Here is a 288358-nt window from a genome sequence, read left to right as displayed (position 1 = left end):
ATGGCTCCTTTACTCTTATGAGTCTGTGTGGGAAAGTCACCTTTGATGGATCCAACTTCAATAAGTGGATCAGAAACATCAGGATGATTACTCGCTACGAGGACAAAGAATATGTCCTTGACAAGGAGCTTAAGGAAATTGACGAGTCCACTGCAACTCCCCAGGAGATCACTGACTTTCATACTCATGAAAGAGATGCAACCAAGGTGGCTTGCATCATGTTAGCCACCATGACAGCTGAACTCCAAAAGTCTTACGAAGACTTCTACCCTTATGAAATGCACCAAGATTTGATGGAAAGATACCATCAAAGTGCACGACAAGAGAGGTACAAAGTCATCTGCTCCATGATAACGACCATGATGAAGGACGGAGAGTCCGTCACGAGCCACATGCAGAAAATGCAAAGGTATGTGGATCGGTTGCTGAAGCTCAATGTGAACTTCCCTGAGGAGCTTGCAATAGATATCATTTTGCACTCCTTACCATCGTGCTATGATCAATTCCACATGACATATCACATGAACAAGGAAGAGGTCACTCTCAGCAAACTTCAGGGACTTCTCAAGACCGCAGAAACAGGTCTTAAGGGGAAGTCGGTTGCTATCACTCCTACTCCAGAAACAAATCCGGTCTTGGCAATCGGGCAGAGTCGAGGGAGGAAGAGAAAGAGATCTTCAAAGGGTACCAAGGCTCGGACCCTTGATGGCTCTTCTTCAAGTGGAACCAAGAAAGGTTTCATTACTCCTTCTTCTGACCCAAAAGAGGCTGAATGCTTCTATTGCCACGAAAAAGCTCATTGGAAGCGGAACTGCCCAAAGTACCAGCAAGATGTAAAGGATGGGAAAGTCAAACCCAACCATGCAGGTATTTACACTATCATTTCTAATAACTCACCCCATTCGAAATCTTGGGTCCTTGATACAGGTTGCGGAATTCATATTTGCTGTGACTTGCAGGGACTAGGAAGAAGTGAGAATGTGGAGCAAGGAAGAATAAACTTAATCATGGGGAATAGGAAAGTTACACCTGTCACCAAGATTGGAGTTTATACTTTATCGCTAAGTAGTGGGTTAAATTTAGATTTGAATAAGTGTTGTTATTCGCCAGAAATGGCAAGAAATATTATTTCCTTTCATGCATTGTACAAACAAGGTTTCACCTTTTCGTTTGATAATGAAGTTGGTTCGATTAATGCTTTCTTTAATAATGTACTTTATTTTAAAGCATTACCTTGTGATGGTGTGTATGAAGCTGTATCTATTGTAGATAACTTACGAAATAATGTTTTGTGTATTGATTCTACTAATAATAATAACTTGGATAAAGCATCGTTATGGCATTGTCGTCTTGGACATATAAGCAAGAAACGCATAGGCCAACTCCAAAAGGATGGAGTCTTGGAGTCGTTTGACCTAAAGTCAAATGATAGTTGCGAATCATGCTTACTTGGAAAAATGACAAAGTCACCCTTCACAGGCTCATGTGAAAGGGGTGAAGGTTTGTTGGACCTTATACACACGGATGTGTGTGGACCATTCAAACATGCCACAAGGGATGCTAATCGTTATTATTTGACTTTTACCGATGATTACAGTAGATATGGATATGTCTACTTAATCAAGCATAAGTCAGAGACTTTCGAGAAGTTTAAGGAATTTAAACAGGAAGTCGAGAATCAATTGGGCAGGAACATTAAGATGCTTCGATCCGATCGAGGTGGTGAGTATCTTAGTTCAGAGTTCCTCGACTATCTAAAGGAATGTGGGATTGTCTCACAATTGACACCTCCCAGGACACCGCAGTTGAATGGTGTGGCTGAGAGGCGTAATCGAACCTTGTTGGACATGGTTCGTTCCATGATGAGTCGAGCTTCGCTACCAATCTCATTCTGGGGGTATGCCTTAGAGACTGCCGCCCATATCCTTAATCTAGTCCCTACAAAGAAAGTTGCCAAAACTCCTCACGAGATGTGGACTGGTAAAGTACCTAAACTAGACCACATCAAGATTTGGGGCTGCGAGGCTTTCGTGAGACGCGAGACTCATGATAAGCTCGAACCCCGAAGCGAGAGGTGTATTTTCATCGGCTACCCACATCATTCCTTTGGTTACCTCTTCTACAGACCTAGTGACAACGTGGTCTTTGTAGCAAGAAAAGGGGTCTTTCGAGAGAGAGAGTTTATAAGCCAAGGAGACAGTGGGAGGCAAGTTGATCTTGAAGAAATTCAAGAGTCAAGTGGTGAAGGAACTTCAAACTCTAGCCCTCAACTTGAGGAGGAAACTCCTGTTGAGCCAATTGACGAATCTGTACCTCTGAGGCGTTCCACGAGAGTTAGGAGTGCACCTGAGCATTACTATGGATTCCATATTACTGCAGAAGGTGAGACACTTATTAGTGATGAGACACTAGTAAGTCATGATGACCCTAACAGCTACGAGGAAGCCATGGCGGGCCCCGAGTCTGCTAAATGGAAAGAGGCTATGGATAGCGAGATACAATCCATGTATGACAATCAAGTTTGGAACTTGGTTGAGAATGTACCAGGTCGAAAGACTGTAGGGTGCAAATGGGTCTTCAAAAAGAAGACCGACATGGATGGTAAAGTACACACTTATAAGGCTAGGCTGGTTGCAAAGGGCTTCTCTCAAATTCCTGGAGTGGATTATGATGAGACCTTTTCTCCGGTAGCCAAGATTAAGTCTATTCGGGTTCTGTTAGCCATAGCCGCATTTCATGACTATGAAATTTGGCAAATGGATGTCAAAACCGCTTTCCTTAATGGGAAGTTGGCTGAAGATGTTTACATGAGTCAGCCAGAGGGTTTTGTCAGTAACGAGTACCCTAATAGAGTGTGTAAGCTTGAGAAATCCATTTATGGATTAAAGCAAGCACCTCGCAGATGGAATCTTTGCTTTGATGAAAAGGTCAAGGAATTTGGCTTTTATAGGAGTGAAGATGAATCTTGTGTATATGTCAAGGCTAGTGGGAGTATAGTTAGCTTTTTGGTATTGTATGTGGATGACATACTACTCATAGGAAACGACATTCCAACCTTGCAGGAAGTAAAGTCCTGGCTTGGAAAGTGTTTCGCTATGAAGGACCTTGGTGAAGCTGCCTATATTCTGGGGATAAGGATTTTAAGAGATCGGAGTAAAAGACTAATTGGACTTAGTCAAAGTACCTACTTGGAGAAGATTCTGAAGAGATTCAGAATGCAAAACTCCAAGAAAGGAGAGTTGCCCATCCAGAGTGGCGCCAAGCTGAGTAAGACACAAAGCCCTAGCACTGAGGCTGAGATAGCAGAAATGAGTCGATTACCTTATGCTTCGGCTGTAGGTTCGATCATGTATGCTATGATGTGTACTCGACCTGATGTAGCCTTTGCCTTGAGCATGGTTAGCAGGTTTCAGGGGAACCCTGGCAAGGCACACTGGATTGCGGTAAAGAATATTCTCAAGTACCTACGAAGGACTAAGGACTGGGTCCTTACCCTCGGTGGGAGTGATGACTTGAGAGTTGTAGGGTATAGTGATGCTAGCTTCCAGACTGATAGGGATAACTTCCGCTCTCAGTCGGGCTGGGTCTTTACCCTAAATGGAGGAGCAATTTCTTGGAAGAGTTCCAAGCAAGAGACAGTGGCAGATTCTACTTGTGAATCAGAGTATATTGCAGCTAGCGAAGCAGCAAAGGAGGCGTTATGGCTGAGGAACTTCATTGGAGACCTTGGAGTTGTACCAGCTATTAAAGAGCCGATGGAAATTTTCTGTGATAGTGAAAGTGCTGTTGCCTTAGCCAAGGAACCAAGGGATCACGGGAGATCCAGACACATCGACAGAAAATACCATTTCATCAGACATCGGATCGAAGAAGGACTCCTCGTGGCAAAGAGGGTATCATCAGATGAGAATCCGGCAGATCCCCTCACGAAGGGACTGACTCGGGTTAAGCATCTCCAGCATGCTCGGAGCATAGGGCTGAAGGATGATATTAGATTTAGTAGTTAGATAATCTTGAAATTTGTAAAGTGTAATTGACATTTGATGATGAATAAAAGTGTTTTATTTATGAGTAAAGTGTTGCTATCTCTTGTCGATCGTTTACTATATTTCTTTTGCATGTTTTGACTTCCAGAATAATTTTGTTTGGTATAACATATTATTCAAACCTCCACAGTCGGTCATATGTCGGAAGTAGGTATGAATCAAGACTGTCATGTTTGATTGTAGAGGTCTGGGACAAGGCTACAACAATCATGAGTGCTCATAAGTTCTGAGCATTGGACACAACCCACGCTCACTGGAATCACTTCATGGAATTCTATCTCGAGTGATCGTGAGACGGTAATATCATATAAGTCTTTAAACCTAGAGATATGATTTGTTACTTACGAGTTGGTTATGCATTAATTGTACGAAAAACGCATTGGTAACTCGATGTTATAAAATCATGCTCTTATGTGTAATTCAATGAGTAGTAGAACAAACATATGAGTCGAAGTTTATCTGTTCCTTCTTGGATTAGAAGCTGATATCTGGGCCCCTCGATGATTTTGTTTTGACCTATGTACCGGGCCCGGTCAGAACTAGATGGATGTGTTCAATAAAGTTCTTTGTCAAACAAATCGGAAATCGGGAAACAAATGTTGGACAATAAGTAAGACATTGTTCCATGTATTTGTCCGACTGATATCTAGAACAGAGGATTATATGATCACTTATCTTAAATGGCGTACCATCATCTTCTCAAGTTTTGAGAAACCTTGTAAAGAGCTACGATTGCCGATCGGTTCCTGAAGTCATACTTGCAGTAATAGTTACTAGACTTATCCAAGTGGGAGACTGTTGGATAAGGTGTCTAAGTCCATAACTATTTCTGGTATGTACTTGACCCGACCCGGCATGGTCCATTTGGGTTGCATGGCACCATGCAATTGGATAAACTAAATGAGAGAAATAACGCTTGGAGATTATTAATATTATAAGTTCTAATATATTAATAATATTATTTGATTAGTTTGATCAAGAATTAATTTAGAATTAATTAAGTGATCAAAAGATAACTAATTAAATATATGGGTTGATTAAGTAAATCATCCATATCTTGTATAGTGGGCTAAAAGGCTCCATGGATCATCAAGTTGGGTTCCACCCATAGGATGCTCCATGGGAGTTACAAACCCATGGGTCATGGAAATGAAGAGTCATGACACATTAGGGTTTAACCCTAGATGTGTCAACACTATATAAGAAGCATAATCTCCACCAAAATCGGTTGCAACAAAGAAATAGAGGGCTTGGTCGATTTGGAGAAGTGAGTATTCTCTCATAAGTTCTTCCAAGAGTATTTGGTGTTGTGTGAAGCATTTGAGGCATCACCACTTGAGGTGCTAGGCTCACAAGGTTTCAAGGAACACAAGCAACAACAAGGTAAGTTATTCTATCTATACTTTATGTTAAAATTGTTCCCCATGTATGTTAGATAGGAATATAACCTTGGAATTCAACTTTGCATGACAAATTAGACAAACATAGATCCAAGGTTATTAGGGTTGCATGTACACTTAGGAAGTGTTAGAATGCTCAAAACCCATCAACATTAACATAAGCATAGCATTTCGACCTTTAAGTAAATACGTGAGTGATAACATACCTGCCACAACATCGGGCGCAGCGCGGACCTCCTCCGCAGTCAGCTGAAAGGCTCTCCCGCGAGCCCTCGGGGCCTCGACCTTCGCCGGTCGGGTCTCAGTAGTCCGGGTAGTAGGTGTAGCTCCCTGACGAATTTGCGGACACTCGGCCTTCCGATGGCCTGTCTGGTTGCAGTGAAAGCAACCCATAAACCCCTTAGGGCAATCCCTGGCAATATGTCCCTCCTTGCCACACTTGTAGCAACCCCCAGCTCGACACACCCCCTCGTGACTCTTGCCGCACTTCGCGCAAGTGCGACCCTTCGGACCTCCCATCCTCGAATCAGCGAACTTAGTCCGCTTGGCTGCTGGCTGAGACTGAGCCGGTCGTCGATCCACCTGCCGAGACTCAGCCTCCTCCCTCGCTTGAGTCTCCAACTCGATCTCGCGCTTCCTGGCGTTCGCCTGAAGCTCAGTGAAAGTACGATAGGTGGAGTTTGACACAAACTCCCGGATTTCCCTCTTCAAAACGCCCAAATACCGGCTCATCCGCGACTGCTCCGTAGATACCAGCTCGGGGCAGAACATTGCCCTCTCATGAAACATCCGTGTGATCACTGCCACGGAATCAGTACCCTGCTTAAGGGTCAAGAACTCCTGAATCAATCGCTCCCTCTCTACCGGGGGAACGTGCTCGTCCCTGAACATCTCCGTAAACCTCTCCCATGTCACCGCCGAAATCTCTGCCTGAGTGAAGTTCGCCGTCACAAACTTCCATCAATCCTTCGCTCCCAGACGGAGCTGGTTCAAGGCGAACCGTACCCTCAAGTGCTCCGGGCATGAGCAAGTATAGAAGCACCCCTCGATGTCGGCGATCCACCTCATAGCTGCAATCGGATCCTGTGTCCCATCAAATTCAGGGGGTTTCGTGTTGCTGAATTCCCTGAATAGTAATGAATCACCCCCTTGCGGCCTGGCAGCAGCCACAGCTGCGGTAGCGGCAGCAACTGCAGCTTCAGTAAGTGCGGCGTACCGCTCCTCAAACTCCTCCATCAGCGTGGTCTTAATAGACCCAAACATCTCCGGGATCTCAGCCCGGACCGCCGCAGCTACCTCTTCCTGAATAATCTGACGAATCTCCTCGTCACTCGCACCGCTTGAACTCGCCCCATTGCGTGTGATAACCATGATGTCTCTGAAATACAACATAAAATCATCAAAGACTCCACCAAGTACAATTGTACTCGATACGCGCCCTACCCAGTCTCCGATTTCCAGGGATTCTTACTTGAGTCTTCCACCGATCCGGTGCCTTCGGTAGTACGGGCCCAATACTACCGACCACACTGTATCAGTATTCGTCCCAAATCTTCCTCCCCAAGTCCCGAATAATGAGTACTCTACTTCTAGTATGCACTATCTACTTGCACGCTACCAAATATCTCATATAAGCAATCTCCCTAGACTAAGGCATCACAAAACAGGCAATTCTAGTCCTATCATGTATACCTAGTCTTCTAGCATGCATAACAATTCATAATTCAGTGTATAACATAACATCGTAAGGTATTCTGGGGATCTTTACCGTTCGGATGCTGGCTGCTCGTACACACTGTTCCATCCTTGTTTTACCGCCTTACCATTTATAAAATGTTGTGTCCTTATTATTTAAAAAGGTTTTTCCTCAAATCCCCGGTCTGAGTTCAGTTGCACCCAAAAGTACACCCGAATCCCTCAAACCAAGGCTCTGATACCAATTGTAACAGCTCAAATTTTCAAATAAAATTTTCATTTAAAACAAAACATCATTATTCGACAAAAGAGTTTATTCCAAGTTTATTGCAAAAGTATAAATAATAAATCTCCAAGATCTTCAACAATGGCAGTGTGTACGTGTCACGCCGGCGCCTTCCCACGGTCATCACTAGTACCTGAAAAACATAAACACAACTAGTAAGCATAAATGCTTAGTGAGTTCCCCAGTATACGACTTACCCACATACGCCTTCCGGCCCGGACCTTTCGGTCCACATAACATTGCCTTCCGGCCCGTAATATAACCGCCTTCCGGCCCATAACATATCGCCTTCCGGCCCGTATTAAATTGCCTTCCGGCCCATAGTAGTATAAAACATAACACATGTAACATAACGCACATAACACATAAGTCATACATCATACCGTTCTTTCTATCACATAAAGTCTCGCCTTCCGGCCCGTATAAGCATACATCACATATAAGCATTCATCACATATAAAGCATCTACCTCTCTAGACATAGCATAAATATAACACATACGACCTTCCGGTCTCGCAGTCAAACCCTTCCGGGTGAAGTATAGTGAGAAGACTCACCTCGTAGTGTGCAAGCTATAAACCCTTCGAGCTACTCGCACTCGATCCGCTAATCTGCAGGCTCCCTATAATACCACATACCTTAATTAATGATCTTATCAAACAAGACAACCGACCCTACCAAATTACACACAGGTCAACGGTCAACTTGACCAGACTCGTCGAGTGCAAAGGGCAACTCGGCGAGTATAGACACCCCGACTCCACTCGCCGAGTCTAAAGAACGACTCGACGAGTTCTAGTAGATCTTCAAGCTACTCGCCGAGTCTGAAGAACAACTCGGCGAGTCCTAGTGAATCTTCAAGCTACTCGCCGAGTCTGAAGAACAACTCGGCGAGTCCTAGTGAATCTTCAAGCTACTCGCCGAGTCTGATCATTGGACTCGGCGAGTCCTCGCCATGCAGTCAATCCGCTGCCTCCTGTATTTCGCATGATTTCGAAGTATATAGATATGGGGCTTCCTGGACTTTCACATATACTATTACAGGGGTTTTTAAACACTTATAACAACACTATAATCTAACAATTCCTTAAATGGGTTTCCTAAACCCTAAATTCGCATACAACGTAAAAGCTACAGATTATGATCCGAAGATTACCTGGAAACGTGTTCCCTGTGTCCCCAACCTCCAGTACTCGACTCCTTGGACTTCCTTTGATCACCACCTTGCCCCTCCTTGTCTAACAATCTTTTCAAGCTTCCTCTAGCCCTCACTCTTGCTCCAGATGCCCACAAACTCCCAAGGTATCTTCAATCGGCCAAAAGACGCGACATGACGGCCATAAGATCATTATATACGATTCAGGATCGAAACGGCTAGGGTTCAGATGAATCAGCGTCGACTCGCCGAGTCCCTATTTGGACTCGTCGAGTCCAGTCGCGTATCTGCGACCAAGACCGTGGCCCTACTCGGCGAGTCATGCACCAACTCGCCGAGTCCCCTCCTAAATGTGCCCCAAAAATAATTTAAAGAAATATCTGAAATTCCGGGCTGTTACATGAACTTTGCTCAATCGATGCCACTAGGTTGATGAACCTTTCAGGGACCGTATCAAACAGTTTTCTCACCAGTTCTTCATCATCTAATGTTGCTCCTGCACTGCTGTATTTTGAGATCATGGCTGATATTCTTCCCGCATAATCATCAATGGTTTCCGTATCCTTCATTTGGAGACCTTCAAACTCGCTTTTCAATACCCTTAGCCTTGCTTTCTGGACTCTTTCTGCACCCACATACCGTGACTTCAGAGAGTCCCACACTTCTCTAGCTATCTTCTTCTTGGCAGCCTGTGCAAGCATCTCTTCAGGAATTGATTGGAAGATGAAGGCTCGAGCCTGCTTGCTCCTTTTCTCGTCCACCTCCACTCTGGTTGGTGGCTCAATGGCATCCCACAATCCATGGGCATCCATGATGGCCTCCATCTTAATTGACCAGGTATTATAATTCTACGAGGTTAGCATTGGGCATTGTAAGGGGAACAGATTGTCTTTGGGTGGATTGGATGATGATGATCCTGTCATGGTAGGGTATCTGATATACTTTGGCATACACTTTAATCAGAACCTTGAAGCTCTGATACCAATTGTTGGCAAATTATCAAATCAAACGAGAGTAAAAAGACAGGAGACAGAGTAGCCAAATGCTTGATTTTATTGAAGAATTGAAAGCTGGAAAAGTTACATTTTAAAATAGCTAAAACAACTGAACTTTAAATAGACTAGAAATAAAACTGAAAACAGATAAATCAGCAACGTTCTTTTACTTGGCAACACTCCCACGTGTCCCTCTTATTCTCCTGATTACATGGTCAACATTCACTAACATGGTATGCGGAAATTGAAGCAATTCATCCAAGATATATCTAAACAAAACAGGTGCTGAGAAGATGAAATTTTCTATGACATTATGATAACCTATGAGTTGAAGAGTCGCAAATAAATAAACACAAAAGTTTGGACAACGAATCGATAAAATTAACATAATCAAGAAACTTACTGTGGGATTGTGAAACATTGAAGATATGAGAACAAATCAATGAAGATGTGACTGAAGTTTAGGGTTTTCACCCTTTAGATAGCATCAAGAGAAATATTGTTTGTAGAACAATTCAATTAAATTTAATATCGAAGAATGTATCAAGAGTGGAAAAATTAAATAGGCAAAATCCCTAATTTGGTTGCTGATCTTCCGGCTTCAATTTCGAAAGTGTGGTTTTACCTAATTACGGCCATAATTTTAAAAGGGTTTGCATTGAATGATGCAAAATATAAACCAATATTTAAAGGAAGCAAGAGGAAATTCACTATGATAGAAAATGATTTGTGGGAGTGCCATGTGTCAAAAAAAAGATTTTGTTTTTATTAGGATATATATATATATATATATATATATATATATATATATATATATATATATATATATATATAATCTTCAAACATAAGTTACTAATGTTATACATATATATATAAATTTAAATAATACATCAAAAATATGAAATTGTTAATTTGTTAAATCTTAGCCTCTTAAATTTAAAATCGACACATATATAATGTATATTTATGAAAATTTAACCAACCATGTGTAATTGATAATGACACATGTCTCATACCTCTATATATATATATATATATATATATATATATATATATATATATATATATATATATATATATATATATATATATATATATAATCTTCAAACAGAAGTTACTAATGTTATACATATATATAAATTTAAATAATACATCAAAAATATGAAATTGTTAATTTGTAAAATCTTGGCCTCTTAAATTTAAAATTGACACATATATAATGTATATTTATGAAAATTTAACTAACCATGTGTAATTGATAATGACACATGTCTCTTACCTATATATATATATATATATATATATATATATATATATATATATATATATATATATATATATATATATATATATATATATATATATATATATATATGGTGAGGTTCAATAGATAACCATAATTAACCAAGGAACCAATCGTCAGCGTCGGAAATCATAACGATCAACGGCCAAAGAAATAGATGTAAACTTTTACATTGAACGAACAACACACCGGATTATACCAAAAAATTCACCATTTACAAAATAAACTCAACACTTTTTTCGTTTAAAATTTTTTTTAGGCCATGTTTTTTATCGAAAAAAAAAACCGAATATACCATTGTTCACGATTTTTCGTTGTCTTTCCATACAGATCTATGATGTTATATAAAAAACAAACTTTTCTTTTTCAAAAAAAACTCACTTCATTTTCTTTGATGAAAAAAGTTAAGGTTTATTTTTTATAGAAAAAAAAATTAATAAATATATTAAAATTCATAATTTTTTGTACTTTTTTAAATATAGATTCATATTCATATATATATATATATATATATATATATATATATATATATATATATATATATATATATATATATATATATATATATTTCAGTTGAGATTCACATTGTAAACAAGTTAGATTCACATTGTTAACTTCCTCAAATTCAGAGTGTGCATAATAATAAGTCAGATTCACAGTGTGAATCTAAACTGATCGGAACTTTTTCACACTGTGAATGTTGAAATTTGAAATATTTACAGTTTAGATTCACAGTGTAAATCTACACTGATCGAGTTTTTTTTTTTTTTTTTGGTGAAACTTTTCAGATTCCTAGTCTGCATAATAGTAATTCAGATTCAAAATTTGAATCTGAACTGTTCGAGATTTTTCATATTGTGACTGATAAAAATTGAAATATGTACAGTTTAGATTCATAGTGTGAATCTACACTGTTCGAGGGTTTTTTTTTTTTTTTTTTTTTTTTTTTTTTTTTTTTTAATATAGCGATGTTGATATTTATTAATAGAGTACAAAAAATTAATATTTTTGGTATAATTAGTGTTTTTTTATAAGAATAAACTTAAATATTAAAAAAACTAAGAAAATTAAGTGATTTTTTTTTCCGGGAAAAAATTCGGTTTTTATATATTATCATGGATCTTTATGGAAAGAAGACGAAAAATCATGAACAATGGTATATTTGTTTTTTTTTTGGATAAAAAACTTGGCCTAAAAGAAATTTGAAATGAAAAAAAAGGAAGTGAGTTTTGTTATAATCTGGTACATGTACGTCCATTATAAAAGTTTATAACCATTTCTTTTGCCGTTGATTGTTTTAAATTTCGACGCTTTGGATTGCTTCCTTAATTAATAATGGTTCTCTATTGAACTTTTCCATATATATATATATATATATATATATATATATATATATATATATATATATATATATATATATATATATATATATATAGTCGTTCACGAATTTATGAGTGTTGGGGTAATTCCATCGTTAAAATCCACATCAACCGGTTTGGATTCTTATATTTTTCTGGAATACATTACTAATAATAGAAATCATGTCGAAATCATTAGTTTAAGGTTTCACGATTAATAAATCTAAAGAAATTTGATTTTTCAACTTTTATAAATAGTTTTGCTAAAAATATTTCAAGTATGTAATTAAATATTAGACTATGACCTGAGTCCAAAGCATTCTCAAAATTTCCATTTGAGGTGTGCAAGTCCCTCAACGGATAGAAACGAGTTTAGCAATTTTAAGAAAATCACTATTATACCGGTTTGGATTCTTAAGACGGTCGTTTCTTTTGCATACAAACTCCGTTTTGGACGTTCTTTATTTTTTCGGAAATAGGAAAGCACGTGCTATGAGACTAGAGCATTTGTTTTTCTCCCAACGACTTAATACGAAATTTCAATTTTTTAGAGACATTAACCATGGTTGTAGTTTGAACTGATTAATTCGTTTGTCAGTTTACACATTTGGAACTAAGATATCATTTGGTATTTTATAATAGTTAAAATGAACTCACTTATTTTAGAAAAGATTCACTAAAATTCATTGAGTCAAACTACCAAGAGATTTATTGTGAACTTGACCGTTCACAGGCTTTAATCTAAATTCCAAGGTGTCACATTACCTCCTCGTTAAAGGAATTTCGTCCCAAAATTATTATGTTTTAGAATATTTTGTTTCATTATTATTTTGTTCGAATATCATTTCGTTCCACTATTTTATTGTTTCACTATTGTTTCGTTCCACTAGTGGAGGGTACCCGCTGAATAGTTATGGATGCTTTTGTTTCAACCGATCCTCATGTTTTCAAGTAAACTTCGACTCTCTATGAGATTTTTATAAGGTTTTTACTATAAGTATGCGACTTTGTTTGAGGCTTTTGATTTCTCGATCAATGATCTCCATCGTTCCTCTACAAAGTGAAGTTTAGCGTTGACCTAGATCTCATTGAGTGGAATGACAAGATTCCCACTAGAGAGACACTTCTTAAAATGAAACACATGGAAGGTATCGTGGACTTTATTGAGTTCTCAAGGTAAATTTAGTTTGCAAGCCATAAGAACAACCTTGCCTGCATTTCAATAGGCCCGTTGTACGGAATTTAATTTATCTCTTTTTCCAAATCTAATGACACCTTTTCCATGGTGCATCCTTTAGTAGGCCATGGTCTCCTACTTTGAATCCTAAGGGTTTGTGTCTTGTGTCAGCATAGCTTTTTTCTGACGACTACGTGTGGCCTTTAATCATTCCTTTACCTGAACGATCTTCTCCCATTGTTTCATGAATGATCTCAGGACCAGTGAGTAGAGTATCTCCAACATGCTTTATAGCCAATTGAGTGTCTCCAGCATGCTTTATAGCCAGTTGAGTAACTCCAGCATGCTTCATAGCCAATTAAGTATCTCCAACTTCTGCACAACATATCGTAGAATGACATCTACGTCCATACATCGCCTCGAATGGAGTATCCCATGCTTTAATGAAGTCTATCACACAAGAACGAAGCATGTCCTCCAAAATTTGTATTGTACTTTCGCTCTAGCCATCTATCTATAGATGATACATAATACTCATGTCTAGCCTAGTTCCTAGGGCATCTACAATGATTGCCAAAATATGGAAGTGAATCTGCTATCTCGGTACGAGATAGTAGTTATTGGCACACAATTCAGTCTGACTATCTCCTTGATATAGGTCATGGTAAGTTTTTCCATGTTGTTAGTTTCTTTAATGGCTAAGAAATGGGAAGACTTTGTTAAACGGTCATCCATTACCCAAATGATGTCATATCGCTTGAAGTTCTTAGCAACTTCATTATGAAGTCTAGGTTTATTTGTCCCCTCTTCCATTCTGGGATAGATGGTTGTTGTAGCAAACCAAACGGCTTCTGGTACTCTGCCTTGACTTTGGAGCAAGTCCTGCATTTACTAACATGGATGGAAATCTCTACTTTCATGTTGGGCCATCAACAAAGTTTCTTGAGATCAAGATACATCTTATCTGATCCGGGATGTATCAAATATCTCGACTTAGGCGCTTTATTTAAGACTACACTCCTGATGTCACCAAACTTTGGGGGGTCCCAATTTTATTCATGAAATATCGTGTTCCGTCTTCCTTGAGGTCGAACTGTTTGTTCATACCTCACAAGTTTTCTTCTACGATATTCTCGAGTTTGAGAGCTTCTAGCTGGGCATCATGAATTTGGATGGTGAGGTTCGAGTGAATGGTTAGGGTTACATCCTTTACACTAAGAGGATTTGCGTGCTCTTTCTGTCTTAAAGCATTTGCTATGACGTTTGCTTTACCAGGATGATAACGAATTTCACATTCGTAATCGTTTAGCATTTTAACATACTTTTGTTGTCTCATGTTGAGCTTCTTCTAGTTGAATATGTGTTAAAGGATTTTGTGGTCGGTGAACATGACACACTTCATTCCGTAGAGGTAGTGTCTTCAAATCTTTAAGGCATACACTACAACTCCCAATTTCTAAGTCACGGGTAGTGTAGTTGGTCTTGATTGTCTTGAGTTATGTGGATGCTGTGATATCCCCATTTCACGGCCAGAAAAGACCGATTTTTTAATGATTTGTTTGGAAATCAGAGTAACAATTTAAATAAAAGTGTTGTAGAATTTGTTCCAAAAATAAAATATGATAAATATTTATGAAAGCATTTCCGAAGAAATGTATTTCATTAAAAACCTCGGGATTTCTTGTTCGATACAGATCAAAAGCATAAACAGTACAATATAAGCCTTACAACATTTATTGATATCTATAGGCCTATCATCCATAATCCCTCATCCAAAACATCAGATCTGTGCTCGAGTGCCACTACCTATAATACAAGAAACTGAGTGAGTCAGGCTTGGGAGCCTGGTGAGCACATAGGGTTTTCAACCCTCAGTAAATAAGTTATTTAATTTCATCAACCAACAATAACCCGATTACCCATTCCCGTTATCCTCACTTTATGTCCCTAAAACCACCTATCATAAGGGACCTAGCCTAAAGATCATCATCGGGATGGACACTACTGCTAAGGGTATTCTTCAACAATAAATGTCCTTAAGGCAACCATGAGGGGGATGGAGTACACCGATGAACACATTATTCACAAACAACTATAGGTTGCGAGCCTGCTAGGGGTCCGCTGGACTGTCTAGAAGAGTCTGTGGTCGTCATCTATACTCCGCTAGAGGACTGGAAACATCGTCAACATCAAGGCCTCTCATCATTTTATTTCATCACACCCAACTATTATATCTACCCATGTTTTACCCAACACATTTTGTAGATATAAAATACATATACAGTTTAAATCATTTAAAACATGTATAAAATCTTTCATTCAGCATAGACAGTAAGTATTCAGACAATATGCATACATAGCACGTAATTTATATAAAATACTTCATATCTATGTGTAAGATGAAACTAAATATGCACTCACCTGTTAAGGTGGTGATTCCGAACTCAGACAACGCTTCGCTTCTATTAATTTATTTCCATTCGACGAAACCTAGTATCATTATCACTAGATTTTAGTCTAATATTCATTGCGACTAATTATTAGTCTAGATTCTGATGGGTTTGAGCCAAAAGAGTATCTTATGTGCTCATGCAAACCCTAATTCTTGGATCTAGGCTGCTCTAATTGTACATGCATTCATCCAAGACTTTCATACCCTAGATCTAATGAGAAGAATTCAAAACTAAAGATTCAAATCAGATCTAGATCATTACCTCTTGTTGCTTTCTTGAATCTTCTGGTCTTTGAAGCTTAGAGTCACAAGTGTCACTCCTCTAATGGCTTACAAACATCAATAATAAAAGAATGATCTTGGAGAGAGGTTGGAGGCTTCTTGAATTCGGCTCTATAGCTCTTAGGAATTAGGGTAGCCGAATTCAGGAACCTTAGGGTCCTATTTATATTGGAGCTGCTAGGGTTTTAGTTAAAAACCCTAATGGACAGCTTAAAACCTAAGCAGCCCGTGGAACCTTCTGGAATATAAGCCATGGACGAAAATATGATGGGCTCCCATCATAATTTCGTTCACCCCTTTAACCCATTAGATTTTCCTGCCCATACATTTGACAGTTTAAGTCCCCTTTTAATCAATTAATCTCTTTTAGTCACCAAATTAATTCCTAATTAATTTATGGCTAATATTAATTAAATAATATGATTTATCTTTTAATATATTATTCTTATAATATATTAATAAACCATAATATCTTCTCTCTCTCCATGAATCACCCTATCAAGTTGCTATGGTGATGGTAACCTAAAAGGACCATGCACAACCGGGTCAAGTACTAACCAAATATAGTTACGGGCTTAGACACTAATCCAACAGTCTCCCACTTGGATAAGTCTAGTAACTAAAAATGTCTGCACAATCCGATTAACAATCGTAGCTCTCAAAGATGCTATCAAACTCTGATCTTATCAGTAACCTGTCATTTAGATAAGGGATTGTATAGTCCTCCATTCTAGATATCGTGCAGACAATTACATGGAACATAGTCATACTTATTGTCCAACAGTTTGTTTATCGATCTATGATTTGTTTGACATAAAAATTAATTAAACACATCAATTCAGTCCTGACTGGGCCTGGCACATAAGTCAAACAAAATCATCGAGGGGCCCTGATATCGCTTTTACCCTCTTAGGATAAAAGGAACATAAAAATTTCGACTTATATGCATTTACTATCCACTAATCAAATCATACACAACAATGCGTTTTATAACATCAAGTTACTGATGCCTTTACGCATTATCAATGTGCGACCAATTAGTAAAAAATAAATCATATATCTAGGTTTTAAGACCATATGATATTATTGTCTTGCGATCACTCGAGATAAATTCCATGAAGTGATTCGAGCAAGCGTGGGTTTATTCCAATGCTCAAATCAAACTTATAAGCACTCATGAACGTTGTAGCAAACTTTTTTTTATGCCTAATACATTTTAGACAATCTACACACCAATTCATGACAATCTTCATTCATACCTTCTTCCAACATATAAAACGAATGTGGACGGTTCGAATAATTTTTATTATTCAGGAAGTAAAAATCTGCAAAATGAAACAATAGGTAAACAATTAACATAAGACAATAATATTACTAATAAATAATACTCTTTTATTTAATCATCAAATGTTAATTACAATTTATCTATTACATGTTTCTAAACTATCTAATCTAAACTAATATCGCCCTTCAGCCCGATGCTCCTAGAGTGCTACAAGTGCTTAACCCTGCTCAGTCCCTTCGTAAGCAGATCTGCTGGGTTATCCTCTGACGATACCCTCTTAACTACGAGGAGTCCTTCTTCCACCCGATGTTGAATTAAGTGATATTTTATGTCGATATGTCGAGATGTACTGTGATCCCTTGGTTCCTTGGTCAAGGCAATTGTTCCTTCATTATCACAGAAAATTTCCATGGGCACTTTTATGGCTGGCACAACTTGAAGGTATCCAATGAAGTTCTTCAACCATATTTCCTCCTTTGACGTTTCGCTCGTTGGAATGTACTCTGATTCGCACATTGAATCAGCCACGGTTTCTTGCTTGGAACTCTTACAAGTCACTGCTCCTCCATTAAGGGTAAAGACCCAGCCCGACTGCGAATGATAGTTGTCCCGGTCTGAAAACTGGCATCACTGTACCCTCTCACCTTTAAGTTATCACTCCCACTGAGGACTAGAAACCATTCCTTGGTACTCCGAAGGTACTTAAGAATGTTCTTGACTGTGGTCCAATGCGCTTTTCCAGGGTTCCCTTGATATCTGCTAACCATGATCAAAGCTAAGGCCACATCAGGGTGAATACAAGTCGTAACATACATAATCGAGTCAACTGCGGAAGCGTATGGTTCTCGGCTCATTTATGCTATCTCGACATCGGTACTCGGACTATGAGTCTTACTCAACTTGGCATTACTTTGGATCAGTAACTCCCCTTTTTTGAATTCTCCATACTAAAACGTTTTATTACCTTGTCCAAGTAAGTATTCTGACTAATTCCTATTAGTCTCTTACTTCTGTCTCTCACTATCCTTATTCCCAAAATATAGGAAGCCTCTCTGAGGTCCTTCATAGAGAAGCACTTCTCGAGCCAGGACTTAACTTCCTACAGTGTTAGGATGTCGCTTCATATGAGTAGTATGTCATCAACATATAACACGAGGAAGCTAACTATACTCCCACTGGCTTTGACATATAAAAATGATTCATCCTCGCTTCCTAAGAAACCAAACTCTTTTACTTTCTTGTCAAAACAAAGATTCCATTTGTGAGACGCTTGCTTAAGTCCATAAATGGACTTATCAAGCTTGCACACTCTATTGGGATGCATCGCATTTACAAAACCCTCTGGCTAAGCCATGTAAACATCCTTGGCCAACTTCCCATTAAGGAAAGTGGTTTTGACATCCATCTGCCATATTTCATAATCATGGAATGCAGCAATGGCCAGCATCACCCTAATAGATTTTATCTTGGCAACCGGTGAGAAGGTTTCATCATAGTCAACTCCGGGAGTTTGAGTAAAATCCTTCGCAACCAATTGCGCCTTATATGTGTGCATGTTCCCATCCATGTCGGTCTTCTTCTTAAAGATCCACTTACACCCCGACCATCTTACATCCGAGCACATTGCCAACCAAATTCGAAACTTGGTTGTCATACATGGGCTGAATCTCGCCGTCCATCACCTCTTTCCACTACATAGACTCTTGGCCTGCCATGGCTTCCTTATAGCTGCTAGGTTCATCCAGATTCACTAGTATACTATCCCTAATGAATGTATCCTCTTCGAGTTGATCGCCAATGTTAGAGGTTCCTTCATCGCTTGACTCTTGAATCTCTTCAAGATCGATTTGCCTCCCATTGTCCCCTTAGCTTATGAGTTCTCGCTCTCAGAAAACCCCTCTCCTCACAATGAAGACAACATTGTCACTCGGTCTATAGAAGAGATATCCCAAGGACTTCTTCCGGTAGCTGATGAATATACACTGCTCACTACGAGGTTCAAGTTTGTCGTGAGTCTCTCATCTTACGAAAGCCTCGCAACCCAAACCTTGATATGTGGTAATGAGGGAGCCTTCCCTGTCCACATCTCGTGAGGTGTTTCGGAAACCTTCTTCGTAGGGACTAAGTTAAGGATATGGGCGGCAGTCTCTAAGGCATACCCCCAGAATGAGATAGGTAGTGAAGCATAACTCATCATGGAACGAACCATGTCCAACAAGGTTCGATTACGCCTCTCAACCACACCGTTCAACTACGGTGTCTAAGGTGGCGTCAATTGCAAAACGATTCCGCATTACTTAAGATAGTCATGGAATTCAAGACTTAGGTACTCTCCTCCTTGATCGGATCGAATCATCTTGATTTTCTTGCCCAAATGATTCTCCACTTCTTGTATAAATTCTTTGAACTTTTCAAAGGTTTCTGACTTGTGAGTGATTAAGTAGATATACCCATATCTACTATAATCATCGGTAAAAGTCACGTAGAAACGGCTCACATCCCTTGTGGTTGATCTAAAGGGCCCACACACATCGGTGTGTATGAGATCCAATAGACACTCACCTCTTTCACATGTGCTAGTGAAGGGTGACATGGTCATCTTTCCAAGAAAACAAGACTTACACACGTCGTCATCCCTAGGGTCGAATGAATCCAACACTCCATCTTTTTGGAGATGGGCTATGCGTTTCTTGTTGACATGTCCAAGACGACAATGCCAAAAGCATGCTTTATCCAAACCATTGGATGAATTAATACATAACACATCATTTCTTAAATTATCTTTAACCATCACAGTTTCATATATTCCATTACAAGGCAATGCTTCAAAATAAAATATACCATTAAGATAAGCATTAATAAAACCCTTTTCATTATCAAATGAATATGTAAAACCTTGTCTATATAAACCATGAAATGAAATGATGTTTCCTTCCATATCTGGCGAATAGCAACAATTCTTTAAATCTAATCCTAATCCACTACTGAGCATTAAATAGTAAACTCCGATCTCGGTAACAGGCGATGATCTTTTGTTCCCCATGATCAAATTAATCTTCCCATGCTCCACATCCCTATCTCTTCTTAGGCCCTGCAAATTAGAACAAATGTGAAAACCGCATCCTGTATCAAGTATCTACGAAATGGAATGTGATGAATCATTAGATTTAATTGTGTAAATCCTGCATAGGATGGCTTGATCTTCCCATCCTTGATTGCTTGCAGATATTCTAGGCAACTTCTCTTCCAATGCCCTATTTTGTGGTAGTGGTGGCACTCTACCTCCTTGGGGTTTGAGTTGGATTTAGCAGGACCAACTTTGGTTCCACTAGAAGAGGTACCATCCTGGGACTTTCCCTTGTGGTGGCTCTTTGTGGGAGCCTTCCTCTTTTTACCCTTCCCTTGCCCTATGGCCAAAATAGGGGCAACAGTTGGAGTGGGATTTGATGCAATAGACTTATCCTTGAGATTGCTCTCATCAGTCCTAAGCAAGCCTTGAAGCTTGCTCAAGGTGACCTCTTCCTTATTCATATGGTAGGTTATGCGGAACTGGTTGTAGCAGGGAGGTAGGGAGTGAAGGATGATGTCAATTGCCAACTTTTCATCAAAGTTAACATTCAACTTTAGCAGGCAATCAACATGTCTCTGCATCTTTTGCAGATGAGCGGTAAGGGACTCTCCACTACCTATTCGGGTAGTGATCATTGAAGTGATGATCTCATACGTCTCTTGCCTTACACTTTGGTGGTACCGATCCAATAATTCTTGATGCATCTCATAGGGATACATGTCCTCATAGGAATTTTGGAGTTCGGAATTCATGGTCGCTAGCATGATGCAATGGACTTTCGTGGGATCACGCTCGTGGACCTTAAAGGCAGCGATCTCTTCGGGAGTGGCAGTGTTCATGTCAATCTACTTCAACACCATGTCAAGGACATACTCTTTGTCCTCATAATGGGTGACCATTCTTATGTTATGGATCCAATCGTTGAAATTGTTTCTATCGAATATCACCCTCCCACACAAGTTCATGCATGAGAATGAACCGGAAGAACTCGAGCTGGAAGCCTTGTTGTTGTTCATGTTCGGCATTTGAATAGGAAAAGAACAAAGTTTGATTTGAAAAAGGATCCCTAATTAAACACATAAATGAGAAATTATGGCTAGGATCTAACAACATTATTTACATACTAGAAGAGGGATGTCGTAATCTAACAAGTAAATAATTTCAAGGTAAGTGAATGAAGATTCACTAATTCTCCACCATGAAAAACGAAAACAAGATTAAGTTTTAAATATATTGAAAACTCCTAGAACGTTTGTGATTCATTGAACTTTTCAATGGTATGTTTAAATCTCGATATGCCCATCATGTCTGTGACTAGGATGTTAGGGATCACAAAGCGGGTGTGAATAACCATGCAAATGTACATGGTGCCCTCATTATCACACTCACCTATTCGATGTGCCGGTTAACCACACAAGCTCCATTGAACTATGGCAAACAATGATTCACCCTTCGCCTCCTTTTCTTAGAACCCAATCAGTGTGTCGGTTAACCACACACACTCCACTAACATCTTAGCAAGGGTACAAAGTGTAATTTTGTGGAATTGCATCAATTCACTTTTGCCTAAAGTAACTAAGATTGGGAATTTTGTGAAAACATTTAGTTACTTTAATAATTCATTATAGTTATTGCAACCAGACTGGATACCGGAAGGAAGAGTGCCCACAGTTGCGGGGGTCAGCACAGGGAGCATTTCCGGGATCAGCCCCTGCTGCGATGAGAGCTGCGAATGTTCAGCCTGCGAAGGTTGAGGCACCGAAGGCACGCGGGAGAGCCTTCTTGTTGATTGCGGAGGAGGTCCACGCAGCGCCCGATGTCGTGGCCGTCATGTACTCTTTCATGTATTCTTTTGTATTTTGTGATATTGTGCTTATATTATGTTATGCGTAGGTACCTTCCTTGTGAATTCTATACCTGATCTAGTGTTATTTGAATCGGGTGCTAGTCGATCTTTTGTATCGTTGGCCTTTAGCCGACACATCAGTATTAGTCGAGAGGCATTGAGTCGGCCTCTGAGAGTTTCCATAGCGGATGAGAGAGCGGTGTATGCCATTGAGGTGATTCGTGGTTGTGTACTCGAGATTTTCGGGGTGGAGTTTCTGATAGATTTGGTCCCTATTGCGATGGGGGATGTCTGTGTCATCGTGGGCATGGACTGGTTGAGCAGATTTGGAGCGATCATCGACTGCGAGCGACAGCTGGTGACCATGCGAGACCCTAGTGGGGGAGTTCTTACGGTGTACGGCGAGGGTACACGTTCTGGTTCAGTATTTTGCTCAGCCGCCAAGGCGAGGCAGAGTCTTCAGCAGGGACGTAAGTGATTCATAGAGTATGTGATGGACGCGAGGGTTGAGATGGAGGGACCGAGGTTTGTGGGAGAGGTTCCGATAGTGCGTGAGTTCCCGGATGTATTCCGGAGGAGTTTCCAGGCGTACCTCCTGTGAGGCAGGTGGAGTTCAATATCGATTTGGTTCCGGGGGCCGCGCCTATCGCCAAGGCGCACTATCGCCTTGCACCTTCATAGATGTACGAGTTATCCTTGCAGCTTCAGGAGCTGCTTGGAAAGGGGTTTATTCGGCCGAGTAGTTCGCCGTGGGGAGCTCCTATCCTTTTTGTCAAGAAAAAGGATGGTTCACACCGGATGTGCATTGATTACCGGGAATTGAACAAATTGATGGTCAAGAACTGTTACCCGTTGCCGAGGATTGACGATTTGTTCGATCAGTTGCAGGGAGCATCTTGGTTTTCCAAGATCGACTTGAGGTCTGGATATCATCAGGTGAGGGTACGGGATGAGGATATCCAGAAGACTGCGTTTAGGACTCGTTACGGGCATTACGAGTTCGTGGTGATGCCTGTCGGGCCCACCAACGCACCAGCGGTGTTCATGGATCTCATGAACAGGGTGTGTAGACCGATGTTGGATCACTCGGTGATCGGATTCATCGACGACATTTTGGTGTATTCGAGATCGAGAGAGCAACATGAGGAGCATTTGAGGGAGATCCTAGGGGTCTTGAGATCGGAGAGGCTTTATGCCAAGTTCTCCAAGTGTGATTTCTGGTTACGAGCCGTCTAGTTCCCGGGACATCTCGTTAACCAGAAAGGGATATTAGTCGACCTGGCCAAAATTGAGGCGGTGATGAGTTGGGAGGTGCCGAGGTCACCCACGGAGATCAGGAGTTCTCTAGGACTAGCAGGCTATTATCGGAGATTCATCAGGGATTTCTCCAAGATCGCCGTGCCACTCACTAAGTTGACTCGGAAGGGTGTAGTTTTTGCTTAGGGTCCAGAGCAGCAAGCCTCCTTCGAGACACTTCGCCAGAGATTATGCGAATCCCCGGTGTTAGCCCTTCCAGAGGGAAAGGAGGATTTTGTGGTATATTGGGACGCGTCGATATCAGGGTTGGGAGCAGTACTTATGCAGAGAGGCCATGTGATAGCGTATGCATCGAGACAACTGAAGCCTCATGAGGCGAGGTATCCTACCCATGATTTAGAGTTGGGGCAGTAGTGTTCTCCCTCAAGATCTGGCATCACTATCTTTATGGGGTCCGGTGTACCATATACACGGATGACAAGAGCCTTAAGTACTTGATGGATCAGCCCAACCTGAATATGCGACAAAGGAGATGGCTGGATGTGGTAAAGGATTATGATTGCGAGATCCTGTACCACCCGGGAAAAGCCAACGTGGTCACTGATGCCTTGAGTCGTAGGGTGGAGAGTGTTCCAATGCGTGTCATTTGTATGAGGTTGACAGTGATGACTCCGGTGTTGGACACCATTCGAGGAGCTCAGACCGAGGCCGTTAGACCAGAAAACCAAAAGAGAGAGCGGGTTATCGGGCAAGTATCGGAGTTCGTTACCGATGGTTGGGGGCTTATGACGTTTCAGGGTCAAATCTGGGTACCGCATGTGGGCGGAACGCGTACCATTTTGATGGAAGAGGCTCATCGATCGAAGTTCTCGATCCATCCCGGGGCCACTAAGATGTATTTGGACCTGAAAAAGGGAGTATTGGTGGCCCTATATGAAGAGGGATGTTGCATGGTTCGTGGAGAGGTGCCTAACCTGTCGCAAGGTTAAGGCCGAGCATTAGAGACCGCACGACAAGTTGCAACCGTTAGAGATTCCTGAGTGGAAGTGGGAACAAATTGCCATGGACTTTATCACCAAATGCCCAAGGATTGCGAGGGGCGTCGATGCAATTTGGGTGATTGTAGACCGGTTGACGAAGAGCGCTCATTTCCTTGCTATTAGCGAGAGCTCTTCCGTAGAGAGGTTGGCAGAGATGTATGTGAGGGAAGTGGTAGAACGACATGGAGTGCTGATCTCGATTATCTCAGTCCGAGATGTGCGTTTCACCTCTAGGTTCTGGAAGAAATTCCATGAGGAATTGGGTACTAGACTGCATTTCAGTACCGCCTACCACCCTTAAACTGCTGGACAGAGTGAGCGGACGATTCAGACGCTCGAGGATATGCTCCGGGCATGTGTGTTGGACTTCAGCGGGAGTTGGGACACGTACTTACCATTGGCGGAGTTTTCCTAAAACAACAGCCATCATTCGAGCATTGGTATGCCACCCTTTGAGTTGTTGTATGGTAGGAGGTGTCGGACCCCCATTTGTTGGGGAGAAGTGGGGCAGCTTGTGATGGGTAGTATGGAGATAGTGCTTCAGACGTCAGAGCAGATCCAACAGGTCAAACAGAGGTTGCTGACCGCTCAGAGTCGCCAGAAGAGTTATCCTGATAGGAGACGATCTAAGCTCGAATTTCAGGTAGGTGATTTGGTGCTCCTGGAGGTATCTCCTTGGAAAGGAGTGATCTGATTCAGGAAGAGGGGCAAACTGGGACCCCGGTATATTGGGCTGTTTAGAGTGATCACGAGGGTGGGCAGGGTAGCATATCGCTTGGAGCTACCTGCAGAGTTGGGTCAGATTCATGACACCTTCCACGTGTCGCAGTTGCGAAAGTGTATAGCAGATGAGTCGGTAGTGGTGCCGTTGAAGGATATTCAGTTGGATGCGAGCCTGAATTATGCTGAGAGATCGGTGGCGATCAGGGATCGGAAGATCAAGGTTTTGAGGAACAAGGAAGTGCCTCTGGTTTTGGTTCAGTGGCAACATCGGAAGGGGTCCGAGATGACTTGGGAGTCAGAGTCGGAGATGCGAAGGCAACATCCAGGGTTGTTCGAGGAATGAGACTTCGGGGGCGAAGTCTGGTTCGAGTGGGGGAGAATTATAACACCCTGAGATTCAGGTATACTTCTTTCATCCTTGTTCTTTGTGATTGGTCATGTTTATGTTGGGTTTTGAGCAATCTAACACTTCCTAAGTGTGCATGCAACCCTAATAAACCTTGGATCTATGTTTGTCTAAATACATGCAAAATAATAATTTTCCAAGGTTTATAACCTATCTAACATGGCATGGGGAACATTTCAACATAAAAGAGTTAGAAGAGATTACATACCTTTTGATGAGTTGGGTTCTTAGGAGTTTGAGGGCCAAGCACCAATAGTGTGAATGCCTCAAATGGAATCACAAACACCACAAACTCTTGGAAAACTTTGATGAGAGTATATACACCTTGTATATTCGGCCACACACATGCACACACACACTAGTTCACTAGTATTCTCTTAGACTTACTTAGGCTTCATTTCATGCTCCATAAGCATGCTTATATAGTATGCATGGTTAGGGTGAAACCCTAATAACCCATGTCTTTTCCTTTTCCAAGGATCCATGGGTTAAAAGCTCCATGGATCATCCATGGACTTCCACATAAGCCTAGCCCATTAACAAATGAGTATTAGCCCACACTATATAAAACAAATAGCCCATAATTTAATTAGTATTCCTTTTAATCTCTAAATTAATCCATAATTAATTTAAGACTAAAACTAATTAAATAACGTAACTTCATATTAATATATTATAACTCATAATATATTAATAAACATATGTGTATAACTCTCATAAAATTATCCATAATAGTTTGGATGAGATGCAACCCAAATGGACCATGCCGGTCGGGTCAAGTATATACCAAATAAGTTATGGACTTAGACACCTTATCCAACAGTTTAGTCCTTGAGTGAATTTTTATTTAGCAAGTGAGTACGCTGGGCGTACCATAGGGGTACACTGCGCGTACTCAAGCGCTTAAAATGGACGCGTTGTTGCCAAGGTAAGCTGGGCATACCAAGAGTTATGCCAGGCGTACCCGACCCAGGTGCAAAACCCTAATTCCATTTTGTGCACTATTTAAAGGGTTCTAAGGCTCATTTCTCAGCCTCCATATCAGTGAGTGAAACCCTAAAAGAGAGCCCCTATCGTCCTTAGTGTGTGAAAGTGTTGATTTGAGCTTTTTGAGCCTTGGTGACTTAGTGAAGAAGAAGGAAAGGAGTTCTTGGAAGCTAAAGCTTGAGGTGCCATTTTGGATATGAGATTTACAGAGCAAGGGACTACACTTAGAGGTATAAAGTTCAAAACTTTCCTCTTCTTTTGATTGTTGTTGCATGTGCTTTTGCTATGGCTAAAAACCCCAAAGGTGGAGACTTTATGAGTGTGAAGTGCTCCGTGGTCCGAGATCTGTCCCCATTCAGTGCTATTAGCGATTTAGAGCCATAAAGCTTCCATCTTTAGTGATTAGTTTGAGGTCATGCTTGAGTATAACCCTTCTAGAGTTAAAGGATGGAACATCGAGATAGTTGGTGACTTATCCAGCCATGCAAAGGTATAAAGTCACTAACTTTATGGATTAAGAGGCTTAGATGTGGTCATATCTAAAATTTGGACGTGAGTCTTAACTGTTTAAGACCTAAAGAGTTAAGGTGCTGAAGTTGGGAGTACGTCGAGCGTAATCCTAGTACGCGCCGCGTACTGGGTGGCGTTCCCCGATCCTGAGAGGTAGCCGGGTACGCCCAACGTACACATCTGGTACGCGCAGCGTAACCCGGAAAGTTGACTTATGAGTTGACTTTTAGGGTATGGTCTATTGTGGGGCTTTTGAGTTGTGAGAGGGGTAAAATGGTCTTTTACCCTTCTGAGAGTGTCATAAGAGGACATAGTCTAGCCTTTGAGAGTTATAATAATTAGGGTATTTATTTTGATTAGGTGGAGGTTAGACCAGCGTTACTGAGTCAGAGATTACCGAGATACCCGAGGTGAGTGTTCTCACTATACTTTACCTAGTGTGGTAACAGAGTTATGTAATAGAGTATTTTAGAGTTATATGCCAGTGTGATTGCATGTTATTTATGTGCTATGATTTATTGTGATATGTGTTATGCATGATTCAGAGTTACAGAGTTAGGACTTCGGGTCCACAGAGTTAGGACTTTCGTGTCCACAGAGTTTGGGCCAGAGGGCCCATAGAGAGTTGGGGCTAGAGGGCCCCACTGAGACACGTAGACCTGAGGGTCAACAGAGTTACAGCCTCGAGTGGTTATTATGTGTTAAAGTGGTATTTTGGGGAACTCACTAAACATTTATGCTTACAGTGTTATGTGTTATGTGTTTCAGGTACCAGCAATGATCGCAGGAAGGCGCCGGCATGATTCGTACACACGCACACCGGAGTTTATGTATTTTGATCTTGGGTTTTGTACTGATACAATGTGTAACACCCCATTCTTAAAGTGTTTAATTATGAGTCCCTGAGATTTAAGAGGAAGGGTAATTTTGGTCCTTTTAGGGGAAATGGGTTTTATCCGAGAAGGTTTCAGACTGGTGTATGTTGTTAGAAGCATAGGGCTTCTCGCCACCCTCGTGTGAATGTAAAGTTATTTGGGAGCGGGTTTAGAGTAGAGGAGTTGCGGCATTTTGAAGATGATAATTGATTATAGCTCTTAACGGAAAAGGTGAAAAAGGCGTTCCATGCAAGCCATGCATGTGTTTTAGAGATTGGCTGGGTACGCCCAGTGTAGTGAAGGGAGATGTGCGGGGTGGCAAGGTGAGTACGCTCAGCGTACTCTCAGAAACCCCAAACCCTAAAATTAGGGTCAACCACTATATAAGGAACATGTGGGTTCATAGCCTAGCCTCCATAAGCTCACCCTTAACCTCAGGAACCCTAGAAACCCGTATTCTCTCCATTGTTGGGTGTGTTTGGCATTGGAAAGCTCATTTTTGGAAAAAGAAAAGCTAGAAGAAGAAAGGAGAAGTTGTCAAAGAAGGAAAGGAACGATTGGAGCTTGTAGATCTGGAGAGATATCATCCTTTGGAGCTTATTTGAGGTATAAAGCTTCTTGCTTGTCAATTATTTTGCATAGATCTAAGTGTTGTGAAGTTTTAGCATCTTTCTTGTCCCAAAAGTCCTCATCTTGATTCATGCTTTGTGTTGGCCGAGATTATCTGTCCTTTCAGACCTTTGGAGAGGTCTTGAGTGAGAAAAATGAGGTCCCAAGGGTTGTGGTTGTTCCATGTGTGAGATATGTAGGTCTTAATGGATTAAGACCTTGGATTAAGAGCTTTATGGATGTCCCAAGTGATCAAGTTTGAGACTTTATGAATCTTAGGCATATTTGGCCTAGGGATATGAAGTTTGGGCTTAAGAGCTTAAGCCAATAAGACGTTATAAGTACTTAATGAGTGGCAGGGTTATGCCCCGCGTAGCACTTGAGTACGCCCCGCGTAGCGGGCCAGTGCCCCAATCCCCAACTGTGATTCAATGTGTATGCCCCGCATACCAAGAAGGGTACACCCAGCGTACTTCCCCTGATTGGATTTTAATGTTGGTCCTTAGAGTTTGGGCTAGTTGTGGGTTGTTGGTCTATGGGCCATGACTGGAAATTTTGGATAGAGTATTTTGGGCCCAATTATTGTTATGGACCTTCGATCGAGGCCCACTTGGTGAGGTGGGCCCAATTTGGTAAATTGGGCCAATATTGGACTTTGTATAAGATTTGGACTTTGGCCTTGGCCCGATAACTGAATTTATGCTTGGCCTAAGGGTATTTGTGCTATGTGGTCTAGTTCGGGATTTGCGGTGAGTTGGTGATTCGAGAATCTGCTTCTTCAGTTCAGAGTATCGGCAATCGCGAGGCGAGTTATCCTCACTATATCAACAGGGTCTAAGGCACTAAGGCCAACCCTTTATCGGATTGAGATCCAGGTATTTGTTGTTATGCTATTGCTTTGATATGTTTGCATCCTGGTAGTTAGGATGGTATATGCTATTGACCGGTTAGGTCAGTATCCTGGTTAGGATGATGATATGTTATGTGATCTGTTTGATCGGCTTGTTGACGGTGAACTGTTATATGATTGTATGTTCATGTGCACATGGTTTTTTGGACTGGAGTTGGGTTGAGGCGGGTCTTGCTTTGTGTTGTAGGCTAAGATACCCAGGGCGGACCGGTTGTTCTGAAGGCCCAGCGAGCGGTCCGGATAGGCTGTAGGCCCCACGAGGGCGGACCAGACGTGCCGAGGCTCGGAGAGTGGACTAGGCCGATTGAAGGCCCGTTGCGGGCGGACCAGTCATACTGTAGACTCAGAGAGTGGACCAGGTGGGTTGAAGGCCCGGTGCGGGCGGACCAACCACACTGCAGACTTGAGGGACATGACTAGACTCGGAGGGTGGACCCGGTGGACTGAAGGCCCGATACGGCGGACTAGTCACACAGTAGACCCGATATGCTTGGCTGTTCTGTGATTCGGTTATGATATGACATGTTATATGTGTATGGTATATGTGGTTGGTATTTTGGGGGTATCTCACTAAGATTTCGGGTTTACAGTTGTGGTTTAATGTTTTTCAGATTCTTCAGGAGACCGTGGCAAGGCGAAGGCGTGATCGTACCGCTCCTCGTGTTTATGTTTATGACATGGTTCTGGGAACACTCTGATAATAAATGTATTGAAAACCTTTTTGTAATAACATTATTAAAATGGGTTGTTTTTGAAAAGTTTAAATTTTGTTGAAATTTTTGGTCGTTACAAGTTGGTATCAGAGCCTTGGTTTGAGTGAATTGGATGAACATTCGTGTGAATCCAGTCTCAAATAAAGGAGAGTTTTTAAAAGAGAATTTAAAATGGTTTTCAAATTAAGAAAAAGGAGGACGCGGAGGTACGATCAGCTGGAGCCAGTAGCTAACCCCAAAATCCTATACATGATATTTGTTTTCGAGCTTTGATAGAACAACATGCTAGTAATAGGCTAGGGATGTTCAAGATTTCATGATAATATTGCCTGTTTTATGATGCCTGCTAGCCTGGGGTCTCCTTCTGTATGAGATTTTCAGTGTTCCTCTAGGAGCGAGGATTGAGCGCTTGCTATGCATATTTGTCACTAGGGTGTTGTGTTTGTACTTCATACAAATATGGGTAGGTGTGGAAGGTAGTATGGGCCCGTACTACTGAAAGCACATGACCCATACGCGTATCAGGGAAACCATGACCTCTAGGGTTGGGTTGAGAGTTGGTTCCCGGGATAGTGGGAAATGTCTAAGATTTTGTGTTTTATTTTCAGTATGGAGATTTCGAGGCATGCTGGGAGTGGATCCGGGTCAGGATCGGGAGCAGGAGAGGGAGTTCCGAGCGGGTCAGTACCGCCCGAGGTTATCGGTCAGATGAGCACGTGCGAGTTGAATGCGAGGATTCGTGAGATCCTGCATGATGAGGTTGCTGCGTTGTTCCGGGCCGAGCTGCCGGAACTGTTTGGGTCGATCAAGACCCCCATGGTGGAGTATTTTGTTGAGCGCTATGCGGCTCTCACTGGGACGGTTGCCGCGGCAGCTACAACAGCTGTAGCAGCGGCAGGGGGAGGAGCTGGTAGAGGTTTCCAGTATCGAGACTTCGATAATACGAAGCCTCCCACCTTTGATGGAGTTCAGGACCCGATCGTTGCTATGAGATGGTTATCGGATGTGGAGGGGTGTTTCTTCAGGTATTCATGCCCTGCTGATCAGAGGGTGAGGTGTGCTCTGAACCTGTTAAGGCTCGGGGCAAAGGATTGGTGGAGATGGACCACGGGGTCATATTCGGATGCACAGAGGGCTGCGGTTTCATGGGATCTGTTGAATATTTTAGTGTTGCGTCTTGGGCTTTTTGATTTGTAATCGGATTGGGCTTGTCCATCCATAGTTATGTAGAATAGTTTCCTTTATCTAGATAAGTTGTTAGGGTTTTGTTATAAATATATGCATGTATGTATGCGTATATAATAGAGAATAGTCGTTCACGTTGATTCTTGTAAGCCTAATATTTATCTCTATAGATTGAAGTTCTTAATCGAGCTCTTCTGGGGTATTTAGCATTAATCATTCGACATATTCATTGCAATACTTGTGTTCTTATTTACGTTCTTATTTATATTTTGCTTAGAATCATACGATCCTGATAGAACTTTGTTCTAACAATTGGTATTAGAGCAGGAGATTGTGTTCGTCGATACACTTCTCTTCTGTATTCACAAATAGTTAGGGTTTCTGCTTTTATTGAAGCCGTCGTCTTCTTAACGATGACTACCCAGCTTTGATAAAACCCTAATCTCAAGTTTACAGGTAAGATTCTAGCAACTCACCATGTCTCATGATGATATGCATACAAACCCTATTAACATCTCAAACAACATCGGATCTACAACTAGAGTTCCCATACTCTACACTCAAGACTACGAAGTATGGGCTCATCACTTTGAAGATTACATGGTTGGATCCGAAGATAATGGCTATCAAATCTGGGAAGCTATTGTTCTTGGACCGTTTGTTCACTCAGAAACAAACACCATTGTCAAGACACAGAAAGATTACAACAAGTTGGTGACAGATGTTCAGAAGATGCCGCAAGATGAGAAGGACAAGATTCTATGTAATGTCAAAGCCATGAGAATGATAAGATTCACCTTACAATCTGACACCTTTCGGCTTGTAGGCTCATGCACAACTGCTATGGAAATCTGGGATAGGTTGAAGGAACTCTACTCAACTGATGAGGATCTGGAACACTCCATTCAAACTCTGTTGCTGTCAGAATTTGGAGTGTTTGAACAGAAACCTGAAGAGAAGCTCATTCAGACCTTTGATCGGTTCAATCATCTTTTAAGTAAGATGATCAAGCATGGAATTGAAAGGAAGTTGATCGAACAGAAAGTTACATTCATGAACGGGCTCAGACCAGAATAGATGGCTGTGGTTTCCACTGTGAAGGCGCATGAACAGTTCAAATCCTACTCTCTGGCGAAACTAGATGGTATACTGAAGTCACATGAAAGTGTTGTAACTAAGGAGGCGAAAGTGGTCTCTGGCATGGGATCGCTGGCTCTTGTCTCTAATGGAAAAAGTACTGTTGAGGAAGAAGAAGAGTTAGACATGTCAGAATGTGATCTTACAAGTGAGGAGTATGCTCTAATGATAACAAATCCAAATAAATTCGCAAGAAGAAAATTTCCCACCAATAAGAACCGAAATTGGAAAGGAAGTTACAGTTCTGAGAAAGTAAAAGAGGAACCGAAAGGTTCTTCTCAAAAGGTGGAAGAGAAAAAGGAAAACAAGCTTGCAGGAGACTCTGGATATGACTGCAATTACTGTCACGACAAGAACCACTTTGCCAAAGATTGCATGTTAAGAAAGATGGCTGAGAAAAGAGAGGGTGAAGATGATGAAGCGTATTACATGCGAAAACTTGAAGAACTCAAAAAGAAAAAGGCTTCCAACAGCTCGATGAATGCTCTAATTGTATAAGAAAATGCAGGGGAAGATGAGTTTGGCGGCGTACAAGTCTACTCAACAGACTCTGAAGATGAAGAGGTTAGAAGACCCATGCATGGAAATGCGTTTCTGGCTAAGAATGGAGGTTCTGGTGGAAAATGCTTGATCGTCACTGCTGGTCCATCAACCGAAAGTGCAGAAACAGAACCGAACATGACTGAAAACAAGTGTTTTGCAGCCAAGCCAGTGAGTGAGAAGATCAACGACTGCGATCGATTGATCAAGAAGGTACATTCTCTCCTTGAATCTCTTAAAATTTCCAAAACTGAATATCTAGAAGAATTAAATGAACTAAACTTTAAATTTAACAACCTAAGTAGTAGCCTCATGCAAACCCGCTTAGCAAACTCTAACCTAACTGACCAACTCGGCAGGGTGTCTTCAAAAAGTGAGGAGAGAAGGATCTGGATTGAGCAGATGGAAGCAGAGTTAGTTAGGGCTAAGGATGAGAGTATTTATTTGCAAAGATACAATTTGAAATTATTAAAACAAAGAAATGTTTTCTGTTTAATTGCTAAGCGTCTTTATACTAATATTGCTCAATTACATCTTAATTGTGAAATTGGAAAGAAAATACATAAAATGATTTTTCCCTTTCTTGAATTTAAGGAAGATGATGTTATAGCATAGTGTGAATCGGAAGTTTCCTCTGAAGAAACATCCATATCATATAGGCTAGGTTTAGATAAGATAGAAACTTTCATCGATTCTAAGGAACATAAAAGTATGTTAAGAGATATCTTAGATGAAAATGATAGGCTGAAAATTAAAACCGAAACTATACAAACATTCGATGAATCAAATGCCAAAATTGTCAAGGATAATAAAATAATAATAGATAATTCTTCTGAGTTTGAAACGGAGAGTGAAATGAGTGAAATCTCCGTAGAGGATGTTGTTGATTGTTCTGAGTTTGTGAAAAATGAAGCCAAGAGCGAAAAACCTCTTATCTCAGAAAACTCAGCTGAGTTTGCTCGTCTGTCAAAGGAACAGAAACCGAAACTCAAAGAAAAGGCCTTGGTCTATCAGAAGGTACAGACCGTACCAAACCAAGTTTATGCTGTGACTGGAGTCACTCACAGAGAAACAACTGAATTAAGGATGATAGTTGAAGAGGATAATGCTGAAGGATGCGAAGACTATTTCTGGTCTGCTCCCATTGACAATGCAGATGAGACTGTGGGTTTGTCTGAGAGAACCACATGGAGAGTCAAAGGATGATACATACCAAAACCCATCAATAAACCTTCCAGTCTCGATATTCCCGGCACAAGCGGAACGAAAGATGCTCCTGAAGAACCATCAATGCAACCTGATGCACCAATCGAAAGAATGAACCGAAAGGTCCACTCAAGAGATAGGAAGCACCAAAAATTCAAACTAAGGAACGCACCGAAACCTTTGTGGAAGACAAGATAATGAAGGAGAAATCAAAGCCAAGCTTCAATGTTCACAAATCTCAGAAGGAGCTAGCTGAACAGAAAAGACTCAGAAATCAGCGATATGCCTCGAATCTGAATGAACGGAAAAGACATTGGAATTCTCAAAATCCTAACTATGAGCCTCATAGGAAAGAATCCATGGATAAAGGAAAGAAAAAGTTAAAGGAAGATTTCGCTCCTAATTCCTATTATTCCAAATCCCAAAACTGAAAGTCAAGTCTTGGTTCTCAACCAAGTTTCGGTTCTAAACCAAGTTTCGGTCCTCGACCAAGTTTCGGTCATCGACCCAAGTTCAGTCCTAAAACCAGATTCATTCGTAACACCAGTTGCGGTCCCAATTCTAGATATGTATCGTCCAGGTTCCAATATAAACATAAGAGATCCTCCCCTAAATCTAAGAATCAAACGAAAAACACTAAACCAACTAATGAAGATACATTAAAATTTTAAGAAGATAAAACAAAAATCAAGGTGTTTATCATCAAAAGAAAAGTTCAAACAACTCTTGTCAAACAAACTTATTTTGTTGATGCTTCTATTGTTATTCCTTTCTTTGTGAAAAACTCACCAGGACCCAAGAAACTTTGGGTTCCTAAATCTGCTTGAAATTGCAGGTAATCAGTGACGAGCAATTCGACGACGAATGGTATATAGACATTGGCTGCTCGCGTCACATGGCAGGAAGAAAGGAGGAACTAAGGGAGTTTCGGTCTCTAAAGGATGGTGGTTCTGTGAAATTTGGAAACAATTCCTATGGAACAATCAAAGGATACGGGATGATAACTAATGGGGACTTTTCCATCAGAAAGGTGGCTTATGTGGAGGGATTGCAGCACAACCTCATCACTGTCTCGCAATTAGTTGTGGGCACAGGCTTAAAGGTATCATTTGATGATACAGGATCTGAGATAATAGAAAAACAAACCAAGAAAGTTCTGCTAAAATCTGCACGAAAAGGAGAAATGTATCCTCTGAATCTTAATCCTATTCGAGGGACACCAACTATCTGTCTGCTATCAAAGGCAAACACTGATGAAAGTTGGCTTCGGCATCGACGTCTATCTCACCTGAACTTCAAAGATATCAACAAATTAGTAATTGGTGATCACGTTCGAGGTATTCCTCTTCTAAAGTTCGAAAAGGAGCATTTATGTGCAGCATGTGAAATGGGAAAGCAAAGCAGAAAAAGCCACCCAACACGCATTAATACCAAGATTGTGGAAGCACTTGAACTGCTACATATCGATTTGTGTGGACCATCTGCTATAGAGAGTATCACTGGAAGTAAGTACATTCTAGTAATTGTAGATGATTTTTCACGTTTCACGTGGGTTTTCTTTCTTAGACAGAAATCAGATGCAACTCCCAAGCTGAAGATGTTCATCAAGCAAGTGGAAGTTCAGTTAAAGAAGACTGTGAGAAACACCAGAAGTGACAATGGGTTGGAATTCAAAAACAAGGATTTCGAAGACTTCCTGGCTGATAAGGGGATCACACACAACTTTTTGGCTCCTTATACACCACAACAAAACAGAATTGTTGAAAGATGATACCTATCGTTGTGTGAAGCAGCTAGGACCATGCTCAGCTATGCCTCTCTACCTCTATACTTTTGGGCTGATGCCATTGCTGCGGCCTGTTATACTCAAAATCGGTCCTTCCTCAACAAGCGATTCTCAATAACTCCTTATGAGATTTTAAACAATCGGAAACCAAACGTTAAGTTTTTCCACATATTCGGTTCCAGGTGTTTTATTCTTAATTCTAAAGAAAACCGAAATAAGTTTGACGTTAAAGCCGATGAGGGGATCTTTCTGGGTTATTCTCTGTCATAAAAAACATACTGAGTGTTGAACAAGCGTTCCAAAAGAATAGAAGAGACTTACTATGTCACCTTTGACGACAATTACATGAAGAAGGTTCAAAGGACAGAAGATGCCTCTGGAGACATCTTTCCAGCATCTGGACAGGTGTCAGTTCCAATATCCAATCTGTTTGATGAATACATTCGGTTGTTCGATGAAACAGAAAAGGCAATACATTCGGAGGTAATAGCAGCAAACAACAAGGTAAATAATATGAAGAAAGTAATAGATGAACCGGCCAAATCAATGGAAACCAAAACTCCTACTCCTAAACCATCACCTAGTACTTCAAACTCCGATTCACTGTTCCAGGGGGAGAACTCTAACACTTTCAAACCATCTGGAGTTTCTGTCGAGGGGGAGAATTACCATTCCGCCACATCTGATACTCAAACAACTGAACCAAAATTAACAAGCAAAAATCCAATCGAGGGGGAGACACCCAGTGCCGATTCTGCTGAAGACATAGGCTTCACTTCGCCAGTCGAGGGGGAGAAGGAGAGAACAAATGATAGTTCAACTGATGAAGGTGAAGGGGATAAGTCAGATGTTGAAATTGAAGTTGAAGCAGAACTAAATCCAGAATATGATCCAAGCTATCCTCTGCTAGTAAAATGGACAAAAGACCATCCCAAAGAGCAAATTATTGGTGAATCGTCCGAAAGTGTTCTTACTAGATCTCAACTGAAGGCAAAACAAACAAAATTATTCTCCAAAGTGGAATTTTGTATGTTTAACTCTTTTATCTCCAAAATAGAGCCGAAAACCGTAAATGCTGCACTTGATCATTCTGATTGGGTACAAGGAATGCAGGATGAGCTCAATGAATTCGAACGAAACAGAGTTTGGAGATTGATTCCTACACCGAAAGATGCCTATGTTGTTGGCTTGAAATGGGTATTTAGAAATAAGCTGGACAAAGAAGGTAATGTCATTCGTAACAAGGATCGGTTGGTGGTAAAAGGCTATTGTCAAGAAGAAGGGATTGATTATGAATAAACGCTTACTCCTGTGGCACGGTTAGAGACTGTTCGAATTTTTCTAGCATATGCCGCTCACAAGAACTTCGAAGTTTTCCAAATGGATGTCAAATGTGCATTCATGAATGGAGAATTAGAAGAAACCGTATATGTTGAGCAAGCACCTGTTTTTGTGATTAAAAAGTACCCGGATCATTGCTATGTACTGGATAAAGCTGTCTATGGGCTAAAGCAAGCACCAAGAGCCTGGTATGAAACTCTTACTCGCTTTCTAAAAATGTAAAAGTTTAAACAAGGTTCGATTGACCCAAGCTTCTTTCGAAAAAAGGAAGGCGAACATTTGATGATTGTTCAGATTTATGTCGATGATATCATCTTCGGCTCTACGAATCCTAGCTTAACCGCTGAATTCAGAAAGTTGATGGAGACTAAATTTGAAATGAGCACAATGGGTCCGATTAAATTTTCCTTGGTTTGAATATTAGACAGGGACCAGAAGGCGTCTTTATAAACCAGGAAGCTTACACCAAAAATCTGCTGACTGAATTTGGAATGAAGGGTGATTCAAAAGTAAAGGTTCCAATGGCATTCGGCACCAAGCTGACCCCATCTCTGGAGAAACCGGCTGTAGACATAACTCTTTATCGACAAATGATAGGATCCCTTATGTATCTAACAGCTAGTAGACCAGATATCATGTTCTCTGTTTGTTATTGTGCCAGGTTTCAAGCTAATCCAAGAGAATCCCACATGACTGTTGTGAAGAATATTTTTCGATATCTGAAGAAGACTTCATCTCTCGGTCTCTGGTATACCGCAAGATCCGGATTCTTCATACAAGCCTTTGCAGATGCAGATCTTGGAGGATGTGGATTGGACAGGAAAAGCACTACCGGAGGATGTCAATTCCTTGACGGAAAACTTGTCAGTTGGCAATCAAAGAAGCAAACCTGTGTTTCCTTGTCCACAGCAGAAGCAGAATACATCGCTGCCGCATCATGTACCTCTCAGGTTGTTTGGATTCAAAGTCAGTTAAGATATTATGGGCTGAGTATGAAAAAGATCCCTCTCTACTGTGACTCTGAAAGTGCAATCAGGATTTGTCATAATCCAGTGCAACATTCGAAAACCAAGCACATAGCACTTAGGTATCATTTCATCAAGGATCACGTAGAAGACGGGAACGTTGAAGTACATTTTGTTTGTTCTGCTAATCAACTGGCTGGCATCTTTACTAAAGCCTTACCAGAAACAACCTTCAATAAAATCTTACAAGGCTTGGGTATGATGGAAGGAGAGTCGGTACCGAATTCTCAAATTTCTCCTTAAAATAAAGACAACAGAGATAGACAGAGCGCTCGGTCTATCTATGCTCTAGATTTTTGGGAACCGACATAGACAGATCGCTCTGTATATCTCGGCTCCGTAAATCTCAGCTCCGCTCTATCTACTCTTATTAATAAAATAAGGTTTCGGTTGTATATTTTAAGTTTTTCTGTGTTTATTCTTTTTCAGAAAATTTCAAAAAAAAAAAATCCAAAAATATTTTTCTTTCTGTTTTTATTCTTTTTCAGAAAATTTCAAAAATCTAAAAATATTTTTTATTTCTTTTTCAGAAAATTTACTTAAAATTATTTTATTTGTTTCAATTACTTGTTTGTTTTGTTTGGTGTCTGTTATTAATAGGTAAACACAAGAATAACCGTCAAAAGATCTTAAGCAGGTATGATTTCACTTTTACACAACCTAGTTAAGTGTCCCTAGAAGCATGCTGCTGTATGTTGTCATAAAGCCCCTATGATCTCGAGTAAGCCTTAATGATTCGATCGATACCCATCGTTTCTTCCAAATCAGGCTATTTTAACTCACTCGGTCTAGAGCTACCTTACTCTTCTCATTTGAGTAAAGAGTTTCTCTGCTCTGTCACGCTTATCTAGAAGAAGGTACATTCGGTTCCTTAACCACCTCCTTATATTCTCCATCTACCTTCGGTTCACTAATGTAACCCTTGAGACTCTCGGTCTTTACCACTGAGGTTTATGGTTACACAACATCTGTGTTTATGATCTTAGATATGATTACCACGTTGTAAGTGAAACCCAAAATCCGACACCAAAAATGAATTGACGGTGAGTGAAATATTCAAGCATTAACTGGTTACCTAAGGAAATCTATTTTTATTTTGCGTGATCTTTTATGAAATCGTCTACAGCTAAGACATTTCTTCCAAAAGAGGTCCTTTTTTTTTTTTTTTTTTTTTTTTTTTTTTTTTTTTTGAGATTTCTGCTTCCTATAAGTCATCAACATAATAAACCCCACCTACCTGTTCAAAAGATCACATCGGTCTCACAGGTACCACTACCAACAATCGGTTTTATGTTAAAACCCGATATTCGGTTGGAGGAAAGCCACCCAATGCCTATGATCAAAAGAAGCCTTTCACTGTTTATTAAGAAACAGTTGATCGTATTTTTTGGGAAACCACACAAGCACTTCAAGTCTCTCTTGACTTTAAAGGAAGTGATTCTTGCCCGGAATCCTCTGCTTTCTGTCTTCTAAAAAGACATCACTCACGTCCAATACACACTTCTTTTATTTCTTTATCTTTCACACTCTTATGCACGAAAATTAATATTTTCCAACATTCTAATTGCTGATTGGTATAAGTTTAGTTATCCATTGTAACCAAACACGGGGTAACAGGGAATTTCAAACGGTTCGAAGATAAGATTTGGGCGCGTGAATTTGATCCGTTTCAACCCCACGCGTGCTTACATTTTCCTGGGATTAACCACACTATCAAATCGCGTTTTTTCAGGCGATGTTTTAGCAACCTCATCATCACGATTTCTCTCTCCAAGCAACCGTATAAATAGGCTGATCTTTTTATTTGTTATTTACCAGTCTCAGATTATCTCTCTCATACGAAGTTCAAACTGTTCATCTTCTTCTTCGTTCATCAATGGCGACCTCATCCTCCGCACATGATCAAACTGCAACATCCTCCTTGCTTACAATCCGACCCAACCAAAATATGATAATCGAAATGAGTCCATTCCTCTACGACTCATATATGTTGCATGTAGTGGAATGTCTGAAGTATTCCCCCCTGTTATTAGCCCTAACCCAAGTCGAAGCGGTTCCGATGTCGCTATTATCTCAAGTCTACTCATCAGCGACGTATGATAAGAATAAAGATCGCATCTACTTCACCATTCATGATAAGAAATCTTTGATTTCAAAGACGAGGTTTTGTTCACTTTTAGGGCTCGCAGTTGATTCTTCAATCATCTCGCCTGATTTCATCACTACAACCCAACTCTTCACAATGATGTACGAGATGGGATACACAGACGTGCTTACATTGATTGCGAAGGTCAAGAAGTCATGTTTACCATCGCAGTGGAATGGGTTGCTGACACTGATAATCAAGGGTCTGGCAGAAAGAAGTGGTGGTTCAGATACCACAAGCAAAGGCTTTCTTACCATTCTTTATGGGTTATACAACGGGATCAACCTAGATTATGGCACGATAACCTGGTCCCAAGTGGTGCAGAGTTTGAATACAATGACCCGTCATTCAGAGATTTCTTGTGGTCGTTTCTGGACCTTAATTACAATGAAGGCCATGGATTCTTTGGAGATACCAGTTATAAAGGATGCTCTTCTTGCCTCTATCGCTACATTCCACACCACGAAGATCATTTTGTCAGATCCACGTAAGTTTCTCCATTATGGATCAATTCCCGAATCAATGTACATGTGTGTCACAACACAAAGCACAGTGATCGAAGATTACCGAAAACTTTCTCCAGTTGGTCCAAGGGTTCTGTCTAAAGAAAAACAAGCAGCACTCGATGCCTTGGATCAGCCTGCTACCAGAGTCAAGCGAGTGGTGAAAACAGAGAAAGAAGAAGCAAAGGAGAAAAAGCCGAAAACTTCAAAGCGAAAGGCTGGTGAGGGAGCTTCTTCTCAAACAAAGCCAAAGAAGATTAAAAAGATGGCTAACAGGCCCAAGAGAAATTTGTCTCCTGAACCTGAAACTGTTGAAGATCAAGAAACAAAAACCGAGAATCTTCCAGTCTTCACCAGAGAGCCCACACCAATGAGATCTCCAAACCTACCTCCATCTCCTAAAGATACTCACATTCCTACTCCACCAGTCTCTCCCGAAACTACTAGACTTCCATCTCCTCAACCCACAAAAATTTCCATTCCAACCCCAACACCAAAACAGAAAACTCCACTTTCTGTTCCCACAGATATACCATCCTTTCCTACTGAATCTACCTGTCTACCAACTTCAACCACCAATATCTATGTTACTATCTCAACTACACCCATCTCAACTCCTCTTGCAACAGAATCCATCACCACCACCATTCCCTAAATCCCAGTAGCAGTCAATGTATCTGATACAGGGGCTACTACTGCGATTGAAATTCCTGTTGTTACTAAACCACCATCTCCCACCCCATCCTCTAACTCTGGTGCTACTTTAGGAGGAGATGATGAAGAGTATGATTCTTTATACTTTAGTCCTTACCGGCTTCCAACTGATACTGATGCTGATGCTTCTGCCAATAATCAACATCTTCAAGACATTAATGAAAAGCTAGACCGATTGCTTGTAGACAACAAAGCTTATGGCAGTATTGTCATGAAATCTTTTGTGGAGACTGCTGTTCAGCAATACACTGAAGCCATTGACAAATCCACAGCTGCAGTTGACAAGTCAACAGCTTCGTGTTCACAGGCCACAGAGAATGTTACTGAGGTTGTTCATACAACTCATATTTTCCATGATTCGCTCAAAGCTCATGCTGATACTAATGCAACAAAATATCAAGCTTCTGTGGACTCCTTTTCCCACACTCTTCAAGAAGAAACTACAAAGTTTGATGCCCTTCGTGCTGATCTCAAAACAGAATCCACATCTTTTCTTCAATCCTTAGATTCTCGTTTTGCTTCTTTAACTACAGAAAGAACATTGAAGGAGGACTTGATCAAACACCAGGAAACTATTGAGCTACAGAAAGTACAATTAGCCCAGGCTGAAAAGGAGATCTCTCTGCTCAAGACTCAACGGGCTATCTTTCAAAGTTGCTCTGGTGATGTGAAGAATATCTTGACTGCTCTTCTCCAAGCCCATGATCCCATTCTGACTTTGACTATTCGGAAGCATCTCCAGACTAAACTTCTTCCTGCCATTTCTCTTCTTAGTGAAATGAAAGGTGTCTCGAAGAAAGTCTTTCTTTCGAAACAAGGGGGAGAGGAGAGTAAAGTCAAAACATAACCGAAGGTTAATGTAGCTTCGGTTTCTGGAAAGAAAATTCTAGAAGATAGTGACTCTGATCCTGAAAAGACTATTGTCGAAGCTCTCAAAAGAACGAAAAGAGACAGAGAGCTTGATGAAACTCTGAAGGTGGCGAAAGAGGCTGAAGAGAAGGAGAAAAAGAATAAAGAAGAAGAGGAGGTCTTGCAGTGCAAGAAGATTCTGTTTCCCAAGTGGGACAGAGATACTCTTATCACTCAGGCGATTGATTTTCCTTCCATGTATTGGTTGGAACCAATTGCTTCATTTGAATGTGAGAACTCAAAGGACTCGCAGTTTGACATGCCAATCACTAAAATAGCATTTACTTACCATTGCTTTGAAGTCACAGCTGAGGTTCCTTTTCCCAATTTGAAGGTTGACAGGGAGTTAGTCGATTTTTATTTGAAGAATGGTCAAACGCAGTACTTGACTTGGAGTGCACAGAAGATTACAAGAGTCAAGGTACTGAAATCATCACTTGCTGGGAGATTTATGAATGTACACTTCAATATTAACCGTGGTACTGCAAACACAAAATATTTCATCTCTCTGGCAGATCTTCCCAATCTTAATCCTCATGATTGGATTTTGCTATACAACATTCTGCTCTCAAATCAAAGAGAGTATGAGCCGATTCTGAAACATCTTAAAAGAATGTTGGCCTCCTATATCCATGAGCTTGCCACTATGGATCAGGAGATAGCAAGGGTTATGAATAAGAAGCCAACAGTCAAGCCAGCATCTAAGCCCGGTGATGCAAATAAAATGAAGTTGGGGAAGATTGATTCAATAAACTTGACTGTCATGTTCACTAAGGGTGATAGGTATAAGTTTCAGTTTGCATTGGTTGACAAGCATTTGTTTTCAACAGATTGTTTGGAGCATATAATCAACATCATTCATCGATGCAAGCAGAACTCAGCATCAGACAAGAAGAATTTTACAGATATGCTTCGGTGGTATATAACGTTTAGACAACACATTCTGGCCATTATACCGAGGATATTTGAAACGGTGAAGAAGCCCAATGGTGTGAAAAGAGAATAGAGTTTCTGCTCAAAAGATGCAAAGGGGGAGATTGTTGAATATTTTAGTGTTGCGTCTTGGGCTTTTTGATTTGTAATCAGATTGGGCTTGTCCATCCATAGTTATCTAGAATAGTTTCCTTTATCTAGATAAGTTGTTAGGGTTTTGTTATAAATATATGCATGCATGTATGCGTATATAATAGAGAATAGTCGTTCACGTTGATTCCTGTAACCCTAATATTTATCTCTACAGATTGAAGTTCTTAATCGAGCTCTTCTGGGGTATTTAGCATTAATCATTCGACATATTCATTGCAATACTTGTGTTGTTATTTACATTCTTATTTATATTTTGCATAGAATCATACGATCCTGATAGAACTTTGTTCTAACAGGATCAGTTCAGAGAGATGTTCAGAACTTGTTATGTTCCACGGGTCGAGAGGGAGAGATTGGCTTAGGAGTTCGTTGAGCTGAAGTAGGATTCAGAGTCGGTGATGGAGATCACCAAGATGTTTACTGAGAGGGCGATGTTTTGCCCTGAGTTCGCTTCGGAGCAGGCTCAGATGTCCCGATATCTGAGTATGCTAAAGAGAGATATCAGACAGTTTGTGTCCATGCAGAGGTGCGAGACCTTGTTAGAGTTGCAGGAGGCCGTTAGGAGGCATGAGTTGGAGATTGAGTTGCAGTTGCGTGAGCTGAGGCAAGCTTCGGTGCAGTCGCAGCCGACGTCGAAACGGTCCAAGACCGTTGATTCCAGGGTGGGAGATCAGAGCAGCCATGTTTGTGGGAAGTGTGGGAGGGGTCACACTGGAGTTTGCAGGTCCGGTGGTGCATGCCGCAAGTGCAGAATAGAGGGGCACTATGCGCGGGATTATCGGCAGGCAGCCCCGGGTCGGGATTTGAGGATCTGTTATCATTGTCATCAGGTTGGGCACTTGAGGGTCAACTTTCCACAGCTTGCTGCGAGACTGGTGCAAGTTCCAGCACCGGCCACTTTGAGGATCACGGGTGGAGGTCAGGGTGGAGCAGAGCCCCCAAGGGCTAACGGTTGTGCTTTTCAGCTTACAACAGAGGAGGTCAGAACAGTGCCGGATGCAGCTACGGGTATGTTCTTTTCTTGATATCTAGTTATCTTGTGATTATTGTGGAGTATTGTTATCTGCTAGTCTCATTGTGTGGTTTTCGTTTTGGTATCCGTTGTTCCTTGAGGGTTTGGTATGGTTATGGGTTAGTGTTTGGGTTTTTGTTGGTTATTATTCATGAGGGTTATTAGTGGAAATATGGTGTTAGTTTGAATGACGGGTAGCATCTACAGTCTGAGGAGTGGTTAGCTGAAGATTGAGTTTCTTTCGAGCAGGATGATCAGTGTGGAAATGTGATTTTGTGAAGGTTGCTAGTGCTAGTGGGAATCAGTCCGCGTGTAGGTGTTGGGTTTTGTGCAAGGTTGTTTTGGGAGGTCGGTGAAAGCGACCGGTGGTTGATTGTCAATGCCCTAAGTGGGGGAGAATTGGAAATTCTCAGGAAGGTCGATCGGTATGAGAGATTGTTTAGCTGCTTGGGATTCAACAATGTTTTTGTCAGCAGAGAGCAGGCTAGTATGAGTGAGTGGCAGGCGTGCGGGGTGGGATACAGACCTATGGCATTGATTGTGGAGGGCCTGGGATCAGACCGGGATCGAGTATGTATGACGGAGATAGAGTTCGGAACCCCTAGAGGGCTAGAACAGTATGCATGGGAGGATTTCCCGGAGAGATAACTCGGAGTGATGAATGCTAGTTGAGCGGTCCGGATAGAATGAAGGCCGGTAGGCGTACCAGTCAGGCCGAAGGCTCAGAGGACGGTCCAGCCAGACTCAAGGCCCTAGAGGGCGGTCCAGATTGGCTGAAGGTTTTGATAGTGGTCTTGATTGGCTGAACGCCTAGTAAGGCAGACCAGTCACGCTGAAGACTCTGCAGGTATTGTTAGACCAGTTCGAGGAAATGGGTTGAGTATGTCGTGATGTGTTAGCATTAGAAGGTCTGGCCCTGGGTATTGATCTTGATTGGTGGAGATGGTGCATGGACTCGAGAGTCCTTGTGAACATATTCAGAGCATGTGTATTGTATGGATAGCGGTTATGCTATAAGGGAGTGGTGTAGCGTTTGGCGAGCACCGTGTCACTTGTCGTAGTGACAAGGCGGCCAAGTGGATTTCCTGGGTAAGGAAAAAGAGAGGAATATAGCTCCGAGAGGGAGTGTAAATTCACAGAAGTGAAAGCAAAAGTGCAAAGTTGGGATTGGAGTGGTCCAATTATAGTCATTGAGCAGCGTAATTGCGACCGTGGTATGGGATCACATCCGGGTTGGATGGTCGCTGAGGCTCGGCAGGGATGCATGGATGGAATCTCGGATTTCCAGTTAGACTTTGTTTTTGTGGTGGGGATTCACCCTGAAGGATGTTTGGAAGTGTCATCAGTGTATCGAGTTTTTCCTAACACGAGGACACTGGAGCCAGTTCAGTGTGGTTATGAGATTGTAGGAGAGGACTCGTGGGAGTTGCTTTAAAGCTGAGGCATGTGTAATCCTGTCAGCAAGAAAGGGAAAGTTGGGTTTAGGGATTTGTTGGTTGCGTCTTGAGGAACCTGTTCCAAGTGGGAGACTGTTGGATAAGGTGTCTAAGTCCATAACTATTTCTGGTATGTACTTGACCCGACCCGGCATGGTCCATTTGGGTTGCATGGCACCATGCAATTGGATAAACTAAATGAGAGAAATAACGCTTGGAGATTATTAATATATTATAAGTTCTAATATATTAATAATATTATTTGATTAGTTTGATCAAGAATTAATTTAGAATTAATTAAGTGATCAAAAGATAACTAATTAAATATATGGGTTGATTAAGTAAATCATCCATATCTTGTATAGTGGGCTAAAAGGCTCCATGAATCATCAAGTTGGGTTCCACCCATAGGATGCTCCATGGGAGTTACAAACCCATGGGTCATGGAAATGAAGAGTCATGACACATTAGGGTTTAACCCTAGATGTGTCAACACTATATAAGAAGCATAATCTCCACCAAAATCGGTTGCAACAAAGAAATAGAGGGCTTGGCCGATTTGGAGAAGTGAGTATTCTCTCATAAGTTCTTCCAAGAGTATTTGGTGTTGTGTGAAGCATTTGAGGCATCACCACTTGAGGTGCTAGGCTCACAAGGTTTCAAGGAACACAAGCAACAACAAGGTAAGTTATTCTATCTATACTTTATGTTAAAATTGTTCCCCATGTATGTTAGATAGGAATATAACCTTGGAATTCAACTTTGCATGACAAATTAGACAAACATAGATCCAAGGTTATTAGGGTTGCATGTACACTTAGGAAGTGTTAGAATGCTCAAAACCCATCAACATTAACATAAGCATAGCATTTCGACCTTTAAGTAAATACGTGAGTGATAACATACCTGCCACAACATCGGGCGCAGCGTGGACCTCCTCCGCAGTCAGCTGAAAGGCTCTCCCGCGAGCCCTCGGGGCCTCGACCTTCGCCGGTCGGGTCTCAGTAGTCCGGGTAGTAGGTGTAGCTCCCTGACGAAGTTGCGGACACTCGGCCTTCCGATGGCCTGTCTGGTTGCAGTGAAAGCAACCCATAAACCCCTTAGGGCAATCCCTGGCAATATGTCCCTCCTTGCCACACTTGTAGCAACCCCCAGCTCGACACACCCCCTCGTGACTCTTGCCGCACTTCGCGCAAGTGCGACCCTTCGGACCTCCCATCCTCGAATCAGCGAACTTAGTCCGCTTGGCTGCTGGCTGAGACTGAGCCGGTCGTCGATCCACCTGCCGAGACTCAGCCTCCTCCCTCGCTTGAGTCTCCAACTCGATCTCGCGCTTCCTGGCGTTCGCCTGAAGCTCAGTGAAAGTACGATAGGTGGAGTTTGACACAAACTCCCGGATTTCCCTCTTCAAAACGCCCAAATACCGGCTCATCCGCGACTGCTCCGTAGATACCAGCTCGGGGCAGAACATTGCCCTCTCATGAAACTTCCGTGTGATCACTGCCACGGAATCAGTACCCTGCTTAAGGGTCAAGAACTCCTGAATCAATCGCTCCCTCTCTACCGGGGGAACGTACTCGTCCCTGAACATCTCCGTAAACCTCTCCCATGTCACCGCCGAAATCTCTGCCTGAGTGAAGTTCTCCGTCACGAACTTCCACCAATCCTTCGCTCCCAGACGGAGCTGGTTCAAGGCGAACCGTACCCTCAAGTGCTCCGGGCATGAGCAAGTATAGAAGCACCCCTCGATGTCGGCGATCCACCTCATAGCTGCAATCGGATCCTGCGTCCCATCAAATTCAGGGGGTTTCGTGTTGCTGAATTCCCTGAATAGTAATGAATCACCCCCTTGCGGCCTGGCAGCAGCCACAGCTGCGGTAGCGGCAGCAACTGCAGCTTCAGTAAGTGCGGCGTACCGCTCCTCAAACTCCTCCATCAGTGTGGTCTTAATAGACCCAAACATCTCCGGGATCTCAGCCCGGACCGCCGCAGCTACCTCTTCCTGAATAATCTGACGAATCTCCTCGTCACTCGCACCGCTCGAACTCGCCCCATTGCGTGTGATAACCATGATGTCTCTGAAATACAACATAAAATCATCAAAGACTCCACCAAGTACAATTGTACTCGATACGCGCCCTACCCAGTCTCCGATTTCCAGGGATTCTTACTTGAGTCTTCCACCGATCCGGTGCCTTCGGTAGTACGGGCCCAATACTACCGACCACACTGTATCAGTATTCGTCCCAAATCTTCCTCCCCAAGTCCCGAATAATGAGTACTCTACTTCTAGTATGCACTATCTACTTGCACGCTACCAAATATCTCATATAAGCAATCTCCCTAGACTAAGGCATCACAAAACAGGCAATTCTAGTCCTATCATGTATACCTAGTCTTCTAGCATGCATAACAATTCATAATTCAGTGTATAACATAACATCGTAAGGTATTCTGGGGATCTTTACCGTTCGGATGCTGGCTGCTCGTACACACTGTTCCATCCTTGTTTTACCGCCTTACCATTTATAAAATGTTGTGTCCTTATTATTTAAAAAGGTTTTTCCTCAAATCCCCGGTCTGAGTTCAGTTGCACCCAAAAGTACACCCGAATCCCTCAAACCAAGGCTCTGATACCAATTGTAACAGCTCAAATTTTCAAATAAAATTTTCATTTAAAACAAAACATCATTATTCGACAAAAGAGTTTATTCCAAGTTTATTGCAAAAGTATAAATAATAAATCTCCAAGATCTTCAACAATGGCAGTGTGTACGTGTCACGCCGGCGCCTTCCCACGGTCATCACTAGTACCTGAAAAACATAAACACAACTAGTAAGCATAAATGCTTAGTGAGTTCCCCAGTATACGACTTACCCACATACGCCTTCCGGCCCGGACCTTTCGGTCCACATAACATTGCCTTCCGGCCCGTAATATAACCGCCTTCCGGCCCATAACATATCGCCTTCCGGCCCGTATTAAATTGCCTTCCGGCCCATAGTAGTATAAAACATAACACATGTAACATAACGCACATAACACATAAGTCATACATCATACCGTTCTTTCTATCACATAAAGTCTCGCCTTCCGGCCCGTATAAGCATACATCACATATAAGCATTCATCACATATAAAGCATCTACCTCTCTAGACATAGCATAAATATAACACATACGACCTTCCGGTCTCGCAGTCAAACCCTTCCGGGTGAAGTATAGTGAGAAGACTCACCTCGTAGTGTGCAAGCTATAAACCCTTCGAGCTACTCGCACTCGATCCGCTAATCTGCAGGCTCCCTATAATACCACATACCTTAATTAATGATCTTATCAAACAAGACAACCGACCCTACCAAATTACACACAGGTCAACGGTCAACTTGACCAGACTCGTCGAGTGCAAATGGCAACTCGGCGAGTATAGACACCCCGACTCCACTCGCCGAGTCTAAAGAACGACTCGACGAGTTCTAGTAGATCTTCAAGCTACTCGCCGAGTCTGAAGAACAACTCGGCGAGTCCTAGTGAATCTTCAAGCTACTCGCCGAGTCTGAAGAACAACTCGGCGAGTCCTAGTGAATCTTCAAGCTACTCGCCGAGTCTGATCATTGGACTCGGCGAGTCCTCGCCATGCAGTCAATCCGCTGCCTCCTGTATTTCGCATGATTTCGAAGTATATAGATATGGGGCTTCCTGGACTTTCACATATACTATTACAGGGGTTTTTAAACACTTATAACAACACTATAATCTAACAATTCCTTAAATGGGTTTCCTAAACCCTAAATTCGCATACAACGTAAAAGCTACAGATTATGATCCGAAGATTACCTGGAAACGTGTTCCCTGTGTCCCCAACCTCCAGTACTCGACTCCTTGGACTTCCTTTGATCACCACCTTGCCCCTCCTTGTCTAACAATCTCTTCAAGCTTCCTCTAGCCCTCACTCTTGCTCCAGATGCCCACAAACTCCCAAGGTATCTTCAATCGGCCAAAAGACGCGACATGACGGCCATAAGATCATTATATACGATTCAGGATCGAAACGGCTAGGGTTCAGATGAATCAGCGTCGACTCGCCGAGTCCCTATTTGGACTCGTCGAGTCCAGTCGCGTATCTGCGACCAAGACCGTGGCCCTACTCGGCGAGTCATGCACCAACTCGCCGAGTCCCCTCCTAAATGTGCCCCAAAAATAATTTAAAGAAATATCTGAAATTCCGGGCTGTTACATGAACTTTGCTCAATCGATGCCACTAGGTTGATGAACCTTTCAGGGACCGTATCAAACAGTTTTCTCACCAGTTCTTCATCATCTAATGTTGCTCCTGCACTGCTGTATTTTGAGATCATGGCTGATATTCTTCCCGTATAATCATCAATGGTTTCCGTATCCTTCATTTGGAGACCTTCAAACTCGCTTTTCAATACCCTTAGCCTTGCTTTCTGGACTCTTTCTGCACCCACATACCGTGACTTCAGAGAGTCCCACACTTCTCTAGCTATCTTCTTCTTGGCAGCCTGTGCAAGCATCTCTTCAGGAATTGATTGGAAGATGAAGGCTCGAGCCTGCTTGCTCCTTTTCTCGTCCACCTCCACTCTGGTTGGTGGCTCAATGGCATCCCACAATCCATGGGCATCCATGATGGCCTCCATCTTAATTGACCAGGTATTATAATTCTGCGAGGTTAGCATTGGGCATTGTAAGGGGAACGGATTGTCTTTGGGTGGATTGGATGATGATGATCCTGTCATGGTAGGGTATCTGATATACTTTGGCATACACTTTAAGCAGAACCTTGAAGCTCTGATACCAATTGTTGGCAAATTATCAAATCAAACGAGAGTAAAAAGACAGGAGACAGAGTAGCCAAATGCTTGATTTTATTGAAGAATTGAAAGCTGGAAAAGTTACATTTTAAAATAGCTAAAACAACTGAACTTTAAATAGACTAGAAATAAAACTGAAAACAGATAAATCAGCAACGTTCTTTTACTTGGCAACACTCCCACGTGTCCCTCTTATTCTCCTGATTACATGGTCAACATTCACTAACATGGTATGCGGAAATTGAAGCAATTCATCCAAGATATATCTAAACAAAACAGGTGCTGAGAAGATGAAATTTTCTATGACATTGTGATAACCTATGAGTTGAAGAGTCGCAAATAAATAAACACAAAAGTTTGGACAACGAATCGATAAAATTAACATAATAAAGAAACTTACTGTGGGATTGTGAAACATTGAAGATATGAGAACAAATCAATGAAGATGTGACTGAAGTTTAGGGTTTTCACCCTTTAGATAGCATCAAGAGAAATATTGTTTGTAGAACAATTCAATTAAATTTAATATCGAAGAATGTATCAAGAGTGGAAAAATTAAATAGGCAAAATCCCTAATTTGGTTGCTGATCTTCCGGCTTCAATTTCGAAAGTGTGGTTTTACCTAATTACGGCCATAATTTTAAAAGGGTTTGCATTGAATGATGCAAAATATAAGCCAATATTTAAAGGAAGCAAGAGGAAATTCACTATGATAGAAAATGATTTGTGGGAGTGCCATGTGTCAAAAAAAAGATTTTTTTTATTAGGATATATATATATATATATATATATATATATATATATATATATATATATATATATAATCTTCAAACATAAGTTACTAATGTTATACATATATATATAAATTTAAATAATACATCAAAAATATGAAATTGTTAATTTGTTAAATCTTAGCCTCTTAAATTTAAAATCGACACATATATAATGTATATTTATGAAAATTTAACCAACCATGTGTAATTGATAATGACACATGTCTCATACCTCTATATATATATATATATATATATATATATATGTATATATATATATATATATATATATATATATATATATATATATATAATCTTCAAACAGAAGTTACTAATGTTATACATATATATAAATTTAAATAATACATCAAAAATATGAAATTGTTAATTTGTAAAATCTTGGCCTCTTAAATTTAAAATTGACACATATATAATGTATATTTATGAAAATTTAACTAACCATGTGTAATTGATAATGACACATGTCTCTTACCTATATATATATATATATATATATATATATATATATATATATATATATATATATATATATATATATATATATATATATATGGTGAGGTTCAATAGATAACCATAATTAACCAAGGAACCAATCGTCAGCGTCGGAAATCATAACGATCAACGGCCAAAGAAATAGATGTAAACTTTTACATTGAACGCACAACACACCGGATTATACCAAAAAATTCACCATTTACAAAATAAACTCAACACTTTTTTCGTTTAAAATTTTTTTTAGGCCATGTTTTTTATCGAAAAAAAAAACCGAATATACCATTGTTCACGATTTTTCGTTGTCTTTCCATACAGATCTATGATGTTATATAAAAAACAAACTTTTCTTTTTCAAAAAAAACTCACTTCATTTTCTTTGATGAAAAAAGTTAAGGTTTATTTTTTATAGAAAAAAAAATTAATAAATATATTAAAATTCATATTTTTTTGTACTTTTTTAAATATAGATTCATATTCATATATATATATATATATATATATATATATATATATATATATATATATATATATATATATTTCAGTTGAGATTCACATTGTAAACAAGTTAGATTCACATTGTTAACTTCCTCAAATTCAGAGTGTGCATAATAATAAGTCAGATTCACAGTGTGAATCTAAACTGATCGGAACTTTTTCACACTGTGAATGTTGAAATTTGAAATATTTACAGTTTAGATTCACAGTGTAAATCTACACTGATCGAGTTTTTTTTTTTTTTTTTTGGTGAAACTTTTCAGATTCCTAGTGTGCATAATAGTAATTCAGATTCAAAATTTGAATCTGAACTGTTCGAGATTTTTCATATTGGGACTGATAAAAATTGAAATATGTACAGTTTAGATTCATAGTGTGAATCTACACTGTTCGAGGGTTTTTTTTTTTTTTTTTTTTTTTTTTTTAAATATAGCGATGTTGATATTTATTAATAGAGTACAAAAAATTAATATTTTTGGTATAATTAGTGTTTTTTTATAAGAATAAACTTAAATATTAAAAAAACTAAGAAAATTAAGTGATTTTTTTTTCCGGGAAAAAATTCGGTTTTTATATATTATCATGGATCTTTATGGAAAGAAGACGAAAAATCATGAACAATGGTATATTTGTTTTTTTTTTTGGATAAAAAACTTGGCCTAAAAGAAATTTGAAATGAAAAAAAAGGAAGTGAGTTTTGTTATAATCTGGTACATGTACGTCCATTATAAAAGTTTATAACCATTTCTTTTGCCATTGATTGCTTTAAATTTCGACGCTTTGGATTGCTTCCTTAATTAATAATGGTTCTCTATTGAACTTTTCCATATATATATATATATATATATATATATATATATATATATATATATATATATATATATATATATATATATATATATATATATATATATATATATATATATATATATATATATATATAGTCGTTCACGAATTTATGAGTGTTGGGGTAATTCCATCGTTAAAATCCACATCAACCGGTTTGGATTCTTATATTTTTCTGGAATACATTACTAATAATAGAAATCATGTCGAAATCATTAGTTTAAGGTTTCACGATTAATAAATCTAAAGAAATTTGATTTTTCAACTTTTATAAATAGTTTTGCTAAAAATATTTCAAGTATGTAATTAAATATTAGACTATGACCTGAGTCCAAAGCATTCTCAAAATTTCCATTTGAGGTGTGCAAGTCCCTCAACGGATAGAAACGAGTTTAGCAATTTTAAGAAAATCACTATTATACCGGTTTGGATTCTTAAGACGGTCGTTTCTTTTGCATACAAACTCCGTTTTGGACGTTCTTTATTTTTTCGGAAATAGGAAAGCACGTGCTATGAGACTAGAGCATTTGTTTTTCTCCCAACGACTTAATACGAAATTTCAATTTTTTAGAGACATTAACCATGGTTGTAGTTTGAACTGATTAATTCGTTTGTCAGTTTACACATTTGGAACTAAGATATCATTTGGTATTTTATAATAGTTAAAATGAACTCACTTATTTTAGAAAAGATTCACTAAAATTCATTGAGTCAAACTACCAAGAGATTTATTGTGAACTTGACCGTTCACAGGCTTTAATCTAAATTCCAAGGTGTCACATTACCTCCTCGTTAAAGGAATTTCGTCCCAAAATTATTATGTTTTAGAATATTTTGTTTCATTATTATTTTGTTCGAATATCATTTCGTTCCACTATTTTATTGTTTCACTATTGTTTCGTTCCACTAGTGGAGGGTACCTGCTGAATAGTTATGGATGCTTTTGTTTCAACCGATCCTCATGTTTTCAAGTAAACTTCGACTCTCTATGAGATTTTTATAAGGTTTTTACTATAAGTATGCGACTTTGTTTGAGGCTTTTGATTTCTCGATCAATGATCTCCATCGTTCCTCTACAAAGTGAAGTTTAGCGTTGACCTAGATCTCATTGAGTGGAATGACAAGATTCCCACTAGAGAGACACTTCTTAAAATGAAACACATGGAAGGTATCGTGGACTTTATTGAGTTCTCAAGGTAAATTTAGTTTGCAAGCCATAAGAACAACCTTGCCTGCATTTCAATAGGCCCGTTGTACGGAATTTAATTTATCTCTTTTTCCAAATCTAATGACACCTTTTCCATGGTGCATCCTTTAGTAGGCCATGGTCTCCTACTTTGAATCCTAAGGGTTTGTGTCTTGTGTCAGCATAGCTTTTTTCTGACGACTACGTGTGGCCTTTAATCATTCCTTTACCTGAACGATCTTCTCCCATTGTTTCATGAATGATCTCAGGACCAGTGAGTAGAGTATCTCCAACATGCTTTATAGCCAATTGAGTGTCTCCAGCATGCTTTATAGCCAGTTGAGTAACTCCAGCATGCTTCATAGCCAATTAAGTATCTCCAACTTCTGCACAACATATCGTAGAATGACATCTACGTCCATACATCGCCTCGAATGGAGTATCCCATGCTTTAATGAAGTCTATCACACAAGAACGAAGCATGTCCTCCAAAATTTGTATTGTACTTTCGCTCTAGCCATCTATCTATAGATGATACATAATACTCATGTCTAGCCTAGTTCCTAGGGCATCTACAATGATTGCCAAAATATGGAAGTGAATCTGCTATCTCGGTACGAGATAGTAGTTATTGGCACACAATTCAGTCTGACTATCTCCTTGATATAGGTCATGGTAAGTTTTTCCATGTTGTTAGTTTCTTTAATGGCTAAGAAATGGGAAGACTTTGTTAAACGGTCATCCATTACCCAAATGATGTCATATCGCTTGAAGTTCTTAGCAACTTCATTATGAAGTCTAGGTTTATTTGTCCCCTCTTCCATTCTGGGATAGATGGTTGTTGTAGCAAACCAAACGGCTTCTGGTACTCTGCCTTGACTTTGGAGCAAGTCCTGCATTTACTAACATGGATGGAAATCTCTACTTTCATGTTGGGCCATCAACAAAGTTTCTTGAGATCAAGATACATCTTATCTGATCCGGGATGTATCAAATATCTCGACTTAGGCGCTTTATTTAAGACTACACTCCTGATGTCACCAAACTTTGGGGGGTCCCAATTTTATTCATGAAATATCGTGTTCCGTCTTCCTTGAGGTCGAACTGTTTGTTCATACCTCACAAGTTTTCTTCTACGATATTCTCGAGTTTGAGAGCTTCTAGCTGGGCATCATGAATTTGGATGGTGAGGTTCGAGTGAATGGTTAGGGTTACATCCTTTACACTAAGAGGATTTGCGTGCTCTTTCTGTCTTAAAGCATTTGCTATGACGTTTGCTTTACCAGGATGATAACGAATTTCACATTCGTAATCGTTTAGCATTTTAACATACTTTTGTTGTCTCATGTTGAGCTTCTTCTAGTTGAATATGTGTTAAAGGATTTTGTGGTCGGTGAACATGACACACTTCATTCCGTAGAGGTAGTGTCTTCAAATCTTTAAGGCATACACTACAACTCCCAATTTCTAAGTCACGGGTAGTGTAGTTGGTCTTGATTGTCTTGAGTTATGTGGATGCTGTGATATCCCCATTTCACGGCCAGAAAAGACCGATTTTTTAATGATTTGTTTGGAAATCAGAGTAACAATTTAAATAAAAGTGTTGCAGAATTTGTTCCAAAAATAAAATATGATAAATATTTATGAAAGCATTTCCGAAGAAATGTATTTCATTAAAAACCTCGGGATTTCTTGTTCGATACAGATCAAAAGCATAAACAGTACAATATAAGCCTTACAACATTTATTGATATCTACAGGCCTATCATCCATAATCCCTCATCTAAAACATCAGATCTGTGCTCGAGTGCCACTACCTATAATACAAGAAACTGAGTGAGTCAGGCTTGGGAGCCTGGTGAGCACATAGGGTTTTCAACCCTCAGTAAATAAGTTATTTAATTTCATCAACCAACAATAACCCGATTACCCATTCCCGTTATCCTCACTTTATGTCCCTAAAACCACCTATCATAAGGGACCTAGCCTAAAGATCATCATCGGGATGGACACTACTGCTAAGGGTATTCTTCAACAATAAATGTCCTTAAGGCAACCATGAGGGGGATGGAGTACACCGATGAACACATTATTCACAAACAACTATAGGTTGCGAGCCTGCTAGGGGTCCGCTGGACTGTCTAGAAGAGTCTGTGGTCGTCATCTATACTCCGCTAGAGGACTGGAAACATCGTCAACATCAAGGCCTCTCATCATTTTATTTCATCACACCCAACTATTATATCTACCCATGTTTTACCCAACACATTTTGTAGATATAAAATACATATACAGTTTAAATCATTTAAAACATGTATAAAATCTTTCATTCAGCATAGACAGTAAGTATTCAGACAATATGCATACATAGCACGTAATTTATATAAAATACTTCATATCTATGTGTAAGATGAAACTAAATATGCACTCACCTGTTAAGGTGGTGATTCCGAACTCAGACAACGCTTCGCTTCTATTAATTTATTTCCATTCGACGAAACCTAGTATCATTATCACTAGATTTTAGTCTAATATTCATTGCGACTAATTATTAGTCTAGATTCTGATGGGTTTGAGCCAAAAGAGTATCTTATGTGCTCATGCAAACCCTAATTCTTGGATCTAGGCTGCTCTAATTGTACATGCATTCATCCAAGACTTTCATACCCTAGATCTAATGAGAAGAATTCAAAACTAAAGATACAAATCAGATCTAGATCATTACCTCTTGTTGCTTTCTTGAATCTTCTGGTCTTTGAAGCTTAGACTCACAAGTGTCACTCCTCTAATGGCTTACAAACATCAATAATAAAAGAATGATCTTGGAGAGAGGTTGGAGGCTTCTTGAATTCGGCTCTATAGCTCTTAGGAATTAGGGTAGCCGAATTCAGGAACCTTAGGGTCCTATTTATATTGGAGCTGCTAGGGTTTTAGTTAAAAACCCTAATGGACAGCTTAAAACCTAAGCAGCCTGTGGAACCTTCTGGAATATAAGCCATGGACGAAAATATGATGGGCTCCCATCATAATTTCGTTCACCCCTTTAACCCATTAGATTTTCCTGCCCATACATTTGACAGTTTAAGTCCCCTTTTAATCAATTAATCTCTTTTAGTCACCAAATTAATTCCTAATTAATTTATGGCTAATATTAATTAAATAATATGATTTATCTTTTAATATATTATTCTTATAATATATTAATAAACCATAATATCTTCTCTCTCTCCATGAATCACCCTATCAAGTTGCTATGGTGATGGTAACCTAAAAGGACCATGCACAACCGGGTCAAGTACTAACCAAATATAGTTACGGGCTTAGACACTAATCCAACAGTCTCCCACTTGGATAAGTCTAGTAACTAAAAATGTCTGCACAATCCGATTAACAATCGTAGCTCTCAAAGATGCTATCAAAATCTGATCTTATCAGTAACCTGTCATTTAGATAAGGGATTGTATAGTCCTCCATTCTAGATATCGTGCAGACAATTACATGGAACATAGTCATACTTATTGTCCAACAGTTTGTTTATCGATCTATGATTTGTTTGACATAAAAATTAATTAAACACATCAATTCAGTCCTGACTGGGCCTGGCACATAAGTCAAACAAAATCATCGAGGGGCCCTGATATCGCTTTTACCCTCTTAGGATAAAAGGAACATAAAAATTTCGACTTATATGCATTTACTATCCACTAATCAAATCATACACAACAATGCGTTTTATAACATCAAGTTACTGATGCCTTTACGCATTATCAATGTGCGACCAATTAGTAAAAAATAAATCATATATCTAGGTTTTAAGACCATATGATATTATTGTCTTGCGATCACTCGAGATAAATTCCATGAAGTGATTCCAGCAAGCGTGGGTTTATTCCAATGCTCAAATCAAACTTATAAGCACTCATGAACGTTGTAGCAAACTTTTTTTTATGCCTAATACATTTTAGACAATCTACACACCAATTCATGACAGTCTTCATTCATACCTTCTTCCAACATATAAAACGAATGTGGACGGTTCGAATAATTTTTATTATTCAGGAAGTAAAAATCTGCAAAATGAAACAATAGGTAAACAATTAACATAAGACAATAATATTACTAATAAATAATACTCTTTTATTTAATCATCAAATGTTAATTACAATTTATCTATTACATGTTTCTAAACTATCTAATCTAAACTAATATCGCCCTTCAGCCCGATGCTCCTAGAGTGCTACAAGTGCTTAACCCTGCTCAGTCCCTTCGTAAGCAGATCTGCTGGGTTATCCTCTGACGATACCCTCTTAACTACGAGGAGTCCTTCTTCCTCCCGATGTTGAATTAAGTGATATTTTATGTCGATATGTCGAGATGTACTGTGATCCCTTGGTTCCTTGGTCAAGGCAATTGTTCCTTCATTATCACAGAAAATTTCCATGGGCACTTTTATGGCTGGCACAACTTGAAGGTATCCAATGAAGTTCTTCAACCATATTTCCTCCTTTGACGTTTCGCTCGTTGGAATGTACTCTGATTCGCACATTGAATCAGCCACGGTTTCTTGCTTGGAACTCTTACAAGTCACTGCTCCTCCATTAAGGGTAAAGACCCAGCCCGACTGCGAATGATAGTTGTCCCGGTCTGAAAACTGGCATCACTGTACCCTCTCACCTTTAAGTTATCACTCCCACTGAGGACTAGAAACCATTCCTTGGTACTCCGAAGGTACTTAAGAATGTTCTTGACTGTGGTCCAATGCGCTTTTCCAGGGTTCCCTTGATATCTGCTAACCATGATCAAAGCTAAGGCCACATCAGGGTGAATACAAGTCGTAACATACATAATCGAGTCAACTGCGGAAGCGTATGGTTCTCGGCTCATTTATGCTATCTCGACATCGGTACTCGGACTATGAGTCTTACTCAACTTGGCATTACTTTGGATCAGTAACTCCCCTTTTTTGAATTCTCCATACTAAAACGTTTTATTACCTTGTCCAAGTAAGTATTCTGACTAAGTCCTATTAGTCTCTTACTTCTGTCTCTCACTATCCTTATTCCCAAAATATAGGAAGCCTCTCTGAGGTCCTTCATAGAGAAGCACTTCTCGAGCCAGGACTTAACTTCCTACAGTGTTAGGATGTCGCTTCATATGAGTAGTATGTCATCAACATATAACACGAGGAAGCTAACTATACTCCCACTGGCTTTGACATATAAAAATGATTCATCCTCGCTTCCTAAGAAACCAAACTCTTTTACTTTCTTGTCAAAACAAAGATTCCATTTGTGAGACGCTTGCTTAAGTCCATAAATGGACTTATCAAGCTTGCACACTCTATTGGGATGCATCGCATTTACAAAACCCTCTGGCTAAGCCATGTAAACATCCTTGGCCAACTTCCCATTAAGGAAAGTGGTTTTGACATCCATCTGCCATATTTCATAATCATGGAATGCAGCAATGGCCAGCATCACCCTAATAGATTTTATCTTGGCAACCGGTGAGAAGGTTTCATCATAGTCAACTCCGGGAGTTTGAGTAAAATCCTTCGCAACCAATTGCGCCTTATATGTGTGCATGTTCCCATCCATGTCGGTCTTCTTCTTAAAGATCCACTTACACCCCGACCATCTTACATCCGAGCACATTGCCAACCAAATTCGAAACTTGGTTGTCATACATGGGCTGAATCTCGCCGTCCATCACCTCTTTCCACTACATAGACTCTTGGCCTGCCATGGCTTCCTTATAGCTGCTAGGTTCATCCAGATTCACTAGTATACTATCCCTAATGAATGTATCCTCTTCGAGTTGATCGCCAATGTTAGAGGTTCCTTCATCGCTTGACTCTTGAATCTCTTCAAGATCGATTTGCCTCCCATTGTCCCCTTAGCTTATGAGTTCTCGCTCTCAGAAAACCCCTCTCCTCACAATGAAGACAACATTGTCACTCGGTCTATAGAAGAGATATCCCAAGGACTTCTTCCGGTAGCTGATGAATATACACTGCTCACTACGAGGTTCAAGTTTGTCGTGAGTCTCTCATCTTACGAAAGCCTCGCAACCCAAACCTTGATATGTGGTAATGAGGGAGCCTTCCCTGTCCACATCTCGTGAGGTGTTTCGGAAACCTTCTTCGTAGGGACTAAGTTAAGGATATGGGCGGCAGTCTCTAAGGCATACCCCCAGAATGAGATAGGTAGTGAAGCATAACTCATCATGGAACGAACCATGTCCAACAAGGTTCGATTACACCTCTCAACCACACCGTTCAACTACGGTGTCTAAGGTGGCGTCAATTGCAAAACGATTCCGCATTACTTAAGATAGTCATGGAATTCAAGACTTAGGTACTCTCCTCCTTGATCGGATCGAATCATCTTGATTTTCTTGCCCAAATGATTCTCCACTTCTTGTATAAATTCTTTGAACTTTTCAAAGGTTTCTGACTTGTGATTGATTAAGTAGATATACCCATATCTACTATAATCATCGGTAAAAGTCACGTAGAAACGGCTCACATCCCTTGTGGTTGATCTAAAGGGCCCACACACATCGGTGTGTATGAGATCCAATAGACACTCACCCCTTTCACATGTGCTAGTGAAGGGTGACATGGTCATCTTTCCAAGAAAACAAGACTTACACACGTCGTCATCCCTAGGGTCGAATGAATCCAACACTCCATCTTTTTGGAGATGGGCTATGCGTTTCTTGTTGACATGTCCAAGACGACAATGCCAAAAGCATGCTTTATCCAAACCATTGGATGAATTAATACATAACACATCATTTCTTAAATTATCTTTAACCATCACAGTTTCATATATTCCATTACAAGGCAATGCTTCAAAATAAAATATACCATTAAGATAAGCATTAATAAAACCCTTTTCATTATCAAATGAATATGTAAAACCTTGTCTATATAAACCATGAAATGAAATGATGTTTCCTTCCATATCTGGCGAATAGCAACAATTCTTTAAATCTAATCCTAATCCACTACTGAGCATTAAATAGTAAACTCCGATCTCGGTAACAGGCGATGATCTTTTGTTCCCCATGATCAAATTAATCTTCCCATGCTCCACATCCCTATCTCTTCTTAGGCCCTGCAAATTAGAACAAATGTGAAAACCGCATCCTGTATCAAGTATCTACGAAATGGAATGTGATGAATCATTAGATTTAATTGTGTAAATCCTGCGTAGGATGGCTTGATCTTCCCATCCTTGATTGCTTGCAGATATTCTGGGCAACTTCTCTTCCAATGCCCTATTTTGTGGTAGTGGTGGCACTCTACCTCCTTGGGGTTTGAGTTGGATTTAGCAGGACCAACTTTGGTTCCACTAGAAGAGGTACCATCCTGGGACTTTCCCTTGTGGTGGCTCTTTGTGGGAGCCTTCCTCTTTTTACCCTTCCCTTGCCCTATGGCCAAAATAGGGGCAACAGTTGGAGTGGGATTTGATGCAATAGACTTATCCTTGAGATTGCTCTCATCAGTCCTAAGCAAGCCTTGAAGCTTGCTCAAGGTGACCTCTTCCTTATTCATATGGTAGGTTATGCGGAACTGGTTGTAGCAGGGAGGTAGGGAGTGAAGGATGATGTCAATTGCCAACTTTTCATCAAAGTTAACATTCAACTTTAGCAGGCGATCAACATGTCTCTGCATCTTTTGCAGATGAGCGGTAAGGGACTCTCCACTACCTATTCGGGTAGTGATCATTGAAGTGATGATCTCATACGTCTCTTGCCTTACACTTTGGTGGTACCGATCCAATAATTCTTGATGCATCTCATAGGGATACATGTCCTCATAGGAATTTTGGAGTTCGGAATTCATGGTCGCTAGCATGATGCAATGGACTTTCGTGGGATCACGCTCGTGGACCTCAAAGGCAGCGATCTCTTCGGGAGTGGCAGTGTTCATGTCAATCTACTTCAACACCATGTCAAGGACATACTCTTTGTCCTCATAATGGGTGACCATTCTTATGTTATGGATCCAATCGTTGAAATTGTTTCTATCGAATATCACCCTCCCACACAAGTTCATGCATGAGAATGAACCGAAAGAACTCGAGCTGGAAGCCTTGTTGTTGTTCATGTTCGGCATTTGAATAGGAAAAGAACAAAGTTTGATTTGAAAAAGGATCCCTAATTAAACACATAAATGAGAAATTATGGCTAGGATCTAACAACATTATTTACATACTAGAACAGGGATGTCGTAATCTAACAAGTAAATAATTTCAAGGTAAGTGAATGAAGATTCACTAATTCTCCACCATGAAAAACGAAAACAAGATTAAGTTTTAAATATATTGAAAACTCCTAGAACGTTTGTGATTCATTGAACTTTTCAATGGTATGTTTAAATCTCGATATGCCCATCATGTCTGTGACTAGGATGTTAGGGATCACAAAGCGGGTGTGAATAACCATGCAAATGTACATGGTGCCCTCATTATCACACTCACCTATTCGATGTGCCGGTTAACCACACAAGCTCCATTGAACTATGGCAAACAATGATTCACCCTTCGCCTCCTTTTCTTAGAACCCAATCAGTGTGTCGGTTAACCACACACGCTCCACTAACATCTTAGCAAGGGTATAAAGTGTAATTTTGTGGAATTGCATCAATTCACTTTTGCCTAAAGTAACTAAGATTGGGAATTTTGTGAAAACATTTAGTTACTTTAATAATTCATTATAGTTATTAATGAGAAAGGGTTTCCCTATCCTACCAGTTCAGCTAACGGCCCTCTACCAATCAAGGAAGCGGTGGGTGAGAGTGGACACCCTTTAAACGGCCATTTTATAGGCCATAACCTTATACCCCCTTATAGATCGACTTCGTGAATGAGGCCTACTAACGGTAAGACTAGCATTTTAAGTTATACATATATACATATTAATCTTATAATATAATAAAGTATAATGTTGAATTTTAAACTTGTAAAATTCTAGGGTTTGAAATTTAAATAGTTCAAATTAAACATTTTAATTACAAAATTTAAATTTCAAAACTTGAGGGCAAGTTTTGAACTTTTCAAAACACAAAAGATAAAATAGAAAATAATTTTAAATTAAACAATTAATTTAATGATTATCTAAATTTGACCTAATCAAGATTATTTACAAGATAATTCACCAAATAAATTCAAATAATCAAATATTATCAAATAAGGAATTTATTAGTCAAATAATTGGTAATTATCTTTTGTTTTGTTAAGGATTTTGACAAAAAGCTAAAAAATTTCGAATTTTATTAAACTAAAACAATTTAGGTATGTATCCTTAAACAAAACAGTAAGAAATACCAAAAATCTTTCTATTTGACAGCTAAGCTCGTCGAGTCCACATTGGAGCTCGTCGAGTTCCTCATGGAATTCGCCGAGTTCATCAGGTAGTTAGCACAAAAAAAAAATTTAAAGCTTGGATGAATAAATAAGGCATTAATACAATAGAAACCAAGAAAAGCTCTGATATCACTGATGGGTTTGAGCCAAAAGAACATCTGATGTGCTAATGCAAACCCTAATTATTGGATCTAGGCTTCTCTAATTGTACATGCATTCATCCAAGACTTTCAAACCCTAGATCTAATGATAAGAATTTAAAATTAAAGATACAAATCAAATCTAGATCATTACCTCTTGGTGCTTGCTTGAATCTTCTTGTCTTTGAAGCTTAGAGTCACAAGTGTCACTCCTCTAATGGCTTACAAACACCAATATAAAAAGAATGATCTTGGCAATAGGTTGGAGGCTTCTTGAATTTGGCTCTATAGCTCTTAGGAATTAGGGTAGCCGAATTCTGGAACCTTAGGGTCCTAATTATACTGAAGCTGCTAGGGTTTCAATCAAAAACCGTAATGGACAGCTTAAACCCTAACCAGCCCATGGAACCTTCTGGAAACAGGCCATGGACGAAAATATGATGGGCTCCCATCATAATTTCGTTCACCCCTTTAATCTATTAGGTTTCCCAACCCAAAATACAACTATCACACGTTTGACAGTTGAAGTCCCCTTTATTCAATTAATCTATTTTAATATATTATTCTTATAATATATTAATAAACCATAATATATTCTCTCTTTCCATGAATCACACTGTCAAGTTGCTATGGTGAAGGCAACCTAAAAGGACCCTACACAATCCGATCAAGTACTTACCAAATATAGTTACGGGCTTAGACACTAATCCAACAGATTCATCATTAACTAGAGTCTACTTCATGATCTATCAAGTAAGGAACAACCAAGAAGGATCATATCGGAGGTAGGGTCCATTTGGTATATATGAAGTATACTGTTTGGAAATCCCACTTTATACACCTCACCAAAATCACAACCTATACATCATTCTCGTAAGTAGATCAATCAATATAACGACTTTGAATCACTGATAAATCTTATTTTTCATAATAATGATATTTTATTTAAATAAAAAACTGTATTTAAAATGGTGTAGGCATAGCTCACTTACATCAGGTTTTTATCAAAAACTGGGCTTCGCTGGAGTAGCATTTCTGAGTTGAAAGCTCTTCTTTTCTCAGGGCTTCGGGAGCCTCGGGGCTTCCTTTGGGTGCTAGGGGGTTTTCCTTGACTTTAGGGGGGGGGGGGGGGTTAGGGGGTAGTGAGAGAAAGTAGAAGGATTTTGTGGGATTTAGCCGATTGCCCTCGCATGCCTTTTATAGGCTCCAGCTTTGGTCTACATTGGGCTTACAGAAGGTGTACGCTGGGCGTAGTGTTCATTCGTATGAGACACGCATCACAAGGCTGCTGGGTTATCGTGGACATCTTGGAACCGCGCAACCGAAGACTGCTGGGCATACTCCTATTCCGACGCGGCGCGTACTCGGACGCTGGGCGCTCCTTTCATACGTGAGGCGTAGCGAGGACAGGTGTCCGGATCCGAAGGCGAGACCGTGATAAAAAATTGACGGCCTTGATCTAGCCACTTCATCACTTTCGCATCAGTTTCATAATTTTCCTTCCCAAATTTCCAATTCATAACTTTCTCATACAAGCTTCGTTTTCAACGTTCTTTATATCCATGAATAGGCGGAACCGTACTCTGCAAATTTCGTTTAGACTCCGTCGGCTAATTCTCGACCGATCTTAAATTTAACAGTACGAGGAGATTATACTATTAAATGTCTGCGTAAAATTCATAACTTCTACATACGAACTACGTTTTCATCTGTCTTTTTACCGTTGAGTTCCTATTAATGATTTATTCAATTCACGTTTAGGTTGTGTCGGCTAAAAACCGTTCGATCTAATATTCGAACTTCGGGCTATACACTACTAAGCCGAAACTTTGAAAAATCATAACTTCCTTATACAAAGTCAGATTTGGGCGTTCTTTTTATGGACGCTCTCGGTTTAACGTATTCTACGACTTTCCTTTAGATCGCTAAGGCTAAAAGTCGCTCTATCATAAATTCACTATTTACGTCGCGTAGTGTCGTGTCGGTTCTATCGCGAAACTTTGACAGACCATAACTTCTTCGTTATAACTCGGATTTCAATGTTCTTTATATGTCCGGAATCGTTGTCACAACCACTATCACTAATGTATCAATATTGGGTTTATTAAAAACTTAAATTTGACGCTTATTTTTGTTATTTCTATATAACCAAATACATAAGCACATAATTCACATAATACTCAAATATTTCATCTTTATTACTTCCAAAAAGAGTTATAATAGTTGTCCTAGACTATTACATCACTGCACTAATGCTTAGCCCCAAAAAAACGGGCATTACAATATTAGTTGTTGGTTCAAGATGGGTCTATAGGAACAAAACTAATGAAGATGGAGTCATCATCAGAAACAAAGCCTGACTGGTTGTCGAAGGCTACTTGCAACAAGAAGGCATAAACTATGATGAAACCTTTGCACCTATTGCAAGAATAGAAGTTGTTAAGATTTTCTTGGAATTTGCTGCACACAAGAATTTTAAGGTCTACCAAATGGATGTGCAATGCACATTCTTGAACCGAGAAATTGATAGGGACCACCGGAGTTTGACGGGACCCAGGACCCGATCGCGGCAATGAGATGGATTTCAGACATAGAGGGGTGTTTCTTTACTTGCTTATCTCCAGAGCATTTGAGAGTCTGGTTCGCGTTGAACCATCTTCGCTTGGGAGCGAAGGACTGGTGGAAGTTTGTGACTGCGCATTTTACGTCTGTTGAGCTTGCTGCGGTGACCTGGGAGAGGTTCACTACTATGTTCCGAGATGAGTACGTTCCCCAGGTGGAGAGGGAGCATTTGGCCCAGGACTTTCTGACCCTCAAGCAGGGTACTGAGTCTGTTATGGTGATCACGAGGATGTTCCATGAGCGGGCGATATTCTGCCCAGAGCACGTGTCCTCCGAGCAGGCATGTATGAGCCGATATTTGAGCATTCTGAGGAGGGATATACGTGAGTCCGTGGCAAACTCGACGTGCCGGACATTTGCCGAGCTTCAGGAAAATGCCCGGAAGAGGGAGATAGATCTAGAGACCCAAGCCAGGAGGAGGCTGAGTCTCAGGGAAAGGATCAGCGGCCGGCTCAGTCTCAGCCGGCAGCCAAGCGGGCCAAACCCACTGATTCGAGATCTGGGAACCAGAAGGGCCGCACTTGTGGCAAGTACGAAAAGAGCCACGATCGGATATGCAGAGCAAGGTCTTGCTACAAGTGTGGCAAGGAGGGGCACATGGCCAAGGATTGCCCCAACGGTTTTTCAGTCTGTTTTCATTGCAACCAGACTGGATACCGGAAGGAAGAGTGTCCACAGTTGCGGGGGTCAGCACAGGGAGCATTTCCGGGATTAGCCCCTGCTGCGATGAGAGCTGCGAATGTTCAGCCTGCGAAGGTTGAGGCACCGAAGGCACGCGGGAGAGCCTTCTTGTTGATTGCGGAGGAGGTCCACGCAGCGCCCGATGTCGTGGCCGTCATGTACTCTTTCATGTATTCTTTTGTATTTTGTGATATTGTGCTTATATTATGTTATGCGTAGGTACCTTCCTTGTGAATTCTATACCTGATCTAGTGTTATTTGAATCGGGTGCGATTCGATCTTTTGTATCGTTGGCCTTTAGCCGACACATCAGTATTAGTCGAGAGGCATTGAGTCGGCCTCTGAGAGTTTCCATAGCGGATGAGAGAGCGGTGTATGCCATTGAGGTGATTCGTGGTTGTGTACTCGAGATTTTCGGGGTGGAGTTTCTGATAGATTTGGTCCCTATTGCGATGGGGGATGTCTGTGTCATCGTGGGCATGGACTGGTTGAGCAGATTTGGAGCGATCATCGACTGCGAGCGACAGCTGGTGACCATGCGAGACCCTAGTGGGGGAGTTCTTACGGTGTACGGCGAGGGTACACGTTCTGGTTCAGTATTTTGCTCAGCCGCCAAGGCGAGGCAGAGTCTTCAGCAGGGACGTAAGTGATTCATAGAGTATGTGATGGACGCGAGGGTTGAGATGGAGGGACCGAGGTTTGTGGGAGAGGTTCCGATAGTGCGTGAGTTCCCGGATGTATTCCGGAGGAGTTTCCAGGCGTACCTCCTGTGAGGCAGGTGGAGTTCAATATCGATTTGGTTCCGGGGGCCGCGCCTATCGCCAAGGCGCACTATCGCCTTGCACCTTCATAGATGTACGAGTTATCCTTGCAGCTTCAGGAGCTGCTTGGAAAGGGGTTTATTCGGCCGAGTAGTTCGCCGTGGGGAGCTCCTATCCTTTTTGTCAAGAAAAAGGATGGTTCACACCGGATGTGCATTGATTACCGGGAATTGAACAAATTGATGGTCAAGAACCGTTACCCGTTGCCGAGGATTGACGATTTGTTCGATCAGTTGCAGGGAGCATCTTGGTTTTCCAAGATCGACTTGAGGTCTGGATATCATCAGGTGAGGGTGCGGGATGAGGATATCCAGAAGACTGCGTTTAGGACTCGTTACGGGCATTACGAGTTCGTGGTGATGCCTGTCGGGCCCACCAACGCACCAGCGGTGTTCATGGATCTCATGAACAGGGTGTGTAGACCGATGTTGGATCACTCGGTGATCGGATTCATCGACGACATTTTGGTGTATTCGAGATCGAGAGAGCAACATGAGGAGCATTTGAGGGAGATCCTAGGGGTCTTGAGATCGGAGAGGCTTTATGCCAAGTTCTCCAAGTGTGATTTCTGGTTACGAGCCGTCTAGTTCCCGGGACATCTCGTTAACCAGAAAGGGATATTAGTCGACCCGGCCAAAATTGAGGCGGTGATGAGTTGGGAGGTGCCGAGGTCACCCACGGAGATCAGGAGTTCTCTAGGACTAGCAGGCTATTATCGGAGATTCATCAGGGATTTCTCCAAGATCGCCGTGCCACTCACTAAGTTGACTCGGAAGGGTGTAGTTTTTTCTTAGGGTCCAGAGCAGCAAGCCTCCTTCGAGACATTTCGCCAGAGATTATGCGAATCCCCGGTGTTAGCCCTTCCAGAGGGAAAGGAGGATTTTGTGGTATATTGGGACGCGTCGATATCAGGGTTGGGAGCAGTACTTATGCAGAGAGGCCATGTGATAGCGTATGCATCGAGACAACTGAAGCCTCATGAGGCGAGGTATCCTACCCATGATTTAGAGTTGGGGCAGTAGTGTTCTCCCTCAAGATCTGGCATCACTATCTTTATGGGGTCCGGTGTACCATATACACGGATGACAAGAGCCTTAAGTACTTGATGGATCAGCCCAACCTGAATATGCGACAAAGGAGATGGCTGGATGTGGTAAAGGATTATGATTGCGAGATCCTGTACCACCCGGGAAAAGCCAACGTGGTCACTGATGCCTTGAGTCGTAGGGTGGAGAGTGTTCCAATGCGTGTCATTTGTATGAGGTTGACAGTGATGACTCCGGTGTTGGACACCATTCGAGGAGCTCAGACCGAGGCCGTTAGACCAGAAAACCAAAAGAGAGAGCGGGTTATCGGGCAAGTATCGGAGTTCGTTACCGATGGTTGGGGGCTTATGACGTTTCAGGGTCAAATCTGGGTACCGCATGTGGGCGGAACGCGTACCATTTTGATGGAAGAGGCTCATCGATCGAAGTTCTCGATCCATCCCGGGGCCACTAAGATGTATTTGGACCTGAAAAAGGGAGTATTGGTGGCCCTATATGAAGAGGGATGTTGCATGGTTCGTGGAGAGGTGCCTAACCTGTCGCAAGGTTAAGGCCGAGCATTAGAGACCGCACGACAAGTTGCAACCGTTAGAGATTCCTGAGTGGAAGTGGGAACAAATTGCCATGGACTTTATCACCAAATGCCCAAGGATTGCGAGGGGCGTCGATGCAATTTGGGTGATTGTAGACCGGTTGACGAAGAGCGCTCATTTCCTTGCTATTAGCGAGAGCTCTTCCGTAGAGAGGTTGGCAGAGATGTATGTGAGGGAAGTGGTAGAACGACATGGAGTGCTGATCTCGATTATCTCAGTCCGAGATGTGCGTTTCACCTCTAGGTTCTGGAAGAAATTCCATGAGGAATTGGGTACTAGACTGCATTTCAGTACCGCCTACCACCCTTAAACTGCCGGACAGAGTGAGCGGACGATTCAGACGCTCGAGGATATGCTCCGGGCATGTGTGTTGGACTTCAGCGGGAGTTGGGACACGTACTTACCATTGGCGGAGTTTTCCTAAAACAACAGCCATCATTCGAGCATTGGTATGCCACCCTTTGAGTTGTTGTATGGTAGGAGGTGTCGGACCCCCATTTGTTGGGGAGAAGTGGGGCAGCTTGTGATGGGTAGTATGGAGATAGTGCTTCAGACGTCAGAGCAGATCCAACAGGTCAAAAAGAGGTTGTTGACCGCTCAGAGTCGCCAGAAGAGTTATCCTGATAGGAGACTATCTAAGCTCGAATTTCAGGTAGGTGATTTGGTGCTCCTGGAGGTATCTCCTTGGAAAGGAGTGATCTGATTCAGGAAGAGGGGCAAACTGGGACCCCGGTATATTGGGCTGTTTAGAGTGATCACGAGGGTGGGCAGGGTAGCATATCGCTTGGAGCTACCTGCAGAGTTGGGTCAGATTCATGACACCTTCCACGTGTCGCAGTTGCGAAAGTGTATAGCAGATGAGTCGGTAGTGGTGCCGTTGGAGGATATTCAGTTGGATGCGAGCCTGAATTATGCTGAGAGATCGGTGGCGATCAGGGATCGGAAGATCAAGGTTTTGAGGAACAAGGAAGTGCCTCTGGTTTTGGTTCAGTGGCAACATCGGAAGGGGTCCGAGATGACTTGGGAGTCAGAGTCGGAGATGCGAAGGCAACATCCAGGGTTGTTCGAGGAATGAGACTTCGGGGGCGAAGTCTGGTTCGAGTAGGGGAGAATTATAACACCCTGAGATTCAGGTATACTTCTTTCATCCTTGTTCTTTGTGATTGGTCATGTTTATGTTGGGTTTTGAGCAATCTAACACTTCCTAAGTGTGCATGCAACCCTAATAAACCTTGGATCTATGTTTGTCTAAATACATGCAAAATAATAATTTTCCAAGGTTTATAACCTATCTAACATGGCATGGGGAACATTTCAACATAAAAGAGTTAGAAGAGATTACATACCTTTTGATGAGTTGGGTTCTTAGGAGTTTGAGGGCCAAGCACCAATAGTGTGAATGCCTCAAATGGAATCACAAACACCACAAACTCTTGGAAAACTTTGATGAGAGTATATACACCTTGTATATTCGGCCACACACATGCACACACACACTAGTTCACTAGTATTCTCTTAGACTTACTTAGGCTTCATTTCATGCTCCATAAGCATGCTTATATAGTATGCATGGTTAGGGTGAAACCCTAATAACCCATGTCTTTTCCTTTTCCAAGGATCCATGGGTTAAAAGCTCCATGGATCATCCATGGACTTCCACATAAGCCTAGCCCATTAACAAATGAGTATTAGCCCACACTATATAAAACAAATAGCCCATAATTTAATTAGTATTACTTTTAATCTCTAAATTAATCCATAATTAATTTAAGACTAAAACTAATTAAATAACGTAACTTCATATTAATATATTATAACTCATAATATATTAATAAACATATGTGTATAACTCTCATAAAATTATCCATAATAGTTTGGATGAGATGCAACCCAAATGGACCATGCCGATCGGGTCAAGTATATACCAAATAAGTTATGGACTTAGACACCTTATCCAACAGTTTAGTCCTTGAGTGAATTTTTATTTAGCAAGTGAGTACGCTGGGCGTACCATAGGGGTACACTGCGCGTACTCAAGCGCTTAAAATGGACGCGTTGTTGCCAAGGTAAGCTGGGCATACCAAGAGTTATGCCAGGCGTACCCGACCCAGGTGCAAAACCCTAATTCCATTTTGTGCACTATTTAAAGGGTTCTAAGGCTCATTTCTCAGCCTCCATATCAGTGAGTGAAACCCTAAAAGAGAGCCCCTATCGTCCTTAGTGTGTGAAAGTGTTGATTTGAGCTTTTTGAGCCTTGGTGACTTAGTGAAGAAGAAGGAAAGGAGTTCTTGGAAGCTAAAGCTTGAGGTGCCATTTTGGATATGAGATTTACAGAGCAAGGGACTACACTTAGAGGTATAAAGTTCAAAACTTTCCTCTTCTTTTGATTGTTGTTGCATGTGCTTTTGCTATGGCTAAAAACCCCAAAGGTGGAGACTTTATGAGTGTGAAGTGCTCCGTGGTCCGAGATCTGTCCCCATTCAGTGCTATTAGCGATTTAGAGCCATAAAGCTTCCATCTTTAGTGATTAGTTTGAGGTCATGCTTGAGTATAACCCTTCTAGAGTTAAAGGATGGAACATCGAGATAGTTGGTGACTTATCCAGCCATGCAAAGGTATAAAGTCACTAACTTTATGGATTAAGAGGCTTAGATGTGGTCATATCTAAAATTTGGACGTGAGTCTTAACTGTTTAAGACCTAAAGAGTTAAGGTGCTGAAGTTGGGAGTACGTCGAGCGTAATCCTAGTACGCGCCGCGTACTGGGTGGCGTTCCCCGATCCTGAGAGGTAGCCGGGTACGCCCAACGTACACATCTGGTACGCGCAGCGTAACCCGGAAAGTTGACTTATGAGTTGACTTTTAGGGTATGGTCTATTGTGGGGCTTTTGAGTTGTGAGAGGGGTAAAATGGTCTTTTACCCTTCTGAGAGTGTCATAAGAGGACATAGTCTAGCCTTTGAGAGTTATAATAATTAGGGTATTTATTTTGATTAGGTGGAGGTTAGACCAGCGTTACTGAGTTAGAGATTACCGAGATACCCGAGGTGAGTGTTCTCACTATACTTTACCTAGTGTGGTAACAGAGTTATGTAATAGAGTATTTTAGAGTTATATGCCAGTGTGATTGCATGTTATTTATGTGCTATGATTTATTGTGATATGTGTTATGCATGATTCAGAGTTACAGAGTTAGGACTTCGGGTCCACAGAGTTAGGACTTTCGTGTCCACAGAGTTTGGGCCAGAGGGCCCATAGAGAGTTGGGGCTGGAGGGCCCCACTGAGACACGTAGACCTGAGGGTCAACAGAGTTACAGCCTCGAGTGGTTATTATGTGTTAAAGTGGTATTTTGGGGAACTCACTAAACATTTATGCTTACAGTGTTATGTGTTATGTGTTTCAGGTACCAGCAATGATCGCAGGAAGGCGCCGGCATGATTCGTACACACGCACACCGGAGTTTATGTATTTTGATCTTGGGTTTTGTACTGATACAATGTGTAACACCCCATTCTTAAAGTGTTTAATTATGAGTCCCTGAGATTTAAGAGGAAGGGTAATTTTGGTCCTTTTAGGGGAAATGGGTTTTATCCGAGAAGGTTTCAGACTGGTGTATGTTGTTAGAAGCATAGGGCTTCTCGCCACCCTCGTGTGAATGTAAAGTTATTTGGGAGCGGGTTTAGAGTAGAGGAGTTGCGGCATTTTGAAGATGATAATTGATTATAGCTCTTAACGGAAAAGGTGAAAAAGGCGTTCCATGCAAGCCATGCATGTGTTTTAGAGATTGGCTGGGTACGCCCAGCGTAGTGAAGGGAGATGTGCGGGGTGGCAAGGTGAGTACGCTCAGCGTACTCTCAGAAACCCCAAACCCTAAAATTAGGGTCAACCACTATATAAGGAACATGTGGGTTCATAGCCTAGCCTCCATAAGCTCACCCTTAACCTCAGGAACCCTAGAAACCCGTATTCTCTCCATTGTTGGGTGTGTTTGGCATTGGAAAGCTCATTTTTGGAAAAAGAAAAGCTAGAAGAAGAAAGGAGAAGTTGTCAAAGAAGGAAAGGAACGATTGGAGCTTGTAGATCTGGAGAGATATCATCCTTTGGAGCTTATTTGAGGTATAAAGCTTCTTGCTTGTCAATTATTTTGCATAGATCTAAGTGTTGTGAAGTTTTAGCATCTTTCTTGTCCCAAAAGTCCTCATCTTGATTCATGCTTTGTGTTGGCCGAGATTATCTGTCCTTTCAGACCTTTGGAGAGGTCTTGAGTGAGAAAAATGAGGTCCCAAGGGTTGTGGTTGTTCCATGTGTGAGATATGTAGGTCTTAATGGATTAAGACCTTGGATTAAGAGCTTTATGGATGTCCCAAGTGATCAAGTTTGAGACTTTATGAATCTTAGGCATATTTGGCCTAGGGATCTGAAGTTTGGGCTTAAGAGCTTAAGCCAATAAGACGTTATAAGTACTTAATGAGTGGCAGGGTTATGCCCCGCGTAGCACTTGAGTACGCCCCGCGTAGCGGGCCAGTGCCCCAATCCCCAACTGTGATTCAATGTGTATGCCCCGCATACCAAGAAGGGTACACCCAGCGTACTTCCCCTGATTGGATTTTAATGTTGGTCCTTAGAGTTTGGGCTAGTTGTGGGTTGTTGGTCTATGGGCCATGACTGGAAATTTTGGATAGAGTATTTTGGGCCCAATTATTGTTATGGACCTTCGATCGAGGCCCACTTGGTGAGGTGGGCCCAATTTGGTAAATTGGGCCAATATTGGACTTTGTATAAGATTTGGACTTTGGCCTTGGCCCGATAACTGAATTTATGCTTGGCCTAATGGGTATTTGTGCTATGTGGTCTAGTTCGGGATTTGCGGTGAGTTGGTGATTCGAGAATCTGCTTCTTCAGTTCAGAGTATCGGCAATCGCGAGGCGAGTTATCCTCACTATATCAACAGGGTCTAAGGCACTAAGGCCAACCCTTTATCGGATTGAGATCCAGGTATTTGTTGTTATGCTATTGCTTTGATATGTTTGCATCCTGGTAGTTAGGATGGTATATGCTATTGACCGGTTAGGTCAGTATCCTGGTTAGGATGATGATATGTTATGTGATCTGTTTGATCGGCTTGTTGACGGTGAACTGTTATATGATTGTATGTTCATGTGCACATGGTTTTTTGGACTGGAGTTGGGTTGAGGCGGGTCTTGCTTTGTGCTGTAGGCTAAGATACCCAGGGCGGACCGGTTGTTCTGAAGGCCCAGCGAGCGGTCCGGATAGGCTGTAGGCCCCACGAGGGCGGACCAGACGTGCCGAGGCTCGGAGAGTGGACTAGGCCGATTGAAGGCCCGTTGCGGGCGGACCAGTCATACTGTAGACTCAGAGAGTGGACCAGGTGGGTTGAAGGCCCGGTGCGGGCGGACCAACCACACTGCAGACTTTAGGGACATGACTAGACTCGGAGGGTGGACCCGGTGGACTGAAGGCCCGATACGGCGGACTAGTCACACAGTAGACCCGATATGCTTGGCTGTTCTGTGATTCGGTTATGATATGACATGTTATATGTGTATGGTATATGTGGTTGGTATTTTGGGGGTATCTCACTAAGATTTCGGGTTTACAGTTGTGGTTTAATGTTTTTCAGATTCTTCAGGAGACCGTGGCAAGGCGAAGGCGTGATCGTACCGCTCCTCGTGTTTATGTTTATGACATGGTTCTGGGAACACTCTGATAATAAATGTATTGAAAACCTTTTTGTAATAACATTATTAAAATGGGTTGTTTTTGAAAAGTTTAAATTTTGTTGAAATTTTTGGTCGTTACAAGTTGGTATCAGAGCCTTGGTTTGAGTGAATTGGATGAACATTCGTGTGAATCCAGTCTCAAATAAAGGAGAGTTTTTAAAAGAGAATTTAAAATGGTTTTCAAATTAAGAAAAAGGAGGACGCGGAGGTACGATCAGCTGGAGCCAGTAGCTAACCCCAAAATCCTATACATGATATTTGTTTTCGAGCTTTGATAGAACAACATGCTAGTAATAGGCTAGGGATGTTCAAGATTTCATGATAATATTGCCTGTTTTATGATGCCTGCTAGCCTGGGGTCTCCTTCTGTATGAGATTTTCAGTGTTCCTCTAGGAGCGAGGATTGAGCGCTTGCTATGCATATTTGTCACTAGGGTGTTGTGTTTGTACTTCATACAAATATGGGTAGGTGTGGAAGGTAGTATGGGCCCGTACTACTGAAAGCACATGACCCATACGCGTATCAGGGAAACCATGACCTCTAGGGTTGGGTTGAGAGTTGGTTCCCGGGATAGTGGGAAATGTCTAAGATTTTGTGTTTTATTTTCAGTATGGAGATTTCGAGGCATGCTGGGAGTGGATCCGGGTCAGGATCGGGAGCAGGAGAGGGAGTTCCGAGCGGGTCAGTACCGCCCGAGGTTATCGGTCAGATGAGCACGTGCGAGTTGAATGCGAGGATTCGTGAGATCCTGCATGATGAGGTTGCTGCGTTGTTCCGGGCCGAGCTGCCGGAACTGTTTGGGTCGATCAAGACCCCCATGGTGGAGTATTTTGTTGAGCGCTATGCGGCTCTCACTGGGACGGTTGCCGCGGCAGCTACAACAGCTGTAGCAGCGGCAGGGGGAGGAGCTGGTAGAGGTTTCCAGTATCGAGACTTCGATAATACGAAGCCTCCCACCTTTGATGGAGTTCAGGACCCGATCGTTGCTATGAGATGGTTATCGGATGTGGAGGGGTGTTTCTTCAGGTATTCATGCCCTGCTGATCAGAGGGTGAGGTGTGCTCTGAACCTGTTAAGGCTGGGGGCAAAGGATTGGTGGAGATGGACCACGGGGTCATATTCGGATGCACAGAGGGCTGCGGTTTCATGGGATCTGTTGAATATTTTAGTGTTGCGTCTTGGGCTTTTTGATTTGTAATCGGATTGGGCTTGTCCATCCATAGTTATGTAGAATAGTTTCCTTTATCTAGATAAGTTGTTAGGGTTTTGTTATAAATATATGCATGCATGTATGCGTATATAATAGAGAATAGTCGTTCACGTTGATTCTTGTAACCCTAATATTTATCTCTATAGATTGAAGTTCTTAATCGAGCTCTTCTGGGGTATTTAGCATTAATCATTCGACATATTCATTGCAATACTTGTGTTCTTATTTACGTTCTTATTTATATTTTGCTTAGAATCATACGATCCTGATAGAACTTTGTTCTAACAATTGGTATTAGAGCAGGAGATTGTGTTCGTCGATACACTTCTCTTCTGTATTCACAAATAGTTAGGGTTTCCGCTTTTATTGAAGCCGTCGTCTTCTTAACGATGACTACCCAGCTTTGATAAAACCCTAATCTCAAGTTTACAGGTAAGATTCTAGCAACTCACCATGTCTCATGATGATATGCATACAAACCCTATTAACATCTCAAACAACATCGGATCTACAACTAGAGTTCCCATACTCTACACTCAAGACTACGAAGTATGGGCTCATCACTTTGAAGATTACATGGTTGGATCCGAAGATAATGGCTATCAAATCTGGGAAGCTATTGTTCTTGGACCGTTTGTTCACTCAGAAACAAACACCATTGTCAAGACACAGAAAGATTACAACAAGTTGGTGACAGATGTTCAGAAGATGCCGCAAGATGAGAAGGACAAGATTCTATGTAATGTCAAAGCCATGAGAATGATAAGATTCACCTTACAATCTGACACCTTTCGGCTTGTAGGCTCATGCACAACTGCTATGGAAATCTGGGATAGGTTGAAGGAACTCTACTCAACTGATGAGGATCTGGAACACTCCATTCAAACTCTGTTGCTGTCAGAATTTGGAGTGTTTGAACAGAAACCTGAAGAGAAGCTCATTCAGACCTTTGATCGGTTCAATCATCTTTTAAGTAAGATGATCAAGCATGGAATTGAAAGGAAGTTGATCGAACAGAAAGTTACATTCATGAACGGGCTCAGACCAGAATAGATGGTTGTGGTTTCCATTGTGAAGGCGCATGAACAGTTCAAATCCTACTCTCTGGCGAAACTAGATGGTATACTGAAGTCACATGAAAGTGTTGTAACTAAGGAGGCGAAAGTGGTCTCTGGCATGGGATCGCTGGCTCTTGTCTCTAATGGAAAAAGTACTGTTGAGGAAGAAGAAGAGTTAGACATGTCAGAATGTGATCTTACAAGTGAGGAGTATGCTCTAATGATAACAAATCCAAAGAAATTCGCAAGAAGAAAATTTCCCACCAATAAGAACCGAAATTGGAAAGGAAGTTACAGTTCTGAGAAAGTAAAAGAGGAACCGAAAGGTTCTTCTCAAAAGGTGGAAGAGAAAAAGGAAAACAAGCTTGCAGGAGACTCTGGATATGACTGCAATTACTGTCACGACAAGAACCACTTTGCCAAAGATTGCATGTTAAGAAAGATGGCTGAGAAAAGAGAGGGTGAAGATGATGAAGCGTATTACATGCGAAAACTTGAAGAACTCAAAAAGAAAAAGGCTTCCAACAGCTCGATGAATGCTCTAATTGTATAAGAAAATGCAGGGGAAGATGAGTTTGGCGGCGTACAAGTCTACTCAACAGACTCTGAAGATGAAGAGGTTAGAAGACCCATGCATGGAAATGCGTTTCTGGCTAAGAATGGAGGTTCTGGTGGAAAATGCTTGATCGTCACTGCTGGTCCATCAACCGAAAGTGCAGAAACAGAACCGAACATGACTGAAAACAAGTGTTTTGCAGCCAAGCCAGTGAGTGAGAAGATCAACGACTGCGATCGATTGATCAAGAAGGTACATTCTCTCCTTGAATCTCTTAAAATTTCCAAAACTGAATATCTAGAAGAATTAAATGAACTAAACTTTAAATTTAACAACCTAAGTAGTAGCCTCATGCAAACCCGCTTAGCAAACTCTAACCTAACTGACCAACTCGGCAGGGTGTCTTCAAAAAGTGAGGAGAGAAGGATCTGGATTGAGCAGATGGAAGCAGAGTTAGTTAGGGCTAAGGATGAGAGTATTTATTTGCAAAGATACAATTTGAAATTATTAAAACAAAGAAATGTTTTCTGTTTAATTGCTAAGCGTCTTTATACTAATATTGCTCAATTACATCTTAATTGTGAAATTGGAAAGAAAATACATAAAATGATTTTTCCCTTTCTTGAATTTAAGGAAGATGATGTTATAGCATAGTGTGAATCGGAAGTTTACTCTGAAGAAACATCCATATCATATAGGCTAGGTTTAGATAAGATAGAAACTTTCATCGATTCTAAGGAACATAAAAGTATGTTAAGAGATATCTTAGATGAAAATGATAGGCTGAAAATTAAAACCGAAACTATACAAACATTCGATGAATCAAATGCCAAAATTGTCAAGGATAATAAAATAATAATAGATAATTCTTCTGAGTTTGAAACGGAGAGTGAAATGAGTGAAATCTCCGTAGAGGATGTTGTTGATTGTTCTGAGTTTGTGAAAAATGAAGCCAAGAGCGAAAAACCTCTTATCTCAGAAAACTCAGCTGAGTTTGCTCGTCTGTCAAAGGAACAGAAACCGAAACTCAAAGAAAAGGCCTTGGTCTATCAGAAGGTACAGACCGTACCAAACCAAGTTTATGCTGTGACTGGAGTCACTCACAGAGAAACAACTGAATTAAGGATGATAGTTGAAGAGGATAATGCTGAAGGATGCGAAGACTATTTCTGGTCTGCTCCCATTGACAATGCAGATGAGACTGTGGGTTTGTCTGAGAGAACCACATGGAGAGTCAAAGGATGATACATACCAAAACCCATCAATAAACCTTCCAGTCTCGATATTCCCAGCACAAGCGGAACGAAAGATGCTCCTGAAGAACCATCAATGCAACATGATGCACCAATCGAAAGAATGAACCGAAAGGTCCACTCAAGAGATAGGAAGCACCAAAAATTCAAACTAAGGAACGCACCGAAACCTTTGTGGAAGACAAGATAATGAAGGAGAAATCAAAGCCAAGCTTCAATGTTCACAAATCTCAGAAGGAGCTAGCTGAACAGAAAAGACTCAGAAATCAGCGATATGCCTCGAATCTGAATGAACGGAAAAGACATTGGAATTCTCAAAATCCTAACTATGAGCCTCATAGGAAAGAATCCATGGATAAAGGAAAGAAAAAGTTAAAGGAAGATTTCGCTCCTAATTCCTATTATTCCAAATCCCAAAACTGAAAGTCAAGTCTTGGTTCTCAACCAAGTTTCGGTTCTAAACCAAGTTTCGGTCCTCGACCAAGTTTCGGTCATCGACCCAAGTTCAGTCCTAAAACCAGATTCATTCGTAACACCAGTTGCGGTCCCAATTCTAGATATGTATCGTCCAGGTTCCAATATAAACATAAGAGATCCTCCCCTAAATCTAAGAATCAAACGAAAAACACTAAACCAACTAATGAAGATACATTAAAATTTTAAGAAGATAAAACAAAAATCAAGGTGTTTATCATCAAAAGAAAAGTTCAAACAACTCTCATCAAACAAACTTATTTTGTTGATGCTTCTATTGTTATTCCTTTCTTTGTGAAAAACTCACCAGGACCCAAGAAACTTTGGGTTCCTAAATCTGCTTGAAATTGCAGGTAATCAGTGACGAGCAATTCGACGACGAATGGTATATAGACATTGGCTGCTCGCGTCACATGGCAGGAAGAAAGGAGGAATTAAGGGAGTTTCGGTCTCTAAAGGATGGTGGTTCTGTGAAATTTGGAAACAATTCCTATGGAACAATCAAAGGATACGGGATGATAACTAATGGGGACTTTTCCATCAGAAAGGTGGCTTATGTGGAGGGATTGCAGCACAACCTCATCACTGTCTCGCAATTAGTTGTGGGCACAGGCTTAAAGGTATCATTTGATGATACAGGATCTGAGATAATAGAAAAACAAACCAAGAAAGTTCTGCTAAAATCTGCACGAAAAGGAGAAATGTATCCTCTGAATCTTAATCCTATTCGAGGGACACCAACTATCTGTCTGCTATCAAAGGCAAACACTGATGAAAGTTGGCTTCGGCATCGACGTCTATCTCACCTGAACTTCAAAGATATCAACAAATTAGTAATTGGTGATCACGTTCGAGGTATTCCTCTTCTAAAGTTCGAAAAGGAGCATTTATGTGCAGCATGTGAAATGGGAAAGCAAAGCAGAAAAAGCCACCCAACACGCATTAATACCAAGATTGTGGAAGCACTTGAACTGCTACATATCGATTTGTGTGGACCATCTGCTATAGAGAGTATCACTGGAAGTAAGTACATTCTAGTAATTGTAGATGATTTTTCACGTTTCACGTGGGTTTTCTTTCTTAGACAGAAATCAGATGCAACTCCCAAGCTGAAGATGTTCATCAAGCAAGTGGAAGTTCAGTTAAAGAAGACTGTGAGAAACACCAGAAGTGACAATGGGTTGGAATTCAAAAACAAGGATTTCGAAGACTTCCTGGCTGATAAGGGGATCACACACAACTTTTTGGCTCCTTATACACCACAACAAAACGGAATTGTTGAAAGATGATACCTATCGTTGTGTGAAGCAGCTAGGACCATGCTCAGCTATGCCTCTCTACCTCTATACTTTTGGGCTGATGCCATTGCTGCGGCCTGTTATACTCAAAATCGGTCCTTCCTCAACAAGCGATTCTCAATAACTCCTTATGAGATTTTAAACAATCGGAAACCAAACGTTAAGTTTTTCCACATATTCGGTTCCAGGTGTTTTATTCTTAATTCTAAAGAAAACCGAAATAAGTTTGACGTTAAAGCCGATGAGGGGATCTTTCTGGGTTATTCTCTGTCATAAAAAACATACTGAGTGTTGAACAAGCGTTCCAAAAGAATAGAAGAGACTTACTATGTCACCTTTGACGACAATTACATGAAGAAGGTTCAAAGGACAGAAGATGCCTCTGGAGACATCTTTCCAGCATCTGGACAGGTGTCAGTTCCAATATCCAATCTGTTTGATGAATACATTCGGTTGTTCGATGAAACAGAAAAGGCAATACATTCGGAGGTAATAGCAGCAAACAACAAGGTAAATAATATGAAGAAAGTAATAGATGAACCTGCCAAATCAATGGAAACCAAAACTCCTACTCCTAAACCATCACCTAGTACTTCAAACTCCGATTCACTGTTCCAGGGGGAGAACTCTAACACTTTCAAACCATCTGGAGTTTCTGTCGAGGGGGAGAATTACCATTCCGCCACATCTGATACTCAAACAACTGAACCAAAATTAACAAGCAAAAATCCAATCGAGGGGGAGACACCCAGTGCCGATTCTGCTGAAGAAATAGGCTTCACTTCGCCAGTCGAGGGGGAGAAGGAGAGAACAAATGATAGTTCAACTGATGAAGGTGAAGGGGATAAGTCAGATGTTGAAATTGAAGTTGAAGCAGAACTAAATCCAGAATATGATCCAAGCTATCCTCTGCTAGTAAAATGGACAAAAGACCATCCCAAAGAGCAAATTATTGGTGAATCGTCCGAAAGTGTTCTTACTAGATCTCAACTGAAGGCAAAACAAACAAAATTATTCTCCAAAGTGGAATTTTGTATGTTTAACTCTTTTATCTCCAAAATAGAGCCGAAAACCGTAAATGCTGCACTTGATCATTCTGATTGGGTACAAGGAATGCAGGATGAGCTCAATGAATTCGAACGAAACAGAGTTTGGAGATTGATTCCTACACCGAAAGATGCCTATGTTGTTGGCTTGAAATGGGTATTTAGAAATAAGCTGGACAAAGAAGGTAATGTCATTCGTAACAAGGATCGGTTGGTGGTAAAAGGCTATTGTCAAGAAGAAGGGATTGATTATGAATAAACGCTTACTCCTGTGGCACGGTTAGAGACTGTTCGAATTTTTCTAGCATATGCCGCTCACAAGAACTTCGAAGTTTTCCAAATGGATGTCAAATGTGCATTCATGAATGGAGAATTAGAAGAAACCGTATATGTTGAGCAAGCACCTGTTTTTGTGATTAAAAAGTACCCGGATCATTGCTATGTACTGGATAAAGCTGTCTATGGGCTAAAGCAAGCACCAAGAGCCTGGTATGAAACTCTTACTCGCTTTCTAAAAATGTAAAAGTTTAAACAAGGTTCGATTGACCCAAGCTTCTTTCGAAAAAAGGAAGGCGAACATTTGATGATTGTTCAGATTTATGTCGATGATATCATCTTCGGCTCTACGAATCCTAGCTTAACCGCTGAATTCAGAAAGTTGATGGAGACTAAATTTGAAATGAGCACAATGGGTCCGATTAAATTTTCCTTGGTTTGAATATTAGACAGGGACCAGAAGGCATCTTTATAAACCAGGAAGCTTACACCAAAAATCTGCTGACTGAATTTGGAATGAAGGGTGATTCAAAAGTAAAGGTTCCAATGGCATTCGGCACCAAGCTGACCCCATCTCTGGAGAAACCGGCTGTAGACATAACTCTTTATCGACAAATGATAGGATCCCTTATGTATCTAACAGCTAGTAGACCAGATATCATGTTCTCTGTTTGTTATTGTGCCAGGTTTCAAGCTAATCCAAGAGAACCCCACATGACTGTTGTGAAGAATATTTTTCGATATCTGAAGAAGACTTCATCTCTCGGTCTCTGGTATACTGCAAGATCCGGATTCTTCATACAAGCCTTTGCAGATGCAGATCTTGGAGGATGTGGATTGGACAGGAAAAGCACTACCGGAGGATGTCAATTCCTTGACGGAAAACTTGTCAGTTGGCAATCAAAGAAGCAAACCTGTGTTTCCTTGTCCACAGCAGAAGCAGAATACATCGCTGCCGCATCATGTACCTCTTAGTTTGTTTGGATTCAAAGTCAGTTAAGATATTATGGGCTGAGTATGAAAAAGATCCCTCTCTACTGTGACTCTGAAAGTGCAATCAGGATTTGTCATAATCCAGTGCAACATTCGAAAACCAAGCACATAGCACTTAGGTATCATTTCATCAAGGATCACGTAGAAGACGGGAACGTTGAAGTACATTTTGTTCGTTCTGCTAATCAACTGGCCGGCATCTTTACTAAAGCCTTACCAGAAACAACCTTCAATAAAATCTTACAAGGCTTGGGTATGATGGAAGGAGAGTCGGTACCGAATTCTCAAATTTCTCCTTAAAATAAAGACAACAGAGATAGACAGAGCGCTCGGTCTATCTATGCTCTAGATTTTTGGGAACCGACATAGACAGATCGCTCTGTATATCTCGGCTCCGTAAATCTCAGCTCCGCTCTATCTACTCTTATTAATAAAATAAGGTTTCGGTTGTATACTTTAAGTTTTTCTGTGTTTATTCTTTTTCAGAAAATTTCAAAAAAAAAAAAAATCCAAAAATATTTTTCTTTCTGTTTTTATTCTTTTTCAGAAAATTTCAAAAATCTAAAAATATTTTTTATTTCTTTTTCAGAAAATTTACTTAAAATTATTTTATTTGTTTCAATTACTTGTTTGTTTTGTTTGGTGTCTGTTATTAATAGGTAAACACAAGAATAACCGTCAAAAGATCTTAAGCAGGTATGATTTCACTTTTACACAACCTAGTTAAGTGTCCCTAGAAGCATGCTGCTGTATGTTGTCATAAAGCCCCTATGATCTCGAGTAAGCCTTAATGATTCGATCGATACCCATCGTTTCTTCCAAATCAGGCTATTTTAACTCACTCGGTCTAGAGCTACCTTACTCTTCTCATTTGAGTAAAGAGTTTCTCTGCTCTGTCACGCTTATCTAGAAGAAGGTACATTCGGTTCCTTAACCACCTCCTTATATTCTCCATCTACCTTCGGTTCACTAATGTAACCCTTGAGACTCTCGGTCTTTACCACTGAGGTTTATGGTTACACAACATCTGTGTTTATGATCTTAGATATGATTACCACGTTGTAAGTGAAACCCAAAATCCGACACCAAAAATGAATTGACGGTGAGTGAAATATTCAAGCATTAACTGGTTACCTAAGGAAATCTATTTTTATTTTGCGTGATCTTTTATGAAATCGTCTACAGCTAAGACATTTCTTCCAAAAGAGGTCCTTTTTTTTTTTTTTTTTTTTTTTTTTTTTTTTGAGATTTCTGCTTCCTATAAGTCATCAACATAATAAACCCCACCTACCTGTTCAAAAGATCACATCGGTCTCACAGGTACCACTACCAACAATCGGTTTTATGTTAAAACTCGATGTTCGGTTGGAGGAAAGCCACCCAATGCCTATGATCAAAAGAAGCCTTTCACTGTTTATTAAGAAACAGTTGATCGTATTTTTTGGGAAACCACACAAGCACTTCAAGTCTCTCTTGACTTTAAAGGAAGTGATTCTTGCCCGGAATCCTCTGCTTTCTGTCTTCTAAAAAGACATCACTCACGTCCAATACACACTTCTTTTATTTCTTTATCTTTCACACTCTTATGCACGAAAATTAATATTTTCCAACATTCTAATTGCTGATTGGTATAAGTTTAGTTATCCATTGTAACCAAACACGGGGTAACAGGGAATTTCAAACGGTTCGAAGATAAGATTTGGGCGCGTGAATTTGATCCGTTTCAACCCCACGCGTGCTTACATTTTCCTGGGATTAACCACACTATCAAATCGCGTTTTTTCAGGCGATGTTTTAGCAACCTCATCATCACGATTTCTCTCTCCAAGCAACCGTATAAATAGGCTGATCTTTTTATTTGTTATTTACCAGTCTCAGATTATCTCTCTCATACGAAGTTCAAACTGTTCATCTTCTTCTTCGTTCATCAATGGCGACCTCATCCTCCGCACATGATCAAACTGCAACATCCTCCTTGCTTACAATCCGACCCAACCAAAATATGATAATCGAAATGAGTCCATTCCTCTACGACTCATATATGTTGCATGTAGTGGAATGTCTGAAGTATTCCCCCCTGTTATTAGCCCTAACCCAAGTCGAAGCGGTTCCGATGTCGCTATTATCTCAAGTCTACTCATCAGCGACGTATGATAAGAATAAAGATCGCATCTACTTCACCATTCATGATAAGAAATCTTTGATTTCAAAGACGAGGTTTTGTTCACTTTTAGGGCTCGCAGTTGATTCTTCAATCATCTCGCCTGATTTCATCACTACAACCCAACTCTTCACAATGATGTACGAGATGGGATACACAGACGTGCTTACATTGATTGCGAAGGTCAAGAAGTCATGTTTACCATCGCAGTGGAATGGGTTGCTGACACTGATAATCAAGGGTCTGGCAGAAAGAAGTGGTGGTTCAGATACCACAAGCAAAGGCTTTCTTACCATTCTTTATGGGTTATACAACGGGATCAACCTAGATTATGGCACGATAACCTGGTCCCAAGTGGTGCAGAGTTTGAATACAATGACCCGTCATTCAGAGATTTCTTGTGGTCGTTTCTGGACCTTAATTACAATGAAGGCCATGGATTCTTTGGAGATACCAGTTATAAAGGATGCTCTTCTTGCCTCTATCGCTACATTCCACACCACGAAGATCATTTTGTCAGATCCACGTAAGTTTCTCCATTATGGATCAATTCCCGAATCAATGTACATGTGTGTCACAACACAAAGCACAGTGATCGAAGATTACCGAAAACTTTCTCCAGTTGGTCCAAGGGTTCTGTCTAAAGAAAAACAAGCAGCACTCGATGCCTTGGATCAGCCTGCTACCAGAGTCAAGCGAGTGGTGAAAACAGAGAAAGAAGAAGCAAAGGAGAAAAAGCCGAAAACTTCAAAGCGAAAGGCTGGTGAGGGAGCTTCTTCTCAAACAAAGCCAAAGAAGATTAAAAAGATGGCTAACAGGCCCAAGAGAAATTTGTCTCCTGAACCTGAAACTGTTGAAGATCAAGAAACAAAAACCGAGAATCTTCCAGTCTTCACCAGAGAGCCCACACCAATGAGATCTCCAAACCTACCTCCATCTCCTAAAGATACTCACATTCCTACTCCACCAGTCTCTCCCGAAACTACTAGACTTCCATCTCCTCAACCCACAAAAATTTCCATTCCAACCCCAACACCAAAATAGAAAACTCCACTTTCTGTTCCCACAGATATACCATCCTTTCCTACTGAATCTACCTGTCTACCAACTTCAACCACCAATATCTATGTTACTATCTCAACTACACCCATCTCAACTCCTCTTGCAACAGAATCCATCACCACCACCATTCCCCAAATCCCAGTAGCAGTCAATGTATCTGATACAGGGGCTACTACTGCGATTGAAACTCCTGTTGTTACTAAACCACCATCTCCCACCCCATCCTCTAACTCTGGTGCTACTTTAGGAGGAGATGATGAAGAGTATGATTCTTTATACTTTAGTCCTTACCGGCTTCCAACTGATACTGATGCTGATGCTTCTGCCAATAATCAACATCTTCAAGACATTAATGAAAAGCTAGACCGATTGCTTGTAGACAACAAAGCTTATGGCAGTATTGTCATGAAATCTTTTGTGGAGACTGCTGTTCAGCAATACACTGAAGCCATTGACAAATCCACAGCTGCAGTTGACAAGTCAACAGCTTCGTGTTCACAGGCCACAGAGAAGGTTACTGAGGTTGTTCATACAACTCATATTTTCCATGATTCGCTCAAAGCTCATGCTGATACTAATGCAACAAAATATCAAGCTTCTGTGGACTCCTTTTCCCACACTCTTCAAGAAGAAACTACAAAGTTTGATGCCCTTCGTGCTGATCTCAAAACAGAATCCACATCTTTTCTTCAATCCTTAGATTCTCGTTTTGCTTCTTTAACTACAGAAAGCACATTGAAGGAGGACTTGATCAAACACCAGGCAACTATTGAGCTACAGAAAGTACAATTAGCCCAGGCGGAAAAGGAGATCTCTCTGCTCAAGACTCAACGGGCTGTCTTTCAAAGTTGCTCTGGTGATGTGAAGAATATCTTGACTGCTCTTCTCGAAGCCCATGATCCCATTCTGACTTTGACTATTCGGAAGCATCTCAAGACTAAACTTCTTCCTGCCATTTCTCTTCTTAGTGAAATGAAAGGTGTCTCGAAGAAAGTCTTTCTTTCGAAACAAGGGGGAGAGGAGAGTAAAGTCAAAACATAACCGAAGGTTAATGTAGCTTCGGTTTCTGGAAAGAAAATTCTAGAAGATAGTGACTCTGATCCTGAAAAGACTATTGTCGAAGCTCTCAAAAGAACGAAAAGAGACAGAGAGCTTGATGAAACTCTGAAGGTGGCGAAAGAGGCTGAAGAGAAGGAGAAAAAGAATAAAGAAGAAGAGGAGGTCTTGCAGTGCAAGAAGATTCTGTTTCCCAAGTGGGACAGAGATACTCTTATCACTCAGGCGATTGATTTTCCTTCCATGTATTGGTTGGAACCAATTGCTTCATTTGAATGTGAGAACTCAAAGGACTCGCAGTTTGACATGCCAATCACTAAAATAGCATTTACTTACCATTGCTTTGAAGTCACAGCTGAGGTTCCTTTTCCCAATTTGAAGGTTGACAGGGAGTTAGTCGATTTTTATTTGAAGAATGGTCAAACGCAGTACTTGACTTGGAGTGCACAGAAGATTACAAGAGTCAAGGTACTGAAATCATCACTTGCTGGGAGATTTATGAATGTACACTTCAATATTAACCGTGGTACTGCAAACACAAAATATTTCATCTCTCTGGCAGATCTTCCCAATCTTAATCCTCATGATTGGATTTTGCTATACAACATTCTGCTCTCAAATCAAAGAGAGTATGAGCCGATTCTGAAACATCTTAAAAGAATGTTGGCCTCCTATATCCATGAGCTTGCCACTATGGATCAGGAGATAGCAAGGGTTATGAATAAGAAGCCAACAGTCAAGCCAGCATCTAAGCCCGGTGATGCAAATAAAATGAAGTTGGGGAAGATTGATTCAATAAACTTGACTGTCATGTTCACTAAGGGTGATAGGTATAAGTTTCAGTTTGCATTGGTTGACAAGCTATTGTTTTCAACAGATTGTTTGGAGCATATAATCAACATCATTCATCGATGCAAGCAGAACTCAGCATCAGACAAGAAGAATTTTACAGATATGCTTCGGTGGTATATAACGTTTAGACAACACATTCTGGCCATTATACCGAGGATATTTGAAACGGTGAAGAAGCCCAATGGTGTGAAAAGAGAATAGAGTTTCTGCTCAAAAGATGCAAAGGGGGAGATTGTTGAATATTTTAGTGTTGCGTCTTGGGCTTTTTGATTTGTAATCGGATTGGGCTTGTCCATCCATAGTTATCTAGAATAGTTTCCTTTATCTAGATAAGTTGTTAGGGTTTTGTTATAAATATATGCATGCATGTATGCGTATATAATAGAGAATAGTCGTTCACGTTGATTCCTGTAACCCTAATATTTATCTCTACAGATTGAAGTTCTTAATCGAGCTCTTCTGGGGTATTTAGCATTAATCATTCGACATATTCATTGCAATACTTGTGTTGTTATTTACATTCTTATTTATATTTTTCATAGAATCATACGATCCTGATAGAACTTTGTTCTAACAGGATCAGTTCAGAGAGATGTTCAGAACTTGTTATGTTCCACAGGTCGAGAGGGAGAGATTGGCTTAGGAGTTCGTTGAGCTGAAGTAGGATTCAGAGTCGGTGATGGAGATCACCAAGATGTTTACTGAGAGGGCGATGTTTTGCCCTGAGTTCGCTTCGGAGCAGGCTCAGATGTCCCGATATCTGAGTATGCTAAAGAGAGATATCAGACAGTTTGTGTCCATGCAGAGGTGCGAGACCTTGTTAGAGTTGCAGGAGGCCGTTAGGAGGCATGAGTTGGAGATTGAGTTGCAGTTGCGTGAGCTGAGGCAAGCTTCGGTGCAGTCGCAGCCGACGTCGAAACGGTCCAAGACCGTTGATTCCAGGGTGGGAGATCAGAGCAGCCATGTTTGTGGGAAGTGTGGGAGGGGTCACACTGGAGTTTGCAGGTCCGGTGGTGCATGCCGCAAGTGCAGAATAGAGGGGCACTATGCGCGGGATTATCGGCAGGCAGCCCCGGGTCGGGATTTGAGGATCTGTTATCATTGTCATCAGGTTGGGCACTTGAGGGTCAACTTTCCACAGCTTGCTGCGAGACTGGTGCAAGTTCCAGCACCGGCCACTTTGAGGATCACGGGTGGAGGTCAGGGTGGAGCAGAGCCCCCAAGGGCTAACGGTTGTGCTTTTCAGCTTACAACAGAGGAGGTCAGAACAGTGCCGGATGCAGCTACGGGTATGTTCTTTTCTTGATATCTAGTTATCTTGTGATTATTGTGGAGTATTGTTATCTGCTAGTCTCATTGTGTGGTTTTCGTTTTGGTATCCGTTGTTCCTTGAGGGTTTGGTATGGTTATGGGTTAGTGTTTGGGTTTTTTTTGGTTATCATTCATGAGGGTTATTAGTGGAAATATGGTGTTAGTTTGAATGACGGGTAGCATCTACAGTCTGAGGAGTGGTTAGCTGAAGATTGAGTTTCTTTCGAGCAGGATGATCAGTGTGGAAATGTGATTTTGTGAAGGTTGCTAGTGCTAGTGGGAATCAGTCCGCGTGTAGGTGTTGGGTTTTGTGCAAGGTTGTTTTGGGAGGTCGGTGAAAGCGACCGGTGGTTGATTGTCAATGCCCTAAGTGGGGGAGAATTGGAAATTCTCAGGAAGGTCGATCGGTATGAGAGATTGTTTAGCTGCTTGGGATTCAACAATGTTTTTGTCAGCAGAGAGCAGGCTAGTATGAGTGAGTGCCAGGCGTGCGGGGTGGGATACAGACCTATGGCATTGATTGTGGAGGGCCTGGGATCAGACCGGGATCGAGTATGTATGACGGAGATAGAGTTCGGAACCCCTAGAGGGCTAGAACAGTATGCATGGGAGGATTTCCCGGAGAGATAACTCGGAGTGATGAATGCTAGTTGAGCGGTCCGGATAGAATGAAGGCCGGTAGGCGTACCAGTCAGGCCGAAGGCTCAGAGGACGGTCCAGCCAGACTCAAGGCCCTAGAGGGCGGTCCAGATTGGCTGAAGGTTTTGATAGTGGTCTAGATTGGCTGAACGCCTAGTAAGGCAGACCAGTCACGCTGAAGACTCTGCAGGTATTGTTAGACCAGTTCGAGGAAATGGGTTGAGTATGTCGTGATGTGTTAGCATTAGAAGGTCTGGCCCTGGGTATTGATCTTGATTGGTGGAGATGGTGCATGGACTCGAGAGTCCTTGTGAACATATTCAGAGCATGTGTATTGTATGGATAGCGGTTATGCTATAAGGGAGTGGTGTAGCGTTGGGCGAGCACCGTGTCACTTGTCGTAGTGACAAGGCGGCCAAGTGGATTTCCTGGGTAAGGAAAGAGAGAGGAATATAGCTCCGAGAGGGAGTGTAAATTCACAGAAGTGAAAGCAAAAGTGCAAAGTTAGGATTGGAGTGGTCCAATTATAGTCATTGAGCAGCGTAATTGCGACCGTGGTATGGGATCACATCCGGGTTGGATGGTCGCTGAGGCTCGGCAGGGATGCATGGATGGAATCTCGGATTTCCAGTTAGACTTTGTTTTTGTGGTGGGGATTCACCCTGAAGGATGTTTGGAAGTGTCATCAGTGTATCGAGTTTTTCCTAACACGAGGACACTGGAGCCAGTTCAGTGTGGTTATGAGATTGTAGGAGAGGACTCGTGGGAGTTGCTTTAAAGCTGAGGCATGTGTAATCCTGTCAGAAAGAAAGGGAAAGTTGGGTTTAGGGATTCGTTGGTTGTGTCTTGAGGAACCTGTTCCGATGAATGTCAGACGGTGCATTGCGGGGGTAGTTTTGGAGTAGAGTTGCCGCAGGCGTTGAGGACGAAGCCTAATTTAAGTGGGGGAGAATTGTAACACCCCTTTCATAAAGTGTTTAATTATGAGTCCCTGAGATTTAAGAGGAAGGGTAATTTTGGTCCTTTTAGGGGAAATGAGTTTTATCCGAGAAGGTTTCGGACTGGTGTATGTTGTTAGAAGCATAGGGCTTCTCGCCACCCTCGTGTAAATGTAAAGTTATTTGGGAGCGGGTTTAGAGTAAAGGAGTTGCGGCATTTTCAAGATGATAATTGATTATACCTCTTAACGGAAAAGTGGAAAAAGGGGTTCCATGCAAGCCATGCATCTGTTTTAGAATTTTGGCTGGGTACACCCAGCGTAAGCTGGACGTACGCCCAACGTAGTGATGGGAGATGTGTGGGGTGGCAAGGTGATTACGCCCATCATACTAGAGGTATGCCCAGCGTACTCTCAGAAACCCCAAACCCTAAAATTAGGGTCAGCCACTATATAAGGAACATGTTGGTTCATAGCCTAGCCTCTTTAAGCTCACCGTTAACCTCAGGAACACTAGAAACCCGTATTCCCTCCATTGTTGGGTGTGTTTGGCCTTGTAAAGCTCATTTTTGGCAAAAGAAAAGCTAGAAGAAGAAAGGAGAAGTTGTAAAAGAAGGAAAGGAACGATTGGAGCTTGTAGATCTCGAGAGATATCATCCTTTGGAGCTTATTTGAGGTATAAATCTTCTCGCTTGTCAATTATTTTGCATGGATCTAAGTGTTGTGAAGTTTTAGCATCTTTCTTGTCCCAAAAGTCCTCATCTTGATTCATGCTTTGTGTTGGCCGAGATTATCTGTCCTTTCAGACCTTTGGAGTGGTCTTGAGTGAGAAAAATGAGGTCCCAAGGGTTGTGGTTGTTCCATGTGTGAGATATGTAGATCTTAATGGATTAAGACCTTGGATTAAGAGATTTATGGACGTCCCAAATGATAAAGTTTGAGACTTTATGAATCTTAGGCATATTTGGCCTAGGGATCTGAAGGTTGGGCTTAAGAGCTTAAGCCAATTAAACGTTATAAGGACTTAATGAGTGGCAGGGTTATGCCCCGTGTAGCACTTGAGTACGCCCCACGTAGCGGGCCAGTGCCCTGATCCCCAACTGTGATTCAACGTGTATGCCCCACGTACCAAGGAAGGTACGCCCAACGTACTTCCCCTGATTGGATTTTAATGTTGGTCCTTAGAGTTTGGGCCATTTGTGGGTTGTTGGTCTATGGGCCATGACTGGAAATTTTGGATAGAGTATTTTTTTGCCCAATTATTGTTATGGACCTTGGATCTAGGCCCATTAGGTGAGGTGGGCCCAATTTGGTAAATTGGGCCAACATTGGACTTTGTATAAGATTTGGACTTTGGCCTTGGCCCGATAAGTGAATTTTGATGGGTTTTGAGCATTCTAACACTTCCTAAGTGTACATGCAACCCTAATAACCTTGGATCTATGTTTTTCTAATTGTCATGCAAAGTTGAATTCCAAGGTTATATTCCTATCTAGCATACATGGGGAACAATTTTAACATAAAGTATAGATAGAATAACTTACCTTGTTGTTGTTTGTGTTCCTTGAAACCTTGTGAGCCTAGCACCCCAAGTGTGATGCCTCAAATGCTTCACACAACACCAAATGCTCTTGGAAGAACTTATGAGAGAATACTCACTTCTTCAAAATCGGCCAAGCCCTCTTGATTCTTAGTGTGTAGCCGATTTTGGGTGGAGAACTGTAACGACCCAATTTTTACGTCCGAAAATTTCATTTTTGAGGTATTATTTTAGAAAACATTAATAAATAAAAACATTGTTTGTTCACACCATAACACATCGCAGCCATGTTCTAAAAAGTCAAACCATACATCCCATCAAAATATCAGAGTACAATCCCAGTAAATCTCATAAATGCGGAAACCGAAGAGTGTGTGTATGACGTGCCGCTACCGCGCCGGCTCCTTCCCCTTTGATGCAGAGGTACCTGAAAACAAAACTGTAAACGTAAGCACAAAGCTTAGTGACTTCCCCCAACGTACCGCATACCATACAAACACATAACATACTTACTGCCAGGCTATTCTGGGGTGCCTGACTACCCGGTACGGCCATTCTGGGGTGCCGACCTACCCATACGGCCATTCTGGGGTGCCGTCTTACCCGTGTCAAGCCATTCTGGGGTGCTGACTACCCATGTGAAGCCATTCTGGGGTGCTGACTACCCATCGGTCCTAACAACCGATCCTCGGGGACTATCTCACCCCCTACTACTACGATCACATATAACATAACAAGCCAGCATGCATACATATCATCACGTACTGTCAGACGTATCTGGGGTGTCTGACTACCCTTCGGTCCTAACAACCAAACTCTACTACTATCACATACAACATATCATGCTAGCATATAACATGTCAGGTAATAGCAAACTTAGATGATATCACAAAGACGATCATCTATCATACATCTCCTACTGGTGGGTCGGCATTGTGGCCTTTGACCCACTGCTACTGGAAGGTAACTCACCTCAAAGTAGCCGCTGAACTGATCGGGAACTAACTGACTGCTGCTGCTCTGGGAGTCCTCCGGCTGCAATTCCCACAATATACTCAATCAAACACTGCTAACTGTCCTTTAGGTAAAATGACCATTTTACCCCTGGTTTAGCCCTAAGCCAATGCTAGGGTCAACTTTCAGTTGACCCGACTCGCCGAGTGGATCACCACTCGCCGAGTCCCTAGCAAACCAATGTCCTGGGTCCCTGGTTCTACTCGTCGAGTCGGGCTATGACTCGACGAGTTCACCTTCTAACTGCCATACAACTCCTTCATCCTACTCGCCGAGTTGTATGAACAACTCGTCGAGTTCATCTTCATCCGATGAACACTTTATGCTAAGACTCGCTGAGTTGTATGAACAACTCGCCGAGTCTGTTCTTGATCTATGAAGATTGCCGTGGACTCGCCGAGTCAGGGCATTGACTCGCCGAGTCCTAACATGGGTGAGTTGAGCTCCCAACTCACCGAGTCACCCCCTGTGACTCATGGCTCAACTCGACACATGAAGAAGGGACCAAATCGGTGACTCGCGACCAGACTCGCCGAGTCACCTATGCGACTCGCTGAGTCGTCGCCATGCACTCCTTAAATATACCGATTTGCTCGATTCCAGTCCATGCCAATCATAGATCTGGACTTCTAGGACACGAATCACACGCAAAGTTTCCAACTTTACGTGTGGATATTCACCAAAATGGATTATAGGGCACAAAATGTCTCAAAAGGGTAGATCTAGGGCTAACAAGCCTCATGGGGCCAAAAAGTTAACAGATCTGAGCTCCTGGAGCTCAATCTTGCATAGATCCAAAGGCCAAACGCCTTATTACGACATATAATGCACATACAAACTTGGGGAAATGACCATGAAGGACCCAAATGAAGTTTTAAGCATAGAATCATGGGGAAACCGGTTATACCTCAAAGGAAATGTTGAAATAACACAAAGATGGCTGATCTCCTTCTCCTCTTCTTGATCTACTCCTCTTACTCCTCAAAACCTTCAAGAACACACCAAGAACACCTCAAACTCTCAAGGAAACAAGGGAAAACGATGTAGGGGGAGTTCTGGGGGGTGAATGGGGACGAGTTGGGGCGGAAAGAGAGTTTAAATAGGGTGCAAACCCTTGAAACTTAGGGTTTCACCCAGCAGCGGTGACTCGCCGAGTCCAGGGTGTGGACTCGCCGAGTCGCCTACTTAAAACGTGTCCTGAGTCTCGTCCCTACTCGGCGAGTCGGACCCTATGACTCGCCAAGTCCAAGGTTAAATTAGGGCAATGCTCAAATAAAATTCACATACCGGAAACCAGGTGCTACAAATCTCCCCCACTTATTTTAGACTTCGTCCTCGAAGTCTGCTGCCTGGTCCTGAAACAGCTCGGGGTAGTGCTCCATCATCTCGTCCATCGGTTCCCAAGTCCACTCTGAACCCTTGCGGTGCTGCCATTGCACCTTCACTAGCTCCACCCTCTTGTTCCTTAAATCCTTCGACTTCCTGTCGAGGATTGCGACTGGGCACTCAATGTAGTTCAGGCTGTCATCAACCTGAATATCCTCCAAAGGTACTACTGCAGAGTCGTCCACTAGGCACTTCCGCAACTGCGAAACATGGAAAGTGCTGTGGATCTGGCTAAGCTCGGCTGGCAGATCCAGCCTATATGCTACCTTGCCCACCCGGGCTAAGACCCTGAACGGTCCGATGAATCGCGGGCCCAACTTGCCCCGCTTCCTGAATCGGATGACGCCTTTCCACGGTGATACCTTCAGGAGGATCATATCCCCGACCTGGAACTCTAAATCGGATCGATGCTTGTCGGCATAACTTTTCTGCCGACTCTGAGCAGTCTGAAGCCTGCTCCGGACCTGCTGGATCCTCTCAGTCGTCTTGAGCACCACTTCGGTGCTTCCCATGACTCTCTGGCCAACCTCACCCCAGCATATCGGGGTCCTACACCTCCGTCCGTACAACATCTCGAAGGGAGGGCGGTCGATACTCGCGTGATAGCTGTTGTTGTAGGAGAACTCAGCCAAAGGAAGATAGGTATCCCAGCTACCACCGAAATCCAGAACACACGCCCGCAACATGTCCTCCAAAGTCTGGATGGTCCGCTCACTCTGACCATCTGTCTGCGGGTGAAAGGCGGTGCTGAAATGCAGACGAGTGCCTAACTCGTCATGGAATCTCTTCCAAAACTTGGAAGTAAAACGCACATCCCTGTCCGAGATCACCGATACCGGCACCCCATGCCGTGCCACAATCTCCCTGATATAGATGTCGGCCAATTTCTCGGCCGATATGCTCTCCTGAATCGGAATAAAGTGAGCACTCTTGGTCAATCTATCCACGATGACCCAAATCGAATCCACTCCACGTGCGGTCCTGGGAAGCTTCGTGATAAAATCCATCGTGATATCTTCCCATTTCCACAGTGGAATATCCAACGGCTGCATCTTGCCATGCGGTCTCTGATGTTCGGCCTTGACCCTCCTGCAGGTCAAACATCGCTCGACATACGATGCCACATCCCGCTTCATGCAGGGCCACCAATAGTCTAGACGAAGATCCCTATACATCTTCGTCGCCCCGGGATGAATAGAGAATCGGGACTTGTGCGCCTCCTCCATCAAAATCTGGCGCACGCCTCCGTGATACGGCACCCACACCCTATGGTGTAGTGTCAATAACCCTCGGCTATCATAATCGAAGGAGGAAACCTGACCTACTACACGCTCGCTTTTCCAATGCTCCTCCTTGATAGCCTCCTGTTGAGCCTCCCGAATCTGCTCCAACAGAGGAGTCACCACAGTCATCCTCAAACAGGCGTCCCTGATCGGCGCCGTCTTGCGGCTAAGCGCATCGGCCACCACATTGGCCTTCCCCGGGTGGTAAAGGATCTCGCAATCATAATCCTTCACCACATCCAACCACCGACGCTGCCTCATGTTCAGATTCGGCTGATCCATGAGGTACCTCAAGCTCTTGTGGTCCGTGTAGATGGTACACCGAACCCCATAGAGGTAATGTCGCCAGATCTTGAGGGCAAATACCACCGCCCCCAACTCCAAATCGTGCGTCGGGTAGTTCGCCTCGTGAGGCTTGAGCTGCCTTGAAGCGTATGCAATGACATGCCCCCTTTGCATCAGCACCGCGCCCAACCCAGAAATGGACGCATCACAATAAACCACGAAATCCTCTATGCCCTCTGGCAGGGCTAAGATCGGCGCCTCACACAATCGCTATCTCAGCGTCTCAAATGCAGCCTGCTGCTCGGGTCCCCACCGAAAGACCACGGCTTTCTTCGTCAGCCGCGTCAGGGGCACGGCTATCTTGGAGAAATCCTGGATAAATCTCCGATAGTAGCCTGCCAATCCCAGGAAGCTCCGAATCTCAGATGGAGACTTCGGAACCTCCCATCTCATCACGACCTCGACCTTGTCCGGATCGACCAGAATCCCGTTCTGGTTGACGAGGTGTCCCAGAAATTGCACCTCGCGCAACCAAAACTCACACTTGGAGAACTTGGCATACAAGTTCTCCCTCCTCAGGGTCTCTAACACCTCTCTCAAATGCTCCTCATGTTCCTCCCGGGTCTTGGAATAAACCAAGATATCATCGATAAAGACTATCACAGACCGGTCCAGCATCGGTCTGCATACACGGTTCATGAGGTCCATGAACGCGGCAGGAGCATTGGTGAGCCCAAACGGCATCACCACGAACTCGTAATGGCCATAGCGCATCCGAAACGCGGTCTTCTGCATATCTTCCTCCCTGACCCTCATCTGATGATAACCCGAACGCAAATCAATCTTGGAGAACCAAGATGCGCCCTGAAGCTGGTCAAAGAGGTCATCAATCCTCGGAAGCGGGTAACGGTTCTTCACCGTTACCTTGTTCAGCTCCCGATAATCTATACACATCCGATGCGACCCATCCTTCTTCTTCACAAACAGAATCGGGGCTCCCCAGGGCGAACTGCTCGGCCGAATAAATCCCTTGTCCAGCAGCTCCTGCAGCTGCGTAGACAACTCCTGCATCTCGGGAGGAGCCAACCGATACGGTGCTTTGGCTATTGGAGCCGCACCGGGAATGAGGTCAATCCTGAACTCCACCTGTCGCTCCGGAGGTATCCCAGGTAGTTCCTCCGGGAAAACATCAGCAAAATCTCGAACCACCGGGACCTCGCTCACGGTCGCCTTACCCGCCTCCCGGGTGTCCATCACGTACGCGACATAACCCGCGCATCCCTGCTGAAGGTAGCGCCTGGCCCTCGCTGCTGAACATACAGTGGGTCCACCCTGCGGCCGCTCTCGATGAATCACTAACTCTCCCCCGCTTGGGGTCCTGACTCGCACTAGCTGCTGTGCGCAATCTATCACTGCCCCATTAGGGCTCAACCAATCCATACAAATAATCACCTTGTTCCCACGCAATCGAATGGGAACCAAGTCTACCAGGTAACACTCCTCAAACAGTCGCAGAACACAATCTCGAAACACCATCGATGCTCGCACCGATCGATCGTCAGCAATCTCTACCTCTAACGGGCAATCTAACTCGCCTGAAGTCTCATGAAATCTCTTGCTAAGAGCAAGAGAAACGAATGATCGGGATGCACCCGAGTCGAACAATACCTGAACTGGGATGCCGTTCACATGGAACGATCCTAATACACATGTATACACACGGAGCACATATCAATATCATAACAACGAAAAATAAAAGATAGAAGGAAGGAATCATACCCGTCACCACATCGGGCGCGGCGCGTGCCTCCTCAGCAGTCAACTGAAATGCCCGACTCCTCACCACTGGAGCCTCTGCCTTGCCCTGACGGCCATCCATGATCCGCAGGGTCGCCGGAGCTGGCGCCTTCACTGGCGCTGAAACTGTCAACATGGGGCAATTGGCCTTCTTGTGGCCCCTCTGGTTGCAGTGGAAACACAGCAACTCCGATGTCTGAATAACTGTCGCAGGAGCAGTGCAATCCCTGCTGATATGCCCAAACTTCCCGCACTTGTAGCAGCCTGACGATCCCATCCTGCACGCCCCCTCGTGCGGCCTGCCGCACCTCCTGCAGCGGCTCGGACCCAACTGGCCTTTTGGCCTCCCATCTGATCCCTTGGGCTTCTTCCCCGAAGCCCCTGATGCCTGACCATCCTCAAGTTTCCGTTTCCGTATGTGCTCCAAATCTATCTCTTTCTCTCTAGCCCTGGCAATCATGGAGTCCAGGGTAGGGCAAGCCGAAAAGCTGACATGCTCCCGAATGTCAGCTCGTAGCATATCATGGTAACGAGTCCTCCTCATATCCTCGTCGCCTGCATACTGGGGCACCAATAAAGCCCTCTCCCGAAACTTGGCGGTGATCTCCGCCACGGTCTCTGTCGTCTGCCTCATGTCTAGAAACTCCCTGGCCAGCTGCTGAAGCTCGACCGCTGGCGCAAACTCTGCCCTGAACCTAGCCACAAAGTCTGACCAGGTCATTGCCTCGATAGCCGAGGCTCCCAACGAGTCACCCACTGACTCCCACCAATCTCGGGCCCGGTCCCGCAAACACCCTGCTGCGTACCTCACCTTCGACCCCTCGGGGCAGAAGCTGGTCAACTGGGCGGACTCAATATCCGCAATCCACCGTCTGGCGACAATGGGGTCCTTCACCCCATGGAAATCCGGCGCACCACTGCCCCTGAAGTCCTTGAAGGACAGTGTGCGGGATGCTGACTGGCTAGAGGCCAAGTCGCTCCTGAATGCCCGTAGGCGATCCTCCATCAACTCCACGATCCCTTCCTTGATCGACCCAAAGATGATGGGGGTCGACTCAAGGATGCCCCTAGTGATCTCCGATGTGATGAACTCACGTAGCCTCTCCTCAATCGGCTCGGTGCCAGATCCCGAACCTGACCCCTCTCCTGACCCGCCATCTGTCGGTCTCGGTCGAAGTACCACCATTCTGCAAAACATAATAATAAACATTAGTGGTACTACTACTTTCTGAGGGATCTCAACTACTTACAGGTTCCTTGGTCTCGTCTTGGCCTCCCTCGGCTCGGGTACGGATCCTCTGCTTTCAGTAGTACGGGCCCATACTACCTTCCACATCTATCCGTACCTTCTCCGAGGAATTCCTCGACTCCACCAACTCCCCTTTACTACTGCTACTCTCTGTTATTCTCATCCTAGGCTTGCCCTAGGGAAAACTCAAGTTCAACACAACTGGTCCTCAGCTGCTGTAGGTCTCCTCATAATGCCAGTTAGCCACCACCTAAACACCATCACATGTGATGAGGATTAGATAATCCTTCAAGTAAAAGATCCGTCCCTACAACGGTTGGACTCAAACAAGAGCTGCGCAATAGGGCCAGTTCCAACACTTTGGGATTATTCAACCCTGACTACATGTGGTGTGACGTGTTTACCTAGTGGCTCACTCCCATTACTCAGAATCCCACCAAGCACGAAGCAAGCAGCATTCGGATAAGGAAAAACAGACTCAAGCCAAAACTGTTCTTAGAACAAGAAACGACACTTAACATAGGATGCTAAGCTCATACTATCAGGCATAACCTAAACAGGCTATCCTACTGCTGTCTACTCAATTCTAGCATGCAATATTCAATAAGTTGTAGCAAATAAACAGGCACATAAGGCATCACTCCTAGATCCTTAGCCTATTCTAGCATGCAGTATTCATAAAGCTGGTAAACATAACATAAACTTGTATGGGTACTATGGGGAATACTTACTTGAGCTCGGCCGGTCGCGCACGTCACACACTTTGCTCTTTCTTATGACTCTTTTCCGGGTTTTAAAGAACAATTTCTTTTGGAAAATCTTTCAATCCCTCGATTTGAGTCCAAACACTCCCGAAGGTGTGTCCGAATCCCTCAAACCAGGGATCTGATACCAACTTGTAACGACCCAATTTTTACGTCCGAAAATTTCATTTTTGAGGTATTATTTTAGAAAACATTAATAAATAAAAACATTGTTTGTTCACACCATAACACATCACAGCCATGTTCTAAAAAGTCAAACCATACATCCCATCAAAATATCAGAGTACAATCCCAGTAAATCTCATAAATGCGGAAACCGAAGAGTGTGTGTATGACGTGCCGCTACCGCGCCGGCTCCTTCCCCTTCGATGCAGAGGTACCTGAAAACAAAACTGTAAACGTAAGCACAAAGCTTAGTGAGTTCCCCCAACGTACCGCATACCATACAAACACATAACATACTTACTGCCAGGCTATTCTGGGGTGCCTGACTACCCGGTACGGCCATTCTGGGGTGCCGACCTACCCATACGGCCATTCTGGGGTGCCGTCTTACCCGTGTCAAGCCATTCCGGGGTGCTGACTACCCATGTGAAGCCATTCTGGGGTGCTGACTACCCATCGGTCCTAACAACCGATCCTCGGGGACTATCTCACCCCCTACTACTACGATCACATATAACATAACAAGCCAGCATGCATACATATCATCACGTACTGTCAGACGTATCTGGGGTGTCTGACTACCCTTCGGTCCTAACAACCAAACTCTACTACTATCACATACAACATATCATGCTAGCATATAACATGTCAGGTAATAGCAAACTTAGATGATATCACAAAGACGATCATCTATCATACATCTCCTACTGGTGGGTCGGCATTGTGGCCTTTGACCCACTGCTACTGGAAGGTAACTCACCTCAAAGTAGCCGCTGAACTGATCGGGAACTAACTGACTGCTGCTGCTCTGGGAGTCCTCCGGCTGCAATTCCCACAACATACTCAATCAAACACTGCTAACTGTCCTTTAGGTAAAATGACCATTTTACCCCTGGTTTAGCCCTAAGCCAATGCTAGGGTCAACTTTCAGTTGACCCGACTCGCCGAGTGGATCACCACTCGCCGAGTCCCTAGCAAACCAATGTCCTGGGTCCCTGGTTCTACTCGTCGAGTCGGGCTATGACTCGATGAGTTCACCTTCTAACTGCCATACAACTCCTTCATCCTACTCGCCGAGTTGTATGAACAACTCGTCGAGTTCATCTTCATCCGATGAACACTTTATGCTAAGACTCGCCGAGTTGTATGAACAACTCGCCGAGTCTGTTCTTGATCTATGAAGATTGCCGTGGACTCGCCGAGTCAGGGCATTGACTCGCCGAGTCCTAACATGGGTGAGTTGAGCTCCCAACTCACCGAGTCACCCCCTGTGACTCATGGCTCAACTCGACACATGAAGAAGGGACCAAATCGGTGACTCGCGACCAGACTCGCCGAGTCACCTATGCGACTCGCCGAGTCGTCGCCATGCACTCCTTAAATATACCGATTTGCTCGATTCCAGTCCATGCCAATCATAGATCTGGACTTCTAGGACACGAATCACACGTAAAGTTTCCAACTTTACGTGTGGATATTCACCAAAATGGATTATAGGGCTCAAAATGTCTTAAAAGGGTAGATCTAGGGCTAACAAGCCTCATGGGGCCAAAAAGTTAACAGATCTGAGCTCCTGGAGCTCAATCTTGCATAGATCCAAAGGCCAAACGCCTTATTACGACATATAATGCACATACAAACTTGGGGAAATGACCATGAAGGACCCAAATGAAGTTTTAAGCATAGAATCATGGGGAAAACGGGTTATACCTCAAAGGAAATGTTGAAATTACACAAAGATGGCTGATCTCCTTCTCCTCTTCTTGATCTACTCCTCTTACTCCTCAAAACCTTCAAGAACACACCAAGAACACCTCAAACTCTCAAGGAAACAAGGGAAAACGATGTAGGGGGAGTTCTGGGGGGTGAATGGGGACGTGTTGGGTCGGAAAGAGAGTTTAAATAGGGTGCAAACCCTTGAAACTTAGGGTTTCACCCAGCAGCGGTGACTCGCCGAGTCCAGGGTGTGGACTCGCCGAGTCGCCTACTTAAAACGTGTCCTGAGTCTCGTCCCTACTCGGCGAGTCGGACCCTATGACTCGCCGAGTCCAAGGTTAAATTAGGGCAATGCTCAAATAAAATTCACATACCGGAAACCAGGTGCTACAAGAACATGTTACTTATATAGTGTTGACACAATTAGGGTTAAATCCTAATGTGTCATGACTCTTCATTTCCATGACCCATGGGTTTGTAACTCCCATGGAGCATCCATGGAGCATCCTATGGGTGGAACCCAACTTGATAGTCCATGGAGCCTTTTAGCCCACTATACAAGATATGGATGATTTACATAATCAACCCATATATTTAATTAGTTATCTTTTGATCACTTAATTAATTCTAAATTAATTCTTGATCAAACTAATCAAATAATATTATTAATATATTCGAACTTATAATATATTAATAATCTCCAAGTGTTATTTCTCTCATTTAGTCTATCCAATTGCATGGTGCCATGCAACCCAAATGGACCATGCCGGGTCGGGTCAAGTACATACCAGAAATAGTTATGGACTTAGACACCTTATCCAACAGTCTCCCACTTGGATAAGTCTAATAACTATTACTGCAAGTATGACTTCAGGAACCGATCGGCAATCGTAGCTCTTTTCAAGGTTTCTCGAAACTGAGAAGATGATGGTACGCCATTTAAGATAAGTGATCATATAATCCTCTGTTCTAGATATCAGTCGGACAAATACATGGAACAATGTCTTACTTATTTTCCAACAATTTGTTTCCCGATTTCCGATTTGTTTGACAAAGAACTTCATTGAACACATCAATTTAGTTCTGATCGGGCCCGGTACATAGGTCAAAACAAAATCATCGAGGGGCCCAGATATCAACTTCTAATCCAAGAAGGAACAGATAAACTTCGACTCATATGTTTGTTCTACTACTCATTGAATTACACATAAGAGCGCGATTTTATAACATCGAGTTACCAATGCGTTTTTCGTACAATCAATACATAACCAACTTGTAAGTAACAAATCATATCTCTAGGTTTAAAGATTTATATGATATTACCGTCTCACGATCACTCGAGATAGAATTCCATGAAGTGATTCCAGTGAGCGTGGGTTGAGTCCAATGCTCAGAACTTATGAGCACTCATGATTGTTGTAGCCTTGTCCCAGACCTCTACAACCAAACATGACAGTCTTGATTCATACCTACTTCCGACATATGACCGACTGTGGAGGTTTGAATAATATGTTATACCAAACAAAATTATTCTGGAAGTCAAAACATGCAAAAGAAATATAGTAAACGATCGACAAGAGATAGCAACACTTTACTCATAAATAAAACACTTTTATTCATCATCAAATGTCAATTACACTTTACAAATTTCGAGGTTATCTAACTACTAAATCTAATATCATCCTTCAGCCCTATGCTCCGAGCATGCCGGAGATGCTTAACCCGAGTCAGTCCCTTCGTGAGGGGATCTGCCGGATTCTCATCTGATGATACCCTCTTTGCCATGAGGAGTCCTTCTTCGATCCGATGTCTGATGAAATGGTATTTTCTGTCGATGTGTCTGGATCTCCCGTGATCCCTTGGTTCCTTGGCTAAGGCAACAACACTTTCACTATCACAGAAAATTTCCATTGGCTCTTTAATAGCTGGTACAACTCCAAGGTCTCCAATGAAGTTCCTCAGCCATAACGCCTCCTTTGCTGCTTCGCTAGCTGCAATATACTCTGATTCACAAGTAGAATCTGCCACTGTCTCTTGCTTGGAACTCTTCCAAGAAATTGCTCCTCCATTTAGGGTAAAGACCCAGCCCGAATGAGAGCGGAAGTTATCCCTATCAGTCTGGAAGCTAGCATCACTATACCCTACAACTCTCAAGTCATCACTCCCACCGTGGGTAAGGACCCAGTCCTTAGTCCTTCGTAGGTACTTGAGAATATTCTTTACCGCAGTCCAGTGTGCCTTCCCAGGGTTCCCCTGAAACCTGCTAACCATGCTCAGGGCAAAAGCTACATCAGGTCGAGTACACGTCATAGCATACATGATCGATCCTACAGCCGAAGCATAAGGTACTCGACTCATTTCTGCTATCTCAGCCTCAGTGTTAGGGCTTTGTGTCTTACTCAGTTTGGCGTTACTCTGGATGGGCAACTCTCTTTTCTTGGAGTCTTGCATTCTGAATCTCTTCAGAACCTTCTCCAAGTAGGTACTTTGACTAAGTCCAATTAGTCTTTTACTCCGATCTCTCAAGATTCTTATCCCTAAAATATAGGCAGCTTCACCAAGGTCCTTCATAGCGAAACACTTTCCAAGCCAGGACTTTACTTCCTGCAGGGTTGGAATGTCATTTCCTATGAGTAGTATGTCATCCACATACAATACCAAAAAGCTAACTATACTCCCACTAGCCTTGACATATACACAAGATTCATCTTCACTCCTAGAAAAGCCAAATTCCTTGACCTTTTCATCAAATCAAAGATTCCATCTGCGAGGTTCTTGCTTTAATCCATAAATGGATTTCTCAAGCTTACACACTCTATTAGGGTACTCGTTGCTGACAAAACCCTCTGGCTGACTCATGTAAACATCTTCAGCCAACTTCCCATTAAGGAAAGCGGTTTTGACATCCATTTGCCAAATTTCATAGTCATGAAATGCGGCTATGGCTAACAGAACCCGAATAGACTTAATCTTGGCTACCGGAGAAAAGGTCTCATCATAATCCACTCCAGGAATTTGAGAGAAGCCCTTTGCAACCAGTCTAGCCTTATAAGTGTGTACTTTACCATCCATGTCGGTCTTCTTCTTGAAGACCCATTTGCACCCTACAGTCTTTCGACCTGGTACATTCTCAACCAAGTTCCAAACTTGATTGTCATACATGGATTGTATCTCGCTATCCATAGCCTCTTTCCATTTAGCAGACTCGGGGCCTGCCATGGCTTCCTCGTAGCTGTTAGGGTCATCTTGACTTACTAGTGTCTCATCACTAATAAGTGTCTCACCTTCTGCAGTAATATGGAATCCATAGTAATGCTCAGGTGCACTCCTAACTCTCGTGGAACGCCTCAGAGGTACAGATTCGTCAATTGGCTCAACAGGAGTTTCCTCCTCAGGTTGAGGGCTAGAGTTTGAAGTTCCTTCACCACTTGACTCTTGAATTTCTTCAAGATCAACTTGCCTCCCACTGTCTCCTTGGTTTATAAACTCTCTTTCTCGAAAGACTCCTCTTCTTGCTACAAAGACCACATTATCACTAGGTCTGTAGAAGAGGTAACCAAAGGATTGCTGTGGGTAGCCGATGAAAATACACCTCTCGCTTCGGGGTTTGAGCTTATCATGAGTCTCGCGTCTCACGAAAGCCTCGCATCCCCAAATCTTGATGTGGTCTAGTTTAGGTACTTTACCAGTCCACATCTCGTGAGGAGTTTTGGCAACTTTCTTTGTAGGGACTAGATTAAGGATATGGGCGGCAGTCTCTAAGGCATACCCCCAGAATGAGATTGGTAGCGAAGCTTGACTCATCATGGAACGAACCATGTCCAACAAGGTTCGATTACGCCTCTCAGCCACACCATTCAACTGCGGTGTCCTGGGAGGTGTCAATTGTGAGACAATCCCACATCCCTTTAGATAGTCGAGGAACTCTGAGCTAAGATACTCACCACCTCGATCGGATCGAAGCATCTTAATGTTCCTGCCCAATTGATTCTCGACTTCCTGTTTAAATTCCTTAAACTTCTCGAAAGTCTCTGACTTATGCTTGATTAAGTATACATATCCATATCTACTGTAATCATCAGTAAAAGTCAAATAATAACGATTAGCATCTCTTGTGGCATGTTTGAATGGTCCACACACATCCATGTGTATAAGTTCCAACAAACCTTCACCCCTTTCACACGAGCCTGTGAAGGGTGACTTTGTCATTTTTCCAAGTAAGCATGATTCGCAACTATCATTTGACTTTAGGTCAAACGACTCCAAGACTCCATCCTTTTGGAGTTGGCCTATGCGTTTCTTGCTTATATGTCCAAGACGACAATGCCATAATGATGCTTTATCCAAGTTATTATTATTAGTAGAATCAATACACAAAACATTATTTCCTAAGTTATCTACAACAGATACAGCTTCATACACACCAGTACAAGGTAATGCTTTAAAATAAAGTACATTATTAAAGAAAGTATTAATCGAACCAACTTCATTATCAAACGAAAAGGTGAAACCTTGTTTGTACAATGCATGAAAGGAAATAATATTTCTTGCCATTTCTGGCGAATAACAACATTTATTCAAATCTAAATTTAACCCACTACTTAGCGATAAAGTATAAACTCCAATCTTGGTGACAGGTGTAACTTTCCTATTCCCCATGATTAAGTTTATTCTTCCTTGCTCCACATTCTCACTTCTTCCTAGTCCCTGCAAGTCACAACAAATATGAATACCACAACTGGTATCAAGGACCCAAGATTTCGAATGGGGTGAGTTATTAGAAATGATAGTGTAAATACCTGCATGGTTGGGTTTGACTTTCCCATCCTTCACATCCTGCTGGTACTTTGGGCAGTTCCGCTTCCAATGAGCTTTGTCATGGCAATAGAAGCATTCAGCCTCTTTTGGGTCAGAAGAAGGAGTAATGAAACCTTTCTTAGTTCCACTTGAAGAAGAGCCATCAAGGGTCCGAGCCTTGGTACCCTTCGATGATCTCTTTCTCTTCCTCCCTCGACTTTGCCCGATTGCCAAGACCGGAGTTGAGTTTGGAGTAGGAGTGATAGCAACCGACTTCCCCTTAAGACCTGTTTCTGCGGTCTTGAGAAGTCCCTGAAGTTTGCTGAGGGTGACCTCTTCCTTGTTCATGTGATATGTCATGCGGAATTGATCATAGCACGATAGTAAGGAGTGCAAAATGATATCTATTGCAAGCTCCTCAGGAAAGTTCACATTGAGCTTCAGCAAATGATCCACATACCTTTGCATTTTCTGCATGTGGCTCGTGACGGACTCTCCGTCCTTCATCATGGTTGTTATCATGGAGCAGATGACTTCGTACCTCTCTTGTCGTGAACTTTGATGGTATCTTTCCATCAAATCTTGGTGCATTTCATAAGGGTAGAAATCTTCATAAGACTTTTGGAGTTCAGCTGTCATGGTGGCCAACATGATGCAAGCCACCTTGGTTGCATCTCTTTCATGAGTATGAAAGTCAGCGATCTCTTGGGGAGTTGCAGTGGACTCGTCAATTTCCTTAAGCTCCTTGTCAAGGACATATTCTTTGTCCTCGTAGCGGGTAATCATCCTGATGTTTCTGATCCACTTATTGAAGTTGGATCCATCAAAGGTGACTTTCCCACACAAACTCATAAGAGTAAAGGAGCCATTAGGATTCGAGCCAGAAGCATTATTTGAAGACATCTGAAAGAGAAGAACAAGTTTAGTTTAGATTTAAGAGAGTCCTTAATAAAACACCCAAATGTAATATTAAGGCTAGGATCCAATCACAATATAATATAACTTAGAAGAGGTATGCCATAATCTAAGCTATACCATATTTGAAAGGTAGGTGAATGACGATTCACCAATTTCCACGACGAAAACCGAAATATTAGATATTTAGTTTTTATTGATTTTAGAAATTCCTAGATTCTTTGAGATCCAATGAACTTTTCAAAGGCATGTTTCAATCTCGAGAGTGCCCTCCAAGTTTTGTGACTGGGATGCCGAGGATCACAAAACGAGGTGTGAAGTAACCATGCAAATCACTTGGTACCCTTATAGTTCATCACTCAATCGATGTGCCGGTAAACCACACACGCTCCACCGATACTATAATAAACCTTAAGTCACCCTTTACCTACCTTGTTAAGTCCAAGTTAGTGTGCCGGTTAACCACACACGCTCCACCAACGACTTAGACAAAGTGTAAAGTGTAATTTCATGGATTAGCACCTTATTCACATTTTTCCTAAAGTAACTAAGATTGGGAATTTAATAAACATTTAGTTACTTTATTATATTCATCATACTTTGAATGAGAATTTATAAGTCCTTGTCTTACCCGTTCGGCTAACGACCCTCCACCAGTCAAGCAAGCGGTGGGTGAGAATATTCACCCATTAAGTCACCATTTTATAGGCAACAACCTTATACCCACCTTATAGACCGGCTTCGTGAATGAGGCGTACTAGCGGTAAGACGACTTTATTCTTATACATATATATATATATATATATATATATATATATATATATATATATAATTATTAAATCATCATAATATAAGTATAAGGGTTGAATTTTAACTTTTAAAATTCTAGGGGTTGGAACTTAAAGTTTTAACTTAACTTTACTTGTTCCAAAACTTGAGGGCAAGTTTTGTAACTTTCAAAACTTTTCATTTCTTGTAACTTATGAGTTTAATAGAGTAATAAAATGAAGACTCTTCATTTTTCTAACTCTTGTGTTTTCTTAATGGTTTTAACTCAAGTGTGACTCTTGGTTTTCCATAACTTAAGGATAAGTTATGGACTCCATTAAAACACATTATGATCAAGAATTAATCTACCACATAGGTTACAAATAATTCCTATGATCATCTAAAACATCATAAGAACAAGAACATGAATATGAACACAATCAAAAATTACATAGAACTTTGTAATTTTGATAACTAGTTGTTGTAAATGAATTAGCAAAGACATTACACCACCAAAAAACAAGTTTTCATTTACCAAAACAGTTTAGGGTAATGTTTCTAATTCATTTCCAGTAACTGAATCGAAATTCTGCACTCAGTCGATCCTACTCGCCGAGTGCATAAACTGACTCGCCGAGTTGGTTGAAGATACTCATGGACTCGACGAGTCCCCCCTATAGACTCGACGAGTCCATTCGCAGACAGCAAAATTTCCGATTCTGTTTTCAACTTTTAAGCACAAATAAGAGCAAACAAGCCTAGGCTCTGATACCACTGATGGGTTTTGAGCATTCTAACACTTCTTAAGTGTACATGCAACCCTAATAACCTTGGATCTATGTTTGTCTAATTGTCATGCAAAGTTGAATTCCAAGGTTATATTCCTATCTAGCATACATGGGGAACAATTTTAACATAAAGTATAGATAGAATAACTTACCTTGTTGTTGTTTGTGTTCCTTGAAACCTTGTGAGCCTAGCACCCCAAGTGTGATGCCTCAAATGCTTCACACAACACCAAATGCTCTTGGAAGAACTTATGAGAGAATACTCACTTCTTCAAAATCGGCCAAGCCCTCTTGATTCTTAGTGTGTAGCCGATTTTGGGTGGAGAACATGTTACTTATATAGTGTTGACACAACTAGGGTTAAACCCTAATGTGTCATGACTCTTCATTTCCATGACCCATGGGTTTGTAACTCCCATGGAGCATCCATGGAGCATCCTATGGGTGGAACCCAACTTGATAGTCCATGGAGCCTTTTAGCCCACTATACAAGATATGGATGATTTACATAATCAACCCATATATTTAATTAGTTATCTTTTGATCACTTAATTAATTCTAAATTAATTCTTGATCAAACTAATCCAATAATATTATTAATATATTAGAACTTATAATATATTAATAATCTCCAAGTGTTATTTCTCTCATTTAGTCTATCCAATTGCATGGTGCCATGCAACCCAAATGGACCATGCCGGGTCGGGTCAAGTACATACCAGAAATAGTTATGGACTTAGACACCTTATCCAACAAATTTATGCTTGGCCTAATGGGTATTTGTGCTAAGTGGGCTAGTTCGGGATTTGCGGTGAGTTGGTGATTCGAGAATCTGCTTCTTCAGTTCAGAGTATCGACAATCGCGAGGTGAGTTATCCTCACTATATCAACACGGTCTAAGGCACCAAGTCCGGCCCTTTATCGGATTGAGATCTGGGTATTTGTTGTTATGTTATTGCTTTGATATGTTTGCATCCTGGTAGTTAGGATGGTATATGCTAGTGACCGGTTAGGTCGGTATCCTGGTTAGGATAATGATATGTTATGTGATCTGTTTGATCGGCTTGTTGACTGTGAACTTTTATATGATTGTATGTTTATGTGCACATGGTTGTTTGGACTAGAGTTGGTTTGAGGCGGGTCCTGCTTTGTGATGTAGGCCTAGATACCCAGGGCGGACCGGTTGTTCCGAAGGCCTAGCGAGCGGTCCGAATAGGTTGTAGGCCCCACGAGGGCGGACCAGATGTGCCGAGGCTCGGAGAGTGGACCAGGCCGACTGAAGGCCCGATGCAGGCAGACCAGTTATACTGTAGACTCAGAGAGTGGACCAGGTGGGTTGAAGGCCCGGTGTGGGCGGACCAACCATACTGCAGACTCGAGGGACATGACTAGACTCGGAGGGTGCACCCGGTGGACTAAAGGCCCGATACGGCAGACCAATCACACAGTAGACCTGATATGCATGGCTGTTCTGTGATTCGGTTATGATATGACATGTTATATGTGTATGGTATATGTGGTTGGTATTTTGGGGGTATCTCACTAAGCTTTTGGGTTTACAGTTGTGGTTTAATGTTTTTCAGGCTTTTCAGGAGACAGTGGCAAGGCGAAGGCGTGATCGTACCGCTCCTCGTGTTTATGTTTATGACATGGTTCTGGGAACACTTTGATAATAAATGTATTGAAAACCTTATTGTAATAACATTATTAAAATGGGTTGTTTTTGAAAAGTTTAAATTTTGTTGAAATTTTTGGTCGTTACACAATGTTGACACACTGTTTTTAATTATGATTGCAAATGATATTTTATGGTTTCCAAAAGTGAAAAATTGTTCAAATTTTTAGGGTGTTACACGTTTCAAGTGAGCCATTCACGTTTCGATTAGATCTTTCCTTAGGTGCCGTGCACGTCTCAAAGATATCATCCATGCATGCACCACCTTTTTCTTTCTTGATTCTCAAGGCATCATTTTCACGCTCGCGACTGAAGTTGACATTTTCTCCTATTTATACTAGAGTACCATCCAAGACTTATGGACCCTCAAGGTGGCCCATGCAAGCCCTATTTTGGCCCATTGTGAAACCCTATAGACCTTCACTATAAATACCTCACTTCTACTTCTCATTATTGCTTTTTCACTCTTACTCTCATACTCGCTTGGAGTAACAAAGCTTCGTGAGCAACAATCGCCTAAGCAACATGCAACTTTAGTTGGTGAGCAACAAGCAGCCTTGGCACAACAAATTTAGCTTAACAACCAAATTTCGAAATTCAACTTGAGCCACAAAACATTTCTTGTTCCACAAACCCTAATTGCACCTTTTCTCTGTTGAGCTACAAGTATCTTCGTGATCAAGCAAAAAACCTAACTCTTCTTGACCCTTACCTTCTTGCCTCATCAACGCCACATCTATTGATCCCCACAACCATTTTTTTTGTGATCAACAAGTCAAAATCAAAACCATCTTGATCATTTCCTTCTTGCGTAACTTTATTCTTTTTCTTGAGCCACAATCTTGATCTCGTTTTCTTGTGCATCACTCAACCTTCAAAACCCTAGATGTATCCTATATATACTCATTGCACCATCCTCTTGGTCATCAACTAAATCTCGTGATCATCAACAAGAGAATTCACTACTCTTGAGCCAAAAACCCTCTTGATCATCAACAAGATCTCGTGTTCACCTACAAGGGAATTCGCCACACTTGAGAATCCACCCTCTTGATCATTTACAATCCTCTTAATCATCAACAAGATTTCGTAATCCCCTCTTAATCCACAGTCAAGTTCCGATACCTTCTTAATCCACCTTCAAGTTGTGAAACCCTAATTGATCCACCTTCAAGTTTCAAAACCCTAATTGAGCCACATTTAAGTTTTGAAACCCTACTTTATCTAGAATCAAATTTTGAAAACCTAGTGAGCATCAAACTCTTGGAGCAACATCAATTGATCTCATCATCACCTCTTAATGCAATCAAAACCCTAGGTGAGCATTTTTTTAAACCCTAATTCACGTTTTTTTAACCCTAGATTATTTTTTTGGTTTGTACACACCCTACTTTTCTTTTCTTTTGGATCATCATCAACTACTTGTTGGAGAATCAACATTCAACCTCTCTCGTGCAGATCATCTTCAAAATCTAGTGTTTATCATTATGTGGTCCATCATCATTTTATGTTGAGCATCACATTCCTTGATCACTCTAGATTTGAATATCTCTTGTGTCATTTATGTTGACTTCTCTCTCTATTGCTCATTGATTCAACAAGACAACAAGTAGTTCCCCTAGTATTGGCATGTCACTTCTTTTAAGTGAACACCTCTTCTTGTTGCCATCATATTGGGTGAGCATTTTTTTTCTTTCCTTTTTTTATTTTCTTTTGTTTCTTCTTGATCATTAGTTCATCTTCACATACCATTCTTAGGTTATTTAGTGTTGATTATTTGATCAAATCTTTCCTGTGAGCACTATACTTATTGGTGCATATCTTGCTTTTCATACTCACAAGTCTATTTCCTACACTTATCTTCTTTAAGGTAATGTTTCTTCTATTACTCTTATGTGATCTTAAATTTCATGTCTTTATATGTTATTTTAGGATCAACATATATATATATATATATATATATATATATATATATATATATATATATATATATATATATATATATATATATATATATATATTTTGTTTTTCAACTTTTTCTAAATCCATTCATAATTCTATGTGTTCTTAGATTTACCTAAATAGTTGCCAAGTAATACTTTCTGGCCTTTACTTAGTGAAAATGAATTTGTAGATTCTTCTTGTCCATAGTTGAATCAACAACACCACTCAAGTCACAACCTTTTTTAGTTAATGCAAATTCACACATTCCTCCCCCCACCCCACCACTTTTTTTTTGTTGAATTTAGTTAAGGTTATATGCTATTGCTCTCTAGCTATATTTCTTTAACTAACAATTCATTTCAGTTTTTTGTTTTGTTCCTCTTCTGTTATCTCAATACATGGCTTCCAAATAAGATGGAAATAGTTTTAAAGCAAAGTCTTCTCATAAGGCTTCACACTCTCATGCAACTGGACCTTCAACTGAGACACACTCGCCGTCACCTAAAATTGAATTAGTTGCATCCAACTATAATGCACTTCTCAACACTTAGGTCCAACCCAAAGAAGTTGGTGTTATAGTTGAATATCTATAAAAATGCCAATTGGCATATGCACTGCTTTCTACTTCTCCAACTCCACAATCTCTTATCTACAAAGTCTTTCAATCAGCAATCATCTCCACAAAAGCAAGGTCCAAACAACTTGATGTTGACTTTAATCTGTTTCAAGCTACCTTGGTTCTAACTAAAGAAGAGTTCACAGTCAGTTTAGGTCTAAGTGATATTCCTCTTAAACCGCAGACATTTGTCACACCAACTTCTGCTCAATTGTTGACAATGTTCAAGGAAATGGGATATAAATTTGAAGATGAAAACGAACCATGCCTTACAAGAATTTGGAAATCTTGTCTTCCCAGACCATGGTACTTTCTCAGTTCCGTCCTCACTAGATGTCTCTTCAGATCAGTTGGTGGACGCAGTAAAGGTAAAACAGACCTTTGGATTCTCATGTACGAACTCTTCTACGACATCAATGTTGACTACGCGTCTATTCTTTAGGAAGATTTCCTCAATTTTCTCCCTGCCTCAAAGAATAAGTTTTTGATTCATCATCCTCGTTGGTGGTCTATCATTATTTATGATGCCATCCATAATAGTTATCTTGCACTGAGATGGATTCCAGAAGGCCCACAGCCACATTTCTTGTGTATGATACCATATCAGATTCATAAGACATCTGAATCTAGGTCTTCACAAGCAGTCATCATTCCAAATTCTATACTTACAAAGCTGGATGAAAACAGTGCTTCTATATGCTCATATCAAAAATACATCTAGGGAATCATTTCGCCTCTAAAAAAGAAGAGGAAGTATTCCGATTATGCATCCAAGAAGTCTGCAAAGAAGACAAAAGAAATCCAAATCAAATCAACCGACCCTATCCCATCCCCAACCATTTATGATGATAATCATGGATCAAATTTAGAGGAACCCACATCTGTTCCTAAATCTGGTACAACCTCTAAGTCATTCTCTCTCATAGATTTCTTGTTTCAAAGTCCATCTGATTCTGATGAACCATCCTCTTCCACTCCAGTTCCACCAGCACACGTTCAGTCGGCTTTAGAAAGTCCAAGTTATCATGTCTCCTTGGGTTATGACTCACTTGAGGATGATAACCAAGATGATGATAACCAATCCGAACCTTAAGATTTTCCTCAAGGTTCTCATGTACAAGATAATCATGATGAGGATACTCCAATGCGGACGATCAATATTCCTTCCGGTGAATGACTAATACTCGATGATAAGAAAACAACATGTCTATTGTTCTTTAATCCAACGCATCTACCAGGACTTTCAACATTGATCTTGATGCCTAATATCCTCCAACTCCAAAAGAGTCTCAAGAAAAAGGATGACGTTCAAGAACCAAATCTCTCATCCTTTCAGCAAGATCCTCTTGAGGATGGCAGTACTCCTAACGAAACAGATGAAGCCGATACCACAAAACCAGAACCTGAGTGCATAAGACTTACTGCCCAAATGGTAGTTGATGGTATTGCATAGATTCGCTTTCACACATCTTCATACTCTGAATATCTATAGAACTTTCAAGAATATCTTGAATGTATGGAAAAAAATATGTGTATCCTCAATGAGAAAATAGAAGCACAGGTCAAAACACTTCAATTCACTATTGATGATTTTGAAGGCACAACTGCTTATATGTCACACCCCAAAACCACGAACGGCGGAAACGTTCAGGAGTGGAGGACGTCATGTGCAGTATCACAACAGTGTACTATAATAAACAAGCAACAACATCATCCATTGAATTATAAGTAAAGTTTTAATACATGTGTGTTTCATTCATTGTAGTAAGACACCAAAAATATACAATCAAAATAAAAGACGAGACTTGTCTGCTCCGTCTTCTCAAAACCTGGCCATCGTACCTGTCTACTGATGACCTGAGAATACAAGTTATTTTGAAAGTGAGTATTAGCTTTAAAGCTGGTGAATTCATAAGTATATAAGTGTCATTTCCTTGTTCGTGAAAATCTGTTATAAAGGCCATGTAAATCGTTAAATGAAAATGTTGATGTACATATGAAAAACCCTAGAAAATCCCTTATTTTCTATCAGTTTGAGATGTAGTCTTCTACCAAGACCTGAATGTTTTGTAAGTAAAATGATAGTTTTCCTTTAATTGTTTAGTACTGAAGTACTTAGTCTAACTCATCGTTTATGTGAAAGAATCACAAAATAAAGTAAACAACAAAATGTACTATTGTAAGTGTTGTCACTAGGTACTAGGACTAACACATCATATGTAACTGTTATCCCAAGGTACTAGGGTTAACACGACCTATATAACCTAATGAACATCCGAAGATTTGTCCACTCACCCTCTGTAGCGGCAGCAGGGTGGAAGGGGGGTTAATCCCATAACAGCGTTAACCTAATGATCATCCGAAGAGTTTCATCTCATCCTCTGTTGCAACAGGAGATGGAGGAATGGTTAGTTCCGTAACTAACTCCTAATATCAGAAACAACCTTAGACATCCATAGATGTTCATCACCCAGTGTTGCTAACAGCTGGGTTCCGGAATGGTTAGTCCCGTATAGACATCCCATTGAACTGGGATAGGCAGGAAAATTTACACCGAAGGTACGAATAAATCTTCCTAATAACTCTAGGTACAAGTATCCACGTAAGTGAGTACATGATAATGTATCTAAGTAACAATATTCATGTATGGTATTCATGTATCATGTAAATATATGTAAACGTACTCATGTATCATGTAATCAAATGTAAAGGTACTCATGTATCAGGTACTGTACTGGTATAGACTCATGAATGAACTGACTCTTGTGTGATTCCTTGTAATAGGAATTATGTTTGATATCTCCAAATTATCCCTATGATAATTTACTAGAAGGTAATTAGTTGTTCAAGTAGGTTTATACACTCTTACTACTCAAGGATGTGAGAAACTAAATGAAAACTGTAAACTATAACATCAATACATATATAAGAATATAAGTGTACATGCATAGTTTAGTTCGATAATGTAAAATGGTTTTATAAGACATCTTGTGGGTTTTGAACAATAATTAACAATGACATGTTGTCATTTATAATATACATTTCAAGGTAAAACAATTGATAACAATGCGTTTTTAAGATTTAAAACCATTTCATGCATCACATTTTGTAGTATGTGAAATCTGTTAAATGACAAACACAGTTATAAAATACATAACAATGATTTAATAACATGTTTGTTCCTACTTGTATTCCCCCCCCCCCCTTTAAAGCATTTAAAATCATTTAAAACATTGATTAGGGGTATGAACTCACCTGTAGTTGGTGATTGGAATGAACTGAACGGTATAGGATGGCTAGGTGTCAAGCGAGGACTTATGCACACACTACGATCGTAATGAACATATAATCACACATATATGCACTCAATTAGACTCAAATGACTAATTGATAATGTTTAAGACATCCTAGACATAATAAACACTTTATATAAGTGTTTTAAGCCATAAGGATTGTGTCTAAGCTATTGTGGGACAGGGTATTTGTGTTTAGGATTTCCAAAGGACCCTATATGAGAGTTTACTCTCCATAAACCATCACACATGGAGTTTACGGTTGTAAACTCTTGAGTTTACGGCCGTAAACTCCCAAACATGTGTGTTTGGTGTGTTTTGAAGTCCCAAATGCTTTCTAGAATTATTCTAACTTAGTGGCTAAGTCCTTGGAAGGGTTTAAGGTCTAGAAGTACTCCAATTAAGAGTTTACGGCCCTAAGGCCATTCCCCTTAGAGTTTATGGCCGTAAACTCTAAGTATGGTGGGTTTTTGTTGTTTTCAAGCCTCTTGCATTTGAAGGATATGTTCTAGGCAATTGTTTAAAGCAAATGGGGACCTTAGGCACACTTTGGTGCCATTCTTTTGAGTTTACGGCCCAAGAGCATTCTCTTGGCTGTAAACTCACTTTGATGAGTGATTTTTATGTACTTTGGTTCTTCATTTTTGTGGGAAACAATTCCATGAAGGGGTCTAGGGCTTTAGGTGTCTTGAAAACACCCTTTTGTCCATTTCTATGGAGTTTACGGTCTAAGATTCACTTGGGCCGTAAACTCACTTTTGTTTGTGTCTTTTGATGTGTTTAAGGCCTTATACTTCATGGGAAAATAGTCTAGATAAAAGCCTTAAGGTCTTAGAGTCCTTAAATCACCATTTTGAGCTTGAAAAGGGAGTTTACAGCCTAAGCAACTCTTGGCCGTGAACTCCCCAAACTTGGGTGATTTGTGGTTGTTTTCTTGTCCCTAACATGTATACATAAGCATCTAAGTCTTTATCATAACACAAGGGTCGGTTTTGGCTTCGTTTCGGGAGTTTACCGCCCAAGAACACCTTGGGGTGTAAACTCCTAGATCTCATGTTTTAGCCTTCTAAATCATGTTATAGACACATATAAAGCTTTCTAACATTACTATAAAGAGTTACTCATGTTTTGGTATAAAAACCCGAAGATCTGTCAGAGAGAAAATGGCTTTTCTCTAGTCGGAAATGTGAATAATGAATGAATTTGATTCAGAAATCTATTTATAGTCCTGAGATATTTTGGCAGAAAATATTTTTATTCCTGAAATGATCCCTAATAAAATAGAGTGTTGGAATAACAGTGTTGCACAAAACCCTAGTGCACCCACTCTCCTGATATTTCCTGAAGTATAAACCCTGAATTACTCAAACTTACGCAAAAGTCTGAAAATTAACTGTGACTGCTATAACTTCTATTGAAGTGATATAGTTTGTACAGAATGGAAATTTCGGGTTGTCACATCATCCCCCCGTTAGAAGGAATTTCGTCCCGAAATTAGAATTTAAGCAAATAAGAAATTTACAAATAACTAAGCGAAAAGGTGAGGGTATTTCAGTTTCATCTGATCCTCACGTTCCCAAGTGAATTCCGGTCCATGCTTTGCGTTCCAGCGCACCTTCACTATCGGGATACAACTCTGCTTTGTTTGATTGACCTCTCGGTCCATGATCTCTACTGGTTCCTCCACGAAGTTGAGGCTCTCGTTGATCTCGATCTCGTCGAGTGGAATTACAAGAGTCTCGTCGGATAGACACTTTTTCAAGTTCGAGACGTGGAAGGTAGGATGTACGTTACTGAGTTCTTGCAGTAGGTTGAGCTTGTAAGCTACAGGACCAATTCTCGCAAGAATCTCAAAAGGCCCTATGTATCTTGGATTGAGCTTCCCACACTTTACAAAGCGTATAAAGCCCTTCCAGGGTGAGACTTTCAGTAGGACTCGGTCGCCCACCTGGAACTCCAATGGTTTCCTACGCTTGTCAGCGTAGCTTTTCTGCACTTTCAATCATTCACGAATTTGAACGATCTTCTCTGTCATTTCCCGAATTATTTTCGGACCCGTGAGAGTGCTTTCGGGAACTCGTCCCTTAGCTAACTGGGTATCACCCACTTCAGCCCAGCACAGAGGGGATCTGCACTTTCGGCCATAGAGGGCCTCGAATGGAGCTGCCTTTATGCTCGTGTGATAACTGTTGTTGTAGGAGAATTCGACAAGGGGTAAATGAGTATCCCAAGCTTTTCCAAAGTCAATCACACAGGCACGCAACATATCTTCTAGGGTTTTGATAGTTCTCTCACTTTGCCCGTCGGTCTGTGGGTGTTAGGTTGTACTCATGTCCAGCCTAGTTCCTAGGGAATTTTGTAATGACTGCCAGAACCTCGATGTGAATCTACTATCTCGGTCCGAGATGATAGATAAAGGAACACCGTGCAGCCTTACAATCTCCCTAATGTAAGTTCTGTTAAGTTTCTCCATCTTGTCTGTTTCTTTGATTGGTAGGAAGTGTGCAGACTTGGTCAGTCTATCGACGATGACCCATATGGAATCAAGTCCACCCGTCGTCTTGGGCAACTTGGTTATGAAGTCCATAGTGATCCGCTCCCACTTCCATTCTGGTATCTCCGGTTTTTGTAGAAGACCGGAGGGTTTCTGGTATTCGACCTTGACCTTTGTGCAAGTAAGGCATTTACTCACGAAGGTTGCAATATCTGCTTTCATGTTAGGCCACCAGTATAGCTTTTTAAGATCCAGATACATCTTATCTGAACCCGGGTGGACGGAATAACGAGTGTTGTGAGCTTCGGTCATGACCAAGTCTCTGAAGCCACCGTGTTTTGGTGTCCAGATCCGTTCCATGAGGTATAAGGCTCTGCCACCCTTGACTTCCAAGTTTTTATCCATCCCTCTAAGGGATTCACCAGCCACGTTTTCAGGTTTCAAAGCGTCGAGCTGAGCCTCCTTAATTTGCGTGGATAAGTGTGAATGGATAGTTAGAGTCAAAGATTTGACTCTACGACCAGTATATTCTTTCCGACTCAGGGCATCGGCTACTACATTGGCTTTACCCGGATGATAACGAATTTCACATTCGTAATCACTGAGTAGCTCGACCCACCGTCGTTGTCTCATGTTGAGCTCTTTCTGGTCGAAAATGTGTTGTAGACTCTTATGGTCCGTAAAGATCGTGATTTTTGTACCATATAGGTAATGTCGCCAGATCTTCAGAGCAAACACAACTGCTCCTAGTTCAAGATCGTGGGTTGTGTAGTTAACCTCATGTGTCTTCAGCTGTCTCGAGGCATAGGCGATGACTTTACCTCACTGCATCAGAACACATCCGAGTCCTTGGTTGGATGCATCGCAATAGACAATGAAGTCTTCTATCCCTTCAGGGAGGGATAGGATCGGGGCGGTGCACAAGGCTCGTTTGAGCGTTTGGAACGCTCTTTCCTGTTTCTCTTCCCAGTCAAAGGCCACGCCTTTCTGGGTCAGGGTTGTAAGAGGTTTCGCTATGCTGGAGAAGTTCTGAATGAACCTGCGATAGTAGCCAGCGAGACCTAGAAATTGACGAATTTCGGTAGGTGTCTTCGGTGCTGACTAGTTCTCGATGGCCTTAATTTTGGAAGGGTCCACGTGTATTCCCTCTTCGCTAACTACATGGCCCAAAAATTCGACTCGTCGAATCCAAAATTCGCACTTCGAGAACTTCGCGTAGAGCTTCTCAGCTCGTAATGTTTCTAAGATTTTACGGAGATGTTGACTATGTTCCTCTTTACTTCCAGAGTAGATGAGTATGTCATCAATGAAGACTATGATGAACTGATCCAAGTAAGGACGACACACCCTATTCATCAGATCCATGAATACTGCAGGCGCGTTAGTTAATCCGAATGGCATCACTACAAACTCGTAGTGCCCAAAACGAGTTCGGAAGGCTGTTTTGGGAACATCCTCCTCTAACACTCTTAGTTGGTGATATCCGGATCGCAGGTCTATCTTCGAGAAGTAGTTGGCTCCTTGAAGTTGATCAAACAAATCGTCAATGCGAGGCAAGGGATAACGATTTTTAATGGTAATTTTGTTGAGCTCTCTATAGTCGATGCACATGCGAAACGATCCATCTTTCTTCTTGACGAACAAGACCGATGCTCCCCATGGTGAGAAGCTTGGTCGAATGAATCCCTTCTTGAGAAGTTCATTAAGTTGACTGGAAAGTTCCTGCATCTCGGCTGGTGCCAAACGATAAGGAGATTTGGCTACTGGGGTAGCTCCTGGCACTAAGTCGATTCTGAACTCGACTTGGCGTTGCGGTGGTAAACCGGGAAGTTCTTCTGGGAATATGTCGGGAAAGTCGCGTACTTCTGGGATTTTCTGGATGTCCTTCAGTTCTTGACTGGTATCGACGACGTGTGCTAGGAATGCATGATATTCCTTTCGCAAGCACTTCTAGGCTTGAATGCACGAAATGATACGAAGGCTCGTACTAGGTTTATCACCGTAGATAATTAAGGTTTCGTTGTTAGGAAGGTTAAGACGAACTACTTTTTCAAAGCACAAGATGTCGGCGCGAAGAAGACTCAACCAATCCATACCGATGATAACGTCGAAACATTTAATTATGACTAGCATGAGATCTATCTTGAAAGTATGGCCATCTAAAGCTAAGGTACAACCTACATATATGCAGTTTGTACTCTCTGTTTTCCCGTTAGCCATTTCTACCGTGAATGAATTATCTAATGCACATGGTTTTTGTTTAAGCATGTGTGCAAATTATTGACTTACGAAACTTTTCTCGGCTCCACTATCGAAAAGTATGCAAGCATATGAGTTATCGAGGAGGAACGTACCAGTAACTATCGTAGGATCAGCTACTTCTTCCTCGTGACCTAGGGCCATAACTCTTCCCACTCCTCCATCCGTCCCTGCTTTAGGGCAGTTCCTCTTGTAGTGTCCTACTTCGCCACATCCGTAGCAAGCTTGACCCATACCGGTGTTAGGAATCTGGGCAGCTTGAGCTGTTGGAGTTTTGCAGTAACGGACGGTGTGTCCCTTCTTGTTGCAGTTAGAACACTGCATCTCCCTGTAAGGTCCGTGGTGGTGGAAGTTGCACTTGGTGCACTTCGGGAGAGTCCCAGCATATGTTTTTGTTGGTAAGAGGTTCGTAGGGGCAACAGGAGTCACTGTGGCAGAATTGATCGCCACAAGTTGTTGCTTATTGGAGGATCCTTGCGGAGTCCCTCTTTTCCTCTTATTCCACCCTTTCCTGTTGTGGTCGGGATTGGACTTTTGTGGTACGGGTATAGGGATTGATGGGTTCCGAGGTTTCCGGTGATCGATGAGAGATTGTGCTAGCTCTTTGGCACTATCGAAGGTAATAGGCCTGGAAGCTATAACACTTGACTGGATCTGGGGTGACAGCCCCCATATATATCTTTCTATCATTTTTCTCTGGGGAGCAACCATGTCAGGGCATAAGTTTGCCAGATCACAGAACCTATTCGTGTAGGTTCCTATGTCAGATCCAACCATTTGCAGGCTCCAGAGTTCCTGCTCGAGTTTTTGTATTTCTCCCCGAGGACAGTACTCTCTCATCAGCATGTCCTTCAAGTGTTCCCAGTTGATGGAATACGCCACCACCAGAGTCAGTTACTTAACATGGCCGTTCCACCATGTTAGTGCCCTATCAAAGAAGGTACAAGCTGCGAACTTGACCTTGTTGCCTTCTTGGCATCCGCAGATCTCGAAGACAGATTGCATCTTCTCGATCCACTACCTTAACACCATAACACCCCCAGTTCCATTGAAGCTGCAGGGTTTGGCGTTTGTGAAATCCTTGTAAGTGCATTCCCGAGGGTGTCCATGGCTTTCGCCGTGGTTCGAGGGAGGTGCACCTGTTCCCGATCCACTAGGGACAAGAGTGTTGATTGCTGACACAGCAGCTGCAACTGCTGCTGTGAAAGCCGCTTGAAACATGTTGGCATCAAAGGGGTTAGGTGGTAGAGGAGGTTGAGGTTGTGGTGGTGGAGGAGGCGGTGGTATTAGTGTTTCGTTGTTTGGATTACGCCTTGTACTTCTGCGTGGCGGCATCTTTAACTATACGTTTAAAATATGACAACATGGATAAGAATAAATGATTTATGAATGTGTCCCATGGACTAACTCCCCATAGTCCAACAACATAATGAATAGAATAACTAACTGAAAGTGACAAAATTTGGATAATAATTTCCATATGACTAGATATCTGTCAATAATACTGGAATTACAGATGTAACAAGTTCGGGAAAAATGGCCTAAAAGTAGGCCTTACATCAACCAAGATGGAAAATTTTGACAGAAATAAGACTAGATCAAGACCTAACAGGTCTAAGATTTATACAGATAGGAAATTAGCCCAAAGTTTTACATAAACTAGGTTATATCCAAAAGATGAGTCGACGAGCTTCTATCGGCGACGAGAGCTGCTTGCATGAGTCCTCGATCCCGAAAATAGACGTTCAATATCCCTTATACGCCTGTCCGACCTTGCTTGCTGAGCTTGAAGTTCTCTAACTTCTGCTCGGGTTTCAGCAAGTTCCCTCTGCAGATTTGCATTGCGGACCAGAGTCCTTTCATGAGTAGACTCTAGTTGGTGAATGTGGACAGTGTTAACACCAGAGTTGGCGTCAACTTCCAAAACTTGATGGATAGAAGCTTGAGCCATAATCGTGTTTCGAGAAATCCTACGCACCATGATTGGTAGGACTCTATCAGCAGAACCTCTTTCAGAGAGGTTGTAGAAACTTCGGTCTCCATTGTAGGGAATGGGTTGACCTTGTTCCTGACTCCATTCAGTCAAGTTAATAGCTCACAAGGGTGTGGGTCCTTGAAACACAGGGCGAGGGTTCAGGTTTGGGTTTTGAGTAGCTGGGGGTAGGTTATTGACTTCTGGCTCCGAGTCCGAACTATCGGAAAAGCCCTCATCATGGTGATCATCCAAAGGAATTGGGTGATCATCTTCTGGTTCTGCCTCTAGCCAACCAACATTGCCTTGGTTTGGGAAGTACGGATCGCCATGGTGAAATCCAGCCATCTTAATCTACGCGAGAAAAGGGATATAAGAAATAGTTTAAATAGACGAACTAACTAAGATAATTACAGTAAGATCAAATACCCATATGGTATTTCTTTATGGTTGTGTTGGTAAGTTTTTAAACTTGTTGCCACATCACAACCATTCTTGGGCATATGCTAATCACTCCTCGGACCAGCATAGTTGATCAGGATATGCTATTCCCAAGACTGACTATATATCCCCAGGCTCACTTGTGGGTTTTGAACAATAATTAACAATGACTTGATGTCATTTATAATATGCATTTCAAGGTAAAACAATTGATAACAATGCGTTTTTAAGATTTAAAACCATTTCATGCATCACATTTTGTAGTATGTGAAATCTGTTAAATGACAAACACAGTTATAAAATACATAACAATGATTTAATAACATGTTTGTTCCTACTTGTATTCCCCCCTTTAAAGCATTTAAAATCATTTAAAACATTGATTAGGGGTATGAACTCACCTATAGTTGGTGATTGGAATGAACTGAACGGTATAGGATGGCTAGGTGTCAAGCGAGGACTTATGCACACACTACGATCCTAATGAACATATAATAACACATATATGCACTCAATTAGACTCAAATGACTAATTGATAATGTTTAAGACATCCTAGACATAATAAACACTTTATATAAGTGTTTTAAGCCTTAAGGATTGCATCTAAGCTATTGTGGGACAGGGTATTTGTGTTTAGGGTTTCCAAAGGACCCTATATGAGAGTTTACTCTCCATAAACCATCACACATGGAGTTTACGGTTGTAAACTCTTGAGTTTACAGCCGTAAACTCCCAAACATGTGTGTTTGGTGTGTTTTGAAGTCCCAAATGCTTTCTAGAATTATTCTAACTTAGTGGCTAAGTCCTTGGAAGGGTTTAAGGTCTAGAAGTACTCCAATTAAGAGTCTACAGCCCTAAGGCCATTCCCCTTAGAGTTTACGGCCGTAAACTCTAAGTATGGTGGGTTTTTGTTGTTTTCAAGCCTCTTGCATTTGAAGGATATGTTCTAGGCAATTGTTTAAAGCAAATGGGGACCTTATGCACACTTTGGTGCCATTCTTTTGAGTTTACGGCCCAAGAGCATTCTCTTGGCCGTAAACTCACTTTGATGAGTGATTTTTATGTACTTTGGTTCTTCATTTTTGTGGGAAACAATTCCATGAAGGGGTCTAGGGCTTTAGGTGTCTTGAAAACACCCTTTTGTCCATTTCTATGGAGTTTATGGCCTAAGATTCACTTGGGCCATAAACTCACTTTTGTTTGTGTCTTTTGATGTGTTTAAGGCCTTATACTTCATGGGAAAATAGTCTAGATAAAAGCGTTAAGGTCTTAGAGTCCTTAAATCACCATTTTGAGCTTGAAAAGGGAGTTTACAGCCTAAGCAACTCTTGGCCGTGAACTCCCCAAACTTGGGTGATTTGTGGTTGTTTTCTTGTCCCTAACATGTATACATAAGCATCTAAGGCTTTATCATAACACAAGGGTCGGTTTTGGCTTCGTTTCGGGAGTTTACCGCCCAAGAACACCTTGGGGTGTAAACTCCTAGATCTCATGTTTTAGCCTTCTAAATCATGTTATAGACACATATAAAGCTTTCTAACATTACTATAAAGAGTTACTCACGTTTTGGTATAAAAACCTGAAGATCCGTCAGAGAGAAGATGGCTTTTCTCTAGTCGGAAATGTGAATAATGAATGAATTTGATTCAGAAATCTATTTATAGTCCTGAGATATTTTGGCAGAAAATATTTTTATTCCTGAAATGATCCCTAATAAAATAGAGTGTTGGAATAACAGTGTTGCACAAAACCCTAGTGCACCCACTCTCCTGATATTTCCTGAAGTATAAACCCTGAATTACTCAAACTTACGCAAAAGTCTGAAAATTAACTGTGACTGCTATAACTTCTATTGAAGTGAGATAGTTTGTACAGAATGGAAATTTCGGGTTGTCACATTATATCAAAGGACAAGTTGTTCCCAACATGCGGATGATTGAAACTCTAGATCAGAAAATTCATAACACTATTGAAGCCTGTCTATCTCCGATGAATCAGAAGATAGATGACTTCATACTATCCTTATCCAATCTAGAGTCCGTCTATGAAGCCAAATTGGATCATATGCAGAATCATGTTACTGCTTAAGACCATTATATCTCCACTCTTGAGAAGTCCATTGCTGAACTATCTAAAGCTTTTGCATCATCCTCCACCTCACTCTTTTAAGAGTTCAGTGAGCAAGTTCAACATCAACTGGATTCGTTAAGATCTAACATAGAAAATCTATCAAAATCCAATTATGAGAAAAACAATAGCTCATCAGGTGACATATCTTCCCTTCAGAAGACTGTTCAGTTGCTAGTCGATGAAGTCAAGGCTATCAAGCAAGAATTTTCCACTTCTGATCTATGTGCTCTCCAACAAAAGGTTTCATCAACTAATTCCAAACTTGAATTGATCTTAGCAAAGCTATCTGGTTCAAATGAGAGGCCACCTGAAGCAGAGAAGGAAAAGGTCCAAAAGACTAGATCAAGTCAGTCTTCTATGATACACCAAATTCCAAACTTACCACACGAGTTTGAGAAAAGGATATATGAGAAAATACAGTCACTTGACAAAATGGTTGCTAATGCACGACCAAAGACTCAACAGAACACAACAAAGATAGCTGAGAAAGACAAGGAACTAATTCGTCAACAAGGTATCAAAGATCCATCTCTAAAAGTTCTAAGAAGAAAAGATGTCCACTTCTCCAAACCTATCATCATATTGGAACCAACCACTCAATCAAAGCTTTCTCAAGATGATCCCAAGGATAAGGGAAAACATAAGATTATCTTCAAGTCTAAGAAGGAATTAGCTAAAGAAACTCAAATGAAGATAGATGAAGAATTAGCTAAGAAACTGAAGGGTAAGGAATTAAATTCTAAACAAGAGGTGGTTTGCAAAGGAAATCTTCAGAGATCTCGACTAAAGAAAGGACTACATGGGATGATGAGCAATTTAGAGTTTCTTCACCTAAAGTAACTATCTTATTTAACCATGATAGAGATTCCTATCAAAAGGTAAAGGTCATCAAACCTACAAATTCCTTCACACCTCCTTCAGACCTCACTAAAGAAAACTAGGATATTCCTGCACACCTGAATGGTATGAAGTTCAATTTATGACCAAGTGCAATTTATCCAGTTGAAGTTGATATAGACATTGAAGAGATAAAGAAAAGATTCTTCCTAAAGAAATCAATTCAAGTTGCCCCTGTATGGTAAAATTCCAAGATTGCTTCGATTAGAAAAATTGACATACAGACATTTAGAAAGATGCCATATGAATTCTTTCAAGGAAGAAGGAAAGATAACTCTAAATTCATGTCTTCTGAAGTTGATCTCCCTTAAATAAACCAAGATGATATCAGATCACCGATCATTTGGTTAAAACAAAGGGTGAGTGCAGATACAGATTATGCAGATGTTCTACAATGCGTAAGGCAATATGTGCAACACATGGTTATTGATTTCAGTGTTGCTTGGGAGATTGGATAGTTGGGAGAAAAGGAAGCTGAGGAGCCATATTGGATCTAAATATGGAGAATGATCCTGAGAACATTCTAAAGAAACAACACAGAGGTGTTGTATTCTCTTCTAAAGGTCGACTGAAATCCATGAGAATCTCCCAAAAACAACTATTCTCTTCTAAATTCATTAAAGGCATCATTGGTTTATTGAAGTGAACGGGGGTTCAAGATGAATCGCTGAGAGTGAAGATCATTGAAGAACTTACATGGTTTTTGAGTTTTCGGCAATGGTTAATAAACTTGAGAAACAAAGTTTAGATTATGTTTTTGTTTTGTTTTTTCCAAACATGTGAATGATGTTTCTACTACTAGTAATTTATCTTTTTGTTAAAGTTCATCTTTTATGTTATTATTTTTATTCCTACTTCTATTTTTAGTCCTTATTTCAGTAACCATCGCATAGGGGAACTGTTGGAAAATATTTGTATGTGATTGTCACTTGAAATAAGTTGAGTCCTTTTATATATCTCTCTAACAAACATTATCATAATGTTTCAGGTTGGAAAGATACTGAAGATTCAACAAGTGTTTGAAGAATCAGATGTTGGAGCAGTTGATGTACACATGGAGCACTTGCTGTTGACATGGATCACTTGCTGAAAGCTAGTTGGATCATCATAATATCAGATGGCATATCTAGATCATATGTGGAGCATCATGATGTTGATGGATCATCTATAATATTGATGGCTAGTCAAAAACATTCTTTGCTCATCCTCAACTCAAGTCAATGGATCAACATGATCACATTGATGGCTCAACAAGACTTCACATGGCACATCATGAACAATGAAAGCACATCCAAATGCTCAAAGGAACATGAATTTCGTCCATGGTACATCATGAACATGTACATCTTTAAGTTCAAGATAATATCCAACATTAAAGAAACTACTCAACATGATCAGCAACACTTCTGGAACTTGATGACATCTAAGAAGACAATTGAACAACATGATGCTCATGTTGCTCATTGCTTTTTCAATGTTGATAAAGAAGGTTCAATAATTATGAAGACTCATAATTTGGATGGAACCCTAATGGAATCTAACGGAATTGGAAAATTCAATCCATTTTCCGTTAAGTAAGGCAAAGGTGTTAACCGATGACTTAGTCATGATGACGTGTCAACACCTGATTGGTCAAGCCATGTCATGGGATTTTCCAAAGCCTATAAATATGCCCCTTGGGATCCATTATAAAGTTGCTCTTTTCTGATCGTTCCTGTTCATTCTGCACAATTGCTGCTTTGACTAGTCTACACAGAGCTATTTGAGAGTTTTAGTGTGTGTTTTATATTCAAACACTTGTAATTGAATCTTCATGAATACGAGACATATTTGAATCATTGATATTAAGTCAAAAAACATTTTTATATTAATTTGATTGATTCACAACTCTTTATTTTCCGCACTACTTGCCACTTGATGATTATGAAACTCTGATTCAGTATTTTATGTCGGAAACAAATCATCGAGGGGCCCAAATATATTTCCTTATTGTTAAGGAAAAATGAACAAATTACTTTTTCCATAGAGTCATACATTTTACTAACCAAATCATGCAATAAATTACTCTTCATAACACCAATTTACGAGATGTGTTTTGGTAAACCAATGTACAGCTAATTCATAAATTATGAACTATATATCTCTGCTTAAGAATAGTAGATATTATCGTATTAGAATTACTCATGATAAAATCCATGAAGTGATCTGTAAGTCGGGGTTTATCCAATACTTAAAATCTCTATTTTCAAAGTACTCATGAATATCTTAGCAATTCCAACTGCAATATCGTAACATCAATCAACAATCTACAATCAATTCATAACAATCTTAATTCACCACTTACTTCCAAAAGTGTGAGTAACTGTGCAATTTTGATTAATATTAAAATCACTTATGGAAGGCAACATGAAAAGTGAAACACAATAATTAATTAATTAATTATATCTTTAAACTTATTAAATATAAATAAATCCCTATTATTTAATCATCATAACAATTACAAATTTATTCATTGTATAATGTTTCGACTAATCAACTAACCACTTGAATTAGATAACATCAGTCATGCCTATGTTATGAACATGCGTATGATACATCTCTGTGGTCCTTCCTTTATGAACAGATCGGTTGGACATTATTCCAATGATGCTCAAATTCTTGTCCTTTATCTAAGTTGTAGCAGAATTCCATCTTTCCTTCATTGTTTTTGTGTGATGTCAAGGTTCTGAGCCTTTGATATTATTGAATGCTCCACTTGAACTTGTTTCTTAAAACAATTCCATGGTTATGAAGTCTCAGTTTTAAGGTACATTCCTTGAAGACTTCTCTTATATTAAAGTTCCCCACTTACATGTAAATACTATATGCTTATCCCCTTATGGAGACATTTCCATATTTCCATATGACAATCAATTCTAACCATGAATTATCTCAATCTAGAATGTGTCACTATGGTCCGTCCTAACAATAACATACTTCCAACTGTTCACAAGCAACCAATTCCTTGGTAAAACCTTAAAACATTCTTGACAGTTGTTGGACAACTTTAGTCGCATGCAATTCTAATCATTTTCATATAGTGTTAAAAGGATTTGAAAAGTAGAATAATCGAATGTTATAGTATATGTAATCGATCCTATATCCGAAGCATATGGGGCTCAACTCATTATTACAAGGGTATAATATCTATTCAAGTCCTTGCTATAATATTTCTGTATATAGAATATCCAATGCTGAAACATTTCAACATGCTAATTATATATGTCTTTTACTAACTTATATACAATCTAAACCTTTAAATTTGAAACAAAGTATGAGTGCCCTCTCCCTTATATCCGCTATAGCAAAACAATTCCTAACTTTTGCAACTTGCAAATTAGAGACATTTCTCCCTGTGGATAGTTTGTCAACATGCAATTCCAGCATAATGATTATGCTCCTCCTAGCTTTAGCATTTACTCAGTAATGAACTAGACATCTAAAAGTCAATACCCTTTGACTTTCTCATGGAAGTGTAGATTCATATTTTGCGATTGCTTCATCAAGCCTCTAATTAGGCTTCTTAAGCTTAGGCGCTTTGTCCAGATAGTGTAGGTCTTCAAACTCTTTCAAGACGTAACAAACATATCTCCTGAAAGTCTAAACAATTCATTATCATTCCTCACAATTTGAAATATGAAGAGGGATGCCATAATCATATTGTGAATTTGACAATGAAAATAATACAACCAATATCCATATTGATCTTTATTTCATCTTTAAAATCTATCAACGAAAGTATTTCCTCATAATCATTTTCATGAATTAGAGTGAAACCTTTTGCCACCTATATTTAAAGGTGCATACATTCCCATCTATGTAGATTTATCATTTCCAACCTATAGTGATAAGAAAAGGTTTAGGATAAACCAAATTCAAAATCAGATTTCCTTTATGGACTGAACTTCTTTATTTTTAATTTCTTGCCTTCTACCAGCTCAAGCGTCCACTAGTGCTTCCATGTTGTTAGCAGCTCATACGTATTGATCAAGATACTTTCACTGACAACTACACTTTTCCTCTTGCAGTTAAATGAAAACATAGAACTTATAAGCATTTCCAATTCAACGAGAAATGAACATAAATAAGAATGTGTCAATCAAACATGACATGTTATCAACCTCAGGTCATGTGCTAGTGATAACTAAAAGTATCATTGTCAGGTTACTTTTCAAAGATCCAGATCAACATGAATCCTAATACTCCTACTAACTTCTTGAGATGTGAGTTTTCACTCAAGGAAAATTCTTTAACGAGCTAAAACAAATATTTAAAAGGTTATGTGGAAACACTTCATAAAATAGGAGTCAGTTTACTTTTTGTTTCTCAATCATCGAAAAACATCATAACTTGAATTCTAAATATGATATAGTAAGAATACATTAGTACTACACATATTATAAGGTGCTATCATCATTCTTAGTTTGAATTCTGTTTCAAGATATGATTAATAGTTACTAGATCATGGATCTAAAACTAAATTTGGAATGAAGCATGACTCATCTATGATCGAACCATTTTTAATCATGTTTGATTCCTCTTCTTAGTCATACAATTACACTACAACGTTCTTAGAGGATCAATTATGATACAATTCAACAATTACTAAGATGATAAAAAAACATGATACTAAAGCACTCTCCTTTCTTTTCAGATTGGAGAACCTTTTATCATTCTGCTTAATTGATTCTTCTATTCTCTCTGCTATTCTTTGAATCTTTTCAAAGTATCAAAATTATGTTTAATCTTATTAACACAATCATATTTATTGAAAACTTCAATAAATCATGATGATTAGAGTTGTCATCCCTTGTTGTGGATCTAAAGAGTCCATAACAATATGTTCTAGATACATTAGTTCTTCACTTGCCTCATATAAATGTGTGAATAATAAATTAAGTCATACTTTTTAAATGAACAAGATTCACATATATTATACAATTCGACTTGTACAACACCAAGTATTTGTCCATTTGGTGATCAAATTTATTTTTGCTTCGTCGATTATGACAATACTACAAGTGATATTATGAGAATCAAATCCAAAATTAATCTTGTTATTATTAGAAAAATAATTAATAAATTTCATTAATGTCATTGCAAGGAAATATAACATAAGCCAAACTACATAAACCAAAACATCAATTTTGTTTATAAAATAAAAACTGGAACTTGTACTTACAATGCATAACATGAAAAACTATATTTCTAGATAGCTCCGAATAGTAATAACAATCTATTAAATTATCCTAAATCCCTAGTAGTAGCTACAAATTCTGACCATCAAACTATGTGATGAAAGTCCAATTTCACGATCAGATTTAGCTCACTATACCTAAGCTTCCTTCCTTCTTTTAGATCCTGCAATGCCATGAAAATTTGATCGTCACATTATGTATTAAGATTCTAAGAATAGGAACTTATGGAGTTAGATAATGGATGTACCTGAAGTAGAGTCAAACGAATGACTTCCCAATCTTTAAGATTCTCCACGTATTTTGGACAACTTCGCAACCAATGTCGCTTAAATTGGCAGTAGAAACAAATGGACTCTTTGGGTTTAGCATATGGAATGATCCCATAATTGAACTTTCTCTTTACCATATGATTAAACGACTTGATCTTGGATGGCCCCTTTCAATAGGGAAGAAAAATCTTTCCTGGATCACCAATGTTACCATTGCCAACATCCATGAAACTCTTGGTATTATACCCTTTAAGTAACTCTATTTCAGATGTGTTCTTAAGCTTTTCTGCTTCATCAACTATCAACATCTCGGTCAAATCAATTTGGTTCACATCAAGATTCTTCATATGAAATTTCTTAATGAACTGACCATATGAATCAAGAAGACAAAGAAGAACTAAATCATTGGCTTGCTCCATTAGGAATATGACACCCATCCTTTCCAATTTGTCAATGTAGCACTTCATTTTTAGAATGTACGCACACACATAAAAAAAAAAATTCATCTTCATGTTTACATGTCAATAGGGCTTGAGTAGTTTCATATCTTTCCACTCAAGGAAAACGTGATGTTAGTGTTGGATGAGGTGTCGAAGTCCATAACAATATTTAGTATGTACTTGACCCTGCTTGGCATGGTCCATTTGGGTTGCACGACATTGCAACAATTGGATAGACAAAATGAGAAAAAGGACACTTATGATTTGTTAATATATTAAAGGTTCTAATATATTAATATGAGATCATATTATTTAATTAGTATTGATCAAGAATTAATTTGGAATTAATATTGTGAACAAAAGACAATAATTAAATATATGGGGATTAATTTGGTAAATCTATAACAGCCCGGAATTTCAAGTATTGTTAAAATTATATTTTAGGGGGTGTTTTAAGGGGGGACTCGACGAGTTGGAGCCAGACTCGCCGAGTAGGATCGCAAACCTGGTCGCGGGTTCGCGACTGGACTCGACGAGTCAGATAGGGACTCGGTGAGTCTGCGCTGTTTAGCGAAAACCCTAGCCGTTTAGGTTTGGGACGTATAAAGGGGACTTATAGGCTGTCATTGTTCGTTTTAGCCTTCTGAGAAGAACTCTAAATTGATTGTGTGCATCTAGATCAAGATTAAAGGCCATTGGTGATTTTGAAGGAGTTGTTGTGCAAAGAAGAGAAGGGCTTGGCTAAGGAACAGCAAGGGGGTCACATTCTGAGGATTGGGGACACAGAGAACACATTATCCAAGTAAGAATTCGTGTATACTCTGCTATGGTGATGTATTTTGAGGATTAGGGTTTATGGAACCCTTTTATGGATAGATTGAATGTTACCCTTGTTCCCCAAACGATTGTAACCCTGTATTAGGACCCTTGGAGGTCCAGAATACCCCCATGTCTGTGCATCTCGGGAATTGGTGAAGGTTTTGGATTGAAATCCTTATGCCTTAGGTTAACATGTGAATTATAAGTCTTGGGGCGTAGCATGAGCAGCGAAATGAGGACCATACATAATGGATCAGTCTAGGAAGGCCAGACCTATGAATGGTCGGAGCAGTTCCGACCTTAGGGAGCAGTTTGAGAGGCTGCATGGCATGGACTCGCCGAGTCAGATGAGCAGACTCGGCGAGTAGCTTGAAGAATAACTGGGACTCGTCGAGTTGTTCCTCAGACTCGGCGAGTGGAGTCGGGGTGGCCCCGCGATTCTTCCAGGAGTAACTCGTCGGGTCAAGGAGGATACTCGACGAGTAGAAGGGAAACCTTAGAGGATTGGAGGACGACTAGACTCGCCGAGTCGTCAGAGTACTCGCCAAGTCCGGTCGAGTTGACCGTGGACCGTTGACCAGAGTTAACCCATGTGTAATTTCTTAGGGTCAGTTAACATGGAAGATAAAAGTATTAATAAGAGATATATGATGTTATAGGGAACTTGTAGCTCGGCGGATCAAGTACGAGGGATTTCAGGAGTTGCTAACTTTCAGTATCCGCGAGGTGAGTCTTCTCACTATACTGTACCCGGAAGGGTTGGACTGTGTGACCGGAAGGTCGGATATGATATGTGTTATAAGTGCTATATGTGGTAAGATAATTACTATGCGTACTATGTATGTTTATATGGGCCGGAAGGCAATATGCTACGTGACCGGAAGGTCGGATATGATATGTGATATATGTGCTATATGTGGTAAGTTAATTGTTATATGTGCTGTGTATGTTTTATGGGCCGGAAGGCAATGTGATATGGGCCGGAAGGCAATATGTTATGGGCCGGAAGACGAATATGTTACGGGCCGGAAGGCGGGTTGTGTTGTGGACCGGAAGGTCAGGGCCTGGAAAGGCGTATATGCGTAAATTGTATATTGGGGAACTCACTAAGCTTCGTGCTTACAGTGTTTTGTGTTATGTTGTTTTCAGGTTCTTTCAGTAACACGAGATGGCACCGGCTCGATTGTACACACCAGAGAAAGAGTCAAGTTTTGGAGGATCCTGGTTTTCTATTCAAGTGAAAATGAAACTATGTTTTGAAATTCAATTATGAACGAGATTTTTAACAAGTGTTTTAATATTAAAATGATCATTTTAAACGAAAATTTTGCTTTGAAATTTACGGTGTTACAAATTGGTATCAGAGCCTTGGTTTGAGGGATTCGGATGCGCCTTCGGGTAAATCTGGACTCAAACTGAGGAAGTAAGAAAAAGTTTTCAAATAAATAGTTTTCTAAAAGCGAATAAGAGTTCAAAGAGAAAGCAAGAAAGAGCAGTATCAGCCAGAGCCAAACGGTGATTTCCCAAAATACCCTTACTTTTGTGTTATGAAATATGTATGATGCACTTTATGAGATATTATTGCATGCTAGAGACAGGCTAGGTATTTCATATCTTAGGACTAGAGTGGCCTGATTTGTGATGCCTTAGCCTAGGGTTTGTTGTTATATGTGCGTTATGCTTTTGAGTATGTGATGAGTGAGAGTATCCAGTTAGAACGCACGAGGGGTAGAGTTACAGAGTTCAGGGGTATTTCCGAGGATGAGCCGAGAAGGTGGAGTTATCACAGATAAGGAGTCCTATGTATTCTTCGATGCTCGAATGCTGCTTGCTTTGTGCTTTGTGGAACTCTCGATGATGGGAGTCAGCTACTAAGTGAGTATGACGATATTCAGGAGGTAGATGGCTGACATCATTAGGAGCTCTTCAGCAGCTGATAGCAAAGAAGTGGGAGGACGAAGGAAGAGACTAGGGAGTAAACCTAGCCAGATGAGTGCGCTGGTAAAGTAGAGGATTTCGCTGGAGAGCGGGCACGTGCGACGGGATTGGTGAAAGAGCAGGTCGAGCAGCTACTTAGGAGCTCTGGGATGTTCCGTGTGGAAAGTATGGGTAGATGTGGCAGGTAGTATGGGCCCGTACTACTGAAAGCAGAGGACCCATACTTGTTACAGGGAGCATTCTGAAGGTCCTAAGGAACGGATTGAGGAGTGATGTTATGGTTCGAGTACCATACATCGGAGCAGATTGAGAAGTGATGCTATGGTTCGAGTACCATACATCAGAGCTGATTGAGGAGTGATGTTATGGTTCGAGTACCATACATCGGAGCGGATTGAGGAGTGATGTTATGGTTCGAGTACCATACATCGGAGTAGATTGAGAAGTGATGCTATGGTTCGAGTACCATACATCGGAGCAGATTGAGGAGTGATGTTATGGTTCGAGTACCATACATCGGAACAGATTGAGGAGTGATGTTATGGTTCGAGTACCATACATCGGAGCAGATTGAGAAGTGATGCTATGGTTCGAGTACCATACATCGGAGCAGATTGAGGAGTGATACTATGGTTCGGGTACCATACACCGGAGCATATTGAGAAGGGATGTCATGGGATGAGTACCATGGTTCGTAGTGAATGATGCTGGTGATTATTTTATTATCCGGTCATGATCGATGAGGTAGACATCGGACGCTATGGGTTTTAGGCCTGCAGACCATGATTGAGTATGAAGAGGCGTCCCTCGAGAGGAAAGGTGAGTGCCTATCAGAGTATTTTGGTAAGGAGTTAAAGGAAGGAGAAAATTTCGGTCTGAGTTGAGCAATTAGTCGATAGAGGAGAGGTCATCTTCTAGGTGGGTGGTGCTATTTTTGTTCGTGTGCAAGACACGTGAGGCCTGATGTTTCAGTTTTGGGTTTGGGGGTACACCCTACAGGTCGTATCGGTGATGATTTTCCCCAGAGTAGTAGGTGGCAGGTGTGCCGCGAGGCAGTAACTTATCAGGAGCAGACAGTCAGTTGGGACTGAGGTAGTCGAGGACCACACCACACCTAATTGAGAATAGTAGGTTGTGTTATAGTGGTAGTAGTGGGGAGTTCAGTTGAGTTTTGCAGTGCAGGGAGTTTTCGTCTATGTTGGGAGTGGGTCCCTGTCCTTGGGAAAATTCCGGTGTTGGAACATTGGTTGATGAGTTGAGGTGAGAGGAACGATGATTTTGCGGTGCAGTCTATGAGACAGGGATGTTATTGAGCAGTTGAGATGCTTAGTGTTGGATTGGTATGAGATTTGGAACGATTAGAGGCAGTCGTGATGAGAGGTTCTTGAGGAGTTCATCAGAGGTTCAGAGTATAGGGGGTTGATTGAGTTCCTTAAAAGGGAATTATCGGGCGTGGTGTAGCACTTTCCGGGGACAGGTGCGATTTCGCTGGTGGAAAAATAGTCGTGGGTTGGTTGTGTGCTAATTGGTAATGGTTCGAACCCTAAGTGGGGGAGAACCGGGTGCAGTATGTAAAGCAAAGATTTGTCAAGAGTAGTTATAAGTGGAGTATAGAGATATGCTGTAAGAAATCATGAGACTAGAGATGTCGGTGATCGAGGAAAAGGGTCAAAGTGAGTTAATGCGGGAAGTACTTGAGGAGGAGGACGAATGTATCCATGACAGGTGATTGGTGTTTTTGCAAGTAGATAGAGAATGACTGGGCGGCCAACTCCCGGGGTCGGTATGCGTATCCTTGTTTGGATCTTGAGCGTCGGGAAAAAGAGTTTCGGAGAATTATCAGCATATTTCGTAGCATCAGCGTTTTCTCGTATTCCAATCGAGAAATTATATGCACCGAAGTTGTAATGGGGGGAAAATGTAGATCTAATTATGGGGTTCAGAGGAGATGTATTATTGTGTCTATATGATGCTTGGGGCAGGAGATCAGTGGTTGTGGCAGGATCTTGTGATGTTTTGTTGGGGTATTCTGAGATATCCGGGTATGATATCTTCATTTCGGAGTTACTTGTGAATCCTGAATTGAATCGACGTGTGGCATATCAAGTATATGTGAATCTAGTGGGAGCCCTTCGAGTGTGGGCATCCAGGGAGATTATTTGAGAGAGTGGATTTTCGCAACGATGGGTATTTGTTATGTTGATTGCCTCCAGAGTCTGTGATGGATATTCGAGCCGTAGTACTCCCTACTCAGAGGGTGTTGTGATGCTGCGTGGAGTTGCAGTACTCACTAGATGGCAAGAGAATTTTGATGTTGGAATGTTTTCGAGCAGTGCATGATGTGGAAGAGTTGGGTTTGAGTAGCCCTGGTATTGACTCCTTGGAGCTTGGATGTTGAGTCGGGGGCGAGACGGGGGTCTCCGTCTCTGTCAGGAGATGCGGGGGATACGCAGGGAATACGCGGAGCAGAAACCAGAGATTTGAGTTGAGACGATCCTCGGTTGGATTGTATTTTTCTCGCATGAGGAAAAGAGGATTTCGTGACTTGCGTGTCACTGGGCCGGGATAGTGGTCACGGGGAGGAAGTTAGTGGGACACTTGGATCATGATACGGGTGATGTTGGGGGCTCAGCTGTGGAGCCAAAAGCTGATCTGGTACTCAGTCTTGAAGAGGAATATGAGAAAGGAGATTATCCTGATGACATCTAAGGACACTTTAGAGAGAGTGAACGATTCAGACGCTCGAAGACATGCTTCGGGCATGTGTATTAGATTTTGGAGGAAGCCGCGGTACATATTTATCCTTGGTTGAGTTGTCCCATATCAACAGCCATCATTAGTGCATTGGTATGCCGCCCTTTGAGCTGTTGCATAGGAGGTGATATCGGACCCTCATTTGCTGAGGAGAGGTAACGCATAGACCCGAGAGTCCTTGCGAGCAGATCCAGAGCATGTGCGATACATGGAGTAGTGGCAAGGTCGTCAAGCGGATTTCCCTAGGCAAGGGAAGAGAAAGGTATGTTGGGGCTAGTGCAGTATGTGTATGCGAATACAAGAAGGGAACTCGTGAGAGTTGCTCTGAGAGTGCGAATGGGTCCCTCAGTCGTTCCGAAATGTATAAAGTGGGTTTTGGATCGGGGATCCGGTGATTCATGGTTTCCTAACCCTTATGGGTCGAGTGATCGTTGAGATTTGGAGTAGAATTGCATCGTGGGTGATTCTCGGTTACAGGGAGTAGTGGGCAGTACAGAGATCGTGCTTCAGTCGACAGAGCAGATTCAGCAGGTTAAACAGAGGTTATTGATCGCCTAGAGCTGACAGAAAAGTTATGCAGACAGACGCCGGTACGAGCTTGAGTTTCAGGTCGGCGACTTCGTACTCCTGAAGGTCTCTCCTGGAAAAGGGGTGATTCGATCCAGGAAGAGGGGCAAGTTGGGGCCCCGGTATGTTGGGCCTTTTTGTGAAATTGTGAGGGTAGGACGGGTGGCCTACCGTTTGGAGTTGCCAGCGGAATTGAGATAGATCCACGACACTTTTCATGTGTCGCAGTTGAAGAAGTGTATAGTCGATGAGTCAGCAGTGGTTCCACTAGAGAACATTTAGGTGGATGCGAGCCTAAGTTATGCTGAGAGACCAGTGGCCATCAGGGATCGGAAGATCAAGGTTCTGAGGAACAAGGAGGTACCTCTGGTGTTGGTTCAGTGGCAACCCCGGAAGGGATCGGAAATGACTTGGGAGTCGGAACGTGAGATGCGGGAGCAGCATCCGGAACTATTTTCAGAGTGAGACTTCGAGGGCGAAGTCTGATTCTACTGGGGGAGAATTGTAACAGCCCGGAATTTCAAGTATTGTTAAAATTATATTTTAGGGGGTGTTTTAAGGGGGGACTCGGCGAGTTGGAGCCAGACTCGCCGAGTAGGATCGCAGACCTGGTCGCGGTTTCGCGACTGGACTCGACGAGTCAGATAGGGACTCGGCGAGTCTGCGCTGTTTAGCGAAAACCCTAGCCGTTTAGGTTTGGGACGTATAAAGGGGACTTGTAGGCTGTCATTGTTCGTTTTAGCCTTCTGAGAAGAACTCTAAATCGATTGTGTGCATCTAGATCAAGATTAAAGGCCATTGGTGATTTTGAAGGAGTTGTTGTGCAAAGAAGAGAAGGGCTTGGCTAAGGAACAGCAAGGGGGTCACATTCTGAGGATTGGGGACACAGAGAACACATTATCCAAGTAAGAATTCGTGTATACTCTGCTATGGTGATGTATTTTGAGGATTAGGGTTTATGGAACCCTTTTATGGATAGATTGAATGTTACCCTTGTTCCCCAAACGATTGTAACCCTGTATTAGGACCCTTGGAGGTCCAGAATACCCCCATGCCTGTGCATCTCGGGAATTGGTGAAGGTTTTGGATTGAAATCCTTATGCCTTAGGTCAACATGTGAATTATAAGTCTTGGGGCGTAGCATGAGCACCGAAATGAGGACCATACATAATGGATCAGTCTAGGAAGGCCAGACCTATGAATGGTCGGAGCAGTTCCGACCTTAGGGAGCAGTTTGAGCGGCTGCATGGCATGGACTCACCGAGTCAGATGAGAAGACTCGGCGAGTAGCTTGAAGAATAATTGGGACTCGTCGAGTTGTTCCTCAGACTCGGCGAGTGGAGTCAGGGTGGCCCCGCGATTCTACCAGGAGTAACTCGTCGGGTCAAGGAGGATACTCGACGAGTAGAAGGGAAACCTTAGAGGATTGGAGGACGACTAGACTCGCCGAGTCGCCAGAGTACTCGCCGAGTCCGGTCGAGTTGACCGTGGACCGTTGACCAGAGTTGACCGATGTGTAATTTCTTAGGGTCAGTTAACGTGGAAGATAAAAGTATTAATAAGAGATATATGATGTTATAGGGAACTTGTAGCTCGGCGGATCAAGTATGAGGGATTTCAGGAGTTGCTAACTTTCAGTATCCGCGAGGTGAGTCTTCTCACTATACTGTACCCGGAAGGGTTGGACTGTGTGACCGGAAGGTCGGATATGATATGTGTTATAAGTGCTATATGTGGTAAGATAATTACTATGCGTACTATGTATGTTTATATGGGCCGGAAGGCAATATGTATGGGCCGGAAGGCAATATGCTACGTGACCGGTGTAACAGCCCGGAATTTCAGGTATTACTTTAAATTAAATTGGGGAATATTTAAGGGGGGAACTCGGCGAGTTGATGCCTGACTCGCCGAGTAGGACCTCAGTCTTAGTCACAGATTCGCGACTGGACTCGACGAGTCCATTAGGGACTCGGCGAGTCGACGCTGTTCAGCTAAAACCCTAGCCGTTTTGATTCTGGATCGTATATAATGCCTTTAGGGCCGTCATGTCTCGTCTTTTGGCCGATTGAAGATAACCAAAAAGTCTGTGGGCATCTGGAACAAGGGTAAAGGCTAGTGGAAGCTTGAAGAGGTGGTTAGGCAAGGAGAGGCAAGGTGGTGATCAAAGGAGAATCAAGGGGTCGAGCTCTGAAGGTTGGGGACACAGGGAACACGTTTTCCAGGTAATCCTCGGATCATTTCTGTAGTTTTGGCGTTGTGTATGAATCTAAGGTTTAGGAAACCCATTTAAGGATTTGATAGATTATAGTGTTGTTACAAGTGTTTAAACCCCTGTAATAGTATATGTGAAGGTCCAGGAAGCCCCATATATATATATATTACGAAATCATGCGAATTACAGGAGGCAGTTGATTGACTGCATGGCAAGGACTCGCCGAGTCCAATGATCAGACTCGGCGAGTAGCTTGAAGATTCACTAGGACTCGCCGAGTTGTTCTTCAGACTCGGCGAGTAGCTTGAAGACTTACTGGGACTCGTCGAGTCGTTCCTTAGACTCGGCGAGTGGAGTCGGGGTGTCTAGACTCGCCGAGTTGCCTTTGCACTCGACGAGTCCGGTCAAGTTGACCGTTGACCTGTATGTAATTTAGTAGGGTCAGTTGTCTTGTTTGATAAGATCATTAATAAAGGTATGTGGTATTATAGGGAGCCTGCAGATTAGAGGATCGAGTGCGAGTGGCTCGAAGGGTTTATAGCTTGCATACTACGAGGTGAGTCTTCTCACTATACTTCACCCGGAAGGGTTTGACTGCGTGACCGGAAGGTCGTATGTGTTATATTTATGCTATGTCTAGAGAGGTAGATGCTTTATATGTGATGTATGCTTATACGGGCCGGAAGGCGAGACTTTATGTGATAGAAAGAACGGTATGATGTATGACTTATGTGTTATGTGTGATATGTTATATGTGTTATGTTTTATACTATTATGGGCCGGAAGGCAAAATACTATGGGCCGGAAGGCAATATAATACGGGCCGGAAGGCGATATGTTATGGGCCGGAAGGCGATTATGTTACGGGCCGGAAGGCAATGTTATGTGGATCGAAAGGTCCGGGTCGGAAGGCGTATGTGGGTAAGTCGTATACTGGGGAACTCACTAAGCATTTATGCTTACTAGTTGTTTTTATGTTTTTCAGGTACTAGTGATGACCGTGGGAAGGCGCCGGCGTGACACGTACACACTGCCATTGTTGAAGATCTTGGGGATTCGTTATTTATATTTTTGCAATAAACTTGGAATAAATTCTTTTGTCGAATAATGATGTTTTAATTTAAATGAAAAATTTATTTGAAAATTTGAGCTGTTACAATTGGTATCAGAGCCTTGGTTTGAGGGATTCGGGTGTACTTTCGGGTGCAACTGAACTCAGACCGGGGATTTGAGGAAAAACCTTTTTAAAATAATAAGGACACAACATTTCATAAATGGTAAGGCGGTAAAACAGGAATGGAGCAGTGTGTATGATCAGCCAGCGCCCGAACGGTAAAGATCCCCAGAATACCTTACAATGTTATGATATGCACTGATTTATGAATTGTTATGCATGCTAGAAGACTAGGTATACATGATAGGACTAGAATTGCCTGTTTTGTGATGCCTTAGTCTAGGGAGATTGTTTATATGAGATATTTGGTAGCGTGCAAGTAGATAGTGCATACTAGAGGTAGAGTACTCATTATTCGGGATTTGGGTAGGAAGATTTGGGACGAATACTGATACGGTGTGGTCGGTAGTATTGGGCCCGTACTACCGAAGGCACCGGATCAGTGGAAGACCCAAGTAAGAATCCCTGGAAATCGGAGACTGAGTAGGGCGCGTATCGAGTACAATTGTACTTGGTGGAGTCTCTGATGGTTTTATGTTGTATTTTAGAGACATCATGGTCATCACACGCAATGGGGCGAGTTCGAGCGGTGCAAGTGACGAGGAGATTCGTCAGATTATTCAGGAAGAAGTAGCTGCGGCGGTTCGGGCTGAGATCCCGGAGATGTTTGGGTCTATTAAGACCACTCTGATGGAGGAGTTTGAGGAGCGGTACGCCGCACTTACTGAAGCTGCAGTCGCTGCCGCTACCGCAGCTGTGGCTGCTGCTAGGCCGCAAGGGGGTGATTCATTGCTATTCAGGGAATTCAGCAACACAAAACCCCCTGAATTTGATGGGACGCAGGATCCGATTGCGGCTATGAGGTGGATCGCCGACATTGAGGGGTGCTTCTATACTTTCTCATGCCCGGAGCACCTGAGGGTACGGTTCGCCTTGAACCAGCTCCGTCTGGGAGCGAAGGATTGGTGGAAGTTCGTGACGGCGAACTTCACTCAGGCAGAGATTTCAGCGGTGACATGGGAGAGGTTTACGGAGATGTTCAGGGACGAGTACGTTCCCCCGGTGGAGAGGGAGCGATTGATTCAGGAGTTCTTGACCCTTAAGCAGGGTACTGATTCCATGGCGGTGATCACGCGGAAGTTTCATGAGAGGGCAATGTTCTGCCCCGAGCTGGTATCTACAGAGCAGTCGCGGATGAGCCGGTATTTGGGCGTTTTGAAGAGGGAGATCCGGGAGTTTGTGTCAAACTCCACCTATCGTACTTTCACTGAGCTTCAGGCGAACGCCAGGAAGCGCGAGATCGAGTTGGAGACTCAGGCGAGGGAGGAGGCTGAGTCTCGGCAGGTGGATTGGCGGCCGGCTCAGTCTCAGCCGGCAGCCAAGCGGACTAAGTTCGCTGATTCGAGGATGGGAGGTCCGAAGGGTCGCACTTGCGTGAAGTGCGGCAGGAGTCATGAGGGGGTGTGTCGAGCTGGTGGTTGCTACAAGTGTGGCAAGGAGGGACATATTGCCAGGGATTGCCCCAAGGGGTTTATGGTTTGCTTTCACTGCAACCAGACAGGCCATCGGAAGGCCGAGTGTCCGCAGCTTCGTCAGGGAACTACACCTACTACCAGGACTACTGAGACCCGACCGGCGAAGGTCAAGGCCCCGAGGGCTCGCGAAAGAGCCTTTCAGCTGACTGCAGAGGAGGTCCGCGCTGCACCCGATGTCGTGGCAGGTATGTTATCATTTACGTATTTACTTAAAGGTCGAAATGTTATGCTTATGTTAATGTATGTGTAGGTACTTTTCTTGTGAACTCTATGCCTGCTCTAGTGTTATTTGATTCGGGTGCGAGTAGATCGTTTGTATCGTTAACCTTTAGTCAGCATATCGGCACTAGTCGTGAGCCGTTAAGTTGACCTTTGAGTGTTTCTATTGCGGCCGAGAGGGTGGTTTGTGCTACGGAGGTTCTTCGGGGATGTGTGCTAGAGATCTTCGGGGTCGCGTTCCCGATTGACCTAGTTCCTATTGCGATGGGGGACGTCTGTGTCATCGTAGGCATGGACTGGTTGAGCCGATTCAGTGCTGTCATCGACTGCGAGCGTCAGCTGGTGACTATACGAGACCCTAGTGGGGGAGTTCTTACGGTATACGGCGAGGGTACCCGTTCGGGATCAGCTTTTTGTTCGGCCGCTAGGGCGAGGCAATGCATACAGCGAGAATGTAACGGTTTTGTGGCGTATGTGATGGATACGCGGGAGACTTCCGAGAGGCCGAAGACAGTGGAGGAGGTTCCAGTGGTGCGCGAGTTTCCAGATGTTTTTCCCGAGGATTTGCCGGGAGTACCTCCTGCGAGGCAAGTAGAGTTTGGTATCGATCTAGTTCCAGGGGCTGCGCCTATTGCGAAGGTGCCTTATCGTCTTGCACCTCCAGAGATGCAAGAGTTGTCCTCGCAACTTCAGGAGTTGTTGGGAAAGGGATTTATTCGGCCGAGTAGCTCGCTGTGGGGAGCACCGATTCTGTTCGTCAAGAAGAAGGATGGTTCACACCGGATGTGTATCGATTACCGGGAACTGAACAAGGTGACGGTCAAGAACCGATATCCGTTACCGAGGATCGATGATCTATTCGATCAGTTGCAAGGGGCATCTTGGTTTCCAAGATTGATTTGAGATCAGGGTACCATCAGGTAAGAGTGCGGGATGAGGACGTCTAGAAGACAGCATTTAGGACGCGATATGGGCATTACGAGTTCGTGGTGATGCCTTTTGGGCTCACCAATGCTCCAGCAGTGTTCATGGACCTCATGAACAGGGTATGCAGGCCGATGCTGGATCGGTCTGTAATTGTATTTATCGACGATATTCTGGTGTATTCGCGGTCTAGAGAGCAGCATGAGGGGCATTTGAGGGAGGTTCTTGAGGTACTGAGGTCGGAGAAGCTATATGCAAAATTCTCCAAATGTGACTTCTGGTTACGGGAGGTCCAATTTCTGGGGCACGTTGTAAATCAGGCAGGGATATTGGTTGATCCGGCCAAGGTGAAAGCAGTGATGAGTTGGGAGGCACCGAAGTCACCTTCTGAGATCAGGAGTTTCCTTGGGTTGGCGGGGTACTATCGGAGGTTCATTAGGGACTTCTCCAAGATCGCGGTGCCGCTTACCAGATTGACCCGGAAGGGTGTTACATTTTCATGGGGACCCGAGCAGCAGATTTCCTTCGAGACACTTCGTCAGAGACTGTGCGAAGCCCCAATATTAGCTCTCCCAGAAGGGATGGAGGACTTTGTCGTATATTGCGACGCATCGATTTCAGGACTGGGTGCAGTGTTGATGCAGAGGGGCCATGTGATAGCCTATGCATCGAGGCAGCTGAAGCCTCACGAGGCGAGGTATCCCACGCATGACTTAGAGTTGGGGGCAGTAGTGTTCGCCCTCAAAATTTGGCGTCACTACCTGTACGGTGTTCGTTGTACCATATACACGGACCATAAGAGTTTGAAGTATTTGATGGATCAACCCAACCTAAATATGCATCAGAGGAGATGGTTAGACGTGGTTAAGGATTATGACTGTGAGATCCTATACCACCCAGGCAAGGCTAATGTGGTAGCCGATGCATTGAGTCGTAGGGCGGAGAGCACTCCATTGCGGGACGTATGTTTGAGATTGACAGTGATGACTCCGGTATTAGATGCTATTCGTGGGGCACAGGCCGAGGTTGTGAAGTCTGGGATGCAGAAACGGGAGCGGGTCGTCGGGTTGATTTCAGAGTTCGTTATGGATGGACGGAGACTTCTGACATTTCAGGGTCGGATCTGGGTACCATTCGTGGGCGGTACGCGTGTTACTTTGATGGAAGAGGCACACAGATCGAAATTCTCGATCCATCCCGGTGCTATGAAAATGTATTTGGATTTGAGAAAGGAGTACTGGTGGCCTTGCATGAAGAGAGACGTCGCCTGGTTCGTTGAGAGGTGTTTGACCTGCCGTAGGGTTAAGGCCGAGCACCAGAGACCGCATGGTAAGTTGCAACCCTTGGAGATTCCTGAGTGGAAGTGGGAACAGATCACGATGGATTTCATCACCAAATTGCCGAAAACTGCCAGGGGAGTCGATGCGATTTGGGTGATTGTGGATAGGCTAACAAAGAGTGCACACTTCCTTGCCATTAGCGAAAGTTCATCAGCAGAGAAGTTGGCAGAGTTATACGTGAGAGAGATAGTATCTCGGCATGGAGTGCCGACCTCGATTGTTTCGGACTGCGATGTACGTTTCACTTCCAGGTTCTGGAAGAAATTCCATGAGGAGTTGGGTACTAAACTGCATTTTAGTACCGCATACCATCCCCAGACTGACGGTCAGAGCGAGCGGACGATTCAGACATTGGAAGACATGCTTAGAGCGTGTGTGTTAGACTTCGGGGGTAGCTGGGATGCGCACCTGCCGTTGGCTGAGTTTTCCTACAACAACAGGCATCATTCGAGCATTGGTATGCCACCTTTTGAGTTGTTGTATGGTAGGAGGTGTCGGACTCCCATTTGCTGGGGAGAAGTGGGACAGAGAGTGATGGGCAGTACAGAGATCGTACTTCAGACGACCGAACAGATTCAACGGGTGAGGCAGAGGTTATTGACCGCCCAGAGCCGACAGAAGAGTTATGCGGACAGACGCCGGTCCGAGCTCGAATTCCAGGTTGGCGACTTCGTTCTCCTAAAGGTTTCTCCTTGGAAAGGAGTGATTCGGTTCAGAAAGAGGGGCAAATTGGGGCCCCGGTTCATAGGTCCATTTCGGGTAATTGCAAGGGTAGGTCGGGTAGCTTATCGGTTGGAGTTGCCAGCGGAGCTGAGTCAGATTCACAATACCTTTCACGTATCACAGTTGAGGAAGTGTATAGCCGATGAAGCGGCAGTGGTTCCATTAGAGGATATTCAGGTGGATGCGAGCCTGAATTACGCCGAGAGACCAGTAGCTATCAGGGATCGGAAGATCAAGGTTCTATGGAACAAGGAGATACCTCTGGTGTTGGTTCAGTGGCAACATCGGAAGGGATCGGAGATGACTTGGGAGCCGGAGAGTGAAATGCGGGAGCAACATCCGGAGTTATTCGCAGAATGAGACTTCGAGGGCGAAGTCTAGTTCTAGTGGGGGAGAGTTGTAACAGCCCGGAATTTCAGGTATTACTTTAAATTAAATTGGGGAATATTTAAGGGGGGAACTCGGCGAGTTGATGCCTGACTCGCCGAGTAGGACCTCAGTCTTAGTCACAGATTCGCGACTGGACTCGACGAGTCCATTAGGGACTCGGCGAGTCGACGCTGTTCAGCTGAAACCCTAGCCGTTTTGATTCTGGATCGTATATAATGCCTTTAGGGCCGTCATGTCTCGTCTTTTGGCCGATTGAAGATAACCAAAAAGTCTGTGGGAATTTGGAACAAGGGTAAAGGCTAGTGGAAGCTTGAAGAGGTGGTTAGGCAAGGAGAGGCAAGGTGGTGATCAAAGGAGAATCAAGGGGTCGAGCTCTGAAGGTTGGGGACACAGGGAACATGTTTTCCAGGTAATCCTCGGATCATTTCTGTAGTTTTGGTGTTGTATATGAATCTAGGGTTGAGGAAACCCATTTAAGGATTTAATAGATTATAGTGTTGTTACAAGTGTTTAAACCCCTGTAATAGTATATGTGAAGGTCCAGGAAGCCCCATATCTATATATTACGAAATCATGCGAATTACAGGAGGCAGTTGATTGACTGCATGGCAAGGACTCGCCGAGTCCAATGATCAGACTCGGCGAGTAGCTTGAAGATTCACTAGGACTCGCCGAGTTGTTCTTCAGACTCAGCGAGTAGCTTGAAGACTTACTGGGACTCGTCGAGTCGTTCCTTAGACTCGGCGAGTGGAGTCGGGGTGTCTAGACTCGCCGAGTTGCCTTTGCACTCGACGAGTCCGGTCAAGTTGACCGTGACCTGTATGTAATTTAGTAGGGTCAGTTGTCTTGTTTGATAAGATCATTAATAAAGGTATGTGGTATTATAAGGAGCCTGCAGATTAGAGGATCGAGTGCGAGTGGCTCGAAGGGTTTATAGCTTGCATACTACGAGGTGAGTCTTCTCACTATACTTCACCCGGAAGGGTTTGACTGCGTGACCGGAAGGTCGTATGTGTTATATTTATGCTATGTCTAGAGAGGTAGATGCTTTATATGTGATGTATGCTTATACGGGCCGGAAGGCGAGACTTTATGTGATAGAAAGAACGGTATGATGTATGACTTATGTGTTATGTGTGATATGTTATATGTGTTATGTTTTATACTATTATGGACCGGAAGGCAAAATACTATGGGCCGGAAGGCAATATAATACGGGCCGGAAGGCGATATGTTATGGGCCGGAAGGCGATTATGTTACGGGCCGGAAGGCAATGTTATGTGGATCGAAAGGTCCGGGCCGGAAGGCGTATGTGGGTAAGTCGTATACTGGGGAACTCACTAAGCATTTATGCTTACTAGTTGTGTTTATGTTTTTCAGGTACTAGTGATGACCGTGGGAAGGCGCCGGCGTGACACGTACACACTGCCATTGTTGAAGATCTTGGGGATTCGTTATTTATATTTTTGCAATAAACTTAGAATAAATTCTTTTGTCGAATAATGATGTTTTAATTTAAATGAAAATTTTATTTGAAAATTTGAGCTGTTACAACCGGAAGGTCGGATATGATATGTGATATATGTGCTATATGTGGTAAGTTAATTGTTATATGTGCTGTGTATGTTTTATGGGCCGGAAGGCAATGTGATATGGGCCGGAAGGCAATATGTTATGGGCCGGAAGGCGAATATGTTACGGGCCGGAAGGCGGGTTGTGTTGTGGACCGGAAGGTCAGGGCCTGGAAAGGCGTATATGCGTAAGTTGTATATTGGGGAACTCACTAAGCTTCGTGCTTACAATGTTTTGTGTTATGTTGTTTTCAGGTTCTTTCAGTAACACGAGATGGCACCGGCTCGATTGTACACACCAGAGAAAGAGTCAAGTTTTGGAGGATCCTGGTTTTCTATTCAAGTGAAAATGAAACTATGTTTTGTAATTCAATTATGAACGAGATTTTTAACAAGTGTTTTAATATTAAAATGATCATTTTAAACGAAAATTTTGCTTTGAAATTTACGGTGTTACAAAATCATTCATTCCTATATAGTGGGCTTATAATCCATGATCCACTAGATTGGGCTAGGACCAATTGCGTGCTTTATGGATGCTCCATGGAGGTTAAAACCCATGTATCATTGGGGAAATGAAAAGCCATGCACATTAGGGTTTACATGGTGTAACACTACATGTGACACATTATATAAAGGACCTCTTATGGAGCAAAATTGGCATATAAGACTAAAAGGGTGAGGGCTAGCCGATTTTGTGCTCAAGTGTAATTCTATCAAGTTATTCCAAGAATTATGGTGTTGTGTGAAGCATTTGAGGCATCACATTTAGGGTGCCATACTCACAAGGTCTTACGGAATCCAAGAAACAAACAAGGTATGTCATTCTACTAGCTTTTGTATTACAAGTACCCCATAACATGCTAGTTAGGATGAGAACCTTGAAAAAATCAAATTTGCATGCATATTAGAGAAAACATAGATCCAAGGTTTCTAGGGTTTCATGTACACCATAAGAGTGTTAGAATGCTGAAACCCCTATAGTGGTATCAGAGCCTAGGCTTGTTTTCATTATACTTGATACAAATTGGTGAAAAAAGTCGGATTTCTACTCACTATTCAGTGGACTCGCCGAGTCTATGGGGGGACTCGATGAGTCCAAATGAAAACTCATCGAGTAGGTTCCTGCACTCGGCGAGTAGGAGGCCCAGAGTGCATAATTTTGAGTTTTGTTGCTGGAAATGGACTATAATCATTACCCTAAACTGTTGTGGACTTATAAAATCTTATTTTTGATGTCGTAATGGTTATGCTAATCCATTTTCAAAGGTTATTATCAGAGTTTCAAGTTTTATATATGTTTATATGAAAATTGTTGATATGAATGTTCATGCTTATGAGTTTTGGTAAATCATAGGAATTTTTGCACATTGTTTGTTAGTGTATTTCTTGATCTAAATGCTATTAATGGACTCCATAACATGTCCTCAAGTTATGAAATCCCAACAGTCTTTTCTTTAATATCATTAAAATGGATAAGTTATTGAATATGAAAGGTTTTGAATAGTTTCAAAACTTGTCCTCAAGTTTTGGAATTTGTAAAGTCCCTTTAGAAAACATTAATTCCAACCCCTAGAGTTTTAAAAGTTTAAAATTCAACCATTATACTTTATAGTATTATAAGTTAATATAATATGTGTGTGTATATATATATATATATATATATATATATATATATATATATATATATATATATATATATATATATATATATATATATATAAGATCAAGTCTATCTTACCGTTAGTAGGCCTCATTCACGAAGCTGGTCCATAAGGGTGGTTTAAGGTTATTGCCTATAAAATGGCAGCTTAATGTGTGTCTACTCTCACCTACTACTTCCTTGACTGGTGGAGGGTCGTTAGCCGAACGGGTAGGACAAGGACTATAATTATCATTAAAAGTATAATGATAAATATAAAGTAACTAAACCTTCTATAAATTCCCAATCTTAGTTACTTTAGGAAAATTTGAAATTGATGCTAACCCATGAAATTATACTTTGCACCTTGCTAAAGTCATTGGTGGGTCGTGTTTGGTTAACCGGCACACTAACTTGGACTTAACAAGGGTGGAAAACGGTGGCTTAAGGTTTGTCATAGATCGGTCGAACGTGTGTGGTTAACTGGCACATCGACTGCGTGATAAAATTAGGAGTACCAAGTTAATTTGCATGGCTATTCACACTTTGTTTGTGATCCTCGGTATCCCAGTCACAAACTTGAAGGGAATAATCGAGATTTAAACATGCCATTGAATTGTTTAATGAATCTTAAAAGATCTAGGAGTTTCAATCCAATTAAAACCTAATAGTCTTTTTCTTTTTTCATGCTGGAAATTGGTAAATCGTCATTTACCTAACTTGAAATATTTTGTAGCTTAGATTACGACATCCCTCTTCCAAGTTATAAAATATTGTGTTGGGTCCTAGCCTTAATATTTCATTTGGGCGTCTTATTAAGGATTCTATATCTAATCTAAACTTGTATTTTTTTCAGATGTCTTCCAATAATGCTTCTGGCTCCTTCTCTCTCGTGAACCTTTATGGGAGAGTCATATTTGATGGTTCCAACTTCAATTATTAGATTAGGAATATCAGGATGGTCACTCATTATGAGGAGAAAGAGTATGTCCTTGAAAAGGAACTGAAGGAAATCGATGAGTCTTATGCTACTACAGAGGAGATTGCTGAGTACACTAGCCATGAGAATGATGCCACTAAGGTGTCTTGTATCATGTTGGCTACCATGACAGCAGAAATCCAAAAATCTTATAAGATTTCTACCCTTATGATATGCACCAGGACCTGATGGAAGGATACCATCAGAGTGCTCATCAAGAGAGGTATGAAATCATCTCTTCCATAATAACAACTAGGATGAAGGATGGTGAACCCATCATAGGCCACTTGCAGAAGATGGAAATTTTTGTGGATCGTTTGCATAAGTTGAATGTGAACTTCCCTGAGGAGTTGGTTATTGATATCATATTGTACTCCTTACCTCTATGTTTTGATCAGTTCCATATGACCTATCATATGAACAAGGATGGGGTCACACTTAGCAAACTTCACGGACTTTTGAGGATAGCCGAAACTAGTCTCAAAGGTAAAACGGTTGTATCTACTCCTACCGTAGCCCCTATTCTGGCAATCAGGAAAGGTAATGGGAAAAAGAGGAAGGCCTCTTCGAAGGGTACCAAGGGAAAGTCTCTTGATGGCTCCTATTCAAGTGGAACCAAAAGAGGCTCTGCTACTCCCTCTTCCAACCCGAAGGATGCACAGTACTTCTATTGTCAAGAAAAGGGGCACTAGAAGCGAAGCTTCCCCAAGTACTTGCAAGATGTTAAGGATGGGAAAGTAAAACCCACCCATTCATGTATTTACACTATATTGTCTAATAACTCACCACATACTAATTCTTGGGTCCTTGATACAGGGTATGGAATTCACATATGTTCTTATTTGTAGGGCCTAAAAGGAAGTGAGGATGTGGAGCACAGGAAGATAAACTTGATCATAGGGAATAGGAAAGCTTCACCTATCACCAAGATTAGAGTTTATTCTTCCCTTATTAGTAGTGGGTTAATATTAGATTTGAATAAATGTTGTTACTTGTCCGAGATAGCGACAAATATTATTTCTTTTTATGGTTTGTACAAACAAGGATTTACATTTTCATTTGATAATGAATGTGGTGGTATTAGTGCTTTCTATAATGGTGTTCTTTATTTTAAAACATTACCTTGTGATGGTGTATATGAAACTGTGTTGGTTGTAGAAAACTTAGGAAATAATGTTTTGCATATTGATTCTTCCACTAGTTTGGATAAGGTATCCTTGTGGCATTATCGTCTTGGACATGTTAACAAGAAGTGCATAGGATAACTTTAAAAGGTTGGAGTCTTGGAGTCATTTGACTTAAATTCGGATGATCGTTGCGAATCTTGTTCACTTGGAAAATGACTAAGTCACCATTCACTGGTACTTTTGCTAGGGGTGAGGGTTTGTTGGATCTCATACACACAGATGTCTGTGGGCTCTTCAGAACTACCACAAGGGATGCTAACCGCTTCTATGTGACTTTTACTAATGATTACAGTAGATATGGCTATGTCTACTTAATCAAGAATAAGTTAAAACCCTTTGAGAAATTCAACAGGGTTTAAACAGGAAGTGGAGAATCAGTTGGGTAAGAAGATAAAGATGCTTCAATCCAATCGAGGTGGTGAGTATCTTAGTATCGAGTTCCTTGACAATCTTAAGGAATGTGGAATTGTTTCACAGTTGACACCTCCTAGGACACCACATTTGAATGGTGTGGCTGAGAGGTGTAATCGGGCCTTGTTAGACATGGTTCGTTCCATGATGAGTCGAGCTTTGTTACCAATCTCATTTCGGGGGTATGCCTTAGAGACTGCCTCCCATATCCTTAATCTAGTCCCTACCAAGATGGTTGCCAAAACACCTCACCAGATGTGGACTTGGAAAGTTCCCAATTTAGACCACATCAAGATTTGGGGTTGCGAGGTTTTCGTGAGGCGTGAGACTCATGAAAAGCTCGAACCTCGTAGTGAGCGATGTATTATCATCGGCTACCCACAGAAATGCTTTGGTTATCTATTCTACAGACCTAGTGAAAATGTGGTCTGTGTAGTAAGGATAGGAATCTTCCGTGAGAGAGAATTAATAAGCCAAGGAAATAGTGGGAGGCATATTGACCTTGAAGAACTTCAAGAGTCAAGCAGTGAAGGAACCTCAAACACTAGCAATCAACCCGAGGAGGAAACTCATGTTGAGCTGACTGATGAGTCCGTACCTCTGAGGTGTTTGACAAGAGTTAGGAACCCACCTGAGCATTACTATGGTTTCAATAATATTGAGGAAGGTGATGAATTTATCAGTGATAATACACTGGTAAATTAAGATGAGCCTAACAACTTTAAGGAAGCTATGGCAGGCCCTGAGTCCGCCAAATGGAAAGAGGCTATGGATAACAAGATTCATTCCATGTATGACAATCAAGTTTGGAACTTGGTTGACAATGTATTGGGTCGTAAGACAGTCGGGTGCAAATGGATCTTCAAGAAGAAGACTAACATGGATTGGAATGTACACACTTATAAAGTGCGACTGGTTGCAAAAGGTTTTACTCAAACTCCGAGAGTTGATTAAGATGAAACCTTTTCACCAGTAGCGAAGATTAAATCAATTAGGGTTATGCTAGCCATTGTTGCATTTCATGATTATGAAATATGGAAAATGGATGTCAAAACCGCTTTTATTGATGGAAAGTTGGCTGAGAATGTTTACATGAGTCAGCTAGAGGATTTTGTCGATGCAAAGTACCCTAATAGAGTGTGTAAGCTTGAGAAATCCATCTATGGATTGAAACAAACATCTCGCAGATAGAATCTTTTCTTCGAGGATGAGTCCTGTGTATATGTAAAGGCTAGTGCGAATATAGTTAGATTTTTGGTATTGTACGTGGACGACATAATACTCATAGGAAATGACATCCCAACCTTGCTGGAGATTAAGTCCTGGTTTGGGAAGTGTTTCGGTATAAAGGACCTTGGAGAAGCTGCCTATATCCTAGTGATAAGGATATTAAGAGACAGGAGTAACAGACTAATTGCACTTACTCAAAGTACGTACTTGAATAAGGTGCTGAAAAGATTCAGCATTCAGGATTCCAAGAAAGGTGACTTACCGATGTAGAGTAACGCCAAACTAATTAAGACTCGGAGCCCTAGTATAGAGGCTGAGATAGCTGAGATGAGTCGAGTTCCATATGCTTCCGCTGTAGGCTCGATCATGTATGCTATGACTTGTACTCGCCTTGATGTGGCTTTTCTTTGAGAATGGTCAGAAGATATCAAGGGAATCCAGGAAAGGCTCACTGGATTGTGGTGAAGAACATTCTCAAGTACATGCGGAGGACTAGGGACTGAGTCCTTACCCTTGGTGGGAGTGACGACTTCAGATTAGTTGGGTATAGTGATGCTAGCTTCCAGACTGATAGGGATAATTTCTGGTCTTATTCGGGCTAGGTGTTTACCCTAAATGGAGGAGCAATTACTTGGAAAAGTTCCAAGCAAGAGACAGTAGCTGATCCAACTTGCGAATCAGAGTACATAGCAGCAAGTGAGGCGGTGAAGGAGGCTATACGGCTGAAGAACTTCATTGGAGATCTTGGAGTTGTACCAGCTATAAAGGAGCCTATGGAGATTTTCTGTGATAATGAAAGTGCAGTTGCCTTAGCCAAGGAACCAACAAACTCTCTAACCACAAGGACCTTACTCATAAACAAGGGTACCTTTCGTATTTGCACTCCAGGTAACTCCACCGGAAACACATCACCGTTAACGTAAAGTTGCTACCTTTACGTATTTGCATGACTCAAATTCCACATCTAAGCTTGAAATGGGACTTTACTCATAAACAAGGGTTCCTTGATAACCCTATTAAAAACTTTATGATCTTAGGGCTCAAAAGAGGTTCAGATCTAAAGTTTCAACTTCAGATCTAGCTCCCATACCATAATCCCTTCATGAATAGCTAAAGAAATCCCTAAACTTCACATATGAAAGATACTAGAAGAAAAGAGGTCAAGGTAATAACTTTTTACCTCTAAAACATGCCCAAAATGAAGTAGACTTTGGATCCACACAAAATTCTTGACGCTATCCTCTTAATCTACAAGTTTGCTTCACAAAAATCACTTTCTAAAGGTCCAAAACACTCTCCAAGCTCACAATCACGGAAATTAGGGTTTCTGGCTCTCAAGGGGTGATAGAGGACAGTGGGAGGCGCTAATGGTCCAATATATAGGGTGCAAAAACCTTGAAATTTAGGGTTTCCCTTGCCAGCTCCTACTTGTCGAGTTCTCCTTGCCGACTCATCAAGTCACTCATTAAATGACATGGCCTGACCTGCTGCTACTCGACGAGTTGAAGCATTAACTCGTCATGTAGGCCTTAAAACATGAAATCTATTAAAATAATAATGATACCTGGTGGTTGGGATGTTACGCTCCCTACTTTCTGGCTTGCAACTCAAGCTCAATCTCCCTCCGCCTGGCATTAGTCTGAAGCTCAACCAATGTCCTGTATGACGAGTTCGCCACGAACTCCCATATATCCCTCGTCAGTATGCTTAGATATCGGCTTACACATGCCCGCTCGGTAGATACGTTCTTAGGGAAAAACATCTCCCTCTCATGGAACATCCTTGAGATCTCAGTCACAGTTTCTGTCTTCTGCTTGAGAGACAGAAACTCCTGGGCCAACCGTTCCCTCTCCACCTTGGGAAGATACTCGTCTCAAAAAAATTTAGTAAACCTCTCCCATGTCACTATAGCATGGTCTGCAGGAGTAAAACTGGTTGTCACAAACTTCCACCAGCCTTCGCTCCCAAGAGAAGCTAGTTCAGCGCAAACCGAACTCTCAAATTCTTTGGGCACGAGCACATATAGAAGCATCCCTCAATATCAGAGATCCATCTCATAACAGCAATCAGATCCATTTTCCTATCAAAATCTGGTGGCTTCGTGTTGTTGAACTCCCGAAACAACAACGAGTCACCTCCCTGTGGCCTGCCAGCGGCGAAAGCTGCGGTGGCTATAGTAGCAGCGGCCTCAGTAGCAGCAACATACTTCTCATCAGAAGTCTCGATCAGGGTGGTCTTACTAGACTCGAATATCTCCGGTATCACCTCTCGAATAGATGTGGCCACCTCCTCATGATTGATCCTGCGGATCTCCTCATCACTAGTCCTATTGCTCTCAGGGTTGTGGCGCGTGCCCACCATGGTGTCTCTAAAACATAACACAAAAAATCACCAGAGACTTGCTTGAGCATACTCACAATCGATTCCCGCCCCTACGTGCTCCTTAGTACCCTGAGGATTCTTACTTGGGTTGCAATAGTATGGGCCCAATACTACCTTCCACACCAACCTGTAGTCACCGCAAGACCTCCTCTTAGGATCCCAATTCACAAGTACTCCATCTCTCACGGATATTAGGCCACTCTCTTAGTAGCTCCTAATATACTCATCTAGATATCTCTCCTAGATTAACCCTCGACTCAGAACACTTTATAGATAGCATATACTCAAGTCAACAACAGATAGCAGCAATTCCTAGGCTAAGGCATCACAAATCAGGCAACTCTAGTCCTAAATATGAAATACCTAGCCTATCCTATAGCATGCATCCCTAACATCTCATAAATATCTCATAACACGAATAAGTAAGGGTATTTTTAGAAATCATCATTCAGGGTCTAGCTGATTATACACACTACTCCATCTTGTTTTTCTCTTAAAAATCGTGCTCTTTTTTTTTTTTGAAAACTTACTTCTTTTGAAAAAAAAATTCTCAACTCCCCAGTTTGAGTCCAGACACACCCGAAGGTATATCCGAATCCCTCAAACCAAGTCTCTGATACCAACTTGTAACACCGTAAATTTCCAAACAAAATTTTCATTTTAAAAATAACATTTAATTTCATTATCACAATCACAAAAAACCCCAAACTATATAGTTATAAAAACACATGTTCATAAATTGTTCAAAACACAATCTAGGACCCTCCAAATCATATCTCCACTCATGTCTGTACAATCAAGTCAGTGTATTCCCGTGATCCTGAGAAGTACCTGAAACACATAATACGGTAAGCACTAAGCTTACTGGGTTCCCCAAAATACGACACGCATCTCATTAACCTCTCGTGGCTATATTCGAAAAAGACCCTCCGGTCAATGTGTCTCAGTGCAACCCTCCGGTCCCACAACTCTGGTGGACCCTCCGGTCCTAACTTATTAAGCTCAGATTAATACACATGATAAATCATAAAGACATAATGTAGTATATAACAATACTCAACATAAGCACATAAGACCCTCCGGTCACACAAAGATTACCACTCTAGGTAAGTATAGTTAGAAGACTCACCTCGTAAGCAAGCAAGCAAACTTAATACCCCTCGAACAATCTAATCGTCGTTTACATGTAATAAGCATCTCTAATTAACACTTAAAGATCACAACTCTAAATAAACTCAGGATAGTCCCTCTTTAAATCTTGGGATGGGTAAAAGACCATTTTACCCCTCCATGACCTCCACCCCTCAAGTTTGACCAAACCCTAAAGTCAAAAAAGTCAACACTCGAGTCAACAGTCCATGTTGACCCAACTCGTCGAGTGCCTCTATGCGACTCATCGAGTCCCTTTGGTTCCTCAGAACCCTCATGAAAGTCCAACTCAACTTTCCGAGTTGACTCATCAACTCGCCAAGTTGACTCATCAACTCACCAGGTTGACCCATCAACTCATCGAGTTACGGCGTGTTCAGTCTCATCAGGAAAACCCTAGCTGACTCACCGAGTCAGCTCATTGACTCGACGAGTGCATTCAACCTGTATTCTCATTCAAACGTTTTAAGGTAGATCTACCACTACAAACCATAGATCTAGTCTCCCAAGGCTCGAATGTCACGTAAAGATTCGATCTTTACGTTCATGCATGGCATATTTGCTCCATAATGCCAATATAAGCTGTGACATCCCCAAAATCACGGCCAGAAAAGACCAATTTCATTTATGCTTTTTAAAATAATTTCAGAGTAAATCCTTTTAATTTAAAAGTGTTGCAGAATTTGTTCGCAAAACAAAACATGATAAAATAATATTTATCAAAACATTTCATCAAGAGATGTATTTTCATTATATATTTAAAACTTGGGGTGTCATGTGCCGATACAGACCATAAAGCATAAACGATAACATTACAAGTCATTCAACAAATATATACATATACAGACTTGTAAAATAAACAACTCGATGATTCATCCATCTTATGCCCTTGCGCCACTTCCTGTAATACAAATAAAACTGAGTGGGTCAGGCTTGGGAGCCTGGTGAGCATATACGGTTTTCAACCCACAATAAATAAATTATATTTAATTTTACCAACCAATCACTATCCCGATTACCCATTCCCGTTATCCTCACTTTATGTCCCTAAAACAACATCTATCTCAAGGGACCTAATCTAGGATTTTCATCGGGACGGACATTACTGCTAAGGGGTTTCCTCAACAATAGATATCCTAAAGGCAACCATGAGGAGGATAGAGTACACCGGTGAACACATCGTTCACAACACCTACAGGTTATGAACATGCTAGCGTTCCACGAGACTGTCTAGAAGGTGTCTGTGGTCGTTATCCATACTCTGCTGAATAACTAGGTCAACAACAACAACATCGAGGCCTCTCATCTGTTTATTACACACCAACTATCTACCCATGTTCTATCCAACATATTAGTAGATAAAAATATATATTTTTATACATAGTTTAAAACCTGTATAGCATTTTCATTCAATACATATTTCACATAACAGATGAGGCATACCCACATAACACGTATTTCATAGAAAACAAATCAGATCTATGAGATTGAAGAGAGTGAATATACATTCACGCACATAACAACAAAATTATATACATAACACGTATTTTGTATAAAATACTTCATAATTATGCGTTAGAAGAAATTAACCACACACTCACTTGACCAGAAGATAATCAGACAGCACTACGGCTTGTAGAAGTAGTAATCCTCAGCAGATGTGGAAGATCTTTACAAAAATCGAACTTCTCGCGGACAGAGCTTCGGCTCGGAAATTGCACTTCTCGGGATCTTCAGGATCTCGGGACTTGCTTCGGGGCTCTGGTATATTACCGGGGCCTTGGGGTACTTCTGGCACACAAAACGATGCAAAACGGGAGAGAGAAGAGAGAAAAATAGCAAAGGAACTCCGCAGCCTCGCATCCTATTTATAGGAGGCTGGAGCCTCGGAGTACGCGGGGGGTACAGTGGTACGCGGGGCGTACAGCGGTACGCGAGGCGTACTGCTCCGAAATCATCACTGCTTACGTACTGAAGTCCTCGAGTGCGAGTGTCAACATTCCTCGGTGTACGTGGGGCGTACTTCGGATGAGTCTGATGACTCGCCTTCGGATAATATCGAGATTTAATAATTAAAATTAATTATTAATTATTTAATAAACTTCGAAAATTCATATCATCTTCATATAAACTCCGTTTTCGACGTTCTTTATATCCACGTGAAGGTGAGACTACGCTCTAAAATATTCGTTTAGACTCCGTCGGCTAATTTGGACTTTATTTTTATTATTTATTTTTAATAGGCCAGGACAGAAAATTTCGTTATAAATTCATAACTTCTTCGTTTGACGTCCGTTCTCACCTAACTTTTTATCACTTCGATACTAACAACGAGATCTTCGATTCTCATTTAGATCACTAAGGCTAAATATCGCTCTAACGTAAATTTCACTTTTTACGTCATTCAGCGTTACCGGTTCTGTCGCGAAAATTCGACAGGTCATAACTTCTTCGTTATAACTCGGATTTCGGCATTCTTTATATCTTCGGAAACCTCGTTTCAACTACTACAACATTATCCAAAGATATCAAGTTTATTTTACACTTAAATTTTGATGCTAATTTTTATTTTTAATTAATCAAACCACATAATTAAGCAATTAAGCACAAAACACATAATACTCAAATAATACACTTCCATTATTTCAAAACGGGTTACAAAGGTTAAACTAGACTATTATATCAACATTAATGACAGGCCCAGAAACACATGCGTTACAATTCTATCCACCTTAGAATGATTATGTCCCCGGAATCACAAATCAACAAACAAATGCGGATAGCGACCCATCATGTCACTCTCCATCTCCCAGGTGAGATTCGGCCCATTCATGTGTTTCCATCGGACAAACACTAACTCGACCATCTTGCGTCGCAACTTCTTAGTCTTTCGGTCAACAATTACCTTTGGTTCTTCAATTAACCTTTTGTTCTCATCGATTCTCAACTCCGAAAGTGGAATCATGTCGGGAACTTCCCCCGTGAACTTCCGTAAATAACACACATGAAAAGTGTTATGAATTCCATTCAGTTCTTCTGGTAGTTCGAGCTTGTAAGCTTGGTTCCCAATCCTCTGATGAACTTTAAACGGTCCAATAAACCTTGGACTCAATTTTCCCCTTTTTCCAGATCTTATAAGTCCCTTCCACGGCGAGACTTTAAGCAAAACCGAATCCCCAACTTCAAAAGTCATCGGTCTTCGCTTTTTGTCAGCATAGCTCTTTTGATGATCCTGAGCTGCTAACATTCTTTCCCTAATTATTTTCAACTTTTCGGCAGTTTGATGAACCATCTCCGGTACCATAAACTGCTTTTCCCCAGCCTCAAGCCAACAAGACGGCGTACGACACTTTTGTCCATACAAAGCTTGGTAAGGTGCCATCTTAATGCTCAAGTGGAAACTATTATTGTAGGAAAATTCTACCAATGTTAAATGTTCATCCCAATTACCTAGGAATTCCAAGGTACATGCTCTTAGCATATCCTCAAGCGTTTGTATCGTTCGTTCGCTCTGGCCATCAGTCTGCGGATGGTAAGCTGTACTTAAACACAACTTGGTACCCATTTCCTCTTGTAGACTTTTCCAAAACCTCGAGGTGAAACGACTATCACGATCCGACACAATTGTTAGCGGAACACCGTGAAGTCTCACAATTTCCTTCACATAAGAATTCGCAAGCTTTTCCAAAGACCATTTCTCCCTGGCTGCTATGAAATGCGCACTCTTAGTGAATCAATCAACGACCACCCAAATCATGTAGTGACTATTCTTTGTTCTGGGCAGTTTAGTGACAAAATCCATAGCAATGTCTTCCCACTTACACATAGGCACATGCAATGGTTCTAAACTCCCGTACGGTTTCTGATGCTGTGTCTTGAGTCTTGCACAAGTCACACACTCCGCGACATACTTCACAATGTCAAGCTTCATCGTCGGCCACCAGTAGTAGGGTTTCAGGTCCCTATACATTTTAGTGCTACCAGGATGAATCGAGTACATGGTCTTGTGAGCTTCTTCCATCAGAAGATCTATGATTCCTCCTGTTTTAGGTATCCAAATCCAATCTTGGAACACCTTCAGTCCATGACTGTTTACACCGAACACCAACGGTTTGCCCAAATGTTCCTCCTTTCGGTCATTCTTCTCAGAAGCATCACTTTGAGCTTTCTTTATACTTTCCAAAATAGTCGAGACAACTTCAATTCTCAACGCTCTTGGCCTTTTTCTCTCAACATTGACTTTCCGACTGAGAGCATCATCAACAACATTAGCCTTACCGGGATGGTAAAGTATCTCACAGTCATAGTCCTTGAGTAACTCTAGCCAGCGTCGTTGCCTCATATTTAACTCTTTCTGATTAAAGAGATATCGGAGACTCTTATGATCAGTGAAAAGTTTGTACTTCGTGCCATAGAGGTAATGCCTCCATATTTTCAGAGCGAAAACTACCGCTGCCAACTCCAAATCATGAGTCGGGTAGTTCTTTTCATGCTCTTTCAGTTGTCGAGACGCATACGCTATCACCTTTTCTCTTTGGGTCAAAACACAACCCAATCCAACCCCAGACACATCGCTATAAACAACGAAGTCTTCAACTCCATCGGGTAGAGAAAGTATCGGTGCCTCGCATAGTTTCTTCTTTAGCTTCTCGAATGCTTCTTTACGCTTCTCACTCCAAGCATAAGTAGCTCCTTTGTGGGTCAAAGATGTCAATGGAGTAGCGATCGAAGAAAAGCCTTGGATAAACCTTCGGTAATATCTGGCTAATCCCAAAAAGCTTCGGATCTCCGTGGGACTTTTCGGTTGTTCCCACTTCATCACAGCTTCGATCTTCGCTGGATCAACCATTATCCCTTCTTGGTTGACCACATGACCCAAGAATTGGACTTCACGAATCCAAAAATCACATTTGGAAAACTTAGCATACAGCTTCTCCTTCTTCAAGACTTCTAACACTTCTCGCAAGTGTCTGCCATGCTCCTCCTGGCTTTTCGATTAAATCAGAATGTCATCTATGAACACTATCACAGATTTATCAAGGAACGGATTACAAACTCTGTTCATAAAATCCATGAATGCTGCTGGAGCATTGGTTAGTCCAAACGACATAACTAAAAACTCGTAGTGTCCATATCTGGTTCTGAATGCAGTCTTCTCTATATCCCGCTCTCTTACTTTCAGCTAATGATATCTTGACCTTAGGTCGATCTTCGAGAAATAGCTCGAACCTTGTGGTTGATCGAATAGGTCATCAATCATCGGCAATGGATATCTATTCTTTATTTTTGCCTTATTCGGCTCTCGGTAATCAATGCACATTCTCATACTTCCATCTTTCTTCTTCATAAATAACACCGGAGCTCCCTAGGGTGATGAACTAGGTCTAATGAAACCTTTGTCCAATAACTCCTGAAGTTGCATCATCAACTCCTTCATCTCCGTTGGTGCTAATCGATAAGGTGCTTTTGCAATTGGTGTTGTTCCGGGCAACAAGTCAATACGGAATTCCACTTGTTGATCAGGCGGTAATCCTTGAAGATCTTCGGGAAATACTTCCGGATAATCACATACAACAGGAATATTTTTTATCACCTTCTTTTCCTTCTTAGCATCGATCACGAATGCCAAGTATGATGTACATCCTTAGGTCAAACATTTTCTGGCTTTCATTAGAGAAATGATTCCAGAATTCACTCAATGTTTGTCCCCATACACCATAAACGATTCCTTCCCAGGCGGGTTCACTTTCACTATCTTCTTCTTGCACAAAATCTCGGTGTCATTGGCGCTAAGCCAATCCATTCCCAAAACGATGTCGAAACCGTTAAGCTCGATAGATAATAATTCTTCGTGAAACTTATTCCCATTAAGGTCGATTAAGATGTTTTTCATACGATGGCTAACAGGTACAAACTTGCCACTAGCAACTTCGACTAATAGAGCATTATCTAGTCTATCAACAGGCAAAGCTAGTTTTCTACCAAATTCATGCGATATAAAGGAGTAGTTGGCTCCAGAATCAAATAAAATTTGGGCAGGCAATTTGTTTACGAGAAAGGTACCTGAAGCGACATCAACTTCATCTTTAGCGGCTTCCAGTGTCATCTGGAATGCTCTCGCCTTTGGCTTTGGCGGAATGTTGGGTCTAGCTGCCTCCTTCTTCTTCGGGCAGTCCCTCGACATGTGTCCCTCCTCACCACAACCATAGCAAACTTTCTTAGTGAGGGTACATTCATTGGCATAGTGACCTGGCTTTCCACACTTGTAGCATGTGGCCACTACCTCACATTTTCCATGACGTTTCTTTTTACATTTGTCGCACCACTTCGCTTCGCCTCCACTTCCCCTCGAACCAGACTTCGAGAACTTTTTTTTCTTATTGGACCCTGAAGTTCCATCGAACTTCCTCTTTTCACCAACTTCTATCCTTTCCAGACCCATTTCCTTCTGCTGGGCCTCCACATTCTTAGTTGCACGAACAACCGTTTTCAGAGTAGTTGCCATCTTGACTGTCGGACCAAAGTCGGCAGGCAGTCCATTAGCAAACCTCTCAATCTTGGAGAGTACCGTTGGCAGTAGGTATGGAAATAACTTCATTTTCTCAGTGAATGCAGTAGCATAGTCGTCTATGCTCATCCTCCCCTTCTTCAAGTTTTGGAACTCATTGTTCAGTTCAATCAGATCTATCTCTGAACAATATTGCACCTTTAACTATTCCAAGAACTCCTCCCATGACATTTTCAGGGCTTCTCCTCGTGGCATAGTATCTGCCAACAACTTCCACCAACTCAATACTCCAGTTTTCAGTTGTCTAACTGCAAAGACAGTCTTCTGTTTGTTGCTACAGTCGCAACTTTCAAATACCATCTCCATTTCGGAGATCCAATCCATTATCTCAACAGGCTTTGGGCTCCCAGAAAGCCTTGGCGGTTTGGCACCCAAGAAGTTTATGTACATTCGCCCATCCTTGTTGTTTCTCCTTTCTGGATTGTTCCTTTGTTCTTCTTGAGTCCCAACTTGACTCATAATGCGACTATTGTTCCCTTCCTCCGATTGCTCGGGAATCAATTCAGGTTCCTCAATAGGTATAATAGGTTCGTCCCTATTATTATGCAACATCTGTCGCATCTCCTCCCTTTGTTCGGCTAACATAGCCCGAATCATGGCTTGCACCCCAGCCATCGTTATTGGTTCTGGTGCTGCGGCTACAACAGGTATTTGCTCAATCACTGGTAGTTGATTCCTGTTTTCATCCGCGTTTCCAACGCCACTCCTTGTTCTTACCATTTTTTATCTACACACCGAATAAGGCGAAATTTAGATCTTCATTCATGATAGATTTCAAATCATCCTTATCACTCCGAAACGATTACATGCTAGTTCTAATATCGTATACATACGCTTAGAATCCTAAACACATAAACCTTCAGATCCGGTTGGCAACAAACCGTAGATCCGAACAAATAATATCATATATGGCAACATATAACATTTAGCACATAAAAGCATCTTAGGCAACTTTCCTAAAAATAAACTAGTGCTCGTGTCTAAAATCCAACAGACACACATCTCAAAATTCTACTTAGCATCCTAAGTTTAAGTCTAGAAATCCTACAAATTCCTAGTTCGCTTAAACTAATGCTCTGATACCAACTGTGACATCCCCAAAATCACGGCCAGAAAAGATCGATTTCATTTATGCTTTTTAAAATAATTTCAGATTAAATCCTTTTGATTTAAAAGTGTTACGGAATTTGTTCCCAAAACAAAACATGATAAAATAATATTTATCAAAGCATTTCATCAAGAGATGTATTTTCATTCTATATTTAAAACTCGGGGTGTCATGTTCCGATACAGACCATATAGCATAAACGATAACATTACAAGTCATTCAACAAATATATACATATACAGACTTGTAAACAAAATAACTCGATGATTCATCCATCTTACGCCCTTGCGCCACTTCCTGTAATACAAATAAAATTGAGTGGGTCAGGCTTGGGAGCCTGGTGAGCATATAGGGTTTTCAACCCACAATAAATAAATTATATTTAATTTCACCAACCAATCACTATCCCGATTACCCATTCCCGTTATCCTCACTTTACGTCCCTAAAACAACATCTATCTCAAGGGACCTAATCTAGGATTTTCATCGGGACGGACATTACTGCTAAGGGGTTTCCTCAACAATAGATATCCTAAAGGCAACCATGAGGAGGATAGAGTACACCGGTGAACACATCGTTCACAACACCTACAGGTTATGAACATGCTAGCGTTCCACGAGATTGTCTAGAAGGCGTCTATGGTCGTTATCCATACTCTGCTGAATAACTAGGTCAACAACAACAACATCGAGGCCTCTCATCTGTTTATTACACACCAACTATCTACCCATGTTCTACCCAACATATTAGTAGAAAAAAATATATATTTTTATACATAGTTTAAAACCTGTATAGCATTTTCATTCAATACATATTTCACATAACAGATGAGACATACCCACATAACACATATTTCATAGAAAACAAATCAGATCTATGAGATTGAAGAGAGTGAATATACATTCACGCACATAACAACAAAATTATACACATAACACGTATTTTGTATAAAATACTTCATAATTATGCGTTAGAAGAAATTAACCACACACTCACTTGACCAGAAGATGATCAGATAGCACTACGGCTTGTAGAAGTAGTAATCCTCAGCAGATGTGGAAGATCTTTACAAAAATCGAACTTCTCGCGGACAGAGCTTCGGCTCGGAAATCGCACTTCCCAGGATCTTCAGGATCTCGGGACTTGCTTCGGGGCTCGGGAATATTACCGGGGCTTTGGGGTACTTCTGGAACGCAAAACGATGCAAAATGGGAGAGAGAAGAGAGAAAAATAGCAAAGGAACTCGGCAGCCTCGCATCCTATTTATAGGAGGCTGGAGCCTCGGAGTACGCGGGGCGTACAGCGGTACGCGGGACGTACTGCTCCGAAATCGTCACTGCTTACGTACCGAAGTCCTCGAGTGCGAGTATCGACATTCCTCGGTGTACGTGGGGCGTACTTCGGATGAGTCCGATGACTCGCCTTCGGATAATACCGAGATTTAATAATTAAAATTAATTATTAATTATTTAATAAACTTCAAAAATTCATATTTTCTTCATACGAGCTCCGTTTTTGACGTTCTTTATATCCACGCGAAGGTGAGACTACACTCTACAACTTTTGTTTAGACTCTGTTGGCTAATTTTGAATTTATTTTTATTATTTATTTTTAATAGACCGGGACAGAAAATTTCGTTATAAATTCATAACTTCTTCGTTTGACGTCCGTTCTCACCTAACTTTTTATCGCTTCGATACTAACAACAAGATCTTCGATTCTCATTTAGATCACTAAGGCTAAATATCGCTCTAACATAAATTTTACTTTTTACGTCATTCAGCGTTGCCGGTTCTGTCGCGAAACTTCGACAGGTCATAACTTCTTCGTTATAACTCGGATTTCGGCATTCTTTATATCTTCGGAAACCTCGTTTTAACTACTACAACATTATCCAAAGATAGCAAGTTTATTTTACACTTAAATTTTGATGCTTATTTTTATTCTTAATTAATCAAACCACATAATTAAGCAATTAAGCATCAAACACATAATACTCAAATAATACACTTCTATTATTTCAAAACGGGTTACAAAGGTTAACCTAGACTATTATATCAACATTAATGATAGGCCCAGAAACACAGGCGTTACATAAGCTCCCACAAGGGTTTGGTGCTCAAAGACTTGCCTCTAGCCCCATAAATGTTGGGTCTTTTGACTCACAAGACCTCCTACAATCTAGATATAAGGTTTTAACCTCAAGATATGCTTAAGGGACTCAATAACACAAGATGGATGCGGAAAAGCCCTAGAACTCCCCAAACTAATATCTCATAAGAAAAATGATCAAGATAGCATCTTTTTACCTTAAACAGAAGCTATCCTCTGAGAACCTCTAGATCCAAATGTCACTCCTTGCTCCAAGCCTTGATACTTTCCTCTTGTTCTCTCAAGGTTCACTAATATGCTAAAGATAGCCTCTCCTTCTCAGACACCAAGCTTAAACTTGATTATGGTTCTTCACATTGCTCAAGGGTGATGAGGGAGGCGGAAACAAAGGCTTAAGGCCCTTTAAATAGGAAACAAACCCAAAGATTTAGGGTTTCCTAGCCCACCGCCAACTCGGAGAGTCGGCTTTCTGACTTTTCGAGTTGGTCATTAAACCCACGTGACCAATCCGATTCTACTCGACGAGTCGGGCATTCAACTTGTCGAGTCACCCATTAAATCCCAAAAATAAATATATAATTATTATACCTAAGAGTCGGGATGTTGCAAGTACATTTCAAAGTAGTGATTTTAAGTACATGTATTAACTCTAAGTTATAATAAACACAACTTATATATATATATATATATATATATATATATATATATATATATATATACACACACACACACACACACTCACACCCACACCTACATGCATGATAATTGTTTGATATTTAAAATACTACAAAGTGGTAATGTCACATATCATATATATATATATATATATATATATATATATATATATATGTGTGTGTGTGTGTGTGTGTGTATGTGTGTGTGTGTATTCGAAAGACAAAAACAGGAAAATCAATCTAGAATGTCAATTATGTCGTTGTTTTAGAAAATCTCTAGAAAAATCATCAAGAGTTGGACTTAGGATCCGTAAAATCTTAATGTTTAGAAATTGAGTATGCTTTGTCTATAATTTTTTCTTTGTCCTGATATAAACGCTAACTAAGATGAAAATAACCGTTTTACAGAATGGTCCGAAAAGGGACTGCAATGATATGCAGCTTTTCAAAAATCATAATAAATTGTATAAAGATCATATGAATGTGTGTGAGTGGTCCCATTAAAGGTATCGATCTAAACTACTTTCATAAAAACAGTTTTGTAAACTATATGGTTTCAGATGGAAAAAACAAGTGTTGAATGGACCATAATTTTTCACAAAAAATCATATAATTTGTAGTATGTTTTTCAAGAGCGTTATTGCATATAAGAAATATGTGAGAACATGTATCCCCCCTCCTTGAAATATATAAAAAACTATAAAAAGGGTCTATAAGCACTCACCTTAGATACACGAACTTGATTTAGACTTGAGAATGTGATCGTGTTCGGGAAGCATCATGAGATAGCACAAACCAGCAACAAATGTTGATCTGGTTGTTTCGACTCAATACAAACGAAACAAATAATAAAAATTAGATACACGGTCTTGTATTTTTCACAAAAAATGGCAGCAAGAGATGGCAACCAAGTGGTGGTAGTTGCTCGACAAAACAGGGGGGAAAAGGGTGGAGTAGTGGTGGTTCTCGGCAGTTGAAGGCACCTCTAGTAGTGGGTTTTTGAAACGAGAAAAATAGAGAAATTGAGATGGGAGAGTGAGGAAGATTTAAGGGCTGTGAATTGATGCTCAAATGAAGATCCCAATCTCTCCTTTTATAGCTCCAGTAAGCCTCTTATGTAAGCTTGCATGCCATGCTTGGATAAGAAGTTAAACACACCATATATACCATTCCTTTTACCTTTTCTTAGAGTGCACTTAACCAAGGATAGGGGGAGCGAGTATCACATACGGGAAAAAGTGTGGGGGGGGGGGGAGAAGGTCTCTTGGGTGATCATTTTCTTTCCAAGCAAAAAATGAGGGCCGTGGTGATGTCATACTCTCATAAAGTCCCAAAAAACACACCTAGGTTTGTGTGCCCAAATCCTGACACCTAATTTTTTTTTCTTCTAAAGTGTCATATGATAGAGTAGAGTTCAAGGATTCCAAAAATCCAAACAGATTAATTTTTCGAGTTGTAGAACTCCCGTAAATCACATTTAAAATTTCACGTCTAAATGAGCCGAAATGTCCGTTTTTTTTACTTTTGCAAATATTTTTGCTTAAAATATTTCGAGTATGAAATTAAATATTAGACCATACTCTATATCCAAAAATGATCTCGAAATTTCCATCTGAGGTGTAAGTGCCTCAACGGATCGATACTGTTTTAGCAATTTAAAGAAAATCAATGTTATATTGCTTTGTTTTTTTTATAACGATCATATCTTTTGCATACGAACTCCGTTTTGGAATTTCTTTGTATTTTTAGAAACAGGGGAACATGTGTTATGTGAAAAGAATGTTTGCTTCGCTCGTAACTGCTTAATATGAACTTTCAGTTTTTTAGACGTATTAACTAGGGCTGCAGTTTGAGCTGTTTGATTCGTTTGAGATTTCCACAATTTGAATTAGGATACCATCTAGTATCTTATAATAGTTGTAGTGACACTATATATTTTTTTAAATATGCATTAAAGATCAACAGGTCAGATTATAAAGAGGTTTGCGGTGAACTGACTGTCTATAATTTTCGACCTAAATTCCAGGATGTCACATCAGAAGACCATCTCTATCAGGTTGAAGAAAACCATTTCCATAAGAATGAGGAATACCACCATTGTCTTGATTGGACATCTAAAATTTAGGAGAACTGAGAATTCCACTTAGTTGATTTTAATCCTTAATTATTAACCCATAATTTAAATTATGGCTAGGATCCATAATTTCGATTCGAGCTTTAAAGAGGGGTGTCGTAATTGGATTCGAATCAATTTTATGTAGGTAGAGTCAGCTTACCAATTTCAATCACATGAAACTCCTAGATATTTAAGATTCATTGGGTCTTATCAATGACATGTTTAATCTTGACTATGCTCTTACCAATTGTGATTAGGATGTTGAGGATCACAATTAAGACGTGAATAACCATGCAAACCTACTTAATTACCGTTGATTGATTGATGATCTCCCATTGATGTTCCGGTTAATCACACACGTTCCATCACCAATCATAAACACACGTTGTTTCATCATTTCATATATATATATTTTTTTGAAACGACAAACTAACTAAGCTACTCCTAATAACCACCTATGTCTCTACTGAGACTTGAACCCATGACCTCTCCTATGAGAGGATCACTCCTTACCGCTAAACCATTGGCCCTTTGGTCATCATTTCATATTTATAGTCCTAAATTAGTGTATTGGTTAACCACACATACTCTACTAATGACTCATAAAGAAACGATATGCACTTTCATTGATTAGCATACAATTTCACATTTTTCCTAAAGTAACTAGAGTGAGATTTTTTAAAGTGAGTTCTAGTACTTTATAGCATCATACTTTTAAGAGGTTATGTCCTATCAACCCGTTCGGCTAACAACCTTCCACCACGCAAGGGACTGATGTGTGAGAATATACACCCATCTCACTATCATTTTATAGGTCGTTTCCTTATACCCCCTTATAGCATGGCTTCATGAATGAGGCCTACTATTGATTGACAGATTAGTTTTATACATATAATATATTAAACTTTTAATTATATATAGTATAAGATGTATTTTAAATCTTTTCAAAATACGAGGTTTAACTATTAATTATCTAAATTATCATATAATTATTTAATCAATTTAAACATTTAATGGTTTTATAATTATCTTTTAATTACATTACAATTAAATTAATTATTAAATTCATAACGGATAATTCAATTTAATTTAACTAGTTAAAAAATTATCAAATAAGGATATCTCATAATATTTAGAGATTCATTAATTATCACACAAGACATATAAAATTCAGAATCAAGCAGAATTAACACCAGATAATTACCAAAAATAATACAACAATCAGATTAGGCAGATAACAACCAAAAATCAGATTAAAACTAATTTCACACTATGATAGATAAGTTGCCACGTCGTGAGATACAAATTTTACAAAAATTATGTTTTGTTTAATTCATCTCGTTCGCAGTCAATGTTTGACAAGCCAAGCTCTGATACCACTCTTGGATTTCATAGAATTTTTTTTTACAATGCGGAAAACAATTAACAATTAATATGGTACATGCATCCTATAAAAGATATATGCCATAACAATGAAAGGCGATATATTATGAACAACAAAACTAGCATAAACCCTAATATAATCGAAATCATAGGATTAGGGTTACATACATTTGATTTGTTGTAGTAAACAAATCACTTCAATCCCCCTTCTAGTGTTGGTCTTGGAAAGCTTAACACCAAAATGACGATGTCTCTAATGAATCACACCCAAACCCTAGAACTAGAAGACAAGAAGAGAGAGGAAGGAGGGGAATTTCAAATAAAGTATCTTTCTAGGAAGAATATGTAGGAAATTAGACCTCATTTGGATCTTATTTATAATGTGGATAACACAAGGAAAATCCTACGTTTGAATAATAAAATATTCCAATTTATTTTATTCGAATATGGTATCCTTATCAACTTTAAGTATATTTTAGAAACCAACACCCTTAAATTTCGTTCACTATTATATGGGTTCTAGAATTTTCTTTCGTTATTTAATTATGAACAAATTACAATACAACCATTGGGCCTTTAATTAAATTTAATTGAATCCGAATTAATTTCAGATTAATTTTAATTAATAATTAGTGACTTCTAACTTATTTCTCATTAATTTATTAATCATATAAATTAACAAATCAATTATTATTTCAAAGTAATATATTAATCATAATAACTTAACAAATCATTTATTACAATTTATTAGTCATATAATAAACTAATAAATCCATCATCTCTATCTACTTGTCATTTAAACTAAGTTTTAGTTATGAGACAACCCAAAAAATGACTCTGTTTCTAATTATAAGAATATATCAATTTAATTACCGACTTAAACATGTCAATCCAATAAATTTTAGGTTTTGACACTTTTAGTTCTCAAAGCTTAGCTTATTTTAGGTTTTGACACTTTTAGTTCTCAAAGCTTAGCTTATTTTAGGTTTTGATACTTTTAGTTCTCAAAGCTTAGCTTGCTGACCAATCCTAACTCATATTCAATATCCTCTACAAAGACTTCTAGAAGTTGAACAAAAAACACCCCTCGACATATAAATCCTATACATTTTAATAAATTTGTATTATTATTATTATTATTATGCATAAAAAGAAATAATAATTAGCGGGAGACGAAAAACGAGTGCTACACCACTAATGCTCCTTGATTAGGTTATTATTGTAAATACCATAATTTTTTAGACATTATTTATATTATGTTTGTGTTTAGGTAATCCTTAAAACTTGCGTTCTAATAAAAAATTTTCATATTTATGGTTATGGTCTTTGACTCTTTATGTATGAACTTTAAATATAATTTGGTTATTTGTCTTAATTTTTCTATATTTCTTGAAGAAAAATTTGGATTTTTTTCCGTTTTTTATTTTAACTTTTTAAAGTCATACATTTAACGCTATTGCTTAGGAAATGCTTAGAAGAATAATGTTAACAAGTGTCATAAAAAACTATAATAATAGGGTTTCTTCGGAAATACAAAGGAAATTTTTTATCAAAACCATCACGAAATAAAACTATCATAAAGGAGTTGTTTCTCGGAAAACCCTTGGGATATCCAAGAAAAGGATGTGTGCGGGAATGGTGTCAAAACTTCCTTCGAACAACATCTCTTGTCGCAAATGTCTCGGACAAGTTCTCTTAGAAGATGTTTTCAAACAAATTTTGTTTCCTTGGAAATTTATTGTAACTATCGTTTCTTACGGATTCCCTACATATTTGCCCCCACATCAACCGGCAACTTTTTTTAGTAGTGAAAGGAGACGCAACACCAAGAAACATTCCAAAAATGTATGAACTCTAAACTCAATGCGAACTCACTAAGATAGAATGAGTATACTCCTTGGTACATACCCAAATATATCGTGATACATACATGAGGCCTAAACATATTGAAACCCTCGATCATTGACACCTACGTAGTAAATAGACATACCCAATGAAGAACATACGACGCCAATTAATGAAGACGGACATGCCGAAATAGCCAAATACACACGACGCCAGCGAGGATGGACACACCCAATACTTAGGGTTTCATGAATCTTAGGGTATAGAAGTGAAACACTGAATATTGCCATTTTGTAGTTTCCTATTTTATTTGTATTATATTATAATTATCATAAAACCCAACAATAAAAAGCAACAAATTCCTTCTAATAAGTCAGTGTATTATCCTGCTGTACTGCCATCTTTAAGCTTTGCTGCTGTACCTACTTCTGCTGCTAGTTTACATGGCTAGTGCATTGGATCTGCTGCCTAATTAACACTAGCACTCCTCAGCTGTCTCTCTCATTAAAGAACTTTAATTTTCGATATAATAAACAATCTGTCGTTGGTCTCGTTCTCATATCGAGAAAGAAAGCTTGTCTACGATAACTTAAAACATGTCGTTTAAAACTCCCAACATGAGAAGGTTTAACTTTAACTAGCAATTAAAGATCAAAATCATGAGCTAATTCGCTCTAAAACTAAGGGAACGATAGTGAAAAATCTCTACTTAGAGTCGATAAATAAGTGATTTTAGTGTGAGAAATTGTTGCATTTTTGAGGTATTATTTATTCATCAGTGAAAAAATGAACTCCGAAGTATGCCACATACCGAGTCATCGGTTTATTAGTCAAGTACATGAAGATGGTTTTCGGCTTTGGCAACCCAGATGAGGATAGAAAAAAAAAAAAAAAAAAGTTGATGATGGTTAACATAATCAATGACATTTATGTGATGTCATAAATAAGTTTCTGGGTCACTTTCTAATATCAAGAAAACCCAAGGTCAAACCGTTTCATTAACCACAAAAAAATCAAAATGAGCTTACTCGTACATAAATCGAGGATACAAAGCTTCTAGTCAATGAATTGATCTGAATTAACATGACGAAGGAACCCCATATATAATATAGGGAAAAAAAAAAAAAAATCAAGGTTCTTACACTTACAAGTTCAAGCTGCAACCTATATAATTTTGTTTTTGAGGTATTCTTTAGCTAGCAAAGAGTTAACAAAATGAACAGCAAAACACACCACACTTAGTCATCGACTTATTAGCTAAGTACACACATGCAAATGCTTTTCACAACATGTGAAGAGGGTAAAAGAAAAGAACTTTAAAAGGAGCTCATGAATGTCCATTTTCTTCAGAAGGAAAAGGCTTAGGGTTCATACTCAAGTGCAAAGGCCTAACCATCCCTTGGTTTATTGTATATAGAGGTGAAGAAGACAAAGGTTGTTGATGTGAACTTGAAGATGAAGAGCTCAACATCTCAAAGGTTAGTTGTTTTGGATCAAATTGATACCTCACGTTATGATCATGAGATGGAAGTGGGTATGCGATATGATTGAAATTATCACTTGCATTTTCTTGATGATGTGCCATTGACCCATAGCTTCCGAACTGTGATAATGACAAATTTGAAGGATTCAATTTCAAGAAAGAACCATTTGGCACAACATTGTTGCACACATTTGGTAAAGATGAAGATTGAGTACTCGATTGAACAAAGAAATGATCTTTATTCTCCTTAGATTTATCGGGATTCCAGTAATCCTCCCAGTTGAGACCATTAGTATTCGTTCTAACACCTTCAAGATTTTCGGAGTGAGAAGCAACATTGATCATTGATTGAAGATTTTGACCGAAGTTCCCAGATGGCATTTGGAGAGGAGGAAGTTCATCGATTTCATGCTTAGCAACATCGAGCAACCAATCAACAACCTTGCTGGGTTGATTAAGTCCGAGGCGATCTTGAAGATCATATAACTGAATAGCAGTTTGAACAGATAGCCTTACTCGCCTATCTCTTAATCCTCTCACTGTGCAAACTTTACTATGTCTGTCTTTCCCACCAAAGGCTCGTGAAACTCGAACGATTCTTGGATCTCTCAGTTTTGTCCACGAAGATGTTGTTAAATTAGGGTTTGGGACAATATTCTTACCGTTGTTTGTGCTTTTTTCGTCATCCGATCCTCTTGTATTCGAGATATTCATCTCAATTCACTCATAATTGGAGCTAGTTTTCTTGGATCGAATTGTCAATATAGGAATCCTGCAAGAATTGATAAGAAAATGAGTTATAAAGCATACTTAACCTGTTGGAAAACATTCAAATCAACTCAAATTTATTGTATTGAATTCAGGAGAAGATCGATCCACACACACACAAACACTCAGCAAAAAAATACATACAATAAGAAGAAATCAGCTGGAAAATATTTGATCGAGTCAACTAAAATCGTATTGAATTTAACACATAAACACCCGAAATTCTGCTAGGCAGGTTGCTTCGAACGAAAGAAGAGATCTGAAAGCATGAGGACATTGAAGAAACACAGACAGACAAGCGAATTCATCTGAAAAAGCACTTAAAATAGTCCAAAAGCTTACTCGAGCACAAATATCTTGTACTTTGAAAAGGAGAAGCTCCCAAATTTCACTCAGTCCATCCACCAGAATAAACCTAGCTTATGAATACGGCGAATGGAGAAATGAAGAGAGAGATAGAACGAGGGTATGATGAAGTTGAAGCGTCCATGGTGAATGGATGGAATAGTAAAAGTAAAGATATAAAGCAAAGGCTGGTAGGGTGCCACGCGTGGTGGGTACCTTGAGGAAGATACATATCTATGGTGGTCAAAATTTTAACGCAGATGAATATGATTGGATTTGGATTGGTGATTAAGACGATAGAGGGTATTAGGGTTAAGGATTGGATTTACATGGCCATGAAAAGCTTGTAAGGTAGGGTTTGTAGAAGTAAATATATGAAGTAAAAAAGCATAATAATTTTCGAGGGACCATGCACTTATTGAACAGTTGTGCATCGTGCTTTATTGGAAGTTACAAAAGCCAAGGGCATTGTCATTTATAGTCGCTAAAAAATGTACAGAAAAGAATCCATTATTCAAGATCGGGAATAAGTTTATAATATATGTGTAATTAATGTTTTAATACGATAATTAATTATGTGTTTCATATTGACTTAAATTTATCTATTATAGGTTTCCAAGCACTTTTTCGATTCATGTTGTCTCCTACAAGTACGCCTAAGTAAGTAAATGGTAGAGTTGATGGTTCACATCCACGCGGAGCAGACCAATCACTTACCTCACTGAACTCACCTCCAATACCTTACACTCGTGATTTGTAGAAATTTACTTTTAGTCCACAGACCACATGGAAACACCTTAGAATTCTTGCTAAGTTTGCAATATTCCTTTGTGACCAATCTCTTAAAAACAACGCATCATCTGCGTAGAACATATGAGAGATATTAATATTGGAGTTTGGAATTTTCACCCTATCAAATAATCCCCGTTCCACTGCTGAACTAATCATAACATGTAGTCCTTCCATAACTAATGTGAAAAGGAATTCGGCCATTGGATCACATTGCCTTACTCCTTTTGACATCACAAACTCCTTTGTTGGGGAGCCATTAACCAATATGGAAGATTTCGATGATTCTAGACATCCCATTATCCATCTCCTCCATTTTTCACCAAAATTCATTTGTGTCATAATCGAATCTAAGTACTCCCAATTGACATAGTCAAAAGCTTTATTGAAGTCCACTTTAAATAATATGTTTTTCCGCTTTTTTGGATCCACGAAACTAGTTCATTGACTATGAGAGGTCTCTCCAGTATGTTATGTCCCTCCAAAAAGGCTAATTTAACTTCATTAATAAAAGTCCCAATGTGTTTCTTCATACGATTTCTAACATCCAGAAATCCAGGTAAAGCTTTTAAACCCTTCCATTTTGTTAGGTTGCCAAGAGTGGTCCCTTAAGAGAATTCTTGGAGCAAATGAGTACGATGGCGTACTAGGGAGTACGTTGCGCGTATTCATGCACTTAATTTGGACGCGGACTCGCTTGGGTACGCTGGGCGTACCTAGGGTTACGCTGGATGTAATAGGTCCAGACGCAAACCCTAAATGTTTGGCTTGTGTACTATTCAAAGGATGCTAAGGCTCATTTCTCAGTCTCCATATCAGAGAGTGAAACCTTAAGAGAGAGCTTTCCACCTTCCATAGTTGAGTGTGTGTGTTTTGGAGCTAAAAGTGTTTTGGTGTGTTAGTGAAGAAGAAGGAGAAGAGCTTACGAGGCCAGGACTTGAAGTGCAAAGTTAGATCTGAGATCTTTAGAGAAAGGAGCTTCATTTAGAGGTATAAAGTTCAAAACTTTCTTCCTTATTTGGTTTGATGTTGCATGGACCATTTCTAGGGTTAAAAGTCCCAAAGGTGGAGACTTTATGAATGTAATATGCTTCATGGACCTAGATCTATCCCATTTCAGTAGTATTTGTGTTATAGATCCATAAAGTTTCCATCTTGGTCGTTGATATGAGGTCATGCTTGAGTTATGAGCTCTTTAGAGTTGGAAAATGGAATATTATGGGTAATAGTGACTTGTCCAGCCATGCAAAGGCTTAAAGTCACCAACTTTATGGATTAAGAGGCTTAGAAGTGGTCAGATCTAGAAGTTAGACGTGGGTCTTATATGTTGAAGACCCCAAAAGCTTAGAGTCTGAAACTGGGAGTTACGTGGGCGTAATCCTAGTACGCGCGGCGTAAGGAGTCGCACACCCCGTTTCTGTGGAGACACCGAGTGCACCCATCGTACACGTTTGGTACGCGCAGCGTAACCCGGAGAGTTGACTTTTGTTGACTTTTAGGGTTTGGTCAACTTTAGGGTCTTGGAGCCATGAGAGGGGTAAAATGGTCTTTTACCCTTCTAAGAGTACTAAGAGAGGGAATAATATAGCCTTGAGAAATATATTAATTTAGAGTGTTTATTTCATATGATTAGGCGGAGGCTAGATCAGATTTTACAGATTACGAGATTACCGAGTTACCCGAGGTGAGTCTTCTCACTATACCTTACCTTGAGTGGTAATTAGAGCTATGTGACAGCGTACTTGTATGTATATTGTATGATGTGATACACTGCATTATGTCTATGTGATTTATGCTATGTATGTCTCAGAGTTTACAGAGTTAGAACCGGAAGGTTCACAGAGTTAGGACCAGAGGGTCCACAGAGCTAGGACCTGGAGGTCCACAGAGTTAAAGCCTCGAGTGGCTAATATGAGTTATATGTGGTATTTTGGAGAACTCACTAAGCATTTATGCTTACATTGTTGTGTTATGTGTTTTAGGTACCAGTGAGTACCGCGGGAAGGCGTCGGCATGATCAGTACACACGCGAGGAGTTTTTATGTATTATGATCGTGGGTTGTCTTTTTATGGATGTTATATGATAAAATGACATTTTTATAATATTTATGAATGAACGTATGTTTTGGAAAATGTAAAAAATGTTTTGAAAAATTTGGGTGTTACAAGTTGGTATCAGAGCCTTGGTTTGAGGGATTCGGGTGCACCTTCGGGCGTATTTGAACTAAAACTGAGGTTTGAGACATTTTCAAAATGAAATTCACAATATTTTTTCAAAGAGTAAAAAGTTTTTGAAAAAGCAGAGTAGAGCAGTGTGTACGATCAGCCAGCGCCCGAACGGTGATTTCCCAAACTACCCTTTCCATTATGAGTTATGAGAAATGTTATGATATGATATGCATGATAGAATAGGCTAGGTATTCTTATTAGGACTAGAGTGGTCTGATTTGTGATGCCTTAGCCTAGTGGTTTTACTAGCAGATGCTTGAGAGCGAATAGATAGCAACGAGGAGCTATGAGAGATCTGCTAGAGAGTAGACTATGCATAGTGAGAGTAGAGTACTTGGGACTTGGGATCCTAGGAGGAGGACTTGGGATGAATACTGATGTGGTGTACTACTGAAGCAGTGCGCAGCCCAAGTAAGAATCCTTGGTATACCAGGGATCGAGTAGGTCGACTCATCGAGTGCGTGTATGTTCGAGCGAGTCTTTGATATGTTTTATGTTGTATTTCAGAGACATCATGGTTTGGACACGCCAGAGACCGGGGACCAACAGGGTGAGCGATGAGGAGCTCCACCAGATGATTCATGAGGAGGTGGCTGCGGCCATCAGTGCAGAGATTCTAGAGATGTTTGGGTCTATCAAGACAAATCTGATGGAGACCTTCAATGAGAGATACGTGGCGGTTACTGAGGCTGCAGCCGCTGCAGCTGTTGCTGCTGCCAGACCTCGGGGTGGCGATTCGTTGTTGTTCTGGGAGTTCAGCAACAAGAAGTCACCAGAGTTTGATGGGATGCAGGATCCGATTGCTGCGATGAGATAGGTTTCTGATATTGAGGGATGCTTCTATACATGTTCATGTCCAGAGTATTTGAGGGTCCGGTTCGCGCTGAACCAGCTTCGCTTGGGAGCGAAGGACTAGTGGAAGTTTGTGACGACGCATTTTTCGTCTGCTGAGCTTGCCGCGGTGACCTGTGAGAGGTTCACCCCTATGTTTCATGATGAGTATGTTCCCCCTATGGAGAGGGAGCATTTGGCCCAGGAGTTTCTGACCCTCAAGCAGGGTACTGAGTTTGTTACAGTGATCACCAGGATGTTCCATGAGAGGGCGATGTTCTGCCCTGAGCACGTGTCTACCGAGCAGGCACGTATGAGTCGGTATTTGAGTATTCTGAGGAGGGACATACGAGAGTTCGTGGCAAACTCTTCATACCGGACATTTGCCGAGCTTCAAGCAAATTCTCGGAAGAGGGAGATAGAGCTGGAGACTCAGGTTTGGGAGGAGGCGGACTCTCAGGGGAGGGATCGGCAACCGGCTCAGTCCCAGCTGGCAGCCAAGCGGGCCAAGCTCGCCGATTCGAGTTCAGGGAACCAGAAGGATCGTACTTGTGGCAAGTGCGGCAAGGGTCATGAGGGAGTATGTAGAGCATGGTCTTGCTACAAGTGTGGCAAGGAGAGCATATGACTAAGGATTGCCCCAAGGGATTTGCAGTCTGTTTTCACTGCAACCAGACTGGACACTGGAAGGCCGAGTACCCGCAGCTGCAGGGATCTGCCCTTGCTGCTGTTTGAGCTTCAGAGGGCCGGCCGGTGAAAGCCGAGGTTCAAAAGGCACAAGGGAGAGCTTTTTGTTGACCGCAGAGGTGGTCCGCACGGCGCCTGATGTTGTGGCTGGTTTGTATTCTTTCATGTATTTAATATGATGATTATTATATGGTGTTTATATTATGCTATGCGTAGGTACTTTCCTTGTGTGTTCTGTGCCTGCTTTGGTGTTATTTGACTCGGGTGCGAGTAAGTCTTTTGTATTGTTAGCCTTTAGTCAGCACATCATTATCCGTCGAGAGGCATTGAGTTGACGTTTGCGAGTTTCCATAGCGAACGAGAGAGCAGTGTATGCCACGGATGTGATTCGAAAGTGTGTACTCGAGATCTTCGGCATTAAGTTTCCGATTGATTTGGTCCCGATTGTTATGGGAGATGTCTGTGTCATTGTGGGTATGGACTGGTTGAGTAGTTTTGGAGTGGTTATTGAGTGCAAGCGACAACTGGTGACCATACGAGACCCTAGTGGGGGATTTCTTACGGTCTATGGCGAGCGTACCCGTCTTGGGTCAGCATTTTGTTCAACCGCAAGAGCGAGGCAGAGTCTGCAGTAGGGTTGTAGTGGGTTTATGGATTATGTGGTGGATATGAGAGTAGGTGCAGAGAGACCGAGGTTGGTTGATGAGGTCCCGATAGTACGTGAGTTCTCGAATGTTTTCCCAGAGGAGTTGTCGGGTGTGCCTCCCAAGAGGTAGGTAGAGTTCCGTATCAATTTGGTTACGGGGGAAATGCCTATCACCAAATCACCCTATCGCCTTGCACCTCCACAGATGCAGGTGTTATCCTCGCAGCTTCAGGAGCTGCTGGGAAAGGGGTTTATACGACCGAGTAGCTCGCCATGGGGAGCGTCGATCCTTTTCGTCAAGAAAAAGTATGGTTCACACCGGATGTGCATTGACTACCAGGAGTTGAACAAGCTGACGGTCAAGAACCGTTACCCCTACCGAGGATTGACGATTTGTTCGATCAGTTACAAGGAGCGTCTTGGTTCTCCAAGATCGATTTGATGTCTGGATATCATCAGATGAGGGTGCATGATGAGGATATCCAGAAGACAACATTCAGGACTCGTTATGGGCATTACGAGTTCGTGGTAACGTCTTTCGGGCTCACGAATGCACCGGTGGCGTTCATGGACCTCATGAGCAGGGTGTGCAGGCCGATGTTGGATCGTTCTGTAATCGTGTTCATTGATGATATATTGGTGTATTCAAGATCTAGAGAGCAACATGAGGAACATTTGAGGGAGATCCTTAGAGTTCTGAGATCGGAGAGGCTTTATGCCAAATTCTCCAAATCTGATTTCTGGTTACGAGAGGTTCAGTTTCTAGGACACCTTGTCATCCAGAACGGGATATTAGTCGATCCATCCAAGATCGAGGCGGTGATGAGCTCGGAGGTCCCGAGATCCCCCTCAGAGATCATGAGTTTTCTGGGGCTGGCCGGCTATTATCGGAGATTTTTCAAAGATTTCTCCAAGATTGCTATTCCTCTTACCAAGTTGACCAGGAAGGGCGTAGCATTCAATTGGGATCCAGAGTAGCAGACCTTGTTTGAGACACTTCACCAGAAATTGTAAGAAACCCTAGTGTTGGCCCTCCTGGAGGGAATGGAGGACTTTGTGGTATATTGTGACGCATCGATATCGGGACTAGGTGCGGTGCTGATGTAGAGAGGACATGTGATAGCATGCGCTTCGAGGCAGCTGAAGCCTCATGCGACGAGGTATCCCACCCACGATCTAGAATTGGGGGTAGTGGTGTTCACCCTCAAGATCTGGCGTCACTATTTGTATGGGGTTCGGTGTACTATATATATGGACCACAAGAGCGTGAAGTATTTGATGGATCAGCTCAATCTGAATGTACGCCAGAGGAGATGGTTGGATGTGGTGAAGGATTACGAGTGTGAGATCATGTACCACCCGAGAAAGGCTAACGTGGTAGCCGATGCCTTGAGTCGTAGGACAGAGGGTGCCCCATTGCAAGATGTTTGTTTGAGGTTGACAGTGATGACCCCGGCGTTGGACACCATTCGGGAGGCCCAGGTAGAGGCCATGAGACCGGAAAACCGCAAGCGAGAGCAGGTGATCGGACAAATATCTGAGTTCATTGTTGATAGTCGGGGGCTTATGACCTTCCAGGGCCGGATTTGGGTGCCATTTGAGGGTGGGGAACATACCATTTTGATGGAGGAGGCACACAGGTCGAGGTTTTCGATCCATCACGGGGATACTAAGATGTATTTGGACCTAAAAAGAGATTATCGGTTGCCCTGTATGAAGAGGGACGTGGCGTGGTTTGTAGAGAGGTGCTTCACCTGTCCCAGGGTTAAGGCTAAGCACCAATGTCCACATGGCAAGTTGCAACCACTTGAGGTTCCCCAGTGGAAGTAGGAACAGATTTCCATAGATTTTATCACCAAATTGCCGAGGACTGCGAGAGGCGTCGATGCAATTTGGGTGAACATCGACCGGCTGACGAAGAGCGCTCATTTTCTTGCTATCAGTGAGAGCTCTTCCGCACAGAGGCTGGCAGAGGTATATGTGAGGGAGGTGGAATCGCTGTTGGATAAGGTGTCTAAGTCCATAACTATTTCTAGTAAGTACTTGACCCGACTCGGCATGGTCTATTTGGGTTGCATGGCACCATGCAATTGGATAGACTAAATGAGAGAAATAACACTTGTGGCTATTAATATATTATAAGTTCTAATATATTAATAATATTATTTAATTAGTGTGATCATGAATTAATTTAGAATTAATTAAGATAACTAATTAAACATATGGGTTGATTATGTAAATCATCCATACCTTGTATAGTGGGCTAAGATGCTCCATGGATAATCAAGTTGGGTTAAACCCATTGATGCTCCATGGGAGTTACAAACCCATGGGTCACGGAAATGAAGAGTGATGACACATTAAGGTTTACATGGTGTAACCCTAGATATGTCAACACTATATAAAGCTCATGTTTCTCCCAAAATCGGTTACATGCATGCATACTTGAGGGCTAGAGCCGATTTTTAGAGTGTTATTCTTTCTCTCCAAGTTTACTCCATAGCATTCGGTGTTGTGTGAAGCATTTGAGGCATCACACTTGGGGTGCTAGGCTCACAAGGTTTCAAGGATCAAAATCAACAACATGGTATGTAGTTCTATCTTTTATTCAAGTCAAAATTGTTCCCCATGTATGCTAGATAGGATCATAACCTTCGAAATCAACTTTGCATGATAATTAGAAAAACATAGATCCAAGGTTATTAGGGTTGCATGTACACTTAGGAAGTGTTAGAAAGCTTAAAACCCATCAGTGGTATCAGAGCCTAGGCTTGTTTGTTGATTATTTGTGCAAACTATTGAAAAAAATTGTTTTTTCTGTTTTCTGCTCGTATGAACTCGCTGAGTCCATGGGGGGACTCGACGAGTCCATGACCAAATGCAATCTACTCTTCGAGTTTGTTCTTTTACTCGATGAGTAGAAGCTGCAGTTTTCAGAATTTCGATTTTAGTTGCTGGAAATGGACTAGAAACATTACCCTAAATTGTTTTGGTTTTTGTAAACATGTTTTAGATGGTGTAATGTTTATGCTAATCCATTTACAATGAAAGTGTTCATATTCATGTTCTTGTTCTTATGATGTTTAAATGATCATAGGAATTGTTGGTAACGTATGTGGTAGATTAGTTCATGATCATTATGTGTTTTAATGGAGTCCATAACTTGTCCTCAAGTTATGGAAAACCAAAAGTCACTTTGTTAAAAACCATTAAAATAACACATGAGTTATAAAAATGAAGATTCTTAATTTTTAATACTCTATTAACTCATAAGTTACAAGAAATGAAAAGTTTTGAAAGCTTAAAAAACTTGCCATCAAGTTTTAGAACAAGTAAAGTCTTGATTAAAACTTTAGTTCCAACCCTTAGAATTTTAAAAACGTTAAAATTCAACCCTTATACTTACAATATTATAAGTTAATAATATATATATATATATATATATATATATATATATATATATATACATATATATATATATATATATATATGTATGTATGTATAAGATCAAAGTCGTCTTATCGCTAATACGCCTCATTCACGAAGCCAGTCTATAAGACGGGTATAAGGGTGTTGCCTATAAAATGGCAACTTAATGGGTGTCCACTCTCACCCACCGTTTGCTTGACTGGTGGAGGGTCGTTAGCTGAACGGGTATGACAATGACTTAAAAATTCTCATTAAAAGTATAATGATTATTATAAAGTAACTAAATATTTTATAAATTCCCAATCTTAGTTACTTTAGGAAAAATGTGAATAAGGTGCTAATCCATGAAATTACACTTTGCACCTTGTTTAAGTCGTTGGTGGAGCGTGTGTGGTTTACCGACACACTAACTTGGATTTAACAAGGAAGGCAAAGGGGGACTTAAGGTTTTTTCATGAGGTCGGAAGGAGCGCGTGTGGTTTACCAGCACTACAATTAAGTGAAAAACATCAAGGGTACCAAGTAATTTTCATGGTTACATCACACCTTGTTTTGTGATCCTCAGTATCCCAGTCACAAAACATGAAGGGTACACTCGAGATTGAAACATGCCATTGAAAAGTTCAATGAATCTCAGAGAATCTAGGAATTTCTAAAAGCCAAATAAAACCTAATAATTTATATGTCGTTTTCATGGTGGAAAGGTGAATCGTCATTCACCTACCTTTCAAATATGTTATAACTTGGATTACGGCATCCCTCTTCTAGGTTATAATATATTGTGATTGGATCCTAGCCTTAATTATATTTGTGTGTTTTATTAAGGACTATCCCTATATCTAAACTAAACTTACTTTCTTCCTTTCAGATGTCTTCCAACAATGCTACTCCTGGCTCAAACCCTACTAGCTCCTTCTCTCTCATGAACATTTGTGGGAGAGTCATCTTTGATGGATCCAACTTTACTGACTGGATCAGAAACATCAGGATGGTCACTCATTACGAGAACAAGGAATATCTTCTAGACAAGGAGCTCAAGGTTCCTAAGCCAACTGATACTCCTGAGGAGCTTTCTGAAAATGAGGTTCATGAAAGAGATGCTACAAAAGTGGCGTGCATCATGATGGCCACCATGACAGCCGAGCTCTAAAAGTCCTATGAGGACTACTATCCTTTTGAGATGCACCAGGATTTGATGGACTGCTACCATCAGAGTGCTCGTCAAGAGTGATATGAAATCATCTCCTCTATGATCACAACCCAAATGAAAGATGGTGAACCCGTCACAAGCCACGTGCAGAAAATGCAAAGGTATGTGGATTGATTCATGAAGTTGAATGTGAACTTCCCTGAGGAGTTAGCAATAAATATTATTTTGCACTCCTTACCTTTGTGTTATGATCAATTCCGCATGACATACCACATGAATAAGGAGGAAGTTACACTTAGCAAACTTCAGGGACTCCTAAAGACCTCAGAATCAGGTCTTAAAGGTAAGTCGGTTGTTACCACTCCTACTTCTACTCCAAACTCAGCACATATCCTGGCAATCGGGAAAGGTAGAGGGAAGAAGAGAAAGTACCCTTCGAAGGGTACCAAGGGTAAGACCCTTGATGGCTCCTCTTCTAGTGGAACCAAGAAAAGTTCTATTACACCTTCTTCCGATCCCAAAGAGGCTGAATGCTTCTACTGCCATGAAAAGGCGCACTGGAAGCGTAACTATCCGAAGTACCAGCAAGATTTGAAGGATAGGAAAGTTAAACCCAACCATGGAGGCATTTACACTATCTCATCTAGTAATTCACTCTATTCTAACTCTTGGGTCCTTGATACCGGTTGCGGTATTCATATTTGTTCTGAATTATAGGAACTAAGAAGAAGTGAGAATGTGGAGCATGGAAAGATAAACTTGATCATGGGGAATAGGAAAGTTTCACCTGTCACCAAGATTGGAGTTTATACTTTGTTTCTTAGTAGTGGATTTACTTTAGATTTGAATAAATGTTGTTATTCACCAGAAATGGCAAGAAATGTTATTTCCTTTCGTGCTTTGTATAAACAAGGTTTTACCTTTTCTTTTGATAATGAGATTAGTGGAATAAATTCTTTCTTTAATAATGTGTTTTATTTTAAAGCATTACCTAGTGATGGTGTGTATGAAGCTGTGTCTGTTGTAGATAATTTAGGAAATAATGTGTTGTGTATTGATTCTACTAATGATAATAACTTGGATAAAGCATCATTATGGCATCGTCGTCTTGGACATATAAGCAAGAAACGTATAGGCCAACTCCAAAAGGCTGGAGTTTTGGAATCATTTTACCTAAAGTCAGATGATATTTGTGAATCATGCTTACTTGGAAAAATGACAAAGTCACCCTTTACTGGTTCTTGTGAGAGAGGTGAAGGTTTGTTGGATCTTGTACACACAGATGTATGTGGACCCTTCAAAATTGCCACACGGGATGCTAATCGTTATTATGTGACTTTTATAGATGATTATAGTAGATATGGATATGTCTTCTTAATCAAGCATAAGTTAGAGACTTTTGAAATGTTTAAAGAGTTTAAATAGGAAGTCGAGAATCAATTGGGCGGGAACATTAAGATGCTTCGATCCAATCGTGGTGGTGAGTATCTTAGTACTGAGTTCCTCGACTGTCTAAGGGAATGTGGGGCTGTCTCACAATTGACACCTCCCAGGATACCACAGTTGCATGGTGTAGATGAGAGGCGTAATCAAACCTTGTTGGACATTGTTCGTTCCATGATGAGTCGAGCTACACTACCAATCTCATTTTGGGGGTATACCTTAGAGACTGCCACCCATATCCTTAATCTGGTCCCTACAAAGAAGGTTGCCAAAACACCTCACGAGATGTGGACTGGAAAAGTTCCTAGTCTAGCCCACATCAAGGTTTGGGGTTGTGAGGCTTTCGTGAGACGCGGGACTCATGATAAGCTCGAACCTCGAAGTTAGAGGTGTATTTTCATCCACTACCCACAAAAATCCTTTGGTTACCTCTTCTACAGACCTAGTAAGAATGTGGTCTTTGTAGCAAGGAGGGTTGTCTTTCGAGAGAGAGAGAGAGTTCATAAACCAAGGAGACAGTGGGACGCTAATTGACCTTGAAGAACTTCAAGAGTCAATTGGTGAAGAAACTTTAAACCCTAGTAGTCAACTTGAGAAGGAATCTTCTGTTGATCCAATTATACCTCCAATTGTACCTCTGAGGCGTTCCACAAGGGTTAGGAATGAACCTGAGCATTACTATGGTTTCCATATTACTGCGGAAAGTGAGACACTTATCAGTGATGGGACACTGGTAAGTCTGGATGAACCTAACAGCTATGCGGAAGCCATGGCAGGCCCCGAGTCTACTTAATGGAAAGAGGCAATGGATAGCGAGATACAATCCATGTATGACAATCAGGTCTGGGACTTGGTTGACAATGTACCAGGTTGTAAGACGGTTGGGTGCAAATGGATCTTCAAGAAGAAGACCGACATGGATGGTAATGTACACACTTATAAGGCACGACTGGTTGTAAAGGGCTTTTCACAAACTCCGGGAGTTGATTATGATGAGACCTTTTCACCAGTAGCCAAGATTAAGTCTGTTAGGGTATTGGTAGCCATAGTTGCATTTCATGACTATGAAATATGGAAAATGGATGTCAAAACCGCTTTCCTTAATGGAAAGTTGGCTGAGGATGTTTACATGAATCAGCCAGAGGGTATTGTTAACACAGAGTACCCTAATAGAGTGTGTAAGCTTGAGAAATCCATCTATGGATTAAAGCAAGCACCTCGCAGATGGAATCTTTGCTTTGATGAGAAGGTCAAAGAGTTTGGCTTTTCTAGGAGTGAAGATGAATCTTGTGTATATGTCAAGGATAGTGGGAGTATAGTTAGCTTTTCAGTGTTGTATGTGGATGACATACTACTGATAGGAAATGACATCCCAACTCTGCAGGAAGTTAAGTCCTGGCTTGGGAAGTGTTTCGCTATGAAGGACCTAAGAGAAGCTGCCTATATTCTAGGGATAAGGATCTTGAGAGACCAGAGTAAAAGACTAATTGGACTTAATCAGAGTACCTACTTGGATAAGGTGTTGAAGAGATTCAGCATGCAAGATTCCATGAAAGGAGAGTTACCCATCCAGAGTAACACTAGGCTGGGTAAGACTCAGAGCCCGAGTACTAAGGATGAGATAGCAGAAATGAGTCGGGTACCTTGTGCTTCGGCAGTAGGCTCGATCATGTATGCTATGACCTGTAATCGTCCTGATGTATCCTTTACTTTAAGCATGGTTAGCAGGTATCACGGGAATCCTGGTAAGGCTCACTAGACAACGGTAAAGAACATTCTCAAGTACCTGCGGAGGACTAAGGACTGGGTCCTTACCCTTGGTGGGAGTGATAACTTGAGAGTCATAGGGTATAGTGATGCTAGCTTTCAGATTGATAGGGATAATTTCCGCTCTCAGTCGGGCTGGTTCTTTACCTTAAACGAAGGAGCAATCTCTTGGAAAAGTTCCAAGCAGGAGACAGTGGCTAATTCAACTTGAGAATCAGAGTATATAGTGGCAAGCGAGGCGGAAAAAGAGGCTATGTGGCCAAAGAACTTCATTGGAGACCTTGGAGTTTTACGTACTATATCGAAGCCCATAGAGATTTTATGTGATAGTGAAAGTGTAGTTGCCTTAGCAAAGGAACCAAGGGATCATGGGAGATCCAGACACATTGACAGAAAATATCATTTTATCAGGCATCGTATAGAAGAAGGACTCCTCGTGGAAAAGAGGGTATCATCGGATGAGAACCCGGAAGATCCCCTCACGAAGGGACTAGGTAGGGTTAAGCATCTCCAGCATGCTAGGAGAATAGGGCTGAAGGATGATATCAGTCTTAGTAGTTAGATAATTTTGAAATTTGTAAAATGTAATTAACATTTGATGATGAATAAAAGTGTGTTTATTTATGAGTAAAGTGTTGCTATCCCTTGTCAATCATTTACTATTATTTATTTTGCATGTTTTGACTTCCAGAATATTTATGTTGTTTTACATATTATTCAAATTATCCACAGTTAGTCATATGTTGGAAGTAGATATGAAGTAAGACTGTCATGAGTTGGTTGTAGAGGTCTAAGATGTTGGACATGGCCTCTACACTCATGAGTGCTCATAAGTTCTGACTATTGGATTCAACCCATGCTCACTGGTACCACTTCATGGAATTTATATCGAGTGAGACGGTAATATCATATAAGTCTTCAAACCTAGAGATATGACTTGTTAACTATGAGTTAGTTATGCATTGAGCGTACGAAAACGCATTGGTAACTCGATGTTATAAAACATGCGTTTGTGTGTAATTTAACAAGTAGTAGAACAAGCATATGAGTCGAAGTTTATCTATTCCTTCTCGGATTAGAAGCTGATATCTGTGCCACTCGATGATTTTGTTTTGACCTATGTACCGGGCCCGATCAGAACTAAGTTGATGTGTTCAGTTAAGTTCTTTGTCAAACAAATCAGAAATCGGGAAACAAACTGCTGGACAATAAGTAAGACATTGTTCCATGTATTTGTCCGGCTGATATCTAGAATAGAGGATTATATGATCCCTTATCTAAAATGGCATACCATTATCTTCTCAGTTTCGAGAAACCTTGAAAAGAGCTACGATTGCTGATCGGTTCCTGAAGTATTATAGTTATAGTTATTATACTTATCCAAGTGGGAGACTGTTGGATAAGGTGTCTAAGTCCATAAGTATTTCTGGTAAGTACTTGACCCGACCCATAAGTATAGTGGGCTAAGAGGCTCCATGGATAATCAAGTTGGGTTAAACCCATTGAATGCTCCATGGAGGCTCCATGGGAGTTACAAACCCATGGGTCATGGAAATGAAGAGTCATGACACATTACGGTTTACATGGTGTAACCCTAGATGTGTCAACACTATATACAGCTCATGTTTCTCCCAAAATCGGTTACATGCATGCATACTTGAGGGCTAGAGCCGATTTTAAGAGTGTTATTCTTTCTCTCCAAGTTTACTCCATAGCATTTGGTGTTGTGTGAAGCATTTGAGGCATCACACTTGGGGTACTAGGATCACAAGGTTTCAAGGATCAAAATCAGCAACAAGGTATGTAGTTCTATCTTTTATTCAAGTTAAAATTGTTCCCCATGTATGCTATGTAGGATCATAACCTTGGAAATCAACTTTTCATGATAATTAGACAAACATAGATCCAAGGTTATTAGGGTTGGATGTACACTTAAGAAGTGTTAGAATGTTTAAAACCCATGAATTGCGGCATGGTGTACTGATCTCAATTGTATCAGATCGAGATGTGCGTTTCACTTCCAGGTTCTGGAAGAAGTTCCACGAGGAGTTGGGTACTAGGTTTCATTTCAGTACCGCTTACCACCCACAAACGGACGGGCTGAGTGAGCGGACGATTCAGACGATCAAGGACATGCTTCGAGCATGTGTGTTGGATTTCGGAGGTAGTTGGGACACGTATCTGCCTTTCGACGAGTTTTCTTATAACAACAGCCAAAATTCGAGTATCGGTATGCCTCCCTTTGAGTTATTGTATGGGCGGAGTTACCTGACTCCCATCTGCTGGGGAGACATCAGGCAACAAGTGTTGGGTAGCACTGAGTTGGTACTCCAGACGACACAGCAGATGTAATAGGTCAGGTAGAGGTTGTTGACAGCTCAGAGTCGCCAGAAAAGTTACGCGGATAGGCGGCGATCCAAGCTCGAGTTTTAGGTCGGAGATTTTATACTTCTGAAAGTGTCTCGTTGGAAAGGAGTTATCCGATTAAGGAAAAGGGGAAAGTTGGAGCCCCGGTACATTAGGCCGTTCAGGGTGATCGCGAGGGTGGACAAGGTAGCATATCGATTGGAGCTACCAGCAGAGTTGAGCCAGATTCATGATACCTTCCACGTGTCTTAGTTGAGGTAGTGTATAGCCGACTAGTCTGTGGTAGTGCCATTAGAGGATATCCAGGTGGACACATGGTTGAATTATGTTGAGAGACGGATCACGATCTTGGACCGGAAGGTCAAGGCTTTGAGGAACAAGGAGGTGCCTTTGGTTCAAGGGGGTGCCTCTGGTTCAGGTCCAGTGGCAGCACCGGAAGGGGTCCGAATTGAATTGGGAGACAGAGTCAGAGATGCGGGAGCAGCATCCGGAGTTGTTTTCGGCATGAGACTTCGAGGGTGAAGTCTGGTTCTAGTGAGGGAGAATTGTCACATCCCGAAATCCAGGTAAAACTATTAAACCCTTCCATTGTGTCAGGTTTCCAAGAGTGGTCCCTTGAGAGAATTCTTGGAGCAAATGAGTACACTGGGCGTACTGGGGAGTACGCTGCACGTACTCATGCGCTTAATTTGGACGCGGGCTCGCTTGGGTACGCTGGGCGTACCCAGGGTTACGCTGGGCATAATAGGTCCAGATGCAAACCCTAAATGTTTGGCTTGTGCACTGTTTAAAGGATGCTAAGGCTCATTTCTTAGCCTCCATGTTAGAGAGTGAAACCTTAAGAGAGAGCTTTCCATCGTCCATAGCTGAGTGTGTGTGTGTTTTGGAGCTAAAAGTGTTTTGTGTGTTAGTGAAGAAGGAGAAGAGCTTGAGGAGGCCAAGACTTGAAGTGCAAAGTTGGATATGAGATCTTCAGAGAAAGGAACTTCATTTAGAGGTATAAAGTTCAAAACTTTCTTCCTTATTTGGTTTGATGTTGCATGGACCATTTCTAGGGTTAAAAGTCCCAAAGGTGGCGACTTTATGAATGTAATGTGCTCCATGGACCTAGATCTATCGGATTTCAGTAGTATTTGTGTTATAGATCCATAAAGTTTCCATCTTCATTGTTGATATGAGGTCATGCTTGAGTTATGAGCTCTTTAGAGTTGGGAAATGGAATACTATGGGTAATAGTGACTTGTCCAGCCATGCAAAGGCTTAAAGTCACCAACTTTATGGATTAAGAGGCTTAGAAGTGGTCAGATCTTGAAGTTAGACGTGGGTCTTAACTGTTGAAGACCCCAAAAGCTTAGCGTCTGAAATTGGGAGTTACATGGGGCATAATCCCAGTACGCGCGGCGTAAGGGGTCGTGCGTCCCGTTTCTATGGAGACACCAGATGCACCCATTGTACACGTTTGGTACGCGCAGTGTAACCCGGAGAGTTGACTTTTGTTGACTTTTAGGGTTTGGTCAACTTTAGGGTGTTGGAGCCATGGGAGGTGTAAAATGGTCTTTTACCCTCCTGAGAGTATTAAGAGACGGAATAATCTAGCCTTGAGAGATATGTTGATTTAGAGTGTTTATTTCATATGATTAGGCCGAGGCTAGATCAGATTTTACAGATTACGAGATTACCGAATTACCCGAGGTGAGTCTTCTCACTATACCTTACCTTGAGTGGTAATTAGAGTTATGTGACAGAGTACTTGTATGTATATTATATGATGTGATACACTGCATTATGTCTATGTGATTTATGCTATGTATGTTTCAAAGTTTACAGAGTTAGAACCGGAAGGTTCACATAGTTAGGACCAGAGGGTCCACAGAGTTAGGACCTGGGGGTCCACAGAGTTATAGCTTCGAGTGGCTAATATGAGTTATATGTGGTATTTTGGGGAACTCACTAAGCATTTATGCTTACAGTGTTGTGTTATGTGTTTCAGGTACCAGTGAGGACCGCAGGAAGGCGTCGACATGATCAGTACACACGCAAGGTGTTTTTATGTATTATGATATCAGGTTGTGTTTTTATTGGTGTTATTTGATACAATGACATTTTTATAATATTTATGAATGAAAGTATGTTATGGAAAATGTATAAATTGTTTTGAAAAAATTGGGTGTTACATGATTAGCAAGGATCTTCGCTATGATCTTGTAAAGAGCCCTTATAAGGTTGATGGGTAGATAATCGTTGAGTGATATTGGATCCTTTACCTTTGCCACAACGTTATAAATGATGAGTTGCATCCATTTGAGAATTTACCCCACCTTTCAAAGTACTTTACAAACGCCACAATGTCATCCTTAACCAATTCTCAATAGTTTTTAAATACCTTGAACGAGTACTCATCTAGCCCATGTGCCTTTTCACTTCCACATGAGCAAACTACATTTTGTATTTCATCAACTCCAATCTCCGCTTCCAACAAAACTCAAGTTTTTTGAGATAGTTTTTTAATGGGGTTTATTAGTTTTGGTCTGGATCTCCATCTGTCTTTGAATTTTTTTGCAAAAAAAGAATGAACCTCTTTTTTATTTGGCCTGGGTTAGTAATCCAAGATCCGTCAACTGCCAGTCCATGCATTTGGTTCCTGCGGCTTCTATTGTTGATGTATCCATTGAAGAACTTAGTGTTCTCATCACCATTAACTATCTATTTTATCCTTGAGCTTTGTTTAAATCCATAGTTGCTAGCTTTTAAAGTTCAACAATTTTCCTATGAGAATTACATCTTATTCCAAGTTCATGAGGCATCAAGTCACGTGTTTCCACCAAAGCATCAAGTTACTCCAACTTCATTTTCATTTATTGCAACACCCTTGATTCTCTTGCATATTCCACATCCCTCCACTTCTTTATCTTTGTTTTAAGGTATCTCAGCTTTGTTGCAAAGAAGGAATCAGTTGTGCCATAGCCTCGGAACAGATGGGGACATGGCCCAAAAGAAAATAAAGTAGCTGATACCATAAAATATGGGACACTTTGGTGCCTATGGAAAGCAAGAAACGAAGGAGTATTCAAGAATCATAGAAGTCAACCAGCGAAGATAGTGGATAATATTAAATTGATATTATTCACTTGGATAAAACATAGAACAAAGAAAGGAGTCTTTGATTGGAATTTATGGTGTAACTATCCGCTAAAACGTGGATGAGCCTATATTTGGTGACACACTGTTAAGTTATTTCATTTCATTGCTTTGTACTCTTTTGCTGACTAGCAACTTGCTAGTGCAGCCGTTATAGATATATTTGTCGGTTTCAAAAACAAATGTGTTGCACATTGGTTTTTTAAATAAATTTACATATAAGTTATTTCAATATATTCAAAAAATAAAATTATAAGCATCTAGTCTTGTAGGTTTTTGGATGACCCTTCTTGTAGATTAATCACTTCATATGGTAAGAAACTATGTTATGTGTATATATTTTAGCAACCTTTTTATATACAGTTTACTAGAAAAGTGAAATGTTTGGTTCAAAAAGGCTTCTTAAAGGCTCCTTTCACCCAGAGGAAGTGAAGGTCATGGTTGGTCAAAGTGACAACGAAATAACTCTAAGCGTTGATATGTATACATTTGCCTTCAACAAAAGGTGTTAGGACATTATTGGTACTAATGTTCTCCTTAAGGTAAAGGATGTTGAGGAGTTTGATACCATTAACCCGTGTAGCAACACGTCCAATATCACCTATATTCCCAAAATAAAGGACACAATTAATTTTATGGAATAGAAACACCATCAACCTTATAGGTTGTCTTAGTAAGATTATAGGCAAAGCCTTACCATGAGGCTTAAAAATGTCACGGATTCAACTATTAGCACATATCAATTTGAATTCATTGAAGGAAGGAATTTTTTGGATGGGTTGCTAATTTTGAATGAGATAATTCAATCGGCCAAATGGTAGAAAATTAAGATGTTTCTTTTAAAGTAGATTTTGACAAAGCGTTTAACTCCCACGATCCAGGCTTTCTTGATGACCTCTTGTATCTCATGAATTTTCGCACTAAGTGGAGTTTTGTTGCATCTCCTCTCTTAAGATCTAGGTTCTTGTCGACAATTCACCTACTTAGGAGTTCAAATTAAACACTCGTTTCTCATAATGGATTAGTGGATGATATAAAGGAGTCTAAGGCATGGGTTTTTTAGGAAAACCATATGCCACAACATGGTGCGTGGAGTGTCACAACGTGACATGCAAGATAGAGAATGTGTGTTTTGGTCATGTACCACGATGTGGAAAGAGAATGGCGACGATGTTGCGAGCGATGCAACCCTAACCCATGGATTTTTAGGGTATCTCCCATGTTTAAGCACCTTAACTCCCAATTTAAGGGGTCCTCTTCATCCTCCATCTTCCCAAAATGAAACCCTAGCCCCTCTTCCATGGTTATGAGCTTGGTGACTTGATTTTGAAGGTGTTCATCTTGTCTTAGTGCAGCTTGTAAATAAAGTAACTCCTTCTTGGTGCAATAAAGCATAGAGCAAGATTAGATCCATAATATTCTTTAAGTTTCTGAACCTTTGGAGGTAAAATGCTTGCACCTTGACATTGCTCTTTCAATATCCATGTTTAAGGTCTTTATTAAGTGGTTTTGGTATTTTCTTGGAAGCTCTTAGAGTTTGGGCAAACTCTAGATCTTATTATGGGACTCGTGTGGTCATGAACTTCTGTTAATAAAGGAAAATGGGTCTTAGTTTGAGTGTTCTTGGTCTCATGTTCAAGTTTTTTTTTCATATTAAGAGCTTAATGGACTTTGGTTTTAAGATATTTCCTTGGAGTGGATTCCTAATGGATAAAGTTAGAAAAATTGTCCATTAAGTCATTGAGAAGAAGTAGATCTAGAAGTATGAGCCTTGATCTGTTAGGATTAAGCACTTAATGATAAAAATGGCATTCTGCTAGTGGCCACGACATCACCAATAAATAGCCACGACGTGGTGAAGTTTAGAACTACAATAGTTTTTCCTCGATAATGCCACAACGTGTCCAAGGAGGACCCATGACGTGGCGATGTCCTACACGTTGACTATTTGTCTTGACATTTCCACTATGTAGCCAAGGAGGGCCCGCATCGTAGCATTGAATTTGGATGGGTTGACCATTGACTTTGATTAGTTTGACTTAGGGTAAAACTTGGAGGATTTAGGTTGCTGATTGAGTACTTATTTGTCTTGGTGTTAGTCGGTTTGAAGGATTTCTCAGTCCCAGGAACTAGTATGTTGTTGTGCTTCTGCGACTCGCCACATATCCCATTGTATATCCTTTGCATGTTAGGATAGAGGTATTATTAGAGTGTAAGTATGCTAGTGGCTAGGAGAACTCCTTGTTATGCATGTGCAATTTAGGATACTTCGTGTCTTAATTTGCTAGATCGGTAGAGTCTTGCCTGTTGGCCACATGGTGCTATTAGGAGTTATGTTTTGTTAGGGTTACTGGGTTAGACCAGTTATCAGGATTTTGTATGACCGAATGGTGAAGGACTTAATTGGGAAGTGGTTAACGGCAATGAACTAGGGAAGGCTAGTTGCTAAGGGTATGGACATACTAGTATTTTTTTTATGTGTTTATGTTACATGATTATGTGATAGCGATGGTGTAACGACCCAAAAACAGTACTAAAACTTTTCATTTAAAACTATTAAATTCATTAATTGATTGTACCAAAAACCATACAATCATTACAGTATTCCAAAACATCATAGTACATATATATATATATATATATATATATATATATATATATATATATATATATATATATATATATATATATCAAGTGTCAAAATCATAGGGGGAGGATGTTGCGCCATCACGTCGGGCCCTTCCCTTTTGAACTGGAAGTACCTCAAACCATTAACATAAAATATAATCATAAAGCTTAGTAAGCTTCCCAAAATACTAGATACATCATACCCATAATATAACAACGTGTGGATGTGTCAAGTCCGTATCAACCCTCGGGTCTGTATCAACCTAAAGTAACAACAATGAGTTGTGTTGTGTCTGAATCAACCACCGGGTCCGTATGAACCCCGAGTCCATAATGACTCCGAGCCCAGACTACCTTAATACATAAATCATACAATCACATCATACAAAATCATACGACATCATAAAATTTTACTCATACAATACAGTAGGTCGGCCATGGTGCCTTCGGCCCACTTAAGGTGGTAAGAAGACTCCCCTCACTGACAAACAAAAAGTTAAAATGACATGCGGCTATAAAACCGATGTTATTGGTCACCTTTATAAATAATAGTAACTGATGACGCGCCTCCTAGCGCGGGATAGGAGCAGGAACCGTAGGTCGATGGATCCTCTAGATAGCCCAGCCTAGACGCCACAACCATAGCCCTAGCACCCAAAGGTCCCCTCAGGGTGGGATGCGCACGTGAGAGGTCTGAACCCATAAAGAGCATGCCCGCTACAAGACAAACACAATGGCTCTAGGCGGCAAACTTTATGCCCATAACACTAATGGACCTGAGTAACGGATCCTATCAGAACTGCAGTCCCTATTCACTATACGGAACAACGAGGATCTTTAGTAAGGACATTTTCTCTACCTTGAAAAGTAAGTGATCTCTATCAGTTCTTATCACCCTCAACCAAATATCCTCCGCTGACTTGACCATTGGAGCGTCTTCCCAAGTCCTCTTCCCAGGAAATGTCTGACGTCCTTGCTTGTTGTGACTTTTCAGATCCCCCCGATGATTGTAAACACTCTGAGAACAGGTGGTCAGAACCATGGTTGCATCATTTGCACCATCTATTTGTGTGACAAATAATATACAAAACCACACTCCGACTCACCTACAGAATGATGAATGAAATCGTTGGTGAATCCTTAGGGTAAAAAAAGCCGGATACGATCAACGATGTCATTAGAGTTGGTCATCACTCCCGTGACACCGATAGATAGTGTCACAACCGTCAGTGACGCACCGCCATCCGACGGCTTACCACCGTCGTTAGCGACGACATAACCCATAACCAACACCTAACATCTATCCTCGGCAGCACAACTGTTGGGTTTTGAGCAATCTAACACTTCCTAAGTGTGCATGCAACCCTAATAAACCTTGGATCTATGTTTGTCTAAATACATGCAAAATAATAATTTTCCAAGGTTTATAACCTATCTAACATGGCATGGGGAACATTTCAACATAAAAGAGTTAGAAGAGATTACATACCTTTTGGTGAGTTTGGTTCTAAGGAGTTTGAGGGCCAAGCACCAATAGTGTGAATGCCTCAAATGGAATCACAAACACCACAAACTCTTGGAAAACTTTGAGAGAGTATACACCTTGTATAAAATCGGCCACACACATGCACACACACACTAGTTCACTAGTTTTCTCTTAGGCTCCATTTCACGCTCCATAAGCATGCTTATATAGTGTGCATGGTTAGGGTGAAACCCTAATAACCCATGTCTTTTCCTTTTCCAAGGATCCATGGGTTAAAAGCTCCATGGATCATCCATGGACTTCCACATAAGCCTAGCCCATTAACAAATGAGTATTAGCCCACACTATATAAAACAAATAGCCCATAATTTAATTAGTATTCCTTTTAATCTCTAAATTAATTCATAATTTATTTAAGACTAAAACTAATTAAATAACGTAACTTCATATTAATATATTATAACTCATAATATATTAATAAACATATGTGTATAACTCTCATAAAATTATCCATAATAGTTTGGATGAGATGCAACCCAAATGGACCATGCCGGTCGGGTCAAGTATATACCAAATAAGTTATGGACTTAGACACCTTATCCAACAGACTACCACTTGGATAAGTCTAATAACTATATTTGCCTATAACTTCAGGAACCAACCAACAATCGTAGCTCTCGAAAACTCCCTCGAACAATGAAGACTCTGTCAAACTATGAAGCGCCACTTTAGATAAGTGATCACATAATCCTCTGTTCTCATGATATCAGCCGGACAAACACATGGAACTATGTCTTGCTTATTGTCTAGCAGTTGTTTCTCGATTTTCCGATTTGTTTGACGAAGAACTTCACTGAACACATCGGTTTAGTTCTGACCAGGCCTGGTACATGGGTCAACACAAAATCATCGAGGGGCCCAGATATCGCTTCTATTTCTAGAAGGAACAGATAAACTTCGACTGATATGCTTGTTCTACTACTTATTGAATTGTACACAAAGGCACGTTTTATAACATCAAGTTACTGATGCGTTTACGTGCAATCAATGCACAACCAACTCATAGGTAACAACTTATATCTCTAGGTTTAAAGATTTATATGATGTTATCGTCTCACGATCACTCGAGATAAATTCCATGAAGTGATACAAGTGAGCGTGGGTTTATACCAATACTCATAACTTACGAGTACTCATGAATGTTGCAGCAACCATTGCCATGTCTAAACACCTTTCAGGCATCTACAAACCCAATTCATGACAATCTTGATTCATACCTACTTCCGACGTATGATCGATTATGGAGGTTTGAATAAATTAATTATTCTGGAAGTCAAAACATGCAAAACTGAAACAATAGTAAATAATTGACAATGATAGTAACACTTTACTCATAAATAAATCACAAATTTTATTCATCATCAAACGTCGATTACATTTTACAAGTTTCAGGAAAACTATCTAATCTGTAAAACTAATATCGTCCCTCAGACCGATGGGTCTCGCATGCTGCAAATGCTTAACCCTCGTCAGTCCCTTCGTAAGGGGATCTGCAGGATTCTCATCCGACGATATCCTCCTTGTCACAAGGAGTCCTTCTTCAATCTTGTGTCTTATGAAGTGATATTTTCTATCAATGTGTTGGGATCTGCCATGATCTCTTGGTTCCTTGGCTAAGGTAACCGCACTATTGTTGTCACAGAAAATCTCTATAGGTTCCTTAATAGCTGGTACAACTCCAAGGTCTCCGATGAAGTTCTTTAGCCATATCGCCTCCTTCGCTGCTTCACTCGCTGCTATATACTCTGATTCACAAGTCGAATCAGCCACCGTCTCCTGCTTGGAACTCTTCCAAGAAATTGCCCCTCCATTTAAGGTAAAGATCCAGCCCGACTGAGAGCGGAAATTATCCCTATCAGTCTGAAAACCATCATCACTATACCCTAATATTCTCAAGTCATCACTGCCACCAAGGGTAAGGATCCAATCCTTAGTCCTCCGCAGGTACTTGAGAATGTTCTTTACCGCGGTCCAATGAGCCTTGCCAGGGTTCCCCTGATACCTGCTGACCATGCTCAAAGCAAATGCCACATCAGGACGGGTACAAGTCATAGCATACATGATCGAGCCAACTGCGGAAGCATATGGTAATTGGCTCATCTCAGCTATCTCTGCCTCTGTACTCGGACTCTGAGTCTTACTCAGTTTGGTATTGCTTTGGATCGGTAAATCTCCTTTCTTGGAATTATCCATGTTGAACCTTTTCAACACCTTATCCAAGTAGATACTCTGACTAAGTCCAATTAGTCTTCTACTCCTTTCTCTTAATATCCTTATCCCTAGGATATAGGTAGCCTCCCCTAGGTCCTTCATAGCAAAGTACTTCCCAAGCCAGGACTTAACCTCCTGCAAGGTTGGGATGTCATTTCCTATGAGTAGTATGTCATCCACATACAGTACCAAGAAGCTAACTATACTCCCACTAGCTCTGACATACACGCAAGACTCATCTTCGCTTCTCAAGAAGCCAAACACTTTTACCTTCTCATCAAAACAAAGATTCCAGCTACGAGATGCTTGTTTTAATCCATAAATGGATTTCTCAAGCTTGCATACTCTATTAGGGTACTCTGCATTGACAAAACCCTCTGGCTGATTCATGTACACATCCTCAGCCAACTTTCCATTAAGGAAAGCGGTTTTGACATCCATTTGCCATATTTCATAATCATGAATTGCTGCAATGGCTAACACAACCCTAATAGACTTAATCTTTGCTACCGGCGAAAAGGTTTCATCATAATCAACACCTTGAGTTTGAGTAAAACCCTTCGCAACCAGTCGAGCCTTATAAGTATGCACTTTTCCTTCCATGTTTGTCTTCTTTTTGAAGATCCATTTGCACCCGACTATTTTACGGCCTGGTACATTGTCAACCAAGTTCCAAACTTGATTGTCATACATGGACTGTATCTCGCTGTCCATAGCCTCCTTCCATTTAGCAGACTCCGGGCCTGCCATGGCTTCCTTAACACTGCTGGGTTCATCCAAATTTACTAGTGTACTATCACTAATAAACGTATCACCTTCCGTAGTAATATGAAAACCATAATAAAACGAAGCTGTGTTCCTAACCCGTGTGGAACGCCTCGGAAGTACAGACTCGTCAGCTGGATCAACAGGAGTTTCCTCCTCAGGTTGATTGCTAGTGTCTGAGGTTCCTTCACCAATTGATTCTTGAATTTCTTCAAGATCAATCTGCCTCCCACTGTCTCCTTGGCTTATAAATTCTTTCTCGCGAAAGATCCCTCTTCGTGCTACAAAGACCACATTCTCACTGGGTCTGTAGAAGAGGTAACCGAAGGATTTCTGTGGGTAGCCGATGAAAATACACCTTTCACTTCGGGGTTCAAGCTTATCATGAGTTTCGTGCCTTACGAAGACTTCGCAACCCCAAATTTTGATGTGGTCCAAATTGGGAACCTTCCCAGTCCACATCTCATGAGGTGTTTTGGTAACCTTCATTGTAGGGACTAGATTAAGGATATGGGCGGCAGTCTCTAAGGCATACCCCCAAAAGGAGATTGGTAACGAAACTCGACTCATCATAGAGCGAACCATGTCCAACAAGGTTCGATTACGCCTCTCAGCTACACCATTCAGCTGTGGTGTCCTGGGAGGAGTCAATTGTGAGACAATCCCACACTCCTTAAGGTAGTCAAGGAACTCGGTACTAAGATACTCACCACCTCGATCGGATCGAAGCATCTTAATGTTCCTGCCCAATTGATTTTCTACTTCCTGCTTGAATTCCTTAAACCTTTCAAAGGTTTCGGACTTATTTTTGATTAAGTAGACATACCCATATCTACTAAAATCATCAATAAAAGTCACATAATACCGATTAGCATCCCTTGTGGCGGTTTTGAATGGCCCACATACATCAGTATGTATTAGGTCCAACAAACCTTCACCCCTTTCACAAGTTCCAGTGAAGGGTGATTTTGTCATTTTTCCAAGTAGACAAGATTCACAACTATCATCAGATTTGAGGTCAAATGATTCCAAGACTCCACTCTTTTGGAGTTGGCCTATGCGTTTCTTGTTTACATGTCCAAGACGACAATGCCACAATGATGCTTTATCTAGGCTAGTAGAAGAATCAATATACAACACATTATTTCCTAAGTTGTCCACAATCGACACAGTTTCATACACACCATCACAAGGTAATGCTTTAAAATAAAACACATTATTAAAGAAAGCATTAATACCACCACATTCATTATCAAACGAAAAGGTAAAACCTTGTTTGTACAAAGCATGAAAAGAAATAATATTCCTCGCCATTTTAGACGAGTACACACATTTATTCAAATCTAATTTTAACCCATTATTAAGCAACAAAGTATAAACTCCAATCTTGGAAACAGGTGAAGCCTTCCTATTCCCCATGATTAAGTTTATCTTCCCGTGCTCCACATCCTCACTTCTTCTTAGGCCCTGCAAATCAAAACATATGTGAATACCACATCCTGTATCAAGCACCCAAGAGTTAGAATATGTTGAGTAATTAGACAATATAGTGTAAATACCTGCATAGGTGGGTTTCACTTTCCCATCCTTTAGATCCTGCAAGTACTTAGGGCAGTTTCGCTTCCAGTGTGCCTTTTCGTGGCAATAAAAGCATTCAGCATCCTTGGGAATGGAAGAAGGAGTGACAGATGCGTTCTTAGTCTTTGATGAGGAGCCTTCAAGAGACTTTCCCTTGGTACCCTTCAAAGGGTGCTTCCTCTTTTTCCCTTTGCCTTGCCCAATAGCTAAAACAGGGGTAGAAGTTGGAGTAGGAGTAGTAGAGGTAACAACCGCTTTACCCTTAAGACCGGTTTCAGCAGTCTTTAAGAGTCCTTGAAGCTTGCTGAGGGTAACTTCCTCCTTGTTCATATGATATGTCATTCGAAAATGATCATAACAAGAAGGAAAGGAGTGCAAAATGATGTCAATTGCCAACTCCTCGGGGATGTTAACATTCAGCTTCAGCAAACGGTCCACATACCTTTGCATCTTTTGCATGTGGCCCGTGACAGATTCACCATCCTTCATGCGGGTAGTTATTATGGAGGAGATTATTTCATACCGCTCCTGACGAGCACTCTGATGGTACCTTTCCATCAGGTCTTGGTGCATCTCAAAAGGGTAGAAATCTTCATACGACTTTTGGAGCTCGGCTGTCATCGTGGCCATCATGATACATGCCACCTTAGTAGCATCTCTCTCATGAGTCCTGAATTCATCGATCTCCTCAGGAGTAGCAGTAGACTCATCAAGTTCTTTTAACTCCTTATCGAGGACATATTCCTTGTCCTCGTAACGAGTAACCATCCTGATGTTCCTAATCCAATCCATGAAGTTGGAACCATCAAAGACGACCCTCCCACAAAGATTCATGAGAGAGAAAGAACCAGTTGGGTTAGAGCCTGAAGCATTAGTGTTGGAAGACATCTGAAAGAAGAAAGTAAGTTTAGATTAGATATTTAGGATCCTTAATAAGACACCCAAATGTAATATTAAGGCTAGGATCCAATCACAATATATTACACTTAGAAGAGGGATGCCGTAATCTAAGTAATAATATATTTGAAAGGTAGGTGAATGACGATTCACCAATTTCCACCATGAAAACGAAATGATTTATTAGGTTTAATTGGATTTGAAATTCCTAGATTCTTTTGAGATTCATTGAACTTTTCAATGGCATGTTTCAATCTCGATTGTGCCCTTCAAGTTTTGTGACTGGGATGCCGAGGATCAAAAAACAAGGTGTGAATAACCATGCTAATTCACTTGGTACTCTTAATATTATCACCTAATCAATGTGCCGGTTAACCACACACGCTCCATTGATCTATGACAAACATTAAGTCACCCTTCGTGATCCTTACTAGTCCTAGTTAGTGTGCCGGTTAACCACACACGCTCCACCAACGACTTGGTAAGGTACAAAGTGTGAATTCCCTGGACTAGCACCATGTTCACATTTTCCTAAAATAACTAAGATTGGGAATTAAAAGAGTTTAGTTACTTTATAATATTCATTATACTTTTAATGAGGATTTAAAGTCATTGTTCTACCCGTTCGGCTAACGACCCTCCACCGATCAAGCAAGCGGTGGGTGAGAGTATACACCCATTAAGTCGCCATTTTATAGGCAACAACCTTATACCCACATTATAGACCGGCTTCGTGAATGAGGCCTACTAACGGTAAAACGAATTATTCTTATACATATATATAATAATTAACCATTAATGTTATAAATAGTATAAGGGTTGAATTTTAACTATTAAAACTCTAAGGTTTGGAATTAAAGTTTATTAAAGTGTGTGAAACTTTACAAATTCCAAAACTTGAGGGCAAGTTTTGTAACTTTGCAAAACTCTTCATTTCATAACTTATGAATTAAAGGTTCATAAAAATGAAGACTCTTCATTTTCATGTAACTTATGTGTTTTAAGCGTGTGTTAAATGAAAGTGACCTTTGGTAATCCATAACTTGAGGACAAATTATGGACTCCATTAAAACACATAAATGATAAAGAATTAATCCTAAACAATTCAGCAAATAATTCCTATCATTTTCTAAATTCAAAAGAACATGAACATGATCATCAAAAATTCAAGAATTATATGAACACATAAAATCATGGAATTTTGATATATGCTATTGCAAATGGATTAGAACAACCATTACACCAACTAAAATAAGTTTTATAACACCAAAACAGTTTAGGGTAATGTTTCTAGTCCATTTCCAGTAGCAAAAGTCGAGAATCTGCACTCTTTCGATCCTACTCGTCGAGTGCATGAACTTACTCGCCGAGTAGGTTGAAGTTTGCCTTGGACTCGTCGAGTCCCCCCAATGGACTCGGCGAGTCCACCATGCTGACAGCAACGATTTCGACTTTTTTTACTATTTTGCATCAAGTATCAAACAAGCAAGCCTAGGCTCTGATACCACTGTTGGGTTTTGAGCAATCTAACACTTCCTGAGTGTGCATGCAACCCTAATAAACCTTGGATCTATGTTTGTCTAAATACATGCAAAATAATAATTTTCCAAGGTTTATAACCTATCTAACATGGCATGGGGAACATTTCAACATAAAAGAGTTAGAAGAGATTACATACCTTTTGGTGAGTTTGGTTCTAAGGAGTTTGAGGGCCAAGCACCAATAGTGTGAATGCCTCAAATGGAATCACAAACACCACAAACTCTTGGAAAACTTTGAGAGAGTATACACCTTGTATAAAATCGGCCACACACATGCACACACACACACTAGTTCACTAGTTTTCTCTTAGGCTCCATTTCATGCTCCATAAGCATGCTTATATAGTGTGCATGGTTAGGGTGAAACCCTAATAACCCATGTCTTTTCCTTTTCCAAGGATCCATGGGTTAAAAGCTCCATGGATCATCCATGGACTTCCACATAAGCCTAGCCCATTAACAAATGAGTATTAGCCCACACTATATAAAACAAATAGCCCATAATTTAATTAGTATTCCTTTTAATCTCTAAATTAATTCATAATTAATTTAAGACTAAAACTAATTAAATAACGTAACTTCATATTAATATATTATAACTCATAATATATTAATAAACATATGTGTATAACTCTCATAAAATTATCCATAATAGTTTGGATGAGATGCAACCCAAATGGACCATGCCGGTCGGGTCAAGTATATACCAAATAAGTTATGGACTTAGACACCTTATCCAACAACAACACCGTCACTCTTTCACCATAATGGCCAAAAAAATACCCTCAACCAAACCCTGTTACAACTGATGTCTCAGGGTTTCAACAACTCACAACAAATCGAACAAATGATGCATCCAATAACATCCTAAACCACCAATGGAGCATCATCCTCATTACAAACACCAACACCCCAACTAAACAGCACACCCATTGGTTCAATAATCACATTCTAGATTCCAGTTTACACAACATTTAAAGCAGGCACCATGCTGCCACCACAACTACAATAGTCCTAACCACCTCTTGTTACTTAACAACTCCCCATCCCATTCTAACCACAAAACTTCTATGACCTAATGTCGACAAACCTGGCGGTGTACAACAACATGCTGGTCCAACCATACTTGGCAATGCAGCAACCCAATTGTCACTACACAACAAAGCCCGAACCAAGATTGCTTCTCAAGAAGTGAAACCTCACCATTCGTGAAACAACTCTTAGACTATGAGATACCCAACACTACAAAGTTACCCAACCTCAAAGCCTACAATGGCACCACACACCCAGACTACCATATAGACACGTACAAATGGACCTGACATCCCTCAAACTTGAAGAACATTTTTGGTGTAGGTACATCCCGACAACACTCAATGGAAATGTAGGGATGTGGTTCAAGACACTCCGAGCAGGAAGTATTTACAACTTCAGCAAACTAAAGTACATCTTCTTAACTAACTCCATGCAGTTTTGTAAACACAACGGAAACTTACACTCCATAAATAGATGTAAACAGGGGGGAGACAGTTAGTGATTACTTTGCCCGACTCACCAATGCAGCCCTCGATGTACCGAGGAACGCTGAGGGACTGATTGTAGAGGCATTCACGTGGGGCCTCCTCCCTGGCCCGCTTTACTAGAAGCTTTTGGTAAAGAAACCCCAAATGAGAACAGAGTTGAAATAAAAGGTAGAAAGATACTTACGACATGAAGAAGGGTAGGCCTCGAAACAAGCGTACCTAAACTTCATGGCAGTCCTAACCGCAAAAAGCCACAAACCAAGCTTGGACGAGAAGCGAGGGGGACATAGGTACCACAGGCAATATAAACGATTTATAACTTTTGAAAGGGACGACAGGAGAGGAACAAAGGTAGAAATATACACTATCACTGATAAACCAGCAGCCACAGGAATGAAAACACCCTACTGAGAATATCTCAAGAGCAGAACGCATGGCACCACCAACTGCTCGGTCTTGAAATGCGAAATGGAGGAAAAGCAACTAAAGTGAAACATAGTGGAGATCACTCGAAGTCTATGCATGAAGTTTGATGCAGAGAATCCTAAAAACAATTTTAGATGAAGAAATTGCCGATAACAGATATTGGCGATGCTCCACAAGCAAGGAAGGACAGAGAACGCAAGCGATGTAAGTGGCATCACAAAGATGATGTGAGGCTTGACTTTCTCAACAACTAACCCAAGGCCATCGGGCTGGAGAGGAGATGACTGACTAGTAATCCTAGGGTCCATCCGAGACATCATCATTCACTGTGTGTATAAAAATCGCTTTCGATTACTCCCGAACAAATAGAAGGAAGATTTGAAACCCGTGCCAGGTCAGCTAATAGGATATACAAGGTACAACATATGGTCTCTAGGTACGATTCATATTCCATTCACACTCACAAGCCATGAAAAAAATAGATGCAAGATAGCCCTCATCGACGTTGTCATCGTGAGGCATCTATCCAAGCATAATATCATATAGCAACGGACAACCTTGCTTATGTTTGAAGGAATATCATCAACCATCCATAGGATATTGAAATTTGAAATGAGACAAGGTCCAAAGACATTCCTGGGCATCCCTATACAGATCTTAAAATGTTATGAGATCGTGCAACCAAGAGAAAGATCTAAAGAATCGACGAGGCCCCACTCGATATCACCCGAAGGGAAAGAGGTCATCAGTCGGGATCACCCAGACCAACCAGTCAATATAAGGCAACCCTCCCATAGAACACAAGGTAAGCATTGATTGAGTTCCTAAAGAACTACAAGAATGTATTCATATGGACTCGCACCGATATGGTAGGATTCGATCCAGGGGTCATAGAACACAAGCTGACGATCACACTCGTGAGCAAGGAGGTAAAAGAGAAAAAACGTGTCCAAGGAGGAGACAGGATTAAGCCAGTAAACATAGAGGTGGCCAAACTAACCAAATTCAGCATCCTCTGGGAGGCAATTTTCCTTACATGGGTTGCCAATTCGATCATGGTTAAAAAACACAACGTGACGTGGCGGATGTGTATCAACTACTCAAAGTTAAACAAGGCATGTCCCAAGGACTGCTATCCACTCCTATAAATAGACCAAAAGGTAGCGTCTCTGAACGGTTTCCAGTGGAAATGTTTCCTAGATGCATACAAAGTTTACCACCAAATCCTCATGAGCAAAGAGGACGAGGAGAAGACTGCCTTCTACATAGACCATGGTGCATTTTGTTACCATAAAATATCGTTTTGGAGTGATAAATGCAGGCACAACTTAAAGATTTGTTGATTCTACTTTCACCAAACAAATTTGTAGGAACATCTAAGTCTATATAGATGACATGGTCATAAAAATCACAGACGAGTAGAGGTTGCTGGCGGACGTTGAAGAAACCCTACGGAACCTAGAGAAAGTAAAGAAGAAATTGAACCCTGCAAAGTGCACCTTCAAAGTAGAAGACCAACTATTCTTGTAGTATTACATTACAAAAGAAGGAATCCAGCCTAGCCCCACCAAGATAACAAAACTCAAAGAAGTAACATCAGCCCACATATAATGAGATGCCTAGGGCCTGAAATGTAAGCTCACAACACTGAGTTGCTTCATCTCCAAATCAGCTGAGAAGGCAATGCCACTATTCGATACTCTTAAAGGATGCATCAAGAAAAAAATTCCATTGGATTCAAGAAGTTGAAGTCGCATTACATCAAATAAAGGAAGCGTTGCACATGTTACCCACGTTGGCCAGGCCAACCCTTGGTGAGACGCTCCAAGTGTACTTGTCAGCATATAACGGAACTATCTCATCAATACTCCCCATCTAATTTGTTAGCCGGGATATAAAAGGACCAGAGCTCAACCACCCCATCATCGATAAGCTAGTGCTAGCACTGGTATACGCAGCCTGCCGATTGCGGCGATACTTCCAGGCACACCAAATAGATGTGTTAACTAGTTTCCCAATTAAAGAAGTACTCATGAAGCTAGAAACCTCAGGGCACCTCGCCAAATGGGCCATCGAGCTGGGGGAACATGATATTAGCTACCACCCCCGAACGAACATCAAAGGGAAAGCGCTAGTGGAATTCTTGTTGGAGATACAAGGAGAATTGTACAAGCATGTAGAAGAGAGCACACAAAAGGGGTTACAACATGAAGAACACAGATAGGCTTAGACCTTTTATACTGATAGGGCCTCCAAAAAGGAAGGGTCTTGGGCAGGTCTCATCCGAACCAGCCTGACAGGCGAAGAAGTCACTTACGCCCTACATTTTAACTTCCACACGTCCATCAATGAGACTGAGTATGAAGCCTTGCTGGCAGGGCTAAGACTTGCAGTAAAGATGGGAGCGAGAAAAATGATGGCTCTCATTGACTCCAGACTGACCGCCAACCAAATCATGGGAGAATTTGAAGCAAAGGACAGAAGGATGGAAAATTATGTGAAAACAATTCAGTAAATCACAACCTCACTCAAGAGTTTCCCCATTAAATAAATACCAAAGGGAAGCAATAGGCACGCTGACGCTCTAAGTAAGTTGGCATCAACATGTTTTAGCCGCTTATCCAAAGAAGTCATGGTAGAAGTAATCAAAGAGCAAAGCATCGACGAGTAACGAGTCCACTCCTTTTCAACACGGAATCCAACTATATGACACCAATCATAGACTACGTACAACATGACATCCTCCTAAATAACCATGTGGAAGCCAGCCAAATGAAAGTATGGGCCCCGTAATATGCTATTTGGGGGGGGGGGGGGTTGTAGAGGAAAGGATATATGGCCCCATGGATCAAATGCATAGATAAGGCGTCAGGAAAACATGCCATTCATGAAGCTTATGCTAGCCCCACAGGGACCCACGAGTGAGCCAGAGCCCTTACAAGAAAGATACTCTAAATAGGACTTTATTGGCCGAATATCCACAAAGATGCCACCAAACTCACTCGCACGTGTATAGAAAGCCATACTTTATCATCGGTACAAGGTGTTCCCTCGGTGCCGCTAACAAGCATCGTCAGCCCATGGTCATTCTACCAATAGGGGATCAACATCATAGGACCATTCTCAGAAGCCCCCGGTAGAATCAAATTCCTAGTCGTAGTTATAGAATATTTCACGAAGTGGATAGAAGTAGAGCCATTCGCGTGTATCGTAGGGAGACAGATGATCAAGTTTTTGAGGAAAAACATCATCACAAGGTTTGGGATACCCAAAGTCTTAGTCAGCAATAATGGCCTACAGTTTACCAAGAATCCATTTAAGGACTGGTGCACGGAGAGTGGCATCGAACAAAGATTCACGTCTGTTGTCACTGTTTGTTTTACTCGGAATCGCACCTACATCAACAAACAGTTTCTAATTACTCCATATGAAATTCTGAACAATCAAAAACCTAAAGTTAAATTCTTTCATGTGCTTGTTTCCAGGTGATTTTTATTCAATTCCAAAGAAAATGCAAACAAATTCGACGTCAAAGCTAACGAAGGAATTTTTCTAGGGTATTCCTTGACATCAAAGGCCTATTCGGGTTCTGAATAAGATGTCCAAGAAGATAGAGGAAACCTACTATGTTATGTTTGATAACAATTATATGAAGAAATATCAAAAAGAAGATTGTTAATATGTGGAAAATTTTCTATCAACAAATTCTAAGACTTCCTTTTATGAATTTATATGAGGATTTTTTAAATTGTTTGATGAACCTGACAAAGCAATTTCCTCATAATCAAACGCAAAGAAAAATTAAGAGGATGAATTGATCAAGATTATTGATGAAGCTGTTGAAGATATATAGATTCATCCAAAGAAACTAATTCTGAATGAACCTCAACTTAAACCTTTGGATGCTACAATCGAGAGGGAGTGTTCCACTCAAAACTTTAATACTGATATTCCTCTATTGGAGGAGAATTCAATTCCAAATGTTGGGTCGCTTGCAAACTTCTAGGGGGAGAATAATGAAAATAATAACTCGGATGCATAAACGGAATTCAAAGTTGTTTTTGCTAAAATTGATCCAGCTTATGATCAGGACTATCCTCCAATGTCAAAATGGACCAAAGATCATCCCTTATCTCAAGTGATCATTTATTTTTAATCAGGAGTTCTCACTCGTGCTCAACAAAAAGCGAAGCAAACTGCATTGTTTTCTAGAATGGAATTTTCCATGTTTAACTCTTTTATTTCGAAAATTGAGCCTAAAACTATTTAAATTGCTCTTGATCATGTAGATTGGGTTCAGGCAATGCAGGAAGAGCTGAATAAGTTTGATCGTAACAAAGTATAACGATTCGTTCCTACTTCGGAAGATGCATCTGTGGCTGGTATGAAATGAGTGTTCTGAAATAAGATAGACAAAGAAGGGAACATCATTTGTGATAATGCATGTTTAGTTGTTAAATGCTATTGTCAAGAAGAAGGAATAGATTACGAAGAGACATTCACACTGGTAGCTAGACTTGAATCAATTCATATTTTTCTCTCTTATACTGCTCACAAAAATTTTGATGCCTATCAAATGGATGTGAAGTTTGCATTTTCTGAATAGAGAGCTTGAAGAAACAGTTTATTTTGAACCATCTCCAGGTTTTGTGAATGAAAAGTTTCTGAATCATTGTTACATTCTGGTTAAAGCAGGGTATGGTCTCAAACAAACTCCGAGGGCATGGTATGAAACTTTGACTTGTTTTCTTAAAACATCAAAATTCAAATAAGGTTCTATTGATCCTACCTTCTTTAGTAAGAAGGAGGGTAACCATTTAATTATTCCTTAGATTTATGTTGATGACATTATTTTCGAATCAACTAATCTCATCTTAAACAGCTGACTTCCAAAAATTAATGGAAACTAAAATTAAAATGAGTTCTATGGGTAAAATTAACTTTTTCCTTTCCTTAAATATAAGACATAGTTTAGAAGGTATATTCATCAATCAAGAAGCCTTCACAAAGATGTGACTAGCTAAATTCAGAATGGTGCGTGATTCAAAAGTCAAAGTCCCTATGGCGTTGGGAACGAAACTCACACCTTCTATTGATAAACCAATAGTAGATATTACTTTATATCGTCATATGATCGGATCCTTGTTGTATTTAACCTTTTGTCGTCCTGACATTATGTTTAATGTGTGTTACAATGCTAGGTTTCAAGAAAATCCCAAAGAACCACAAATTCTTGAAATTAAGAACATTCTATGGTAAATAAAGCGAACAATTTTCTCTTGGTCTATGGTATCCATCCGATTCGGGTTTTTTTGTGCAAGATTATTCCGATGCAGACGTATGGGGATGTGGTCTTGATTGGAAAAGTACATCCGATAGATGTTAGTTTCTTGATGGCAAGCTTGTTAGCTAGCAATCTAATAAGCAAACATCTGTCTCCTTATCTACAACTAAAGCATAACACATTGTAGTAGCATCATGCACTTCGTAAGTGGTGTGGATTCAAAATCAGTTAAGAAATTATGGAATCAACATGATGTGAATTCCTTTGTATTGTGATTCCGAAATCCCAATAAGAATCTACCATAATCCAGTGCAACACTCCAAGAAAAAACATATAGCACTAAGATACCACTCCATAAAGGATCATGTCAAGTATGGAAATGTAAAAGTTCATTTTGTTAGATCCTCATATCATTTAGTTGATATCTTTAGAAAGGCCCTACTTGAAGCATCATTTAATCGTATTTTAAAAGGTTAGGGATGATAGAAGTTGACTTTGTTCTGAAATCCTCTTCATAATGATCATTGGTCGGAAGTTATTATTCACATTTTGAATTATTCCGAGCTTTGAAATGGTTCGGAATCCATTATTCATATTCTGACTTGTTCCGAGCTTCGGAATGGTTTGAAATTCTCGGTTTACTTTCGACTTGCTCCGATCGTCATAATGATTCTGAAGTTACTGTTCACTATGATTCCAGAACCTTATACCTTTGTAAGTCTTTTATCATTTTCTTTTGTTTATTTATTTATTTGCGTTCTGAAGTTACTATTTATCTTCGTTCTTTTCAAAAAAATCAAAAGTACAAAAATATTGTATTTGTTTTTATATTTTCTTTTCAACATTTCAATAATATCATAAATATTTTATTCTATTTAAGTGTTTTAAAATATCAAAAATATTTTCGTCTCTAAAGTCATTTATGAATTTAAGTCTGCAACAATGAATTGATGGTCAACTTAATCACTTCTTTCTACCATGTCTTATCTCAACCTCAATGTAGTCCCTTGATTATTCGAACAAACCCAATTTCAGTATAGGGCTACAAAACTCTTGATAATGATCACAAAATCATTATCAACATGATTTTCATGTAACTCCCAACCATTCTTCTACCAATATATTATTCTGTATTGTAACCCTTAAGACTCTCAATATTACCCACTGAGGTTTATGTTACAAAACATTTGTGTTTATGATATTGAAATCATTATCGCCATGACTTTGAGTGAAACCCAAAATTCCGAACACCGTTTCTGAATTGATGGTGAACACCTTTTTGTTCTAGAAAATTAACCATGGAATTGACGAACAAAACCTTTTGGTTTGTAGCTTTAAGTGTTTGAAATCTCATTTTATTATTGAGTGATCTTAATGAAATGCTCTCGTCCTAACACATTTCTTCCCAATAAGATCTAGTTTTTTTTTTAGATTTCATTTGTATCCAGTCATTTTAAAGAAAATCCAAAGCTTACTTGTTTTTATGGCTACACTGGTCTGACAAGTACTTCTTTCAGGTCTTCGGACTTATGTTAAGTTTCAGAATCTGGTTGAAGATGAAACAACCCTTTAAGCCTTAATAAAATAAGCCTTTCACACTTTCTCACCAAGCTGACGATCATAAGTCAATAGGAAACCACACAAGCACTTCAGAGTCTCTCTTGGCTCAGAAGGAAGAGATTGTTACCCATGATCAATTAGTTTTTCATATCAAAATTGTTTAATATCACATAATCTCATATATTATTTTCTTTATTTCTTTTTCTTTGGCAGACTCTAGCACTAAAATCCTTGTGATTTTACCCAGTCTAGTTTTAATTTCGAATGGATTTTAAAGTGTTGGAAGGTAGTATGATAGTGCTGAAAAGACTAATTCAGAACAAAGTGAAACTGAAACGTCTAATGACTTTTGGATAACTTCAAGTGTTGGCAGATTTTATGAATCTCCCTGACATCATGTGGTTGATTGCAATGGCTTTCGATAGTAATTGATTAGTTGGCACGATTTTATTGGCTGATTTCTCGGCATTTACAAATATGAAATGGCTGTTTGTCTAACCACTCATCATACACCATATAAAAGGGGTTTTCAAATGGCTTACTTTCTCTCGCAACAAAAATAATTCTCAAAGTTACAAAGAAAATCCCTCTTGCTGTCTACAGTTCATCGTCTATCTCAACATCAATCACAGGTTCATCTGAAAATATATTGTTCACTAACCAGTCTGCCTCTGTCATTATCTTTTCTGTCAAGCCTAACGAGAACATGACCATCGACCTTGATGCCTCACACTGCAATGAACTGATTCGGCCTATGATTGGCTGTCCTAAATTCTCGCCACTGATGAAGGCATTAACCATGGTGGAAATAGTTCCTCGTGTTTATCTTTCAAAGGCATTCTCAACTGCAATTTACAATAGGACAGATGATGTTATCAACTTTAAAGTGGAAAATCACAAAACATCGATCTCTAAGCCCCACTTTTGCAAACTGCTAGGGCTTACTACGTCTGAGGTTAGTGTCAACCCTGTATCGATTCCAACTACCTCCATGATACAGATGTTCTACCAGATGGGGTACATCATTGACATCTCCTTGCTCTCAAATTTTAGGAAGTCCTTCCTACCCCTAATGTGGAATGGGTTATTTACCATACTATTTAGGAGCCTGTCAGAGAAGCTTTCTGGGTCTGACAGTGCAAGCAAGATGTTCTACACTTTGATCTATGGCTTATTCCATGGTATGAATCTTGACTATGGGGCAGTTACTTGGACTCAACTGATTCAGAGCACCACTTCCTCTTCTCGCCACACTGAGATCTCATGTGCTTGATTATGGTCGATAGTCATCAACAGGGATCTTGATCATTTCAAAATCCCTCTGATAAAAGATTCCATAATGGCAGAGATTTCGACCGTCCAAATATCTACATTTGTGATGTCAAATCCCAGAAACTCTACTTTTGTTGGTTCAGTTCCGATTGAAATGTTGGAAAGGGTTTGGTTTAACAACGTCATTGTGATGGGGTATTGGAAGCTGCCCTCTCCTAGTGTTTGACCAATGCCTTCTAAACTGAGGAAGTTAATGGAAGAAAGAAAAATACCAAAGTGTGGTGGTAAAGGAAATGAAAAAGTTGCTCCTTCCAAAAGTGTAAGAGTTCTGAAGAAAACAAAGAAGCCAGTAAAGCAACCGATACCTCCATCTTGGGTATTTACAAGAGGAATCAGAAGAAAAAACTATTACTTAAGCTCAAGAGGATGACACGCTCCAAAATGAGAAATAAGATACAACTACAACTTCATAGCCTGCCCCCTACTAACAACATTCTGAAGGTATCTCCTCCACCAACCTCCTTTGTTCCAAATTCTCACATTTTGGGCAACATTTTGAAAGAAATATTTCAAAACCTCACAACTACTCCACCATCACCAACTGTTATTCCACCAGCTTTACCTATATCTTCCTCACCCACTACATCCATAATACCGATAACATCCATCACCCTTCTACCACCAACTAGTTCTATGGGAATTTTTCTTCCTCATATTTATATCCCTCTATCTTCACCCATCTTTACTGATTTAACCATTCCCACTACATCATCGATCTCAACTCCAACAGAAGTCACTATAATCAAATCCGTTTCGGAGGAGATACAAACTTCAGGCATCCCTGTCGTATCTGATACGAGGAAAAATGCCAATATTAGTGTGACATTCAAACTAGGTACATCAACTGCTGCTGGATTAGGTGTCTATGCCCATAACTATAATTGGTATGTGCTTGATTTGATAGTAGCATGGTCCTTTTGGGTGGCCTTCACTCCAGTAACTTGATAGGATGACTTTTGGAGAGAGAGGATGAAGTTATTACTTGGAATAATAAATTGACTTATTAATGTATTATGAAAATAATATATTATTTAGAAATCACATTATTTAATTAGTATTTAATTGGAATTAATTTAGGGATTAAAGGAACTGATTCAAGGAACAGGGGTTGTTTTGCAAATCATTGATAATTGTGAAACTTGTCTATTAGACTCCTTAGATGGGAATGGACAAAAACTATAGAAGGCCCTATAGTTTTCGTCCAAGGCCTCTCGATGTGGAGTCGATGGGTTGCTTAACCCTTTAGCAGGAAATTAGGGTTTCCTCCAGAAATCCCTAGCAGCCCACAACTATATAAAGACCCCACCACCTATGATTTTTGGCCAATGCTTGCATTTGGAAAACCCTAGTCGAAATTTGGTGTTATTCCCTACTATCTCTCCTCTCTTCCTCTTGCTAGTGGTGTTTGTAAGCCATTAGAGGTGTCACATTTGAGGCAGTAAGCTTTCAAGAGTCAAGGATCTACAAGGTTTCTTGTTATTGCTAAATAACAAGTGAGGTAAGCTTCAAAACCCTAATTATTTGTAGATTTCTATTTATGTATGCTAGATCTAAGGTTTTGCTTTGGTATGCAATTTGCATGTTCAACTAATGAAAAACTTATACCCTAAGCAATTAGGGTTGCATGAACACATATGCTCAAAACCCATCAGTAGTATCAGAGTCTAGGATATTTTTCAGTTGAATTTGATACATATGTGAATTGTCCAAAGGAACAGGAAACAAATTCGTCAATCTGTTCATAGAACATGACGAGATCCTTATGGGACTCGACAAGTTAGTCCAACTCCACGAGTTCACTGCCTAGAACTCGACGAGTTGACTCATCAGGTTCCTAATTTTTCGATTTTCATATCTTGATTTGATTATAAGAATTACCTTAATTCGTTTTTATTGCTTGAAATTGAATTTTATGAAAAGGTAATGATATATCCTTATCAAAAATAATTCAAATTTTTTATAAAGACAAAATTAATTTATTAATTTAATTATTTAAAACCTGATCTTGTATTTTGAATAGTTTTAAAAACACACCTTATGGTTTTACAATTTAGAATTTAATTAAATAGTTTAATTTTAAAATATGATATTTAAGAGCCCTAGTATTATAAAAGGTTTAAACTACTCCCTTATGGATGTTGTTAATAATTTAATTAAATGTTTAATTAAAATATAATTAATAAATCCATAAAAAAGTTTAAATTTAATAAAAATAAAATTTTAATTTATCAAAAGATTAAACCCCTAGTATTTTAAAAGGTTTTAAAATACACATTTATACTATTATAGAATTAAAAGTTATATATATATATATATATATATATATATATATATATATATATATATATATATATATATATATATATATATATATATAAGAAAAGTCATTCTTACCATTAGTAAGTCTCATTCACGAAGCCGGTCTTTAAGGGTTGTTTAAGGCAGTGACATGTAAAATGACCGTCATTGGGTATCCATTATTACCCACCACACCCTTGACTAATGGAGGATCGTTAGCCAAACAAGTAGGATAGGACACTAAAATCTCATTAAAAGTATAATGACATAAAGTAACTAAACTTTTTCTAAAATTTGGTTCTTAGTTACTTTAGGAAAAATCTGAATTTGCAGCTAACCAATGAAATTGCACATTTCACCTTATAGGTAGTTAGTGGAGCATGTGTGGTTAACCAACACAATAATATGGAACTAATATTGTTCGCAATGGGTGTCTCATAAATTATCATTGATCAATGGAGCGTTTGTAGTTAACCGACACATTAATTGGGTGATAAATTACATTGAGAGTACTAACCTAATTTCATGATAATTCACATCTCATTTGTGATTTGCAGCATCCAAGTCATAAAAGTGAGTGCATAATCGAGATTAAACATGTCCTTGAATAGTTCAATGAATCTCAAAGATCTAGGAGTTTCATTAGATTGAAACTGGTAAATGCCTACTAACCTAAAATAGATTCGTATTTGATTACAACATCCCTCTTTAGAATTTGAATCGAAAATATGGATCCTAGCCTTAATTTGAATTTTGGGTTACTAATTAAGGATTAAAATCCACTAACTTGAATTCTCTATTCTCCCTTTGTAGATGTTGAGTTCAGACACTAGTGGTCTTCCTCATCCTTTTGGAAATGGGTTTCCTTCTCAATCTGAAGATGATCTTCCAGAAGTTGATCAAGAAGAAAGAATGTTCCCTTCTTCAAATGGTGGAACTAGAAATTATCCTTCTCCAACTCTTCCTCCACCCCGTATATTGATTCTCCCCGACCCACGTATTCTTTAACTTGAAAAGTTCAAGGTTACTCAAACCCTGTTGGCATGCAAACACTTAGTTGGAAATTATGTGTGTGAACATGTTCTTAAATTGAAGTCACACACTGACAAATTAGGAATGTTGGGTGTCGTTTTCCCAAAGGAGCTGGCTGTTGTCTTGGTTCTTCACCCGCTTCCTAAGTCATATAGTTAGTTCATGAAGTACTACTATATGACTAACCACGACCTGACCCTAATTGATCTGACATATTTGCTAATTGTTGCTCAAGCAAAAATGCTCAAGAGCACTGGTCAAGCAAATATGTTCGAATGATCTGCCTCCCAAACTTTCATGGACATTAACAATGGCAACATTGGTAGTCCAAAAAAGGTTTCTCTTCCCAATGAAAAGGGATCGACAAAGGTCAAATTGTTTGACCATATGATAAAGAGAAATGATAAATCTGAGATAGTTCCATGTGCTATTCCTGAAGATTCCATATGTTTCTATTGCCAATTGAAGAGACATTGGATGTGAAGCTTCCCAGACTACCTAAAAGATCTTAGAGATAGTAAAGTCAAGATGTGTGACTCTACTTCAGGTACATCCACTATCTAAATCTACTAAGTTCCTATTTGTAGATTCTTAATACATGATGTGATGATCACATTTTTATGTTTTGTAGGATCTAATAGAAAGAAGGAAGCTTAAGAAGAGTGAGATGAATCTGATCGTGGGAGATAGATTTCGATCGCATGGTTCGATGATCAGATTTTTGAGCTGTTGCTTAGTAGTTATGATAGATTAACAGGTTGATTAGGAAATGTCTAGAAACATAGTTTTTATATTTGCATTGTAAGCACAAATTTTTCTGCATTTTATCAATAAAGTGATTTTTTTTGTTACTTTATATTTCCTTTCAATGACATTTATGAAAATTGGTAATGATATTTCTATTATTAACAATGGTAAATGTGGATTTGATTCTTAATTCTGTCGTTTATGGTAAATGTCATGATTGACCAAGTGAAAAGGAATTCTCATCACCCAACGTTGGTCAGTAACAGTACATTGGTCAATGGGAGTGAGCTGCTTGGCAACTTCGAAGGATTGGTAGGCCCTTGTGCTACCAGAGTGCAAGAAATTAAGAATAAGTAAAGTTTAGTCCATGAAAGGAAACCTAAATTTCATTTTGGTTTTGTCCTCAACCTTATCTTTTGATCGTATGTTGGAAATAATAGATTCACATGGATAGGAGCACATACGCCATAAAATGTAGGTGGTAAAAGGTTTTGCACTAACACATGAAAATGATTACGAGGAAACACTTTTGGTAGTAGATTTTAAATCTAATTGATATAATTATGGTTAGCAGTTGTCATAACTCCGTTCTCAAATTCATATACGATTACGACATCCCTTTTTGTAAATCAAATTATGAGAAATGGAAAAAGTCTATTTGAATGATCATGACTTATTGTTGTATGTTCTAAAAGGATTTAAACACACACATATGCTATCTAATGAAGCTGTATGAGCTTGAGAAGTCTAGATAAAGACTTATCAAAGCATCACGTATCAGAAATTTGAACTTTAGTGAGAAGTCAAGAGCATTGATTTCTAGAAGTTGTAACCCTCTAAAATTTCAACCAAAATTTTTCATTTTTAAAACACATAAAACTCATTTCATATTTATCAGAAAACCACAATTGTCTAAAATGTTAAACACAATCTACAAAATAAATAATAATATCCTAGAATCCTCAAGCATAGTCTCGAACAGATGTGTACAATCAAGCCGGCGCCTTCCCACAATCCTGAGAAGTAGTTGAAACAAATAACATACAACACGGTAAACACAAAGCTTAGTGCGTTCCCGAAAATACCACATACACAAATAATAAGCCACTCCTGGCTATAACTCGACATGTACCCTCCAACCTCATACAACTCGGTGAAGACCCTCCAGTCTCACGGCTCGGTGTGGACCCTCTGGTCATGTGTCTCAGTGAGAGCCCTCTAGTCTCACAGCTTGGGTTGGACCCTCCAGTCCTATATCTAAGTGAAGACCATCCAATATCACAACTCGGTTTGGACCCTCTGGTCCAATCTCCGTAAAACATAGAATAACATTGCATATATCTTAAAGACAAAATTCATAGTCTCACATAACTCAATATAAGCAAATAGGACCCCCCCGGTCGATAATTCAAATAAAACCCTTCGGTCACTCGGTATTACCACTTAGGTAAGTATAGTGAGAAGATTCACCTCGTAAGTAAGCAAAGAAATCATGTACCCCTCGAACGATCTAATCCCTACCTACATGTCATAAGCATCTCTAATTAACACTTTAATCACAACTCTAAGTAAACAAAGCTATTTTCTATCTTTAACTCTTGAGATGGGTAAAAGACCATTTTACTCCTGCATGGTCTCCATAATCCCTGTCTAGACCAAACCCTAAAGTCAATAGAAGTGAACACTCGAGTCAACAATCCATGTTGACCCGACTCGTTGAGTGCATCTATGTGACTTGTCGAGTCCCTGCGTTCCTCCAGCAATGTCGCGAAAATCCAACTTAACTCGTTGATTTGTCTCATCATCTTGCTGAGTTACGCACGTCCAGACTCGACGGGGCAAACCCTATCCAACTCGTCGAGTCAGCTCATCGACTCGTCGAGTCCTTTCATACCCTTTTCTTATTCAAACATTTTAAGGCTGAGTTACAACCCCAAAATCTAGATCTAGCCTCCCAAGGCTGAGATACCACTTAAAGTTGCAAGATTTACATCCATGCATGGTACTTAAGGCTTGAAATGCTAAAACAAGTTCCATTTAAGGTTATGAGCATAAAAGCTATCCTCTAGCTTGATAAAGCTTGGACCTTAGGGCTTAAGGGACCTTATGAAGTCCATATCTGAAGTCTCAATCTCTTGGCAAACTTAAAATACTCAAAGTTTCAAAGAAAGATGGAAAAAACCCTAAAACTTCCTAAAAACGAGATCTAATAAAAATAATGAGCAAGGTGGTGACTTTTTACCTTTAATAGAAGCTATGGATGGATAAACACTGGATCCAATAATCTCTTCTCATTCCAAGCCTTGATACTCTTCTGTTCTCTTCCAATAGTGCACTAGAATGCCCTAAGTTAGCTCTTCTTTCTCTCTTAAATCAATCTAAACGATTACGGTTTCACACAGGGGAGTAAAGTAACATGGGAGGCGAAAAAGAGGGCTTAAGGTCCTTTAAATAGGACACAACCCCGGAAAAATTAGGGTTTCCTCTCACAGCGCCAACTCGTCGAGTTGGTCGTAAAACCCATGCGGCTAAATATGTCTCTACTCGACGAGTTGGGGCCTCCAACTCGTCGAGTTGATATATAACAATCATAAAAATTATATAAATATTATACCTAGGAGTCGGGATGTTACAATTCTCCCCCACTAGAATCAGACTTCTCCTTCAAACTTCATGCTCTCGGGACAACTCTGGGTACTGCTCGTGCATCTCGGGCTCCGACTCCCAAGTCCACTCGGATCCATTCTGATGTTGCCACTGGACCTGAACCAGGGGCACCTGTTTATTCCTCAAGACCATCACCTTCCTATCCAAGATCGATATCGGTCTCGCAATATAGTTTAGGCTTGCATTGTGACATCCCCGAATTCACGGCCAAAAAAGACCGATTTGTTTATGCTTTATTTGAAAATTAGAGTATATATTTAAAGAAATATAATGCGGAATTTGTTCCCAAAAAAATATGAAAAAGAATTTATCAAAACAATTCGGTAGAAATGTATTATATTAAAAACTTTGGGATATCGTTGTTAATACAGATCAAAAGCATAAACATAATCAACATAGGCATTATAATATCTATTTATTCTAGTAGCCTATAATCCATTGATCTCTCATCAGATCATCACTCCTGTGCTCTCTTTCTAATACCTGTATATGAGAAAACTGAGCGGGTCAGGCTTGGGAGCCCGGTGAGCACATAGGGTTTTCAACCCGCAATAAATAAGTTTATTAATTTCATCAACCAACAGTAACCCGATTACCCATTCCCGTTATCCTCACTTTACGTCCCTAAAACACCTATTGTAAGGGATCTAGCCTAAGGATTATCATCGGGTTGGACACTATTGCTAAGGGGTTTCCTCAACAATAAATACTCATAAGGCAACCATGAGGGGGATAGAGTACACCATTGAACACATCGTTTACGAACACCTACAGGTTGCGGGTCTGCTAGCATTCCACTTGAATGTCTAGAATAGTCTATGGTTGTCATCTATACTTTGCTAGATGACTGGATCAACAACAACATCGAGGCCTCTCATCATTTTATTTCATCACACACCAACTATTTCATCTACCCATGTTTTACCCCCAACATATTTGTAGATATAAAATACATATACAGTTTAAATCATTTAAAACATGTATAATAGTGTTCGTCTAACATAGATAACAAGTATACAGACAATATGCACACATAGCATGTAATTTATATAAAATACTGCATATCTATGCGTAAGATAAAAATAAATATGCACTCACTTTAGTAGCAGGAGTAGATAAAATCTAAAAACGGGCAACGGCTCGTGATCGTCGGGCTCGGGACGCGGAATGGCTTCAGAAAACAAGAGAGAGAGAAGGAAGATTCGGTGTAAGAAGTGAATGAGTCGATCTTTCTATTTATAGTAAGTTTTTTTGACACTCACGTCGTGAGTGTCATAAGACTCACGTCGTGAGTCTCATGATTCACTCCGTAGACTTGCCATTTGCATCCCTAGCTTTGGATGGTGGCCATGACACATCACGTCGTGAGTGTCATAAAGCTCACGTCGTGAATTGGATCTTATCCTCTCGCAGCTTCTAGATCCCGAATAATGATAGAATGTCGTGAGCGTCATAAAACACACGTCGTGAATTAGCTAGTTTAGGGTTTTTAAAAGCTAAATCTTCGAAATGCCATAACTTTTGCATACGAACTCCGTTTTTGACGTTCTTTATATCCACGCATAGGTGGAGACGTACTCTACAACTTTAATTTGGACTCCTAAGGATAAAAAGTAGTTTATCATAAACCAAATTTTACATTTCCCAGTGTCGTGCCGGTTTTGACGCGAAACTTCGACATGTCATATCTTCTTCGTTATAACTCAGATTTCGGCGTTCTTTATATCTCCGGAAGCCTTGAGCCGACCACTACAAGTTTCTTCATAGATATTGTACCTATTTATTATTTTAATTTTGAAGCTTATTTTTATTCTTAACTTATTATATCTTATAATTAACTATAAGGCACATAAAATCACATAATATTCAAATAATTCCTATTTATTACTTCAAAGTAGGTTATAAGTGTTGACCCTAACTATTACACCATTAAATTAATGCTTATTCTAGAAACATGGGCGTTACAATTCTCTCCTCCTGAGGATGATTCCGTCTCGGAACCATGCATCAGGAAACAGATGTAGGTAGCGACTCATCATGTCACTCTCTGTTTCCCAGGTGAGGTTCGGCCCATTCGTATGTTTCCAGCGCACAAGCACTAAGTCAACCATCTTGCAATGCAACTTCTTAGTCTTACGGTCAACAATTGCCTCAGACTCTTCAATTAGCCTCTTATTTTCATTCTTCCTTAACTCTAAAATTGGAATTATATCGGGAATTTCTACCATAAACTTCCTCAAGTAACACACATGGAAAGTGTTATGAATACCATCTAGTTCATCCGGTAGCTCTAGCTTGTAAGCCTGGTTCCTAATCGTCTGAAGAACTTTGAATGGTCCTATAAACCTTGGACTCAACTTTCCTCTTTTTCCAAATCGTATAAGTCCCTTCCATGGTGAGACTTTGAGCAAAACCGAATCTCCAACTTCCAATGTCAGCGACCATCTTTTCTTGCCAACATAACTCTTTTGACGATTCTGAGCTGCTAACATCCTTTCCTTGATCACTTTCAACTTTTCAGCAGTTTGATGGACTATCTTAGGGCCCATAAACTGCTTTTCTCCAGCTTCAATCCAACAAGATGGCGTACAACACTTCTGTCCATACAACGCATCATAAGGTGCCATCTTAATGCCCGAATGATAATTGTTGTTGTAGGAAAACTCTACTAGAGGTAAGTGCTCATCCCAATTACCTTGGAATTCTAGGGTACATGCTCTCAGCATATCTTCTAGTGTTTGAATCGTTATTTCGCTCTGACCATTAGTCTGTGGATGGTAAGTTATACTTAAACACAACTTCATACCCATTTTTTCCTGTAGACTTTTCCAAAACCTTGACGTGAAATGACTATCAAGATCTGATACAATCGTTAATGTTACACCGTGAAGTCTTACAACTTCCTTCACGTAAGCATTTGCAAGCTTATCCATAGGCCATTTCTCATTGGCTGCTATGAAGTGTGCACTCTTTTTGGAATGATCCACGACTACCCAAATCATGTCGTGACCGTTCTTCATTCTGGGCAGTTTAGTCACAAAATCCATGGTGATATCTTCCCATTTACCCATGGGTATAGGTAAAGGTTCTAAACTCCCATATGATTTCTGATGTTGTGCCTTAACCCTTGCACATGTTACACATTCAGCCACATACTTTTCAAAATCGATCTTCATCGTCGGCCACTAGTAGTAGGGTTTCAAATCCCTATACATTTTAGTTCTACCTGGATGAATCGAGTACATGGTTTTGTGAGCTTCTTCCATCAGAAGATCCCTTATTCCTCCCATCTTAGGTACACAAATTCTATCTAGGAATACCTTCAATCCTTGTTTATTTGTACCGAATACCAACGTTTTGCCTAAACGTTCTTCCTTTCGGTCATTTTTTCTAAAGCTTCTTCCTGAGTTTTCTTGATACTTTCCACAATCATCGAGACAACTTCAACTCGTAACGATCTTGGCCTTTTTCTTTCAAAGTTTACTTTTTGACTTAGAGAATCAGCTACAACATTTGGTTTATCAGGGTGGTAAAGTATCTCACAGTCAAAATCATTGAGTAACTCTAGCCAATGTCGTTGTATCATGTGTAATTCCTTCTGATTAAAGAGATACTGGAGACTCTTATGATCAGTGAAAAGTTTGCACTTCGTTCCATAGACGTAATGCATCCATATCTTTAGGGAAAAAACTACCACTGCCAACTCCAGGTCATGAGTGGGGTAGTTCTTTTCATGCTCCTTTAACTGTCGAGATGCATATGCTATCACCTTTTCTCTTTGAGTTAGAATACATCCTAACTCGACTCCCGACGCATCGCTATACACTGCGAAATCTTCAACTCCATCGGGTAGAGAAAGAATTGGTGCTTCACAAAATTTCTTCTTTAGCTTCTCGAATGCCTCATCGTGTTTCTGACTCCATGCATATGTGGATCCTTTATGGGTCAAACCTATCAATGGAGCAGCTATCGAAGAAAAGCCTTGGATAAATCTTCGGTAATATCCAACTAATACCAAAAAGCTTCGAATTTCCATGGGACTTTTTGGTCGTTCCCACTTCATTATAGCGTCTATCTTTGCTGGGTCAACCATTATTCCCTCTTGGTTAACCACATGACCCAAAAATTGGACTTCTCGAATCCGGGAATCACATTTGGAGAACTTAGCATACAACTTCTCCTTCTTCAGAACTTCTAATACTTCTCTCAAGTGCTTACCATGCTCCTGCTGGCTCTTTGAGTATATTAGAATGTCATCTATGAACACTATTACAGATTTATCGAGGAATGCTGAAGTATATTTTTAAAGAAATATAATGCGGAATTTGTTCCCAAAAAAATATGAAAAAGAATTTATTAAAACATTTCCGTAGAAATGTATTATATTAAAAACTTTGGGATATCAATTTTAATACATATCAAAAGCATAAACATAAACAACATAGGCATTATAATATGTATTTATTCTAGTAACCTATAATCCATTGATCTCTCATCAGATCATCACTCCTATGCTCTCTTTCCACTACCTGTATATGAGAAAACTGAGTGGGTCAGGCTTAGGAGCCTGTTGAGCACATAGGGCTTTCAACCCGCAATAAATAAGTTTATTAATTTCATCAACCAACAATAACCCGATTACCCATTCCCGGTATCCTCACTTTACATCCCTAAAACACCTATTGTAAGGGATCTAGCCTAAGGATTATCATCGGGATGGACACTATTGCTAAGGGGTTTCCTCAAAAATAAATGTTTGTAAGCCAACCATGAGGGGGATAGAGTACACTAGTGAACACATCGTTCACAAACACCTACAGGTTTCGGGCCTGCTAGCGTTCAACTTGACTGTCTAGAATAGTCTGTGGTTGTCATCTATACTCTGCTAGATGACTGGATCAACAACAACATTGAGGCTTCTCATCATTTGATTTCATCACACACCAACTATTTCATCTACCCATGTTTTACCCCCAACATATTTGTAGATATAAAATACATATACAATTTTAATCATTTAAAACATGTATAATAGTGTTCGTCTAACATAGCTAACAAGTATACAAAAAATATGCACACATAACATGTAATTTATATAAAATACTTCATATCTATGCGTAAGATGAAAATAAATATGCACTCACTTTAGTAGTGGGAGTAGATAGAATCTAAAAACGGTCAACGACTCGTGTTCGTCGGGCTCGAGACGCGGAACGGCTTCAGAAAACGAGATAGAGAAGGAAGATTTGGTGTAAGAAGTGAATGAGTCGATCTTGCTATTTATAGTAAGTTTTTATGACACTCACATCGTGAGTGTCATAAGACTCACGTCGTGAGTCTCATGATTCACTTCGTAGACTTGCCATTTGCTTCCCTAGCTTCGGATGGTGGCGATGACAACTCACGCCGTGAGTGTCATAAAGCACACGTCGTGAATTGGGTCTTATCCTCTTGCAGCTTCTAGATTCCGAATTATGACAGAATGTTGTGAGGGTCATAAAATCACGTCGTGAATTAGCTAGTTTAGGGTTTTTAAAAGCTAAATATTCGGAATGCCATAACTTTTGCATATGAACTCCGTTTTTGACGTTCTTTATATCCACGCGTAGGTGGAGACGTACTCTACAACTTTCATTTAGACTCCTAAGAATAAAAAGTAGTTTATTGTAAAATAAATTTTATGTTTCCCAGTGTCGTGCCGATTTTGATGCGAAACTTCGATAGGTCTTATCTTCTTCATTATAACTCTGAATTGTTGTCCTCTAAAGGTACCATTGTTGTCTCATCTGTAGAATTGTTGTCACTGATAGTTATGAAGTGAGCACTCTTCGTTAATCAGTCTACAATTACACATATTGCGTTGAAACCTCGCGAAGTGCTCAGTAATTTGGTGATAAAATCCATGGATATATGTTCCCACTTCCATTGGAAAATCTCTAAAGGCTACAACGGGCTATGTGGATGTTGGTGCTCCGCCTTAAGCTGGCGACATATCAAGAACCTTTCAACTACCCATGGCACATCTCTCTTCATATAGGTCCACCGGTAATCCGTCTTCATATCAAAATACATCTTAGTGGCCCCTGAGTGGATAGAGAATCTCGATCTATGTGCCTCCTCCGTTAGTATGCATAGAGCTCCACCCATATATGGTAACCGTATCCAACCACGAAAAGTCATAAGTCCCCGACTATCTGTCTCAAACTCAAAAACCTATCCGATCGCTCACTCCTTCTTGTGGTTCCCCGGTCTCACGACCTCCACCTAGGCCTCTATGATGGTATCTAAGATTGGGGTCATCACCGTCATCCTCATACACACATCTCGGATCGGAGCACTCGCTTCTTTATGACTCAAGGCATCGACTACCACATTATCCTTGCCTGGATGACACAAGATCTTTTAGTCGTAGTCTTTCACTACATCCAACCACCTCCTTTGTCTCGTATTCAGGATGGGATGATCCATGAGGCACTTTAGGCTCTTATGTTCCATGTATATGGTACACTGGACTCCATACAGATAGTGACACCAGATCTTGAGGGCGAACACCACCGCCCCCAACTCCAGATCATGGATGGGATACCTTGTCTCGTGAAGCTTCAACTATCTCGATGCATATGCTATCATGTACCCCCTCTGCATCAATACTACACCCATGCCTTATATAGACGCATCACAATAAACTATGAAGTCCTCCATTCCCTCGGGAAGGGCTAACAGTGGAGCTTCACACAATCTCTAGTGAAGATTCTCAAATGAGGCTTGCTACTTGGACCCCCAAGCAAAAGTAACACCCTTTGTGGTCAACCTTGTAAGGGGAACCGCAATCTTGGAGAAATATCTGATAAATCTTCGGTAGTAGCCTGGCAGGCCAAGGAAACTCCTAATCTTGGATGGGGATCTCAGCACCTCCCATTGCATAACTGCCTCAATCTTGGCCGGGTCAACCAAAATCCCATTCTAATTAACAAGGTGCCCCAGGAACTTGACCTCTCGTAACCGAAAATCACACTTGGAGAATTTGGCATAGAGCCACTCCATCCTCAGTACTCCAAGAATATCCTAAAGATGCTCCTCATGCTGCCCTCTGGACCTTAAGTATACCAAAATATCATCGATGAACACTATCACCAATCGATCCAACATGGGCTTGCACGCCCAGTTCATGACATCCATGAACGTTGCCCTCGCCATACACTGTAAGCACTCCCCTACTAGGGTCTCGTATGGTCATCATCTAATGCTCACATTCAATCATAGCTCTAAATCGGCTCAACCAATCCATGTCCACTATGACACATATATCACCCAGCGCTAGCAGCACCATATCAATCAAGAACTCAAAACTGAAAATCTCTAATACACATCCCCAAAATACATCAGTGGCAAAAACTGCATGCTCGTCAACTATAGAAACAGTCAATGGTCAACTCAATGCCTTGTGTCTGAATCTAATGTGACAAATAAAGGATAAGGACACAAAAGATCGACTCGCAACCAAGTCAAATAACATCAAAGAAAGCACAGAACTCATAAGAAAAGTACCTATACACAACAAAATGTAAGCATAAACATATATCAAAACAACAGAAATAAGGAGATACGTACCAGCAACAACATCAGGCGAGGCGTGGACCTCCTTCACTGTCAGCTGAAATGCTCTACCATGAGCCTTCGGAGGCTCGACCTTCCCCCATCCGGCCATCAGTAACACGCAAAGCCGCAGGAGTAGCAGTCTAGGTTGATCCTTGGGAAAGCTGGGGACACTTGGCCTTCTGATGGACTGTGAGGATGTAGTGAAACTAATCCAAAAAACCATTGGGGTAGTCCCTCTCCATATGCCCCTCCTTGCCACATTTGTAGGAAATCTCTGCCCGGCAAGATCCCTCATGGGTCTTGCCGCACTTTCTACATGTGTTACCCTTCTGGCCTCCACTTCTCGAATCAGCGGGCTTAGCACGCTTAGCCACCGACTGCGACTGTGTCAGTCTCCTATCTATCCCATGCTGCTCTCCCTCCTCCCTAGCCTGAATCTCCAACTTAATCTCTCTCCTCCCGGCATTGGTCTGCAACTCAGCCAATGTCCGATAAGACAAGTTCACCACGAACTCCCGAATGTCTCTCCTCAAGATGCTAAAATACCGACTCACACGTACCTGCTTAGTGGACACGTGCTTAGGGCAGAATAATGCCCTCTCGTGGAACATCCTCATAATCTTAGTCACTAACTATGTCTTCTGCTTGAGAGACAGAAACTCATGTGCCAAATGTTCCCTCTCCACCTGGGGAACATACTTATCTCGAAACAACTTGATGAATCTCTCCCAAATCACTACAGCATGATCTGCAAGGGTAAAATCAGTCATCACAAACTTCCACCAATCCTTCACTTCTAAGTGAAGCTGGTTGAGCGCGAACCAGACTCTCATATGCTCTAGGCATGAACACGTATAAAAATACCCCTCAATGTCAGAGATCCATCTCATGTAAACTATCAGATTATGCGTCCCATCAAACTCTGGTGGCTTCGTGTTGTTGAACTCACAAAACAACAATGAGTCACCTCCATGTGGTCTAGCTGCAGCCATGGCCACGGTGGCTGTAGTAGTAGAAACCTCCATAACAACAACATATCTCTCATGGAATGTCTCACTTAACATGGTCTTAATAGACCCAAACATCATACCGATGTATGGCCTATCAAATAGTTGCAGCCACCTCCTCATGAATGATCCTACGAATCTCCTCGTCACTAGCACCACTGCCCCTGAGGTTGTTGAGGGTAATCACCATAGTGGCTCTAAAAGACAAACACAAAATCATCATAGACTAGCTCAATACACATACTCACTCGATTACCCACCCCTACACGCTCTTTAGCATCCTAAGATTCTTACTTGGGTCACATACAGATCCGGTGTTTTCAGTAGTACGGGGTCAATAATACCTTTTACAACAACCTGTAGTCGTCTTAAGTCCTCCTCTCAGGATCCTAATTCACAGTACTCTATCCCTCATAGATCTCAACTACTCTCTCGGTAGATTCCTTAATGCTCATCTAGGTATCTCTCTTAGATTGCTTAAACTCTCTCTAAAGATTCCTGCTATGTCTCTCCCTACTTAGTACACATACAAAGCAAATAGCAGATAAAATCAATCAATAGCATACCTTAGACTAAGCCATCATGAATCAGGAAACTCTAGCCCTAATTTCTAAAATACCTAGCCTATTCTCTAGCATGGAGCTCTAATATCTCATAATATAAACAAAATAATGGTATTTTGGGAAATCACCCTTCGGGCTCGAGCTGATTGTACATACTGCTCCGTCCCATTTTCTATTTAAAACTCTTACTCATTTTATAAAAATCATCTCTATTTCGGAATTTTTTTCTCAAATCCTCAGTTTGAGTCTGAACGTAGCTGAGAGTACAGCTGAATCCCTCAAAAATTTCAACCAATTTGTAACCCTCTAAAATTTCAACCAAAGTTTTCATTTTAAAAACACATAAAACTCATTTCGTATTTCTCAGAAAACCACAATGGTCTCAGATGTCAAACACAATCCACAAAATAAATAATAGTATCCCAGAATCCTCAATCATAGTCTCGAACATATGTGTACAATTAATTCGGTGCCTTCCCGCGATCCTGAGAAGTACTTTAAACACATAACACACAACATGGTAAGCAAGAAGTTTAGTGAGTTCCCTAAAATACCGCATACACAAATAATAAGCCTCTCATGCTATAACTTGACATGGATACTCCGGCCTCATGCATCTCGGTGAAGACCCTCATGTCTCACGGCTCGATGTGGACCCTCCGGTCATGTTTCTCAGTTAGGAGCCTCCCGGTCTCACAGCTCGGGTTGGACCCTCTAGTCCTATATCTCAATGAAGACTCTCCAGTCTCACAAATTGGTTTGGACCCTCTGGTCCGATCTCAGTAAAACACAGAATAACATAGCATATATCACAAAAAGACAAAATGCATAATATTACAAATCAGGTACGTATAATGAGAAGACTCACCTCGTAACTCAACTAAGATTCTCAGGTCACTTGATATTACAAATCAGGTACGTATAATGAGAAGACTCACCTCGCAAATAATCAAAGAAATCGTGTACGCCTCAAATGGTCTAATCCCTACCTACATTTAACGCCTCATTTTATGGTATGTGATTTAAATAAAGTATTTTAATTTCTTAAGGGGTACTCGACGAGTCTGTAGCCCAACTCATCGAGTAGAGATGGGGTGATCATGAAAATTGAGTTGGCAAATCGACGAGTCCATACGCTGGGACTCGACGAGTCCACCTGTCTGGATGAAGCCCTAATTTTAAGGGTTTGCACCCTATTTAAACGCATTAATGCGACCCAACCTCGCCTCTATCACCCTTAGAGCATCGTTTACTGAACCCAAGCCCCCTTAAGGAGTGTGTGAGTGATTGTTACTTTGTGAAGGAACTCGGCGAGTCAAATGAAGATAGCTGTGGACTGGACGAGTTGGATGACCAACTCGGCGAGTCCGATGAAGATTTCCTTAGACTCGACGAATTGTTCACACAACTCGGGGAGTCGAATGAGTTTTTCTGATTAGTGTAGAGTTTGAGTGAAAAAGCTTCATTCCTTGTTAGATACACGTGAAGTTAGCAACTTTACGTGTTTAGAGGGTCCCAGGAGCTTAGATCTTGGAGTAAGATGCTCTGGAATGGATTAGAATCAATTGTATGAAATCTGCATGGTAGGACTCGGCGAGTCTGCGCCGTGACTCAGCGAGTCCGGTCAACTGGAAGTTGACTTTGACCAGGGAGTTGACTTTGATCAGGGATAAAACAATCATTTCATCCTGAGGGAATTTATAAGTACATGACCTAGTGTTTTGTGGGATTTGTAGTCGGATAGTTCCGGAGAAGCAGCCAACCAGCGTTAGAGTTAGCATCTCAGCAGCCAGCGTTACGATGTGAGTTTCCTTCAAGTAGGAACGGGTCTAAAGCCACAATGTCGGTCCGTTTAGTTCGTAGTAGTCCCGGACTTCGATCCGATACAATAGTTCAGTTTTCTTCTTGTCTTTTTGATTTCAGCATGTCTGTGTGTTATTTGTTCCAGACTTCAGTCCGATGCAGTATGCAGTATATGTGTTTATGCTAGTTGATATGTCTATGCTATGCTATGCTATGTTATGCTCAGTCAGTTCCAGACTTCGGTCCGATGCAGTCAGTTCCAGAATTCGGTCTGATGTAGTTTCCAGACTTCGGTCCAATGCAGAGGGAAAGGCCCTACTTAGTTTCGGACTTCAGTCCGATGCAATTTCCGGACATCGGTCCGATGCAGTTTCCGGACTCCAGTCTAATGCAGTGGGCTAGGCCTAATAGTTTTTATGTGTTATTGTCTGGTATGTGATAGTTTGGGGGAGCTTACTAAGCTTTGTGCTTACAGTTTCAGTTTTGGTTTTAGGTACTTTCGTAAGCAAAGGGAAGGGCTCGGGTTGATGGCATCGCACACACCACAACTTCAGTTTATCCTGGTAGTTTATTTTGGATGTTACTATGATTGATACAGATTCGTCTGACACAGTACTATGACATTTGAGTTGTTCATTCCATGGTTTTATTATATATGATGTAGTTTTTAGTATTATGAAAGCAAAAAAATTTGGGTCGTATTTTGGGTCGTTACACTACATGTCATAAGCATCTCTAATTAACACTTAAAGCACAACACTAAATAAACCAAGCTACTTTCTCTCTTTAACTCTTGGGATAGGTAAAATACCATTTTACCCCTCCATGGTCTCCATAATCCATGTCTAGACCAAACCCCAAAGTCAACACTCGAGTCAACAATCCATGTTGACCCAACTCGTCGAGTGCATCTATGTGACTCATCGAGTCCCCTCATTCCTTCAGTAGTGGCATGAAAATCCAACTTAACTCGTCAAGTTGTATCATCAACTCGCTGAGTTAGTCATGTCCAGACTCATCGGGGAAAACCCTAGCCAACTCCTTGAGTTAGATCATCGACTCCTTGAGTCCCTTCAGACCCTTTTCTCATTCAGATGTTTTAAGGTAGAGTTACAGCCCGAAACTCTAGATATAGCCTCCCAAGACTGAGATACGACGTAAAGTTGCAAGCTCTACGTCCATGCATGGCACTTAGGGCTTGAAATACCAAAAGAAAGTTCCATTTTGGGTCCTCAACATAACATCTCTCCTTTAGCTTGATAAAGCTTTGACCTTTGGGCTTAAGGGACCTCACAAGATCTAGATATGAAGTCTCAATCTCTTGGGAAGCTCAAAATACTAAAAGTATCAAGGAAAGATGGAAAAATCCCTAAACTTCCTTAAAACAAGATCTAATCAAAATAATGAGCAAGGTGATGACTTTTTACCTTCAATAGAAGCTAAGGATAGATAAACACTGGATCCAGCAGTCCCTTCCCATTCCAAGCCTTGGTACTCTTCATTTATCATCCAATAGTGCACTAGAATGCCCAAAGTTAAGTCTTCTTTATCTCTTAAATCAATCTAAACGATTAGGGTTTCGTACAGGGGAGTAAAGTGACATGGGTGGTGGAAATGAGGGCTTAAGGTCCTTTAAATAGGAAACAATTGTAACACCTGGTTCCTGGTACATATTTAAATTAATGTCATGATTTACTCTGGGACTCGGCGAGTTGGAGGCCCAACTCGTCGAGTAGACTCGACATTATGCAGGGATTTTTAGTGATCTACTCGACGAGTCGGGAGATCGACTCGGCGAGTAGGAGATGTCTGGACAAAACCATAATGTTTAGGGTTTTCACCATATTTAAACACTTTATCTCATCCCAAACCAACCTCCACCACACTCCAAACTCATAGAAGGCCTTGATTAAAACCCTAAGAGCTCATTGTGTGTTCTTGAGCCTTTTAGTGCCTTTTTATGTGTGTTTGAAGTTGGATAAGAAGAAGGAAGCTTGGAAGTTCAAGTAGAAGCAAGGAGATCGAAAATTTTTCCTCCATTCTCAGCTCATTCAAGGTAAAAAGTTTTAACCTTGACCATCTATCTCTTTGATTTTGATTTGGGGATATTTCTACCCTTTTTATGAGTATAAAGAAGCTAAAATTGGATTTTGTGGTTATGCTTGAAGTTGCACTTTGGATTTGTAACTGTTGAGGGTCTTTATGGGATAAAGGTGCCAACTTTGTTACCATAAATACCCCATGCATCTTGTAGACCTCTTTTTTTGGCTTTTTAAGCCAAAGGCCCCATGCATGTACATCAAGTTTGTAGCTTTACATATAAAATGAATCCTAGGAGGCCAAATCTATGGTTTTATGTGTTAAGACCCATTAGAATCGACTGTATAGTTTTGGAAAAAGATGGATTCAGCGATTCGTTCTTGGGACTCAGCGATTCGGGGTGTATTTTCCAACAAATGCTTTCTGTTTATGGACCAGATGTTAAGATCAAAGGCTCACCAGTTGTTTAGGTTCACTAGGGACCTGGAAATCATAGGACTCGGCGAGTGCATGAACAAACTCAACGAGTTTAAGGCAATGTCCAAACCACATGAAGACGGACTCGGTGAGTTTAAGGGGAACTCGGTGAGTCATAAACTAAACACCTTCTTATGGATGATGATGGACTTGATGAGTTCAACGAGGAACTCGGCAAGTCGGTTCAAGATAGTTTGATGTGTTGTTGAAAGAGAACTCGTTGAGCTCTTGCTAGACTCGACGAGTAGGGACGGGGTTATGACATTATATATATATGGGGACTCCACGAGTTGGTTGACCATCTCAGCGAGTCGAGTCAACCAGATGTTGACTTTGACCGGATGATTGACCATTGACCAAGGTGTTGACCTTGACTTTGTCTTGAATGTGAGTTGACCCTTGTAAGGGTTACGAGTATGAATTGATAAGTTAGAAAAGTTATGTAGGGATTGAGGATTCAAGGAGAGTTGGTTTTCATACCGAGATCAGTGCAGACACTACATGACTTTGAGGTGAGTTTTCGCCCAGTAGGAGTGGGTCTACGGCCATAATTCCAGCCCACAAGTAAGAGTGTTAGATAGATGATTATCTTCGTGATAATTATCTAGCATTGAAATGAGATATGATTATTATGCCTGATATGATTACTGTGCTTGATATGTTTACTGTGCTTGATTTGTGTTAGCAGTATTAGGGGGTGAAATATTCCTCGGTTACCAGTTGAAAGATGCTGAAGGGGAGGGTAGCTCCCAGTTACCGGTTTAAAGATACCGAAGGGGAGGTTAGTTTAGGGTTGTCGGTTGATAGATACCAAGGAGGATCCCAACTCCTGGCTTTGGCCGGAAGATACCGGTTGAAAGATACCGAAGATTCTGCATTATTTGGTATGAGTATGATGGGGGAACTCACTAAGCTTTGTGCTTACGGTTTTTAGTTTTAGTTTCGGGTACCTTTTCATCTAAGGGGAAGGATTCAGCGGGGTAGCAACGTATCACACATTCACACATGATATTCCGCATTTGAGAAACCTGGGATTGTACTCCGATATTATACTACTTACGAATATGGTTTTGAGACTTGTGATTTGTGACTTTATGTTTGAAAGGATTTTAAATGTTATTTTTCGTTAATTATTTTACAAGTAATATATTTTTTAAAAAAATTCTGGTCTTGATTATGGGATGTTACAAGTTGGTATCAGAGCCTTGGTTTCAGTGATTCGAGCACACCATTGGGGGTGTCTGGACTACTGAGATTGGTGGGAGTTAGTGGGTGATTAACTGGGGGTCCCAGCCATTGAGATTATGACTTGGTCAGATTTTGTGACCACATTCAAGGCTGAGTTTACGCTAGTTGTGGAGCTTCAGCAGTTGGCCATGGAGTTTCTTAATATGAGGCAGACTACTGAGACTGTGGCGGAGATCACCCACAAGTTCCAGGAAAGGGCCTTGTTGGTACCTCAGTATGAAGGGAATGAGGAGATGCGGAAGACCCGCTATCATGATATGTTGAGGGCTGACATTCGTAAGCACGTCAGCTATTCTGCTTGCCCGAATCTGGATTCCATGATTGTCAGGGTGAGGGACAGAGAGATTGATTTAGAGCTCCTCAGGAAGAGGAAAGTGGAGACAGGGCTGGTTGTTGGGGTTTCAGGGAAGAAACCCAAGGGATTCGACACTAGGTCGAAGGGACAACAGGGTTCGAACCACTGTGGAAAATATGGTAGGTCACACAAGAGAGTTTGCCGTATTGGGTTAGGATCAGGCTACTATAAGTGCAGCAAGACCGGGCATTTTGGCAGAGATTGTACTGCTCTAGCCCCTACAATTCAGATGTCAGACCTGATTTGCTTTCATTGCAATCAGAGAGGCCATAAAAAGGCCAACTGCATGAGGTTGACAGCAACAGCGCCAGTGGTGGCACCAACTCTAGCAACTACACGGGTTACGAATGGCTGGAAGGTCAAGTTAGAGGCTTTAGTAATGAGGAGCCGAGCTTTCCAGTTAGAGGCACACGTCGCACCCGATGTAGTGACGGGTATGGTTTCTTCTCTCTAACTTTTATTATATGTCGCTTGCGATATTGATGATTTATGCTATATGTTTTGTTTAGGCTTGTTCCATGTGAACGGTATCCCGGTTTAGGTGTTGTTTAATTCGGGTGCTACCCGATCATTTGTCTCTCTTGCGCTTAGCAAGAGGTTTCCTGAGTCTTCGGGCATGTTATATTGCCCTCTAGAGGTCGAGATTGCGGACGACCAGGTAGTGTGAGCGTCAGAGGTTTTCAGAGATTGTATAAGGAGTGCTAATTGGTAGATCTGGTTCCCAAACCATTGTGGGGGAATGAGGTTATTATAGGGATGGATTGGTTGAGCCCCAATGTGCCAATGATCGAATGTGTACAACAGTTAGTTCGGATCAGGACCCTAGGAGGGGGAGAGCTGGTGATTCATGGCGAGAGGCCACAATGCAGACCGACTTTATGTTCAATAGTGAGGGCTAGACGCTACCTTTAGAAAGGTTGCGCGACGTATTTTGCCTATGTTATGGATACCCGATAGGCAGTTCAGGGCGACGATGAATGGTGTGATAGTGGTGTGAGAGTATGCAGATGCATTTCCAGAGGAGTTGCTTGGGATACCTCCGGAGAGACAGGTGGAGTTCAGGATCGACTTGGTCCCTGGTGTGGCTCCGATAGCCAAGGCACCATATCGATTGGCTCCTCCTAAGATGCAAGAGTTGTCTACATAGCCGCAAGAGCTGTTAGACAAAGGATTCATCAGACCGAGCAGTTTGCCTTGGGGAGCCCCAATACTATTTGTGAAAAAGAAGGACGGGTCGCATCGGATATGTATAGATTACCAGGATCTGAATAAGGTAACTGTGAAGAACCATTACCCACTCCCGGGGATTGTTGACCTCTTTGACTAGCTTCAAGGAGCACCTTGGTTCTCCAAGATCGATCTGCGTTCGGGTTATCATCAGATGAGGGTTCGAGAGGAGGATGTGCAGAAGACTGCTTTTCGGACACGATATGGTCATTATGAGTTTGTGGTGATGCCTTTTGCGTTCACCAATGCTCCCGCCATGTTAATGGATCTCATGAACCGCGTGTGTAGACCGATGTTGGATCGGTCTCTGATAGTTTTCATTGATGACATCTTGGTCTATTCCATGACTCAGGAGCAGCATGAAGAGCACTTACGGGACGTATTGGATACTCTTAGGAAGGAGAGCTTGTATGCCAAGTTCTTCAAGTGTGAGTTCTGGTTCCACGAGTTGCAGTTTCTTGGGCACCTTGTCAACCATGACGGGATTTCAGTCGATGTCGCCAAAGTGGAGGCTGTGATGAGGTGGGAGATCCCGAGGTCCCCATCCGAGATTCGGAGCTTCCTGGGACTAGTAGGTTATTATCGGAGATTCATTCAGGACTTCTCCAAGATAGCCATGCCTTTGACTCGGTTGACAAGGAAAGTCGTGGTCTTTCGTTGGGGGTCAGAGCAGCAGGCTGCATTCGAGACTCTGAGACAGAGGTTGTGCGACGCCCCAATCTTAGCCCTGTAAGAGGGCATGGATGATTTTGTGGTATATTATGATGCGTCCATCTTGGGTTTGGGCGCAATATTAATGCAGAAGGAGCATGTTATCACCTACGCTTCGAGGCAAATAAAGCCTCATGTGGTGAACTATCAGACATGATTTGGAGTTGAGGGCAGTTGTTTTCGCCCTTAAGATTTGGCATCATTATCTTTATGGGGTCCATTGTAGAATTTAAACAGACCATAAGAATTTGAGGTATCTTATGGATCAGCCCAATCTGAATATGAGAGAACATTGATGGCGAGATGTGGTGAAGGATTATGATTGTGAGATCCTTCACCACCCGGGGATGACCAATGTTGTGGTCGAAGCACTTAGCTGTAAGGCAACCTCGATTAGAGATGTTTGCCTAAGGATGATGGTAGTGACTCCACTGTTGGAGTAGATCCTCAAGGTGCAGGTTGAGGGCCTGAAGGTGGAGCGCCGGAAGTGCGAGCGGAACATAGGCCAAGCGGTCTCGTTTGAGTATGATAGTCGCGGATTGTTGACCCTGCATTGCAGGTTCTGAGTACCGTATTGGGGTGGGGTACATCAGATCTTGATGGATGAGGCCCACAAGTCCAGGTTCTCCATCCATCCAGGGGAGAACCAGATGTATAGAGATATTCGAACCGACTACTTGTGGCCCCGCATGAAGCGGGACGGTGCCTAGTACGTTGAGAGGTGCATGACCTATAGAAAGGTCATGATCGAGCACCAGAGGCCTCACATAAAGACGCAGTCGTTGGACATCCCCATGTGGAAATGGGATGATATTACTATGGATTTCATCACAAAGCTTCCCAGGACTACTCGGGGAGTGGATTCGATTTGGGTCATCATGAATCGGTTAACCAAGAGTGTCAATTTCATACAAATCCAGGAGAGCATTTTAGCTGAAACGTTAGATGATATCTACATCTGAGAGGGAGTAGCTCGACACAGAGTGTTAGTCTCTGTGATTTCGGAATAAGACGTGTGGTTTACTTCAAGATTCTGGAAGAAGTTTCATGATGATTTGGGTACTCATCTGCACTTCAACACTGTTTTTCACCTACAAACGGATGGTCAGACTGAGCTGATCATCCAAACTCTGGAGGATATGTTGCGGGCGTGTGTTTTAGACATCGGAGGTAGTTGAGATACTTACATTCCTTTGGCTGAGTTTTCCTATAATAAAAGCTATCATGCGAGTATTGACCATCCTCCCTTTGTGATGTTGTATGGGAGGAAGTGCAGGATCCCGATATGTTGGGGTAACGTTGGCCAGAGGGTCATGGGGAGTACCGAAGTGCTACTTAATATGACAGAGAGGATCCAACAGGTGTGAAGCAGGCTTCAGACTGCTCAGAGTCAGCGGAAAAGTTATGCCGACAAGCGTTGATCGGACCTGTAATTCCAGGCCGGGGATATGGTACTCCTGAAGGTGTCAACTTTGAAAGGTGTCATCGGATTTAGGAAGCGAGGGAAGTTGGGCCCTAGATACATTGTACCTTTCATGGTTACATCTTGAGTCGGCAAAGTGACATATAGGCTGAACCTACCAGCCGAACTCAGCTAGATTCACAGTACTTTTCATGTCTCCCAGCTGCGGAAGTTCCTGGCAGACGACTCAGCAGTGATACCTTTGGAGTATATTCAGGTGGATGACAGCCTGAACTACGTTGAGTGGCCAGTAGCTATCCTCGACAGGAAGTCGAAGGATCTAAGAAATAATAGGATGGAACTAGTGAAAGTGCAATGGTAGCACCGCAAGGGATCGGAATGGACCTGGGAGCCGGAGGACGAGATGAGCAAGCACTACCCCGAGATTTTTCTGAATTTAGTAGCAAACTTAGAGGACGAAGTCTAAAATAAGTGGGGGATATTTGTAACACTTGATTCTTGGTACATATTTAAATTTAAGTAATGGTGTGATTTACTCTATGATTCGGTGAGTTGGAGGCCCAACTCGTCAAGTAGACTCAATATTACGCGGAGATTTTTAGTGATCTACTAGACAAGTCGGGAGACCGACTTGGTGAGTAGGATCTGTCAGGACAAAACTCTAATGTTTAAGGTTTGCACCCTATTTAAACACTTTATCTCGTCCCAAACCAGCCTCCATCATCCTCCAAACTCATATAAGCCCTAGATTGAAACCCTAAGCCCTCATTGTGTGTTCTTGAGCCTTTTGGTGCCTTTTTATGTGCGTTTGAAGTTGGAGAAGAAGAAGGAAGCTTGGAAGTTTAAGTAGAAGCAAGGAGATCCAGAAGTTTTACTCTATTCTCAGGTAATTTAAGGTAAAAAGTTGGAACCTTAACCATCTATCTCTTATATTTTGATTTGGGGCTATTTCTACCCTTTTATGAGTATAGAGAAGCTAAAATTGGATTTTGTGGGTATGCTTGAAGTTGCACTTTGGATTTGGAACTAGTGGGGGTATTTATGGCATAAAGGTGCCAACTATGTTGGATAGATGATTATCTTTAAGATAATTATCTAGCGTTGAATTGAGATATGATTATTATGCATGATATGATTATTGTGCTTGATATGTTTACTGTACTTGATATGTGTTAGCAGTATTAGGGGTGAAATAGTCCCTGGTTACCAGTTGAAAGATACTGAAGGGGAGGGTAGCTCCCAATTACCATTTGAAAGATACTGCAGGGGAGGTTAGTTCCCAGTTACCATTTGAAAGATACCGAGGATGAGCCTAGCTCCTGGCTATGCCCAGTAGATGCCGGTTGAAAGATATCGAAAATTATGCATTATTTGGTATGAGTATGATGGAGGAACTCACTAAGCTTTGTGCTTACGGTTTTTAGTTTTGGTTTCAGTTACCTCTTCATCTAAGGGGAAGGAGTCGACGGTGTAGCAGCGTATCACACATTCACACATGATATTCTACATTTGAGAAACCTGGGATTGTACTATGATATTATACTACTTACGAATATGGTTTTGAGACTTGTGATTTGAGACTTTATGTTTGAAAGGATTTTAAATGTTGTTTTCCGTTAATTATTTTAGAAGTAATATATTTTAAAACAAAAATTTTTGGGTCTTGATTTTGGGATGTTACAACAACCATGGAACATTATGGTTTCCTCTCACAGCTCCAACTTGTCAAGTTAGTCCTTCCAACTCGACGAGTTGGTCATAAAACCCACGCAGCCAAATCCATCTCTACTCGACGAGTTGGGGCCTCCAACTCGTCAAGTTTCTCAATAAAAGTCATAAAAATTATATAAATATTATACTTGGGAGTCGGGATGTTACATAAATCCTGTTGATTTCTGGGTACATGTCAAAGCCAGTGGGAGCATAATCGTTATGCAGGAGCGAGCATAGTTGTTGTGATGATGGGAGTCTAGTAGTTATGGTTAGTGTTGCAAGTTGGCAATACTAATTTTAGGAAAAAAAATATTTCATATTAACAAGTTGCAAAGTTTGGAATTGTTTCATTGTGATAAGGTTAGGGGGAAGGAACTCATTCATCATTTCAATTATAAAATCTTAGATTGAAATTGTAATGGAACTTACTCTTAAACGTATATGAATATCGTGTTGAAGTGTTTCAACATAGGAAATTCGATATATGGAAATATTATAGCAAGAGACTGATCAAGTATCATGTATTTATGTAAGACATTATGTTTTGAATCCGATATGCTTCAGATAGAGTATTGATTACATGTGCTATAATATTCACTTGTTCTGATTTTCCAAATGCCTAGGGCATTAAGAGGTAAAAGGACTAAAACTTGGTATGAATAAAGTTATTGAACAACTGTCAATAACATTCTGAGGTTATTCCAAATGATTGGTTGCTTGTAGACAGTTGGAAGTATATTGATATTTGGACAGACCATATTGACATAATTCTAAGTGGAAATGCTTCTTATTGAAAATTGATTGTCGTATGGAAATATGGAAAGGATTCCATAGTGGGAGTTGATGATTAGAATCTATATTTGAGTTAGGAACCTTAATGAAAGAAGGTGTTCAAGGAATTATTTTGAATTTGAGACTTCTTTACCGTGAAATTATTTGAAGTAACAAAGCTTCAATGGAGCATTTTGTGACATTGTTGGCTAAGTCACAGTAACTTTGACGCCACATCATCATAAAAGGGATTTCGCATGCAAGGTTAGACTATAAGACATTTAGTGGTGACAATAATTTGGAATTCTTACACCTGTACTAAGGATTTGGAATTTTGAAATAAGCATCATTAAAATTATGCCCAATTGATATGCTTACAAAGGAAAGACCATAGAGAAATATAGTATACATGTTTGTAACATGGCATGACTAATGCTTAATTCAAGTGTTGAGTTGATTAATTGAAACATTATACAATTAATGAGGTCTAACTGATATGGTGATTAAATAAAATGAGTTTTATTTATATTCAATAGTTTTGAGACCATAGTTAATTAGGTTATTATTGTGTTTCGCTTCGCATGTTTTACTTCCCGAATAATTGGATTATTCAAACATCCACAGTTGAACATACTTTTGGAAGTAAGTAGTGAATTAAAACTGTCATGAATCAGACTGTAGACTGTCTAAGGGGTTAGACATAGCAATAATTTGTTGCAGTATTTATGAGTGCTTTTGAAATGGAGATTTAAGTACTGGATTAACCCATGCTCATAGAATTAATTTATGGATTTTATCACGAGTAATTTTGAGATGATAATATCTTATATTCTTGGAACGGAAACATATGAGTTGTTGTGTACGATTCAGTTATGTATCAGTAACTTGATGTTATAAAATGTATTGTTGTGCGTCATTTGATGAGAGAATAGTGCAAGTATATGAGTGATAGTTTATTCGTTCCTTTTGCCCTAATAGGAAAAAATTGATATTTGTAGGCCCCTTCAAGATTTTGTGATGACATCTAAAGCACTTGGCCAAGCCCAGACTGAATTGACGTGTTCAATTAGTAGTCTGATATCAGTCGTTATAAATCAGATATCGATAACAAAACTTGGATATAGAGAATGATTATAATCCATGTCTCTTGTCCATATGATATCTTGTAGAACCGAGGAGTGATGTGAATTATGAATATTGGTTTGGCATGCCGAATTAAAAAAAAAACACAAAGAACATGGTGATATCGGTGTTTAAGAGATGCATTCTATTATGAAAGGTGTTACAAAAAGGGATATAGATCTAAATCTACATAATTAACACATACTAACACTCTCAATGTAACATCTCTCAAGCACACCTCTACATGTAGAATGAACCCACATTATATAGAAGTGTTTACATCTCTCTCTCTCTCTCTCTCTCTCTCTTTGTCTCTCTTTGTCTCTCTATCTATCTATCTACCTATCTCTCATGTCACAAGGATACTTTATCACATATAAGTGGGTCTAACAAAACCAAACCATTTACAAAGTCATACATGGATAACTTTGTACCTAACATTTTCCCCCTCAAAGTTAGGAGTAGATGACCCGCTTCAAATCTTCCAAACTCGAGCAACTTCGCGAACCGAGCCTCAACCATGACACATGTAGAGATGAACATCAAATCTTCAATTCTTCCATGATTCTTCAATTTAGGTTTTAGAATGTGAGACCATACGAACCGAGCATCAAAAGGTAATTAGGAGTTTCTCAATCTCCAAAAAATTACCAAAGTTTGAGCATGAAAGCACACTCCAAAAATCTTCAATAAGTCCAAACCCATCATGAACCGAAAACACTTCCAAATCTCCCATCGAATCATCTCATTAACTTCAAATACTCGAGGTCACTTCAGTCTTCAATTGAATTTTTTGAATTTCCATATCGAAATCTCTCCCCTTTTTATAATAAAAAATGATTATAAAACTAAGAAGGGAATGAGAAACTGCTCAATTCAGAATTTTTCTATCCAAAACACCCCCTTAACACATGGCGTAAACTTTTTTACTTCAATCTGGAAAGTCCAAAAAATCTTCAATTTTTTGCTTCATGGATCTCCTTTGACAATATTTCTCAAAATTAGGTAGAAATTGTTAATTTCAAAGTTTTGCAATGACCCGGTGCGCCCAAAACAACCAAAATACGAAACTCTCTCCCATTTGTGAAACTGGGTAGAAAGCGTCAATTCGCATTAAATGCAGGGGCCTTATTCGAAAATTATCCTACTTCTCATAATTTTCAGTCCAATATCAAAGTTGGGTGAATTCTGCCAAATCTTTAAAACTTTAGGGACCATCTTCGAAATTTCCATTTTCTTCCAAAATATCAAAAATTAATCCTCATTTCGAAGGTGGGTACAAACAATCAACTTTTCGAAACATAAAGGATCAATTTCGAAACTTTTATGTTTTATTCCAAAATGTTGAATATTTATCCTCATTTCGAAAGTGGATAAAAGCTGTCAAACTTTCGAAAATTAAATGACTAAATTCGAAACTTTACTTTTATCTTCTCCATTCGTTACTCAGTAAACCATAGACTAAAAAAATTCGACTATCCCGATCAAAAATATTCATTAGTTGACATCGATTCCCAAAAACAAACTTCGAAACTTATTAACCCAAGTCATCGACATCAACAACCCCAAAAACTAATTCGCAACTTTTCAAAAATCGACTTCAAAAATTGTTATCACCCCAAACTTTGAAATATCATTACACATAATCTTGTTTCCAAAATTTGTTCCAAGTATGCAAACCAAAATAAAGATCACTAGCCGATTTTGATTCCTATGACCATCATGTTTGATCACCTCTCCAAATCAATATCATACAAGTCGAAATTTGTTTCAATCCATGAGTTCGACTCCAAGCTATCAAATCTTGGCAATCGAAATTACCATCAAACCCAAGTTCGACTTCAATTTTTCCCTTCCCTGTAGATGCGGACGAATAATAAATTAACTCCCAGTCATAACATCTATTTTGACTCTAAGCATCAGACATCAATGAAAGACACTAATCAATTTGATTCTATTCCGATTAATACGTAGTCGAACTAAGACGATGATAATCCAATTGTACAACTCAATGATGCATGCGTACAAGTTGAACAAAGAACAATAATTTTTAATTTTGTTTTACTTTTCGTTCAACAATTGACAATCACAAAATCGAATACAAGAATTAAATCCAATCAAAATCAACCATTTAGGCTATCATTGTCTATGAGATTGTGTGACTCAAAGAAAAACTTCAATAAACGATATTTGGAAGTGAATGAAACAGATGCAAGTGAAACAAAAACGAACTTCGACTTTCAACTATATCAACTCGACTTAACAATCTCTGTGAGTTTGTTCACATACGCATACAATCAACAGCAATGATTGAAAATGATTTTGATGCCAAGTAATTCCAGCGAACATGTTTTATTTGATTTCAATTTGGAATCAAAATCAGATTTTATTGAATCGATGAAAGATATTCAAAAAACAAGTCTGTCAGTATATAATCGGAACAAATTTGGACTCAACTTTGAATAAACAGCGATGGACCATTAGATTTGATATTGGGCTTTGAATATGGTTTGGATTCGATGATAGGTAAAGAAAGAATTCAAAAAGAAACTGATTTGAGTAATTGAATTTTATTCGATGAACAGTAAAAGATAAAAAATTCGTTTAGGCTCAATAATCAAATACAAATCAATAGTTGATATGGATCATGAATAGATTCAAAATATGGGCTCAAATATGATGTTACCGGATCAAAACTTTGTGCTAGATCAATGAAAAAATTATATTGGATCATAACAAGTGGGTTTTTCAAAAAACAAATTAATGCAACGAGTCAAAATGATCAAAAATTCAAGAACCCAACACACGAATCAACGAGATTTAGAGAAATCATTGAGAGACTCACAATAAATGCTGCAATTGTGATGAATTTAGCTAAACCTAGAATCGGTTCTTCAAAAAATCATGTTGATCTTCGAAGACCCGCTCTGATACGAATTGATGTGAATTATAAACATTGGTTTGGAATGCGGAATTAAAAAACACACAAAGAACACGATGATTTCGGTGTTTAAGAGATTTATTCGATTATAAAAGGTGTTACAAAAAGGAATCTAGATCTAAATCTACATAATTAACACACACACTAACACTCTTAATGTTACATCTCTCAAACACATCTCTACATGTGGAATGAACCCACATTATATAGAGGTGTTTACATGTCTCTCTTTCTCTCTCTCTCTCTCTCTCTCTCTCTCTCTCTCTCTCTATATATATATATATATATATATATATATATATATATATATATCATGTCATAAGGCTACCTTACCACATGCAAGTGGGTGTACAAAAGTTAAACCATTTACAAAGTCATACATGGATAACTTTGTACCTAACATTGAGTATTTTAACACTTATCTAAAGGACACATAACTGACTAGGTCAGAGTTCGACATTGGCTTTTGAAAGCTACGATTATTGGTCAAATTTTGAGGTCATACTTGCAATCACACTTATTAGACTTATTCAACCGAGAGATTGTTGGATTAAATGTATAAGTCGATAACAATAATTGGTATATGCTTTATTTGATAATAGCATGGTCCTTTTGGGTTTCCTTCACTCTGGCAACTTGACAAGATGACTTTTGGAGAGAGAGGTTGAATTTATTATTTAGAATAATAAATTGATTTATTAATGTATTATGAAAATAATATATTAGTTAGAAATCATGTTATTTAATTAATATTTAATAAGAAATTAATTTAAAATTAATTTTGGGACTAAAGGAACTGATTATAGGAACATTAGCTGTTTTTCGAATCATTGATAGTTGTCAAACTGGGCTATTGGACTCCTTAGATGGGAGTGGATGAAAACTATAGGGAGGTCCTATAGGTTTTGTCAAAGGCCTCTAGATGAGGAGTCCATGGGCTTCTTAAGCCTTAAGCATGAAATTTGGTCCTCCAGAAAACCCTAGCAGCCCACAGCTATATAAAGACCCCACCACCTATGATTTCCAGCCAGTGCTTGCATTTGGAAAACCCTAGCCGAAATTGGGTGCTATTCCCTCCTCTCTCCTCTCATCCTCTCGCTGGTGGTGATTGTAAGCCATTATAGGTGTCACATTTGAGGCACTAAGCTTTCAAGAGTCAAGGATCTATAAGGTTTCTTGTTATTGCTACATAACAAGTGAGGTAAACTTCTAACCCTAATTATATGTAGATTTTGATTTATATATGCTAGATATAGGGTTTTGCTTTGGTAATAAATTTGCATGTTCAACTAGTAAAAAACTTATATCCAAAGCAATTAGGGTTGCATGAACATATAGGTCGTAGTTATGCTCAAAACCCGTCAACTGCTTCTCTTTTCAATGAGGATGAAGAAATACTATTTGGAGATGAACAACAACCCATAGAGGATTTTGTTTTTAAGCCCTTTAATCTCATCATCAACAGTAATGAAGAAGAAGCTCCCATGACCAAGGGACAGTTTAAGCAGTTATAAGATAAGTGTGACTCTGTTTTGGATTCCTCTCAAGCCTTTTCATCTTCTAAGTGGGAAAATCTTTTGACCAACTATAGAGCAACTGTGGAGATGCTCATTTCTGCAAATTCAAAGGTCGTTGAAGAATCCTCTGCGGCTGCTCAAGCCTTAGAAAAGAAAATATATGAAGCTGTGGAAAAGGTTCCTCTTGATGAAACAAGGAATTGTAAACAATGATAAAAAAAAAAAATAAGATTGGTTTTGAAACATATGATTCAGCATAGGAAGTATCAACTGTTGATTTAAAATGTTGTCTTTGAGAAAAATTTGATGTCGATCTTTCTTCAATTTTTAAATTAGTTTTTGGACGATAAACTTGTTCTATTTTTTAAAATGATGAATTTTTCAATTTGAAAATAGACTTTGGTGATTTTGATTCAGACACATGTTTTCTTGTATGAACAAGATAAGGTGTCTGAATTTCTTTTTGAATGAACAAAATTTTTCTTTGATGATTTTCTAGATTCTATTGTTTGCCAAAATATTTTCTTTCAAGCTTGTCTCTTTGAAACTTGATTTTCTTTTGAAAATGTTTCAATATTTTTTTTGAATTCTTTTGAATTTAATTTTACTCCATTGTTTATTTCTTCAAAAGTTGGTTTATTGCCTTGTTTTCCAATATTTGATTTTTCCACCCATTTTCTCTGAGCTTTTTGTCTTTGAAAAACATAAGAATTCTTTGTTAAGTTGTTTTGAACAGTGGTTTGATTTGATAAAAACCCTTCGTCTGATGTTTTCAAATTATCTTGTTCCACCAATTTCTTGAATTCTGGTTTGACTTTTTCCACATTTCCAGTTGTTACGAATACATGATTTGGAAACACAACATCATCCGAACACTTGAAAATTGGATACACTACTGTATTTGTTTCAAGATAATGAGCACCATGTTCTTTCATCACTTTTTCAAATTGTTGTGTATCACCATACACCTGATCAACTACAATTTGAGGAATGTTGTCATCTTTGGACAATACCTTTTCCTTCGAAAGTTCCTCATCTTTTTCATCATCACTATCATCTGTTTGACTGTCTAGGATTTCCACGAAGTCCAAATCACAAATTTTCGAACTTGAGGGTTGTTTCGTATCATTCTTAACAAACAAATCATTAACATTTTCTTTCCCTTTAGATGAAGATGAAGTATTAATAATAGACAACTGAGAACAATCAACATCCTCAAGTTCACTAACTTCACTAATATAGTCAAAATTATCTTCAATATCAGCAAAGTATTGAGCATCGGATGTTGAAGCTTTAGTCTTTTTCAAAATTTGAATTTCTTCCGACTCGGTCAAAGTATCATTTACAATTTCAACTAAATCATCAGTATCAAGATTTTCATTTACTTTGACAATTCCATATCTATATCTATCATCAGGAACTTTGTCAAATTCAGCTATTTCTTTCTCACAATCATACGAAATGTTATCTACCGTAACTCTTCGATAAGCTAGAAATGGCAGCAATTTCCTATGTTGTTCTTTACTGATTTCGCATGAATGATGTAGTTCAGTTAATTTCCCATAAAATCTTTTAGCCGAATTACAGTAAATGTTCCTCTGTGCTAACAACAATTTAGATTCACTAGACAAGTTATCCCTATAAACCATGATATTCGTTATCTGAAGTTCTAAACAATCTATCTTAGAAATTTTTGAATCTAGTTTCTTTTGTGTCTCTAACAATTGAAGAGACAGCTTCATCTAAAGATACTATTTCATAATTATAAGCATGAATTGGAATATTGAAAGATTCAACAATATTACGTACCTTTGTGGTCATCGGGGATTTGTCAGCGGCTTTTGATACGAAGCATCTCCCACGAACTTCGTATGCCTCCACATCTAATTCTTTCTCCATCTTCGCATACATTGCTCCATGGGTCGGATTTCTCATCTCCTCATCATCTGATCCAGTCGACCATATTTGATAAGTTCCATCTTCTTCTTGTTCACCATGAGCAACTAATGGAAGATTCTTTGCCTTCGCATGCAATTCCTCCAAGTTTTCCACATAATACACTTCATCCTTTGACTTATTCCTTTTCTCATCTTTCTTCCTTAACATGCAATTATTAGCTAAATGATTAGCCACATTGCAATAATGACAGTCAATCACAACATCTCCCTTCAACTTCTTCTCTGTTTTTCCCTCAACAACCTTCACATCCTTCTTATCTTCCTTCTTCTTCTCATCCCTAGCACTTTTACTTACAAAATTCCCTTTTGTCTCATATGACTCTGCCTTCGGATTGAATGACTTTTTGAAGAACTTTTTCACTCGATTGTTTGAATAGAAAGCAATTGCCTCATCATCTGAGTTCACGATAAACCCTTCGTCTTCATCTGACACATCCTTCCCAGCTTCCCTTTCAGAGATTTTTGAAACCAATGCTAGTGGCCCTCCCAAACTTACCTTCGATTCTTAGGTAATTTCATTCACTTCGCCTTCATGTGACTTCAGCTGATTGTATAAGTCATTTAAAGTTGACGTATCAAAGCTCTGTTGGTTCTTAACCATCATGCTCACACTACGATATTCCTTACGAAGACCCGTAACAAAAATTAAATTGAATTCGAGGGCTGATCTGATGATTCCATATCGATTACATCGATAGATTAATACATTAAGAGGATCGTAATAAACCTTGATTGTTTCACCATCTTTCTGTCTGAAGTCCTTAAGTTCCACCAAGCATTGTTTCACAGAATTAAATTTTGTCTTCTCACTCCCTTAAAAATTTTCTTTGAGATTATTCCATATCTCCTTTGCAGTTGTACAACTCCTTACGTAGTTGTAAACAACAGGAGGCAAAGCTCCTCTCAGCTCTCTCATGCATCTCTTCTCCAGTTTTTTAAGACGATCAGATTGATTCTCTACCTTAGAATTTCCAGAAGAAGAACCAATTGGTTGAACATTTGACGGTGGATTGCGATCACAAGAAATACAATTCCACAACTCTTCATCCAAACCATTTAGATAATCCTGCATACGATCAGCCCATTGATCGTAATACTCAAGAATTAGCATAGGAATTTTGGTGGATGAACCTAAAAGATGAGAGAATGAAGTCATGGAATTAAGATTGAAAGACGCCATTGATGCACAGAAGAAAACCTTGAGAATTTTTGAAGAAACTTTAAGAATGTGACAACTAACTATATGATTCAAATCAGAATCACTAGTAGAACATGATTCAATGATTCAAATGCATAATCGAATCACATACTTAGTGTTGGATTAATGTCTAAGTCCATAACTATAATTGGTAAGACTTGACCCGACCCGGCATGGTCCATTTGGGTTGCATGGCATCATGCACTTGGATAGACTATAATGAGAGAAATAAGACACTTACGGTTATTAATATATTATAAGTTCTAGTATATTAATAATAAGAATAATGAGATTATTTAATTAGTATTGATCAAGAATTAATCTAGAATTAATTAAGTGATCAAAAGAAGACTAATTAAATATATGGGTTGATTGTGTAAATCATTCATTCTTATATATGTGGGCTTGTGATCCAAGATTCCTTATGTTGGACTAAGTCCATGGGGTGACCCATGGATACTCCATGGAGGTTAAAATCCATGGAGCATAAGGAATGGGTAAAGTCATGAGTTACATGGTGTAACCCTAATAGCCACCATATAAAAGAAACCCATGGCTCAAGAAATCGATACACTAACACTATGTGTATGTATGAGGGCTACACGATTTCATGAAGTGTTCTAATTTCTCTCTAAGTTATTCCAAGTGCTTATGGTGTTGTGTGAACCATTTGAGGTGTCACACTTGGGGCACTAAGCACTCAAGCTTCATGAAGACAAGCACTATCAAAGAGGTATGTATTCTATCTTGTTATATTCATTATTTTGTATGCTAGATTAGGATAATACCTTGGATGTTCATATTTGCATGTATAATAGAGAAAACATAGATCCAAGGTATTTAGGGTTGCATGTACACTTAGGAGTGTTAGAATGCTCATAACCCAACAGTGGTATCAGAGCCTAGGCTTGTTTTCTTGTTATACCTGCAATAGAAGCTGAAAAATCGAGTTTTGATGCTGTCAGCCCAGCTGACTCGCCGAGTCCATGAAGGGACTCGACGAGTCCAAGGCAAAATGCATCCAACTCGCCGAGTTGTGTTCATGCACTCGACGAGTTGGACCCCAGACAGCATATCTTCGAGGTCTTTGGCTAGAAATGGACTAGGAACATTACCCTAAGTTGTTTTGAACTTATAAACTTGTTTTTAAATGTGGTAATGTTCATGCTAATCCATTTTCAAGATAATTGTCAATAGATTCATGTTTTGTATTAGTTTAAAGGTTAGACTAATTACATGAAAAAGTTTGATTTGAATTATCTTGGTCTGATGAGTTGCTTAGATTAATAGTAAAGTTGAGTGAAAAAGTTGTTTTCAATCCAAATTAATCTAAGAGTTGAGTATAAAATGTGTTTGTGTAACTTATCCTTAAGTTACATGAAGAGTCACATTAAAGACTCATAAAACTCATAAAGTTGGCAAAGGTTACAAAAAAGATGAAGAGTCTTGTCCTTAAGTTATGGAGGTTCAAGAGTCACTTCATTAATAAATAAATAAATAAAATATGTATCCTTAATTAATTCCATAAGTTATAAAATAAAGAAAAGATTAATTCTTTATTAGTTTAAAGTCTTCCATAATTTGTCCACAAGTTATGGAACTTGAAGAGTTTTTGGATTAAAACTACTTTAAATACATAAGTTATGGAATTAATTAGTTTTGAATAGTTTCAAAACTTGCCCTCAAGTTTTGGAATTTGTAAAGTTTTCTCTTATGAATACTTTAATTCCAAGTTAGCCCTTAGAATTTTAAAAGTTAAAATTCAACCCTTATACTTTATAATATTATAAGTTAATAATATTTATATGTATAAGAGTAAAGTCGGCCTTACCGCTAGTACGCCTCATTCACGAAGCCGGTCTATAAGGTGGGTATAAGGTTGTTGCCTATAAAATGGCAACTTAATGGGTGTTCACTCTCACCCACCGCTCGCTTGACTGGTGGAGGGTCGTTAGCCGAACGGGTTTGACATGACTATAATTCTCCCTTCATTAAAAGTATTAATAATAAATACTAAGTAACTAAACTTTTAATAATACCCAATCTTAGTTACTTAGAAAAATGTGAATAAGGTGCTAATCCACGAAATTACACATTGCACTTTGTTTGATTCGGTTAGTGGAGCGCGTGTGGTTAACCGGCACACTAACTCGTATTTAACAAGGTAGGCAAAGGGTAACTTAATGTTTATCATAGTATCGATGGAGCGTGTGTGGTTAACCGGCACATCGATTGAGGGATAAACACTTAAGGGTACCCAGTAATTTGCATGGTTACTTCACACCTTGTTTTGTGGTCCTCGGCATCCCAGTCACAAAACCTGAAGGGCACACTCGAGATTGAAACATGCCATTGAACAGTTCAATGAATCTCAAAAGATCTAGGAGTTTCAAAACCAATTAAAACCTAATAATACATTTCGTTTATCTTGGTGGAAATTGGTGAATCGTCATTCACCTACCTTCAAATTGTTTTATAGCTTGGATTACGACATACCTCTTCTAAGTTATAAAATAGTTTGTTGGGTCCTAGCCTTAATATTTTCATATTGGGTGTCATATTAAGGACTCAAAGATCAAATATCTTGAATATCTCCCATAACATGTCTGGTTTAGACATTTATGATCTTCCCAAATCTCTTGAATCAAGCTTTCCTAAATGAAGATGATGTCCCATGGAAATCATACTTCTGTCACCTCCTCTAAATTATTCTCCCTACCCCACAAGTTCTTTAAAAGTTTAAAGTCACTCGAGCCCTATTGGCAAGTAAAGGTCTTGGTGTGGTCACATCTTGGAGATGTAGTCACATATTGACAAGCCGGGAGAGAAGGGTGTCAAAGTCTTGAGAAAGTTGGTGGTTCAATCACTTTCTAAGTCACATAGTGAGTTCCTTTGGGACACCTATGAAATAGACTATGACAAGACCCTTAATGATCTTATCTATTGTTAATATCAACTTCCTGAAACTTTATGGACATTGACAATGGTGACACTGGAAATACAGAAAAAAAACATTCTCTTCCCAATGGAAAGGGATTGGCCATAGTCAACTCGGTTGAACAAATGGTAAAGAGAAAAGCTAAGTCTGTAATAGTCCTGTGTACCATTATCAAAGGGTCCATATGTTTATATTTTGCCAAAGTAAGGGTCATTAGTTGCGAAGCTGCCTAATTTACCTAAGGATGTTAAAGTCAATAAGATTGACTCTACTTCAGGTAAAGTCCACTAATCTAACTCTGTTAAGTTTCTATTCTGAGATTCCTGATACATGATGTGACTGGGTCACATGGTAATGTTTTAAGAATCAAAGAAAAGTAAAGGAACTTAAAGAAAGAATATGCTGAATCTGATCGCATAGATGGATTTCTATCGCGTAGTTTGAAGATCGGATTCTTGAGCTACTTCTTAGGAGTTATGAGATATTGCTTAGGAATAGATAACAACAAGTTTTCATATGGGTTGTAAGGATAAGTTTTTCCGCATAGTTTTAAAATAAAAGAAATTTTTGATTTTATTTATTTTAAATATCCTTACAATGGCATTTGAGGAAAAATTGCTGCTTATATATGATTCCATTAATAGCAAGAGTGGAAATATGAAATTGATTCCTTCATTTGTGGTAATGTCTAAATTTACCAAATAAGGAAAGATTCTCATCATCCAAAGTCTCAATTGGACCGGGACTTGGAATCATGCAAGTTGTATAGCATGATGAATGAGAACTTTCAAGTATTGGAAAAATTAAGACTAATTACTTGTTCACATGGATGTGTGAGTCAAGTAATGGACTAAGGGATCGAGTACATAGTCATGTGCACTGATTAAGTCCACCACAAAAGATGTAAGGCTATTCGTCATAGTTTACTAAAGCTCAGTAAATATGATTATACTTACAAGCTTAAGTGTAACTCTGAGACATTGGAAAAGGTTCCAATGCATGGCAGAGCGGATAAGAAGAATCAAATTAGGCAGAAGGATAAAAGTCTCTCAAATCTGAAAAGATGGGAGAGTACTTTAGTATCAGCTTTGTGATCATCTCAATGATTAAGAAACCATATCAAAATTAGTTCTCTAAGGAAGTCTTAGTGCATTCTTATGACTAAGAAGAAGGGATCTTGAATTGTTGAAATGGTTAAATCAAGAAGATGAGTCATACTTCGTTCCAATACAAGTCTTAGAGTCATACTCCAAGATTGTAACTTGAGTGACATGTCCCAAAGAAGGTTTAAAACACTTGTTAAATGTAAGAGTAAAAGTTTTCTACTCTTGTACATTTGAAATTGGTAAGTTGTGATGTTTTGGATAAAACAAAGACCAACTAAGGCCAATTGTGTGAAGTGTTTGTCTTGATTAGAATCCACACTATCTCTTGGATGTTTGACAAGGAAGTCTTATATGTCAAGAGGACAGTGGGAGTCTTAAAGGTCTTGAAAGTCTCAAGAACTAATCAAGAATGAAACCTAAAGTTCTTCACTAGCACACGACTTAAGGTTTATAACCTATCGTGTTGACATATTCTGTGCCCATTCCAGTTAAAGTTGGCTTTGCATATGAGTTCTTAGAGCTCTCAATGTGTTGCACAACAACTTGGAAGCAATGGTAGGCCCTTGAGCTACCAGGTGGCAAGAAATTAAGATTGAGTTCAGTCCATATGAGTTTGGATTTGTCATTATCCTTGTCTTGTGACTATGGTTTTGACAATTCACATGGATAAGAACTCATACACCATTAAATCTAAGTGTCATAAGGTTTCTCTTCGATTCATGAAAATGATGGTGAGGAAACACTTCCACTAAGTAGATTTTAGCTAGATAGCAATTGTGATATTTGCATTCTCAAAGTCGTTAGTGGAGCGTGTGTGGTTTACCGGCACACTAACCTGGACTTGTGAGAAATGGCAAAGGTCAAAACAATCAAGACTATGATTACGGCATCCCTTTTCATAGTTCTTAAAATTGTTTTGACACACCCATGAGCTATCTAAGAGAAGGTGTATGATTTTGATAAAGTTCTATCAAAAACAATCCAGTATCAGAAATCTGAACTTTGGTCAATAAAGTATTGATTTCTAGAAGTCCAGCTGATTTCTGAGTACATGTCAAAGCTAGTGGGAGCATAAGTGTTATGCTAATAATCATCATGTTAGTGGGAGCATGATAATTATGATAAGTATTGCAAGTTAGCAATGTTAATTATAGAAAAACAAAAGGTTTCGATTGGGAAAAAGTTGTTTTGCTATAATTAAGGGAGAGGAAATTATACTTCATCTCAAATCTATAAGCTTAGATCGTGAGGTTTTAATCATTTAGTCAAGGATATATATGAATTTCATGTTGGAATGGCTCAACATAAGGAAATTTTGTATATGGGTCCATTATTTGCGTTCTTAAATTCGATTATGATTACGGCATCCCTTTTCATAATCTGAATTATGAGAACTTGGCAAATTGAAATGGAAATGTTATAGCAAAAGACTGGTTTAGTCTTTATGTAAGACATCATGAATCGTGTCCCATATGCTTCGGATATAGGATCGATTACATGTGCTATATTCATCCTTTCTAAAATTTTCCAAATGCCTAGGGCATTAAGAAGGAAAAAGGTTTAGAACTGGATATGACTAAAAGGATTAAACAATTATTGAGGACAATCTAAGGTTTACCAAAGATTGGTTGCTCAAGGACAGTTAGAAGTATAGTGATAATTCTGGAAGGACCATATTGACATAATCTGTAAGGAGGCAACTCTTGTTCAGAAGTGATAGTCGAAATGGAATCTGGAAATGTTTCAAAGTTAGAATTTTCAATCTGTGTAAGATTAAGGAAACTTAATGCAAGAAGGAGGGTTCCAAGGACTTGATCTCCTTTGGAATGCTCTGTAATGATTGTTGTTAAGTCTTTCTGACTTTGTGCATAATCATTACAAAAGGATCGATGCATATGAGTTTAGAATCTAATAGATTTCAGTAAATGACATGAATTTGGAATTCTTGCATTTGCAGTAAGGATTTGGGAGTGTGAAAAGAGAATCATTGAAGTTATGTTCATTTGATCTAGTTCACAAAATAAAGATCATAGACAAACATATTATGTATACTTGGTGTATGGCATGACTAGTGTTTAGAAAACATAGTGTGCATGCTTGGAGCATGGGACAACTACTGTTTTAAATTCAAGAATAAAGTTGATAGCTGAAACAATATACAATAAATAATGTGTAATCATATGGTGATAAATAAAAAGTGTTTTATTTATATTCATAAGTTCTGAGACCATATTGGATTCAATTATTATTGTGTTTCACTTTGCATGTTTTGACTTCCCGAATAAACTAGGTTATTCTTCCGGAATGACTAAGTTATTCAAACCATCCACAGTCGGTCATATGTTGGAAGTAGATATGAATTAAGACTGTCATGGGTTGGCTTGTAGATGTCTAAGTTGTTGGACAAAGGGCTACAACACTCATGAGTGCTCATAAGTTCTGAGTATTGGATTCAACCCGCGCTCATTGGAATCACTTCATGGATTTTATCACGAGTGATCATGAGACGATAATATCTTATATTCTTCAAACCTAGAGATATGAGTTGTTACTATGAGTTGATAGTACATTGATTGCACGAAAATGCATTGGTAACTCGATGTTATAAAACGTGTCTTTGTGTACGATTCAACAAGTAGTAGAACAAGCCATATGAGTAGAAGTTTATCCATTCCTTTTACCTTCGGGATAAAAGCGATATCTGTGGGCCCCTCGATGATTTGATGATGACAAATGGAAGTGCTCGGTCGGGCCAGGACTGATTTGATTTGTTCAATTAGTCAGTCGTCATAAATCGGAAATCGGGAAACAACTAATGGACAGAGAGAATGATTATAATCCATGTCTCAGTCCATATGATATCTAGAATGGAGGAATATATGATCCCTTATCTAATGGACAAGTCGTTGACAAAGATCAGAGTTCATCTACAAGGTCAGAGTTCGACAGAAGCTTTTGAGAGCTACGATTGCTAGTTGGTTCCTGAAGTCATACGCAATAATAGTTTTAGACTTATCCAAGTGGGAGACTGTTGGATTAATGTCTAAGTCCATAACTATAATTGGTAAGACTTGACCCGACCCGGCATGGTCCATTTGGGTTGCATGGCATCATGCACTTGGATAGACTATAATGAGAGAAATAAGACACTTACGGTTATTAATATATTATAAGTTCTAGTATATTAATAATAAGAATAATGAGATTATTTAATTAGTATTGATCAAGAATTAATCTAGAATTAATTAAGTGATCAAAAGAAGACTAATTAAATATATGGGTTGATTGTGTAAATCATTCATTCTTATATATGTGGGCTTGTGATCCAAGATTCCTTATGTTGGACTAAGTCCATGGGGTGACCCATGGATACTCCATGGAGGTTAAAATCCATGGAGCATAAGGAATGGGTAAAGTCATGAGTTACATGGTGTAACCCTAATAGCCACCATATAAAAGAAACCCATGGCTCAAGAAATCGATACACTAACACTATGTGTATGTATGAGGGCTACACGATTTCATGAAGTGTTCTAATTTCTCTCTAAGTTATTCCAAGTGCTTATGGTGTTGTGTGAACCATTTGAGGTGTCACACTTGGGGCACTAAGCACTCAAGCTTCATGAAGACAAGCACTATCAAAGAGGTATGTATTCTATCTTGTTATATTCATTATTTTGTATGCTAGATTAGGATAATACCTTGGATGTTCATATTTGCATGTATAATAGAGAAAACATAGATCCAAGGTATTTAGGGTTGCATGTACACTTAGGAGTGTTAGAATGCTCATAACCCAACACTTAGATCTAATGAATTTTTCACTTTCAAAAAGTGTGGAATGTCTTAAATCAAAAAGTTTATTTAAAAACTTTTGAAAAGATGCAAATCAGATCAGAGATATGATTCATGCTCTGATATTAATTGATGAAACAAGGAATCGAGTATGTATTGAATCAGAGTAAACAATCATAAAAAAATAAGATTGCAAGATTAGAACACCGATGTAAATATGATTTCTGGTTCAAATCTATTACGCTCTTATGTTTTTACATAGTACAAGAGATAATTCTGTCAAAAGACCTCTATCTAACTCTAGTAAACACTCCTATTTATAGAAGAGAAAAGCGTATGAAAAATATACTAAGGACTAAACATTAAGCTTCGAATACAATGCCTTAGTAAAATATATTATAATCCATACAAAGAGTACAAAAGACTTCGACTCATTACAATCCCAAAATACCCTTACACCTCTCTTATAATCTGAAGTCAAAGACTTTATGGCTGATTTAAGGGCCTTTTCGAACAAGAGCACAACCGATATAAATAAAGTTATTAAAGCTTTTGGTTCTTCCTTAAAGGCTGAGAAGGAAGCTCTATCCAAGATTCGTGCTAATATTAAGTTGGACAACGTCGATCTGAATTCAACCATCATGTCACACCCCTGAACCAGATGGCGGAAACGTCTAGGGGCTTGACTGACTTCATTCTTGTAGTATCATCACAATGAATATCATTGAAAAAAAACATCAACATCATCACACATGCAATATTACAAATGTCATTGTTTACATCAATTATTGTATTTCAATATTACATGCCCAAAATATCCAAAGTACGGTGACAACAAAACACAACAAAATATCCAGGAATTCTTGCTGACCAACCTGCTCAACGATTTCCTGACAATACAAGTTAATTTGAAAAGGTCAACATATATAATGTTGGTGAGCTCATAAGCATGTTTGAGAAAAATGTTTTGTATTACTTTGTAAACTCTAGAAAATCTGACATTTTCTGACAAATGGTTTGAAATGCTTGTGTCAGATCTTATATTAATGCATGTGTGTTAATGTTTGTGAGTGTATGAAATGAATGATCCCAGACAACCTATTGTTGTCTGTTTATAACTCGTTGTGATCTCAACATCCTAAGATTGAGTACTAGTGCATGTATGTTACCTTGTTATCAATAGAAGTTGTATTCCGTAAATTTTATAATAGTGTTAATTCCTCTATGTGAGTCGTTATAACCATACTTGATAATGATTTATCCACCTGGCATGACGTTTTTCAGATGCCGACTTGTTTAAGGTAAGGTTTGTCACCCTTGACTGACCTACTCTAACTGTAGTGAGCAGCTCAGGTATAGGGTGTCACCCCCGTATAGATCTATACACGAACACCCGCTCTCCCTCCAAGAGACTCTGGTTATGACTACAGGCTATGGTTGTACACTCGATAGGTGTGAAACGCAATGTCTCATAAGATCCTTAACAGTATTTACGCAAATATTGAATTGCATAACATATATTGTTTCCGTGTAAGTTTTAAGTTTACAAAGCCAAACAAGTGTGTATGTGAATGTGTGAAGTCAACAAGCATGTAGATGGATCACTAAGGCCCAATAAACATGTAAGGTATATTTCAGGCCCAATAAACATGTGAAAGGACAACTATGGCCTACTAAACATGTAAATTTTATTACAGGCCCACTAAACATGTAACATGACATACTTGATCCGTTTGTTGTTTTCCAAAATGACATAAAAGACCCACTTTTTGTAAAAAGAAATCTTTGGTCCTTAAAACCATTAATTTACAATCAAGGCACATTTTTACTAAAAATGATGCTTTTTGTCCTTTAGGACCAAAATTTTACATTTAAGGCTAGATTCAAACAAAAATAACATTTTTAACCCACTTTTGCCAAAATATCATTTTCGGCCCAAAAGTACAGAAATTATTCCTTTTTGGCCGAAGTTTGGTAAAATTCTCATTTGCAACCCTTATAACCGAAAATTAACATTTTTGGCTCAACTTTGTTTAAAATGACACTTAAGCCCACAAAAGCCCAAAAATTTACAAATTTAGCACAAAACCGTGAAAGCCCAATATGATGCCTATTTGCGAAGAATTACACTTTTAGTCATTCTAAAATCATAAATACCATAAAGATCCATATTTATTCAAATAAATCTTTTCAAAACCATGAGTTATGTATAAATAGTTCACTTTTTCGTTATTTTTGTCATTTTTGGTCCTCTCATACGATTTCTCTTAGCCTAAACAACTTTGAAATGATTTAAGCCTTTTCTTTACATAATAAGTTGTATCAAATGTTATGTTCTTCATAAATCATCATATTTTAGTATATTTTAGAGTTTATGAAGCCTATAGCACATAATCTCAACACATAACATTAAAAACACACATAATCATGCATATACACATAGATGATATACACAAAACAGCTTGTATTCTCCACTAAAACGTAGTGAAAACCGAAAATAGGGGGTATGAATTCACATTGGTTTGATGATTTTGGTTTATGGTGAAGCATGAGAGAGATTTCGGCCCTAGTAAGCTTTTTGAGTGGAGTTTTTGAACCTAAGATGGATCTAAGAGCATGGATCACAAAATAAGGTGTTAATGAATGAAGGATTTGTCATATGATGAGGTTAAACACTAGAATATAAAGTATATTACCAAAATGATGAAATTTGATGATGTATTCTTGTGCACACACACAGGTACACACGAAATTTTGAAGAGAGAAAGGAAGGATTTTTCTTGAAATTTCTTAGAGAGTTAAGAGAGGAATGTGTTTCAACTTGATGTGAGGGTGATGGTGGGTTTGCTCCTAGGCCGAGAGTTAAGAAGAAAGAAATGGAGAGAATGGAATGGTTATTACATGATGGATTAGGGTGCTTAATCTTGGAAGTATGTGATGTAATTCACATGGAGATCCTCTAGTTAAAGATGAGGTGTCAAGTAATTATATCCATCGAATTTTTTTTTTTTGATATAGGTTGAGAATAAGGGAAAGAGTGAAAGAAAAAAAATGTTTTGGGCTTATATTGAACATTCTTGAAATTATAGGCCTAATATGAAGGTTATCGGCCCATTGTGCCCTCTTTATAGGTTTACGGCCAAAAGATGAGAAAGGAATTGGGTTTACGGCCCAACAAGGCCCATGAAGCAAGGTGAGACGCTTTAGGTCCAATAAGACCCATGAAAAGTCATATGGCCCAAAATGCTATAGCTTAAAGAATGTGGGTCCATTTAAGGCCCAAATGAGGATTCTTAGCCCAAATAATCAAGTTGTGAGTTTATTGGCCCATTAGACCCAATAAATGATCCAAATCCCTTCTAAGTTTGAATCAGGATATTAGGGTTACCAACCCACAGTTAAGTGTGTGAAATGAAATGAATTCGGTTTTGGACTTCATGAGTGAGTTTTGGTTCAAATGATTGATTTTGAATGAGCATAGTAAATAACATCAACTTAGATTACAAGTTACACAAGTGTTGAGTATATGAAGACAAAATTTCCTAGCCAAATATGCTAGTTGTGATACATCACCACTTAGCTTCATAAGATAAAGGCTAACTTGGCAACAGAGAATAAAATCATGGATACCCTAGAAAAGCAAACTCAAAAGGCAAAGGTTATGAATAAAAAACTGAAGTATGCTAGATCAGAAGTTACTAGGCTTCAAGAGGAGAATTTTTACTATCAAGGCTCACAATTCTGAAATTCATCAACGACTATTGAGAATCATTGAGACTAGATCTCCTCCATTTAATGACAAAGTATGACTTGCGTTATCTGAAAAACTTAAGCCGGTGTCTGCACTACAAAATCAGATCCTTGGTGTTGCAGGAATTAGTGCTCCTTCAAAACAGGGGAGAACAGGATGTTAATGTGAAAGAAATAAACGCGATAAAGATCTTGATGATCTCAATGCTCTTCGTCAGAGGTTTGATGCAGAAGTTGTTGAAGTCGAAAATTTAGCTTTTATTTTTGAAAGCCAAAAGTCCTTGTTTCCTACTTAGACTATTCAACAAATTCAGAAGGAAGCCATTGAACTTCCGGAGCTATATTGGCTGGAACTGAAGACATCATTTGATACCTGAAATGATATCCAATGCCCATTGGACTTTTCTCTCAACCCACGAGCATTTCTTTTTCAATGTTTCAAGAAAATTGAGAAGCCTCTAATCTCCAACAACACAATCAACAGAAAACTCTTCAACTTTTATCTCAAGTATGGGAAGCTTCAGTACGAGTCCAGGAGTCTAAAGAGGATCGTAGGTTTAAAGGTTGGACTTCGTATGGAAACTAAAGATTTTCTAAATATTCACATCAAAGGATTTCGGGGTCCGAATCGTGTGCTTCATGAGTTTACTTTGGCTAATTTTCCTTTCATGAATCCATATGATTGGATTTTGTTATTCAACATAATTATGAAGGATGTCAATAAATACGAGCCAATTTTCAACCATCTGAAGAGGATTATTAAATGCTACATCTTGGAGATTCCAAAAATGGATATTGAGATCACCTCAATTCTGAATAGATGACCAATACTGAAGCTATTTAAACAATCTGAGGACATCCAAGACTTTCCAGCAGGATTGATCGACAAGGAATATTGGAGCACTGTGTATAAGAAGAAGGAGGGTGGAGTTATGAAAAATTGCATGTTCTTTTTAAGGGACAAACACTGTTATTCCACAAGTGATATGAATCAGATTCCGACAAGGGTGAAAGCGAACAACACCAATTTGGCTTCGGATCTAAAATGTGTGTCGGATATGATTCAGTGGTATATGTGATGGGTTTTATACAAACAATCCTATGTGTGCATGCAACCCTAGATTTGGATCTATGTTTTTCTATTAGATACACAACATTATGAACAAAAGAATAAAACCCTAAAGAACAATGCTACTTTCGAAATTAATATACAAGGTTAGATTACATACCTCTTGTTGTTATATTGCAATAACAACTTAAATCTTCAAACCCTAAGTCTTGAAAGCAAGAACCACAAGTGTAGTGCCTCTAATGGCTCAAAAACACCACAAGCAATTAGAGAGGCTATAGAGAGAGAAAGGAGGAGGTGGAAATCATCCTTGGGACTTATTAGAAGCATGTTCACGAATTCACAAGGCCTAGGGGTCTTTATATAGGGTTTAGATTAGGGTTTCAGCCCTTATCCTTGTCCAGTTACTTGCCCACCAAGCAACCACAAGATAAACCTTGAAAACACTTATCTCTTGGACCTTGTACGATTTTAAGGATATCCTTATCCTTGAATTCTTCCATCCTTAAACAAGGATATGTTGGAATAGTGTCTAAAGCTATAACTATATTCGGTGGTGCATGGTCCTTTTGGGTTGCCTTCACCATAGCAACTTGAAGGATGATTTGTTAAGAGAGAGTAAATATTATAAGGAATAATATTTAGCTATTTGATTAATATAAGTCATAAATTAATTGGTATTAATTTGGTGACTTAAAGAGATTAATTAAATAAGAGGGTATAAACTGTCAATTGTTTGATAGTTAGACTTTGGACTATAAATCCATTAGGATGGACTTTGGACGGTTTCTAAGAGCTTTAGGATAGCTCAAAATAGTCCATAAGGATATCTATGGAATGGATTTGGATAGCCTTAAGTGAAGATTATCCAATTAGGGTTTAGGGTGAAACCCTTAAGGAGTCTAAAGGTATAAATAGGCCCTTGGGATGTGGAATTCATGTACAACCTTTCAGAACCTAAAGCAAGGAACCTCTGGCCGAATTCCATCCCCTCTCCTCTCTCCTAAATCATCTTGCTTGCTATTGGTGTTTGTAAGCCATTAGAGGAGTGACAATTGTGACTCTAGAAGCTCCAAGACAAGAAGATCAACAAGGAACTCAAAGGTATGATTCTAGATCTGTTTTAATGTTGTTGTTTAACCTAATTAGCCATTAGAAGTCTTGGATTCAAAAGCATGTTTGATAGAAAGCCTAGATCCAAGCAATAGGGTTTTGCATGCGCACATAGGAAAGTTCTTATGGCTAAAACCCAACAGTGGTATCAGAGCCTAGATTGGTTTTCTACAAATTGTTGCTTGAATAACTGAAACAAACCTGCAAAATTCGATTTTTGGTTTTGAGTCACTGACTCGTCGAGTTCCAAGGTGGACTCGGCGAGTAGGCCTGACTCGGCGAGTCCCCTTGTGCACTCGGCGAGTCCAAGCGTCAGGAAGGGCCAGATTCGGGATTTCTTTGTGTTTATCTTATCCAAACTTTCCATAAACTAATTAGATCAATATGAATCCGTTTTTTTGATAAATATAAGTGTTATCTTGATCTAGTTAAAGGTAATTATCAACTAATTAAATATTTAGTTTCTTTATATGATAATTAATTAATTGTTTTAATTATTTTTGGTAATTATCCTCAAAGAAATCAAAGATAAATCAAATAAAGATAATTAAGATATTAATTGTTAATTGAAATTATTTGTTATTTGATCCTCCATGTTTTAAATGTTTAAAACCTACCCTATAGTTTTGAAATTTATATTTATGATTAAAAGCTTTAATTTAGACAACCTAAATTTCAAACCCTAGATTTTGAAAAGTTTAAAATACAACCCTATACTTATATGATATTATTAGAATAATATATATATATGTATAACTAAATGCTAGTCTTACCGCTAGTAGGCCTCATTCACGAAGCCGATCTATAAGGTGGGTATAAGGTTGCGGCCTATAAAATGGCGCTTAATGGGTGTACACTCACACCCACCGCTTGCTTGATTGGTGGAGGGTCGTTAGCCGAACGGGTAGGATAGGGCAACCTCATCCTCTCATTAAAAGTATATTAAGAAATACGAAGTAACTAAATCTTTTTCCAAATTTCCCAATCTTAGTTACTTTAGGAAAAGTGAATTGATGCAATTCCATGAAATTACACTTTGCACCTTGCTAAGATGTTAGTGGAGCGTGTGTGGTTTACCGACACACTAATTGTTTCTAAGCGAAGGTGGCGAAGGGTGATTCATTGTTTATCATAATTCGATGGAGCGTGTGTGGTTTACCGGCACATCGAATAGGTGATCGTAACAATGAAGGCACCAAGTAAATTTGCATGGTAATTCACACCCGCTTTGTGATCCTTGGCATCCCAGTCACAAACAAGAGGGGCATATCGAGATTTAAACATGCCATTGAATAGTTCAATGAATCTCATCCGAACCTAGGAATTCTCAAAAACACTTAGGACTAAAAGTTTAAGTTTTGTGATGGAGAATTAGTGAATCGTCATTCACTTACCTTCAATTTATTTGCATGTTGGATTACGGCATCCCTTTTCTAGTATGTAAATGTTATTGTTGGATCCTAGCCCTAATTTTTCTTATTGGGTGATAATTAGGGATTCTTGTTCTAATCTATCTTTGTCCTTTCTATAGATGTCGAACGCAAACAACACTGCTGCTAGTTCTTTCACGTTGATGAGCCTTTGCCAAAAGGTCACCTTCGATGGAACGAACTTTGGCGAATGGATAAGATACATTTGCACCATTGCTCGCTATGAGGATAAAGAGTATGTCCTCGACGAGAAGCTCGAGAAAATTAACCCCGAAATTGCTACTCCCGCTGAAATCACCGCATTTGAAACCCATGAGCGAGATGCGACGAAAGTACATTGCATCATGATCGCCACCATGAACTCCGAATTCCAAAAGTCCTACGAGGACATGTATCCATACGAGATGCATCAAGACTTGTTGGAGAGGTACCACCAAAACGCGAGACAAGAGCGTTACGAGATCTTCACCAACATGATTTCCGCTAAGATGGGTCATGGAGAATCTCTTACCGTGCACTTGCAAAAGATGCAAAGGTATGTCAACCGCCTTCGCAAGTTAAACGTTGACTTCGGCGAAGACTTGGCGATCGACATGGTGCTTCACTCTTTGCCTCCGATGTATAATCAATTTAGGATGACCTACCACATGAACAAAGAGGAGGTCACTCTAAGTAAGCTCCAAGGTCTATTGAGGGTTGCTGAGAGCAATTTCAAGGACAAGTCTGTTGCACCAACTCCCAATCCGTCTGCTGCTCCTGTCTTGGCAATTGGTCAAGGGAAGGGAAAGAAGAGGAAAGCTTCTTCAAATAACTATCGAAAGGTGAAAGCCCGAGATGGTTCCTCTTCTAGTGGGACAAAAGTTGATCCCTCTAAGCCCTGCTCTAACCCGAAGGAGGCAGAGTGCCACCACTGCCACAAGATAGGACATTGGAAGAGAAGCTGCCCGGATTACCTGCAAGCCATCAAGGAGGGAAAGATCAAGCCATCTTTCGCAGGTATATATGCAATAAAATCTAACGATTCTAATCATGCTATTTCTTGGGTTCTTGACACCGGTTGTGGTTATCACATTTGTTCTAATGTGCAGGGACTAAAAGGAAGTAGGGATGTGGAGCAAGGAAGGATCAATCTAATCATGGGGAACAGAAGATCGTCGCCTGTGACCAAGATTGGAGTGTATTCTTTGGTGCTTAAGAATAGTTTAGTTTTAGATTTGAACAATTATTGCTATTCGCCAGAAATGGCTAGAAACATCATTTCATTTCATGGTTTATATAGACAAGGTTTTAGATTTTCTTTTAATAATGAGAATGGTTCTATTTTGGCTTATCTAAATGGTGTCTTTTATTTTGAAGCTATACCATGTAATGGAATATATGAAACTGTTATGATTGTTGATAACTTAGGAAATGATGTTTTGAATATTGATTCTTCCACTAGTATGGATAAAGCATCCTTGTGGCATTGTCGTCTTGGACATGTCAACAAGAAACGCATAGCCCAACTCCAAAAGGATGGAGTGTTGGAGTCATTCGACCTTAGGGAAGATGACACATGCGAATCTTGTTTACTTGGAAAGATGACTAAGTCACCCTTCACGAGTACTTGTGAAAGGGGTGAGGGACTATTAGACCTAATACATACCGATGTATGTGGACCTTTTAGATCAACCACGAAGGATGGGAACCGCTTCTATGTGACCTTTACCGATGATTATAGTAGATATGGGTATATCTATTTAATCAAGCAAAAGTCAGAAACCTTTGAAAAGTTCAAAGAGTTCAAGAATGAAGTGGAGAATCAATTGGGCAGGAAAATCAAGATGCTTCGATCCGATCGAGGAGGAGAGTACCTAAGTCTTGAATTCCACAATTTACTCAAGGAGTGTGGAATAGTTTCGCAATTGACGCCTCCTAGGACACCGCAATTGAATGGTGTGGCAGAAAGGCGTAATCGAACCTTATTGGATATGGTTCGCTCTATGATGAGTCGTGCTTCACTATCTATCTTCTTTTGGGGGTACGCCTTAGAGACTGCCGCCCATATCCTTAACCGAGTCCCTACCAAGAAGGTTGCCAAAACACCTCACGAGATGTGGACAGGGAAAGCTCCCTCGTTGGCACATATCAAGGTTTGGGGTTGCGAGGCTTTCGTAAGACGAGATACTCACGACAAGCTTGAACCTCGAAGTGAGCGATGTATTTTCGTCGGCTACCCGCAAACTTCCTTTGGATATCTCTTCTATAGACCGAAAGATAATGTTATCTTTGTTGCGAGGAGAGGAGTTTTCCGAGAGCGAGAACTCATAAGCCAAGGAGACAGTGGGAGGCAAATCGAACTTGAAGAGATTCAAGAATCGATAGATGAAGGAACCTCTACCGCTGGCGTTCAACCCGAGGAGGAAACTCCGGTTGAACCGATTGACGAATCCTTACCTCTTAGACGTTCCGATAGATTTAGAGTTCAACCCCAGTTTTATGGTTTTCATATTACTACCGAAGGGGACACGTATATTAGTGATGGTACACTAGTAAATCTTGATGAACCTAATAGCTATAAGGAAGCCATGGCAGGCCCGGAGTCTGCGAAATGGAAAGAGGCGATGGATAGCGAGATCCAATCCATGTACGATAACCAAGTTTGGAATTTGGTTGATTACGTGCCCGAACGTAAGACCGTAGGGTGCAAGTGGATCTTCAAGAAGAAGACCGACGTGGATGGGAACGTACACACATACAAAGCGCGATTGGTTGCGAAGGGCTTTACTCAAACTCCCGGAGTTGACTATGATGAGACCTTCTCACCAGTTGCGAAGATTAAATCTATTAGAGTGATGCTAGCAATTGCCGCATTTCATGATTATGAGATTTGGCAAATGGATGTCAAGACCGCTTTCCTTAACGGAAAGTTGGCTGAGGATGTTTACATGGCTCAGCCAGAGGGGTTTGTGGATCCGAAGCATCCGAATAGAGTGTGTAAGCTTGAGAAGTCCATTTATGGACTTAAGCAAGCGTCTCGCAGATGGAATCTTTGCTTCGATGAGAAAGTCAAAGAGTTTGGATTTGTACGAAGCGAAGACGAATCTTGTGTATATATCAAAGCCAGTGGGAGTGTAGTAAGCTTCCTCGTTCTATATGTCGATGACATATTACTCATAGGAAACGACATCCCGACTCTGCAGGAGGTTAAGTCCTGGCTCGGGAAGTGCTTCGCTATGAAGGACCTCGGAGAGGCTTCTTACATTTTGGGAATAAGGATAGTAAGAGAAAGAAGTAAGAGACTAATTGGACTTAGTCAGAATACTTACTTGGAGAAGGTACTAAAACGTTTTAGTACGGAAAACTCAAAGAAGGGAGAACTACCGATACAAGGAAATGCCAAGTTGAGTAAGACTCAAAGTCCGAGTACCGAAGCCGAGATAGCAGAAATGAGCCGAGTACCATACGCTTCCGCAGTTGGCTCAATCATGTACGCTATGACTTGTACTCGCCCTGATGTAGCCTTCGCTTTGAGCATGGTTAGCAGATATCAAGGGAACCCTGGCAAAGCACATTGGATTGCGGTGAAGAACATCCTTAAGTACCTTCGGAGAACGAAAGAATGGTTCTTAGTCCTTGGAGGGAGTGATGACTTGAAGGTGCGAGGGTATAGTGACGCCAGCTTTCAGACCGACAGGGACAACTACCGTTCGCAGTCGGGCTGGGTCTTTACCCTAAATGGAGGAGCAGTGACATGGAAAAGTTCCAAGCAGGAAACCGTAGCTGATTCAACGTGCGAATCAGAGTACATCGCAGCGAGCGAAGCGTCGAAGGAGGCAATATGGCTGAAGAACTTCATCGGTGATCTTGGAGTTGTGTCGGCCATAAAGGAGCCTATGGAGATTTTCTGTGATAACGAAGGTGCGGTTGCCTTGACCAAGGAACCGAGGGATCATGGTAGATCTCGACATATCGACAGAAAATATCACTTCATTAGACATCGTGTAGAAGAAGGACAACTCGTAGTGAAGAGGATATCATCAGAAGATAACCCAGCAGATCCGCTTACGAAGGGACTGAGTAGGGTTAAGCACTTACAGCATGCTAGGAGTATTGGGCTGAAGGATGATATTAGCATAGATTAGATTGTATTAGAAACGTATAATAGATAAATGTAATTAACATTTGATGATTAAATAAAGAAGTTTTTTTTATGAGTAAAGTTACTATCACATGTTAGTTGTTTAACTATTGTTTCACTTTGCATGTTTTGACTTCCAGAATAATTGAGTTTATTAGGAATAATCGAATTATTCAAATGGTCCACAATCGTTCATATGTTGGGAGTAGATATGAATGAAGATTGTCGTGAATTGGTGTGTAGAGTGTCTAAATGGTGTTAGACATAGCAAGAGTTGCTGCAACGTTCATGAGTGCTTACGAACTGGTTTTGAGCATTGGAATAAACCCGCGCTTGCTGGAATCACCTTATGGAATACGATATAAAAGGTGATCGCAAGACGATAATATCATATGGTCTTAAAACCTAGATATATGGTTTATTATTTGTTAATTGATTGTGCATTGATAATGCGAAAACGCATCAGTAACTTGATGTTATAAAACGCATTGTTGTGTATAGTTGGTTAATGAATAAGTAAATGCATATAAGTCGAAGTTTATCATTAAATTTTATCCTAAGAGGGTAGAAGAGATATCTTGGCCACTCGATGATTTGATTTGACTTATGTGCCGGGCCCGGTCAGAACTGAATTGATGTGTTCGATTAAGTTCTATGTCAAATAAATCGAAGATCGAGAAATCTAAATGCTAGACTAACCATTCCATAGGATTGTCAGTATGATATCTAACAGAGGACTGTACGATCCCTTATCTAAAGGACAAGATTGATTAGATCAGAGTTGACAGCGTCTTTGAGAGCTACGATTGTAAACCGTATTATACTTGTATAGTTACTAGACTTATCCAAGTGGGAGACTGTTGGAATAGTGTCTAAGGCTATAACTATATTCGGTGGTGCATGGTCCTTTTGGGTTGCCTTCACCATAGCAACTTGAAGGATGATTTGTTAAGAGAGAGTAAATATTATAAGGAATAATATTTAGCTATTTGATTAATATAAGTCATAAATTAATTGGTATTAATTTGGTGACTTAAAGAGATTAATTAAATAAGAGGGTATAAACTGTCAATTGTTTGATAGTTAGACTTTGGACTATAAATCCATTAGGATGGACTTTGGACGGTTTCTAAGAGCTTTAGGATAGCTCAAAATAGTCCATAAGGATATCTATGGAATGGATTTGGATAGCCTTAAGTGAAGATTATCCAATTAGGGTTTAGGGTGAAACCCTTAAGGAGTCTAAAGGTATAAATAGGCCCTTGGGATGTGGAATTCGTGTACAACCTTTCAGAACCTAAAGCAAGGAACCTCTGGCCGAATTCCATCCCCTCTCCTCTCTCCTAAATCATCTTGCTTGCTATTGGTGTTTGTAAGCCATTAGAGGAGTGACAATTGTGACTCTAGAAGCTCCAAGACAAGAAGATCAACAAGGAACTCAAAGGTATGATTCTAGATCTGTTTTAATGTTGTTGTTTAACCTAATTAGCCATTAGAAGTCTTGGATTCAAAAGCATGTTTGATAGAAAGCCTAGATCCAAGCAATAGGGTTTTGCATGCGCACATCGGAAAGTTCTTATGGCTAAAACCCAACAGGATAACCATTGCCCTATTTTGCAACTATCACGTAATTACAATTCATCCCCTCTAGTTTAATTAATTACACTTGATCACAAAATTAATTCCTAATTAATTATTGAGCAATATTAATTAAACAAATATGATTTCTCCTTTAATATATTATTCTTATAACATATTAATACATCATAATAACCTCTTTCTCTATTTATTTCTCTAGTCAAGTTGCTTTGGTGAAGGCAACCCAAAAGGACCATGCACAACCGGGTCAAATACTTGCCTAATATAGTTGTAGTCTTAGACACTATTCCAACAGTCTCCCACTGGGATAAGTCTAGTAACTATATACACAAGTACAATCCGGTTTGCAATCGTAGCTCTCAAAGACGCTGTTAAACTCTGATCTAATCAATCTTGTCCTTTAGATAAGGGATCGTATAGTCCTCTGTTAGATATCATGCTGATAATTATATGGAATAATTAGTCTAGCATTTGGTTTCTCGATTTCCGATTTATTTGACATAGAACTTAATTGAACACATCAATTCAGTTCTGACCGGGCCCAACACATAAGTCAAATCAAATCATCGAGCGGCCGAGATATCGCTTTTTCCTTCTTAGGATAAAAGTAACAGATAAACTTTGACTTATATGCATTTACTTATTCGTTAATCAACTATACACAACAACGCGTTTTATAACACCGAGTTACTGATGCGTTTTCGCATTATCAATGTATAATCAATTAATAAATAACAAACCATATATCTAGGTTCTAAGACTATATGATATTATCGTCTTGCGATCACCTTTTATATCATATTCCATAAGGTGATTCCAGCAAGCCCGGGTTTGTTCCAATACTCAAAACCAGTTCATAAGCACTCATGAACGTTGCAACAATCTTTTGCTATGTCTAATACCATTTAGACAATCTACACACCAATTCATGACAATCTTCATTCATATCTAGTTCCGACATATGAACGATTGTGGACAATTTGAATAATTCGATTATTCTTAATAAACTCAATTATTCTGGAAGTCAAAACATGCAAAGTGAAACAATAGTTAAACAATTAACATAAGATAGTAATATTACTCATAAATAAAACTCCTTTGTTTAATCATCAAATGTTAATTACATTTATCTATTACATGTTTCTATTACTATCTAATCTATGCTAATATCATCCTTCAGCCCAATACTCCTAGCATGCTGCAAGTGCTTAACCCTACTCAGTCCCTTCGTAAGCGGATCTGCTGGGTTATCTTCGGATGATATCCTCTTCACTACGAGTTGTCCTTCTTCTACATGATGTCTGATGAAGAGATATTTTCTGTCGATATGTCGAGATCTACCATGATCCCTCGGTTCCTTAGTCAAGGCAACTGCTCCTTCATTATCACAGAAAATCTCTATGGGATCCTTTATGGCAGGTACAAACTCCAAGGTCACCGATGAAGTTCTTCAACCATATGGCCTCCTTCGACGCTTCGCTCGCTGCAATGTATTCTGATTCGCACGTTGAATTAGCTACATTTTCCTGCTTGGAACTCTTCCAAGTTACTGCTCCTCCATTCAGGGTAAAGACCCAGCCCGACTGCGAACGGTAGTTGTCCCTGTCAGTTTAAAAGCTGGCGTCACTATACCCTCGCACCTTCAAGTCATCACTCCCTCCAAGGACTAAAAACCATTCCTTCGTCCTCCGAAGGAACTTAAGGATATTCTTCACTGCAATCCAATGGGCTCAACCAGGGTTCCCTTGATATCTACTAACCATGCTCAAAGCAAAGGCCACATCAGGGCGAGTACAAGTCATAGCGTACATGATTGAGCCAACTGCGGAAGCGTATGGAACTCGGCTCATTTCAGCTATCTCAGCTTCGGTACTCGGTGTAACGACCCGTTTCTGGTATGTTAATTCCTTGGTATTTGTTTTGAAGTTTTGGCAAGAGGGACTCGGCGAGTTCATAGCCTGACTCGCCGAGTAGGGTCGGGATTTCGAGCACGTGTTAGCTGGAGACAAGGCGAGTCCATATTCCCGACTCGGCGAGTCTGTCCGTCTGGGAGAAACCCTAAATCCCCAAGTTTCCCACTATTTAAGCCACCTTATGGCCTTCATTCTCGCCTCCTTCACCCTGAGAAGCTGTGAGAAAACCCTAACTTTGTTCTTGAGTGTTGTGAGTGATTTTTTATATGCATTTGTGAAGGCTTGAAGAAGGAGAAGAAGAAAGGAGCAAGGAGAAGGAGTGTAGAGCAGAGATTCAAGGGAAAGCAAGAGCTCTTTGAGGTATTCTTCTGATTTCTTTCCCTTTTTATGCTTAAAAGCCCTTTTTAGATCTAGTTGATGCCTTTCTCAAGCTTTGTGTTGATATGGAAGCCTTCTTATGCCGAGATATCTTTAGATCTGTATATTTGGGAGTTGTAGAGCCCAGATCTATTGCCTTTTTGAAGCTATTTTGCATATTAGCCCTAGATCTACCCCTTTTATGCATCTTTTAGCCTTTATTCCCTTGTTCTTGTGTTTGTGCATGTAAAGTTGGAAACTTTACGTGGTAAACCAGCTTATTGGACTCAGATCTTTCATTTGTATGTTTTGGATTCGAGCAGAAACGAGTGTAGAATAGTTGCATAGCGGTGCTCGGCGAGTCGGAAGAACGACTCGGCGAGTCGAGTCGCGAGTCCCCGATTCCTTCCTTTTGAGCGGTGTCTGTCGTGTGGAACCAGTGAGTAGTAGGGTGGACTCAGCGAGTTGAGGGTAGACTCAGCAATGGAGGGACTCGGCGAGTTGTTCATACAACTCGGCGAGTCCAAGGCAATCTTCTTAAGTTCAAGAACAACTCGTCGAGTTGCTCATATGACTCGGCGAGTTGGATGAAGATTGTCTGAGTGCTTGGATCGAGAGGGTACTCGTCGAGTCGATGCCATACTCGACGAGTAGCAGCGAGTAGGGTTGAGGTGTGAGAGGAGAGACTCGGCGAGTTGGCGGCCCAACTCGGTGAGTCAGGTCAAATGAGAGTTGACTGTGACCAAGGGTAAAAGAGTCATTTTACCCAAGTGCAATGTTTAGTATTTGATTGAGTGTGTTTATGGACTTGTAGCCAGGGAGATACCGGAGCAGCAGCAGTTAGATTCCAGAGTCATACACTCAGCAGCCAGTTTACGAGGTGAGTTTCCTTCCAGTAGGAACGGGTCTAAGGCCACAATGTCGACCCGTTAGTAGCAGTAGTTTTCAGACTTTGGTCCGATGCAGTTGTTAGTTTGTTTGATGCCTTCGTGGCTCAGACAGGATTTATGTGTTAAGTGTTATGGGCTACAGCCTGACGTAGTATGCAGTATATGAGTTTATGATCATGTGTGTTACGCTATTTGAAATATGTTTTTGCTATGCTACGCTATGCCCAGTCAGTTCCGGACTTCGGTCCGATGCAGTTAGTTCCGGACTTCGGTCCGATACAGTTAGTTCCAGACTTCGGTCCGATGAAGGGGACAAGGTCCCAGTCAGTTCCGGACTTCGGTCCGATGCAGTCAGTTCCGGACTTCGATCCGATGCAGCTAGTTCCAGACTTCGGTCTGATGCAGTGGGCAAGGCCCAGTATGTGCTTATTTATATATTGTATGGTATGTGGTAGCTTGGGGGAGCTCACTAAGCTTCGTGCTTACAGTTTCAGTTTTGGTTTCAGGTACTTCCGCAAGCAAAGGGAAGAGCTCGGGGTGATAGCATCGCACACACCACAGCTTTAGCTTTTATCCTGGGAATTGATTTAGTTTGTTTTGATTTGACATAGTATGATACGGTTTTCCGCATAGTGTTTTTATTATGTTTGGGATACATCACGTATGGTTTTATGATATGACACTCAGATTATGGTTTTGGTTATATTGAAAAACGAAATTTTTGGGTCGTTTCAAGTTGGTATTAGAGCCCTGGTTTGAGGGATTCGGATACACTTCCGGGTGTATCTGAACTCAAACTAAGGGGAAATAAAAAGATTTTTATTTTTAAAAGAAAACGTATTCTAAAAAGAATATTGAAAGCACCTAGAAAGAAAGAAATTTTTAACGAGATAGATGTGTGTGCATGCGATCAGCCGAGCTCAAGTAAGTACTCCCAAATTACCCATACAAGTTATTTGTTCAGTTTCAGTTTCAGTAGAACAACATGCTAGTATAGGACTAAGGATCTAGGAGAATGCCTTATGTGCCTGCTTTATGTGTTACAACTTTATGAGTATTGCATGCTAGTATTGAGTAGACAGTAGTAGGATAGCCTGTTTAGGTTATGCCTGATAGTATGAGCTTAGCATCCTATGCTAGTACAGTTTCTTGTTATGAGAATAGTTTTGCCTGAGTCTGTTTCCCTTATCCGAATGCTGCTTGCTTCGTGCTTTGTGGGGTTCTGAGTGATGGGAGTTAGCCATTAGGTGAACACGTCACACCACATGTGATCAGGGTTGAATAATCCCAAAGTGCTGGAACTGGCCCCATTACGCAGCTCTTGTTTGAGTCCAACCGTTATAGGGACGGGTCTTTTACTTGAAAGATTATCTGATCCTCATCACATGTGATGGTGTTCAGGTGGTGGCCAATTGGCATTATAAGGAAACCTTCAGCAGCTGAGGACCAGTTGAGTTGAGCCTGAGGTTTCCCTAGGGCAAGCCTAGGATGAGAGTAGCAGAGAGCAGCAATAGTAGAAGTGACTTGGTGGAGTCAAGGCAGTTCTTGAGGAAAGTACGGATAGATGTGGAAGGTAGTATGGGCCCGTACTACTGAAAGCAGAGGATCCGTACTCGAATCAAGGAAGGCCAAGACAAGACCAGGAAGCTAGTAGTAGTATCATGATCCATGGAGATATTTCAGTGTTCTGATGTTGTTATGATATTTTTCAGAATGGTAGTTTTGCGTCCGAGACCAGCAGTCGGCAGCTCAGATGCCGGAGGGGGATCAGGATCAGGATCAGGCCCGGAGGTCGGGCAGATGGATGAGCAGACCAGAGAGTTCCTTTCTTCTGAGGTTACCCGCATCATACTGGAGCAGACTCCTGTGATCTTCGGTTCGATTAAGGAGGGTATTTTAGAGCTGATGGATGAGAGATTGGGTATTTTCCGTGCCGAGATGGCGGCCATGATGGGGTCGCGCACACTTACGTTCAGGGAGTTCAGGGCATGCGGAGCTCCAGACTATCATGGGGTGCGGGACCCCATAGCGAGTACCAGATGGTTGGCGGATGTGGCCAATGCTTTCCGCTCTAGCAGGTGTCCCGAGGAGGACAAGGTCAGATTGGCGTCATGTCTTCTGAAGGACAGGGCACGGGATTGGTGGGAGGAGGTCGGACATGCCATCGGGGATGATGCAGCATTGGACGCCATGACCTGGACTGATTTCTCTACCAGGTTCAGGGCGGAGTTTGCACCGGTCATTGAGGTGCAGCAGTTAGCTAGGGAGTTCCAGGACCTTACCCAGACTACAGAGACAGTGGCGGAAATCACCGCCAAGTTCAGGGAGAGGGCTCTTCTTGTTCCTCAGTATGCAGCCGATGAGGAGATGAAGAAGGCCCGTTATCATGAGATGTTGCGGAGTGATATCCGCATGTTTGTGAGCCGGTCCAGCTGTAAAACGCTGGATGACATGATTGCTAGAGCTCGGGAGAGGGAGATTGATCTCGAGATAAAGATGAAGAGGAAACCGGAGGCGGTTTCGGGTTCAGGCAGTTTGGGCAAAAAGCCCAAGGTTTCAGATCACAGGTCTAGGAGTCAGTAGAGCCACGGTCGATGTGGCAAATGTGGGAGATTGCACGAAGGGGCGTGCAAGGTAGGGAGTTTCGGCTGCTACAAGTGCGGTCGAACTGGGCATTTGAGCAGGGATTGTACGGCCCCTGCTACTGCTGTTGCAGCATCAGATCTGATTTGCTTTCAGTGCAATCAGAGGGGACATAAAAAGTCCCAGTGTCCAAGTTTAGCTGCAGCAGGGAAGGTGGTTGCACCTGCCCCTGCCACCTTGAGGATTACAGATGGCCGGCAGGGCCGAGCTGATGCGCCAGCGGCGAAGAGTAGGGCATTTCAGATGACATCAGAGGAGGCGCGAGCGACTCCTGATGTGGTGATGGGTATGTACCTTTCCTTCATCTTTTAATTATTATTATCGTTTGAATATTACTTGATGGTATGTTTTATTTAGGGTCGTTCTCGGTGAACGGCATTTCTGCTTTGGTATTGTTCGATTCGGGGGCTACCCGATCATTCGTATCGCTTGCACTTAGCAAGAGATTTAGTAGAGCTCCTGGGGAGCTGGATTGTCCATTAGAGGTTGAGATAGCAGATGATAGGACCATGAGGGTCGGCAGAGTACATAGAGGGTGTTCCCTTCCGATATTTGATGAGCAGTTTTCAGTGGATCTGGTACCTATGCCCCTGCGAGGGAATAAAGTTATTGTGGGCATGGATTGGCTAAGCCCCAATGGGGCGGTGATTGATTGTGAGCTTCAACTAGTGAGGGTTCGCACTCCCAGTGGGGGAGAGTTAGTGATTCAGGGCGAGAGGCCACAGCGAGGACCGATCTTTTGTTCCGCCGCAAGGGCGAGGCGCTATGTTCAGCAGGGTTGCGCCGGTTTTGTAGCTTACGTCTTGGATGCCCGGAAGAAGGGCAAGACGACAGTTGATAATGTTCCTATTCTTCGAGACTACCCGGATGTGTTTCCCGAGGATTTGTCGGGGATACCTCCTGAGAGGCAGGTTGAGTTCAGGATCGACCTAATTCCTGGTGCGGCTCCGATAGCCAAAGCACCGTATCGACTAGCTCTCCCTGAGATGCAGGAGTTGTCTACACAGCTGCAGGAGCTGTTAGACAAGGGTTTCATTCAGCCGAGCAGTTCGCCTTAGGGAGCGCCGATCCTGTTTGTGAGGAAGAAGGATGGGTCGCATCGTATGTGCATTGACTATCGGGAGTTGAATAAGGTAACGGTGAAGAACCGTTACCCACTTCCGAGGATAGATGATTTGTTTGATCAGCTTCAGGGAGCGTCTTGGTTCTCCAAGATCGATCTACGCTCAGGTTATCATCAGATGCGGGTTAAAGATGAGGATGTACAGAAGACTGCTTTCAGGACCCGGTATGGTCATTATGAGTTCGTGGTGATGCCATTTGGGCTCACCAATGCCCCAGCCGTGTTCATGGATCTCATGAACCGCGTGTGCAGGCCGATGCTGGATCGGTCAGTGATAGTATTCATAGATGATATCTTGGTATATTCCAAGACACAGGGGCAGCACGAGGAGCACCTGCGGGAGGTGTTGGAGGCTTTGAGGAGGGAGAGACTTTTCGCAAAGTTCTCCAAGTGTGAGTTCTGGTTGCGCGAGGTGCAATTTCTTGGTCATCTCGTCAACCAGAAGGGTATTTTGGTAGATCCGACCAAGATAGAGGTCGTGATGCAATGGGAGGTCCCGAAGTCTCCATCTGAGATTCGGAGCTTCCTAGGGTTGGCAGGGTATTATCGGAGATTTATTCAGGACTTCTCCAAGATAGCAGTGCCGCTCACCCGACTAACCAAGAAGTCGGTGGTATTTTGTTGGGGGCCTGAGCAGCAGGCGGCGTTCGAGACTCTCAGACAGAAACTGTGCGAGGCTCCGATCCTTACCTTGCCAGAGGGAGTAGAGGACTTCGTAGTCTATTGTGATGCTTCGATCACAGGTATGGGGGCAGTATTGATGCAGCGAGGTCATGTGGTAGCTTATGCCTCGAGACAGTTGAAGCCTCACGAGGCTAATTATCCTACCCACGATTTGGAGCTGGGGGCAGTTGTGTTTGCCCTCAAGATTTGGAGACATTACCTTTATGGGGTCCGTTGTACTATTTACACGGATCACAAGAGTTTGCGGTATCTTATGGATCAGCCGAGTCTGAACATGAGGCAGAGGAGGTGGTTGGACGTGCTGACGGATTATGATTGTGAGATCCTTTATCATCCAGGGAAGGCCAACGTAGTGGCCGACACCCTAAGCCGCAAAGTGTCGGCGGCCCCTATCAGAGATCTGTGTATGAGGATGACAGTGATCACTCCGTTGTTGGAGCGGATCAAGGAGGCTCAGATGGAGGGTCTCAAGGAGGAGAGGCAGAAGTGTGAGAGGATAGTGGGCCGAGTAGCTTCGTTTGATTATGACAGTCGGGGTTTGCTGACGCTTCATGGGAGGGTGTGGGTACCGTACTGGGGTGGAGTACGACAGGTATTGATGGATGAGGCTCATAAGTCTCGGTTTTCTATCCACCCAGGGGCGATGAAAATGTATCGAGATCTTCGACCTGATTATTGGTGGCCCTGCATGAAGCGGGACGTCGCTTGGTATGTTGAGAGATGCTTGACCTGCCGGAAGGTCAAGGCGGAGCACCAGAGACCTCACGGCAAGATGCAGCCGTTAGACATTCCCGTATGGAAGTGGGAGGACATCACCATGGATTTTGTCACCAAGCTCCCCAGGACCGCACGTGGAGTGGATTCGATATGGGTAGTAGTGGATCGGTTGACGAAGAGTGCCCATTTTATTCCGATTCAGGAGAGTATATCGGCGGAAAAGTTAGCCGATATCTATGTGCGAGAGATTGTGGCACGTCATGGAGTGCCGGTATCGGTGGTGTCAGACCGAGATGTCCGTTTCACATCCAGATTCTGGAAGTGGTTCCACGACGAGATGGGTACTCGTCTCTATTTCAGCACCGCTTTCCACCCTCAGACTGACGGGCAGAGCGAGAGGACGATTCAGACTCTTGAGGACATGCTTAGGGCATGTGTTCTAGATTTTGGGGGCAGTTGGGATACGTATCTTCCGTTAGCGGAATTCTCGTATAACAACAGTTATCATGCGAGCATTAATCGACCTCCTTTTGAGATGCTGTATGGGAGGAAGTGTAGGACCCCGATTTGTTGGGGCGAGGTCGGTCAGCAAGTCATCGGGAGCACAAAAGTGGTGCTCAAGACGACTGAGTTGATCCAGCAGGTCCGTAGTAGGCTGCAGACTGCGCAGAGTCGGCAGAAGAGCTACGCTGACAGGAGGCGTTCGGACTTGGAGTTCCAGGTGGGAGATATGTTCCTTCTGAAGGTCACACCTTGGAAGGGTGTTATCAGGTTCCGGAAGAGGGGCAAATTGGGCCCCAGATTTATTGGTCCTTTCAGGATTTTGGCCCGGGTGGGTCGGGTTGCTTATCGGTTAGATCTTCCTGAGGAGCTTAGTCAGATCCACAACACCTTCCATGTGTCTCAGTTGAGGAAGTGTTTGGTGGATGAGTCAGCAGTCGTTCCCCTAGAGGATATTCAGGTTGATAGCAGCCTGAAATATATTGAGAGGCCGGTCACGATTCTGGACCGGAAGACCAAGACCTTGAGGAACAAGGTAATTCAGTTAGTGAAGGTACAGTGGCAGCACTGAAAGGGGTCTGAGTGGACGTGGGAGGCTGAGGAGGAAATGAGAGCACACTACCCAGAGATATTCGCAGATTCAGCCGTAGCAGACTTCGAGGACGAAGTCTAAGATAAGTGGGGGAGAATTCTAACGACCCGTTTCCGGTATGTTAATTCCTTCGTATTTGTTTTGAAGTTTTGGCAAGAGGGACTCGGCGAGTTCATAGCCTGACTCGCCGAGTAGGGTCGGGATTTCGAGCACGTGTTAGCTGGAGACTCGGCGAGTCCATATTCCGGACTCGGCGAGTCTGTCCGTCTGGAGAAACCCTAAATCCCCGGGTTGCCCACTATTTAAGCCACCTTATGGCCCTCATTCTCGCCTCCTTCACCCTAAGAAGCTGTGAGAAAACCCTAACTTCGTTCTTGAGTGTTGTGAGTGATTTTTTATATGCATTTGTGAAGGCTTGAAGAAGGAGAAGAAGAAAAGAGCAAGGAGAAGGAGTGTAGAGCAGAGATTCAAGGGAAAGCAAGAGCTCTTTGAGGTATTCTTCTTATTTCTTTCCCTTGGTATTTGTTTTGAAGTTTTGGCAAGAGGGACTCGGCGAGTTCATAGCCTGACTCGCCGAGTAGGGTCGGGATTTCGAGCACGTGTTAGCTGGAGACTCGGCGAGTCCATATTCCGGACTCGGCGAGTCTGTCCGTCTGGAGAAACCCTAAATCCCCGGGTTGCCCACTATTTAAGCCACCTTATGGCCCTCATTCTCGCCTCCTTCACCCTAAGAAGCTGTGAGAAAACCCTAACTTCGTTCTTGAGTGTTGTGAGTGATTTTTTATATGCATTTGTGAAGGCTTGAAGAAGGAGAAAAAGAAAGGAGCAAGGAGAAGGAGTGTAGAGCAGAGATTCAAGGGAAAGCAAGAGCTCTTTGAGGTAGTCATCTGATTTCTTTCCCTTTTTATGCTTAAAAGCCCTTTTTAGATCTAGTTGATGCCTTTCTCAAGCTTTGTGTTGATATGGAAACCTTCTTATGCTGAGATATCTTTAGATCTGTATATTTGGGAGTTGTAGAGCCCAGATCTATTGCCTTTTTGGAGCTATTTTGCATATTAGCCCTAGATCTACCCCTTTTATGCATCTTTTAGCCTTTATTCCCTTGTTCTTGTGTTTGTGCACGTAAAGTTGGAAACTTTACTTGGTAAACCAGCTTATTGGACTCAGATCTATCATTTGTATGTTTTGGATTCGAGCAGAAACGAGTGTAGAATAGTTGCATGGCGGTGACTCGGCGAGTCGGAAGAATGACTCGGCGAGTCGAGTCGCGAGTCCCCGATTCCTTCCTTTTGAGCGGTGTATGTCGTGTGGGACCAGTGAGTAGTAGGGTGGACTCAGCGAGTTGAGGGTAGACTCAGCAATGGAGGGACTCGGCGAGTTGTTCATACAACTCGGCGAGTCCAAGGCAATCTTCTTAAGTTCAAGAACAACTCGTCGAGTTGTTCATATGACTCGCCGAGTCGGATGAAGATTGTCTGAGTTCTTGGATCAAGAGGGTACTCATTGAGTCGATGCCATACTCGACGAGTAGCAGCGAGTAGGGTTGAGGTGTGAGAGTAGAGACTCGGCGAGTTGGCGGCCCAACTCGGCGAGTCAGGTCAAATGAGAGTTGACTGTGACCAAGGGTAAAAGAGTCATTTTACCCAAATGCAATGTTTAGTATTTGATTGAGTGTGTTTATGGACTTGTAGCCAGGGAGATACCGAAACACCAGCAGTTAGATTCCAGAGTCATACACTCAGCAGCCAGTTTATGAGGTGAGTTTCCTTCCAGTAGGAACGGGTCTAAGGCCACAATGTCGGCCCGTTTAGTAGCAGTAGTTTCCGGACTTTGGTCGGATGCAGTAGTTAGTTTGTTTGATGCCTTCGTGGCTCAGACAGGATTTATGTGTTAAGTGTTATGGGCTACGGCCTGACGTAGTATGCAGTATATGAGTTTATGATCATGTGTGTTATGCTATTTGAAATATGTTTTTGCTATGCTATGCTATGCCCAGTCAGTTCCGGACTTCGGTCCGATGCAGTTAGTTCCGGACTTCGGTCCGATGCAGTTAGTCCTGGACTTCGGTCCAATGCAGGGGACAAGGTCCCAGTCAGTTTCGGACTTCGGTCCAATGCAGTCAGTTCCGGACTTCGGTCCGATGCAGCTAGTTCCAGACTTCGGTCTGATGCAGTGGGCAAGGCCCAGTATGTGCTTATTTATATATTGTATGGTATGTGGTAGCTTGGGGGAGCTCACTAAGCTTCGTGCTTACAGTTTCAGTTTTGGTTTCAGGTACTTCCGCAAGCAAAGGGAAGAGCTCGGGGTGATAGCATCGCACACACCACAGCTTTAGCTTTTATCCTGGGAATTGATTTAGTTTGTTTTGATTTGATTTGACATAGTATGATACAGTTTTTCGCACAGTGTTTTTATTATGTTTGGGATACATCACGTATGGTTTTATGATATGACACTCAGATTATGGTTTTGGTTATATTGAAAAACGAAATTTTTGGGTCGTATTTTTGGGTCGTTTCACTCGGACTTTGATTATTACTCAACTTGGCATTACTTTGTATCAGTAATTCTCCCTTCTTTGAGTTTTCCATACTAAAACGTTTTAGTACCTCTCTAAGTAAGTGTTCTGACTAAGTCCTATTAGTCTCTTACTTCTTTCTCTTACTATCCTTATTCCCAAAATATAGGAAGCCTCTCCGAGGTCCTTCATAGCGAAGCACTTCCCGAGCCAGGACTTAACTTCCTGCAGAGTCGGGACGTCGTTTCCTATGAGTAATATGTCATCGACATATAGAACGAGGAAGCTTACTATACTCCCACTGGCTTTGACGTATACACACGATTCATCTTCGCTTCGTACAAATCCAAACTCTTTGACTTTCTCATCGAAGCAAAGATTCCATCTGCGAGACGCTTGCTTAAGTCCATAAATGGACTTCTCAAGCTTACACACTCTATTCGGATGCTTCGGATCCACAAACCCCTCTGGCTGAGCTATGTAAACATCCTCAGCCAACTTCACGTTAAGGAAAGCGGTCTTGACATCCATTTGCCAAATCTCATAATCATGAAATGCGGAAATAGCTAGCATCACTCTAATAGACTTTATCTTTGCAACTGGTGAGAAGGTCTCATCATAGTCAACTCCGGGAGTTTGAGTAAAGACCTTCGCAACCAATCGTGCCTTATACGTGTGTACTTTTCCATCCACGTCGGTCTTCTTCTTGAAGATCCATTTGCACCCAACGGTCTTACGTCCGGGCACATTATCAACCAAATTCCAAACTTGGTTATCATACATGGATTGGATCTCGCTATCCATTGCCTCTTTCCATTTCATAGACTCCAGGCCTGCCATGCCTTCCTTATAGCTATTAGGTTCATCAAGGTTTATTAGTGTACTATCATTAATATATGTGTCCCCTTCAGTAGTAATATGAAAACCATATAATTGGGGTTGAACTCTAACTCTTTCGGAACATCTAAGAGGTAATGATATGTCAATCGGTTCAAACAGAGTTTCCTCCTCGAGTTGAGTGCCAGTAGTAGAGGTTCCTTCATCTATCGGCTCTTGAATCTCTTCAAGCTCGATTTGTCTCCCATTGTCTCCTTGGCCTATGAGTTCTCGTTCTCGGAAAACTCCTCTCCTCGCAACAAAGACAACATTGTCCTTCTGTCTATAGAAGAGATATCCAAAGGATTTCTGCAGGTAACTGATGAAAATACATCAGTCACTATGAGGTTCGAGCTTGTCGTGAGTATCTCGTATTACGAAAGCCTCGCAACCCCAAACCTTGATATGTGATAACGAAGGAGCTTTCCCCATCCACATTGTTGGGTCAAAATATGGTTTATACTTTACTTTTCTGGGCAATTATATTTTTCT

The 288358-nt window shown here is 40.6% G+C and overlaps 1 protein-coding gene across 1 annotated transcript; it reads right to left on the bottom strand.

The window, feature by feature from the left end:
• Positions 1–176396: 176396 nt before the first annotated feature.
• LOC145044011 (uncharacterized) lies at positions 176397–178141 on the bottom strand. The gene is made up of 2 exons (XM_078992813.1): positions 177946–178141; positions 176397–177607 (listed from the first exon to the last, which is right to left on the bottom strand). Exon 2 carries the CDS (start codon positions 177547–177549, stop codon positions 176680–176682), a length of 870 nt encoding a protein of 289 aa, XP_078848939.1. The 5' UTR covers positions 177550–177607; positions 177946–178141; the 3' UTR covers positions 176397–176679.
• Between the last annotated feature and the right edge of the window lie 110217 nt (positions 178142–288358).

Source organism: Lactuca saligna, chromosome 4 (assembly GCF_052625555.1).
Source record: "Lactuca saligna cultivar CGN05327 chromosome 4, ASM5262555v1, whole genome shotgun sequence".
NCBI lineage: Eukaryota > Viridiplantae > Streptophyta > Magnoliopsida > Asterales > Asteraceae > Lactuca > Lactuca saligna.
Note: the sequence above shows the minus strand (reverse complement) of the source record. Positions and strands in the feature narration are given on the sequence as shown.

What these genes read in the sequence shown, in the direction of transcription:
- LOC145044011 (XM_078992813.1), bottom strand. Translation starts at nt 177,549, where the DNA reads ATGAATATCTCGAATACAAGAGGATCGGATGACGAAAAAAGCACAAAC.